This window comes from Cheilinus undulatus, linkage group 3 (genome assembly GCF_018320785.1).
Source record: "Cheilinus undulatus linkage group 3, ASM1832078v1, whole genome shotgun sequence".
NCBI lineage: Eukaryota > Metazoa > Chordata > Actinopteri > Labriformes > Labridae > Cheilinus > Cheilinus undulatus.
The window spans coordinates 51,054,363-51,336,175 of NC_054867.1; the positions used below are offsets into that span (position 1 = coordinate 51,054,363).

A 281,813-nucleotide genomic window follows, 5' to 3' on the forward strand; every position below is an offset into this window, starting at 1 on the left:
TAACTCTTTTTTTTTTTATTTTTGCCCCTTTTTTCCTCTTTTACAATTTTTTTGCCCCATTTTAACCGCTTTTCCTGCACATTTCTGCCCCTTTGTGTCTCTACACAACCCATTTTGCCACTCTCTAACCCCTTTTCTTCACTTACTCTGGCCATTTTTGCAACATTTCTGCCAGTCCTAACCCATTTTTTAAAATATATTTACTAATAATGACTGACGAGTGAACTTCTATTAAAACAGATCAAAATCAGATAATTCTAAAACTATTTCAATAGTAATTGTTCTTGGGATGGATTAAACAGCTCCAGACATTTGAAGCCAAAAGACACTCATAAAACCAGAACATCTTTTCCTCCTTTTCTGAGTTTAATGATCCTCTGGGGGCTGGACAGAAAACTTTGGGGGGCCTGATTTGGCCCTCGGGCTGCCAGTTGATGATCAGTGATTTACACATTCCTCAAGAAGTGGAAGGGACGTGTTTGCAAAATTCAAAAGATAAAGATCCTGAAACACATCGAGCCACGACCCTAATCTGCATCAGGATTCAAGTGTCTTAATTGATCCTTGTGTCAATGGAATATGTTCTCATTTTGGAGTGTGGCTGTAACGGAAGTAGGGATGTGTAGCATCCCTCTCTTCTTTAAACAATCTGTAAACCCTGGGAAGTGAGGAGACCATATACTATATATATTGCTCTAAAACCTCTCTCTACTTTTCAGCATTGATAGTTCCTTTCTAGATCTGCAAGCTGTCCACACCATAGGCACTAATGGAACCCCATACCATCAGAGATGCAGGCTTTAGAACTGAGCCAGGACAATAAGCTGGATGGTCCCTCTCCTCTTTAGTCCACAAGACATGAGGTCTGTGGTTTCCAAAAAAAATATTTCAAAAATTTAATTCATCTGACCACAGAACAGCTTTCCAGTTGGCCTCCGTCCATTTTTAATGAGCTCTGGTCCAGAGAGGACAGCAGCACTTCTGGATCCTGTTTACATGTGTCTTCAACATATCCAGATTCTGGAAGTGTTCTTGAGCCCATGCAGTGATTTCCGGTGCATGATTCCACATTTTTTAGAAGCATTGTTTCATAGATTGTTGAACCTCTGCCCATCTTTACTTCTAAGGGACTCTGCCTCTCTAAAATGCTCCTTTTATACCCATTCATGTTACTGACCTGTGGTAAATTAGCTTTACTAGTTGCAAAATGCTCCTCTAGTTAATTTTCATTCGTATTAATGACTTTTCCAGCCGTTGGTTTCCCCATCCTGACTTTTTTGAGATGTGTTGCGGCCATCAAATACAAGATGAACAAATATTTTTAAAAAGGGAAATGTCTCAGTTTAACATCTGATATGTTGTTTATGGTCTATTGTGAATCAAATGTGGGCATATGAGAATTGCAAATTGATGCATTATGGCAGGGGTCATCAAGTACCTTTGCACAAGGGCCAGATTTAGTCTGGACAGAGACTCTGGGGGCCGGACTTTCAAATACACAAAAATTGAATAAACATTTTGGCCTGATTAATATATTATTATAGTAGTTTTAGTATTTTCTTTCAAAACACAGGACATTTTTAGTCGTTACCAGAGAGATCAATCCATATAATCTATCATGCAGCCGGCCACAAGAGAGAGACAGGCCAGTCCACAGAACTGTCTGGGCCCCAGAAAATCCCAGAGAATGGGCTCTCTCCACATGTGATTTAGCACCAACATTAACCCATTTTTGCCACTTTTAACCCTTTTTTGATGCTTTTTGCCCCTGTTGCATCTTTAACACAATTTTTTTGCAAGATTTGAACCCCTTTAAACCCTTTCCCCTGCATGTTTCGTCCCCTTTGTGCCACTTTTCTTCCATTGTTGCCCATTTTAACCCCATTTCATCACTTTCTTTCAACATTTTTTGCAACTTTAGAAGCAAGTTTTGCCACTTTTAACCCATTTTAACCACTTTTCCTGCATGTTTTATCCCCTTGGTACCGCTTTTATCAATTTTTGCCATTTTTCTTCTATTTTTGCCACTTTTAAACCCGTTTTCATCACTTTTTGCACTATTTCTTATCATTAATAACCAATTTTGATACCTTTTGCCCCTTTTTTCCTCTTTTACCAATTTTTTTTCACATTTTAACCTTTATTCACCACTTAATCTGGTCATTTTTGCAGCACTTCTGCCAACCTAAACCCCCTTTTTAATATCTACTAATTATGACAGTACATTCTTGTAAAACAGATCAAATATTAAATCATTTTCAAACTATTTCAAAACGGATTGTTTGTGGGATGGATTAAACAGCTGCAGACATTTAAAGCCAAAGCATACTCTTAAAAGCACAACAGCTTCTTTTCCTGATATTCTGAATTCAATGATCCTGTGGGCTGGACAGGAAACTTTGGGGGGTCTGATTTGGCCCCCGGGCCGCCAGTTGAAGATCAGTGCATTATGTTTTTATTTACATTTTACACAGCACCCCAACTTTTTTGGAATTGTAAAATGCACTCACTTTAAGGACGTTGTATGTCAGCTTCTGACATTGTATAGGTTATTAAAGTCAGGATCATCTCCACAAAGTTACCGTAGTTTTAGTTTTACAAGAAAACACATGGCTGTTTTTGGTGTAAACCTCTTTTAAACTCTTGTCCAGTTCTGAAATTCAAACAAAACAGCCTCCAGCTTTCTTATCTCAGAACCATAAGTCCACCAATGAAGATAAAACCAAAATAAAAACATCAAGAATGAATTTAATATACTGGATGGGTGAAGGATAAGGCTTTAGAGGTGCTTATTTTCTTAACTAAATCATTCAAAACCCTTATTTTGAAAAACTGGGTTCAGATCATCTCTTTTTAGCTCTTCATACAATCAAAGGACGTGATGTCTTACTCTTACAAATCCTCTTCAAACGCCCCCTGATCCCACTGTTTGCTATTAAAGGCAATAAAACTCTCCAAAGCAAACACATTTATCTCAGTTTGGGACTAAAAATATCCTTTTCTGGATTTTATTCATGGTTCAGGAAGTGCTGTCAGACGATCAGAGCAGTGATGTAACTGCAGAGGAATGCCGGCCTAGAAAACCTCAGGAATACCTCACATTCCTGCTGGGAGTAGGTCAGCGCGCTCTTCAATGAAAGAATGCGCTCACTGTTGTAAAAGCGATTCCTGTAAATCAGAGGATTACAGCTTTTAATCTGTCAAACTTCTTTTAATCCAGCTGGACGGATTCAGTTCTGATCTCAAACTTTAACACCTGATTTTAACTCTAACTCCTGAGGTTTCACAAATCACTATAATTTGTCGGCAGTGCCTTAATCTAAGGGTGGCATCTGGCCATGACTGCAGTGGCACTAGGTGGTGTATATGCCATTACCTCAGGGACTGTGCCATCTTCCACCACTATGATGCATATGTGGGTGGATGCTGCCTTAAACTGCACTTTTGTGATTACAGACTGCTTCTTAACATATTTGTATGCCAACATTTATTATCTTTCATAGTGTTGCTTATTAGTGAGACCCATTATGTGTATGCAGTGCCACTGACAGAAAGAGAGAAGAGGCTTTGGGGATAAGAAATTGTGGCTTTTTCTGCCCTTCTATCAGATGACACAAATAATCAAACATTAAAACCAAAACCCGGGAGAGTGTTTAAAAGCAGAGCTTTATTATGATTTAATAATATATTTTATCAGCAGCAATGATTCATGTACATGAAAGAGATTAAATGCACAAAGTTATCCTGTAGGTTGATTGAGTTAAAACACTGAACAGTTAGAAATTATGATAAGATGAACATAAATAAGACAACTCCATTATCAGAACATTAATCTCATATCGTTAATGGATAGTATGCTCAAAACCTACTGTAAAAAGAACAAAATAAACCCCAGAGAAACACTGCAGTAAATAATTAGTTGTTAGCCTGCTCCAGCCTCTGCCTGTCCAGTTTTATGAAGTTTAAATCAAAAGATTGTCTCAGCACAGTTTTAACCTGACAACTTTATCAGTCTAATTTTTTTCTTTAAAAACTCACTGCATTAAAACATGATTTCACTTATTTTGGGGAGTTACAACTCCACATTTAAACAAAGACCACATTTAAACACATATAGCCTCTAAAATGTAAATGAATGGTGGCTTTAATCACTGAACTCTGTTTTAGCACATTGTAAGGATTAATCTTTTATATTTTTTACTTTAATTGCAGGCTTACTTAGACAAGGCTGTGATTGGCTGATTAGATATTTGCAATAATTAGACATTGAACAGATACAAATAACAAAGTCATCTTTGATTTTAAATCAATTAATAAATCAATGATTAAAAGCTCTGGAGCCTATTGTTAGGCTGTTTTGATTTTAAATGTCATGTTTTTGTCAGTGATTTTATTTATCTATTTTTTCCAGCCATCTTTTTTTGTGTAGTGTTATTTTATTTCTTCTCTGTCAGTCCTCCTCCGTCCTCTTTGTTTGTGTCTGAAACTGTGCAGATTGAAAACAGAGCATCTGGCTCCTCTCACTGTCAGAACTTGAAGTACTAAAAATTCAAAATGTTCATGAGTACTTTAAACACTTTGCATTAGTGAAACATTTCCCAAACACCAGAAGCTAAACTGAAAAATTATTTGAGTGCTTCAGTGTCATTTTAAGTATTCTATACACCAATATAACTAGAGATTGATTCTGAATACTCTCCGTCCACCAAACACTTCAAACTCTACTTACTTGGATTATTTATCTCAAACTTGGTTCATTTGTTTTATATAAAACAATCTTATCAATCACTATTGACACTGGATTTCCCGTGTTAACATTTTTTTGTGTTGTGTCACAGTTTTAGCTGACTGACTGCATCTTTAGCAGCTTTTAATTCTGCTCTTGAGAGGTTCCTAACACTCTTAAACCAACCGTTAACTGATTTAACATTGTGTGTTTGTTTCAGTGCTGACAGGGGGAATCCAGGGTTTGCCCGCACTTCCAGCAGCAGTGATGTTCATGATGCCACGTCTGACCGTCCTGCGACGTATGAAGAGACTGACAGAAGATCAGCTGAGGAAGAAGAAAGGGGTAAATATGTAACAACAGGTACAAAGGTGCATACATAGAGAGCGTACATCCAGCTGAATATGTTAACTCATCTACTAGTCCACCCTTTCTCAACCTTTTTTCTGTCAAGGCACCTTTAATGAATTTTGAAAAATCTTAAGTCACCCCTGTCAAAAAGTAACAAGAAAACACACATTTAACATGACCGCAGAAGGACTAATGCAGTAAAACAATCAAAAGATAAATCTCTAAAGCATTCTCATGTAATAGTTTTTATGCCTTGGATGAAATGGATTGTGGTTGTGTACATTTTAATGCTTTCCCCACTCCATGAACACCTGCCCACATTGGAAAAAAATGGAATAGCTATTGATCTGCATATTTCTGATAATTCTTGGTTACATATAAAGAACTCTGAAGCCCCCTGATAATGCCAGAAAAGCTGCAGTAGCCCACCTTTCACCTGGTGTGTGTTTTAAACAATAACTTCTCTGAGTCAAACTGCAATCTGTTGGTCACACTAAGAAGAAAGTCTTTTAAAGAAGAGGTAAGAGAGCTGAATAAAAATTTGAAGCCTAGTGGTGGTGATGTTGGAGTCAGTTGACTCTTGTGTTGCTCCTTTATAGCCTAACATTAGCTTCGAACCTCTACCGATCCATTTAGGCTTCTAAAATAATGACAGTTTTGTTTGTTTAAAAAGATACGCATCTTGCTGAACTAAATGTGTCAAAGTTGTGTAAAGCTTTGGCTCATCCACAGTGCTCATTTTCTACAGTTATCCAAAAACCCATTAAATACAATCTTATTTTTTTTGCTCATAATATTCATAATGTTTGGCCTTAAAACAAAACTTCTACCAAAGTTATCTAGCTCAAACCTCAAAGGAGCATGAATGCTCGGATAGAATCCATTCGCTGTAAATTAAATCTCAATAACACATCCCTACATGAGTCTGTCTGAAATCTACCATGCCAGTTTAAAATCTACAGAGATTCATCTCACCTCATCACAGCCTGAACATCGTGGCCAGACCGTTTGACAGTAGTGTCTTCCACAGAATAACTTCTGACTGGACCAGAAGTAGACCAAATCAACCAATCCAAGGCCACACTCAGAACATTTGAAGCAGGTGGGATGCCACAGGGCGTTATTGTACCCAGCACGCTCAGCATAAACAGCTGGACTCTCTTTAGAAACCTCTTTAAGGCAACCAGAGCAGCGCTGGAGGAGAGGAAGAACAGAGTATGAGTATTAGAGTAGAGCTGGTTTTTAAATCTGCAATTAAAAAGAATTAGAGACAGAGATGGAGTGAGGAGTGGTAGACAATCTACAAAAACAGCTAGTTGGCAGGGCTTTTCTGTTCTCTTCCCTGCAGCATTTAGATGACAAAAACCTTTAAATGCATCCAGAAAGAGAGCTTGTTTCGATCAGTGCAACTCCAAAATGAGGTGGTGGTATAGCTTTGAAGCAATGACAGTTACTGTGTGAATCTACCCTGCTTTAATGTTTGTTCTAAATCAAGAAAATATTTTTAACGAAAGGGGAACTTTTTGTCATTTCAGCTCTGTTACACACTCAAAATAACAAGTCTACAGGTGTGTTATTTTGAGTTAATTGTCATTTAAGAATATCACCCATTAGGTGGGGCAGTAGGATAATACGACAATACGACATTTAAACTTTAATATTTTAGGGGTCTAGAGTGTATTTTAAGAGTAAGAAGAATATCCATTCTTCTCTGGGTTATAAAGGCATCTCTTAAGAAATTTTTCAACATTAATACAACATAAATGTGCCAAAAGTTGAAGTAATTGCCAAGAATATCATGGGGATACTCTTTTTGGAGTTTGCATAATTTCCCAGCAGCACTAAAGACTTCTGAGGAGTAACATACTAAAAAGCCAGACCAGAAAAACAGGTCTGGACTGGAAATTCATTGAATGATGTAACTAATAACCAAGATTTAAACAACAAGAATGTCTGACGTCTTATTTTCTTACATATTCAGTCTTGGCGCTGCCATCTGTCCCGTTGGTGGGACCAGCAGCAGGTTCATTGCTGTTATTAGTAGAGTCGTGCTGAGCATCCTTCTTGTCACTGTTGCTGCGATCCTTTGCCTCCTTCGCCATCCTCTGAATGACTGCTTCCCTTAAAGCTCCGCCCTCGCCAGGTAAAGCCACTTCCCCGACCCCGAGCACTTCCTGTTTGTACTGCTTCACAAAAAGCAGCATGGAGGTAATCTGCACAGACATAGAGATAAGAGACCAGAGGTAATATTAGTCGTGTGCTCACTGAATTGATCTCAACCACAGACATAGTTTGTTTCAGCACAACTGAAAGTTTAACGTGTTGTCTGAACTGCTGTACCTCTTCTTCACTGTTCATGCTCTGACACTTCATCGGGTCGACGTCGTAGATAGGGAGCTGAGTGAAGAGCTGTCTGCGTCTCTCCAACGCTCCTTCTGTCCCTGAAACTGGACGTTGTTTCTCTGGGATGAGCTCCATGTACTGCATCGCCTGAGGAGGATCAGAGAGTTTTAGAACCATGGACTGGGTATTAAGATAGACAGAGTAACAGTGGCCTGAGAGTGCAGATGACATATTTAGAGCTCCCCCTGTTGACCGGCTCCAGTACAGGTCATAGACCCCCCTTCTTCAGTGATACCAGAGGGGCAAAAAGAAGCTGCTTTATAAAGTGGCCGTCAGTATTCTAAATCTCACTCACAACTCAAAAGCACAATGGCATGTGGCTGCAGGAGCAGGGGATTTAACCCTAGACTCTTTAGTTAGTCAAACTATAAAATTAAACTTCATGTCAAATAAATAGTTGTTAAACACAGAATCAGTCAAGATAGTAAGACATTTTTACACTGACACTTTTAAGAGGAAGTTAAATGACTTGGAGGAAGATACATCTTGCTGCTGATGCTTACTCTGATTATCTTACAAATGTGGTTGATTTTGGTCAATATTTGCTTGAAAAACAGATTTTTCAATAGGACTTTCTTTTTAAATATTCACAGACACATCACTATAGTGACAAGGCTTTTAAAAACCAGCCACCAGATATGTATGAAACCATATTAAAATAATTTGTAGTAGTCTACAAATCAGAGCTAAAAAGGAGGGGGCATATATGAAGGCTTCTATTTAAAAGCCCTTCGGTCTCTCATCCTCAACTTCTTCCTCTAGTATTCAACACCCTGTCTTAAGTCTAAGTGAAATAAGCTCCACATTGCAGTTTCGATAAGCTCTATAAACAAGAATTTTATATGATTCTTCTCACTGAACGAAATATAATAGAGGAAAAGTTCAAATTCATTCTGTCTGTTTCAGATTTAATCATCACTCTGTCCAGGTGTTTCAGTCACAGCTTTTCAGATGTCACCACAGTCACATCCCTGACTAATGCTTCTGTGCTCTACAGTCAGCCTGGACACACCACAAATGTTCATCTCACAGCAGAATAAAAAGGGTTGGACGACACAAACAGCATGAGAGCAGTTCTTGAGTTTGTGTGTCAGCAAGTTCAACCGCAGTAACTTCACCCTCGATCTCCTGCTGTGCTGCAGGGCTCAATAATCACTGTCATCCTCATAATTATAGGTTGTGGAAGCCGAAACATACTCCGGTACGTTTTTAATGAAAACCAGACGGTCTAGACTGTCTGATACAAGGAGAGTGCTGCAGAAACAAAACTAACATGAACCAAGGAGGATAGAAAAGGTGTGGTTCTAGGTTGACTTTTACTATAAACATTTATTTTCTTTCTTTTAGGTAATTTATTTAGCTCTTTTAAGTTGTTTAAGTTTTACCCAAAAACTTGTTTTCTTTATAAGCATGTGCTCATGGTTGAGGAGGTATTAAATAAATATAAAGCACAGTAAGGGTAATGAGGATGCTATGATATTTATATCATATTGGAAATATTATTGAAAAGATACCTATAAAAAGGTGCAGAACCTGTAAGTGATGGACAAGATTTTTATATCTTAATATTTTAGCTTTGAACACTGTTAGCTTGGTTGAGTAAAATCAAGCTCCCATTTTAAAAGGATAAAGTACAGTATTTGTCTATGTGAAACACGAGTTACCACAACATGCATTACTGTTATGTATATTTCTGTTAAAGCTCTATCATTGTAGACTTATCATGACGCTCAATCTCAGTAACATCCTTAACCCTCTGAACCCAGCTGGATTGCTGAAGATGCCAAGCGGTAGCACATGCGTTGTTTACAATATCTCTGGAACCATGAAATTGATCTCTATAGAGTAAATTATGATTGGAAGCTGACTTAGCAGTCAGTTCTCCATTTTAACACTGGAGGTAAAATACAACAACTTCCTGTTAGTCTGTTGGCCAATCACAATGCTCCAAATTCTTCCTCTATTGTTTTCTTGGCAGAAGTGACCAATCAGGGCCAGCCAAAGATCATTGAGAGACAAGTCAGTTATTCTCCTGTTTGGAAAGATAAGAAAAAAAAATGGTCCTTTTGGGCCCAAATAATGAAAAGAGGATGTTTACACTCCTTAATAGAGATTCATGTGCATATCTGTGCACTGGAATATCACATGTGCACAAAACATGAACTGGTTTTATGGAGATAAATGATAGTGATAGTTTCTGTTGTGTGTTAGTTTGCTTGTTGCTGTTTGATTCCTCTGATGGACAAGGCCTGTAGTAGATCCTGCAGATGTGAAAAGGCTTGTTAATTGCTGATCTGGGTGTGATATTTTTTTTTTAACTTAATATCTCTGAAAGTGGTCATATTAAGGTCTAAAAACATCTATTTACACGTTTTGCATTAAAACTTAGAAATAGAATAGCTGAGACTTGGATTTAAGGCTTTTCCCATATTTTTAAAAGCCTTAATCTTGACCATTGATTTTCCAACTTTTAATACTTATAAAGACTCTGCAGACACCCTGAACCAACCTCCTGAACTCCTCACTGATCCTCACCAGTGTCTGGTTGAGACCGGCCGGTGCCCAGTCGTATGTCGTGGTGTTGAAGGTCGGGTCTTTACGTGACACAACAGGATTGGTCACAATCATGCGGTTCCTCTTGTACATGCGAAGGCCACCGCCTCCTTTGATTTTTGCTGTTAGATGAGTGCAGGGTGAGTCTGCGAGCAGGCGCCCCATCCTCTGGTCATCTTCAGCGTCAGTTCCAGGAGCATGGTCGACCGTACTGCAGCCACAGGCGATACAGGCTTTCCTGTCCAGAGGACGGTTCAGAAAAAGTGAGGAGAAAAAGAAAATGTCAAACAAAAGTATGACTAAGGAGAAGCTTTGAGAGAATGTTTAAGGACCAAAGACTTTGGTTGTGACCAAATTCAAGGTGAATGGTACTGTTACCTTGCAACCTTTACACCTGCAACGCCACCAGCTTCCATAACTATCATCACATAACCTATTGCTGTACAAATAATAATAAGTTTCAAACTGATGGCAATGTTTTATCACTCCATGTTTGAATCTGTCCTAACCTTTGGCATCATTTCCTTTCATTAGGGGATAAAAAGGGGTTAGAACAGTTTGTTAAGGTTGCCAGTAAAATTGTCGGTATTAATTTACCTGATCTGTCTCTACCTTTTTTTTTTAGACGAGTGTAACCCCTAAGGCTCAGGACATCATACAGTTTCCTGAGCATCCTCTTCATGCTGGCAGGAGATTCAGATTACCAAAAGCCAAATCCATCTGGATGAAAAATTCTTGTCCTTTCTTGTGGTTTCATATTTATGCATTTCAGTGTTTGTCTGAATTTGGGAGATTGTGTTTCTCGTGTTTTAGGTTTTTTTTTGCCTGGCTGCAAAGCAAATTTGCCTTAGAGGACTATAAAGTAAAACTAAAAAGTGTAAGGGGAGCCACAGAAGCTAAGTGCAGCAGGAACCTCAACAATGACAATTATCAATTAGACAAGAACATTACTAGAACAATAATACTAGTTAGTCTTGTGGATCCTGTGATATAATGTCATTCACTTTTTTGTTGATTGTCAGTGACTTTAAAAATGTTGATGAACTTTAGGGAAAATACAGTGATTTAAAGTTGAGGCCAAGAGTTTAAGATCTCCAGTGTTTTTTATTTGTTATTATTATTATTATTATTATTATTATTATTGAATTGATTGTTTGTAAAGGGAACATGTATAAACATAAATGTTGCCATATGATGCATTGTACCAGAGTTAGCTAAATTACACCAGCAGTCCATTAGCAGGTCACAATTAAAACATCCATTATAAATACATCACAAAGAAATCGATGTAACATGAAACAGTTACTCAAAGCTGCAAAACTGTAGGTCACCCACACACTCACATACACATAGGCACATTCACACAGCCAGATTGAAAACAATAGTATAAAATCAGTGGGTACAGAATTGAGTGTCTTTCAGTAGATTTTTGAGTTTATTTTGAAGCTACCGATAGAATCACAGTTCTCAATGCTGTCAGGGAGAGCGTTTCACTGAGTCGAGGCTTTCACAGAAAAAGCTGACTGGCCAAAAGCAGTTCGACAGAAGGGTACAGAACAATCACTTATTGAAAATACCCTGGTAGATTTTATGGATTGCTTGCAAAAATTAATAAAGTGATGTAGTGGGGGAGGAGCCAAGACACAAAGTGGAGAACAGTTTAAAATTTTCAAAGCAGATGATGCTTTTCTAGAATGCTGCAGTGGTAATATTGCATAGATTTTTTTTTAATCTAGAGTTTTTAAGGTTTGTTTATACAGAGATTCCAGGGGTTTAATGGCTATTCCTCCAGCTTTTCCCCAACATGTGACACAACATGACAAATGAGAAAAGATCAAAGTGTGCATTAAAGTCTTTGCATCATTCATTGAGACAATCTCTAATATGTCTAAAATGTGTCAGATTGTACCTGATGCTTTTGATAATTTATTTCACATGCTACTTAAAATTAAGATTTGAATTGATTATTACACCACGATATTTAAACTCATACATACATTCAATGTAACATACATTCAAACCATGTGCTGTTTTGAGTTTTTGGCTTTGATTTTAGAGGGTGTGTGTTTTTAGCCTTAGATCTAAATGGGTCAATAGGAGCCTTAAAAAATTACAGCCTTTTCACTGTGACATAATCAGGCCCTTAATGCTCCATTTAAAGGTTGCAACCCTTGAATTCCAACACAATTTATGTTGCCTTATTGGGAAAGCATCATTAAACTTGTTGTTCGTGTAGACTTCAATTGGGAGCAGCCCCACTGCTTTCACATGGCAACTCATGATTCTTGAATGTTTTATTTTTATTTCTCCAAACAGACTTCACAAATAAGCAGCAACAGAAATTACCAACAAAATGGCAAAAAAGACAAGAAAACAGAAACAAGCAAGCAAGCAAACAAAAAACACATATCATGTTCAGCCTCTGCATTTGTTATTGCCTTCATTTGAATAAACAGAGAAAAAAGGAGCAGAATAACCAAACACATACATGGTATACCACTCAAATACTGCTGCCATCTAATGGGTGCACCCGACTTTCCTCTTCCAACAGAAAGTTAATTAAAAACATTTTAGGTTGTGCCAATCAGGCAAGAACCTTTTTAACTGCAGAAAAACTACAAATCAAAATCTTTTTTCTCACAACTCTACACCCTTCTCTAAGAGTGGAGACTCAGTAGGAAGAGAGGGGAAATAACTGAGAAACCACAAGGTCCATATCAAATTCCCTATTTTTTCTCCCTTTTCACAAAAAGTAACACAAAAAGTGAAAAGAGCGTACCTCCAAGAGTGTGGCTGGAGTCCAGAACACCTCTGCTTACAAAGAAGACACGCTGCCGAGCCTCCTGCAGTCTGCTTCACTGACATCTGAGAGGAAATACGAAATAAAAACATAGTGATGTTACACATCTAGAGCACGGACAGATAAAGTTATTTATTCCTTAAAAAAGATAAATACAATTGAATTACAAGTTTAACCTGTGAGGTGAAGACTACAGAAATACTTAAAACAGCAAGTCTCTCTTCACTTAAGGATACTGTATGTGGTTACACATTGCGTTATCTCTCTTTTTCCTTTGTATCATAAACAAAAACTGCTTTAAACAAATTTCAAAGCTACACTGTTGTGTTGGCTGACGTGTTTATTCTCTACCAAGAACTCACACATTGTGTAGTTTATGTTAACTTCAGTGAATATACTCCATCTTGCAGCTGGATTCATAAAAGCATCAAAAAGTTGAATAAGTATAAAATCATTTACAAACAGATGCATATTAGTAAACTCATGAGAGTTCTGTAGTAACTGTGAACTCTGCCATATTCAGTAAGCTGAGGAGATGATGAACAGTTTACTGAGTTATCATAGCTTTAACTAAGAATCTGAACTCAAATAAATCAAGCACATGTTTTTCTTCTTATTGTTTATACAACAGGCCGAAGTGATGGTGACTACGCCGACATGTGAAGAAGTGTTAAATGAGAAAGAAAAGATGTTGTTTTAACTTTTCTCAGAGAGTGGGAGGAAGAGAAAGGATCAAACACACTCACATGAACATGCAGCTTCATGATCTCATCGATCCACCCAGTGACTTCATCATCCCTGAACTAACAAACAGTCTCTATCTCTCGCTCCAGCTCTCGCCTTTACAACCTCCTCCTATTCAACTCTATTTTCTTTTTCACTCTTCTGACCTCACTCTGCCTCTTCATTTATCAATTTTCTACTAAGAAAACAAGCATGCCTACATCCTCTCAGCACCATAATGGCAACATACATATAAAACATTCTCTCCAAGCTCGCCCCATTAAACGTATTCATGGGTCCAACACTGATTTAGAGCTGACATTTTTAATAAGTTAGCTTCAGTGATGAAAATTTAAATCTACTATTCTGAGTTGTTTAATGATAGAAATCTCTTCAGATGAGATCCTAATGAATGCCACACAGATGTATGTATTACAGATGAGGCCTTTTTGTGTTTATGATAGTAAGAGTAGTAAGGATGAGAAGATGACGAGCAGACATCACCATACACTGAACAGTGTTTTGGAGATCATCAGTCTGGTATAAAAAAAAAAAAAAAAAAAAAAGCTGCACTCACTTTATTGGTACACTGAGTTGCATTAGAACAGGTGAAACGTTCAAGTTTGTGCTTCTGGTTTCTTCATCACTGCTTCACATGGTGCGCTCCCTCTCCCTCCCATGCAATAATCAGTTTGTGCTTGCAGAGTAGGGCTAGGCAATTAATCGCAAATTAGACTAAATCACAATATGGTTTGCTGCACTTTACAAATCACAGAAGTTGCAATATTTGTCACATCCATGCTGCACATCCATGTGTGTGCATGTGCACAAGCATTGATACAGTGCTGAAGCCCAGAGTTGAAGCTGAAGCACAGTAAAGAGCACTTAACACTTGACAACTTGATTTTGGGGGTCAAAGGTGCTTGAACCATGATACAGATGTGAGTGTGCTTCAAAGAGACAATGGATGGAAGTGAAACAACAAAACTTAGAAGAGGAAGAATAAAAATTAAAGCAAATAGAATAAATATCATCTTATAAATATCAAAAATATCAAAATCCGAAAGGGGCCAAAATCAAAAAGAGGATGTCCCCAAAGGCCAAACAAACATTGACAGTTATACAAACCTATCACCCATATTTTGAGAGGGTTCTCTCCAAAAAATCCTGTCGGATTGCGGCAGACAGAAGCAACAGGAGAAATAAATTAATAACTGTTATCTGATGTTTTCCTGATTTATATCTGTGCAGACGGCTTAACAATGCAAGACCATTTAAAGATCAAAATAGTCTAAAAATGATGTTACATAACAAGCCAAACATCATTCAAGAATAACCTGACAGTTTGTAAAGCCTCTGGCAGGAAACCTGACAACTGTTGTGCTAAAACAACCTGCTGACTGACCGTCCATCTGTTCATCTGTCAGCAGGTATTAACAAAGCTCATCCGTCCTCAGGGAGACACTCATACACAGAGGATATATACAGTAGAGACAAGGCTTTTCAAAAAAGAACTAGCATGGATTTATCTCCCATTCAGCCAGAGGAGTATTTCTGACATTTTAAACTGATGATGGAGGATAAACATGACTTTAGGCTTTATTCTATCCTAGAGTTGTGGGACGCACCTGTTGAGATCAAGGTGAGAAAAATAAACATCTATTTATAGACCATGCTGTGTGCATTGGGACATTTCTATGCCAGGACAGGAAAGGACAAAGTCTGTCGTCACTACGTCAGGATAACATGGTAAAATTATAAAAAGTTTGTAATTGGGTATGCTTATTTATTCATCTCACTTAACTTGCTGAGAAACTGACACACAACCGTAAATTAAAAAGCTAATTGGCTAAACAAGAATCCCTTCCATTAATCGATAAACTTAATCCTTAATATTCCTATTGCACAATATTTGCATGACCCTTGGCGTCTGTAGATGACACTGTGCTGACATCCCACACGTGACTGCTGACATTTGTCATATCAGCGACACAATAATAAACACACACTCTGTCAGTCAATGTATTCCTCAGAGACATAAGGAAGTTATTCTTCAGCTGTTCTTGTTCGGCCATCATCACTGTGACCTTTTCAACACAAGCTGATCGGCGTGCTGTCTCTTAAAAGTCAAACCAACACACTCTGTTTTACACCTCTAAACACACTCATCTGTCAGCTAATGATTGCTTCTCACTCTCTCTGCCTCTAACACCTCAGCTCATTAGCTATAGAAGAAACATGAGCAACAAAAACAGTTACACAAACTAAAGCTGAGTAGATAAAGTAGAGAAGAGTGTGTAGTTAAAACATAAACAATATGTTGCTCGGAGTAGTTTACATTCAGGTTCAATGATGGAAAAACTTGCGACAGCAACATAGACTGTATAAAAAGATGGACCTGAAAGTGAAGCCAAAACACCTGGAGGTGCACTCTCCGGTTGGCTGTAGTATAGGTCATAATATGCACCTTCTCACTGAGATGTAGAGTTTTTAGTGTTACTTTAACACTGCAAACTTAACTGTGTATGGAGGGCTGAAGGGAAAAAAAGCTTGGGACAGAACCAGCTACCAATGACTGCTGTGTAGGGTTATGGCACCAGGCATTTCAGGCTCCATCTCCTCAAAATGACATGTTTACATCACCTGACATCCACAGAAAGCATGAGGTATTTATTCAAACTGTATGTTTACATGCAGCATCCAGGACCTGTTCAAAATGTTTAAATCAGAAAAGTCTGTGCTAACACTGCACTTTGGTAATGTTTTCTGACTTATACAGTTATGTTGCACAAGTTTTAGGCCTTTAGGGCAAGGTCAAGCTCGAAGGAATCTCTTTTGTCTGGGCCTTTTCACACAGGAGACTTCCAGCAGTTTGGCAGCCACTGGGACATCCACAGCATGACCAGGGGCTTATGGCAACCCTACAACCCATCCCGACAGTAACTAGGCCCTGTTCACTTGCCAGATTTATCCCTTAATTTGCCCTAAAGGTGTAGACTTCATTGTTTTATTAACAGATTATTTTCCTATGCCCCTGGTTAAATGCAAGGACATCCAGAGCATGGCCTGAGTTGTGTCAATCCTCTTTCCTTTCAGGGGTGCCCTTAGAGTGTTTACTCGCCACATCTACACCTTATTTAAGCCTTAATTTTTTTTACCAAAACATTGCCTTAAAGTTCTGTTTAACTACAGCGGTTAAAAATCCTTCTTCTTACACCTGAATGAAAGTCTATAATAGTGCTGACAGTTTTATGTATTTATGATATGTCTAGGTAAATGATTTTGCAGTTTAGGAAGAAAAGAGCAAGAAATTCTTCATCATCCAAGTATAGGTGAAGGCTACTTAGCTAACATGAGCTAGTTCATGTTTCTTAACGATTGTATCAGGATCACTGTCAGCTGTCAGTCGGTGTTCTGTTGCTATATTGTTAGTTAAAGACAGTCCTATTCTGCTCAGGTTAACACAATATTTGCTGTCAGGATAAGGATTAGTCTGTTCAGTGCTACTGTACTCTTCCCCACTAGAACACTTAACAGCATTGACACACTTTTTGGTCCTCTGTGTTTTCTTCCAGTGACAGGCCTCTGTAGAGGGCTTGTCTCCATATCGATTAGTGGAGTGAGGACCAAAGTGGGGTCTGTGGTCCCTAGAGGGGCCTCAAGTGAGTGCCCCAGAAAGGCTAAATAAAAACAATGTGTGCTGCTTTGCAATGCTGGCAAAGCTGAGGAAATTTTGTGAGACAGCTTCATGGTAAATTTTGGGGCTACCAATTAATCTACAGAAAACTACCAATGTGTCTCAGACACATTGGCCATCTCAAAAAGCATGTATTTAGAGACATTTGACAGCTCTCATATCTCTCAATCACTGACTCACTGTTGTTTTTGTTCTTCCTGTAGATAAGAAATGCAATAAATACTTGATTAAAAAGTTTATATCTAGAGCTTGTTTAATGGTATTCTTCCAAATTCAGCGATGACTCTCTGAGGAGGAAAAATGTGAGTCACATTAAGAGCAGACATGACTCGAAGGTTTGTCTTATTAAGACACAAACCTATTACTCATCCTTAAACCAGCCATGACAGAGATAATGATAAGTTTAATGTCTTTTTTGGTTGCTTTTGCCTTTTATGGATAAAAGAGTCAAGAGATGACAGGAAACAACTGACAACATGATCACTGACATGCAACAAATAACCAAAACAGATCCATGGAGCTTTGGATTTTAACATCCCCAGTTACTGTTGATTGAAAACCAAAGAATCAAAAAATTTCAATAACTTTAACTGATAAATTTTAGAAATCAGAACCCTATAATAAATATCTGATTAATGATCCTGTGTTCAGAGTTTATTTTGCAGAACTTCTGCTAAGCTGAACACTAGCAGCCTCCAGTAAATCTGATGGATCTATTTTAATCCACTGACATGGAAAAGTATTGTTATTTTTCTAAATAAGAAATAACTGCCAAATGATAAATATGAGCCGAGTGAGAGATGTATTTCCTTAGAAACAGTAAAGCGTGGCAGCTCTATATTTAGGAGTCTGATAAGGCGAGTATGTTGTATTTGGACCACTTGGCTGAGGCTTGCTGAGTAATTCTAAACATGTTGGCTATGTGAAGGGGAAACTGCAGGAAACGCTGTGAGATAAGAAGCTGTAGGTCAAAGAGGCGGAGAGTTGACCTGATGGAGTTAACATCCTAAATGTGAGGAAATTAACTCCATCAGTGTTTCAGATGGCATCCTGGATATTTCCTGTTATTCTCCAGCTACAGTAAAACCAGACAATGTGACACAAATAAGCTGGAATTTACATATTAGAGATGCACTGATCATGAAAATAAGTGTTGATAAAAATGCCAAGGGCAAACTTATTCAACATAAGATACGTAACAGATATTATTACGCTCCTCCAAGATTAAATAATATGGGATTAATGGTTGTGTTGGAAGTGTAAAACTTAAATCCATGCGTTAAGGGATTGTCAAATGGTCTTCACAATATGGAATTGTGTTTTGTATCTTCTGGAGGATTGGCTAAAACTATTATTACATACCTGAAACGCCCCAGTTATGTCTCCTCAGAGATAAAACATTTGTTCCTAATTTAGACAAATACTCATTTAGAGTTTGACAACATGTGCTGGATAATCTTGAAATTATGGAAAAAGACCAAAATTCTGATAATAAAAATGTGGAAAGAAGATGTGATGGTAAAAGTTGCATGTGAAAAAATTCTTGGGGAACTTAAACCAGAAAAATGACATCTCAGAGAAGCAATGGGATAATTTTGGTTGTCATATTTTGGAAGAAAGAGCCTGATATTGTACATTGGTATATTTGTAAAGTTTTGCATTAATGATGCTTCTATATTATTGAATCTGATGTCTGTTGTGTTTTCTGTCTGTTCTATTTGCATTTATAGATCTGTTTTAGTTTGTTTTTATTTTTTTTACTGATAAAAGCAAATAAAATTGGAATACCCAGGATAAAAAATAAAAGGCATCACATCCCTTATAATTACGTATTAAGTCAGCACTCCTTACTTAATTACAGTATCTTAATTTTCTATTTTAGTGAATATGTTTCATGCTATAATGTGCTGTCCTGAACAGATGTTTGAGTCTTTTGCCATTTATGTTTTAAAACTCTCAGTTCAAGGTTATTTCCTGAAGGTTTCATTTATTAATTCATTCATATGAGATACATTAAAATAACATGGTAGAATGGCATGTCAAGAAAAAGAAAGCTGCTGCAATGCTAACATATGCAAAGAAATAAGCACAGAAAAACTAAATCCTGCTAATACAAATGACAACTGAAAAAACTACATAATTTTTGCACATTAAAAAGTCAGCTGAATGCCGTGTTTAACTATTACATGACTGGCTACTTTGCTTTTATAGATCCAGGAGTTTTTTCACCAAACATCAAGAACAGATTTAGGTTTATTTGGCTACATTAAACAAAACGAGTGGACTAGAATTGCACACTGTATTAAATAATTTTGAAGTTAAAAGTCAAACAACTCCAGGGCGCGCTGGTAGTCGAGTGGTTAAGGTGCGCACCATGTACGCAGGGGACCCAGGTTTGAATCCGGCCCGTGGCACTGTTTCCTGCATGTCTTTCCCCACTCTCTTCCCTGTTTCTGACTCTATCCACTGTCCTCTCTCTAATAAAGGCACGAAAAAGCCCAAAAATAAATCTTGTGGACAACAGTAACAGGAGTTAAAAGCTTTCTATGATGATTTATTTTTCCCTGGAAACAGATATCTTCATTCAAGTGCAGCCAACAGTCGATTTTTAATGAAAAATGCAACTTGAGCTACAAATCTATCTGACTCTGTGCTGGTAAAACCAATCTGTGTTTAGATTTCCTATCTACCTGAAACTCTTCTAAAGTGATTGATCAGAAATTGTTTTAAAAAGTCTTGTTTTCTTCTTGTCGTGATGACAGACATGAAAAAGTTTGACTTTCTACTTTTTATAAATTTTCATCATAATATCAATTCCCTTAAACTGCAAGTAAATCACACTGAAACTGGTTCCTTTTTCAGGATCATACTGCTGAAGTGAGTGAAAGTGAAGCTGTAGCATTGATAATTGTCTACTCATGAACTGAGACTCAACAGATATAAGGACCGCTTCCCGGGGTATTATAGACAAAGAGCTGATGCGTCTGCAGAGTAAATGCTACAAGGAAAACTGGTTTGAAAAATGTTTGATGCTAACTTAATGCTTAAATGAAGCTCTAGTGTAAGTTCAGTCAGGAAGACTATGGATTCACATTTTCAGTCTAAGTTCTCTCTAATAATTCCACACTCACATCAATTATTGTCTGCTATTAATTGCTGAATCTGCCTCACAAGGGGACGCCATTGTCTGTGGGCTTTAATTGTCTGTGGGATGTTACCGGGGAATCAGCTGTCTTGTCACACGGCCTTATCTAGCCAATCGCACGACACCTCTCCCTCATTGTTCGACAGTCATTGCTCTGCTCTCCTTTTTAAATATGCCTTTCTCTCTCCCCTAGTTCTCTCATGCTGACGTTTCACGTGTCCCTCCACCACCCCAATCACTGCCAGTCCACAGAACAGAGCCATCAAGTCCTAAACATCTGCAATCCCTCAAGCTCCACCACCAGTATCCGGACTCCATGGGGGATTTATTTCGTTGCTGCTCGGACCAGTCAGTCCTCGATCTCAGAAACTCCCCATAGAGTCTATGTGCCAAAGAAATTCTGTCAAGTTAATTAATTCCATGTCACTCATTATTAAACATTTCCTTTTCTATACAATGTGTCTCTCCTGATTGAAATATAAATACGGAGGGCATACAGTCCATCATCTAACAGACAATGACGGATGATAGCTGTGGGCTTTCAAATTGCTGTGTGTGTAAGAACAATAAACCCAATCAAAAATGTCAATTACAACTGTCCTTAAAAACAGACAAAGCATTTTACAGGACAAGAGTAGATTAGAATTCCTCTGTTTCACTTAAGGTAGCCTCTGCATTCAGTAATAAAAAATCAATTTGAGGCCTTGTTTTTCAAAGGAAAGTTGTTTTAAAATTTGTATTTAATTCTCTCCTTAAACAATGCTACATCTTCACAGAATAAATTATGTCATAATTCAAGCTTCCCATTTGTGACATTGCAGCTTTCTCCAGTCATATTATATCACGAATAAATAATATTTTACTGTTTGGACTTTTGGTGAATGAAATATCCAGGATAATTAGACATTTTGACCTTTCCTATTTTTGTGGTAAATTGATGATAATGGATAAAATGTTTAAATTGCAGCACTTGTCATCTTTATCTAGTCTGACAGTTTTGTTTTGTGCTTACAGAGATACTGTATCACCCCCATATCCCCAAAGCCCATTGTGTATTTGTGTGGGTTATTTCCATCCTGGTGATGGTAGCTTTTCCAGCTCTGGGGTATAAAGGGAGACATGAGGGGATCAAACCCTGGACAGGTGACACTAATCCATCAGGTTATCTGCCTCAGACTGATGTGACACCTGATTGGACAAATTACAGGAGGGGATCTGTAGGAGACAAACTACATGGCTACAGGAACAGATCCAGTGGGGGGTTCATATCCTTGTGGTCCTGGATTACCTTCCCTGACTGAATTAGAAACCTCCAGCTGTTTGATATGAATGGATGTGGGACGCAGAGAGATTCATACACATAATGGCTCAAACCGACAGTAAGAACCCCATTACATCCTTTCCTTCTAGCCCTTCATTCTTCCTGAGCACATTTTTTGGTAATGAAACTTCTACATAGAGTGGAAATTTTATAAATCTGTTGGCAATGTTTCAATACCTGCAATTAAAAAATAAAATAAAACAAGAATTTTCCCAATTGTGGGGGAGTACCTCTATTTTGTTGCAGTGTGATTCAAACAGGTATCAACATCCTTTGGCTTTACTATATTTGAGTCAAAGTTTTAGTATCTTTCATCATGACAAGTGTAGTGTATTCTGACTTAAAGCAACCTGTTACGACCTTCAAACTGATGACCACAACTCTTGTCTGGATGATTTAAACAAGAAAGATTCAGAGTTCTTTGGTGACTTTAATTCAGGTCATCTGAACTACATAAAGACTTTTATTGAAGACCAATTTCTCCAAAACACCATCATCAAACACTAGACTAAATGATCCTTTACTATTCTTAAAGCGCTAGTGATAGGAATTACAGCTGTATAAATGTTTCTGTCTTACCTTCTCCATGGCTGAGCTCACGTCCATGTTGCTCACTGTCTGTCTGTCGGCGTTGTGACTCCTCTATTCGTCAGCTCTCCCTCTCTTCAGCTCTTCCAGAACAATGAGACTTTAAATTCCTCTCCTGTCGACCACACTTCCTCTCTCTCCGCCCACAGTCACTCCTGCCGCCGCTCCGCTCTGCCGGCTCTCCACAGCCCACTGCACTTTCACCGTCTAGACTTTCATCTCATTCCTGCTGAATGAAACATCACCCGATTTCATAACTTTTAACTCTCACTGCCAAAACTTTTTCTCTTTTCTACACTTGAATATAAAACTCAGGTTTCTTTTCCACTTTGCACATATTCAGAGCTCACCTTTTTCCTCTTTAGCTTCCAAATCCCTCCATTCTGTTCATTTTTCTTCCTTCTCCACCCTCTGTAACTTGAACTCTGCAGGTTTCTTGACCTCCTGATTTTGCTTCAACACGCCCCTACAGGGAAACTGACAAATTTCTGCCTCAATAAAACTACAGCTCCCTCATCCACCTACTTCTCTTTCTGAGAATTTACCCTGTGTTGCTAAATATGACAGGTACTTCTTATGTTTCAGCTGCAAAGCTTACAGCAGAATACTTTATAATCGGTGAGATGTGTTGTCCTAAAAAGGCAGCTAAATTGCTGTTAATGAATTGTGCTTGTTGCTGAATTAAGTCCAGTTCCTCTGCAGACTCGGGAGCTACCTGAGGCAGCGGGGCTTGACTGAACTGTTTGTGTTTTTAATCCCAGACAAAGACAGAGAGCCCAGAGGAAATCCCTGCTCACACTCCACCAGCCAATCGGAGTGAGCTTGAAAAATTCCACAGCCAATGGGAACTTCAGAGATTACTCCTCCTCCTCTGAATCTGCAGCTCTTTAAAAAATGTAGACCACAAAACCATGAACAGCCAAACTGGGCCAATCAGAGCAAGACAGGGGCAAACTGTGTTAACCACTGGCATAAGGTGATCCAAGCAGAGCTGACCTGAGCTAGAAAGAGCCAAATGGAATTAGGAGACAAGGCCAAATACATTTAAATGGAGCCAAAATGAGTTAAACAGATCCAGATGGGCCAAATGCTTTTAAGCACTGCCAGACAGAGTGGAGCTAGTTGGACAAACAGAACTAAATAGAGTATTGTAGGTCTAAACAGGGATACAAGAGAAGTCAAACCAAGCTCAACAGATCCAGGGACAAGTCAGATCTAAATAGAGCCAAACACCACTGGACCCTCAGGTTTCAAGGCAAGCCTGGGCAAAAGTGAGTTAAAAAGAGTTAAATGGGTTGGAAAACCAGGCAGAGCACATGGACAAGTCCAGAAACAATCACAACCTTGTTATCAACAGAATGGTCACAACTCTTTTTGATTTGGGGAAGATCATAGTTTGGGTTAAAATGAGTACAGTAGTTTTTTTATAAATTCAGAGCTCTCAAATGGAACAGGACGTTTTTTTAGACAGCAGGAATGTTCCCCAAAAACACCAGGAACCTTTAGAGAAACTGTGCTTTTTGACCAAAGGAGCCAGGGTCTCAATTAGGTAGGGATGCACAATATTGGCATTTTGGTGATATCGGATATTACTTATTTTATCCAATATCAATAAACACAACTTTTTTTTATTACAAGAAACATCAAGTCTTTCCTGTTGTAGAATTCACCTTTTGTTGAAATAATTCCCCTAATGAAATAGCAGGTTTGCACTGTAATTCCCTACAACTATACTTACAAAGAGCTTAAGTAAGATAAAAAAAAAACATTATTCTCAACTGCTACAGATTAAATTAGCTGTAGTTCAGACCTACAACTTCAGCTCTTAGAGCACATTCTGAAGTTTAAGGAATGGGGATGAATACAGAATAACTAAAGTTGAAGTAGAACCATCAGTTTTGCATTAAACTGCTGATATGTACGGCTAAAATATCAGCAGTAAATATCAGCAGAAAAGTTTAACCTGCTGATACCAATAATTGAGTTTCTGAGCTTATACCTGCTGATACTGATATCACGCTGATAATATTGTGCATCAGTAAAATTTAGTTCTGAGGTAGAAAATCTACTAATTGAGGAGGCCCTGTTTAGGGTTAGAACCTTCTTATAGCCCATGAACTGTGAAGTTTGGGGCTTCAGTGCTGAACATTTCCATATGGTAACTAGGTCAGCAGCATTGCCAAAAACTCTTACACCCAGACTATTAGCACTGTTATCACTGACAAACACTCCTCTTTGGCCACAGTCATTTTTAGAGCTAAAGCCTTTTAGAAGAGAGATGAAATTGCCCTGCTAAGATCAAAACTAGGGATGCATGATACTGGATTTTTACAGATATCCGGTATATCTATGTGTTTCCCACAGGTTTTTAGGAGACTACAGTGACAGGGACCCCAAACCTTCCATAATGGTCCAGGGGTATGCTTCCCCAGAGGAAAAAAAAATTAACATTTTGAAGTCAAATGCAACAATTTTGTGTATTTTTAGAGCAAAATAAAGAGGCTTTGTCCACTGACTGAATGGAACTAGACTTTGAGCCAAATTTACTTGGCATAGACATAATATACATAGACGATATTGCCAGAGGCATTCCTGGGCAAGATGCATCACTCCTGTGCTGCATGGGGCTGCACTAATAAATACACAGAAGAGACAAGATCGCGTGGAATAAGATTTCATAGATGAGTTGTATAAACTTAAAACAAAAGGTAAGGAAATTTGTGTTTGGTACATTATTTCTTTGTTGTAGCAATGCTTCATGGCAATAAATCTTATACCGCTGGAAAACCTGTTTATTACCCTTTTAAATGATGCCACATTTGTAAGGATCATGCATTTGTGGGATGAGCAGTAGAGCTGAGTATGTGGGTTGCACCTATGAAAAATGTACCAAATCTTCTCTGCCAATGCCAAACAGCTTATTTTGCTGTTGCTATTGACTCTTGTTTTGCGCTTCTGGTACCCCCAGGTGGTACAACACCCCAAGAATATTGTTTTCTAACCCTGTCAGCAAGAACTCTATCCTCCAAGATGACAACACCCACCCCCACAGAACGGGGTTTATCAGAGACTACTTCCAGAATTTGGGAGTGGAGAGGATGGAATGGCCTGCCAGCAGTCCTTAACCCCATTGAACACTTGTTGGATCAGTTTGGGTGTGCTGTTCATACCAGAGTGACCAACACAACCACGTTGGCTGGCTTGCGACAAATGCTGGTCGAAGAATGGGATGCCAGCCCACAGCAGTGTGTGACCAGGCTGGTGACCAGCATGAGGAGGAAGGGCCAGGCTGTTGTGGCTGTATATGGTTCTTCCACACGCTACTGAGGCTCCTGTTTGTTAAATGAATAAATTGTTAAACTGTCAATATGTCTTGTTTCTTCAAACTTCAATAATCCAATCCACCAAAAAACACCAAACAAGAGTCAATGGCAGAATCAGCTGTTTGGCATCGGCAGAGAAGATATAGCACATTTTCCATGGGCGCAACCCACATACTCAGCTCTGCTGCTCATCCCACAGATGCATGATCCTTACAAATGTGGCACCATTTAAAAGGGTAATGAACAGGCTCTCCAACGGTATAAAATTTATTGCCAAGAAGCATTTTTACAACAAAGAAATAATGTACCAAACACAAATTTCCTTACTTGTTGTTTTAATTTCCTTAACATTGTTGTTAAGTGCATTAATATCCACGGTTATGCTAGCTTTTTAACAACGTTTTGCCTAACGGATATTTTGTTTCCAGGAGAGAAGTCGATCGCCGTCAGTAAAATAAGATGCGATGTCAAACGTAACATAGAGAAAGAAGAAAGTATTCAAATAAAGAATGCAACAGTATAGATACAGATTGTATATACTGTAACTTAACCATGGCCTGTTATTGTGAATATAATAATTTACTAAAATTTTCTATGAGCATATATGTGTCATTTAAGTTCAAAAAAGTAAGAAACACAGACGCACCTCCAGCTGCAGTAACTTAATTCTTGAATTATCTACATTTGTTGGCTCTCCGATAGTCATTTTGAATAATTTAATTAACAAAAAAATATAGCTGTAAACCACTTTATACACAAATGACTCATTATCATCACTTTAATGTAATCACGTGTTTTTTTAAATCAGAAAACCCTTAATCCCTCATATACTTGCATTTGTTTATGGAACATTCTTGCCTCTGGCAATATGGCGGACACACTGACTTATAGCGGCAGCGGACAACCACAGTCAATGAGGCGTCTACTTATATTATGTCTATGGTACTCGGATCCAGGCCTGGCCCCCCACATCAGAGCACCCTAAATGACTTCACCTGACTGCATGTTAAGTTACCAAAAATAGTTATGTTTGAAATCTTTCTCACCAAGTTTTAACCCTCGGGCATCTCTTTAATGTACTACCCTTTAAAGTCATTGAGGACAAAAATGTCCATTTCCAAAAAAACTGCTATAAAAACTTAATAGATTGAGATTTTTTTTCTGCTTTTTTGCATAAATCTCAACTTCAGCTGTGCTCAAAACTACCAAACATTCAATCATTCAGGGAATTTTTAACCCTTTAAATGCTAGTATGATTACTTAAAGTCAATGTTGTTTTTTATGAAAAAAGTGAAAAAATGTGATATCTTCCTTAAACCAAATGTTGGATGGCTTGGGCATTATTTCTAAATCCAACTTGGATGTGTCCATGATCAGCCAAAATACTGACTTTGATGCATTATTACTTTTTGTATAGCATCCCATTTAAAATTTACTACCCTTTATAATCATTAAGGACAACGTCAAGTGACTTGAAAGGGTAGTAAATTTTAAATCGGATGCTACACAAAAACTAAAAATGCATCAGCGTCAATATTTTGGCTAATCATTGACATCCAAGCTGGATTTAGAAATAATGCTTCAGCCATCCAACATCTGGTTCAAGGAAGATACTGCTGGTCAGGGGAATAAGGTACGATGACTGTAACCAGGTTTTCTCTCAACTCAGGTGCTTTTATGAACACACCGTGAGAAACAGAATTCATTTTAACAAGCGGGTACCACCACATTTTTTTAAAACACAAAGTGAAGGTGTGGCACTAGTTGGGTGTGAGTTGTTTGTGTCCCTCATTCCACAGATGTTGGCATCAAACAAAGCATTTCAAGTGACATCGCAGATTTTTCTGTCCAGCGTCTTTGATATTCACCATCAGAATACCTTTCGATTTCTGAAGAGGCAGGCATAGGACAGGTGGAGATACACTGGATACACTGGGATTACTGGAGAACTGATTTCACTTCAACTTGTAGCTGATTCCAAACAAAAACAGAAGCTTTGAGGAGACACAACTTAAAGTGAAAGTAACTTAAAGGAACTCTTTGGATATTCTCTTTTTGTTTTTACACCTGTTTTTTTTTCAGTTTCAGACTAAAATGTTTGCTGAATTAGAGAACAATCTCACCTGTGCCATCTGTCAGGACATTTTCAAAGACCCTGTTGTTCTGCCATGCAGCCACAGCTTCTGCAAAGACTGCCTACAGAGCTGGTGGAGAAAGAAACAAAAACAACAGTGTCCTGTTTGTAAGCAAATTACTATGAGAGACCCGCCATCTAACCTGGCCTTAAAGAACCTGTGTGACGACTACATACTGGAGAGAAATCAGAGAGCAGCAGAGTCCAAGGATCTTTGCAGTCTGCACCCTGAAAGACTCAGACTCTTTTGTCTGGACCATCAGCAGCCAGTGTGTGTTGTCTGTCGAGACTCAGAGATACACAACAACCACAAATTCAGACCAATCAATGAAGCTGCAATGGATTACAGAGAGAAACTAAGAAGATCTCTAGATCCTGTGAGAGAGAAACTTAAAGCTTTTGAAAAAGTTAAAGAAAATTGGGATCAAACAGCCGATCACATTAAGGTCCAGGCACAAAATACAGAGAGCCAGATTAAACAGCAGTTTAAGAAGCTGCACCGGTTTCTACAAGAGGAAGAGGAGGCCAGGGTCTCTGCTCTGAGGGAGGAAGAGGAGCAGAAGAGTCAAAACATAAAGGAAAAGATTGAGGCTTTGAACAGAGAGATAGCAATTCTGACAGAAACAATCAGAGCCACAGAAGAGGAGCTGAGAGCTAATGACGTCTCATTCCTGAAGAATTACAAGGCTGCAGTGGAAAGAGTCCAGCAGCGCCCCCTGCTGGATGATCCAGACCCAATCTCAGGAGCTCTGATCAATGAGGCCAAACACCTGGGCAACCTGGGCTTCAACATCTGGAACAAGATGAAGGAAATGATCTCCTACACTCCAGTGATTCTGGATCCAAACTCTGCTCATCCACTCCTCCTTCTGTCTGAAGATCTGACCAGTGTAAGATGCACAGAGGGACAGAAGCTTCCACAAAATCCAGAAAGGTTTACTTTAGACCCCTGTGTCCTAGGCTCAGAGGGCTTTAACTCTGGCCATCACAGCTGGGAAGTTGAGGTTAAAACTGAACAACTTTGGAGCCTTGGTGTGGTGCAGGAGTCTGTTCAGAAGAATGGAATTATACTTAGTGGATACTATGAAATTTGTTTTCATAATGGAATATACTTCGCATTCTCTCCACCACTCAAAGAAAAAGTTCTGTCAGTAAAAACCAAGCTAGAGAGGATCAGAGTTCATCTGGACTTTGATGGAGGAAAACTGTCATTCTGGGATCCTGATAGTAACGCACTCATACACACCTTCAACGACACTTTCTCTGAGAAACTGTTCCCATATGTTTGCATGCTGGACGATGTCCCCCTGAGAATTTTACCAGAGAAAGTCTCAGTTACAGAAGAGAAGCCCAGGATCCCACATTCAGGCTTCTGGCCACGTCTCTTCAGGTCTTAGCTGGACAGCTCAATAACACAATTTAAGATGGGCTTTCATTGGTATTTCTACAGGATTTGTTCAGCCTAAAAAGGTAAGAGCCCAACATATGCGCATGTAAAATTACAGTGTCAGGGTGCTGGGGTTATAAGTAGGGAAGCACAGATGTATTGATTTTACATTTGTATCAGCTGATATCAGCCTTGCTGACAAACATCATCCCATCAGCAAATTATGTACCAGGAACTGATGTCAGAAGCTTATGTGTATTTTATGTGTTGCATTAATTTAACGCTGGTATCTAGTACACCTAACTAATGACTCAGAGAGGAGATTTTTACAGGGCAGAGGAAGTCTCCTCCTGGACAAACTTTGAACTGTTGTCATTTTCACACGTGAGAGAAATTGTTGGAACTCTACAAGTCTTACACCTATTAGGTGACGAAATAAACATCAGTACCTGTGATTAGATAAAAATTGTTTTCAACATTGGTACTGGCAAACATTTTCACAATCGGTGTATTTTTAGTAATAAGACCTGCACATAGTTTAAGGGGATATATTTACAAAGTTCACTGATTGTGAAACAACTGATTTTTATTAGCTATTTTTCTCTTAAAAGTTTGAATATGATTTTGCACTTTCGGTGACAAACATATTTTTATCACTTCTTTTTAAGAAATAAAGGCTTGATATTTAAGGTTTATGTTCCTTTAAATTGTATGTTGTAAAGCATTGAGAAGTTATTTTATCCCTTTAAAGCCTAAAAAGACAAATTATAGCCAAAAATTCATTTTTTTGGAACTGAAATGTTTATTTCACTTTCTAATGAAATCCAAAAAAAATAAAAAATAAAAAATAAAAAAAATCAAAATTTCCATAAAATTTAACATATTTTTTTCCTCATTTGGTAAATTCAGTGTTTTTGGTAACTGATAATCCACTTGAGGGCATTTTTATCATTTATGAGATTGTATTCAGAAGTTGTTTTTTTTGTCATTTATGATCATTTTGATTAGATACAGGCATCATTAAAGTATGTATTTAATATGATACAACAGGCTTTGAGGGGTTAATCATTAGCTTATAACCCAGTGTGATAATTATGTTAACTTCTGGCCATGTAATTTTCATATTACATATTTTAATGTAATTCACAGATGTGCTGGGTTTTTTAAATTTTCACTGTGGGGTACTTTGGTAAAAATTTGCTAGATTTTAAAATGAGCTCTATAAATGAAATGAATGGGAGTGATTAAGTATCATATTTGATTATGAGCTCTCCAGAAGTAAACTCAACTAATCTAATCCTATTCTTTGTTAATTTAGATTTCTGTTGAATATTTTGGGTCTACTTTGATTGTGAGAACAAATAAAAAAATCTAATAACTGAGAATAAAAATGGAGAGTGTCTGAGTAATTGTGTGTTCAGTCAATCTCTGCTCTTTTCTAGTTAATTCCAGTTTAACTGTTTTTTGTTAATATGCTGCCACAAAAAGCCGCAGGCTATTAAGGGTCGTGGTTTACATACCAACTACATCAACATTCTGCCTTTCCCAGTTTCCAGAGCTTTCCGCATCTACCCTCCATTAATCAACACCCAGCTCTAAAACTCCTACGCAACTCAGCTAGTCTCTGAGGAGATACAGAGACTGCAACTCCTACTCATCCCTCCTGGACCCTGCTATGGACCAACCAGTAACTCACTGCAACAACTGACTGTACAATAAATTCCGCTCCTGCCACATCCAAAGACTGTTAGTGTCTCTATTGTGGGTCCACCTGCATTTGTTATAACAGTAAACATCGGTATTCAGGTTGCAAAAATGCCAATAGCAGTATCAGGTATTGGTGCTGATACAAAGCCTAATAACCTGCATTTATTAAACATTGCTGATACTGTATTTGATATTTTACAGCATGATGTAAGCCTCTGAATATTTGATCAGAAAGGCAAAGTAGGAGCCTCGTCTTTAGTTTTACATTTTAACATTAATGAGAATGACAAAAGTAGAGCAGATTGTACACTATGCACTGCTAAATGATCAAATAGAGGGGTAATAAACATCTGATGAAAATAAAATAAACTTTGGATTATTTAACTGTTATGTATATATATTCATTCTCTGCATTGGTTAGTGCCCTAATGCAAGTACATGTACTTTGTCCTGGATAAAAGGAGTGTCAGTGCATCCTGAGTTAGTGTCGGCTAAAACGACTTTAGAAACATTGATCTTGTGTGTACTACTGGCACCAATCCAATATGCTGCACACTTGGAAAACACTTGTCCTTGACTTCCTGCCTTAACAACTGTAAACATTAAAGCACCTGGGTTGGGAGGATGTGTTTGGTTGGTAGGATAACTGTAGCTGACCTCCTATTCAGGCAAATTTAGGGCATTGCCACACCTAAACATGACTGTCAATGACTTTTGCCAGTGAAATTTTATATTAACTCACTGAATCTGTGGTCATGTGCAAAAAATGAGTGGGAGTTGTGTGTTCCTTGTTCTACAAATCAAATAAAAATGTCATGCAATGACACTGCAGATTTTTGTTTCCTGATCTCCAGTTTTCACCATCAGACCAAACTTAGGAACTCGACAGGCCTCAGAGTGGAGAAATTAAACTGAATACACTGGAAGTGTTCCATAAGAATTCACCACAATCTAATGCTAATTCTAAATAACCACAAGAGATAAGGAGGGCCTATGACTCAAAGTGAATTTAGTAATGTTTAAGAAAATACTGAAAGCTTTCTTGAGACAGTGTGTTCACAAGAACAGCCAAACAAAAGAATGCACGACAAGTTACCAAAAGACATAATGTCTCCAGCCCTTGCTAATGCTGGTGCTGAGGAGTAAGAATGTGGAACATGCAGCTGACATTTTTAATAAATCTAGAAATGTTATTAGTGAAGAACAATTGTTATGAAGAGGATCTTGTTCTGGGTTATAATAAACATAGTAGTTCCAAGTAAATTGTTCCCAAACTTTGTTTGTCCTTGGAGCCCCCCTCGTTGTATCTAAAAAAAGCCAAGCCCCCAAAGACTCACACGTTTATAAAAGTGATTGATTACTGTCAGAAATCCTGTTTTTATAAGCAGAAGCCTGAGAAAATATGACTACACGTTAATTATACCAAAAGACATTTGTACAAAGTTTTTCAGAAATTTCTAGAATCTAAGTAAATGTATGGCAATCTAATTTTGACAACCTCAGAGCAGACAAAGCCTTGCTGAGATCTGTGGCACCCCCCTTAGAGGGTCCCATATCTTAGGTTGGGCACCAATGTTCCAACATTATTCAATTAACCAATCAATCTTTTATTCCCATAGCACCAATTCGAAGTTATTCTAAGACACTCTACAAAGCGGACAGGACCAAACCACACTCTTTGTTGGTTAATAATAAAAAAAGATCCAACTTCAATCCACCATCAATTAGCACTAAGCAACAAAGTTAAAGTAGCAAAGTTACAGTGGCAAAGATAAACTTCCTTTTATTAGGCAGAAACCTCAAGCAGAACCAAACTAATGTTGAAAAGTCATGATTAGATACATTATGTAGATAGTGAAGTGGACAATAATGAATTGTAAATGCAATATAAATTATTTACATTATATAAGAAAACAATACAACTTTATTCTGGGAACTATAAGCAGCTGAGCAGGGCAGATGGGTTTGGACCAGATGGGGCAGAATGACACAGGATAACTAACAGAAGCTGACCTCTTATTCAGGTGACTTTAGGGCTTTATCACACTGAACCAGTTAACTGCCACTTCACTTTTGCCAGTAAAATTTTATATATGACTTATAAAATGTGTGGCTATGGAAATATGGGCGTGAGTTTTATGTTTGTTCCTTCCTAAAGATTATGGCTTCAAATAAAAAAAGTCAGATGACACTACTGATTTGTAATTCCTGATCTTTAGTATTCACCATCAGATCAAACCGAGGGACATTTCAGGCACCAAGGGGAGAAAACACTGGGACTACTATGGCACTGAGTTCAAGTCAACCTGCTGCTGATTCCACTTTACAATCAGTAAATTCGGAGGGCTACTACTCAAAGTGAACATTACCTTACAGGAACTTTCCGGATCTTCTTTTTTAACATCTGTTTTCTGAGCTCCAGTCGAAAAATGTTTTCTCAATCAGAGCAGGATCTCACCTGTGCCGTCTGTCAGGACATCTTTAAAGATCCTGTTGTTCTGTCATGCAGACACAGCTTCTGTAAGGAATGTCTGCAGAACTGGTGGGGACAAAAGCAGAGACACGAGTGTCCTCTTTGTAAGAAAGTAGCATGGACAAGTGATCCACCTCATAACTTGGCTTTAAAGAATCTGTGTGACGCCTTCTTACTGGAGAGAGATCCCCAGGCTTCATCAGGCTTTAAGGATATCTGCAGCCTGCACTTTGAAAGAGTCAAACTCTTCTGTGAAGATGATCAGCAGCCAGTGTGCTTGGTCTGTCGAGATTCAAATATGCACAACAACCACAAATTCAGACCAATTGATGAAGCTGCACAGGATCATAGAGAGGAGCTGCACGGATCTCTGGCACCTTTAACAGAGAAACTGAAGCTCTTTGTCACAGTTAGAGGCCACTATGATCAGACAGCTGATCACATTAAGGTCTGGGCACAAAATACAGAGAGCCAGATTAAACAGCAGTTCAAGAAGCTGCGCCAGTTTCTACAAGAGGAAGAGGAGGCCAGGATCTCAGCTCTGAGGGAGGAAGAGGAACGGAGGAGTCAGAGTATGAATATGAAGATTGAAGTCCTGAACAGAGAGATAGCAGTTCTGACAGACACAGTCAGAGCCACAGAAGAGGAGCTGAGAGCTGATGACGTCTCACTCCTGAGGAACTACAAGGCTGCAGCGAAAAGAGTCCAGCAGCGCCCCCTGCTGGATGATCCAGAGCCAATCTCAGGAGCTCTGATTGATAAAGCCAAACACCTGGGCAACCTGAGCTTCAATATCTGGAATAAGATGAAGGAGATGATCTCCTTCATGCCTTTAATTCTGGATCCAAACTCTGCTCATCCACTCCTCCTCCTGTCCAAGGACCTAACCACTGTGAGTTATGGAACGAGACAGAAGCTTCCAGATAATCCAGAAAGGTTTGACTACTATGACTGTGTCCTGAGCTCAGAGAGCTTTGACTCTGGGACTCACAGCTGGGACGCTGAGGTTATAAATGCTAACCTCTGGGGCATAGGCGTGGTGCAGGAATCTGTTCGAAAAAAGGGAGAAATACTGAGTGGCTGCTGGGCTTTACGTTACTCAGAGGGAATATATTGTAGATGCTCTCCACCACTCAAAGACAAAGTTCTATTAGTAAAAATAAACCCACAGAGGATCAGAGTTTATCTGGACTTTGATGGAGGAAAACTGTCATTCTGGGATGCTGACACTAACTCATTCATACACACCTTCAAAGAAGCTTTCACCGAGAGACTGTTTCCATACTTTGGCACCCTGAACAGCCTTTCACTGAGGATTTTACCAAAGAAAATCTCAGTAACAGTAGAACAGCCAAAGCTGCCTTTATTTTCAGGCTTCCTGCTTAGTTTCTACAGGCCTTAGTTTCACTTTAAAGTAAGGCTGTTGGAACGGATTTCGGGGTTCGAATATAATTCGAATATTAAAAACGTAATGAAATTCGAATGCTTAAATCACTATTCGAATGTCTTTTTTATATATATTTTGACGTTTTTAATCGTTCTCAAGTCTCTTCCCTTTTTCCTTAGCTTGTACTTCACCCATATGTGTATAGAAACCAAATGTTTCGTCATCCTCCTTCCTGCCCGATGACGCCCTCAGGTGGGCGTACTCGCCATTACACACCTTTCTTCAGCCTCAAATTTTAGCCCAAACATGCCTAAAACTTCTGCACAGTACTTTATTAGCTTAAAAATCTAAATACAGGAAAAATTCAATTTACAGATGATATATCGGTCATACATATCTTCAATTCACGTTATATCTTGATTTTGAGTGTTGGAAAAATATATCAGGTACTGGTGGGTGCCTCAGGTGCCACAAATTTAATAAGACCCACCGGGAGCCCTGAACATTTTGAATCAAGCCCCAAATGTAAAACAACAATCTAGTCCAGTCTATCAGTCTAAAACACAAGTCTGACAGCTAAAATGCTGACTACGTAGCTATACTGAATATGGTATAAAAATCTGTTTAGAAATTATTTTATTGCAATGAAAACACAATTAGTCCATTAGAATCAATCTACAGTCAGCCCTGCATCTTTCACTATGGTAAAACCTGTAGCCTTCTTAAAATGACTGGCTGAGCTATTATACTGGCAGCTGTTAAACATGCATGAGACTGATTATTTTGAATTGATGATTTATTTAATAAGCTAACTTGGCTCTGTAACTTACATTGCACTGTAAGTAGCAAAATGTTCTTAAAATAAGCAAGCTTAGCTGTTTAAATGACATTTTAAAAATTCATATTATAAACTGAGCTGGCTAGGCTGTTTTATTTACATCAGTCTTACCCAAACTTCAGTGTGCTGGAACTGAATTTCAGACTTGAACCTCTTCAGGGTTCCACCGAAAAACTTCTACAACCTTAGTATGAGACACCAATATTTATCTTATATTTATTATACTATTGTTTCATTAACAAGGCTCAGCTTTCAGATTCATTAATATTACTCGGAAAGCGTTTGTGGGACCACAAAAGAAAATTAAAGAGCCACTGCCAGTTCTTTTGTTTTAATCAGGAATCGTATAAGTTGCTTACATATTCTTTTTTAATAATCATCTCTGTAAATGTACTTTGAAGCCCAGCAAACTCTAAGTAGCATTAATAAATGTCTCCAAACACACTGGTAAATTCTTAAAATCAGGATAGGCATAGCAGAATTTTTGAATGACCAAAAAGCAACATGAATTAAAAATTCTGTTTTGTTACTTCTCAAAGATAGATAGATAGATAGATAGATAGATAGATAGATAGATTATTAATCCTGAGGGAAATTCAAGGTATCAAAGGTATCTGGGTTTTCTGAGAATTAAATATAAGTGTAACAAGTATTTTATATATACATTCTTTATTTCTGTGATTAATAACTATTGTAAATGACCCCTAAGCATTGACCTGCATTAAACTTGGTATTTCCTCAAGAGCTTAATTTGCTATCATACTTCCTTTTAACTGCAGATTAAAAACGAGCTTACATATAGCTGATTACATTAGTTATTTTAAGTACATGAAATGTTACTAATACAGACATGCTAGATTGTTTACTCACATTTAACTAATTACTTATGAAATTACCTCAGTTAGATGTTGCTTACATTATTCTAAACAGTTCTTATAATGAGGAAAATCAACTAGCTGAGCTGTTATTTTAACACGTTCATTTTCCAAACAATTTTCTCTAAATTTGCTAGCTTAAGTGGTAAACTTGTATTTAACTGACATGAGCTAAATTAGCTGTTATTCTTGAATTAAGCTTCTTTAAAAAGAGCTAGTTGAGCTGTACTTTCACTAAACTGAGCATTTCACAGAATAAGCTTTAAAAGCAGTTTAACTAAGATTAAATGGAAACATATTTTAAAATAAGCCCCGCCCTCATTTAGCAATGAACATTTATTCCCATGAGCTAGCTTAAAAGTTTTACTCACTTTACTGAAAGTCTCCTGAGACCGACTTATTCAACATTGTCACGGTGAAGTTGACTCTTTCGCATTCGTCTTCTTTAGAACCCCTCAGTGTAGTTTTTCCTTCAAGTTCCATCTTCGTTTTTATGTTTTTTTCCCTCATAAAATATAATTTTCGCTTCTCTTGACCTCTGTTCCCCCTCGGCTTCCTGAGTAGCAACCGACCGTTGGTAAATTAACCGGACTTCTTTCCGCGGATTGATATGATTACAGTCGGTCCTCGGTGATGAGGGCGTCTGATGACTGTTCCTCATCCAGCAACGATGATCTTTCGAGGAACAGCAAATCGTTGTTATGCTTAACCCTGGCCAACTACGATTAAGGACTAAACACAGCAATAAAGGCTTGGAAGGTCAGTTTTAAGAATGTTTTGCAACAATAATACATTAATCTATGAAAAAGTATTTTTACAAAATATCAGGAAACAATATAAAAGCCTCTGTCACCATAGGTATGGAGTCTGGTGGTTGGAATAGTGAGGAGGCCAGTGTCTGAGGACCAGAGGCTCCAGGTCAGTATGTATGGGTGTGAAAGGCCAGAAAGGTACGGAGGGGCAAGGGATTTATAAGTATAAAGTGTAGGATTTTGTATTTGATTTGGAACTTAACTGGGAGCCAGTGGATGTGGATGAGGGTGGGAGGGAGTGCTACCAGAGCCTAGTGTGTGTGAAAGCCCTGGCAGCTGAGTCTTAGATGGCTTGGAGCCTGTTTAGGGCTTTTTGGGTACCCCAGACAGGACTCAGTAATACAGTAATCCAGGTGATGAGGTGATAAACGCATGGATGAGGGTTTCCACCAAGAGTCTGTAAGTTATGGTCTGTGTCTGGAGATGTTTTTTTTTTTTGTTTTAGTCAAAGATTTCATGTGGGACTGGATGGAGAGAATGGAGTCCAGGATGACACCCGGGTTTCTGACCTTGGAGGATGGCAGTTGGGACTACAGTCCACATTCAGCACAAGGTCTCCAACCTTCCTGGGCAGTGCTTTGGAGGCGACAACCATGAGCTGTTTTGTTGCTGTTCAGTTTGAGTTTGTTGGTTGACATCCAGGTTTTGATTTATTGCAGACAGTTGACCAGTGAGTGGTAGGGTTGCTGAGTGGATGCTGTGGTGTGTAGATAAAACTGTGTGCCATTGGCGTAGGAATGAAAGCTGAGACTGTGTTTGAGGATGATGTGACCAAGAGGGAGCATGTAAATGATAAAAAGATGTGGACCAAGGAAAGAGTGTTAAGGCACGCTATCATTTACAGGGGTTGAGGGAGATGATCATAAACTGTTCGCTGTCATAAAGCTCAAGTGGTTAGCTAAAATGCTTACAATGTAAAAAAAAAAAAAAAAAAAAAAAAGAAAGAAAGAAAAACAAGACACGAGATGATGTGGTCAGTAGATTATATTATTCTCTTTTAAAAAAGACTTCATTACAAGAATTCACTTCATTCAGATAGCCAGAACATGTTCAGAGTCCTAAATACTGTTCATCACTTACTGCATAACAACATGGAGTCGGTCTATTCAACAGTACAAACAGCGAATTTCATCTGCTGCTTGTATTGTCCTGGTCAGTAACAAGTCAAATGTTGAAGATGCATCCTTGGCTAAACTAAAGAGATGAATAAACAATGGATGGTTATTGTGACAGGCTTCAGAAGCCCTAAACTGCAGAAGTTTTCACATTTTTAATGCATCAGGCAGATATTAATGTACTACTCTGCAGAAGCTTAATACACAACCCTCCCTTCAGTGTTCTTTTAGATGCTCCTTCCTAAATTCATGCATGTAAATTTGGAAGGGAAATGACCTTGTAACAAGAAAAATTATGCATCATTGAGCATATGATGTCTCAGACCAGCAAAAGAAGAGTATGGAACAATTAGGAACCCCTCAGCTGATGTCTGAGAAAGATTTAACCTCTAGGGGCTGAAGCTGTCAAACTTGGCAAAACTTTGATAAATTTCAGTATTTTAAAACAACACAGTCTAAAATGTTTTAGTGATCAGTAGTGTTGAAAAGTGCCAAAGCTTTATGAAAACAACTCCAGTTGTTCAGTCGTTTCAAAGCAAACTGCTGGGAAAATTTGCAAGCAAACTTCCGATCAGAGTCAAATGGCACAAACTTTGATGGACTCATTCCTCTCTTGTGCACACCTTATGAAAAAGATGTAGCCTTTGGAAGCTTTGGATTTTTTCTATATTACTGATCATTAAAAGAACCAAGATTGCATCCTATTAAAACACATGGGATTGAAAAGTATAAAAAATAAATTTAACAGCTTTAGTTAACAGTTTGGCTTACAACGTGAGATGTCAGAGTAGAGTTGAGGTAGAAAGAGATGTCTGTATCCAGATTTTAATTTGCACTGATGTGCAGATTTCTGATTATAGAGTTTCATTCTCGCTAGGTTGTTGATTAATAAATGTTTAGACAATGCATCAACGGGTATTTATATCTGATTCAGGCATCCAGATACCAAGTGGTAATCCCTAATGCTTTGTGTGGACACAGCTCAATGCACACTGAAAGCAGTTAAATGTCCAATAATTCAGACTTCACTGCTTAGTAGACAACACAAATGGGAACCAACTAAAGACCACCTAATCAACTGGCATGATCTGCTGTATTCCTAACCTTGCAAAGGATTGGATTGGCCAGCTTCAATGCCTGTCATCTGGCAAAGATTCAATCTGTAACATTTGCTCCTGGTCAGAGAATGGCTGGACCACTCAGCGTCATTTGAGGAAAAAGAGGCTGTAGCTCGTAAACACTGGCTAATGGTGACACAGATGTAGCTTTAGCTGCAGTTGTATCAGAAGTAAACAATACTGGCCACCAGTTTAGCTCAGTTGGAAGAGACGGTGCCAATTTTCAGAGGCTGTAGTCCTTGTCCACTGGTCATGGGATTGGTCTACCCCTGCTCTCTGCTGATATATCCAGTCTCTCTTTAGCTGTCCTGTTGGATAAAGGCAAAAAGCCCAAAGACGTTTTTGCCCTTCTAACAACCCGCCTTGGCAAGATTTTAATACACCAACTGGCTCCACTGATAGTAAACAATGATAACAGCTTACTGTCCTCTTTATCAAAGATATTTTTTGGGGCTTTATGCTTTTATTTAGAGAGGAGGACAGTGGATAGAGTTGGAAATAGGGATGTTAGAGTGGGGGAGAGACATACGGGAAAGAGGCCATAGGCCAGACTTCAACCCAGGCTGCACACATTCATGGGGCCGACCTAACTGCTAGACCACCTGAGCAACGGTTCTGCTCTTCCTTAACACTGACAATGGGGTGTTGCTCAGATGGATGTGAATTATATCCCATACACTGGATATGTGAAACAGTCAATCCAGCATGTCAGGTCACTGTGTTCCACTAGTAAACAAAAAGAATGGCTCTATTTAGATCTGTTCAGCCTCACTCAGAGTGATGGGAATTGCAGCTCTTTTTAGGGATTGGGATCATTTTGGTAATAGGTCAAATTTTTGGCTCCAAAACGGCTCTTCATTTGTTTCTATTTGGCCTTTTTATCTTTTGAACATCACAAATGGAGCAAAAACTCAGATTGTCACTGAATATAGTATAAATACAGAGTAGTGACCTCCATGCTACAGTGTGGTCACCTGATATCTGAACGCCCAAACCGGATCATTAATGCAAAATGTAAACAAAGACTATCATTTTGGAACCGCAATTCAACTGATGCATTTCTTCAGTCTCTGTGCAGGCTTCTTTTTACTTAAATATATCCAAATCTGTTGAGAGTAACGCTTTGACGGATAAATGTTGTCTCAAAATCTGTATAGACTCTGTTTAAGTATGCAGACATCAGCGTACCATTCATACTTGTTGCAGCTCAAATTAAATCCTGTGTTATGACTCAGGCACTATCAGTCCTTGTGTTGTATGAAACACCAGAAGAAGTGCACACAGAACAAAACAGAGGCAATGAGGTGGTATTCACTAATAACATGATAAAACTCCACTTCCCACCTTTAACTTTGTTCCAGTTAATCATTAAAAATGACAAATTTTTACCACAAGGATGACAGAAGTCAGCAAACTGGGCTAATCTACATCCCTTTCATTTAAGAAATAGGAGACAAATTTCCCTGGTTTCAACAAACTCCGACTCCAGTGTCTGTTGACGGACTTAAAGACTTTGTTATAAAAGGCTCGCTACATTTTGTTCACCTTTTGCAGTGAACCGTTTGGCCTTAAGGTGCACAGTTTTCATGATCAAAACAAAGAAAACCTTTAAGGTCACCAAGGCAAGATGACATACTCAACACATCCTCTGGTTAAAGCCACACTGATTATTACTTCAGACAAAAAAAGGATATTGTACATTCATCAGATCGACACAACCATGACTGAGAATGTTACTCTGATTCTGCAGAAAACACTAACTTGCATTAACATTCAATAAACCAGCTTCATGCATGATGTTTAAAGCTCTTCCTGTAATCCCTGGAGGTCAAAAATACATCTATGAATGCAGCTTTACCTACAACCAACACTGATTCTGTTTAATAAGTCAGTTCAGAGTCTTCACTGAGGTTCCAGTCTCTAAAATATGTTCAATGTGAATTCACTTGACCCTGTGCAACCGTCCATGAGCTGTAAATGCATAGTGACTTTGACACTTTGCTCTTTAATCACACTCCACCATAAATACACCTCACATAAGTCCCTCCACCTTCTGACAGACAACCAGCCCAGGTATATCAGCCCCCTCCCTCTCTGATTTTTTATCAAAGCATTTTTCACACAGGACGTTTACAGTCCGCCACATTCAGGACATTAACGTTTGATGTTTTGCTTATTGATGGAAGATGCAGCCAAGCAGGGCTAAAACGAGTCCAAATTAACATTAAAAAGGAAAATTAACTCTCCTCTTCCTTTTTTCTGCACTTCACCCATCTGTGTGTCCCTCTTTCTCCGCCTGGCACAGTTTGGGTGTTAATTGAGTTTGTATAAAAAGAAGGCGCTGGGTTTTTTTCCTCCTCCACCTCCATCCTACATGATGATTCGTGGCTCTGGGACTGACTCGTTGATGGATTTATGGGGCAGCACGTTGGCACCATTCAGGTAGAGCTCATCGTTTACGATCACATCCTCCCCGAGCACCGTCACGTTCTCCATACGAACCTGAACACAGATTAAGCAGGACACAAGTCATCTTCACACCTGATTTACAGTGGTAATACGTGTCAACAAATCCAATATGTAGAGAGAAAAACAGAGGAATAATAAATATTAAAATCATAATGTTACTTAGACCAAAATATTTACTTTATTTCAGTTTATTTAAAAATCTGGACCCAAAATCATCTGTGAAGAAAAACTGGCCCTTGTATTAACGCAGCTGATGACCTTTGCCATTAGTCATATCTGCTTTAAAGATGAACATTATTTATACGCAGATGCTACATTACTGTTAATGGATTTTTTACACATTTTTGCACAGGGTACCCTCTGTTCTTTACTCACCCACTGGCCGACAGACGAGCTCCATCCCACGATGCAGCTCTCCAGCCAGGAGTGTGATCGAACCCTCGCTCCCTTCAGCACCGTGCAGCGTTTTATCCTCACCCCATCCTCCACCACTACCCCTGCACCGATGGTGACATTCGGACCAATGGTGCAGTTTTCTCCGATCTGTGCTGTCGGGTCCTGCAGAGGAGAGTAAGGAAGCGTGTTAGCAAGGAGTGCATTTTTCTGTTTGTTTGACATGTTATAGCCAGTGATGCTAAACTCACCACAAGAACATTGCCAAGAAAACCAGGTCCTGTGCGTAGCCTCTCAGGAGCATGTTGTCGTACGGACTGGAGGTACATACACATCCCTGTCAGGAAGTCTTTAGGCTGGCCGATGTCCATCCAGAACCCTGCAGACAAACAGCATGAAGAGACGCAGAGTTAGTTGTGGAATCATGGACAAAAAACAGAGCATTCTTATTATCTGCAACAGTTGAGCTGAACAAGGACAAAATTAAAGGATAGTTCTGGATTTTTTTGAACGTATCTGCAAACCTGTATAATCACAGGTCAAATTCATACCTGGGCACTCCTCCTTCTAACTGTGCATGGCTCAAAGATGTTCTGCACTTCATTAAGATGGACAAGATTTAGTTTGTCCACAAATACATTTCATTAAACATGGAGAACTTTCCTTAACTTCTCCCTGTGCATGGATGGGCTTCCTCCCACCACTATGGACATGCTCGTTAGATTAATTAGTGACTCCAATTAGTGATTAGTGACTTCATGAACTTTCGGTCCTCTGCCTTTAAAGATGATGCAGTCCTTTAAAGCAGTGGTTCTCAACTGGTCAGGCACCAGAACCCACCACCAGCACCACTTTAAGAGAGATTGTGACCCAAACTTTTGGAAAATGTTCAACCACTCAGATTTATTTAATAAAAAATGTGGCAGTTTGAGCCCCAAATGAAAAAAAAAAAAAACACTAAGAGAACAAAGAGACAAGACGAAAAAACATTTTAAAAAGTACATCATTAAACAAGGATGTATCCGCCATCATAGGAAAACCTAAAAAATACATGTATGAATTTATCGTATGTCCACTTAGGGCTTCTGTATGTGGAGTTTTGCTGCATTTTTTTGTTGGTACACATTCATAACCCACAGGAAAGAGCCTTGTGATCCACTTTTGGGACCTAACCCACCAGATGAAAACCACTGCTTCAAAGTTTATAAACATTCCATCACTCCCTTTGAGGATATTATTTAAGAATCAATGTCTACTAAGGGTTTCTGTATATCATAGACTTTCTGTCCCTCCTTTTATTCCGTACATATTCATGACGCACAGGAAACAACTCTTTTGGGTCTGGATCCACTAGTTGAGAGCCACTGTTTTAAACCCATGAGGGTTGGGCACACCTTGTATATATGATGCAGAACACTCAACATCATCACTATATTGTTTTGATAAAGTTGTCTTTATCTAAGACTGATGAGATCAGCCTCTTTTCAGCAAACATCAGAGGAGAAGTGAATCAGTTTTTAAGAATCTGTTTACATATCAGATAAAATTATGCTGGTTCAGAATGAATCTGCCCACTGTTTTTGATAAGGATTTGTTGCTCTAACAAATGATTCCTAAAGCTAGTTTAATAAACAGAGACATCATGGCACTACAGTTTTAAATTCAGTCAGATGGATATCACCAATTTCACCACAGACTCATAAAGTTATCTGAGGGTAATAATAAGCCACTATGAGCTCTAACAAAGTCCAACAGTCTGTCTGCCTGGACTATGGGACAGAAGGGAGGTTAAACTGCTCAGCTAGAGGATTTCAGTGCTTCAAACACAGCTGACACTCCCAGAGAGGGATGAGGATGTAGAGTTGCACAAAATTAAAGCACCAACTGAATCATTTAAAGACAGTTTAATTTGTTTTGTTGGCATTAGTGCTTCTTTACAAACGATTCCTCTCCAGGACTACAAGAGTTCAAACACTTACGTCTGGTGGAGCTTTGAGCTGCAAAACCAGAGTGAGCAAACAGGTCAGCTTCTCACAAATATGAAACATAATCCATTGGCATCATTTTAAACAGTCTGCCCCCTCAAAAATGAATGTACTTTTTATGTAAAACAATCAGAATAACACCACTTTACGTCTCCGTGCTTACTGTGGTGTAGATGAGGTAGTAACACTTACCCTGTAGTTCCATGGCGTAGAGATGTCCCTCCTGTGCCATGACTGGAAATATCTCTTTCTCTATGGAGGTCGGTCTCAGCTGTACACATACAGAAAAGTCACAATAATTATATAATAATTATATAACAATTAGGTTTGTGTGTTTAATGTGTGAGGGAGAAAGAGACCCACCTGGATCCTGCTGAGCATGCTGGGATTGAAGATGTACATGCCAGCATTGATCTTGTTAGACACAAACACCTGCGGCTTCTCAACGAAGCGATGTATCCTGCCACTGTCGGTCTCAAACACGACCACGCCGTATTTGGATGGCTCCTCTACCCGAGTGACCTTCAAACACACAAATGGAGAGCAGCTTTGAATGTATGACCAGTTTCTTTGCTGGTCAAGTTTGACCAATGGAGCTCTGACTCAGCTGACTTGCACTCAGATACTACAAACTGAAAATATAGTTATTATTAAAAACTTTGGCAATATGGCGATTTATTTTGGCATATTAGATCCTTAGTGTCTCTTTATTAGCTAATGGTCTGATATCACATAAACATACTGATTTATTTAGTCTTCCTAAAACTTGTCTGTTTCAGGATTTACATGATCTTCCTGGGACTTTAGACCCTGGTGGAAATGAAGAAATCAGAGGGCCACAAGAACCAGTTCCTTTAAAAAAAAAAGGTTCCTGGTCCTTTTGGTTAAAAAAAGCATCCATTTATTGTCTTCCCTTTCTAACTGTCTGACTTAACTGTTTGCTGATATAAGTTCAAGTGTTGGACTGCCATCTAAAGATTTAACTACGTTCTCTTTTACCCCCAAATTCCACATACTCTGGTGCAAGCTGCACTGTGAAACAAGTCACTTCCTCTCTGTCAATCAATCTGAACAATTCCACTTTGCATAAAAATATACCACAATTCCTGGGCTCCTAATAGTAAATAATGACTATATCAACATTACGTCTCATCCTGACACAAGCAGCAGGTCACCAGTCATTCAGTGGGTCACAGAGCTACTAAAGCATCACTGACAAAGAAAAGTTAACTATTGAGGTAGAAAATTACAGAAGTCATCATGAAACCAGACATCCTTTGAGGCGAACATAAACCTTTTAACTTCCTAATGTACTTGCCCATTGTGAAAGCAAAAAAGCCTGGAATAATGTTGAAATGAAGGCTGAATTGACTCCAGAAAGGCAAAATAAACTGTTGTTTACATGAACTCGTACTTCTCCTGTGATTTTGAGTCCCCAAAGCTCAGACTGCACTACATTCAAAGAACACTTCCAGTGGATTGGAGCAGAGCAAAGCACAACGTAGTCGGAACACAAAGCAGACAATGTGGAATTTGGGGCTTTTGTTTTGTCCAGCCCAGCAATTCAAACTGACAAAAAGTAAGTTTTATTTTCATCAAGATGACTAAAACTAGATTAAAATGTAATTTTGTTTTCGTCTGACATTCAAAATCCATGATATTTCTCCCCTGCGGGTAAATCTGTCAAAAAAAAAAAATGCAGCTGTGGCTATTCTGCCTCTCTGCCTAGAAAGCAGAGACCCCAGGTTTAGCAGAGTGCATATAACAGACTACTGTGACTTAGTACCAGATTTAAGCAAGAGAATAAATGCTTGGACTAAAAGTAAAGACTAAAATGTGAGGACTTTTAGGACTAAAACTAGACTAAAATGTTTTTGAGTTTTCGTTGACTAAACTAGACTTAAACTAAGAAGGGTAGAAATGACTAAAATGTGACTAAAACTAAAAGACATTTCATCTAAAGACTAAGACTAAAACTAAAAATAGCTGCCAAAATTAACACTGTTCCCTTTGCACACAAAGACATGCCTCGTGGCACACTGGTGTGCCTTGCCACAGCATTTGAGAACCACTGGTCTAGCCTGCTTCTGCACTGATAAGATAAAGACAAAGTGTGATCCCGCTCTCTTTCTCTCACCACGATGGTTCCCTCCTTGCCGTGGTTGCGGTGATACTGCAGCAGATCTCTGAAGGGAAAATCACAAATGACGTCTGAGTTGAGGACAAAAAATGGCTCACTGTCGACATTCAGCAGCTCTCGTGCCAACGCCAGCGGACCCGCTGCACAAAAAACATTACACATTTATGTAGTTACAGTTTTTACATGCTCTACCTAAATAAATCACTAGATATGTTTATTCTGTACTTTGTTTTTAAAGCAAAAACTTGTAGTATTTGTCTGTAATGCGGAGAAACTAACCAGTCCCCAAAGGCTCCTTCTCATGAGACAGAGAAATACGAATCCCAAGCTGAGGAGGAAACAGAGACTCTCTTAATACTGCAGACTGACAACACAAATAATTTCTATTTTATTCAGATACATCAGAATACATAAAAATATGTATAAAGAATCTACCCAGCCACCTAAATTGGCCAGACTCCAGACCAAAGTTTGTCATACGTACTCTCTCTTCCTGGACTCTCATCTCTCTCTCCAGAAGCTCAGACATATAGCTCACCGCCAGAATTACATGAGTTACTCCAGCCTGTGGACAAAAACACAGAAAATTAAAAACATCACTACTAAAGCTGTAATATATCTGAAAACTTTTGGCTCTGGAGACTCATAAGAATAAAATTGCTCCTCTGTACCTTCACCAGAGCCTCCACTTGGTGCATCAGGATGGGTTTGTTGCAGAACTCCACCAGCGGTTTGGGGACGCTCAGGGTGAGCGGTCTTAGCCGGGTCCCGTACCCTCCTACCAGGATTAAGGCTTTCATGTCTTCTGCTGTTAGAGTCCGTTACAGGGGTGACAACGGATCATCAAAGACAAGACAACAACCAACCTGAGGGGAGAGAGGAGTCACAGTGAGTGAAGAAGGGGGCAGCAACAACAACACATCCAATACGGATGTGACCGGTTCAAAAGCAGCTTGGATTTCACTTTCAATCTCCGGTGCTGGGGCTGATGAAGACACAAATTTCAAATTCTCTTTACAGAAGTCCAACATAATATCTCCAGAGAAGTAAAAGTTCATGATAACCTGCTAGAGTTGTCATGATACCAGATTTATTTAGATTATTTTCTTCTATTTAAGGCTGTATTTGAAAGAATAGCTGAAAAGATAGAGGAAATGCAACCAGTGCATTTAGGGCTGTAGCCTCTAACGTGGGAGCCAGACTGCCAGGTTTTAAACATCAATATCCATTCATCTACTCATTCGTCCATTATCTATACCACTTCAGAGCTTTCCAGGACTGGAGGTGATCCCACTGGTCACTGAGCTAGACATGGGCTGACAATTTTCTTTCTGTGCATCTCAGGCATAAACATGCACACAGCGTTATACATCACTAAACATATTTTTTAGGGACATTCCTCTCAGCAGGAAGAATCTTAAAAGCTTAGCCTAATTTACAGTGTTTTTGTGTAGATGAGGAAAAAGAGTAACAGGCCTGTAATGTCACACTGTGCTCGAGTTAATAACAACAGAAAGGAATTCAGGTCCATCTGGGGTCCCTTGTTCCTCCTCCTCCACTGGTTTGCAACCAGTTTGCAAAGGGCAGACAAAGACAAACTTGTGCTGGTGTCCAATTAGAAAGATCAGCAGAATGAATAAATGCAGCACAGTTCTTCACCCTTCAAGGTGAAGCATTAAGTTTGTAGAGATTTGAGCAGAACAATATCAATGCTGGCAAAAATAAGTCTTGCACAATGTTTCACGATTAACCATTCAAAGCTGGTGGACCGGCCAGATTCCATGTCTGTCTTCATTGTGGATCCATCTTGCAAATCTTCAATCTGATACACCTGTTCCTGTCAGATAATGACCAGATCAGTCTGTGTCATTTGAGGAGAATGAGGCAGTAGCTACGTGTCGTTTGGTTGAAGCAACTGCAAGCCTGTAAACAATAGCGGCCAGTAAAGAGAGACGGACTGTTGCCTGTCAGGCTCACCTTCCACAGCTTTTTCCCAGGATGGCACATGTCTAGTATGTCATATGTTTGTTGCTCTGATTGTCCCGTGATAAAGGTAACAGACAAATGTTTTCAGACCAGCTATTCTCAGAGGGTTTTTGTCTGTCTAAAGATGTGTTCTTGAGTGAAACTGAGTTTTATAACAGGGAGCAGGATTGTTCTGAAGCAATGGAAGTCAAGAGATAAAATCACCTTTGAGGAATGGAGGGATGGGTAAGGGTTGCTTCCTTTGAGCAGCTAATATACAGAGTTAATAACAATAGAAAGGAATTCAGGTCTATCTGGGGTCCTTTATGGAACCACTTTGTAGGGATGGTCGTGAACACATTCGATGCTAGCTACTTTTGTCCACTTCTTCATATGGCTGGGCAATTGATTGAAAATTAGATTAAATCCCAAAATGGCCTGTTGCAATTTTAAAATCACAGACGGTGCAATATTTCTTTCACCTGAAATGTATGTCAAAATACCAGTTTATTAATTAATCTATTTATTTTTTTGCTGCAGAGATTTTATGCATTACATAATTATGTAATCACTCAAGTGCCTTTTTAATAATGGTCTATGAAAACTCCTACTTTCTTAATTTTTTTCCTTCATTTCAGTTTGCATTACAAATCCAAATCATCACAATTGAGTATTTTTTCAAAATTGTTCAGTCCTTGTTTAGTCTAATATTGTGTTGGTTGTAATATAGAATGATTTATTGCTTGTGTTTGGAAAACACATAAGATGGGGAACTTCAGGAATAACCACATTTCAAATCGCAATTGCAATATTGGATTTAAAAAAAATCACAATTAGATTATTTTCCCAAATGGTTCAGCCCTACTTCTACATGCCATGCACTGAAATGTGCTCAGTAGATGATTAAAAGATGGACAAAGGGCTTGAAATTTAACAGTAATGTGCGAAAACCTGCCAAGATGAGCGTTAATACCATGTTTTGTTTGTTTGTTGGTTTTGTGAACAAATGTACACTATCCTATGGGTGTTTTCTTGCCTAGTTAATGGAGAAAATCTATGTATTATGTGAATATGAGGTGTATGACACCTGCTGAAAAACAACAAAAAGCATTGTCACTGAAAAAAGCACTATCTGGTGTATCACATTACCTAATCCCCAAAACTGTGAAACCATCCACACAGGCTAGAACATGTTGGTAAAAATATCAGACATCATCCTGAGGAGCAGATTATCTAACAGACCCATTTCTAAAGTACTCAGTAAGGATGCACTGATGCATCAGTTTGACACTGATATGGGCCCTGTTAGCACACATCAGCCACTGGTTAATAACATGGCAGGGACAGATACTAGTGGCTGATGTTCAACTGCTGACGTGTAGGTCGTCAACTGCTGATTCAAAGGAAGGGATTTGTTACTGCACAGACCAATTCTTCTGTTGGATAAACTGTTGTCACAATGGCAGAATAATTAGAATAAATCTGTTACTGCTAAAAATCTTTGTTTTTGGGGAGCAGGTGGCCTAGTGGTTAAAGGCGCTCCCCATGTACATGGGTGGCTGGGGTTCGAATCCGGCCTGAGGCCCTTTACCCCATGTCTCTCCCCCACTCTTGACCCTGTTTCCGACTCTATCCACTATCCTCCTCTATCTAATAAAGGCACTAAAATGCCCAAAAATAAATCTTAAAAAAAAAAAAAAAAAAAAAAAAAGAAAGAAAAAGAAAAAATCTTTGTTTTTTCCCCTCACTATGGCATTCAGATGTCCTAAACAAAGCCAATGATCAAACACAACTGCTGGTAACTTGCCTGATTACTTTCTTTCTATGGATCAGGAGCCAGACTTACAGGTTGTTAAACTTGTGGAACCTGACCAGTATCTCTAAGGACAGAGAATGGGCTCAGGCTTGAAAGAATTTGGTACATTTTTTCTAAATCCTCCTTAAAATTAGCTAGAGATACCTCAATAGATCGGAAATGGATCATTATGGGTCAACATTAATTAAAAATATACAGTCGTGGATTGGATTTAGAGATTGTAGACACTGATCCGACACTCAGTAGTTAATACTCTGGTGTGTGACTCAAAGAAGAGGTGTGTATGTACTGTAGCATAATTATATGATTTAAATGTCAGCCATTAAGTACACACTGGCACTGTGAATCACCTTACATTTAAATCTGTGATGAAGTTGGTAGGATACAGGCTGGTTGGCTGAACAAACAAGAAACACAACATTACTCTATGTCTTTAAAGCCCATCCATTAATTGACTATAATATTATGGTAAATAAAATCTCATAATGATGAGTGCTAATATAACTTAAAGAAAATTTACTTTATTTGCTCTGTCCAGTCAAAGGAATAGGCTTTAAGCAAGTAAATTTTGTTTGGCTCTGTTGAGCAAAGGAAGTAAAGAATGTTGTTGACTGAATAAGGATGACTTTTATCAAAGATTATTTTTGAGGGCTTTTAGCCTTTATTTAGAAAGGACAGCTGAAGAGAGACAGAAAACACTGGGAGAGAGTGTGGGTGAAGACATGCACTAAACAGCACTGAGACCAAGAATCAATGCAGTGACCAGTGCGTTGAGGACTATAGCTGCTGTCGAAAGGCGTCTCCTCTACCCACCAAGCTAAACCGGCACCCTGAATAAGGATGACTTTTGTGCTTGTTTTATCAGGTTACACTGCCACCTGTAGGAGGTTTCAGTGCACTACAAAGATAAGTGGACTGACGAACCAGTAAACCAAATCAAAACACAAATTATGATCCTATCAGCCAGTCTTGTTCAAAGATAATTGATTAATATTGGAAGCAAAAAAACCTGAACAGGGCATCCCTTAATTTAACTTACAATCACAGGCCAAAACTGTAAAGAATTATTCAAACATACAGTCGCGTGGTGTCTCGTCATCATGTCTTTTTTAGGTTGTTGGTCATTGTGTCACATAGAGATTAGGGATGCCAATTTTATTGGCTTGGTATCAGTATCCAAATATAGGCCTATTACCTCAAAATGTAGCTAAATCATCTGTATGAGCAATTATGAAAATTTCTGCCGATATTTACAGCTGATATGTCAACTGTAAATATCGGCTGTGTCTGCTTTAAATTCTGTCTGTATGAATGAATAAGCCATTCCTTAAAGTTAAGTGTGTTTTAGGGACTGAAAAATGACATATCAGATACATGCAAAAATCCAACAATGTGCAACCCTAGGGAGGTGAAAGATACCTCACAGTACAATTAAACATCAGTAAAATATCGAAGAATCAATTTGACAAAAAAAAAAAAAAAAAAAACCCCGCAAAGTGTGCTATGTTACCTTTTGGATTCTTTGTTTACCACACACATGGAGGATTTAGGATCTGTGCTGCTGATTAACATAGTAGGGCCTGTTATTGATAAACAGGTGCATGAAATGTCATATCAGGTGACATGAAGTTGAGAAAAATCACTGTCTTTTAAAGCTTCTTATGCTTCACTGCCAAAAACACAGCTTATAATTCTTTGCTTATTGACATTTTTTTCCAAAATGTGCTATAAATATAAATATTACATTCAGGAAGGTGATACACAGGTATCAGTGCTGATAAGCATAAATGTACTCATTAAACATTGACAATTGTGTATTTAACATGATGTTACAGCATAATGTCAGGCTCTCATTATTTTAGCAGGTAGGTGAAATTGGAGCCATATCAGCATTTTAGAGATATTTCAACATAAATGAGGATGAGCAGAGCAGAACACACACTACGTACGTTTAAACTGTCAAAAGGAGGGGCAAAGATCAGCTAGTAAACATAAAGCCAACTTGAAAACCAGCTTGGCTCAGTGGGTGGAGCAGGGGCCCATCGACGGAGGCTACAGTCCTCAGTGCAATCAATATCAATGGTCAATATCTGATATGCCGTTATTTGCAAAGACCATAGTAATAACAATAATGATTTAACACTTCAGAAATGAGGGTGGGCAAAGATTAAGAATAAAAAATACTTGAGTCTGTTGGTTCAGCCTAAAGCCTCACAAACATATTTGTACATAATTGTATTTATGTCAGGTGTAAATTTTATTTATACTTGATACTGGCAGATATTGACCACTAGAATATTGGTTGCAAACAGGGGTGTAGCTAGGGATTTAGGGCCCCTAGAAAGAATATTACACAGGGCTCCCCTTGGGCGGCTAGCGAAGCGGCAAATGCTGTATCATTTTTACAACTATATGTGCATTTTGATGTATTTTTTTTTTACTTTAATTTCCTGATTTATGACCAATATCTTTACTGTGGCTAAATTAAATTTACTTGTATTATTTTGTAGTACTGGACCACACTATTTGGACTTTTTTCAAGAGAGGGCCCCCCAGAATTGTATTTTACTCTATTTATTACGAATTTCAGCCTGTTGACTGATTCATTTAGTCACTTTTGATACAATAATGACACTAATTATTAAGAAAAATTGAATAAAACACACTTTTCATTGTAAGCATATGGAAGCCCAATTCTGCCACTTTAAAAAGAAAAATGTAAAAGTAAGGAAATAAAAAAAATAGGCTAAATCCAAAGTCATAATTATAAGATTAAAATGTAAAATTGTGAAATCATAACTAAAAGATACAAAGTCAAAATTAGAAGATAAAAAGTAATTTACTCAATAATAACTTTTTATGTCATAATACTGACTTTTTAATTCATAATCTTGACTTTGTGTCTCTTTATTATTACCTTTTTCCTCTAATTCTGACTTTTTATATCATTATTCTGACTCTTTAATCTCATAATCATGACCTTTTTATCTTATCATTATGACCTTTTATTTCATAATTATGACTTAGAATTTTTTTTTCAAGAATTGCTTTACTTTCAATTTTTTTCTTTTTATTTGACCCTAATGGGCTTCCATACAGGCTTCTATGGGGGGCCCGGGGAATCAGTACCCCCCCCCCCGCGCTCAACGTTGCAAATATTGTCATAAATGTTCATATCTGTCTATGCTGATAGCTAAGTGTTTATGCAAACATCTGCCAATATCAATACCATGCCGATAATATCGTACAATCCCTTTAAAAAATGTTATTTTGTTGGTAATTTAACCAAACATTTTAAAAAGGTTGACTTATATTTGTTTAAAACACAAGTTACGATCATATAATGCGTTTTATTGTCAGAAAACTAATAAAAAATCGTCACATGTATTAATGAATTTACTTTAAACTTGTGTGTTTAAAAATTAAAGTTAAAAATCGTAAAATAAGGCTCATAATTCGGGTACACAATACAATTAATTGTATATTGAGTTGAGTGTATTATTGAAACTCTAGTTTTATATCAGATCCTAACAGTGAATTTCTTTTTTAAAGACCTAGCCTGCTTATATACCTACATAAATACGAATGATGTGTAGTTCCAGGTAAACATTAGTACAGACAGGTGTGAGCAGAGAGAAGGATGAACGCAGGTGAGAGCAGGTACATCAACAGAAGCTAACGTAGCCTTTTAAGCAGCACATCACTACTCTGCTTACTCTACCGTAAAATGTAGAAAATTTATGAATGAATGCCGACATGTTTGAGGCTAAATTTGTCTCCTATGACCCTGTGGTTAAATAAGGAACAAGCTGTGCTTATGTTTTGAACTCTAGCACAATGAACTAACAGTGATTGAAGCTAACTCATTTTAGCCAAGCTAGCTAATATTAACGCCTGTGTTTATTTACAGCACCAAGCCGCCGTCAAATACCCGGCATAATGTACCTATTTTAAGGCTGTGTCAGTGAATAAAATTAAAAAAAAACTTACAGAAATGTATGCCAGGAAAAGCTCCAGGGGATTTCTGAATCAGTGAAACTCTGGGAATGACACGTAAGATCGTTCAAATCGTAATTCCTTGTTTGGCTTCCTGTCCGGCCGGTCAGCGTCAAGTCAGACAAGGTGAGATAAGGAACATCCTGTCTGGGCTTTCACAATAAAAGCAATTAAGCTTTATTTGGCGCTATTTTGACCAGAGTTTCATAAGAAAACCATGGAAGTTTTCTGTTTGATTTATGGAAATGAATCCTCTTCAATAAAATTTAATTTTCCTTGACTGTGGTGGATATAATTATGAGAGAGTGGGGGTGAGATATACGGGAATGAGGCCGCAGGCTACACTTGGAACCAGCAGCCTGTGTACATGGAGCACAACGTAATCCTTATGCCATCTGCGCCCCTCTGTGTATAGATATTATAAGATTGGATAATTTTCATAGCACCTTTGATGGCAGCCACAACCACATCACAAAATTATTTAAAATAAGGCTCTAGTTCCCTGTTAGGGTTCATGCCAAAAATTTCAGCAGGGCACAACATGCTGTCTGCTCTGGGATTGAGAAAATAAAATTATTGCATATAAATTAAAGTCATGATAGCATGCTTAGAGGAAAGTCATTCAAAACTTGGTTTGAAAAAGTGTAAAAGTACATGTCTCCCGATTCAAAAAATCAGGCTAATTAAGGTCTCATGAAAATCAACAATGTTTTGTCCAGTCTGGATGAGGCTCAGTTTTTCTTTCTTTCTTTTTTGGTCTTTTTTCAAATAAATGTGAGCAGTGAGCGTAAGCAGATTTTTATGTCATTGTTGCTTTTTTTCTCTCTCTGCTCTGTTATAATCTGCAATATTTTCATTTTCTGTTCTTACATAGTAGCTTGTTTAACTGTGGCGTTTTCGCTTTTACTTTGAAGGCCAAAACGCCGAGTTTCCGGTCTAACATGCTGACACTGACGAGCTTAATGGTATGCGCCTCACGCTGTTTAAGCCTCAGGGGTGTGAAATTCCTTACGGTATATCACAGAACAAACAAACCGATCTAAAAAAAAATCTAGCGAGATATTCAGTTACTATTTATTATATTTTTTATTGATTAGAAAGGCCAATCTTCACGATGAGGGATGCTTCTCCTAAAATTTATTTAAAATGTTTTTTGACGCCCCTATCCTGTCACACAGTGGTTTGTCCCAAACTCTATAGTTCCTCCTCCTCACCACTTTTGACCAATCAAAGAAAAACAGCGTGGCGACGGAAGGTGGATGCTGCTGAATTCATTCACTGACCCCTGAAGAGGATGGAAAGAACGTGTCACTGTCATTTTTACGTTTTTCCTCGGAACAAGCCCGTCATCATGGTTTATAGATGAGATTAAATTATTTCATGAAACCTTGTTTATTAAACTGCTATACTCAGCGATTTTTATCATTGTTAATTTTATTCTGTAAGCTCACACCTTAGTATCACTATTGTCATTATAGTCTGAAATACATCATACTGGTAAAACGGTAGCAAAATAGGATAAGAAAATAACTTTAAACCCATGAATCACAGAAATGAGAAAAGCTCAGTCCAACCACCGAGAAGTCTGAGTTTGTACCTTTTATTTAAAAACCACACGTTTTATTTGATTATATTTGCGACATTGACTGAATATCAGTGACTGAAATTCATTACCTGTTATTCTGTAAAAATGTAGTGTGAACATATTTACAGCATTTAATCATAATTTAACATAAGCCAGTTCAGTTTTGTGATATGACGATTCTCACTACTACATTCCTCCAGTAAACCTGCAGAAACACGTTTCCACACTCAGACTTGGATCAAACAGAAAGAAATCTAAAGGCAGGCTGTGTTTGTAGTAGCAACTCAACGTCAATGCCTCCTGCGTCAATGTCCAGATGGTCAGAGGTCAGGGGTCAGGGGTTCCAGCGAAGGTCGCAGATCAGGGCGATGTGGTCGGAGGGATGAGCTACGCTGGGAAGAGCTTCGTAGGTGGTGACCTCCTGATGGGTGGGCAGAGGAATCACCTGCTCCACCTGCACACACACCGAGAAATACATTGTGAAAATATTCACTCTGCTCAGACAGTTAAAGAGTTTAAGACAGAGTTATTTCCAGGGTGCAATATGTGGCTACTGCACTCAAGTCAGAAGACTGGACACTCAACTGGTGTTAAATGTCCATGAGACTGGTAATAACTCTGGGGTTGGTGTCTTCACCTGCATGCTGTCCGGTTGGATGAAGATGTAGTCAAGGCAGCCGTGAAATCCCCCGACGTAGTTTGTGTAGGCGGGCTGACCGCAGGCGCTCAGCAACGAGGGGAAGTCAGACAGCAGCTCCATCCTGCAGAGCTCTTCTGGCCCTGAGCTGCTCCAGTCTGCATGCTGCTGAGGAACTACAGTCTCAGTGAGCAGCTGGAACACACCTGGACACAGGTAGGGATACACAGTGACAACACAAGGCTAGAATCACAAGAAGAGATTTTTTTAAATGAAAAAGGACATTTATTTGTGTAAATTTCTGGAAAAGATTGATGCTTCTGTTGCTCTAGGGTAAGATATAAAGTTACCTGAGTTAGGGACAGAGTTAAAGTCACCACAAAAGATGAGAGCAGCTCCAGGTGAGACCTCATTGATCACATGACTAAGGTGTTTTAAAGTCACGCCCATCTGGACTAAACGGACGTTACCTCCTATTAAAAGAAAAGAAACCAGATTTCGGTTTTAAAATATATTTGTATGCAAATTAAGGGTGTGAACAAATCTGAGCAAGTCCATTTGTTTAATTTCTGGTCAAAAATATCACATCATACCAATTCTAAGCTCCATTCACAAGAAAAGTCTTCATACGCATCGTATGACAACATATTAAACACAAAAAATAAGGTCTGAACTGCTTGAAATAAGTAAAAAATGTGTAAAACACTGTATAATAACACCACACTTACAAGCATTAGTAAATACTAAACATGCCAGCTATTAAGTGTTAGGATACTAATGCTTTATTAATTATCAATGAAGCATTCATAGCTACATTAGATCCAATAGAAACTAATTTCTAAAGCTTTGTAGATGAGGACTAAAGCTTAACTAAATGCTTAAGTAATGCATCAAGAAAGCATGGCTCCAAAGGATTTTCTAATGCAGTAAGAAAAGTTTACGCATAAGCATCTTGAAATGCAATTTACTGACTTAATTTGATATGAATATTTCATATGAAGATACTAATGAAAACTATGCTTGCTGCATCCAAATTTCATCATTTCAAGCTCTTATATGAGGTCTTATATTTTAAGTTTAATATATTGGAAATAAATGTTTTTCAGACTCTTTAGGTCAGTGGTTCTCAACCTTTTCAGCCCCAAAATAAAGGTGCCAGAGATCAGGGACCCCTACTGTACCTCAAGATGCTTCAATACAGCCATGCACATTCAACAACAGTCATGTGCAGACAAGGTCACCCATAAGGGGGGTAAATGGGCGAACTTTCTGGGGCCCAGCCAAACTGGGGGCTCATGGAGGTCAGCAAAATCATGGCCCACTGTAGTGTTAAGCTGTGATAACTATACTTTTTGTTCAACCTGAAAAATAACCACTTTTATCTAAGAAATAAACATCTTTTTCAATCATTGTGTAGTAAATAGCCTTCTTAAAAATGGAAATCCCTTTTGTTAAAAAAAAGAATTAAGATGGGTAACAAATTGCAAAAACAGGTTAATAATGGCAAAAAAAATGGTGGAAAAGGAGGTGAAATAAAAGTAGAAGAAATGGGTTAGGAGTGGCAAAAATGAGATTACAACTGCAAAAACAAAAAACTAAAAAAAGGCAAAAATGGGAATAAATAGCAGTAAAAGGGAGTTAAAAAGTGGCTGAAAAGGCTTCAAATGGGCAAAAATGGTTGGAAATTGAAAAATTGATATAAACTGGCAAAAAAGTGTTTTAACTGAGAAAGAAAAAAGGCAGATATTGGCATGTTGGTTTAACTGGCAAAAATGGGCATATTAGATCATGAAATGTGGTTAAAATGGGAAAAATTGGGAGTAAAAAGTGGTAAAATGGGGTTAAAAGTGGCAATAATGAGTCAACAGAGGCAACATTAGGCTTAAGTGGCAAGAACTGGTTTAGTAGGAAGAAAACAGTGGTGGAAAGAGTACAAAATGGGCAAAAATAGGTTTTTAACTGGCAAAAATTTGTTAAAATTAGTGGGAAAAAATGAAAATGGGTTAAAATTTGGATAAATTTGTAAAGTGGCAACAGTGAAATTTAAAAAATATTCTTAGTTTTTTTTTTTTTTTTTTTTAAGATTTATTTTTGGGCCTTTTCGTGCCTTTATGAGAGAGAGGAAGGACAGTGGATAGACTCAGAAACAGGGAAGAGAGTGGGGAGAGACATGCGGTAAAGGGCCACAGGCCAGATTCGGACCTGGGCTGCCCGCGTACATGGGTGGTGCCTTAAACCACCTGACCATCTGCGCACCCATTCTTAGTTTTTTTTTTAAGGAAATCTGGGGACCCCCTCTTGGTGTCTTGCAACCCCAAAGGGGGGTCCCGACCCCCAGGTTGGGAACTACTGCTTTAGGTGACTGTGGTGTATAAATAGTGCTATCAGACATTTGTGAATAGGATAAGACAAATACACTTGCTAAGATTGTACTTATTCCAGTGTTAGCTGACCTTTTGGGTGGAAGTACAGGTGTGTGTTTGCCACACAAACCCTCCTGCCTGGTTTATTCAAATCCTCCAGGAAACTGACCTGCAGAAAAATAATGGTCAAAACTCAGAGTAACAAAACAGATCAATAATGATTATTCACAAAGACAGGCTGAAAATAATAATTATTACATATAATTATTGTGTAAGCAGGTTTTTTTAAATGCCAATATTTCAATGGCAGTAGTGAAGAGAAGACTGTCTTTATATGATAGCCCTCTGGCTCTAGAAAACCAACACGGTATTAGCCAGATGTTGAACTCAAGTTTTCATTCATACAACCAGTGGGTGACATCATAGTGGCTACTTCCTTTACAGTCTATGTGTATATCAGACAGAATTAAAAACCTTGACGCAGATCTCAAGAGCACAAAAAAAATCCATTAAGTCTTTAAACTCTGTCTAGTGATTAAGTTTTGACAGCAGGTGAACACTCGTACCTGCAGGCTTGTGGATCTCTGCAGTATCTTCTCCTTCAGAGCGCTGTTGGCTGAAACTCTCTCCAGCAGCTCATAGTGGACAGGGTCAGAGGCCAACGCTTCACCCAGTACGATGTCATGACAGCTCAGCAGCTTAAATTTTGACCTGAGAAGACAACGTGATGTAATCTTTAATGTCCTAGACTTAATCCTGGATTTTACAAACTTCACAATCATATCAAGTGAATGCTGCTGTTACAAAAGAGAGGATCTGAAAGAAGCAATGGAGGATGTTTATGAGTGACAGTTTACCACATGAGGGCTGTGTTTGACCATTTCTGTAACCTTAGGAAAGAACAAAAATCTAACACTCAGCCTCACTCTATATTAAGTTTGGAAGCCGTGTGAGTGACTGAAGGAGTATGGGGGATGAGGCTCTCTGAGGCTTTACTGGTGCATCAAAAAAAAGAACATGGTTGGACATTTCTTTATTTTCTTTTGGGGCTTTTTTATGCCTTTATTTGTAGAAGAGGACTGTATAGAGTTGGGATAAGAGTGGGGAATGACATGCAGGAAAGGAGCCACAGTCTAGACCTGTGCCTAGGCCGCCCACATACATAGGGTGCAACCAAACCATTAGGCTATCTGCAAGCCCCCCCAAAAGTTCATTTTTTGAGTAGTTTAACTAAAAAAACATATTTCTAGATTGACTACATATACAGTGATGTATATCCAGCCCTTTTTGTTTTATCTGGATGATTTCTGCTTTCAGCTCAATGAAATAAAACATCCAGTATCTCAAAATGTCAAATTTTATATAAGGCCAATGAAAATGAGGATTTCTAAATCAGTAATGCCAGCCTCCTCACAGGTTAATCATTTATGCACTCAGTTCTCAGTCTGGGTTCATTTTGCATGATTTAATGCATCAATGCAGCCTGACCTGAAGGCGATCAGCCTATGGCACTGCTGAGGTGTTATGAAGCCTAAAAAGATTGTGGCTGCTGGCAGACCTGCGATAGAAAGTGGCCAGTCCTTCATGCTGCTTCTCTTTAACCTTGAACACGCCATCCAGGCCAAAGGCATCAAGAGTCGGAGTCAGACTGTCCGTGAACACACCTGAAGAATCCAGAGAACAGAAGAAATGTTAGAGAACAGCTCGCATATCTACCAATTTAAGATATTCAACATAAGTGCCCTTTCATCAGAGATTCTCATCAGGGTATGATTTTTTGCATGAAAAGAAATTTAAGGTATTGATGCAAGATGCTGGATTTTTGCTGATATCTGATCTGCTGGTATTTCCAAAGTCATTTTAGCCAATATCAATTCTGACACTGATATATGCATACCCTTTTTTAGGGTGAAATAGAACTGAGTCAAATGTAGCTGAGAGAGGAGAGGGGAAGTAGAGAGTCTGGTAGTTGTTTTATGTTTGGGCTTCAATCAAAATGTTAAAGGCTCACTGTGGGCCACCTTGCCAATCACCTACAACCAACGGTCGTCAACATTTTGCAGATACTTGCAGATATATGACTGCCTATACATAGAATCAATATATTGGCTGTAAATATATCAACATTATTTTCTATATCTGCCAAGCTGATAATACTGCACATCCCTAATTAAAGGCCGTGGTATGAAATATAAAGAAACTAGGAACTTGGATATTATCAAAAAGAAAAACCAGCAAACAAAACGGCCAATTTCCTACAATCTCTTTCGCCAAATACAGAAGCCCTAGGAGGACATGCATCCAAACATGTTATTTTACTGTTTTTTTTTTCCATAATAACATATACATTTTGGTTGTTTGTGGAATTTTGACTTACTATGTTGCTATTTAAGGATAGCGACCCTCTTTTTTCGACAAAAATGAGCCAATTCACCAGTTTTCTAGAGATTTCCAGAAATGAAATTGTTATCATGGGAAAACCAGTGTTGATTTCTTAATATAAGGGCATATGTAAGTTAAGATCTTGAGGAAAAAAGGACATTAGTCCCTATCATGAAGATTTATTAAGTGCATGGAAGAGGAATATGTGGAGAAATTATCTTGTCCATTTTTGTTTAAAGATAAAGTTTAAACTAATCTATGTAATTTAAACTTTTTTTTAACTGTACTACTATTAGGGAGATTAGACTTGCTGTACTTACTTAGAGTGCTGTGAAAAAGTATTCGCCCCATTTCTGCTTCCTGACTTTTCTGTATATTTAATACACTTAAATGTTTCGGATCATCAAACCAATTTTTATATTTCATAAAGACAACCCAAGTAAATAGAAAATGCAGTGTTTGAATAATTACTCAATTTTTTAAGAGGGGAAAATAATCCAAACCGATCTGGCCCTCTGTAAAAAAGTAATTGCCCCCTGAACCTAATAACTGGTTGTGCCCCCCTTGGCAGCAATAACTGAATTCAAGCGTTTGTGGTAACTGGTGATGAGTCTTTCACAGTTTGTCCCACTCTTCTTCACAGAATTGTTTTAACTCAGCCATATTGGAGGGTTTTCCAGCATGAGCTGCCCGTTTAAGGTCACACCACAGCATCTCAATTTGGCCATTCCAAAACCTTCATTTTGTTTTTCTTTAGCCATTCAGAGGTGGACTTGCTGGTGGGTTTTAAGATCATTTTCTTGCTGCATAACCCAAGAGCGCTTGAGCTTGAGGTCACAGACTGGGCAATTACTCTTCACATAGGGCCAGATAGGTTATGGAGAAATATATAAGAGATTACCTTGGTCAACCTCCTGCAGACAGATAATGTCAGCGTTGTACCCTGCCAGCTCCTTCTTGATCAGATTCAACCTGTAGTCCAGCTGCAAGGCGTAGGGAGCACAGTACGGGTAGAGCACAGTCTTGGAAAACTCAGTTTGTGCGTAGACATCAGCGAGGATGTTGTAAGTCATCACTCTCACAGACGGCCATTCCGCCTCTCTGACTGTGTACGCATGTCTGTTGTCAAACGTGCAGACACCTGGCCCAGCCTCTACAGCTCCTACTGAGATCAGCTCCTTCACCACGCCGCTACGTTCTCCATCTTTGGGCGTGCAGCACAGTTTGAGTCTGTAGCCGATGTCCTGATTGGACGGGACGTGGACCCTCCCACATCCGACCTTTGTCCAACTGCTGTCGTCAGATGGAGCTTCTGCAGCAGCTTCAGAGCTAGGATAAGAAAAATAAGTTAGAACATGTGAGATGCCTCATTAAATCTGCACCTAAATAAGTGAGGTTGTTACATTTTGCATAATTAATCTATTGGTCTGATTTACATCAGCTTTGCTGGCAGATAAGAAAATTTCGGCCGATCATTAAAGGTGATAAATCAGCTATCCATATTGGGAGTATAAATCATACATCCACCTTAAATCCTGGCACAATGTACCATAAGGTGTAAGTGGATGCATAGGAAACCACATCCCCCTGTGAGCCCTAAATTTTTTGAATGAAGTTCCAAATGTAAAACAACCACCAGGCGGCCTTCATCCTCGCTCCTCTGGACTCTCTGCACAGCAGACACTTGTTTATTTATTTATATAATTTTAAAAAAAGGTATTTAAATATCGGTTCATCAGTAAAATGAGTTGGGTAATACTGGCACATTGAATGTCTGCAAAAATGTAGTATTGTGCATTAAGATAATTACAAGTTCTTGGTAGTCTCTGTTATTTCAATGATCACTGGCACTGAAACATAGCAACACCATAACGAAAGCATATCTACTCACAAGACAGGAGTGTTGTAAAGCAAGGGCTATATTGAAAAACACCAGAAAGTTTGCTTACATTTTTGTTGACTGAAAACAAGAAATATGCCGTGTATTAGTACTGTGCTGTATTGGAACTGGCATGGATATCTTTTGATAATCACTAGTATTAAAGTTAAATGCATATCTAAACAGAAAAAAAACTTCCTTTAAGTAGTAATTACCTTGTGTTTGGAGTATTTTCTTTATACCAGGTGAACTCGCAGTCTCCCAGGTTTCCAAACTCCACCTCCAGGTTTGGACAGACAGGGAAACCAGCCAGCAGAGACACCGGGAGCTCCGCGTTGGTGAAAGTGGGGGCGTTTCTCTGCACCGAGTACCTCAAGTCCCCCACCTGCAGCACGGCGCCATCCTGCCACGCCTCCGAGTTCAGCACCGTATCCGCCACCTCTGCCCCTTCATAGAACAGCTTCACCACAGCGGGCTCCGGGGCTTCACACGGCTGCTGGTCCTTTTTCTTCTTCGACTTCTTCGCCTTTCCCTGACCCTTAGCGATGTTGTTAGAGATTCTGGAGAGGACTTTACCCAGGGCTTCATCCTGGTCTCTCAGCAAGTGTTTGTGGCTGCCGTCCAGGCAGAAAGAGATGGTGAGTTTGGGCTCCCCGGGGACACACCTCACCACGGCGGACTCCATCCTCCTGACCTGAAGGAGGAGGCTGGAGGCTCGGGTTAAAGTCCGCGGGGAGGTGGAAAGAAGACTGCGGGGGAAAAGTTTGAGAGCAGCGGAGACGTGTTTCAACATAAAGCTCCTACCCCCTTGGGTAAAAGACAAAACTATGAAACTACAGACAGGTGGTCAACAGCAGGTAACGCGCTCTCCTCTATGACGTCACCTTGTTGCGGAAATGTCAACGGCTACACTGGTTAGCCTGGATGCTAACCGGCAAAGCTAACCCTGGGAAAACACCGGAGAATGAAGAGTTAAATTTACACTCTAGCTGTCTAATTTAATAAGCGACAACAAACAAGTGTAATAAAACACTACGGGTGGTTTAAATAACGTATCATTTAGTATTTTTGGTAAATAAAAGTCTATGCAATAGCTGTTAGCACTTTCCTTTCAGTCAGCATGAGAAGGAGTCATTTCTTCTTCGGCTACAAAATCAGTGATTCAGCGCTTCTATCTGCACTACTGCCACCCAGCGGGTGACACAATTATAGAAATGATAAATTACTATCTATCATTTATATTTATAAATGTTATTATTATTATTATTATTATTATTATTATTGTTATTATTATATAATATCACAGTGTAATATAACACGAAAGTCGTGTACATTTTTAACCCGGTGCATTGTTTTTAGGGCCCCAATGACGGAAAGGTCCTTTTAGAAAATATTTTACTACTACTTTCTTCTCTTTCTTTTCTTAGCCATAAATGTCTGAGTAAAATTTGCAGGATTTATTATGAGGGAATATATACAGTTCTGTGGAAAAGTATTCACCCCTTCTTGATTTCTTACTGTTTTGCATATTTGTCTCACTTAAATGCTTCAGAGATCATCGAACTAATTTTGATATTAGACAAAGATAACCCGAGTTAATGAAATTTCAGTTTTAAATGATCATTTCATGTCTTAAAGGAAAAAAATCCATCCAAACTTACCTGGCCTTTGTGAAAAAAACAATTGCCCTATTAACCTGATAACTTTTATGTCAACCTTAATTGCAACAACTGCAAGCATTGGTGATGTTTGACTGTTATGATGAAGTATGATGTTCTTTGATGAAACGCTGTTTATTTTACTCCAGATGTAACAGGACGCTGACCCTCTAAAACCTTTGTCTAGTCAGTCCACAGAATATTTTCCCAAAGTCTTGGGGATCATCAGGATGTTGTTAGTCATATGTGAGACGAGCCTTTGTTTCTTTTTTGGTCAGCAGTGGTTTTGGCCTTGAAACTCTCCCATGATGCCATTTTTGCCCAGTGTCTATCTTATGGTTGAGTCATGAACTCTGACTTTAACTGAAGCCAGTGAGGCCTGCAACCTATAGATGTTGTTCTGGGGTTTTTTTTTTACCTCCTGGATGAGTCATCCATGCACTCTTGAAGTCATTTTGGTAGGCCAACCACTCCTGGGAAGTTCCAAATTTTCTCCTTTGTGGATAATGGCTCTCAAAAGGGGTAAATTGTGGTTGGCTGGAGTCGTAAAGCCTTGAAAATGGCTTTGTAACTCTTTCCATACTTTTAGATGCCAATACTTTGTTTCTCATCTGTTTTTGAATTTCTTTAGATGTGATGATATGTCAGAGATCTTTTAGCCTACTTCACTTTGTCAGACAGCTTCTATTTAAGGGATTTCTGGATTCAACAGGTCTGGGTGTGGGTAGTTAAATCAAACTTAGCTTTCCAAACATGTGGTTAATCAGAAACAAAAAAAAGGGAAGTATAAATTGAGATACAAATTAAAACAAAAAAGAAAATACTTTATTTATTGATATTTTATTAAATTTTCTGTAAAGATAAATACAGAAACTCACCATAGGAAAATAAAAAACATATGCATATATACAGTATTTATGATATTAAGTCTACTCCTGAGCTGAGTGTTTACTATCACACCAGAGTGTCATCGTCACAATAGTCCTGCCTCTTTCTTTCTCTTCTCGGCTCTGTTACAGAATATTTTTCTCTGGGATGTTTTCCACACAGCAGTGTTCGGACTGTTCACAGTTTGGGGGGAAGTAGACGTGTGCTTTATGCTCATCTTCATTCTCGATGTGTTTCAGGTGGATGACCATGTGCAGGGCGTAGGCGAGGACCAGCAGCAGGATGAGGGAGGTGATGAGACCCATCAGGATGGCTGGGGTGAGGAAGGTGGCGCAGTCACTCGCAGGAGAAAATTTACCAGAGGTGACGTTGAATGCCTGAATCTGAGGAGAGACGTTGTGAGAGTACCAGAGGAATAGTAATAGTCACAAATGTCCTTATTGTGTTTAAAAAATGACGAGGAGTTATGTTACAAGCAACCCTCTAATTTTACTAAGTACTTTGCCAGGACATCTGATGAATATCGTCAAACATTCGCTCATCTTTAAGCTCTGTTTTTGGTCTCCTCCAACTCCTAAGAATCACATTCTATCAAAAACATCTTAAATGAAAACTTTTTAAAAATAAAATTGCATATATGCATTCTTCTACAGCCAAGACATTAAATGGATCAACAATCCAGTACCTGGAAGTTGGTGAAGGTGATGGCCCAGCGGCGGGCATAGTCGTTGCCGGGCAGCAGGAGGGCGCTGTGGCGCTGCAGGCTGCTCACATGGAGGCAGTGATAGGAGGAGGAGGCTGGAGCGTACACCTCTGTGGCGTTGAACACAGCTTCTTCAGATTTATTGTAGAGTAAAGTCACACTCTCCACCGAGAACCACCACTGACCCGACGACTCGTAGAAAGTGTTGGAGAGCTGCACTCTGATAGGGACAAGAAGAAATCGTCAGGAAAAAGTTAGCTTTTTATTTATATGGGTGCATGGTGAAAAAGCAGTTCACCAATAAAACAGAATAAGAAGACTGACAGCAAAGAAACAGATAAGTTTTGTTTAGTAAAACAATACATCATTTTGCTTTAATTCTGACAGAAGCCAAATATGAACGTACACCCATACAGTTTTCACTCCATTTTCCTTGACAAAAAAATAATTTCTTTGTTTTAAATTGGGATTTCAACTTGTTTTCTTGTTATTTTGAAATATTAAAGCTTGTTTTCTCTCAATAACAGGATATTTTCTGGCAGACTAGAAAGCCAAACAACAAGCCAGTCACTGACAGGCCAGACTACATCATCTTATGGAGCCATTGACCGCTATAGTGACCGCTGAAGTGAGTTCAGATGTTTAAGCTTGTTTTGTGCTTTGGAGAGTCTACGGATTCTCAGATAAAAAAGTTAAGAATTTTAGAATACAACTCTTCATCATAGGATAAAAAGTAGCCTATAAAATGTTAGGATGTATGTCCTCTAAGGCAGTGATTTTCAAATGTTTTTTGCTCAAGGCACACCTAAGATTAAGCAGGCACACCATATTTATATGCATGCAAAATCTATTGTAACAAATCCAAACCTTTCTGCGCCTGTCAATAGTCATTTTTAAGCCAAATTATCCAAAAACATACATGTGAAATAAAAGTGAAGAAATACACAAAATACCAACGAAAACATTCAGGGTTTGGATAATTTGATACCCAGTGATATTGCGAGTTTTAAAATATCTTCTCAGTGGTTATCATAAAACACATGTAAGAGTATCTTTGCTTGCTGTACATTTATAGCAGTCATGTTTAGTTGTATAAACTCCCAAGATACACCAGTGTGCCTTACCACACCACTGGAGAACCACTTCTCCAAGGCTTCCTTTAAGCTTCCAGAAAGTTTTATTTTACATTTTCTCTCATTTGAATTCTGTGTTTTAGTTTCAGTTCAAGTTCAAAATGATTTATTGGCAGATTTCTACCAAGGAAACCTGTTAGATCAGACATCTTAAATCTGAGTCAGCCAAGAGAAGGAAACATTGCTCTTTTTTAGATTATTTTGTTGTATAATTGATGTTCAATCAAGTATCTAGTCATTAAAAATGGTTTAACCTGAGGCGAATATTTCCTCCCAGTTTGGAGAACAAAAACATAAAAACCCAAACTCTGGATTCAGGAGTCTGGTTGATCTTGTTGAGATTTTTGTTAAAAATTCAGGAGTTTGAGTTCATGGCTCAACCTAGCTCAGCAGCACTTTTACAGAACATTTGGTCATGAAATTCCCATGAATTGAGCACATAAGTGGAAGAAAGATTTCATCACTAACCTGATGGACAAATCTCTCAAATCCTCCACATCTCCAAACCACATGAACAGCCTGAGAGAAGAGAGACAGTTGTTTACATGCTCAGGTTACTTGTCAATAATAACTTTTGCATTTAAAATGCTATAAGGAGGCAAAATCATTCCACTTCAATATAAAATTCACTGGTCTTACCTTCTTAAAATCATTATATAAAACTGAATGAATCAAAAACTCTGCTGTTGGACTCTTCCTTTCAGAAAGTGGAATTTTATCTTATTTAAAATTCTGTAACAACCTTACTGCACCATCAACATTTTTCTAACATTAACATAAAAGATGGCAGAAGAAAAAATAAAACAGGGATTTTTAAACATTTATGCGTCAGTCTGACAGGTGAGCAGGTGGGTCATTTAGGCAGACAGGTGCACATACGTGGCTTTATCCTGGCTGCAGAAAGATTTGCTGGTGTCGACCGGTTTCATGGGAGAAAAGGTCCTCTCTGTCAGGTCCAGCTGCTTCTGCTTCTCAAAGCGCAGGGAAAGTTTCCTCGCCTGGAAGAGGAGACACGGTTCCCCGTTGGACAACACCTGTGGGCAGAAATCACAGTATTGGGGGACAAAAAGATACTGCATCTCTCCAACGCATTTTCATCCAACCCCAGCTGCCATTGGGTGAGAGAAGGGCACACCCTGGACTGGCTGCAAGTCAGTTACAGAGCTGAAGTATAGAGACAAGCAAGGCATACACCTACGGGCAATTTAGAGTCAGCAGGTAACTTAACAATGATGTTTTTAGTACCAAGACAGAACTCACACATGCACAGAGAGAACATGCAAACTCCACACAGGTGGTGGACAGCACTAACCACTGCACCACCATGCAGCGTCTTTGTTGTTAAAGTTGACAGTTACCTTGAGGGGAGGGAAGGGAAGAGCAGCTCCTGGTGCTTGAAGTAACTTCCTTCTTGAAGCGTCCTGTATCTGGAGAAGACCACAGACACAGAGATGACAGAAAAATCATTCCACTATATTTTTGTGCATTTGTCTCATTCCAGTTTAATCAGCTTTTATATTATACAAGAATAGTGGGAAACGCCATGGCTTACTAATAGAAAACTATCTACTGTGTACCCGCACCTATACCTGCATTCTAAACTTTGAAATCTGTAAATGTTTTCTGATTTTAACTGATTAAAAAAGCAAAAAACAGACTCTTTCCCTGAGCCAACACTATCACTGATGTAAAACTATGAATTGAGAGCTTGCTGTATTTTATCCCTGCTGTCCTTGTCTCAGCTAAACATTAACAAATTTACCTGCAGACTTCTGAGCGGTTCATCTTCAGATAAAACATCCTCCTCTGTCCACATCCTGCCTTCACTCTCTGCAGCCACGTCATCTACAGAGAAAGGAGAAAGAAAATATATAAGTTAGACATATACAGATTTTAAATTCTACTCCAAAGTCCCTAAAGGTGTTTAATAATGTTTTCCGATTTCTTAAAGTATGCAACATTATTTTAAGGAAAAGGGAAGCATAAACTATTAGTATTTAATACATTTCTCCTTCAGCAGCTCGTTCATACACTAAACCTGGTCAGCCACTAGCTGCCTGATCTCACAAAAGTAAACACTAGTGTTTGTGTGTGTGTGTGTGTGTGTGTGTGTAATAATTCTGTGATTGACCACAGCACTGAACCCTCAGATGGTGTTAAAGAAAGTGCTACACTCGCTGTTCATGTCCAAAAAGGGCAGTATACAGAAATAACAGTAGAAAAATATACATTCATATTTTTTCTTTTTTTTTTTAGATTTTTATTTAGTGATACAAGACAGTACAAAACATTTGATGTGAGGTGTGCGATCAAAATAAATCAATAAATACAAAAGAAAAAAAATTAAACAAGAATAATGAGAATTACAACAATATAAATTACATTAATATTTTTTTTCAAACTACTTTTGCATTATTCCTAAAAATCATGATTAGATGATTTGATAACTACCAAATAGGAATATTTTTTGGCCGGAAATAAAACCTTATAACGCCAGTTTAAGTGCAAAACCTTGATGTGTAATAGAAGAAAAATAAATATTTTCTCATATACTATCATGCAAATTTAATTTCCTTGAATATGATTTGATTTATTTATTTAAGAATAGAATAAATAGTTAGACTCAGGGCGTTCATGGCCACAAATGGACACCATACATAAATGGAAATAAAAATATAATGTATTCATGTTTTTATGTACTTTTTTTGGTATAAATTTTAGATTCAAGATCAGACCTGATCATCAAGTATTGATTTATTTGTGGGAATTAAATCCTTTCATTGCAAGTTTAAATGTAAAAAAAAAAAATTTGTGATGCAAAATAAAAAAATAGAAAAAAGGAAACAACTTTGATGTAATGCATTACATGTTTTTTTTATTTCAACTTTTTAATAAATTGTTGTAATAGTAATACTGTATGGGGAAACAGGAAAAAACACGATATTCCCCTCATGCCAAATATTGGAAAACGGCTGACATCTTCTGATGAACAGGAAAAATGGCAAATGTGAAGCACTGACTACAGATTAAAAGCCTATTATTATTAAATGTGTGTTTTTACTGTGATGGCTGGAGGATAAAAATCATCTTTTTATTGAGTTTCAGAGCGACATTTTTGGTCACCAACAGCCAAAAGTGTGAGGTTCTCATGATTGACCTGGTACGGGTTCTAATATTAAAATTTCTCAGTTCTATTGAAAACAACATACCCTCTCAAATTTGTGCTGTTAGCTTTAACAAAGTCAACATAACAATAAAAATAAAGAAAATAAAGAATGACTCTGTTACTGCAGACAGACAGATGGATGTTACTTACCATTAAAAGAAGCTACAGCAGCGCTGTGAAGAGAAATGACAGATTATTATTTAATCAGATAAAAGCCAATTATTAGTTATTATTTCAAATTTAGAACAGACTGTTTAAATCATTTAGATGACTGAACTCTTTTAATCCAAATATTTAATTTTTTAAAATTATTTCAATGACTTAAAACATTTTCTGTTACACTGTTCATGTTTATTGGTAGGCTGTGTGTAAATTGTACATTAATGTCTAGGCCTCTAGCTAGAATATCCACAGGAGTCCCATTTCACAAACAACAATCTTATGGATAATCATAACTTATTTTATTTGCATTTTTATTGATTTTGCAAATGAAATTTGTGAACAGTTCAAAGGTCCAGCCAGGCAGGTGGTGAGCTCTAACCTGATCTCATTGTGTCTTTGCCTCTCTCTCCTTTCTCTCACATCTTAGACTGACTCTTCTCTGTGTTTGTTTTGCATTGTTTATAAGAATGCAAAGATGTTGGTGTCTGGGAGGGTGGAGAGCTAGCATGGAAAGAACTGAAAACACCAGAGCTAACTGAACCCTCCTGAGGTGCTGACTTGACAAATCACCGGTAAAAGGGCTCTTATGTACAAAGCCTGGGTGTGCTGACATTTTGAAGGCCTCTGAGGGCCACGTGTCTTTGGCCCACCAAAATATGGTGTCTTCTCTAACTGTTGTAAACTAGAAGGAAAGCAACAGCATGCCACACGACTCCTAACAGCAGTGATGGTGAGAAATAGAGGATAATGACCAGACTGACAGCCTGTTTGTTTGGCCTAAAATCAACATTATGTAAGTTAGAAAAAACTAAAGAGAGCAAAGATGACCAGATGACAGACCAGTGATGTTCCTACTACACACAATGCATTTGTGTAGTCCAGTGACCAGGCCGACCCCATGGATTAGAGTTTAAGGTAACAGAGTGATCAATCTGGAGCAGAGATATTCTGCTGATGTGATGACCCACTCCGACCCAGATTACAGAAAGAAAGGCCAAGATTCAGGAGGATCAGCTTAACACAATACAGCGGATTTGATTGTTTTTATGAAACATACAGAGGGTTTAAGGATCATCGAGTCATCAGGCTGTTACACAATTTCACAAGTGTTTTGCTCTTTTATGCCTCCATTGAAAAAGCCTCATACTGGACATGGAGGGTTTTATTTAAAAGTTCTGGGTCTGTGTAGGTCAAAAACTCATTTTAAGTATTTGGAGGTGGCCAACTGGGGGTCTAGGGGCCACAAGCGGCCCCCTTGGTCACTCAGTATCGCCCATGAGTTTCAAATTATAAATATGAAGATTACAAACAGACACAAAATTCCTCCTGAGATTTGAACTTGTGTTGTCTACACTAAAACATAAAACACATGAACAGCAGAACATTTTCTCCTCTAATCTTTGATTACTGATCATACATTATTGGATTTTATTAAATCATGTAGAGCAGTATCGTGTCGACTCAAAATGTCCCATAAATAGTGAGTGTCGAGGCTGTATTGTCTGATTCCCGTCATGTTCAGTCTCACCAAACTGTTCAGTGACCTCTGGTGCTCTCTGGGCGAGAGCGTTATCATCCTGAGGAGATGGCTCCCATCAGGATGGAAATATTACATCACAGGATAAAGGTGATCACATTTAATACAGATTTACAGTCACTCTGAGGTCCACTGAAGCTCTCTGCTCTCTCGTAAAAAAAATATTTATCTTTGGGGCTTATTATGCCTGTGTTTCTAGAGCGGGACAGTGGATAGGAGCAGGAACAGGAGAGAGAAACTGGGGAAGGACGTCCAAGAAACAGGCTGGACTTCAACCCAAGGCTGCCATGTACAGTAAGTATAACCCAGGGGTGTAAAACCTCAATCACAGCTGGGGCCAGATTCTGAATTTGGGTCTAACCTGAGGGCCTAACAGGATCAATAATTAACCATTGACTGTCAACCAAAATGATTTTGAGATAAAAAGGTAAACATGATAAGTTGAAAACTCAAAATCTGAGATAAAAAGTCAAAGTTACAGGTTTTAAAGGTAAAACCATGACATTGAAATAATGTTTTTAAAAGGCAAAGCATGAGACAGAATTCTGAAACCACGATTTTAAAGTCAAAATATGAGATATAAGTCAAAAATCGTGAGTTTTAAAGGTAAGAAAATAAACTAAAAGTCAAAGTTAGGAGTTGAAATGGTCAGCAAAACTGAAATAAAATTCGAAAATCATATTTATCAATAAAAATGTGAGATTAATATCAAAATCTTGAGTTTAAAATGTCAAAAATATGAGATTAGATTTCAAATTCATGAGTTTTAAAAGTCAAAATATGAAATAAAATTAAAGGTCATGAGTTTCAAAGGTAAAAAATAAGATAAAAGTCAAAATTGGGAGTTGAAAATGGTCAAAACATGATATAAAAGTCAAAATCATGATTTTAAAAGGTCAAACTAGGATTTAATGTAAAATTATGAATATAAAAGGCAAAAATCTGAGATTAAAAGTAATAGTTATGAGATGTAAGGGTTAAAATATGAAATAAAAAGTCAGAAACATAACTTTTAGTCACAACTGTGAGATGCAAAATTGAAAATATAGAGAAAACACAAATTTCTCCTGCATTTCTGACTTTTTATCTGACCATTTTTACTGTTTACTTTTTCTAATTTTTATGACTCAGCAAGGATGTTATAAATCATCAAGGTTAAGTTTACATTTTTATATTGGAGGAAATCTGCAGACCTCATACTGGCAGGCCAGTTCTAATAAAAATATCACATGATTTGATGGGCCGGGTAAAACTGCACCACGGGCTGGATTTGGCCCCCGGACCTTGAGTTTGACACCCCTGATATAACCTAACCATGATTGCCCAAGATCTCTGCTGTTTTAAACAAACATAACAAAAACTCGATACCAGGGCTGTCAAGATTAATCAAGTTAATCATGATTAATCAAGGCTCACTAATTCTTTTAATTGTGATTAAACACATGCTTTAATGTCCCTTTCAGTACACTTTGGTTAAGGCATGTTAGCGTCTCCCTGCAGCCACAGTGATGTAAAATAAGTCCTCCACTGCTTCTTAATATCTCATTTAAAAATTGACAGACAGCTCAGTGGACCAGTCAGGGTCATCTAAACCCTTTTCATGTTCTCTTATTTTATTTTCAGTCTTTAAAAAATTCCTTTTTCCATGGTTAAGTTCGTGTTAAAATCGTTCATCTAACAATAAAAGTAGGTCTATGTCTAAAAAGGAAGTCAATTTGACAGCCCTTCTATAATCAAAGGGTCGCCGGTGAGGGTTCATTCTGTGTTCAGTAGCCGCTGTACCGTCCACATGTTCAAACACAGTTGGCCCAAAGTCACCACGGTCACAAATCAGACCATTACTATGGTTGATATAAATTCAGTTCTGATCTCAGAATTAACATTATAGTAACCTCCACATGTGTACATGATTGTAGTTTACATCCCACACATCAGGTAGTTTCCTCCAATAACCAACTTCATGTATAGGTGAGAAATATTTACAACTCAAATGCTTAAGTGTAAAGTGCGAGAGCAATCCTTGTGCCTCCACGCTGCTGATAGCTGAGGCCAGAGGCAGCATGTTTTCAGGTTGTCCATCCATTCATGGGATCTATTCTACTAATGAACGTGTTATCTTAAGAAAATTTTGAAGGATTTTCTTCAAACTTTGCAAAAATGTTTGCTCTAAATCAAGGAAGATCTGTATAAATTTTGGAGGTCAAAGGTCAAGGTCATTGAGTTACGTTGTCATATACTGCTTCTGAATGTGTCCTCGAAAACACTGATGGAATTTCTTCAGACTTTGAACAAATGTGCACTCTGACTTCTGTTTGAACTGATAAGATTTTGGAGGTCAAAAGTCCACTGACAAGGTCACTGGATCTCATGTTTACCCTTGATCATAAGATTTCTGACAATCACATGACCACAGAAATGCCTGACCTGACATGCCAGTAAACCTCCCATAGACAGCGTCTGGGAACAGGCAGAGGCTTTGAAAAAGAACTTTGAGAGTGGTTGGATGAACACTCTGTCTGTCACATCTTTAAGGGCCAATCAGCAACACAACACGTAAAGTAGCCGCTACCGAGGTGAAAACTCCATAGAGAACTGCATAACGCAAACCATGGCAACTGTAGACATGTCAGTACATGACTTTTGTCATTTTTGAAAAGAAAACAACTCACTGCTGTTCATTGTTCTTCTTTTAACGAAGAAATGTCCTCAAGTTCTGATAAAACTGGCACTTTAGCAGCATCCATGCTAATGTCTTCTTCCATAATTTCTCTGGCCTATTCATGGTCCTGTCACTTTCTAACAGGGCCCTCGGTAGCTGCACACATGCACCTCGGTCGATATCTACACCTGAATTTGCACAGGCTTCTACATTAGACTGTTAAATGAGGGTTGTTGTGTTGCCCTGTGTAAAAAATGTGCTGAGCAAATAGTTTGACTTGACTTGTCGTGACCATAGCAGACATAGGGTGATCTAAAATAGAGAGAGATGTGAGGTTTTTATGACGCCCTGACCAAATAAGAACAATAAACATGCCATCTACGGTCAGTTAGAGAGGAGCATGCAGCCTGATACAGAATAATCTGCAGGCCTATATAATCTAAGTGAGCCCAGGGCTGCTCCGCCCCTCCTCACATACTGTCTGTCTGGGTGTAAATCCTCTCAGTAGATGTAGATTAAAATGTGTTGCGCATATTTCACTGCACACAATGTTTTTAAATCTACTCTGTTCAGAACAAGAGGCGTGTAGCCGTCAAATCCCTAGGCTCCCTCTGACTCCCTGGAGCCAAAAAGCTTTAGCGTCTTGTGTATTGGGTCAGAGGGATTGCATTGATTACATAATCGTGCAATCACACGCACACACAGTTAGGTCATGAAGGATGGGCCGGCTCCCAGCCAAAAGAAGATTTTGTGGCTTCTCCCTCTTTAACAATCAGCGGCTGAACGTTGCAAAAAAGTGGCACACCGCAGAGAACACTTGTCCTTTTTAGATCCAGAACTGAAAAATAAATGCCAGATAATCTCTTGAGTTTTGTTTGTTTGACCTGAACTGAAAAGTCAGCATTAAATTATTCTGCAGAGGAACCTTAATAATGTTAAAGGATTTACTTAATGCTTTTATTTACGTCAAAGATTAGATCACTTCATCCTTCTCTTTTAAATCCCAGGTTAAAACAAACTCTCTTAAGGCACTTTTAAACAGTAAAATATTCTTAATTTTGGTCCAATGCAATCGATTTGGGGGCTGCATGGTGGCGCAAGGGTTAGCGCTGTTGCCTCACAGCAAGAAGGTCCCTGGTTTGCTTCCCAGTCAGGGCCTTTCTGTGCAAAGTTTGCATGTTCTCCCCGTGCATGCATGTGTGGGTTCTCTCCAGGTATTCTACTTCCTCCCACCACTAAGAACATGCTCGACAGGTTAAATGGTGACTCTAAATTGTCCGTGAGCATGCCTGGTTGTTTGTCTCCATATGTCAGCGCTGTGATTGACTGGCGACCAGTCCAGTCCAGTCCAGGGTGTACCCCGCCTCTCGCCCAATGCCTGCTGAGATAGGCTCCAGCCCGCCCCTGCAACCCCCAGCAGCATAGGCGGTATAGAAAATGGATAGAAGGATGGATAAATAAGAGCAAGATCAGCTGTTATGACTGAAGTGAGCCCAACATCCAGTTCTTCAAGGAGCCACAACTCCCATCACTCTGAGCGAGGCTGGAAGGACATAAATAAAGGCACACTTTTGTTTAGTTGTGGGTAGGTCATGTCAGTAGAAAGAGGGGTCTTATGCATCAGTTTGCATTTGTTACTAATCAAACCTAGACGAGGAGGCATCTAGGACGGCCTCAGTGTGCATACCGAACTATCAGATATCAGACAGTTATCAGTACGCCTAGAGGTGTGTCCACACAATGCATTAAGGATTATCTCTTGGTATCTGATACCCAAAGTAGATTTAAATCCCAGTTAGTGCATTGCATAAATGGGATTATTGTATAATTGGTATATATATATATTCTTCTATTTATAAAAGAGAACTGGATATTAATGAGATGCTGGCACAGGCATAGGTATGTAACTAGGATAAAGTCTGAATTCAGGACTTTTACTTACTGTATATTGGAGTAGTTTCATGTTACGGTGAAGGGATTTAACCATCTCTGTTGTATTTATCTTTCGATTGACGGTCTGATTATGTTTATTAGCCTATATTTTGATTGGCAAATAAACAGGGCTCAGCAACACTCTGCTTCGCTCTCCTTATGCTCCTGATGTACCTGTCACACACCTGCCCCTCCTCCTCCTCCACATGTAGCTCCATGCAGCATCAGACTGTCTACTGCATGGACTGCAGTCTTTTCAACTTTTGCACCATGATTAACGGTTTTATTTATGATTTTACATTTATTTATGTATCCAATCAATCATTTTGATGCCTCAGATTCTCCAGACACTTAAGTACCAGTCCGCCCCTGAATGGTCTTCAGGTTTGGAGTCATGTGAGTGTTGATCCACCAGTGTTAGTTCAACTAAGACTCAGCTGATCTACACTACCATTTTTATTACTGCCATTTCAAATCTGGGGGAATGTGTGAGTTGAGTTTCGATCATGCCCTCAGGCAGATTTTTGTTTATGTGTTTTGGATTTATTTAGTTGTTTTTGGGTGTTGTCTGCTGCAAAATGATCCTTAGTGGGGTTCTTTCCTACATGGTCCTGGTTAGAGATCATGCCTGTGACTTTAGGTGCGCCTAAAGGTTGCATAGTGCATATTTTTCATCAGCTTGCATTGCCTTACTTTGAGGTTGAATTTCTGCTTTATTCTTGTCAAGATGACGAAAACTAGACTAAAATGGTATGTAGTTTTTGCCAGACATTCAAAATCTGTGATATTTCTCCACTGTTGGTAAATCCGCCAAAAAACAATGCGGCTGCAGCTATTCTGTCTCTCAGCTGTAGAAAGCAGGGACCCCAGGTTTAGCAACATGCATAGAACACACTAACATGATTTGGTACCAGATTTAGGCAAGAAAATAAATGTTTGGACTGAAAGTAAAGGCTAAAATGTGAAGACTTTTTATGGACTAAAACTAGACTAAAATGTTTTTGAGTTTTCGTCGACTAAAACTAGACTGAAACAAAAAATGGTAGAAATGACTAAAATGTGACTAAAACTAAAATGCATTTTATTTAAAGACTAAAACTAAGAGTAAAATTATAAATAGCTGCCAGAATTAACATTACATTGCAGGCTCCCCAAGGGCCCTTCCCTACTGTGGGCCCAGGTAACCAGTCCCCTTTTTCCCCCTTGTATTACGGCCATGAACCTTGCAATGTTTACTCCTCTGGTTTGTGCTTTCCAAAGTAAAAGTCCATTTTAACATTTCTGTGGAGAAACTCAAACCTTGTTTGAACAGGATGCTTGCATTCTAAATGTTCCTGGCTCAGTTAAACAATGATTAGTCATTTTTCATATTAGTTGAGGTTAGACTTATGAAGAAAGGCAATGCTGTGGCAGCAGGGAGATGCAGCACAGGTGTGAGTGAACTTTGGCCCGCTGCCAGAGTTACTTAGTGCTGAAAGCAGGTGACTGGGGCACTCTGTGGATATGGGGTAGGTGGCAGTCTTCCAGCTGGAAGTGATTTTACAGATAGATCGTGTTTGGAACTACTATTTTAGGGTGTAGAAACCACATATTACTGCAGAATGCACATAGCACACTAATTATCAAACAGCTTTCCTTAAGTCAATTACTTTAAGAATATCATCTCTTATTTTTATTGTTGCTCTGATGGGCATATTCTAATCTAGTTTTGTTCTGGTTTTAAATGTGTTTAATGGTTTACATGTGCCACCTTGTTAGAATGTTTTCAAATGTTTTATTTTATATATATTTGCACATGCAAGTCAAAGACAAATTTCTGCCATTGCATGTAGATTAAGTAAGCAATGATGCATTTCCCTTTCTGAGTATGCTACTGTAGTCTTTAAAATTTTCAGATTAATGGAAAACTTCAGCCTCTCTCAGCTGTAATGTCTTTGTGCTCTTACTCTCTGTGTTTCCAGCTTCAAACAGGCTCTGGTAAATCCACCTGCAAACCTATTCAGCTCAAAGCCAAATGCAGAAATGTAGATGGAAAAATTTCTGTGTAAACTGAAGCATCTAAAATAAAATGCCGTATTTTTCAGAGGATTTGGTGGAGACTAAAGCAGTGCTTTAAAACAGCACACTGACAATGCTGCTCTGACTGTTGACACGTTTGTTCTAACTTCTTATCAAGGTTATGAACAGTATGTCTCTGTTTGTGGTTTGCAGCTTGTTCTTTTGCCCTGAATTAAGTAAGGAAGAATCAATTAAGGCAGCTTAAAAGAATCAAACATAATCATGGGATGTTCCCACAGGTCTGAGTGGTCAGCACAGCAGAAACACATCACTAATCTTAAAGCTGAACGTGTCAAGAGTCAAAGATTAGAGAGTCACGACAGGTCAAAGGGAACAACAACAACCAATCAAGATAGAAAAACACCATCACTGCCTCTATTTCTCTGTCTTTTCACCCACCTGAGAGCGGGCTGTTGATTGTCGCAGCTGGAGGACTGCAGCTGGAGGAGAAGGAGGGACAGAAGGAGGAGGATGCAGCGCTGTTTCCATGGTGAAGCCATCGCTGTGGTGACCAGAGTGAGATGCCAGCACACCGACTCCCTGGCTCCCCTAGTAATCTACTTTAATCAGCCCACTGCTTTTAAGCCCCCAGGACTGACAGAGGGATCAGCCATTCAGGAAGCAGCTGAGACAAACAGGCTGGAATGGACCCGCCCCCTTTCCACATAGACGTTTGTTGTTATTTTCTAATTCAAGATCAGCTTAAATGAGTAATGATGTAGTATAGAAACTGTCTTTAAAACAATTCTTAGCATTATATATCAAGAATGTCAAGAAACTAAGAAATAGATTTAAAAATATGGACAAGTAAAGTCAACCTGAGTGCAATATATGAAGCAAAAGTATCTTTTAACCAGCAGAGGACACATCTGCTTTTAGATGTGTTACCTTCTTTTTGGTTTTTCTTTAGCCATTCAGCAGTGGACTTGCTGGTGTATTTTGGGACGTTGTCAGGCTGCATAACCCAAGAGCACTTGAGCTTGAGGGCAGGAACTGATGGCTGGGCGTTGGCCTTCAGGATTTTCTGGTAGACAGCAGAGTTCATTGTTCCACCAGTCACAGCAAGTGGTCCAGGTCCTGAAAGCAGCCCCAGACCATCACACTGTCACCACCATGTTTGACTGCTGGCATGATGTTCTTTTTATCAAATACTCCAGATGTAACGGGCCACACGCCTTCTAAAAAGTTCAACTTTTGTCTCGTCAGTCCACAGAATATTTCTCTAAAAGTCTTGGGGATCATCAAGATGTTTCCTGGCAAATGTGAGACGAGCCTTTGTGGGGTTTTTTTTGTCAGCCGTGGTTTTGGCCTTGGAACTCTCCCATAGATGCCCAGTGTCTTTCTTATGTTTGAGTCATGAACTCTGACCTTAACTGAGGCCAGTGAGGCCTGCAGGTCTTTGGATGTGGTTCTGGGTTCTTTTGTGACCTCCTGAATGAGCCGTCGTTGCTCTCTCAGAGTAATTTTGGTTGGCCAACCACTCCTGGGAAGGTTCACCACTGTTCCCAGTTTTTTCCATTTGTGGATAATGGCTCTGACCGTGGAGTCCCAAAGCCTTGGAAATGGCTTTGTAGCCTTTTCCAACTTATAGATTTCAGTCACTTTGTTTCTCATTTGTTCTTGAATTTCGTTGGATCGTGGCATGGTGTGTTTCTTTTTTTCTTCACTTTGTCTGACAGCTTCTAATTAAGTGATTTCTTGGAAATCAGATGGTAATGTGCCCTCCAGGATGCCGCTCAAGTGGACATAATATGATAAAGTGTCCCCTAAGATGTCGTTTCAGTGGAAAAGGCACAGCAAAATGTCCTTTCAGTGGGCAAATATGAAGTTGAGGTTTAAAATGCATTGCGTTTTTTTCGACATAACTATAAAAAACACTGTTGACAAAAACACGACCACGGATGTGGTTTTGAAATTTTGTATCACAGAGAATTGTAATAATTTCAATCAGGCATTTTCTTCAGCCACGCGCGGCCGGGGTCCTCAAACTACACATTGCCGCGGTGCACGCTGGGTCCTTCCTTTCCATCCCAGGCTCGCTTCAGCAATCATGGGTACGGTCTGAATTTTATCTGAAATACCGTTATTCTCAGTATTCTGCTGCGATTTTTTGTATCGATGTAATGTATGAATATCCTATAAACACGTTCGATGTGTTTGTGATGGGAAAACTACATGTTTTATAAAATTACAGACATTTTTATGGCTGTCATTCTCCGCAACGTGGAGCGGCCATAACATACCAGCGGAACGTTAGCGGCGTGTTAGCATTTTAGCTTAGCATTAGCTATGGTCATTTTACATTTTAAAGTTGTTGGTGAAGTGACAGGTTAGAATAAATCAGCTCAAAGCAGAATTAACTAAGGTTTCGATGTAATTATTGTCGGTAAACGAACAAAATTGATGTGTTAAATGCTTGGTAGGAATGTCAGCCGTGTTAGCAGCTAATACTGTTGGGTTTGACGTGGAAAAGTCAGTAAAATGATTAGATTGTTTCTGTTTTTCATCAATACAGATAATTTTCGAATTTGTATAAGTTATTTTTATAAGTTGCTCATGGCCAGGTCATCTTTGGAGAATTGTAGGGGTTTTGTTATGGTGGAGTAGATGAGAGGTGTATTGTTAACCTGATTTGTTATATATGAAGATATTTTAAAGCTGTAAAGCTAAAGATCAATGTTTTTCCCAATTAAAATTATCTATCTATATTTTGCCCGTTTGTAGTTAGGTTAGACTTAGCCTCGTTGAGAATAATACTGGTTTTAGCAAAGGAGCAGACTTTTTTTTTGCAGGTCTTCAAATTGAACAGTAAATTTTGGTATTATGGATTATGTGTCATTGAAGGGGTCATCATATTCTGTTTTCTCAGTAAATTGTTTGCGAGTTATCTGTCGACAAAGATAATTGAACTACTTTTGCATATATGTCTAGAATTGTACATTTTGCAGTCTTTGAACTCGCTGTCTGAATACGGTGTAAGCCTGGAGAATGCCAGTTTGTTGGTGTTGTTGCTTGTTGAGCCATTGGTGAATTAAATGTCCTGCCAAGATTTTTGTATCTCAAATTGTTTAACAATACTAGGCTATTACCTGCACTTTAATGCATAAATCTATCTAGAGACAAATAGTCAGGAACCTGCCAGAGGCACTGATGTTCCACCTACTTAACTTTTCTATTGGAATTTCCTGCTTCAGTTTAAATGTCGTGTAATTGGTAAGTTAAGCTCAGACCCTAAATATGTAGTCAACAAAACTAGATCGCCTCCAATGCTGAAGATCCAGACCCTTGAGTGCAGATTAAATTTTTAGATTCTGTAAATGGCGATTTAGGATTTTGTGGAGCTAGAAGGAGATACTTTAGTTAACCTTCTTCTTACTGGCCTGTGTCTTCTAGGAAAGTGTCGTGGTCTGCGCACAGCCAGGAAGCTCCGTAACCACCGCCGTGAGCAGAAATGGCACGATAAACAGTACAAGAAGGCCCATTTGGGCACTGCCCTGAAGGCTAACCCTTTCGGAGGAGCTTCCCACGCCAAGGGAATCGTTCTTGAGAAAGTGTAAGTACAACTAGATCTGCACCAGGAGGAAGCGTTTTTCATTTATAAAAGAGGAGAGCCTCTTTTTCTACACAACCACTCCCTTGTAAGCCACTGATAGCAAAGTTACTGGAGCGCCTGATTTGAAGCCCTTAAATGAGCTCCCCGAAATCCATTTAAGCAAGGTTTGAAGGCAAATTTTCTTTGACTTATTGGGAAGAAATTTCCTCCCTTCTCTGCTTAACTACCAAAATGAAAATTCTGATGTTACTCTTGGTCATCTCTCTGAAGAATCACCCCATCTTTTTTTCTTCTTTACTGTGTCTAAAATCTCCTCTGTATTAATTTTCAAACTTTATAGCATTTTAATCTTTTACTAAAATGAAGCCTGGGTGTGCCACCGAACTTGGTTTATGGATTTACTGCTGATAGAAGGCCCTGGATAAAATCACAGCAATGAAGATGAAGTAGATGAAAAGCAGATTGCTCACGGTGCTTTGTGTTAAACTTTTTTTTTTTTCCTATTTGCAGTGGTGTTGAGGCTAAGCAGCCCAACTCTGCCATCAGGAAGTGCGTGAGAGTTCAGCTCATCAAAAACGGCAAGAAGATCACTGCCTTCGTCCCCAACGATGGTTGCCTTAACTTCATCGAGGTAAGCGCTCTCCATGTTTATTTGCCAAAACCACCAGAGGGGCTTGTGCAGTGAAGAATTTGACACAAAAGTTGCTTTCCCTGCAAATATACGTAGCTTAACATGTAATGCTAAACTTGTTTTTGTTGTAATTGTGAAAGTTGATATTTTGTATGTTCTAACAGAACTTGCAGCTAAATTGATCTGAGTTTTTCTTCAATTTATATAATGGTAATTTTTTAAGGCTGCAGCCAACCTAAAATCATATCTGCATTTATATAGCTCAGGGTGTAGACCTCTTATCAAACCCCCTGTGTGGTGACATCAGTAGTTGTTAACTTCCTCTGACTTTTCCTTCTGACATCATCCCTCTCCTCTCTGTCCCGCAGGAGAACGATGAGGTTCTGGTGGCAGGATTTGGACGTAAAGGTCACGCCGTCGGTGATATTCCTGGAGTTCGTTTCAAGGTGGTCAAAGTGGCCAACGTCTCCCTGCTGGCACTCTACAAAGGCAAGAAGGAGAGACCCAGATCATAAACAGTTGATGCAGAGAATAAAATAAACGTGTTTTCAATTACAGTTTGATTGGTTTGTGTTCTCATTTAAATGCCAGTCACAGTTCACACTTTTAAATAGAATCTAACAGCAGGAAGCTTTGACAACTGCTTGTGATTGTTTCTGCAAGACTGCAAAGACACTTGTTTCACCCTGTGAAGAACAAGAAGCGGTAAACAGCATGTTAGCAGTAGGTATCACTGTTCATTTCTGGCAAAGACTGGACATGTTGCCAAATGATTGATGCACATTTGGGTTTCATGGCCTGCTCTGTGACTGTTATTTGGGTAATAGTTGAGGATTTAACTACTTTGAATAAGAAAGGCGTGATATTGGAATTTTGCCCATCAGCACCTTTACAAGACTATTGTGCAGACCTACAACTTCAGTGTTTAAAACACACTTAAAGTTGAGGGAATGAAGAGGACCAGAGACTTCAGCTGACAGGTCTGTTGGTCTTGCCAAAAGCACCACAAATTTATTTGCATTTAGCTGATAAATCACTATCTACCGATACGCTAATATTCTTGTGCATCCCTGCTATGAATCAGCGCCATGACTGCCTCTCCTGTCCCTAGTTTTTGTTCTTGTCAAGGAGGACTCTGTTTAAACGTTTTGGTTTCAATACTTTTATTCTGCTTTAATTTGTGAAAACATTTTGATGCAAAAATAGTCCAAAATAACCCAATTGATCCTCATCATTACTAGTTTGCAATTGTGACTGGACACTTACTTTGTGTCCCTTATTTTGTAAATTATTTGTACAACACCTTTTAAAATGGAGTTTATGAAATATTTTAGATAAAAACAAGTGTGATAAAAGACAAAGTACAAAGAATACTGAGGGTGCACTCTGAAACTAGTATAAATAAAATATCTTTGAGAGGCCTGACTTAAATTTGAAGCTGAATTTATCACTGTTCTCTGACAAAACCTTTATTATGAGGTGTACATGTTTTCCTGTGATTTATACTTGTATAAATTGAAATTTAGAATATAATGTTCTTTATTCTACATATGTAAAAAACACGTATATTACTCCTACAAGGTCTTCACAGTTTCCTCTCCAAATCCTCCTTAATGCCAATATCTAATCAGCCAATCACAGAGCAGTAAACAATGTATGATGTAGACATGACCAAACCAGTGTGCTGAAGTTTGTAACGTTTGAAACGGATCCAGGTGACTTTGACCGCGGTGGTCCTGCAGTGTCACAGTCACTGGCTTCAGTTCAGTTTAGTCCATAAACTAAGCAGGACGGGGTAAATATAGAAACATGAACCAGATCCTCTACCCTCCACCCCCAACAAGCCAGAGGGGCTGAACACAGCAGCACAAACTCAGAGGTCTGGGACGTATTATTACAAAAACTAGAGGATTTAAGGTCAGTGTGTTTGCAGACAGGAAGCCTCTGCTGCTGTTTCACTGAGGATCATGGGAGCTCTGATGGAGATCATGTAGACTGTTTCAGATACAAGTCAGACTTTTGCTCCTCAAATCTTCTACAACAACAACAAGAGAGGAGAGATTAACCTGCTGGGACGAGTCCAAGAGAGCCAACACTTAATCACAAGGTAAGAAACACAAACAGAAGTATTAAAATGCCAATTGAATCTGTCATTATTTTTACTTTTAATACTCTCTGATTTCCTGGATAGTCTTAATTAAATCACTAGTGTGAAAGGTGGTAAAGGCCTTACATTCGCATTAATGATGAAAATCAAGGCTTTATAAAGAGCCTGATAAATATATCTGTCATTTTTTGAGAGCTGGCTTGTCATCAAAGGGAACTTGACCTCATTTTAGCTCACAAAGCTTAAATTTTCATGACTTAGAGGCTCTTTAAGACCTGAAACTTTTCCTTGTTTTATCAGGGCCTGCTCTCTTCATGGAGTTTGATCGATTTGGAGCGGAGGATAATGACGATGAAGACGCTGCTACACAGCTCATGATTGAACAGAGTCTGTTGGAGAGCAACAAGCAGAGAGAAACCCACAGAGACAATGCAGCACGAGACAGCAAGAGGTCAGAGAATAAGATTACAGATATTTCCTTAAGATCAGAATTCAGATTCAATATTTGCAATATTGCCTTAAAATTGAGACAGGAAAATGTGCCATGGACACTGCTCTGTAAAATAAGATTCCTGTAACCTGCATCATTATGTAAGATTATTGCAAATATTTATGTGCATTTCAACACCCATATGCCCCTATGTTGAACTGCAGTGACATGGTTTCCCTGTATTCAGAGTAGGGCTTAGGGCCACTGTAAAAAATAAAAAGAAGAGGATATGTCAATTTTGTGGAGAAAAAACTTAAAAATTTCAAGTCAGAAAGTCATAAATTTACAAGAACCAGAACTTTTTGTGGTTAAGAAGTTGAAAATTGTCCATAACACAGGAGAAAATGAGAACAGATGAATCTGTTTGCTTTGCACAAGTCCTGCGGTAGAGAGCTTTTAAAATTATAAAGTAAATTATACTTTTACTGGGACTGAGCAGAAAGGTAGCACTTGTGATTTTATCCCAGAATAATCACATAACATTATTATCTGGGCTTTGAAGAGACATTTCATGTAGACTGGGGTTATCCAACCACTGTCTTCAGTTTATTTCTTTGTAAATTTATGACTTTATCATGTCATGAATGTATGATTTTATAAACTTGATTTATTTTAGTTTATAAAGTCGTAATGGACAACTTCCATCCATCCATTTTCTATACCGCTTATCCTGTTGGGGGTCGCGGGGGGAACTGGAGCCTATCCCAGCAGGTATTGAGCAACAGGCGGGGTACTGGACTGGTCACCAGTCAATCACAGGGCTGACATACAGAGACAACCAGGCACGTTCACATTCACATCTACAGCCAATTTAGCATCACCACTTAACCTAATGAGCATGTTTTTGGTGGTGGGAGGAAGCCGGAGAGAACCCACGCATGCACAGACTCAGGGAGAACGTGCAAACTCCGCACAGAGGGATGTGAACCAGCGACCTTGCTATGAGGCAACAGCGCTAACCCCTGCGCCACCGTGCAGCCCGTGTACAACTTTTAATCTAAAAAGATTTAAGAGCTTCTTTGCAAATTTGAAGCTTTTTGAAGCAGGGTTTGGGTTCAAGTAAGTGAAACTTTATAAAATCACTTTTTTCATGCAAAAAATAATCTTAAAAATGAATAGACTTCTTTTTGGAGTGGCTCTAATGCTGTCACAACTATTGGACCCTTGTGTTTATGCTTTTAGTGCACAATGTCATGTTGAAGCTCCTTTTTCCTCAACTTCCCTAACATTTATTCAAGTCATTGTCAGCATACACGTGACTGTGATTATATTATATGTAGTTTGTGTGTTCTGTGTGACGTATCTCTTCATTCCAGTCAGTCTGTAAGGTTTTAGCTCAAGCTTTTTATTCCAGAGGTTGGATTGGAGTTTAGAAAAACAGAGTTCTGAAAATGCCTGGGTGTTTTAAGCTTCCAGCCTGTTAATGCTTCATACTGAATCATGACTTGCCATCGTTACACATAGGTTTTTTTTTATAACTTTTTTTTTTTTCAGTTTTTTCAGCATCATACAGCGACATGATGTTTCACTTCTACATTTTCAGTAGTACATCAACAGAAACACAAACACTTTCAGGGACATTACAGGCATTCTTCTCAGTCTTACATAGTCCTGTTATTCATTGGTATCACTTTCAATGTACACTATATTGCCAAAAGTATTCACTTAGCTACCTTGACTCGCATATGGACTTTTTTTTTTTAATATATGTATTTTATTTTAACTTTTCAGGTTAAAGAGTACAGAACACACAACAACACATTAGAAAACAACAACAATAACCAAAACCAACAAGGCAATTGGAAAAAAAAAAAAAAGGCTGGCCAGTATACAATCACATAAAACACCCTACAACCTGTGTCACAATAATGAAGCCTGACATTTGAGGTGAAACGACCCAAGTGCATGATGCTAAGCAGAAAAGGTCTCTATGGATTAGGAGTGATATGGTACAGTGCCAAGAAAGGACCCCAAATTCTCTCAAATCTGTCTTTTGTATTTGATTTGTTTAAGCGTAGTCTTTCCAGTTGAATGACATACAGTAAGTCCTTAATCCAGTGTGAGAAGCTTGGTGGTGAGGTAGATTTCCAGGAGAGGAGAATAAGTTTTTTAGCAATCACCATTCCCAGGTGAAGAGCCTTCTGTATGTCGTGTGCCAGTCCCAGAGTCTCTGTAGAACGTCCCAAGATAGCCAAGCACGGATTGGGGTGAATGTCTTTGGAATAGGCCTTTGAGTAACACTTAAAAATTGACATCCAAAAATTACACAAAACAGGGCAAAACCAAAAAAGATGTGCTAGTGAGCCTTCAGCAGACTGACACCTATCGCATATAGAAGACACTGATGGAAAGATACGGTTAAGTTTTGTCTTGGAGTAATGCAGTCTATGCATCACTTTGAAGTGGATTAGCCTGTGACGTGAGTTGACAGAAAAATGGTGAACCTGAGACAGTGCTTCTATCCAAAGCTCTCTGGGTATTTCTATATTCAAATCTGTGGCCCGGGCTTCTCTGATATAATCAGAGGGGACCTGAACAGTAAAACACTCGCATATGAACTTAAGTGACATCCCATTCTTAATCCATAGGGTTTAATATGATGTCAGTCCACCCTTTGCAGCTATAACAGCTTCAACTCTTCTGGGAAGGCTTTCCACAAGGTTTAGGAGTGTGTTTATGGGATTTTTTTTTTTTTTAAGATTTATTTTTGGGCATTTATTAGATAGAGGAGGATAGTGGATAGAGTCGGAAACAGGGTCAAGAGTGGGGGAGAGACATGCGGTAAAGGGCCTCAGGCCGGATTTGAACCTGGGCCGCCTGCGTACATGGGGAGCGCCTCTAACCACTAGGCCACCTGCTCCCCATTTATGGGAATTTTTGACCATTCTTCCAGAAGCACATTTGTGAGGTCACACACTGATGTTGGACAAGAAGGTCTGGCTCTCAGTGTCCACTCTAATTCATCCCAAAGGTGTTCTTTGGGGTTGAGGTCAGGACTCTGTGCAGGCCAGTCAAGTTCATCCACACCAAACTCTCTCATCCATGTCTTTATGGACCTTGCTTTGTGCACTGGTGCACAGTCATGTTGGAACAGGAAGGGGCCATCCCCAAACTGTTCCCACAAAGTTGGGAGCATGGAATTGTCCAAAATCTCTTGGTATGCTAACCCTAACCCTTCGAAGTGATTGGACCACCTGATTTCAATTATTTGGATGGGTGAGTGAATACTTTTGGCAATATAGTGTATGTAGTCCATTGCCTCCAGATCTTTTCATGCTTTTTTAGTTGGTGTGTCAACTTTTCCATTACAGAGATATCCTGTATGATCTCCAACCAGTGTTCTTTCTTTGGAGAGTCAACTTTGTACCAGTTTGTAGTTATGACTTTTTTTTTTTTTTACAAGCCATAGTTTCTTTGGTGTTTCTTAGATACATGACAACACCACTGTCAGGAACATCATAGCCCATTGTATTGTTCATAGTGTTATTTACATCATTCTAGAAAGGTTTTAAAACAGAACAGCTCCAGAAAATGTGTATGGTTGCTCTCTCTTGGTCTCCACAAAGGCTTACCCTTAGTTTTTTTTTTTTAACTAACAGTTAACCCATTAAAGCCTGAAAACACAAATTATAGCCAGAAAATTCAAATTTTTTGGAACTGAAATGTTTATTTCACTTTATACTGAAATCCAAAAAATCCAAATTTCCATAAATTTGAACATATATATTTTTTGTAACTCATTGATTCATTAGGTGTATTTGGTAACTGATAATCCAGGGCATTTTTATCAGATTGTATTCATAATTTTCTTTTAGTGATTTGTGATCATATTGATTAGATAGAGGTATCATAAAAGTATGTATCAAATATGATAAAACAGGCTTTAAGGGGTTAATAGCTGTCAGTTCATTCCTCATTCACTTCCTAGTTTATTAGCAGTTTCTTGTGTATTAGTTATGTAGTGGCTGTGCCACTTCTGTTGTTAAGTGTTAGCCTGGTCTTGTTCAGCTTCACAGTATTTAGTTTATTTGTGTTTCATCTGTTAAAGACAACATGTGATGTTCTTCTCTTGCAGCTGTGGTCCAGCATCTGCAGACAGCAGCATCGTCGTCACAGCAATCCGACAAGGTAAGACGGCCGTACAAAGGTAAATTTATTGTCGTGATTTTTACACCAAAATAATTCAAAAATTTCTTTATATCTTTAATCTTTTTTAGCTTTTGTTGCCTTTTTGTGTTTTAAAATTGGGCTTTTTATATTTCCTTCTTTTCAGCTTGTTTTGCATTTCTCTTTCTTGTCTGACAGTCTTTAATATCTTGGTTAACTCTCATACATTCAGAACTGATCTACTAGTATTTATGAACAGTGGTTGTAAATAAACATGCCTTTGTGTGCCTAGAGACATCAAATAAACTCAAGATTGGCTTTTCAGTTGGTTATAGACACATTCAGTATTTCCACATCCTCATGCTACAGGGCTACCTAACATTTTCCTCAACATATACCCATGTTTCCCCCCCCCCAAACACTAAGTAATGGATGGATTTAGAATCCCATTTATGATGGTCAAATGTCCGTGCAGGTAATGAGAAGCTGTTGAAGAACTTCTGCGTCCGACAGAGAGAGAAGTTTTCTCAGACAGACAGCCGAGGATGGACTCCTCTCCATGAAGCTGCAGCTCAGAGCAACCAAACCGTCCTGGAGCTCACATTTAAAGGTTTTTACTGCTTCTTTATTGACTCTGTTCAGCTTTATCCTCACATATTAAACAGAAAACAACCTCTCTCTCCTGCAGCCTCAGGCCCAGACTCAGTGAAAGCTCATTCTCTGTGCGGTCAGACTCCTCTCTTTGTGGCTGTAGAGAGAGGTCTGATAGAAAACGCCTCCTTCCTCCTCCAGCATGGAGCTGAACCAGACTGTCAGGACCAAGAAGAGGACTCTCCGCTGTTTGTAGGTACATGAACAACTTTTTACCACCTTAAAGTCAAACAAAAGAGCTCAGTTTTGTTCTGTCTGAATTTGATTCACAACAAAGTCTCTCTTTTATTAAGATGGACAGCCAAGAGGCAGTCTTTTTACAGTTATTTGAATGGTTGTTACCATCTCTCTGATTGTTTTTAGTTGTTTATTATTAATATTTGTCTTTTTTTATCTTTTAATTTTTCTCTTTTTTCTATACTTTGAGCCACTATAACACCTAATTTGTGGTCAGTAAAGTCTCTTGTCTTTCCTTAGGTTTGTGAATGTGTTCCTTTTAAATACCCTCTTCATCCATCATTGTAAACCGTTGTGGGTTTCTCCTCCTGCAGCCGTCCGCTCAGAGCGCTCTGATCTGGTGAAGCTGCTGCTCCAGCGGGGCTCCAGGGTGAACCAGGAGGGCCTCCACGGCCGTCGTCCGCTCCACGAGGCCTCTCGTTTGGGGAAACCAGCTCTGGTGAAGCAGCTCCTGGATGCCGGAGCAGCAGTGGACCCTCGCAGCCACTACGGGCTCACACCGCTGGCTCTGGCTGCTCAGGGAGGACACCTGGAGGTGGTGGAGACTCTGCTAAAGAAAGGCGAGAAAACTGGGATTTCTCCACTGTTCAGACAGGATATCATGTCACTGTTTTTGTTTTCATTATAGATGAATGAATACTGGAGATGGTAAAGGGACATGGGTCGAAAAAAGAAATATGTTTCTGGTGCACATCAGGAGCTAGATGAACTTAAAAAGAAAATTTCTTGTGCCCACAAGAAAGTTTTTGTAAACATAAATGCATTGCCTATATTAGATATCGCCAGATTGTAGCGGTGTCCAAAGACCACAAAGGTTATCCTAAGAGAGGAGATGGCAAAACCTTTTTCAGAAGCATGCAACACTTTCTAGTGATTGCAAGAAACATTGTTAGGAACGACTCCTCTACACATATACCCAGCAAGAAAACACTTCCACAGAACTTTCTTTCGTGCACGCAGTACGCTCCGGTGAGCATGGGAAATATTCTGATGTACACAAATAACTCCTTCACAAACACATAAAACTGTCTTATAAGCACAGGAACATTCTTGTGCACACAAATAACTGCCTTACATGCAATAAGAATTTGCTGGGAAGCACTTCAAACAGTTTCCTGATATTATAGGATAGTTCATGGTGGGTATGTGAAAGTTGTCTTTATACACCTGAAATTTCCCATTCATTTCCCTCTTTAGGACTGTGTATTCTTTGAGAACTACTCAATGTAGGTGAAATGCATTTTCCACTAGCAGCAAAAAGCACACAGGTTTATCACTATAAATGTCATGATCACAGTGTCCCTAGGTCAGCATTTCAAACCACACATGACAAAATGAAATGTAAAGATTCCTGGCCAGATGTGTAAATATAAAAAACTAAGCAGCAGCTACATTACAAATTCAGCTTTTAGAGTTGAGAATTACAATTACAGTACTCATATACAGAGCTACTGTATGTTATCTTCTGCAGATATGTGACTTTAACTCTTTGAAACACAATGTAGGTATTATTCTATTTTTCATTCTATTTTGTGAAACTGAAATCTCAGTCTCTGTGTCCCTCAGGAGCAGACGTCCTGTCTCAGGCCCAGGATGAGGCGACCATCCTATACGAGGCATCTGCGTCTGGAGATCCTTCAGTCATCAGCCTGCTGCTGGAGTACGGAGCCGACGCCAACGTGGCTAAACTCACAGGACACATGCCGATCCACCGAGTGGCTCACAGAGGACACCTGGAGTAAATTTGCCTCATTATTTCACTTTATCCTGCAAAGTTGAACATGGATTAAGCGGAGCATTGGCCGACTCCGGATGGCTGAGGGCCAGTGGCAACAATTATAAAAGGGCACCTGTTGTTTGTGGTGGGGCACCAGAGCACAAGGAGCTGTCATAAATTTATAATGCAATGCAACAAAGATTAGTATGTGATGCCTACTAGATCTCTGTATTGGAAAAGATTAGGAATTATTAACCATTTATTATACAAAGATGCACATATTGGGCTGCTGGAGCTAAGGAGCTAATGGCATGCTTGATTATCACTACTGGACACATTCCCTTCAGGGCATGGGTTCTCAACGTTGGGAGGACCCCATTGGGAGTCGCGAGACACTGAGGGGGGGTTTCCAGATGCCTTAAAAAAACTAAGAACATTTTTGAATTACAGTGTTGCCAATTTACACCAATTTTGCCTAGTTTTAACCAATTTTTAACACTTTTTCCCACCAATTTTGCCAAATTGAACACATTTTTGTCACTTGAAACCCATTTTTTGTCAATTTTAAACCATTTTAAACCTTTTTTTTCTGCCTGTTTTTGCCACTTCTAAACCAAATCTTGACAGTCTCTGCCTATTTTAACCTCTGTTGTCCTATTATTGCCACCATTAACCCCTTTTACCGCTTTCTAAGCCACATTTCACAATTTAATATGCCCATTTTTGCCAGTTTCTGATTGTTTCTGCCTCCGCTAACCCTTTTTTGCCAGTTTATATCAATTTTCATCCCATTTCACCAAATTTCCACCTATTTTAACACCATGTCAGCCACTTTTGAATCCCCTTTTACCACTTAATAGGCACATTTTTGCCGTTTTAACCCATTTTTGCCATCTTTTGTTATTTTTTGCCATATTAATTTAATTTTTGGCATTTCTATTCCATTTCTGCTACTTTTAAAATCTAATTTCACCACCTTTCCCACCATTTTTTTTTACATTATTAACCCATTTCAGCTATTTTTAACATATTTGGATTCTGTTTTTAACAAAAGGATTTACATTTTTAAGAGGGCTACTTACTACACGAATGAATTAAAATTTGTTTCTTTGAATAGAGTGGTTATCATGCACATGACTATTCTTGAATGTGCATGGCTGTGTTCAGCCACCTTCAGGTACAGTGGGGATCCCCGGTCACTGGCACCTTTATTTTGGGGGTCACGGGCTGAAAAGGTTGAGAGCCACTGCTCTAGGAGCACTTTATCAGGTTTCATCTACAGAGAGAGTACCATACAGGGCACTTTATCATTGAAATCAATGAAATGGAACCTTGGGGGACAATTTATCATGTTTTGTCCATTGAGAGGGCATCGTAGAGGGAACTATATCTTGTATTGTCTGCTGGAAGAGTAGCCTTCAGCGAACTCTCATGTTTTATCCACTGAGAGGACATCCTATGGCCCACCAGTGCAGCAGGTTAATGTTTGTATGTGTTCCAGGGCTCTGAAGCTGCTGATTCCTGTCACTTCAATGTCAGAGGTGATCGACAGCGGAATGAGTCCTCTACACTCTGCTGCTGCAGGAGGGAACACAGACTGTCTCAAGGTGTGTTTTATTTTTTTGCCTTTATTGGATAGGACGGCTGAAGAGAGAAAGAGGAAATATGGGGACAGAGAACGGGGGGCAAACCAGGACTAAGATCAGGATTCAACCTTGCAATAATACAGTACTAAAATTCTTCCAAAACATGAGATTTTTCCAGGTATTATTTGAGGAATCAAGCTTTACAGGGTTAATGCATTAATGCTGACACTCCCTATTGTGAACGCTGTTAGGTCCGAGACAAAACCACACATCACACAGATGTGCCTTCCTTTTTCCCATCAGACCTTGCTGGATGCTCATTATGACCCAAACTACATGCTCCACCCTTGGGTTCGCCGTAGCTATGATGATGAGAGGAAGTCAGCGCTCTTCTTTGCCGTCTCCAACAATGACGTACAATCAGCCAAACTGCTGCTAGAGGGCGGAGCCATGGCCAACCAGGACCCAATCAAATGTCTGCAGGTAGATGTCACCTCTACAGAGGCTTCAATTGGATTTCAACCCACACCTTTTTCTATTATCACCACACTTTTCCACACTTGCTCTTTTATTTTTTGCAGTTTTTTCATTTCAATATTGCAATTAGAAATAATGTAAATGCTTAAGAGTTAAGAGCATCCTGGAACCAGGATGGGGTTAATGCAGCTCAGCATAAAGACAGAAAACAGAGGTCTTCTACTAGCCTGACCCTCTCTACTGTAAACATTTAATCTGTTACATTTTTCAAGCTTAATGGTGTCTGTTTATGTTGTTTTAGATGTTTATTTCCTTTCTACCTAACATTGTTTCTGTACATTGCAACTTGCTTGTTTATGATGCATTTTTTAAAATGTATTTATTAAAGGGACAGTGCACATTAATGAACATGGACATGTACAGTGCTTAACAAATTTATTAGACCACCACCCAAAGTACGGTTTATGCCACAGCTGCTCTAAATTTACAGAATTGGTAATTACCAAAATCATTTTTTATGTTTCTGCGATGGTTAATACACCAATATGTCGAAACTCTTTAACCCAAATGATATTTTTAATGCTAAAATAGAATTATTATTGTTATCCATGAATTTTCAAATTATTCATTTATTATTAATATTCAAATTATTATTTCTTGATTAATATGTCAAATGATAGTTATTTACTTGCATTCCTGAACAGAAAAATGAGTTTTAGTGGTTGAATGTTATACTTGATTCATTTCTGACTTCTCAGAGAAGCCCAGTGAGCCAGTTCAAATTTGGGTGAATTCATTTTGAAATCCAGTTCCTCCAGTCCCTCATTCCTGTTCAAAATGGTAAAACGTGGAGAGCTCACTGAAAATGAAAGAGTCCGCATTAAAGCACTTCATGATGCTGGATGGTCTTTGAGACAAATATGACAGGTGGTCTAATACATTTGTTAAGCACTGTTTCTCTGAACTGCATAGTGGCATTGGCTTGATGGATTAATTTGGAGGAAGTAACATAGACTTTGTTTTTTTTTGGTGTGTCTGTTCACCGCTAAAGTCCTGCAGCTAAACCAGTGATTTTCTTTTAGATTGCTCTGCGTTTGGGCAACTACGAGTTGATCAACCTGCTGCTGAGGTTTGGAGCCAACGTCAACTATTACTGCAGAGTGAACACCACACATTTCCCCTCCGCCCTGCAATATGCTCTCAAAGACGAGGTTTCTCTATTCCTGAAACACATCTAATCAAATCCACAGATTTTTTGTGAATATTTCAGCTTTAGTAACCCAACAGATGATCTAGTTTATAATTTTGCAACAACAGCTGTTTAAGTGCAATCTGATTGGTTGTTTTTGTATCAGGTGGTGCTCAGGATGCTGTGTAACTTTGGTTATGATGTCAAACGCTGCTTCGACTGTCCCTATGGCAACAACTCTCACATCCCCGATGACTACGAGGGCTGGAGCAACACCGTCATTAAAGACACTCTGGTAATCAACATGACACAAACACATACATGTTAAATTTCCAGATTTTAAAGGGAAATGTAGGGTCACCAGCCATTTAGCCACAACCAATGACAAAACCCATATGAAACCTCTAAGTTATCCACTGTTCAAAATTCATGGCAATTTCAATTGAGCTCCTGAAATAACTGCATCCTGTTTCATTGTGAAAAATGCTCTGCTACAACAACAGCTTTGATCCTGTTAGTTTTACTTACTGGCATGGGGTGTGATTTAACAAAACCCATTTTAAGAGGGAGCTGTACAGCCTACAAAGAATTGTCTCTGTCTTTTGAGTATAAACCACTTTATGTGCCCTGGCGAGACATCAAACACCACAGTCACATCCTTTGAGTTTTAAACACAAGCTGAATAACTTTTTCTTGCAAAAGGTTTCATCAAAAAGCAGAACAAATTTTGGGTTGGTGTCATGAACGCCCTTGGTGGAGTTAATCAGAAGGACCCCTTGAAATGGCTTCTTTGTCTCATTTTTAACCAAAAATTAAATATGGTGGACTTCCTGTCTATTTGGCGATGATTAAAATTTTGCCATCCTTTTTAGGAAACGTAATCTCACAAATCATTGATGATGTTAGATGGTATTGCTCTTCTGCTCATCATTGTGCATCTATGTGTTTGTGTCAGTACAGTTCTGTGAGGTGATCACTGTCTCGTGGCTAAAACACCTCTCTGGTCACATCGTCCTCATCCTATTGGACTATGTGGATCATGTGTTTCTCTGCTCCAAGCTGAAGGCAGCAATAATGGAGCAGAAGCAATGGCCTGACATCTGCAGACTACAGGGTACATAAAAAAGATTTGTTACCTTCAGTAACATCTGCTGTGACAAACAGACACCTAAAGCCTCCTCCCTCCTCTTCCTCAGAGAGCGCTCGCTGTCTGCAGCATCTCTGTCGTCTCAGGATCCGTCAGTGCCTGGGCCGTCTTCGTCTTCGGTCTCCTGTCTTCATGAGCTTCCTGCCGTTACCGGGGCGACTGAAAGAATACATCCAGTACAGAGAGTACGACCTGTATGCTCAGCAGAGCAGCACCCCGGGGTGACAACAACACAGAAAGGACTTGTAAAACACCCACAGAGCTTCTTCATCATGCTTTATGGTCACCTTTTTGTGTTTAACTCATCATTTGCTTATTTAAATGGAGCCATGAGGGGAAAAAATTCTTTATTTTGTTGCATTTTTCTATTAAAATGTTTTCTTATACCTTGAAGGGATGTGTTCCTAATGTTTCTATTCAAGCACAGACATGTACAGCATTTAAAAATAAAATATTGGAGAAACACTTCACTAAAAATCTGACCATGCCGGCCTAGTGGTTCATGTAAAAAAACATGTATTTTGTCTTTGTGCTGCATTCAGTTGAATACGGTTGAAAAGGATTTAAATCACTGAAATCTGTTTTTTATTTACGTTTTGAACAATGCCCAAACTTTTTTGATATCGTTGTTTGTATAATTGCTAAAGTTGTTAAAGTGAGTCTAAGGACTACTCAGCTAGTTAAAACTGCTAAGACTTCACATGCTTTAATCACCATACAAAAGTTTATGATGGATTAATATGAATATTGTTGTGATTCTGCTAGTTTTCTATTTTACAGCTTCAGCAGACGGCTGTTTGACCCAAGTCTGGTTCTGCTCAAGATTTCTACATGTAAACACCACTGCAAATTTTGTTATATGTTGTGTAGAGCGGAGCTCATGGTAGATTAATGTTGGGTGTTAAAATAAGTAAAATAACACAGAGTATGGTCTAAAGCACTGATCATTAACTGGAGGCCTGGGGGCCACATGAGGCCCCCATCCTCACATGTTTATTTGTCCAATTTCAGTTTAGTTTTGATTAGTTTTAGTGTTAGTTTTTTGGATACATAGCAGGGCTGAGTGAACATCATACTTTCTTAAAAACAAATGCAAACAGGATACTCCTCACCTACATTTTATTTATTCAAAGATGATGTTTGAATACAACTCCAGACATAAAACTACCACTGTGTCAGTATTTCGTTGACTAAAGGTATTTTTCGAAAAGCCTTTTTCCCATGACAAAAACTAGACTAAAACTAACAAAAATAGACCTGTGATGACTAAAACTGTCAAAAAGTCAGTTTAGTTTTCATCAAGATGACTATTTTGCCTCTCAGCTGTAGAAAGCAGGGACCCAAAATTTGACAGTGTGCATAAGAACACACTACCATGACTTAGTACCAGATTTAGGCATGAAAATAAATGCTTGGACTAAAATGTTAGGACTTTTTATGGACTAAAACTAGGCTAAAATGTTTTCGGTTTTCGTCAACTAAAACTAGACTAAAACTAAAAAGGACAGAAATGACTAAAATGTGACTAAGACTAAAATACATTTCATTTAAAGACTAAAATTAAAAATAGCTGCCAAAATTAACACTGCACTGTGTGAAGTCTTAACCAGTCAATTCAGGCAATTTTACATTCCCTAAGCTTGAGTGTAGGTGCCAGTTAATATGGTTGTGTTGAAGACTAAAACGAAGGATATTTTGCCTCTATTTTATTCTTTTTTATTTAGTTTTGTAAGCGTACTTTTTGTTTCAGTAAGTTCGTTTTTTGGTAAAGCTTAGTTTTTATTTAGTTTCAGGTCACTAGAACGGCTTTCATATTTTAGTTTTATCTAGTTAGTTTTAGTTAACTATAATAACCTTGCTCATAAGTCCATTCTTGATTAAAGCAGCAGATTTCTACGTAAATTAAACAGTTCAGGGGTTGAGAGTTTATTTTTCACTGCCTGAGAATTAAAACAAAATCTTTTTCCTTGATGTGTTTTCACCAGTGTTTTCAACTGACCAAAGGACACGCTTCTAGTATTCATAATCCACCTCCAGGTTGTCCTTAGCAGACTTCAGTACTGGCTTGAAGGTGTTCTACAGAAGTGAGACTTTTTCTTGGTCCATTCCTGTGCAGGGCTCTAGTGATGGTCTTTGAGACTACAGTTTCTAACTTGGCTAATAGCCTCTGTGCGCAAGCCTCGTGACGCACTTCCGTTTTCGCCAGCGATCGGCAAAGGAGTTTCCTGTTTACTTCCCACTTCAATCACTTCGCAGTATTATGGATCAACATCAACACAGGAGCGATTTTATTGTACGAAAAAAGGCGAAATATAATGTCAGGGATGCTATTAAGTTTCAGAAAACGGTAAGTGGTTCTAATGACCACTGTTGTGTGCCACTCTGTACCGGTTCAAGTCGCTATAACAGCGGACTCAGCTTCCACTGCTTCCCGAAAGACACCGGACTTCGTGCGCAGTGGCTGCACAAGATACGAAGGACCGGATTTTCAGTAACTAAACATACGAAGGTATGCAGCCGACATTTCGAAAATGTCCAAATTCGTTTGACTGCTAAGGGTAGACGGGTTTTAGCTGAAAGCGCCGTGCCGTCATTGTTCGAGTGGAACAACTATGCTAACAGCAAGACGTGGCCCGGTGTTTGGGAGCGCCGGACTCGACCGACATCAAGTCCACCGGAACCAGGCCCGGTGGAGACTGAAGAGGAGTTTGAATCTATGGTCCCAATGCTCGTGGAACACGACTACGGAGCTAGCCGCACGGTGTGTGTCGACCGGAAGCAGTATGAAAAAATGCACGAGGAAATCGAGGCGCGAAGACAGCAGCTCCAAACACTCCATCTGCAGAGCTCATTTGGACTCCAGCGGTTTTCTTCTTCACCAGACGACATCAGATTTTACACCAGGTAAGATATTAACAACACATCTATCAAGCTAACTTAATAGTTGTAAGATCAACAGTTTATGTTACTGTAAGTGATTGCATCTATTGTCTGATTTAATGTATTATTTTCTCTTTGTCTTCTTAATTCTAATGTTGAACTTGTATGATAACTAATTCCAACTACAATACTGTATTTTAGATTCTCCTCATATAAGCATCTGATGGCGTTTTGGAACCTGATCAGTACAGCTACAGACGAAATGATCAGGGTCACCACAGCAAGGAAAACCTATGCCACCAGCACGATAACTGAAAGCCCTTTAACCAGACCGACTGTAAGTACCCTCCATCCCCCCAACCACACACACAAGGTCCCACACACCCCGACACACACAAAGACTCAGAGACACAGAGACATGCACACATTCATAAACATACAAAGACTCAGAGACACAGAGACATGCACACACTCACACACAAAGACTCAGAGACACAGAGACATGCACACACTCATAAACATACAGAGACTCGGAGACATAAAGACTCAGAGACACAGAGACATGCACACACTCACACACAAAGACTCAGAGACATGCACATACTCATAAACATACAAAAAGACTCAGAGACACAAAGACACCCACATACACAAAGACACGCACGCACTCACACACACAAGCATTTCATGATTTTGAACCAACACTAATGAAACATTTTTCACCCAGAAACTGCTGCTGATTGATGAACTCTTCCTCTTCCTGACATACCTGTCCACTGGCTGTACCCAAAAGGAGCTGGGCCATAGGTTTAACATCCACAGAGCAACAGTCAGCCAAATCATCGTGACCTGGGCCAACTTCCTCTACGTCCTACTGGGCTCGGTCTGTACATGGATGTCTCCTGCAGTTGTGAAGGCCAGTCTTCCACCAGCCTTTCATGGCATCTACAGCGACACGCAAGTAGTCCTTGACTGCACAGAGCTACGGTGTCAAACTCCTTCATCCCTGCTCCTTCAGAGTGAAGTCTTCTCCAACTACAAGTCCCACTGCACCTTCAAGGCGATGGTGGGAATGTCCCCTAATGGAGCCCTGACTTTTGTGTCGACACTCTTTGAGGGTTCCATGAGCAACAAGGAGGTGTTCCGTCAGTCAGGGATTACATCACTCTTAACACCTGACATGGCCATCATGGTTGATAAGGACTTCTTGGTGGATGATCTTGTACCTGGGACTGTTCATCGTCCTGCCTTCCTCTTCAAGAGGACACAAATGCTGGAGGTGGATATTCTGAGGACGCAGTCCATTGCTCATTTGAGAGTGCACATCGAGAGGATGTTTCAAAGAGTTAAAGAAAATAAACTCTTTGATACCACTATCCCTCTCTCCATTTCAGGGAGCATAAACCAGCTCTTCACAGTCGCATGTCTCCTCTCAAATTACCAAAATGGACCTCTTGCCAAGAAATGGAGATATGAAGTTTGAAATTGTAGCCATATCACCATATCCTCCTCCTGATGAATTTGACATGAACATGTTTATTTCTAAGCTGTTGTAAATTAAGTTTTTCTTAGAGAGTTGTATTTATGTACCAGTAATTGATTCTGTCACATCTTTTATGTGCTTAACACTTCTCAGAACTACATTTTCTGTTTTGAAATTGTGTAATTTTGTACAATGTACTTGACATACTATATATTTCTATAAAAAAAATGTGAACAAACTAGTGCACGTTTTTCTGTAGTTAATCACTCATGTGTAACATTTTAGTCTTAAGGCTCTACAGGTGCAGCTCAGTAAATTATATCAAGGAAAACGTTTATTTCAGACATTCAATTCAGAAAGTGAAACTCTAGACTCATTACACACAAAGCGAAATACGTAACAATTATGGCTGCTGTAAGCCATAATTATTTAAATAACAAATAAATGCTTGAAATATTTCACTTTGTGTGTAAGTAATCTATTGGTTTCACTTTCTGAATAGAATTATTGAAATAAATGAACTTTTCCATGATATTATATTTTAATGAGGTGCACCTGCAGTGTTAAAAGCATAATCAGATGACATTTAAAGTGATGGGGCATTGCTCTGTATAGATACAATTTTCACCTATTCATCTATTAACCACAGAAGTGTGACACATGACAGTTAATTTTCTTTTGCCTGATAAGATTTTAATAAAGCAGTCTTCGATGTTTTATACATTAAATACGCTGTAATGTAAACACACTGTTACACATTCAGCATTACATCATAAATTCAAACAAGTTCAAAACATACATTTACATTACACACAGTGACTGGATTTGAACACATTACATGCATTTCTGCATGTAGACATGGAAATAAAACCTGTCCACTTTGTCTTTGATGACCTCAAACATGTCACTGTTCTTGTAAATTCTTTGAATTAGTATGTCTTCCTCAGCTGAGACAACAAAATCACACCAATTCATTCCTGTTATTAGCATCTGCCCTTGTGAGTAATAAGCATGCGTTTGTTTGAGCTCCAATTTGCCTTAACTTATTTTGAGATACGGGCAGTCAATGTAGCTTTTAACATTTGGACACTTAATTTCAATCAAACCAAACTGACATGGCTCTGAAGGGTTGAAAATTAACCCATATGGAGATGCCCCCGACCAAGGGGCATCAGGATGGATTACAAATCCACAGGGGTAGTGGTTGCCCCTCTTCATCTGGCAATACTCCCAGATGGCACCTGCCTCCATTTCAAGCCCCCTCTTCATAGCGTCAGTCTGACGGGTCCCCTGCAGTATCCGCTGACCTGACAGATCTCCCTGAACTGTGAGGCAGTCAGTCTGGGCCTCCTTAACTGATGCCATTCACCACATGAACTTTGTGGTCTGGTAGCACACTCAAATTTGTGCGTCACGTCCCAAGTGACCTCAAGACTTTTAAGGTGTAGCTGTTGTGGTTCACTACAGACAAACATGCAACTGGATGGCTGCAGGCGGTAATTCTGAAGAGGCAGAGAAGGTGGTGGGGCAACATGGAAGAGCAGGTCTCTCTTCGCTGTTGCTGGTTGCTGGTATGACAATGGACTTCCAGCTTGAACCAGGCCAAGGGCAGAGTCAACCAGAGGAACTTCACAGTTGATACCCATGCTGCAGATCATTGGCACCTCAGCTGCAGAGAAGTCCTTACACATCTCTGTGACCTAGGGAAGTAACAAATCATTATTATCATACCATAAACTGTCCCCATACTCTCAATGAGCAACATGTGAGCATGTTACTCATGCACAGGGCCGCACCCCACTACAATTGATTTCATAACGGAGGACCCTTGTGTAGACATTTTCATATTGCTTTTAGTTCAAAAAATATTTCCCCCGCTCCAAAGCAGAATACTTGTTTAAATATGTTTTATGAAAATGGGGGAAATAATAAAATTGTGAAACATCAGTGTAGGTATACCAATTTTGGTTGATATCGATCGTACTGTCCTGTGAAATTTGATATTGTTAATCCCTACTCACCTGAAGGACAGAGAGACCAGGTAAATCCCCACTGAGGCCTTTGTACAGTGTGCTCCTGTGTGAAGCATAAAACTTACGTAAGTATCGTACACATATTTTCATTCAAACATTCATGCAGACTATTTTAAAGGAGTCATCACTAGGAAGTCGCATTTTTCATTGTTCTTACACGTATATTGTAGTCGGACTTTAGTTTAAACTTAATGATATCAGCTCAGGAGGCTCTTTGTAAAAACCCTGCCTGTCTACCACCACCATCCCACCATTTCCTTCTCAGCATATGAGCGCTGACACTGCAAAAATTTGCAATATTCTCATGTGAGACACAGTATGGCAGAGAGCCGCCACAAGCTCAGTGTTGTTATTTTTGCAAATTCAATTTAAAAACTGATTTTATGACAGTTTAAGAGAGACATGATATGTAGAAATATCAGGTGATGACTCCTTTAATAAATCTACAATATTCAGCTTTTACCTTACACCCTCCGTTGTCGCTCCACACTTTGGTTTAGCAGACAGCAACAGCCATCTTATGCACAGGGCCTGGCTTCACACCCTATCAAGTTATGCAGGATATAGTTTACAAAATATCACCAACACATGTATAATGACTGTGTAACAGGTAAATATGCCTTTTTTTCTTGACTTACCAAAGTTCTGGGCTTGTGCCATTGTTGTTCTCCCTCAGTACAGCATAGCACAGGGGGGGCCACTGGCACCTTCAGTTGAGAATAATGTGCTGACTGGAATAACAAAGCCACACAGTGGTTATGTAAAGCTGCTCCAGCCACACAAGTGCAGCTGTGATGCATCAGCTCCACGGGAGTGGAATCTCTCAGTACCACCTGGAAAGGTTAAAACTTACAGTTAATACTTATCCCGCGTTTCACATTATTATGCAAACAACGTTCTTCTCTGATTTTCTAAATATCAATGCAAATGACATCATTATATTTTTCAAGTCATCGACAGTTAGAGTATAATTCAAATGTTTTTGAACAAACTTCCTAATGATAAATATTATTTTTTTTAAATAAAAACCTCAAAATGCACTTTTCCACATGTTCCACATTATTAATTAGGCCACAGGTTTCAGCAATATGGGAAAGAAAAAGGATCTCTCTGCTGCTGAAAAGTGTCAAATAGTGTAATGCCTTGGACAAGGAATGAAAACATGAGATATTTCAGGAAAAATTAAGCATGATCATCGTACTGTGAAGAAATCTGTGGCTGATTCAGAGCACAGACGGGTTTGTGCAGACAAAGGCATAATGAGGAAGGTTTCTGATGGAGAAATATATCAGATTAAGAGAGCAGATGCTAAAATGCCATTACAAAGCAGCAAACAAGTATTGAAGCTGCTGGTGCCTCTGGAGTCCCACCAACCTCAAGGTGTAGGATCCTCTAGAGGCTTGCAGTCGTGTAGAAACCTACTATTCAGCCACCCCTAACCAATGCTCACAAGCAGAAATGGTTGCAGTGGGCCCAGAAATACATGAAGACTCATTTTCAAACAGTCTTGTTGACTGATGAGTGCCATGCAACCCTGGATGGTCCAGATGGAGGAGTAGTGGATGGTTGGTGGATGGCCACCATGTCCCAATGAGGTGGGGACGTCAACAAGGAGGGGGCAGAAACATGTTTGGGCCGGAATCATGAGGAGAGAGCTGATAGGGTCCCTGAAGGTGTGAAAATGACCTCGGCAAAGTATATAGAGTTTCTGACTGACCACTTTCTTCCATGGTACAAAAAGAGAATCGGGCCTTCTGTAGCAAAATTTTCTTCAAGCATGACAGTGCTCCATCTCATGCTGCAAAGAATAGCTCTGTGTCATTGGCTGCTATGGGCATAAAAGGAGAGAAATTCATGGTGTGGCCCCCATCCTCCCCTGACCTCAACCCTATTGAGAACCTTTGGAGCATCCTCAAGCTAAAGATCTATGAGGGTGGGAGGCAGTTCACATCAAAACAGCAGCTCTGGGAGGATATTCTGACATCCTGCAAAGAAAAAAATTCTAGCAGAAACTCTCCAAAAACTCGCAAGTTCAATGGATGCAAGAATAGTGAAGGTGATATCAAAGAAGGGCTCCTATGTTAACATGGAACTTGGCCTGTTAAGATGTTTTTGATTGAAATAGCTTTGAATTCAGTAAATATGACCCCCTGATGCTGCAATTTCATTTGCATAATAATGTGGAACGCTGTGTTTTCGTCTTGGCTTGTTTCATTGTTTAATCATTCGTTTAGGACACAACCTGGGTTTTAAAAAAAACATTTCTATATCTATAGCTACTGAGCAAATGTCGTGTGTTAGATTATTTTGTATAACATTCCAACTGCACTAGATCAATATCCCTAATCGATTTCAATGATTCATGATATGAATCATGAATACCTACAACACCAGCTTGCACCTTAAATAAATGACGAAGTTTAGGTAAAACATAGCTAATAACAACAGTGAGAAGCACAAAAAGATGCAAAAAGAACTGATGAACAAAATATTAATCAGAACGTATTAACCCAGTGGGGACCAGCAAGATAAACTTACCTGTTATTTTAACCACTATTTTTCATTATGTGCAGATTTAAGTGTTACATTAAACATGTATAACCTTCGCTTAGTCCCCAGGAACATCGGGAACACTGGGTTATTACAGCAACAGGTTTATAACTGTTGTCTTATCGACCCTAGCTTCACCATACACTCAAACTATGAAGCTTCTCAGCTTTCTTCATGCATCTGTAACGAAATGCCCTGACAACCACTTCACCTGTGCCCGTAACTTTGTCTGACACGGCGAGGGACATAAATAATACAGTTAGCACAACAACTAACGTTTACAATTAAGAAAGTACAAAACAAAAACAAAGCTGAAAAATTAGCACGTCGCTAACATTAGCTGGCCGGCTAATGTCAACACATAATCTACCTACCCTCGTACTGGTGCAAGTAACTGGATATGTACAGACGAAACCCCTTTTCCCGTTTAATCTTGGGGGCAGGGGAGTGGGCATCCACAATACGATGAACATCATTAATTGAAATTTTTGGCAAGTTTTGCAGACATCTTGAAAAATCCATGGCGATGCAGATGAAGCCGGAAGACAACCGGAAACTGATCTGCCGATCTCTGGCGAAAATCGGAAATACGTCACGAAGCTTGCGCACAGAGTCTATTCCTTCACTAGTCTTGGCAGTTGTTGTGAGGTTTTAAACACATCTCTCACTAATTTTCTTTCCAGTCTTTGAAATCTTACTCTTCCTACCTCTGCCAGGCTTGTTCTGGACTGTGTGGCTGTCTTTGAATTTCTTTATTATCCTTCTCACTCCAGTTCTTGACTCTTGGAAAGTCTGTGATAACTTTGTAGATCCTTTTCCTGCTTTGTGGGCATCAACAATTATTTTTCTCCAGTCTAAACTGTTTTTGTTTTTGGCATGGCGCCTTCTCAAGTGGCAGCCTAAACACTTTCTGTGTCTTTAATGTTGTGTGTAAACTGGGAAATAACCCTCAGTTTTAACTCGATTTTACAAGCTTTGAGCATTATAAAGTGAAGCCACATCATTGACCAACAGTAGTTTTTGCTATGGCTCCACTAAAAGGTCACTTCTAAAGGGGGCTAATAATTTTGATCCCGGTAGTTTGTGGTTTTAGTGAAATAACTTTTTTTTTCTCTGTGCAAAGTAAAATAATGTAAGCATTCAAAATAAAACTAGGATGTTTGGAAAAGCTGTATTAAAAAACTCTCCACCTCTGTTTAACAGCACTTGGGAAATACTTGAGAAAAACTGACTTGCTGCAGTGTAGAGATTTAACTGTGTGAATATAGACTGAGTCCGCTAAAAGTAAGGTACATTTCACAGAAAATAGAAAAAAATTTTTCTTTTTATTTATTTCATTTAACACTCTGGACTCACAATGTCTGCATAGACCACGGGTGTCAAACTCAAGGCCCGGGGGCCAAATGTGCCCCACGGTGCAGTTTTATCCAGCCTGCAAGATCATTTCATATCTTAATAAGAACCTGGCTCTCCAGGATGAGGTCTGCAGATTTCCTCCAGTATAGAAATCTAAATTTACCCTTGAAGATTTAAAAGAAATCATTAGGTTATAAAAAATCTGAAAAAAGGAGGAAATAGTTAGATAAATAGTCAATGAGAGAAAAAAATTATTTGTTTTAATTTTATATTTTCATTTTGCATCCCAAGATTATGAGTGAGACTTAGGATTTTGACTTATTTCATATTTTGACCTTTTAAATTCAAAGTTTTGACCTTTTCTCTCATATTGCGACCTTTTAGATTCACAATTTTTCAATTTAAATCATACCTTGACCTTTTAAACTCCTAACTTTGACTTTTAATCCCATATTTTAACTTTTTAAACTCCTGATTGAGAATTATATCTCATCTTTTGATCTTTTGCAGTCACAATTTTGAATTTTATCTTCTATTTTGACTTTATAAACTCTTGATTTTGTATTTTATCTCAGATCCCGACCTTTAAACTCATGATTTCAACTCTCTCATATATTTGCCTTTTAAAATGTTTATTTTGACTTTTCATTTTATAATTTGACCTTAAGGACTTAAAAAGTTGACTTTTTTATCTCAGATTTTGAGCCTTTAAACTCATTTATTTAGCATTATTTGACATGGACACACAGTAACATTGATGCTGTGATATTTAATCATTTTGATAGAAATCTTAAAATCATTTATCATCACTGTTAAATTTCCCCTATAATTCATTACCTGTGAAATCATGGTCGACAGTTTTGGTTAAATCTTGACCCGGTTAGGCCCTCAGGTTAAACCTAAATTCAGATTTCGGCCCCTGCTGTGATTGAGTTTGACACCCCTGGCATAGACATTAGCTGGCCCTTGTACAAATGTAGTGATGACCCCTAGTCTAGACCTACCCTGTTGGTTAACTATCTTGAGGTAACACTGGGTATGAATTAGGGCTGTACAAAAAGTGGCCTTATATTTAATTCAATCATTAAAAGACCTTATAAAAATGGGATAGGATGGCCATATAGCTACAACATATGTTTGATCTTTTTTGTACATTTAACAAATGAATGTAAACTCCCCTGTCTTATTTGCCATTTAACTTTCAAAACTTGCCCTAAAATCTCATCTTACTGGAACATATCTGTGATGGATATTGTTGCATATTCTGTCAAAAAAAGCTGGTTATTTGGCTTTTTTTGCAGCTCTCCTTAAGATGCAGATTTATTTTAATTTAACTGGTACTTGAGCACATTTATGCAGCAGAATGCATTTTAAATCAGCCTTTTTATGGTAATTTATGCCCCTTCAGAAATCCATTAAAGTGTAAACTCCTTTATGTGATCCTGCTGCGTGTGGAGGGATGGATGAATCTGTTGGATCAGTAACAACACGAGCCCAAAAGCTTCTGGAAAGATTTAATCTCACATACTTTCACTGTTCTAACAAACAGTCATGATGATGTCAATGCAGAAAATGCAGCTAAATAACTGATCGATCATTGAGGCTAACACTCATGATGAAGAGTGGTGATGTGAGAGGACACGTGGACGTGGCTGTGAGGAGGAGGACGACTGTAACAGGAAGGTTTGTGAAGGAGACTGACCCCGACAGGAGGACGTTAATGTGCATGCACGTCTTCACCGACTCTATAAAAGTGAAGTGAAACAAAGAAAAGACTAAAGATGATGACTAACACACACTCACACAGTCACACAGAGGAGCTTCCCACCTGAGCAACATCTCCACAGCAGGCACAAGTGTCGGGCTCAGCGAGCCACTCAGGTCGGAGTTTTCTGTCAAACATGAGCTGATTTTGTTTGGACAGAGAAAACAGACTGGAGTTAGCTCTGATAATACTGCGTTCTCTCACACACTGCGTCGTAATTTCTTTACATTTTATACATTTTGGGGCAGACATGTAAAAGACAAACATTCACCCACACACATGGGCAAAGGTACAATAAAAAAATAAATTATCACCTCCATAAACCAAAAATAATATATTCATATTTGCTCTCTTTTATTCCAACCTCTAATGAATGTGTTTCTGATGTAGTCCAGCAGGTGGCAGTGCTGCGTCACAGCCAGCCTCTGGATCTCAGTGACGGAAGCATAAATGGTTGAATATGATTGGCTAAAAGCATCTCATCAGGACCAATCAGATGAGAAAGGTGATGACGTCTTTGGATGTGGATAATTGGGTGACAGTTTCAGGATGATGAGGGGATTTTAGAGTGTCAGGACACACTGGAGGCAGGACTGGGTGCAAATTCAACATTATTACTTCAGAAATGATCATCAGAGTTTGTCACTCCAAATGTAAAACTCTGAGACTAAACGATGAGATTTGTTTCTGATTTACAGACAAACAGGGAGATGTTCATCTTTGTTTCGGGCATGAAAATGATGATTTAGTGTGGGTTTGCACATAATTAAATAATGTGATTTTATCACATATATATATATATATGAATATAATATATGTAAGAAAAATATTCTTCTTATTAAATATTCTCACCATTCAACCATATCAGCCAGCCCAAACTAGAAGAATAAGGCTGGTTTATTCGATAGATTCTGTTGTCAACAAATCCCAAGAAAAAAGAGCAAAACCAACAAATCAGGTCCTTTTTTCTCAACTCCTTAGTTGCACTGTTCTTTCTTCTGAGGTGCAAGTCTCTTTAAAAGGGCTTAAAAAATAAATATATGGCTTTGAAAACAAGCAAACCAAGAGGTCCCTTTATCAGCTGTCCACAGAGGAGTGGTGTAATGCCAATGGATTTTTAACTAGAAATTAAAACTCAAAAATCAAGAAACAAGATTTCCCACAAATAAGGGAAACTTTTAGGCACAAAACCCCCCCAAACCAAATCAAAACAAACAAAAAAGATTGTATATTTTTTAGTTTCTTGTTTTTCATTCTCCAAGAAGAAATTAATGAATTAAAACGTTTGTTTTCTTTTCTTCCACTGTTGTTGTGTTCTGATCTAAAATGAATCCCGGAGAAAGTAATGCTTTTTTTTCGTAACACCTGCAACGGGTCAAAATATAGGAAAAAAGGAATGTTACATCACTAATGTTCTGTTCTTTGAACTTCCTTTTTTCTAAACACACAAAACAATATAAAAAACACCAAAACAAAACAAAACAACAACAAAAAAAACAAAACAAAAAAAAAACCAAAAACATTTCATTTGTTCATTTATTGTACAGAAAACGTATAACTGTTTTTTTTTGTTTGTTTTTTTTTGTTGTTTGTTTTTTTTTTGGGTCATTCCCCAAAAAAGGGAAAATAAAACATGGACAACCAGGCCCTTAGTCCTGCCAAACAATTCCTATTAAACTGGGAATCAAAAATGGAAAAAACAAACAAAAAAACAAAACAAACCAAAAAACAAACCAAACCAAAACAAAACAAAAACGGTTATGCGTTTTCCAATGAATAAGTGAAAGGTTTTTTTTGTGTTGTTTTTCTTGTGCTCAAATAAAAAAGAAAAAACTGTCAAAGAACATAACACTGGTGGCATAACACATGTTTTTGAACTGTTACAGCTGTTGCGAAGAAAAGAATGTTACATCCCAGTGTTACAATCTCTGATCTTTTTTGATCCTTTCTGGATTTTGGATTTCTCTTGACAATAGAAATCCATTGACAGTAAACACACTGACCCTAGAGCTTTGTCTTTAACCACTCTTTAATCTGATCTGTATATCTTAGTAATCTTGATTAGAATAGCCCAATTTTGTTGCAAGCAGTTGTGCAATGAACGTGAAGACACTGAGATTCAAGACTTTTCATCTACTCTATCTTCTTCGCCCCATCAGTCAGCTGATAGCTGTTAGAAACTGTGAGCCTGTCAAACTGGCATGTGTGGGGAATTTCAAAATAAAAGCCTATTTTAAAGATGATGGTGAAAATTGACATTCCGACATTCTGATCCACATTGATGGATCGTTAAACCCTTAAGACCCACTAATAATCAGTATCTATACTGGCCAAGAAAAGGCAGCCTGGCCAACTCCTACTACCCTAGACATCACACAAAAACGGCAGCCTACTCGTGAATCAATTTTCAAGTCTTCTGAAAATGTAGAAATTTTGTTTTTTTGTAATATGTAAAATATATTAATAAAAATGTAATAAACATATCTTAATATGCAGGGCTCCTTTAAAGGAGAGTTTCAAAGTCAATTCTTGAAACACGCACAGGAAACATACGTGTGGACAGTTGTGATCTTTTGTATCTCAAATATAGAAATAATATGAAAGGAGAGTCTTTAAAGCTTTTAAAAAGTGCAACTTGGAGCATGAATTAACAAATAACAACTGAACACATTAATCTCTAAAGGAGGATCTTGAGCTTAAGAGGAGCTACTGATGTATGGATGTTGTATGACACTAACATCTGCTTCAGGCTCAGAACTGTCAGGGATGCAGCCAGTGCATTTAGACTGAGCATCAGAACGGGGGGGGTGATTTAAGTGTTTAAGTGACTTTGAGCATGCCCAGATAATTGGTGCCAGAGAGGCTGCTCTGAGTATTTCACAAACTGCTGATCTACTGGGATTTTACGCCATCAAAACTATATCTAGGGTTAACAGAGAATGGAGAGAAAAAGAGAAAACATCCAGAGAGCAGAAGATCTCTGAGCCAAAGTGCTTCATTAATAGCAGAGATCAGAGCTGATAGCAGGGATTCTGCAGATCCTTGAGACATCATGAAAAGCTTTACATTGGATTTCAATCATTTAAGGCCTCAAAATATCAGAAAAAGTCATATTTTTTAGGCGTTAGTTTAGCTCATTTGGCAGTGCAGGCACCGATAAACAGAAGCCACAGTCATTAATGCACTGGTTGCAGAAATAAATTCTGATCCTGGTTTTATGTTTGCCTTTCCCTGCTTTCTCTCTTCAGCTGCCCTTCCAAAAATAGAGTCAAAAAGCAAAAATATACAAAAACGTTAAAAAAACCCCTCTTATTTTCTAGTGCATCCCGCAATAAGTCAAAGTTTTGGATTATTACTCTTAGGCTGACCTTCATTCTGCCCGCTGAGCCTCTAAAGTTAAACTTCCATGTTATTTTAGTTGCATCATTGTAAACAGAGAAATAAACAAACAGCATCATGAAGACCATAGACCCAGAGTCCTCCTTCTCTCCAAAATAAACAAACTCTTTGATTAAAGCCTGAAAAATCCCTCATTAAAGCTGCTCCATACTCAGTTTCTGTTTCTCTGATTCTTTTTCTTGGTAGTAAAATTACCCAAAGCTGTTAGTTTTACTCTTCCTTTTCGCTCCACTCTTAATCACTGCTACATTGCCTACTTGTGTTTGTATGTCTGTACATTTTGACCTGTGCAAACAAGAGGCAAACAGCTTGTAAAGCTGATACAGTAGATTTGGATTTATTTGCACAGGTCAGCTCCTTTATTAAACATGTAGACCTGGATATACAAACTGGTAAAAGCACTTAGTAAAGCTGTTTCACATCAAAATATGAGTTTTTTCTACTTTTCTTTGACTGCAGTTAATAAATTAAGGTTGCTTTCATCCTGTAGCCGTTTGGTTCTGTTAAAAAAATCAGTCTGTTCACTGAGTTGGTTCAGTTTGTTTGTGCTGGTGTGAAGGTGTCAAACTGGTGTGGACAAAGCTGCTTTAAAAGCTCTTGCTGTCACAGAGTGATCACTGTGTAAAATTATTACTGACACAACACCAGCTGTTACACCTGCAAACGTAATAACTGCCCATCAACATAATAAACCACCAATAAATATCCGGCTTTTATAAATTGTAATACGAAAACAAAAACTAAATATCTGTGGTCTTTGTTTGTTTATTACAGTCACATCAAAAATGTAGTCAGTTAGTTTGCCATGAAACGGGAAGTTTTTTTTCAGACTCTGAAAACAGTTTACAGTTTTACTGTTTCACAAGAACTTAAAATCCCTGTCCACTTAAAAAAAAAAACATTATTCGTCTCAGGAAGTTTGTACCCTGTATTATGAAGACTAAGACAATTGATTTAATAAAGGCAGCCAGCACAGCCTTAGCCTGTGAGTTAATAAAAAAAAAAAAAAAAAAAAACACTTAGATAACATAACGTTTAGATAACATAAACCCTTCTGAGGGTTTAATTCAAGAAGAACCCTTTGGATTTTGCAGAATTCTCAAAATGGATAACAATCCTATCCTTTACGCATTCAAAGATTTTGTGCTAATTATACAAATTTTGAAAAAACTTCATGTTTTATGGTAAACAATGAAAACCACCTCAACTACATTTTTTGTTAAAAAATTTTGTGCTAAGATTCATAAGCTCTATGATTGCTTTAAAGGTCACATATTTTATCCTATAAGACAAGTTCATATTAGTCTCAGAGGTCCCCAAAACATGCCCATGAAGTTTGTTGCTGAAAAAAACACAAACCCCCCCCCCACTCCAGTATTGGATTTTCTGCATATCTAAAAACCCCCTCTGTTTCATCCCTGCTCAGAATGTTTCTGTGCCTTTAAATATTAACGAGCTGCCTGACTCCGCCCCTCTCAGGAAATAGATGTGGCTTAATGGATGTGGCTCTGACTCCTCTCAGCTAGCAGCTGAAAGGAGGATTCAGAGGGCTGAACTTTCTCCAAGCGGGAAAAGCCAACCAAACCTGGGGGTGGTGCCAACTCCCCACATGACATCATGAGGAGAAAATCTAAGAATGGCTTGTTTCAGCACACGGAAAGGTGGAGAAAATGGGGGCTGAAAAAGTGTATTTTGCATAATATGTGACCTTTAAGGCACTGGAAAAGCTACTTTTTGTTTTATGGCGAACAAAAAATGACCACAAATATGTTTTTTGATGTGACTTGACAACAATGAGCAGAACGTTCATTTTTCATGTTCACATCGCACTTGTGGGAATTTAATAAAAGGTCTAAGACAGTGATGTTTATCTTTCCATACAAAAGTAATAGTTATTACAAATGTAGTCATTATTACATTTGCAGGAGGCAACTGCTATTAAGTTTGTGGGATTATTACATTAAAAGCTGCAGATTTTTATCACATATGTTGTTTATAACATTTATGGGCAGTTATTAAGTTTGTGGGTGTTACACCAACCCAAAAAGAGGAGGAGGTGTCAGCACTCAAAAATGTCCTTTTAGGTAGTTTTTATTTAGGCAAGGCACAACGGACGCGTTGAACGCTGAAGAATACCACGAGTCGAAATGAGTCCATTGTGCTTTGCCTAAATAAAAGACATTTTTGAGTGCTGACACCTCCTTTTCTAGTAAGTCTTTTTGTCGTGCACCTTGAGGAGTTTATTGTTTGGAGGGTGCTCCTTGTTTCACTTCCTCTGTTACACCAACCCACCAACTTTAGAGAGTAAAGTCATTAAATGTGATTTAATGACTTTACTCCCTGAAGTTCGAGCCCAAAGCCGCAGAGTTCAGAGGTCAGAACTGAAAACACATGGTAGTTTTTGTTTTTTAAAATAGTTTGAAGCAAAAAACAAAATCATGTTTGAAAGCGCTGCTCTCAGTGTTTTCTACTCTACTGCTAATACTTCAGGTCTTGTTTTCACCTAAACTGACTGCTTTCAACAATAATGGAAAAATAAACAGTTAAATCTCTGTTTTAAAGAGCTTAATCAAATTCATCTGAAATAGCTCTGTTTGGGTACAGCCACTAAAAATGTCCTTTTCTCCGCCATTTCTTAAAATAAAAGCATAAAAAAAGACAAGTGGCAACCTTCGGTCCTGAAAAATGAAGCCAATGCGGAAGTGCAAAAAATTGCAATACAGCAACACCGAAGTCCCGTCTAAACACCTGTTAAACAGCCAGTTTTTACACTAGAAATAAACCGATTTACAGCCTGGTTCAAATAACCAAACGCGTCTCATTAGCTAGTGTCTTCATGTGCTTTCACTGTACGGGGGGTGAATTTTTTTTGTACCACAATCGTTTCAATTATATTGAGGAAAAACCTCACTGCACACCGATTGGTGCGCCTCATCTGATTGACAGATAGCTTGACAGGCAGAGGCTCTGTTTCTGTCAACCAGAATGTTAGCTAGCTAGCTGACAGGAAGTTGAGGTTAGGCCGCTAGGTTGTGCCCCTGTGTTCTTGTTTCTGGTTTCCTTATCTTTCTATCTTTCTATCATCTTATCCTCTGTATAAAGGCATTAAAAAGCCCCCACATAAATGTAAAAAAAAAAAAAATTCATACAAACATCATTACTGCTCTTAAACAGCTGAATAATGCTGACATAAAGCTGGTAAGGAGGCTTTATTTGGGACTATTTTCTGCAGTGGATAAATCTATGTTTTCTGGGAGTGTTTCCCGTGCCAGGATGGTTTGATTGAGTCAAAATAAACTGTGTAATCATGGTGATGAAGGAAAATATCTTCCGGTGCAGCAGAGTGACTCACAGATGTGTTTTAAATCGTGTTTAGACCACAGCAGACGAGTTTAATCTGACTTTGGATACACAAAGTGCTTGTTAAAGGATCATTTGTTGTTGGTTTGGGTCTTTTTTGGGGATTTGTTGACAATAATAAAAATACCACCAGACCAGGTTTGGGAAAGTGACACTTATGCTCTCGATATTACACAATAACCCAGAGGATGATTTTACAGGACACTGACCACGAACGTTTTTGAATAAAGCCCAAAAAATGGACAAACAGCATTATAGAAATGATCTCTATTCTCTCCTTAAAGCCTACGTCTACCATTCAAATTTCTGTTTGCACTTCTTCTCCCTGCGAGCGATGCTGCCCTCTGCACTGCTGAAAAAAACCCCCCAAAAGAACAACTTGCTGTCTATCATCGCCGTCTATTGCTTTAACAGATGGTTGTATGTGTTTCTGAGTATGTTGTTAAGGTAACCCTAGAAAGAGTCAGTTCACCTGTCCTGGTTTGGTTTCTGTAGAGAGAGGGGTGGCGATATAAGGGGAGGGGGAGGAGGGGAGTCAGAGGGTGAAGTGGAGGTAAAGTGAGAGTTGGCCGGTTTAAGCGGGCGGCCCCTGGGAGTCAGCTGATTGGGCGTTCAGAGAGAAGATGCTCTTTGCGGCTGTGCAGCTCCACAGACAGCTGATCCCAGGATAAACGAGTGTTTGGAGGTGTGAGTCTGTTGTCTGTCCTGGTGAGGAACGCCTCAGCGTCTGGACTCTAAAGTTTGGAGTAGTTAGGCTAAAATGTTCATTCTTTAAAGGTAAAATTGATATTTGATGTTTAATGATGCAGAGTTTTTTGCTTTGTTTTTCTCTATGCTCACAGTAAATCTGAGCTTTAAGATTCTCATGTTAAATTCTCTGCTTTGAATAATTATTTAAATCTAGCTTCATTTTTCGAATTAAAATACACCAAATTAACATTTTTATGGATTACACCTACTCCTTTATCCCTGTGCTGTTTCCTTTCAATTGGATTTCCTTCCGAAATATCTGCTTAACAGTTTGTTTGGGGGGCTGGGAAATAAATATCAATTTAACAGATTAACAACTTTTTTCAAGTGAGATTTAAGGTAGAACAACATCATTCATGTAAATGTAGTTTATTTTGACACTGATTTAAGGGAAAAAAACAAAATACAAAAAATGAAATAGATGAGAACGGTTTAAACCTCTTTCCCTTTCGCAGATTTTAAAAACAGACTGCAGCTTAAATTTATAGAGGAGTCTTAGATTCTGGATTTTACATCAATTTATTTTAAAGTGAGATAAAGGGTAAACAAAATTGTAAATAATGTTTATGTTGATTTGAATAGATTTCCCACCTTATGCTGAAAAAAAATATTGTTTCCAGTAAGAACCACCAGGAGAAATATGCCTGGTAACCACGAGATAATCAATTCAATGTTAAGTCTAAATAGTTTTATTTTATTAAAGAAGTATTTTTCTAATATTAGTTTTTACAGCAAACTAGTACTGTAAAATCTGGTGTGTGGGATGCACTTTCAAATAGGGGCTGACCTTTTATCAGCCTGGCTGACTATCTCTGTTTGTATCTTATTATAAAGATAATAAATCAGTCAAAAGTGTGCCACTTCGTCTCCTTAGGTGTGTCTTCCCCTTGGCGGATTTAAAAACACAGACTACATCTTTTGGGTAATTTTGTTGGTACATATTCTGCTGGAGTACAGGAGTGCCTGTGTGACATTTGACTCACGTCAATTTGACTTAGAATTTATTTTGTTTGTGCAAGAAAATAACATCTAGATATTTTAGTGTAATACAATTAAACTGACAATATGGTTCTTGGTCTGTGGATGTTATACCAACAATTTTCTCAAACAATGCTTATGCAATGTCAAAACAAAGCCAAAAAAGACTTTGAAGCCCATCATTATCAAAACTTTTCCTATTTTGAAGTCCACCTTTCTTCGCATTTAAGATGATAGGAGTGGAGTCAAATGCTTGTTAACTCTCTGGATTTGTGGCCTAAGTTAAGGCCTGTGTTACAGTCAGATTAAAGGTGAGCTCAGAGAAACTTCTTTCCCCTTGTGTCAAACTCTGCAGCTGCATCACTCTGGGATTTAAGCTCAAAACTGAGTGTTTGGAGAAGAAAAACAGGAAGAGGAGCAAATTCTGGAGTGCATGTTTGAAGGTTGTTATGGTGTTTAGGTTGGATGACTGCTGGCTAAAGGCTCAGGAAACATTTAGTCGATGAAGATCCTCACCAGGACAGATGTACAGCTGTGTTTGTGTCTTTTTTGTTTGTAAGGGTTCTCTGTATCACCTGGGGAACATGTCTCAGACTTAGAAACTGACCTGGTTCTCCAGGACTCTACAGAATGATCTGTGCTCAAGGACTCTGCAGAGTGACCCATTCTCCAGGACTCTGCAGAACGACCCGCTCCCCAGGACTCTGAAGAACAACCCACTCTCCAGGACTCTACAGAACAACCCTGCTCTCCAGGACTATGCAGAACGACCTGCTCTCAAGGACTCTGCTGAGCGACCTGTTCTCCAGGACTCTGCAGAGCGACCCATTCTCCAGAGTCCACAGAGCAATTGTTCTTCAGGACTCTGCAGAACAACTTGCTCTCGAGGACTGCAGAACGACCTGTTCTCCAGGATTCTGAAGACCGAAATGTTCTCCAGGACTCTGCAGAAGGACCTGGTCTCCAGGACTCTACAGAACGACTCACCACCAGCTGTGTGTTTGTGTGACTGTGAGTGTGGGTTTTATTCTGTGTGTGTTGGAGCTACTGCAGGTTGTCATCCCGCAGGCTCTCCAGGATCTGGACCAGGCTCTCCAGTCCAAACACATAGCCTCGGTCCGGACCATCGTGCACCGCCGTGTCTCCACGGAAACCTTTGAAGGTGGAGTGAGCGAAGTCGATCATACGAACGTCCACCAGGGGGGGTTGCTTGGGCTGAGGGGGAGGGGCAGGGGGAAAGGAGTCTGGATGGGGGTGAGGTGAGGAGAGAGGGGGAAGGAAGGAGTGGCAGTCTGATTTGGTGGGCGGGGTCTGTGGGGGAGGATGAGGGGAGGGAGGGGGCGGAGCCATAAGTCCGGGTCCCTGAGAGGACAGAGGTCCTGGCTCTGGGTTCTGGCTCATGTCCGTGTCACAGGGAGCTCCTGTGGGTGGGGGTGGGTGGGCCCCGGGGCCACGGTGAGGCTCTGTAGGAGCTGCAGGAGTCTTCTGTGTGAGGGCCACGTGCTGCCCTGAGCTGAGGACTGAAGGGACCTCAGGTTCCTAAAGAGTCAAACAACGGAGGTCAGTGAGATCCACACAAAACTACAGATGCATCTCTCTTTCATCCAGTTTTTAATCAATTTTGATTAATTCTGCCACTAGCTTAGCATTAGCCACCATACTGTTTTCCCACAATGCACTGCAACAGGCTGACATCAAATGGCAGGCTGGTTCATTGTCACGTCATGTTTTTGCCAAACTGTGAATGTCATCAGACTTAAATACTGAAGGAAATGGCCTGAATAGCTTATAATGGCGAGAAAGAGAGACAGAGAGCCTGTGATGTGGCCCTCTGTTCATTCATGCACACAGCAGTAAATCGAAGCTTCTTTAGCAGGAATTATTGCAACAATGCAACATAGCATGAAGGCGGTCAGTCTCTGGTACTGCTGGAGTGTTATGATGCCCAGGTTGCTTGGACAAAGTCTGGTATCTCACTTTTTGAATTAAATCCCAGCAAAAAAATGAACTTTTTCATGATATTCAGATTTTCTAGGATGTACCTGACTGTGCCTTTTTTATGCTTACACAAAAACTCCTGCTGATTTCCCAACATTAAAGAGGTGAGCTATAGGAGGAACAGCTGAATTTTTATCCCATCTTCACCCCGTTTTTTTCCCGTTAAACTTGCAGAAATATCATTACTGTAAAATTTGCTAAAAAAACACAAGAGTTGTAAGAGTTATGCGTAATCTGTGTTCACAACAACTCTCACATCAAACAGAGAGGAGTAAACATGAAGTCATCCAGACTGAGAGGTAATTAGTTGATTGGACAGATTTTAATGAGTCATCGGTGCTTCATCAGGACCCATGGGGGGAAATCTATCTCCTGTGGCGGAAAGAAGATTATGCAGAATTTTAATGTCTCAGTCTTGTTTATAGTAAGTTTTTGAGTCCTAAAAATAATGCTCATGAAAAGAAAAACCGATCATAAAAATCAACAGTATTAATGAAAATAAGCAGCACGTCATGAAACGTGACAAACAGGTCATTAGAGAATGACAAGAGGGGTTGTAGACAGAAAATATTGATAGCATACTGTGAAACTACTCTGATTATTTTACACTTCATATAATGATGAAAATGGTTCACAGTCAGATACAAACAGCTGTGGGTAGGAGTTAATTAACATGCATATGATTTACTTTCATTACACCATCTTTTGGATTAATCAGTTATAAGAAATGCCTTGTACAGATGTGTCTAAACAGATTAAAGGATTAGAAAATTATTATTATGTTTTTTAAGTTTGGCTCATGCAAATGTCTGTTGATATTGTTCCAACGAAGTAGAAAAAATTGAAATATTGTATTGATCTGACTAAAACTGGACTTTTAAAATACACAAACATATTCGTCTGACTAAAGTCATATTAAACTGAGTTTCTGGAAGTCAGGCAGTCTGCACAGAGCAAAATTCAGGAGTATCCACTAAAGTTTTTTGTCATAGTCTGCGTTTCATCCACACAGAAATGCTACTTTTGAAAATGGGTCCCAGAGTGAACAAATCTAGAAACGCTTACCGTTTCGTCTCCATGTGGACAGCCAACCGCATCAAACAACAACGTCATACATACAGTAGCATGGTCCACTTAAGTCGCATGCATGGGGCAAGCCAAAACAACAATGGCAGATAACAGAGTTGTGTTTGAGCTGCAGAAGCTATTGAGCTTATTATGGCTTTTATGGCTTTTGGTAGATCAACTGCATAACTGAGTTATAACCATAGACGTACTAACTTCGTCCAAACCATGATTTGATTCACAGTTTTAAAACCAGCAGTAATGACTGGCACTAACTGGACAAACATAACTGCATGTGTTTAAACTAACCACATGGGTCAGGTGTTAAAGCACCATGTAGATCAGAGGGTACTGACATCCAGAGTCCTGACTCACCTGTCCCTCATAGATGATGAGCAGTGAAGACGAGTAGAAGCGGTAGGATGCCTGCCTCTCCAGCACCGCCTTCAGGCTGCGTAGCTTATTCAGGATTGGCTCAAAGAGGTCCTGCCTCAGACCCTTCCCGTTGTGCATGTACTGATAGAGCGCCTGGCGGAAACCCTCGATCGACAGACCGCGGCCGTAGTACTTGTTCCTGCAGAGGTAGTGACCCGTGTTCGGCTGGTACACCTGTAGAGAGAGACAAGACACTTCAGTAAGACATCATAGCATTAACTCTTGTTTGGAGAGAATTCGGCTGTCCCTTTTAGCAACAGTCAACCCTTTGTTTGCTTTTTACCTGCATGCCACACACTCTGACTCCCAGCGTCGCTGAAGTGCTCTGTTCACATTTCTTCATTTGTCTGGCTGCCTTCTCCTCAGAGGCGTCATCTCCGTGCTGCCTGGTGCCCATCTTCAGGTCCAGGATACAGGGGTACGAGAAGTGATGGACCACGTTCTCCAACAGCAGGAACTCTGGTTAACACGGTGCAGTCAGGGAAAAATATCTCTAAATCTGTACATACTGTGGACAGCCCAGATTTGTCTTACCATGAAAATGTACATTATGAAGGGCAAAAATAAAACCACCAAAATCTTGCACTGTTGAGCAACTTAAGACGTACATCAGTTAAGAATGAGAAAGACACTTCCATAAAAACTGACGAAGGCGTTGAGTTGGAGGGGGTGTGCGTGTTATATGTGTCTTGTGTGTGCGTATGTGTGAGCCTGTGTACTTCATCTCCACTCAGTCCCACCCACTGTCTCTGCCGTCTGATAACAGGTGACGAAGACACGGCCGTTGCCATGGAGACGACCTCGGAGAGTTCTGATCCAGAATTAAGTAATTAGTAATTAGTGTCATTATTGAATCAAAAGCAACTAAATGAGTTGGTCAGCAGACTGGAATTTGTATCAAATAGAGTGGAATAAATTAAGGGGGGGGGGCTCTTCCCTTAAAAATGTCTAAATGGTATAGCCCTGTGCTGCAAAATGATGCAAGTAAATTTAATTTAACCTTAGTAAAAATATGGCTCATACATTGGGAAATTATGGTTCAGAAATACATTTAATTGAATAGATATTTGTAAAAAAATTATGCAACATTTGCTGCTTGGCCAGCCGGTTAAGGGGGCCCTGTGTAATATTCTTTCTGGGGGCCCAAAATCCCTAGCTACGCCCCTGGCTGTGCTATTAGTAAAGAATACTGCAAATGATCTGATGGAACCATCTTCTTTCCAGAAAGCTCGAAGCAGGAATATCCTCTCCACCTCAGCCCTGATCAGTGCACACACTGGATCATTTCAATGATAATTTTAATAATAATCAGAGTGAAGCATGTTTCTGCAAAGACAACCTTCTCTGACAGCAGCACGGCTCCATGTGACAGCAGACAGACAGAACAGACAGACCTCATGGAGGACAGAGTTAGTGTTTTGTTTTCCAGACAGCTGCAGTCTGCTCGCTTTGAAGCAGAAGATCAAAACATGACATCTGACCTGATAACCTCAGACATCTCCCGCCCTCCCCCCTCCAACTTTGGTTTCTCCCCCTTAGTATTACTCACACCCAGAGCCTCAGATTTTACTGCCACACTACAACACTGACCATATACTAAAATACTAGTGTCTGCTTTTTGCACCTTGTGACAAACAATAAATAACTTTGACGAATAGTTCATGTTTTTATTTCCTTCTGTCAATAAAAGTATCCTCCCTTTATTTTGGACAGGCTTTCATGTGAAATGGACCTTTGATTACTTAAAATGAAAACTCATGCACAGCAAAGATGGAAGGACCATAAAGCAACACAAGAAAGCATATCTAATGGCTCTCAAAATTAGGATGCTGCAACATATTAAATTACAACTTACTACTTTGGAGAGATGTAATGGTATTTGAGTTCATCCCAAACTGTCACAGTTTAGTGCATGCAGCCAAAAGAGGGCAAGAACAAACTGCCTCCCCACGGGATTCACACCCCAATCCAGATGGCTGTAATGTTCCTTATTTTTGTAATGCTAGTAAGTGAAAAATAAAGAAGTAGACACAACAAAACACACTACTAAGAAAAGTTACATACAATAGCAACTAGCAACGACACTCCTCTAAATTCTCGTCCCTTTCTTTAACTTCTCTGCTCTGTTTTAATAAAGGCTCTAGATGTAAAGCAGAGAGGATCACAGACATCACTGATGCCAACACATTTTAAAGGCTATCTGTGGATAAACAGAAGGAGGAACTCGGCTTCATCTGTGCATTAAAAGTTTTTAAGCATTGTCACAATGTCCCTTTACATAACCCCGTCCTTGAATTGGTACTGGCTCACACCAGTGGTGATTAAACATGAATAATGCCTACACCTGCTGTTGTCTGACAACCATGTGATCACAAACGTTAAAAATCATAAATACAATACACTGATCCTGGATGCACATATTTTTTCTGTTAAATTTATTTCATAATGTCAAACCAGGTTATGCTATTAGTTTCCTTGCTGCTTTTTTCTTTGCATCATTTGTTTTTCCCAATTTTGTTAAATGTTCAACTGTACCAACTATCACTAATAGTTTTAAATGGGACATTGGAACAAACTGGACCTGTCACTACTGCCAGCTCAAAAATAATCAATAAGAGAAACCCAGAAATATGCATCTTGTTGTTTTTTTCCCTGTAGAACCAAACCGGACTGAACCATGACCCCAAAACTGGGGTACAAACTAAACCATGACCTCTGTGAACTGTTGCACCCAAACTAATCTGACGCTGTGTTTTGAGACGGTATGCCAACCTGCTGCATGGCTGGTATGCATCCTAACATTATTTTGTCTGTCTGAGACAGATGATTAAGTTTTCTAGTACCTTGCTGCCTTACTATTCACAGACTATTCCAACACTCAAAGGGCTTCTAATGATGACCTGCTTTTATTTTTCAGAACACACAGGCTAGTAAAAGGAACTGGGCTTTAAGTAGGGATGGACTATTATGTTCACTTTTAAAGTATTTCGGCCAATATCCATTTCGATAGCTAATTATCATGGCTTTTACCAATGCACAACATCGCAGAGACAATTCCTGACCGGGGAAATGTATTTTTTTTATATAAAAACCTTACCTGAAGGATCTTAGGTCACATGTATTTTTCAACCAAAGTTACACTGAGTAGCAGTGTTTGTGATTGGCTGAAGAAGGATACTGAAGAGTTTGCGGTCCTTGGATTCAGACCTCATGCGGCTCAGCTGCTGTTTGTGGCAGCGAAGGCTCCATGGGTTGTGGCTGATCTTCTCTGAACTCAAACCGCTGTTCCAGTCCAGCATCTGGAAGGGAACGTCTGAGTGGATCTTTGGGTCAAGCCGCGGACTCTTCAGCTCTGCAAGACTGCAAGTGAAAGAGAAAGATAGATAGATAGATAGAGAGAGAGAGAGAGAGAATTGTATAAATTTTAACATTTTAATTATCAAAATGTTACAAAGATATTGGTGCAATTTAGATAGTGTGCTAGAAATTTATATATATTGGGCATCTAGAAATTCTATTTTTGTTGATGTTCTGTTGTTTGGAAAAAGATTTGACTTCTAGTAATACTGTACTGAAATTTGACATACTTGTACTTTGACATATTTGAACAATTTTGTGCTACACCCTTAAAGCTACATTGTAGTTACAGTCCAATCATAATACCAAACAACACTAAACACTACAAATGAGGGCGTCTTATAGGGATTTCATTGGTTTTGACCACCTATAAAATATATAATTTTTGTGAGGAATCATGTACATATACAGCCCACTTAACCTCTACTATGACAGTTGAGACAAAAAGAGACAAACATCTCCACAGACTACATTTCGGGGTCTTCTCTTCCACTGGGGCTCTAGATAGACAGTCACATTTTTTCCTCACCATCACAACGCCCATGCAGACTGATCTTAGAAATGAGAGCTTCTATCATGCTATCTGACTGATGATATCTGCAAATTAGCTCCGAATGCAAAGTGTAGGTTGAAGGAATGTTGTTCAAGGTTTTCTGGTCAAAAAATAAACTGTTGATTATGGTGCTAGAATTTAAGTCAGAGGATTATGAGGATCAAATCATTAAAGTTAATCCGGAGAAGGTTTAAATTTGTGTTGAGAATATCCTTGTAATCCATCCTTATTTGAGGCACTTTTAATTGAAGCATTGAGCAGATCTACATTCACTGATATGACATACAAATGCACTGCTAGGGAGGCAAATATGCTATGAAAGGTGCATACAAATATGAAATAATGCCTGTCAGTATATGCTCTTGTGATAACAATAATGATGCGTTTTATTTATAGTTGCCTTTCAAAGTGCTCATGGTCACCTTACAAGTCAAAGTTAAAAACAGGACGAATAAGTAAACAACAACAACAACAAAAAAAAAAACAATTAGGAATGAGTTAAAACACTGAATAAAACAGTGTGTTTGAAAAGATGGGTTTTGAGATGGGATTTGAAAATGGAGAAAGAGTTACAGTTACAGTGGGAGGGAGTTACAGAGGCTGGGAGAAGAGCGGCGTAAGGCTCTGGATCCCATGATGGTCGAACAAACAGGTGAGACTGTAAAGTGATCAGAGGAAGAGGACCTGAGAGTGTGGGAGGGGGTGCTGGTGTGCAAGAGGTCAGAAATGTATGGAGGGGTGAGGTTAGGGATGGCCTTGAAGGTGTGGAGCAGAATCTTAAAGTCAATGCGGTAGTTGACTGGGAGCCAGTGTGATGCGATTACTGGATGGGGTTGTAGATTTGATCGAGCGGCAGAATTTTGGACTCATTACAGTGTGTGAAAGGATTTTTGAGGGAGACCAAAGAGAGGGGAGTAACAGTAATCAACCTGGGAAGTGACAAGGGTATGAACTAAAATAGCAACAGAGGTGGGAGTGAGGGATGGACGGAGGCGAATGATGTTGCGTAGATGGAAGTAAGCAGACCTGGTAACATTAGTGATGTGCTATTGGAATGATAACACGACAGTGTGCTGTCGAAGATGACACCCAAACTCTTGACCTGAGGGGAAGGAGAAACTTAGGAATGATGAATTGTAAGGATAAAAATGTCAGATTTTTAAAGTGGATTTAGTGCCAATATGAAGAAATCCAGCTTCATCACTGTTGAGTTTGAGGAAGTTGTGTGACAATCAGGACTTATTTCCTCTAGATATTCACAGAAGGAAGGTGGGAGGGTGGAGTTAGGTTTGGTGGACAGACAGAGCTGGGTGTCATCTGTGTAGCAGTGGAAGTTCAATTTACGGAAGATAAGACCAAGAGGAAGCAAACAGATGAGGACAGAACCCTGGGGAACACCATAAGAGACTGGAAAAGGTTGGGATTTGAATGAAAATCCCATAAAAAAAATCTGTTTTATGGATTTAGCATAAGTTTTTGGAGGTACTCTGGTAAAGACTGACACTCTGGATGAAAACTGAAAGGTACTACATATCCCATAATGCCTTTAAGTAATATATCCAATCTGATCTTTTCATCCTTATCATGTTTCAGTTGCTCCTTTTGTGGGTGAACAAGTTAGAGCCTAATGCGCAATCATGTAAACAGCTCAAGAAGTTTATTAATAAATGGCCGTCAGTTTTAAAAAACTGCCTCCTCATTAAATCTTATCTTACCTATCAGAAGCATCGTTGTCGTGCGCCTCCCTCTTGTCGCTCCGATCGTCTTTGTGTTCAGAGGAGGATGAGGAGCGATGGAGGCTTCGTCTGGAGTGTTTTCTTCTCGGCTGCTCTCTCTCTGGGGGGTCCCGCTCCTCATGCTCTGTGGGGCCCCCCTCCATGTTGCTCTCCACGTAGGGGTAAGCCACCAGGTTGATGTAGCCATCTGAGTCGCCCTCAAAACACACCAGCACCACACCTGAAATAATAAAACAATAATCAGCGGTCGGCATTAGTGCTCTACAAACAAAGATGAACAGATGCAAACACCAGATCTTGTTCTCCTTTTAGGGTCTCTTAACTCTGAACAGATACAAACAAATACATTTCAGCGCTAAGCAGTTGTCAGCATTGTGACAAATGCTAAGAGCTACTACAAGGACATTCTTTTGTGCTGACTGTTCAGTTTTCACCCCCACCTTCATCCAAACACTGGACCAGGGATTACTTTCAGGTGTCTCGAAGCACAGAAACTTTTCAAGGGTCAAGGCGAAATACTCACCTCACAAACACACTTACAGTGAGGATTTACTTTGATTTGTCTTCTGTCTGTATATAAGAATATAATAAATGTTTTGTTAATTCAACTGTAAAAGTGTTTATGGATTAAATGCCCGGACAGGAATGCCTGGTAGTATTCTATTTAAACATTAAGCTGTTATTTTTAGAGCATTTCTTTCCTGCTATAAGTGAGATGCTGGACATCCTTCCTCTGTTGGTCCAAATTGAATTTAACCGTCAGCTCACTTACTGGTGGGAAATCTACTCCAAACATCGAGTCCGAACATGACAAGTCAGGTCTTGGACTTCCTCACAACTTAAGGAGAAATTTGATCTGCTGATGTCCAACCATTTCTGGATTAAACAACCTTGACAGAATCAGAAAGTCGTTGCCAGGCAGCTGTCTGTACATACGTACGCCTGTCTGCTGTTATTTAATCAGCAGAACAATGGTAGTGGGCAGACATCCAGGGCTAAATATAGACTCCTTATAGACGTGTGTTGTCAAAGCACTGGGAACCACAACAGCAGGGGGTTGGACTGAGATACAGAGAAACTCAGCCTGCAGGTCAGAGTGTTGGGAGAATCTCCACCAGATGATCTCAGGTAGAGGAGCTCAGAGTACAGTCAGGTGATCATGGTGAGTAGGTAAAATATTTATTTAGTCATAATAAATGGATGTTTTTAGATGCCTGTAACAAATTGAATTTCTTCATTAGCATGTTGAAAATTTCTAGAGAACTGATTTCATTATCTGGCATTTTTCCTCAAACAATTCCTTTACATCAGCCTTTTACAAACTTCTGTCTGCTACAGCCCACTATCAGACCTGAAAATCTTCTGAGGCCCACCAAAAAAACATGAAACTTAAATATTTCAAGTTTTATTTATAATATTTTCGTATTGTAATCAGGGAATTTCAGTGCAAATGCTTTGCTTCCAGAGACATTAATGTTACTCAGAAAGTGTTTGTGGCTCACAAAGTACAATCAATAAGCCACTGCCATTACTTTTTTTTTCCATCAGGCATCTGCAAAGACACTTACATTTTCTTTTCTAATATTTCTCTCTGTAAACGCTCTTTGTTGACCAGCAAACTCTTTCCAAGTAGCATTAATGTCTTTGAAGACACTAATTGATTCTTAAAATTGGGAAGCGAATGATACTGTGGAATCTTAAACAAATTGTCACCAGTTAATCTAACACCATTTAAACCATGACACCGACAAAATAAATGATAAAAATTGACACAAGTTAAAACTTCTGGCAGTGAATGATATGTGATACAGTATTTTATTTTAATCTAAAATGTGTTTTTTTTTGTTAATTTCTTTGATTTGTAGTTTTAGTAAATTATCTCTTGCGGCCCACCTACAATCCCTTTGGGGCCCCCCAGTGGGCCCTGGCCCACAGTTTGGGAAGTAATGCTTTAAATTAAAATTATGTTATTTACAGGGAACATTTACCTGAAACCTTATTTCAGTCCCAGACTCTTTGATTCATTCACAATCTCTGTTTTTAAATTAAGCAATTATCTCCTGTCCACACCGGAGGGGAAACCATTTACAGGTGCTACTCAGAAAATCCGACTATCATAAAAAATTTTTTAAAAAAGATATTTAAGGCATATCTTTAACTGTTTCAAAGCACATAGATTAAACTTCACATTCCCAGATCCTGTTGGTTTTAGTTATGATTTATTGTTTCTCATCTGGGAGGAAGTGAGGGAAGAGAGAGGAAAAGAGAGGAAGAATGTGCCATAAAGGGTGAGGAAAAAGAGAGAGGAACTTCATCTGATCTCCTGTCATGATGTAACTCTAGATTACACACATTTATAAGGAATGGATGTTTTGATAGGCGCCTGTAAAAATACATTCACCGGTGATGCAGCTTTACAAAATAAAAGCACAAGAAGTCATCTCATCCTTTGAACACCAGACCATAGATACAGCTGAATACAGTTCGCCAGTGAAATAACACTTGCTGGGTCAAATTTGAACAAAATTCAGTATTTCTCTACCTTGTCAATCTATGCGGTTCTCTGGCTCCTTTGTCAACAAATAAGAGCAAAAATCACTTTGTGAATCTTATGATTGTGCAGTTGCATTTAGATACCCTCAGTGGGCACCAAAGTGCACCAAATATTTCCATCCATCCATTCTTTATTAAGTCATCCCAGACATCCCTTTTCCCAAAAAACATTTTCTGGCTCCTTCAGAGGCATTCCCAGGCAAGGTAGGATATATAATCCCTCCAACACGTTCTGGGTGTGTCCAAAGGTCTCCTCCCAGTGTGCCTGGAAAACCTCCATAGGGAGGCAACTTGGAGGCTTCTTGATGAGATTCTCTTCACCTGCTTGTATTCAAGATCTTGTTCTTCTAGTCAATAACCAAAGGTTATGACCATCAGAGAGAGCTGAAACAAAAACTGACCGCTAAATTAAAAGCTTTGCCTTTGACTCAGCTCCCTCTTTACCACAATGGTCCAGAACTTCATAGAAAGAACTGTGAGATTGACAGGCAGATTGGTGCAGCATCAGCAGTCTTCCTATGCACTGTAGCTTTAAATAGCTAAACGTGCAATGACGTTTTTGTGACCATCACAGACTTTCGTGGCATTAGTTTGATCCCAGGCCTCCTTTAGGGGAGCTAAGCCCCTGCCTGTTCTCCCCCTGTGGCGCTCTAAACAGTTTAACCTCCGGATGGAGAAGCAGAGGGACGGATGTACGGATGTTTACTGACACTGCTTTAGCTGCTCTGCTCTCCATCAGCAGATACATGCTGTAGCTGCTTCCACTGGCTCTTTGCTGTAGTAACAGACCCAAACACACTCTGACAGCTAACATCCAAACACACGCACACTCCTCTCCTGCATGTGTGTGACCTATTTATCATCTTAGGAAATTATATAAGTGAGGTGGGAATGACGAAAGTCGTCAGAGGGGCAGAAAGGAATTTGATTTACAGATAAAGAGGTATTTTTAAGGTAGAAATCAGGTGTATGATGATGGCTCTGCTCCAGTAAAGATGACTTTTTAGTCTCAACAGTGAGCCAAGGAAGAGAACAGCAGGCTCTTAACTCTGAAACTTTATTATGATACATTAGTTTAATCTCTCATCAGGTTATAAATGCCTCCAAAAAAGAAACTCGTTGTTTCTGGCTGTGAGCTGTGTCCCAGTTTAACACCTCACCCTGACTTTGAAATGGTTCAGAGCAAGGAGTCAAGCAATATGACAAACTGCACTGTGCAGACATGAAATATTAAGATGTTTAAAGTGTGCCGTTGATGGTACTGATGTCCCACAATGCACTGTGCAGTTGAAATGAAGAGAAGCTACTCATAATTATATTTTTACTTTTCCTTTTTTAGGTTTTAGGCTTTTATGAGGGATGCACAATACTAAGTTTTTAATCTTGAGGATTACGGCTTAAAGCTCGGAAAAGATAAAAAATCCACTATCTCAGAGTATTAAAATATTATTGAAAAGACCAGATTCTTGTCAGTTATTTCTCTCACTCTGGTTCAGTACAAACAACCACAAGCATGAGAAGGACTGCTGACATGACATTTGTCCAAGAAGACAATCACTGACACCTTCCACAGCCTGCCTCTATCACATAACACTGCTGTGATTGAGGAAAAGAGACCAAACTAGACATCCAAAAAACAAAAAGCTGCATCAGACAGTTTAATGTAACACAGATGATCTCTGGTTCAGTGTGTTGTGTGGAGCCACATGTGCAGCTGAAGGTTTAACTAATTCACACTTCCTGTGCATTGAAACTCTGAAACATTTCAATGAAAGCACAGTTTCATGGCTGCACTCATACCAAACCTCAAACATACCTTTATACTCTGGAGTAAACTCTTTCATTTCTGGAGGCAAAGACTCGTAGAACCGCTGCTCTCTGCTGATCAGAGGCTTACACACTGTGTGGTCATCGTAACGCATCATACTGGTGTGACCCCCCACCTACAAATCACAAAGACACATATCAGTTGATTCAAAAATATTCCCAAAGAAAACAGACTTTGTGAGATATGTGATTTTGCAGAAATGGAAAGTGAGTCCAGTTTTCTTTTGCACTGTACTTGCAAGAACAATTGCTTCATGAAATGCCTTGTCAAATTCCTGAAATTCTGCAGTTGCCTGATGAGCAAAAACTGGAATGGCTGTTTAAATTTGATGTGTTTTGCTAATTTTGTCTAAAAGCCTGGAAAAGATGACAAAATAGTTTATTTAATCAATTAATGAATCTTTAGCTTGTCTCCATCTTCCCTTTCTGTTCTATGATGATGAAAGAACTACTATGCACTCTGCTCCTGGTTTGTTTAAATCCTTGATGTCATGTAAGCCCAGGTGGGCTGGGCATATGATTGGCTGTATTTCATAATCATAAAAATAAAATCTTCAACTCCAACATATATGTGAAAATAGGAAAGAAGAGGCACTACCAAGATACATGTGGGATATCTGTGTTCACTCAGAGTTCTATAACATCAGCCTGTTCAAAACACTCCATCATATCTACCTGATGAATGAAGGGCTCCAGAGGAACGCCTCCAGCTCGTGATCGAAGTGAAGCCCCTCCCCCCGGCCCCGTCCCATGTAGCTTGCTGTCCATGTTGTTGGTGTGAGGGAGGCACATGGCTCCTGGCGGACGCACCGCGCCTCCTCCTGCAGAGGGGAGAAGGATTTATTCATAACTCAATTTCTTGGTCAAACATGTGACTTCTTCTGCTCAACAAGAATGAGGAGACCGAGAACGAAACCCCTACTGATACATTTCTATTGCTTTTTGGAAGCAATAGAAAGGTATTAGACAGACAAAATGCTGTCAGATAACTAAAAAAATAGTGGTATAAGCTAAGTTGTGCTTCAGTTATAAGTGTTGCAGCCAGAGACTTTTTTCCTTCAAACTGACAGTTGAGGGTACTACATTTTTTCATAATCATTTTCAAAAAAAAAAGAGAACTGTGAAACTGAGAATATTTAACAGATAAGATCATGCCATCAAAATTTCTAATTGATTAATTAATACATTAATTGATTCAAGTTAAAAGACCTCAGTGACATGGATTAATTTCAGTTGTTATTAAGAAATGTTGAGGTAAAGACAGTAAAGTTTGGGCAAAGATGAAACCTTACACCCTTAAAATCACAGGAAAGAAAAACTTAAGTCTTGAATCTAAACATTCTTGTTTGTTGATACTTGATCTATGTCCACAAACCTTTACAGACTGAAGAAACAGCCAAGGACCAGTAACAGATAGAGATTCATTTTCAGTCCATGCTTGAATATTAGCAGCAGGATGGAACAGCCAGTAACACGCAGCATGCTGCTGCTATCAAAAAAGTGCAGTGTCATCACAAAGTAAGCTTATTCATCGACATATCTGTGGTTTAAATATAAAGGATTTCTTTTAAAACAGCTATATTCACACAGAAGTTTAAGCGTGTTAAAATCTGAGGGAGACAACTTTTGAAAAACTGAAACAAGTCAGCTTGATTTTGCTGAATGTTCTCCTTTGTTTGGGTTTTGTGGTTGCCATGGTGAGCCTAAACCACCATCACATGTTTACAAACAACTCTTAGTTAAAATGAGAAAGAGGAAGTCACTGTGATTTATTCTTCTCGTTTTGGTTCTAACGAAGGAAACCACTAGATAAATTGACTGATGTCCCACGGAGTAAGTGGGAAGCTCTGTCTTACCTTGGGCATGGGCTCTGTTGTGCAGTGACGGGGAGGGGGGGGCACAGGGCACCACGGGCTGCTGGGAGCGCACGCCGGCCCCGGGGGGAGGCGGCGCCAGACCGAAAAACCACCTCGCAAATCCTCCAATCAGAGTGCTCCAATCCACCGCCGGCAGCACGGAGACTCTGTCAGGACAGGGGGAGGGGGGGCTGAGGTAGGCGGGGGGCAGGAGAAGCAGGGCGTCACTTTGCCAGGGTCACCGCCTTCCTATAGAGGAAGAGAACACCAGGATGTTAGTTTGAGAGATTTATTTGTTTAGGACATAATTTACATAAAAATTTAAAAGTTGAACCGAATAACTGACACACCACAGAGCTTCAAAGATGAGGAACCTCTTTATACTCTACATTTGTGTATATTAGGCTTGTGCCTAAAACAAGAAATCAATATGGTAATATATCATCACTGCTCCTTGCAGATATGTGCATTGCTACAGATTTTACAGAATGGTATTGCTGTAAAAGCTGTGATGGCAGTTTTAAAAAACAAACTTCCTTTGTTAGCTGTGCGAAAACAAGGTAAAACACTACAGCAACACCACCAACCTTCATGATAAGACACCATCCCAATGAGGATTCAGAAACGATAACTAGCCTCGCTACATAGGGCTGGTTTGTGCTGTCCAAACTAACACTGAATCAACCGGACATGCCAGATGAACTGTTTCATAGATCCATTACATGGATATATCTCAAATCATCTGGGAAACCTCCCATACAAAGCATTTGGGAAGGACAGGACTTTCAAAAATACTTGGAAGGTGATTGGTTGGAAGTTTTGTCTGTCACATGCATGACAGACCAATCAGAGCAACAGACAAGATGAGGTAATAGGTATGTCCAACTCCAGCACTGATCTGAGCCGTACAAGCTAGCGCTGCTGTAATTTATGAAAAGTAACGCTTGTTGGTTACTAAAATTTATGCTGAAACTTTCCAGAAGATGTGCAAAAATGTCTTTTAGTTTTCGGTGTGGCTCTTTGCTCTTGTTATAATAAAGACATGTGGTTGAGGCCCAATTTAACTGCCGCCTTTTGACAGCTACATGAGCTAATAGCTACAGCAGTAGCAGCCATTGTATAAACCGGCTTACAACTAAATACCTGTAATGCTTGCAACCTCATGCCAAAGCAGGTCAGGAGAAAAGTGGAAACACCTTTTCTGTTATGAAAAGTTTTCACTTATTTTAATACAGAAATGTGGCCCAGTTCTCAGAAAAGTTGCCGCTGTGGCTACATCTGAGCTAATCATTCCACCAGCAGCCATTGTCAACACCAGCTCACATTACAACAGCTTTGACACAAAGTGTTAAAAGTTTCTTAGTTTTATAAATCTTCTAATGGCCAATTCTATCTGAGAATGGCTGAAGAGATGCTGTACTCCTCCAAATTATAAATAATGCCCATCAATAAAACATATTAATCACCCCTCATTTTAAACCCTACATGTCTTTGTTCATCCTCATTCTTCTAATTTTTATTGTGTTTTAAGGACTGAAGTTGAAGGTGTGGACTACATTTAAAAAGTACTGTAAACAGTACTGATATTGACATAAATATGTAAAAATTGTAAAATCAAATTTTGGCAAAAATCAAATACAATGCATTCTTATCAGTAATATACATAACTGAAAGTTATATATTATGCTCTCTGTTCTCTTTCATAAGTTTTGTGTTAAATGACTTAAATCTGCTCAATTTTTCTTTGGCTCACACAGAGAAACACACAAACTTAAATAACATAAAGTGATAAATGTGATCTCAATATTGATCAAAGTAATCATGATTACCATTTTAACCAAAATGGGACATCCCTACTTACACTTGCATATCTATTTAGTGAATGCTTATCATGCAATAACAACGCCATTAAGATAAATTGAGTGGCCCTTGTATGAAGTAACTCAGCCTCTTTGTCCTGAAAGCCCAGATTTAATCCTGATTATAACTCAACAGCCAAAAATCCTGCATTTTCGAAAAGACCCTTGATTGAAACTTCCATAGGGAATGACATAAAGCTGAGATTTAGCAGATCATTAGTTTGGAGAAGCAGGTCTAAACTCATGAAGTAGTTACACGATGTTGCCTCCAACAGTAAAGAACACTCTCGTTAACAACAGTTGTGATCGAACAGAGACTGAAGCAGGCAGCGTGTAAAAATAACAGTTTTCTGGGCATGTCGCCACAAACTGTTGACATCAAATGTTTCAGCACGTTCGCTGTGACAGCACATACACAAATTAAAATACACACATATTTTGATGCTCTACATATCTCAGCGAGTGCAGCAATGCAGAGTCACCAACAGGGTCAGAAAACACGTCCATCTGTATGGGTTCGAGAGGATTCAGAGACACCCGGAAAGATCTGTAGTCTATTAAAAAGACTTCCTGGAGTGTCTCTGAAAACTGCTGTATCAATCACAAATGTCCTCCCGGATCTCTGCTGATTATCCAAAACTCAGCTATTATGATTTTTAACACATCCTTACTAGGATGTTTTGTGATTCAGGATTTATTCTCTGACAACAAACATGAAGCACAAATCAAAGCCCAGCTGATAATGAGCAGCACTGCAATAAAACATGATCATGAATATTTAGCACTTGAAACAATGACAGATGAGACAATAACAGTGAAGGCCAACAACAGATTTTTTTTTCTCAAATTTCCACATCAAACCACTGATTAGGACGCCACATTAATTTAATAGAGCTACATGACGTTTATCTCTCACTGTAAGCTAGATATGATGGGCTCCTCTTTAAAAATATCCACATAAGGAGACTAAAAGTTCCTGAAAATCAGACGGAGAATAGATGACATCAGTGTCTTTTTATGTGCTGTGTTTGAAGACATCATCTGCTTAGTGTCAAGACTGTAGCGAGGCATGACGCCCCGATGATATCACAATGTGGGCCCAAAATAATGGACTAGCTGCAAACACAGCCTCCATACGCAACAGCTCAGACATGCAGAGATGTTTTTTCAAACACGTGAGATTTTCTCCTTTCACACTAGACTCCAACTCTGCTGAACTTTCAGATCTGCTCAGTGCAACATTTTTAGCCACAGGCAGACAGTTTCCTGTTAAAATACATATTCTTTAAATCCTGTGCTTATGAAATCTGCTGTGATCCTAAAAATAACAGCCCCTAAATTTCACTTCCTGTTAGGATTGCCTTGCTGTTCTCAATTGTAATAAAACTAGAGCCGTTTTAATAATACAGTTCAGAGTTCAGCTGTTAAAATCAACTTTAACTTTAAACCAAAGCAGACTTTACTAGCCTGGGCATTTTTTTCCTCTCCACTTTAATCTCTGTTATAAGAACTAAAATGCAAGTTTTTTACATAATGCTTTAAGCAACGTCATGCGCTTTATCCCCCTCAAGGGAAGGTGGGGGTCCCTGATCTCTGATGTCATTATTTTGGGGGTCACCGGCTGAAAAGTTTGGAAACCCTGCTTTACAAGAAGGTGTAAAAACATTTATCTGCTGAGTTAATGCACTGGTTCCCAACGTTTTTTCTTAAAGCACCCCCTACTTGTATCATAAAAAATGGTGAGCCGCCCAGGAGCAACACATAAAAAGAAATGATGCATTGTTGTCAAAGATTAGCATCTACTTTAATTGTTTTCAATGATTAAATCCCAATAAAATAGGACCACACACCTTTTAATGAACAATCCAGTACATTGATGAAAGCAACAGAGCAGACCAAGCCTCACATCCCCTGAAATTTTTCAACAGTTTTAAAAATGATGAGTTTCACTGCAGACACTAGGGCCGAATGATTTGCAAAAATAATCTAAATACAATTTTTTTCCCAAATATTGTGATTTAATATGTGATTATTCTTGGGTTAATCTTGTGTATTTTTGTACAAATTCAAGCAATAAATAATTCCATAAATAAGACAGCGTGCATTGAAAACAATGAAATTATTTTCAAAGCAATTAATCCATATTAGCATGAATCTGAATATGGGGGTGCAACAAGCTTTAAGCTACAAAGGAGGCGGCTGGGGTGGAGGAGGTGAGGCTGGCTACCAGCTGAAGTATGACTTTTGTGAAGTAACGCTAGGGTTCATCAGTTTTAGATAGAATGAGCTAACTATTTTTGCTCATATTGCAAATGTGATGTCATTTGCTTTGTTTAAGGGCTTTATCATTTTGGTTAAGAAAAACATATATTAAACACAAAAAGGAAGATTTTTGTAAACCATTATAAAAAAAATTGACACTTGAGTGTTTGCATAATGTGCATAAAACCTCTGCCACTGCAAAAAAAAAAAAAAAAAAGATTTATTAAACTGGTATTTTGACACATTTCAAGTTAAAGAAATATTGCAACTTCTGCGATTTGAAAACTGCAGCAGGCCATATTGCGATTTAATCTAATTTGCGATGAATTGCCCAGCCCTAGCAGACACCTGGAGCTGTGATGTTATTGCCGTGCCACTGGCTAAAAACTTCACAAACCACACATAAGTGACTTGATTTTAAAAACCATCAAGGAAACAGATTGTCATTTCATTAAAGTGCTTGCATGCTTTCATGGTTCCTGGAGATGTCAGAGAGGGTGTCGTTTAATACATTATACCTTAATACTGTCATGACTTTGTTCTCTGTCATCCATGTGTTGTGTTTCATGTTATACTGTGTATTTTGACTTAATATTCCGGTCTAAAATAAAGAGTAAAGTAAAGGCAGCACTTAAGCTTCACTGTATGGTTTCACATTTTTCCTCATACACCTCCCACCAGTTGGAGCTCATTAAAATCTTTCTCTTGTGACTTAATAAAATCTAAAAAAAAAAGATTTTTATCACCTGGACGATTTTATCACCTGTTCTGCTTAATTATCCAGAGGCAAACATACAAGACCATTTATCAATCAACGATCTGCTGAGCTGAATCATATGATGCATCTCATCTGATCATCCAATTACTACACGACCTTTAAACACTCTGCTCATTCATAAAATATTCAGCCCATGCATTTTGCTTATGTGCTTCTGCTTGTTTCCCTAAAGGTTAATAAGGCTGACATTATAATTTCTCAAGGAGCAGAAGACTTCAGTAAACATGAGACGATGCTACAATAAAGCAAACCGCCTCTCTAAGACTTGAAATCTTTCCAACTCAGAGCCTGTCATCAAGGTAAGAAAAGCCTTTAATTCCTGTATGTTACGCCTTTATTCTCAGGCTCTGATCACGACTCTCTTGTAGCACACTGCACGGATTTAGCCTCCATGGAAACTCAACTGTCTTATCTTAAGTCACGATCCAAGCTTGACCAAGCATGAGCCCCAGATGCAGGCTGGAGCATGCACACACAGAACCACACACACACACACACTAAAATGCACGCTAACAAAAAGCTAACAGTCTGTTCCTTTTTCCCATGAGCAATGATTTCTAAAGTTAGCAGCAAACGGTAAACATGCTGTCACATCTGCTCTGTTTTGGGATCAGTGAAATCATCCTGATCATCTACGACTCCAAACATTTCACTGAACTCAACAATGCCATTAAACCACTCAATTATGAACACATACACATAAACTCAACTGTCTGTAGTCCCGCTGAACAGTCATAAAGTAAGGATGACTCCTAACACCAAATTTTATTTTTAGATGAGTTACATCGCTCAAATGCTCTTAATGTCACCAACATTAAAATGAATTTAAAGGAAGTTGAATCTATGATAATTTGCTGTACCAAATGAAAGAGGTTTGTCTACGAATTTAACAAAGCTATCATATTCTAGCATCAATTAACTTAACATTAGAGAGTCATCATTGTTGATCAATCAAGATCACAAAAAACCTCCTAGTCACCAATCAGTAAAACCAATCCACGGTGGTTATATTTTGGTATTTGCAGCTGAGAGAAACACAGTGCACTACTGAGTTAGTAGGTGGTACAAGGGTAACTTAATTGCGAGTAGTGAAGCATTAAGCTAACCTGACACTTTCACATATTCATCTGGGAAAGCTCACACAGAAAGTGTTTGAGAAGGGGAGGACTTTTCATAAAATTCTAAATAGGTGATTGGACAGACATTCTGTCACCTAATTACGGACCAATCACAACAGCAAGACAAAATGAGGTTGTACACACGTACAACTCCAATACAAACCGTATTGTATTTGAACAGTGGAACATGATAAAACTAAATGCTGTGTTATGGGAGGGAATATGTTCCAGGGATCACTAAGCGTGGCACAATTTGTGCCTCACTTCACAAACACTCACCCCGCCCGCTCCTAAACAATACAAAGCATGTCAAAGCAGCTACACGAAACACTGGTAAACATCAGTTCACTCAACATGGGGCAGTACAGCACGACATAATGTTACACCTTCAAGAAAACTCATCCGTGCTTACAATTATTTTACTTCACCACATCAGAGAGTCACGGAGAGAGAGAGGTGTGTCTGTGCAGGAGACATACAGCCAAAGTCACAGCTTGAAGACCTACTTACCCCTCGAAGGGTTCAAACTGGGACAGACTCAAGATTTTACGAAGTCCTGTAGTCTAAATGATGTTACGTTTGAGTATTAATTAGCTTAATAATTCCTCCCATAGTTCCCTGTGGTTGCTTAAAGAGCCAACAGACGTGTGTGCATTAATGAAGCGGTCTGATATGAGGCAGACGGACAGACAGCGAGGATGGATGGAGATGAGGAGAACCGTTATAGTCAGGAGTAGAACAAAATACAGAATCAAACTGCGTGGACTGTTACAGACTGTGAGAGGAAAGAAAATTTGGTAACAGGTTTGCTTTTAACCATTTAACTTTAATGTTACTTTGTTATTAAGTTACTATCACTCTGAGAGAACAGAAGGATTTTTTCATTTACATTACAAATATCAGTTAGGATGTGATTATACAATTGGATTAGAGCCCAACCGATATGGGACTTGTGGGGCCGATGCCGATGCCAATATTGCGGGCTAAAAAAAAAGTCGATATCCGATATATCCACCGATATCTGATATATTGGCCGATAACCGATATTTTGGCCGATATATGAAATAAGAACATTGATATCAACAGGATATATACTGTACATGAACCACAGATGTGGACATGTGAATAACTAATTGCATTTATCTTTGTTTATTTCACAAAGATGCAACTTATATGACATTAAAACGCTGTATAATAGTCTTATACTGTGGCCGTGGACCATATTAGACAGGAAAATGATAAATAGAGAGCCATATTTACATCGTTGTGGCAAATATGCACATATAATATGTTTACAGTGTGTTTCTTGATGACCCTGAGGAAGGCCACAAGCTTAAACACAAGCCACCCCTACCATCCCTTGAATCACTCCAGAGAGCTTGCAAGATCCCCTAGGATCCCACTCACCCTGCACACTATGCCTTCCAGTTACTGCCCTCTGGGAGGCGCTACAGGTCAACTGCCTCCAAAACAACCCGCTTCAAAAACAGTTTCATCCCAATTGCTATTCATATTCTGAACTCTGAACACTGAGGAGGGTTAAGCATGGCCTTTGTGTTTGTCTGAATGTGTTTGTCTGGATGTATATCTATGTTTGTGTTTAAATGTTGGAACCTGTACCAGCTGTACTGACAACAATTCCACCAGCTTGGCTGTGTGGTCATTAAAGAATCAATCAATCAATCAATCAATCGTGCCTGTTTTATAAAGTTGTTCTCTAAAGATCTACTATAAGTGAAACTTTCTGTCTCCACACTGGTAGATTATGTCACAAGAAAGAGTAACACTGTATGAATGCTTTTCTGGTTGGTGCTTTTCAAAGTAAAAGCCCAGGTTAGCACTTCTATAGAGAAACTCCATTCACTTGTACAGAATGCTCTTATTTTGAATAGTTCCTGACACACTTCCTCTCTACGCTGAATCAAGTAGCTTTGGTAGCAGGGCTTTGAGCGCAGGGAGATGTGGCTGACATGCAGAAAACTCGCCCCTGTGTGAAAGCCACACCGGCAGGAACCGGAGCTGACATGCGCAGCACACGCATGCAGCAAAACACAATCCCATTCTGAAACGAGCATTAGTCCTCTACCCTACTGCAGTCGAACTGCGCGAGGATGAGGCTGTCTGTGAGTGCTTAGGGGCGGAGAGAGGCCCACGGCTGCACCCGCTGCTCAGTGAGAAGAGCAACAACGATACTTGCTTTCACATCAGAGTCTCCAAAACTCTCCAGTGACACCAGAAAAAGTTGCTAGATTTGTCGCTAGTCGCTTTTTTGAAAAAGAGTTGCTAGAGGGGTTCGAAAACTTGCTAAATATAGCGACAAAGTTCCTAAGTTGACAACACTGAGTGGGGGAGAGCTGCTGCTGCACTCTGAGGGGGAGGGGCCAGGCTCTCGGGCTGAGTTCAACATGGAGACACACAGAGCGACAGGAGCAGAGACAATCCCCGCGCAGCAAAAACAGTTAATATTTTGGCTACATATTGGCCAATGTTGCTGTGAAACACTATAATTGGTCCGCCAATAAATCGGTCGGGCTCTAACGTGGATGTGTCTTAAAATGTTGGAAACATCTGACTGTTACACTGGTTATAATTATTTTATATAAGGGTTATCAAAACAACGGCTCCTGGGCCAACTGTGGCCCTTTTTCAATAAATTTAAGGTTATTTCTATTTAATTAGTGAACATTTTATTCATTTACATAAACAAGACAATTTTTTTATGGTAAAATTAGTGGGATGGTTAAAAAAACAGAATTCCAAGAAATTAAAACAGAAAAAATGGATTTGGAAAAAAATGAAACGGACGGGCCCCATAAAACTAACGCTGAGGCCAGTCGGGAACATCATCTCTGCCGAGAGGAGCTGACAGGTTGGCTCTTTGCGCTTGTTTTGATAAAGAAATGTGGTTGAGGTCTGACTAATCGCTTCAGCAGTAGCAGCTACTAAGACATCCTGTACAATTTCAAAAACAGAACTTCTCTGACTTAAAAAATACTGTTAGAAATATTTCAGATAATGTAAGACATTATCCAAAAAAACATACAACAAAGACAAAGACTTTTTTTATTACTCCTTGGGAGTTTTTTTTGTTTTGCTCTGTTAAAGTCAGAAAAAGCATGTTGTTGACTGAACAGGGATGACTTTTGAGCTTCTTTAATGAGGTTACACTATCACCTGTTAAAGGTGCCTGTGCATAACAAAGCTAAGTAGCCTGACTGACCACTTAACCAGCCTTATCAGATCACAAAAATTGATGATTTCACTCCTAGATTATTGTAAAGGCAGTAAAAAACATGACTGCTGTAAAAAAAAACATGAATACAGTAATAACTAGGTAAATCTTTTGCTGAGTTTGTTTTCTATTCCAACAGAAGATAAGATATTCAGTGAACATTCCCTGCAGATGGTGTACCATTAGTCCTTTTACAAAACAGACAACCTTTTAGGGTTTCTGGTCCGGGAGTCAGTGATTAAGGACTTCCTGCAGAGACTTCTTTTTCTGTGCTATGATCATTGCACCAGTCCTACTTACAACTTAAGAAGAATTAAGAGTCTGAGTCTGACAATGTCTAAGAAGGTGTTCCTTATATGCAGACGTGTTTTTAAGAAGCCTGATTGTCTTTGGAAGGTAGGTGACAGGTTACGGTACAACCATATGGTTTCTACATTCTCCTTCATTCCCTCTCCACATGGACTGTTTTTCTGCATACAGCCAGTGGTCACCGAATCACTGGTGCTCTAGTTAGAATACATGATGAACCATATGCTTCACATTACAAATCTAACAGATTATACTCTTATCAAACTTGTCGTTCTTATTAAACAGGAATGAAAAAACAATACTAGAGTCTTATCCCTGGGTTACATGTGTGTTCACACAGCAGTATCAGGGTATTCAGTAAGCAGCTGTTATTTGATAACCTCTCTGTTTGGTGGTCCTGTCTCAGTCAGAGGGTCTATATGTGTCTGCAGTGCATGCCTGGCACACAGACAACAGGTGTGTGTGTGTCCAGCAGGCAGCGTCCTGTGTGATGCAGAGAATAGGCTGGTGGAGGTCAAAGTCAAGGACAACTCGCCTCCCCCTGGTCTCTGCAGACACAATCACAGACTCTCTCTTCCTCCTCCTGTTTATTTCATCCCTCCCAAATCCCCTCACCTCCCATTCCCTCTCTTTATCTCCTCTCTTCAATCCCTCTATCTTCAAGATGCAGACAATACTCTGACCAAAGCTGACATACAGTTCGTCCTTACACCTTCATGGAGGGCTGGGCAATATCAATAAATATATATACAAGAACAGAATACTGCTTGTTCAACTTGATCTACATGGATTTTTATCAGATCCAGGCCTACACAATATGAGAAAAATATGTGATATGAGATGCTGTTATTCAATATTGATATGAGCTCTATGAATAAACAAACATCAGGCATTCCCAGCTGTCATTGGTGAGAGGTGGGAATGGCCCTAGTGTGTCTACCAGTCTACCACAGGGCTGACATATACAAACAAACATTCACACTCACACCAGTGGGCAATTTAGAGCCTCCAATGAACCCTAATGAGCATGTTTCTAGTCTGTTAGAAGAAGCATTAACGTTAGCCAAGCTAACACTAGCACACAGCTCAACCATCAGAAGGCAGACCTGATGAGCAATAATGTGTGGAAAACAAAGTATTGATGTTTTGCCAATCATATGTGATATCGGCTTGTCTTAAAAATTAAGATGGTGTAGAAACAGTATCAAAGTGGTCAGAAACATCTGTAATGCCTCATGACCTATAGATTAGTGGCTTATAATGTCAGCCAATATACAGTGCTTAACAAATGTATTAGACCAACACCCAAAGTAAGGTTTATGCCACAGCTGACCTAAATTAACAGCATTGGTAATTACCAAAATCATTTATTATGTTTCTGCAATGGTTAATACACCAATATGTAGAAGCTCTTTAACCGAAATGATATTGTTAATGCGAAAATATAATTATTATTGTTATCCATGAATTTTCAAATTGACTGATTTACAAAAAAACTGAAAAAATAGTAAAGCACACTATTATTTTTTGATTAATATGTCTAATTAGTTATTTACTTGCATCTCTGAAGAGAAAAATTAGTTTCAGTGGTCAAACGTTATGCTTGATTAATTTCTGACTTCTCAGAGAAGCCCAGTGAGCCGGCTCAAATTTGGGCGAATTCAGTTTGAAATTCCTCATTCCTGTTCAAAATGGTAAAATGGGAGAGCTCACTGAAAATGAAGAGTTCGCATTAAAGCACTTCATGATGCTGGATGGTCTCTGAGACAAATATGACAGGTGGTCTAATAAATTTGTTAACAGTGTACATTTTATCCTTAAGATGTTTATATACAGTACTGTGCAGAAATTTTAGGCATGCCAATTTTGGACTGGGTTACAATAGCTTATACATTTTAAAAAATGGGTCTGCACTACAAAAGTTGAGGAAACACTGCTGATATTTGAATATGTATTCCAGACCTAAAACTACCGTCCTTCAAACACACTTGACAGCTTAAGGATGAACAATGAAAAAAAAAATTCAGTCCTTCAATCCTCAGACTGTGCTCTGGATGTCCTCGCATATGTAACAAAGGTCAGACCATTAGGGTGGAATAAGGGGTGGATGAGGTGAGAAAGTATGGCCCAAATATTTCAGAGATTTCAGATTTCAAAGATCTCAGAGAAATCAATGTAAAAAAAAAAAAGATCAAGTCTAGAAACATAATGTAAAAAGATGTATTAGGGCCACCTTGAAAGATAGGAAAATTAAGAGGATCTGTTGGAGAAAATCTGGGGGGAGAATAGAACTTTTTTGAGATTATAAAGTTGTATATTAGAAATTCCCATTTGTATAAAATCTTGCTGAAACTCAAAAACTTCATTTTTTTAAAATCATAAATGTACAATGTTGTAAAGGGCAAAAACTGTCAACAAACCAAACTGAAAGCAGTGGTTGGAATTTCAACTTTTACAAATTTATAATCTCAAAAATTCAAAGTTTTTGCTGATTCAAATTTAAGATTTTTAAAGTAAAACGCCATTGCAATAGTGGATAGTGTAGACATAGATCGTTTTAAGGACGAAGTGTTTAGTTCTATAATGTCGGAATTTTGTTATATGAGTGGGGTGTTAAGAAAAAAAGGTTAGGAACCATTGGCCTAGGGTACTGTCCAGGCAAGCAGTGTTGCCACAGGCCCCTGCTCATGCTGTGGATGTCTCATGGGCATATTACCAGGGGTGTAAAGGCACGGAAAAAAAAGAGATGCCATTGATCTTGACCTTGGTTGCCGCTCGACATGCGTGTTGACACGTGTTGAGAATGAATCCTTAGCACTCTACAGGCCTAAAACTTATGCAAATAACTGCGGCAGAAACGTTCATTTCTGTATGAACATTTTAGACTAGTATCTGCTGATGTGGATGTAATGCTGATACTATCCTACATCGCTAACTCTTTGTATGTATTCTTGCTGTGTGATATGGTAAAAAGTGAAGTCCGAGTGAGTGAGCAAAGTTTATCACTATAAAATCAAATCTTGTCACTATCCCAATTTAATTGTTTAACCAGCCTTCTGCTATGGTAATTCATAATTAGCTGCAGTTTGTAAGACAAAGGTTTAAACTGGAGCAGAACAGTTTTGAAAAAATATTTAAGTGCAATTTTTTGAGTTATACTGTGATTCTGTCTAAACATGACTGATTTTTTTTTTCATTTTTTTCAATTTTTGCACAAAGATAATTTATTCTTACATTTGATAAAACTACTTGAAATGGCTCTGACACATTTTCCCTTAAAGAAACATTTGCACCTTTTGTCGTTAGAAAACTGCATTAAGCCATATTGTGATTCCAATAATATTTGATGAGTTGTTTAGCCCTGTTATAAACACATATAAAAACACACCTCCATGATTTGGATCAGGGATGTGCTAACCATATTTTCAGCAATGAATACAAAAGAAAAGGAATCAAAGTGAAATCATTGCAATATCACAGTTTGCAAGGATGCAAACTTTCCCTTTCCTTCACTTTCTACCGGTGGTTGCTCTTAATTTTAAAGATGTGCCTCCTCTGCCACTGAATGAACATGACTTAAGGAGTAGCTCAAGTACTGAGCATTACTCCTGCATTAGCTGCCAACGTGTTTGTCGGATGTGACGTCAGTCTGATCTGACGTACAGGAACTCATCGTACAAACAACCAGATCTCTAATGAGCACAATGTCCTGCCAGGTGTGGTGAATGACCTGAGTAACCAGCCAATCAGCTAAGAGGATCTGAGTGGGCATAGCTTACATCATCAGCCATCAGTGGGACAAAGCTGCAGGATCACAACAGCTCTACAACATCTTCAGACTGATTAAGCTGCTATTTCTGACTGAAGGACTGAGAGTGAGAGGGAATCCTTCTGTCCTTCAGTAAGTCAGAGATAGAGCCAATTAAGTATGCCAGGAATATCTGGGAGTACAAGTGTGATCTGTTGTTTAGTAGTGAGAGGAATCTGTGAGAGTGACATTGATCATTTCAGCCAAGTAGAGCTGTTCAGAGTTCAGCTAGGGTGGAGCCACTGCTCATTTGCATATCACTTTCTTATTGATCACAAAACAGTCTGCAGTAACCCAAAACAAACCCCCTGAATACTGTTGTTTAAATACTCTGTTACTTCCTGGTGAAAATTTTCAGACTTTTCTGCAGATTTTTATATTTGAAGTCACAGCACACATAGCCTAATGTTAATTACTTAGGTAGACTGTTTTAAATCTACTCAATTCTTACTATGTAAGCTCTCATTTTGAAAAGCTTCAGGTTTTGGTGACAATAGGCTGATCCATGGGGCCTATTTTTAACCCTCTACAGTGTGTTAACAAAAACCACCTCCATGTACTACTTCACTGTCCTCAGTGTTCACTGTTCTCTGTTTGTAGCATGGAGGAAGCCAACAGCAAAGGCTAAGCAGTTTAGAGGTTTTTCATGCTTGTTACAAGAACAACTTCCACAATCACAAGCAGTTTCTGCACAGTTCAGGTTTTGAGAGGAGGTGGTTTAATAACAAGATTAATAAAACAAAGAGGCTGGATGAAACAAAACAAATGAAGCAGTTAACTCAGTCAGCTCCATTAAAACATACTAGAAACTTTCCAGGGATGCCTCAAAAGTGAAAAAACACCTGGACCCATGTTAGTTTATCAGCGCATAAATACTTCCTAACAGTGCTCTGACTTCGCAACAATGGTGTGAAAACTTTTATATGCTACGGAGTTAATAGATTTGAATAAAAAAATGTGACTGTGGATCTCTAACGTTGTGATGTTAGAGCAGCATCACACACTAGGGCTTCAATGGATCACACACCAGCTACTTGATTCCAAGTGCAATCAAGAAATGTCTGACCACTTAACTTAAGTGTGCGGCATTTTGAGAGGCGATACTCAGCATGAAAAAAGCCACAGAAAACAAAGGAGTCACAGGTTTGGACTGCTTTCTGCAGTACAGCTAAATGAGGGTTCACTGTGACAGCAGCAGGTAAGTGATGCCATTGTATTTCGCACACTGACTGTGTGCCAAGTGTTTAAGCACTGGTATGAATTGATTAGGTTTCTTTGTCCAATTGTTTTTAAGCCCACTGATAAAGCAGGTATTTAGATCAAAATGGCTGTAATTCCAATATGATAAATGGAATACTTTTGTGAAAGCCCTAGAGCTAAAAATGTACACTTTACTCACATCTTGGTTGTTTTATTACAAATCCACTATGATGTTTTATAGAGGCTAAATAATACATTTTATCAGATGTATGAACAATTCCATTTTTGGAGTTTTAAGCTGGATCAATAGACCTACGTCAACTAAGTTTTTATCTTTGCTCATCTTAATTTCTTAAACTGTAAAGAGTATTCTAAGGAATGAAATTTTTCCATTTGTTTGTCCTTACACTTAATTGTGTGTTTTAAGGACTGAAGCTTTAGATGAGAACTAAGGCCAAGCAATTAATCAACATTTAGATTACACTGCAGTATGACCTACTGCAATTTTTCATCGGGGGGGGTGCAAAATAACAGTTTAATATATATATATTTGCGGCAGAGATGTTATGTTCTTCTTACGCAAATGTTTTTAAAGATGTTTACAAAACTCCTACTTACTTATTTTCATAGAATTTTATTCTTAATCAAAATGACAGTGACATAAAATGAAATGATCATTTCCTTAAATACAGCAATTCATATCAAATTTGCAATGTGAGTAAAACAAATCACAATTAGATGTTTTTCAAAATTATTCAGTTTAATCTGTCTTATACTAAGTTGGTTAAAATATAAAGTAATTTATTGCCTGCATTGTTGAAAAATACATCAAATGGGGAACTTACACAAATCAAATAAAATCTTAATTGCAATGGGTGGGGTGGGGGGATCAGATTATTTCCCCAAATCATTCACCTTAGTCTGTTTTATATTTAAGTATCAGTATTGGTGTCAGCTACAATGAATATGCACATGTTGACATCTGAGCCAAAGAGATAAACATCTTCACCGTGTGCTTAAACAATAAGAATAATATATAACACAAACTTTTTCTAGATCTCATATCACAATATTACTTATTTTTCCCTTCTCATAAATTTCCTTATGAGAAAAAAAGAGAGGACAACAAGTGCCTTATCTGTTTGTTAAATCTTTTCATTTCTCCAAACCAACAGGCAGAGACACTTAAACACATGTGCACGTCTTTAACTTGCACTGCCTCACCTTTATCGTCTACTTTGACTTGGTTAACACTATGAAAGGTTCAAAAGATGTGACCCTGGCTCAAATAGAGAAGCTTCTTCCTGCATGTTTTGTCCACTACTGCTAAAGACAATAAGAGTCGTAGCTTAGTGAATCTGACTGCTGAGCCAACCTCAGTGTCTGAGCTCAGAATCACTCAGACTTACTGCTACACACATAATTAGCTTTTCATTCACCCACACTCTGAGGAAAGTCTGTTTACAGTGGGAGGAGAGAAGACGATAAACACTGGACCTGATTTACTCTTAAACCTATCCTTGAAAGTGCCTCTACTTCTGTTTTAATTCAAGCTTTGGTTTAAGTTCGTTTCTAGTTGTTTTGTTTCTTGGGATCAGACTTCTCACTTACACTTTCTTAAATCATTGTCATTTAACTTCGAGTTTTACTATAACAACCAAACAATCTAGATCAGTGGTTTTCAATCTTTTTTTGCCTAAGGCACACCTAAGATCATGCCAAAATTTCAAGGCACACCACAACCATATGTTTACAAAATAGCCTCTTACATATTACAGTATATCGAGCATATAGTGTTAGTTCAGTCAGGCCATGGAGTCAAGCGCTAGCATATAACTGAGATCCTCTGATACCCTCTAGGCATGCCATTGGCAAATCATAATTATGATGCCATATCCAAAGTCTTTCTACACTTTGCTGCTCCCTCTGCAAGCTGCTTTTTACAACCCTCCTCCACCCCAGCTCCTCCTTTATTCTGTCTCTGACTTCATCAGTGTCATTCTGTTGTCATTTATGCCTGTGCTTTTTGCAACTGCTCTCCCTGCCCCAGGCTTTCCTTGTAGGCACAGGAAATGCAGGAATGTATGGTGTTCCTGTTTGATGCTATGTAGACTCGTGGAAGAGCAGGGGGATCCTAGAACAGTCATATGAATGATAGCAAATGTATAACTACTAATAAAGAAAAAAATATTTATAACCACACATCATTTATGTTTCTTGACAAAGGGGTCCTGACTAAACTTAAGTTACTATATAGTTGTAATAATCACATATGATTGCACAAATTCCCTAACCTGACACGCCAGATAGATTTGTTTCACACTTCCATCTGGGAAAGCTTTCAATAGGAAATGTTTGGGAAAGGCAGAGGCTTTGAAAAAAACTCGAAGTGTGACTGGGTGAATGTTCCATCTGTCACATCTCTACAGGCCAATCAGAGCAACAAAACATGTGATGTAGCCGCTATTGAGTCCGCTATTGTGCAGCTTCTGAGGAATAATGCGAAACATGGCCACTATAGACATGTAAGTACTCGACTTTTGTCGTTTTTGAAAAGAAAACAACTCACTGCTGTATTTTGTTCTTCTTTTAACAAAGACATGTTGTCAAGTTCTGATAAAACTGGCACTTAAAAAGCATCCACGCTAATCTCTTCCTCCATAACTGCACCAGCTCTTGCTGCTGCTTGTTTACGCCATGACTCTGCTGTGCTTGAAAGTACTTCCCCTCATTGCTGATTGGTCCTGTCACGTTCTAACCGGGCCCAAACGGTTCAGATCGGAGCTTTGCAAAATGGATCTGCCAGTGAAAAACAAGGAAACGGCGTATCCATCTGCTTTGCAAGGTCACAAATTCCCACGGCACACCAAGACGTGGCTCAGAGCATACCAGTGTGCCTTACCACACTTCTTGAGAACCCATGATCTAGACCTAGACAGTAAATAAAAGTATTACTACTGTTATCCTACATTTGGATTGTTTCCTATTTTATGCTCATTTGAGTCAGCGGAGTGGATGCATGGAGATTTGCTGCTGTTTTCTGTCGTTTGCATTGAAAATTAAAATTTGAGATTCAGTCCACCTAGAGAAATTTCTGGACAACAACTGGACTCAACAAACCAAATTAAACTGATTTCACATTGAAATGTCTAGAGAATTTCAGGAGGTATTCTCCTGATCTGGCTGTTCACACCAACTGGTTTCATCTGAAGTGAGTCTTAATGTAAAAAGAAGGACGTGGAAGTAGCTGACAAAGCGACATAGTCAGCTGTATGATACTCTGATGACAATATCTGCCATTACATCAATGCTATGTGTGGTTTGACAGAGTCACACTATCAACAAAACTGCAGACAATGTATACTGGCGAACAGAAAACATGATGCAGCAGTTTCATTACATGCATAGAAATCACACCAGAGGTGTTTAGAAGGTCTATGAGTGTGTCTGAAAGCATGGAATTAAAATCATTATCCTTCCCACTCCTTTGCAGTGAATTTTTCTGAACATTTCCTGCCACATTCTCACATCAGCTCACTCAGACATTTTACCAGGGGGCTGGAAGCAGTGTTAATTTCCTCAACTAAAACTATGACTAAAACTATTCGTTGACAGCCTTCATTTCCATGACAAAAACTAGACTTAGACTAACAAAACAGATCTGCAATGACTAAAACTGACAACAACGAAATTTAGTTTTCCTAAGATGGCTAAAAGTAGACTAAAATGTAATGTAGTTTTCATCAGACATTCAAAATCTGTGATATATCTCCACTGTGGGTAATTCTGTCAAAAAAACCAATGTATCTGTAGCTATTCTGCCTCTCAGCTGTAGAAAGCAGGGACCCCAGGGTTAGCAGCCTGCACAGAACACTCTACCATGACTTGGTACCAGATTTAGGCAAGAAAATAAATGCTTGGACTGTAAGTAAAGACTAAAATGGGAGGACTTTTTATGGACTAAAAATAGACTAAACTGTTTCTGAGTTTTTGTTGACTGAAACCAGACTAAAACTAAAAAGGACAGAAATGACTAAAAATGTTACTGAAACTGAAATGCATTTAATTTTAAGACTAAAACTAAGAATAGCTGCCAAAATTAACACTGGACGGAAGACAGAATTCTGAATAACATCAGAGCAAAAAACATGTAGCTAACCTTCAAGAATTTATCAGGAGTCTTGTGCTAGTGTGAAAGCAGCTTAAGACAACTCTTTGTCAAGCATTACAAAAATTCAATACAACCAAAATTTGATACTTTCAATTCAACATACAGTATTTTCAATATAGAAAGAAAACACTGTACAACTACTGCATAATATAGGTGCTTCAGAGTGTAATGTTTCCATCAAAAAATGCCAAGAAAACACCTGCATATTTTATAACGAGCAGAAAAATCATTTAATTGCAGTGTTTCCATCTTTGACCTTCATTAGGCAGATGCTACAATGACAATGCTAATGTTAATTGTTTAACTTAGATGTTTCAATCAGAACCGTTGCCACAGTGTATAAAAGCATCACCCAGCCAAGCAGTCTCCATTTGTAAACATTTGTGATTCTAAATGGGTCGTTCTGAGGAGCTCAGTGGCTTCAAGTGTGGTGCTGTGATGGCTGCAACCTTTGCAATAAGACTGTTCATAACATTTCATCCCTACTGGATTTACACAGTCAACTGTAAGTGATATTATTAGAAAGTGGAAGTGTTTAGGAACAACAGCGCTGCTGACTACTAAGATGCATGGAGTGTAAAAATCACCAACGCTCTGCTGATTCCATAGACTATGGCTTCAGAACTTCCACTGGCATTAAGGTAAGTACAAAAACTGTGCGGCAGAAGAGGAGCCACTACATACAAGCCACATATCAGTGTCCAAAGCCAAGCGTTGGATGGAGTGGTGTAAAGGACACTGGCACTGGAGTGTGGAGCAGAAGAAATGTGTTCTGTGGAGTGACAAATCATGCTTCTATGTTTGGCTGTCAGATGAGTGAGTCTGGGTTCGATAAATGCCAGGAGACTGACTGACCACATTGTGCCAACTGTGAAGTTTGGTGGAGGAGGGATAATGGTATGAGGCTGTTTCTCAGGGTTTGGTTTAGGCCCCTTTTCTCCACTGAAGGCCAATCTTCATGCTTCAGCATACCAAACCATCCTGGACAATGCTATGCTTCCAACTGTGTATCACCAATATCACCAATATCATCAATATAATCATCATATTGAAGTTCAATAATTGTTATTGGGACATCTGTAGTTACAAGACATCCACTATTAAAGTCTTGGACTCCCAAAAACGTTCATGCTGAACTTGGCAATGTTTGATTTTTGGTCCACTTGTGTCTGAGATTTTCTTGGTTTCTATGAACACATAAGAGGTGTGGCCCAGGCAAAAGTTAATATAAGCCAAGGAGGGTTAGTCAGAGTAAATCAGTGTGGGAACAATTAATATCTTAATTGCGTACTAATTGGAGGTAGGATCCATTCATGAATCTTTTTCTTCCAGTCTTGGCAGTCCTCTGCTACTCTGAATGGAACACAGTTGGCTTATTGCAAGGTTTATGAAATGGGCTTACAGTCAATCAAGAGAGCAACTCAGTCTGCTTTTTAATTCAGTAAATTAATCTGGTACATTGTGTCAGTTAATCTACAGAGGTATAGAAGGATACGTAGTAATGACACTGATGATTCCACTTGGGAAATAAGAAAAGTTATTAACAGCTACAAAGTGCAGAGTATTGATATCTCAGTGTTTGTTTCCTTGGTAAAAATGGTCATGTACACATTTCATAGTTTGGATGTAAGAATATAACTCAACCTTAAGACCAGATCACCGTAACTTTCCTTTCACAACAGAATCAAAATTAACGTCATCACATCAGAGGCGTCAGTGTTTCATCATTGAAGTTGACTCTTAGCTGCAGTGCGTACCTGCAGGCGCTGTGCAGACTTAAACAGTTTACCTATCCTGGCCTGAGAACACCTTGAGATTGTCTAGAAGGACCAGGAAGACGACACCCAGGAAGAATGAAGTGTCTGGCCTATGTGCTTAAGCCTCTTGAGTATTTGAGCCGGACTATGATAAGACACAGGAAATGGACGGATTGATGTAACCGGGACACTGGGCAGAAGATTTAGAGCTGTTATGGCACTGAAACCAGCTTGTTAGATTGTTTCTCATAATGCTTAAACTGTTCTAGCAGGTACTGGAGTGTATGAAAATCAACACACCGGTATGTACTATGACGACTTAGTCCCCAAAAAACAACTGGTTTCCAACGAATTATATGTGAAGGTAGAGAACAGTGACTTTTTTTTTAAATTTATTCTTGGGGTTTTTTATGTCTTTACTGACAGCAGAGGACAGTGGACAGAGTCGGAAACAGGGATGAGAGAGGTGGAGAGAGATATGCGGGAAAGCTCAACAGGCTGGATTCAACCATGTACATGGGGCACGCCTTAAACCCAAGACCACCTGTGCCCCAAAACAATGACTTTTGTGTGCTAGATTAGAGTACAGCAGGACAACAAACCAAAATTTGATAGATATCACAACATGAGCACTGCAATAAATGCTTCAAAATTAAGTTAAAAGTCTGAATTGATTAATATTGCAAACACTGGTATGCATACAACTTCAAGAAAAAAGCACATCGAAATAGAAATGTGCCTTTGTTAACTTTTATTTAATTATTTCCACTTTATATCATTACACATTGGAAAACTGCAAACCTTAATGTTTTGTCATTATTTATGTTATGATTTCATAGGGGGACTGTGCAGTACTTGAGTCTTTGTTTCGGTCTTGTAAAATGGTTACTTTGATATAAAAACAGTTGGAGTGTCTCCTAAAAATTGAATAAATACGGATATGGCAGGATCTAATATGAACTTTATTCTCCTTTTATTTTTGATCTGTAAATACCTAGTCTTTGTACCTACAGTCGTAACTAAGTAGCAGGTGGTCTGACCATTTTACCTTCTACACCACAGCCAACATGTCCCCTTATTTTTGGCTGTTGGCAGGTGCTCCTTTTACCCCATGCTGAGAGGATACTGACAGACAAGGAGAAAGCAAAGTTGTTTATTTCCTTCTAAAATGGGCCATTTAAGTATGTCAGTTGAAGACGTGGCTTTGCTTATGGCATAGAAACATAACTTTAGCAAATCAGTGGATGTGCTTCTCAGTGCTGGATGTGAAATAAAGAGGGGTATACAGTAAAGCTGCACGGTGGCACAGGGGTTAGCGCTGTTGCCTCACAGCAAGAAGGTCCCTGGCACACTTGGGCTGCCCTGTGCATGCACGGGTTCTCTCCGGGTACTCCAGCTTTCTCCCACCACCAAAAACATGCTCATTAGGTTGAATGGTGGCTCTAAATTGGCCGTAGGTGTGAATGTGAGTGTGCCTGGTTGTCTGTCTCTATATGTCAGCCCTGCGATTGACTGGCAACTAGTCCAGAGTGTAACTCTGCCTCTCGCCCAATGACAGCTGGGATAGGCTCCAGCCCCCCACACGACCCCCATCGGGATAAGCGGTGTAAAAAATGGATGGATGGATACAGTATTACCTGCTTAAACTCTACTTATTAAAAACAAGGTTGCAATACATAAAAATTATCATTTTTATAAAATCATATGCCACATATTTAACCTCATTTAAATCTCAATGTAAAAATAAACTACAAATTAACTATCTGCCACATTCAAAGGCCCCAGTGTAAAGTATGAAGGGCTGATATATCTAATATCTGTTGAAGGCCACAAGTCGACAATATTGTGCATCTCTATATTACAGCACACTAAATTGCAGTACAGAGCACTGAACTACTGAAGGTTAATATCATCTGAAATAGTGCGCTGACATTGCACTAACAGGAAGAGACTGAAGCAGATTAAAGATTATGACAGGAACTGAACCATAGTAAAAGGAACCTGTTATGGATTAGAATTGAAACAAGTGAAGAATAAAAGGTAAATGTTTGAAGATGACTCTTGACCAGTCCACTGAGCTGTCTGTGAGGTTTGAAGAGTGAAATGAGACACAAAGGAACATCAGTCTCCTTACTTTCAATTTCTGACTGCAGGGAGATGCTGTAGTGGCTTTACTAAAGTTGCTTAAAGGGACAATAAAGCATTAGATTAACAAAATGAATGCACTAATATGGACCTGAATTGAGTCATGATTAATGGGTTAATGCTGCCAGTCAGAATTTGAATGTTTTTGAATGTTTCGGACTTTCAACACATCCTAATGTAATGTTATGTTGTCTAGTTACCGCCGCCAAGGAGGTTATGTGATCGGGTGGGTTTGTTAGTTTGTCAGCAACATAACTCAAAAAGTTGTGGACAGATTTTGATGAAATTTTCAGGAAATGTCAGAAATGGCATAAGGAAGAACTGATTAGATTTTGGGAGTGATCCGGATTACCATCTGGATCCTAGGGCTGGACTCATGATCATAAAAACATTATAATTGATGAAAAACGATTAATGTGTGCTTCAAAGAATATTTCTGGGTTGTGTTTTTGGCTGTGTTATTAGTGTTTTTTACATGTTGCAAATTTTGTAAGTTTTACAGGAGTGCATGTAGATTGGATATTTATTTTTATCTATTGATTTTATTGCTATTATTTAATATATTGTTGTTATTTTACTTGTTACTAATTTATTTTTGATTGTTCTTTTAAGTTGTGGTTCAATAAAAACTCAAATTTTGAAATCAGTGAATAATGGTGTTTATTAATTGTGATTTCAATATCATTCAAAATAATCGTGATTATTGTTTTTGCCATAATCGTCCAGCCCTACTGGATCCAGGAATTTTTTAAAGGATTCTGTACTATTGGGAGATAGGGCTAATGACAGAGGTCTGTGCTGTTACCACTTTACACCAGGAGATGGCGGACATGAGTAACTTCAATCCCAGCAGTAGTTTTTGGGTGCGTTTCTATTCAAAGTTTTGGAGTTTACAGAGTTTGAAAGACGCGCGCCTGATTGAGGAGATGAGTTGGAGCGTAACTCAGAGAAAGACAGTGAACTGTAGCGAGAATACTCACAATGCTGGGAGGAATTGAGGAATACTCACCCTCTGCCATGACTTTCAGTCGTCCAGGGAGACCATTGGGTGAGACTGTCAGTGCAACTGTTGGCACCGGCAGGCAATGCTTCCACCATGACAGTCCACCCATAGTGAAGCCAATGCTTTGCCTCACTGTGTTTCTACCCCACCGGGGAGGGAGTAATCAGCGAATGCTGTGTTGGGGGGCACATGGGAATGGATCAAGGATTCTTCACTATTGGGAGATAGGGTTAATGGCGGAGGTCTGCACTCTCTGAGTGCTTTTCTAATTATATTAGCTAACTGGCTATTTGGCTGGTTTCAACACAAATTTTAACTCTGTATTTTTAATTTTAGCTAACAGGACTCACAACAAAGTTTGGGGGATTTGACCACAGCTGATCTGAGTGGAGGAGGATGACCAACCCGCAGTGGCAGCAGCTGCAGTGGTCAGTTTTTTCTCAAGCTGAAAATTTAAGGAGCTTAATTTCAGTTTAAATTTGAGCCACGCTGCTGATGTGTTTAATACTTACTGGCTGGAAATTCAATTGGCTCATATAAATAGACCACATTGCACACACTGTGATTCTCTCAGCTGCAGTCAGTAGAGTATTCATCACAGGTGATTTGACCTACAAGCATTAACACAGATCTAAACATCAAGTATAGGCTTAATGAAAATCAGCCAATAATGATTAGCTCCAGATCAATCAAGGCATCTCTCCCTTTTTGATGTTTTTCTATAAAATTTTAATGATTTATAATTTTATACAGTCTAACTTGAATATAGTTGTGATCTAATGCTTTGGTGGTTAATATGTTTCAATACAGCTTCTTCGGTCCCAGCATGTCAGATTTACTGATAAATCCCAGACTTCAATAAGCAGGAGGAGCCAAGACATCAACATCTCCATCGTCATAATCTCCATGATCATCTTTATTAGGTCTTCAGTCAGCATGTTGTGTGTATTGCTGCTGAGTGGTTGCATTAGTGAAGTGTAACATTACCGTGCTAAATGATAATAAAGGATGGAGGTAGCTACTGCTGACACCCAAAGACACATACTCCACTTATCCTGGGATAATCACAAACTCACAACTCTCAAGAAGAGAAGACATTACAGGCCTGACATCAGGAGTAATAATAGAAAATCAATCCGCTATAAAAATGTGGTGTGACCATTACCACTGCTGGTTATATTTTTTTCTGGACATATAAAAGGCGGTGAAAGAAATGAGAAGAAGGTTGAAGGAGAGAGCAGGAGGTAGTGAAAGAAAGTGTTGAGAAGAAATTAAAGAAGGAAAGGAAGTAATAAAGTAGAACAGATGGAGAAGATGGAAGAAGAAAATAAAAGAAAGTTAGAGTAAAGAGAAAGAAGGACATATGAAAGGAAAATAGACACTACTTAAATGAGAGGGCTGCAACTATCACTGATTTTCATTATAGATTGATCTAATCCCTGTCTCAGTGAATGGAGTTGATGTCTGGTCCCTGACAGGACTGGGCAATGTGGATCAAAAATCATGTCTCAAACTTTTTTTTTTAAATATCTCAATGGCAATATTTGATAAATATTTTGATATACAGCTATTCTGTAAGAAAATAACAAAGAGAGTCAGCTACCAGTTAAATCCACATAAATCAGGTGCAGGTATGTAAGCTGATACAGAAAAAAATATAGAGGGAATGGAGAAAGTGTTGCCCTTGCCATAACCATTTTGTCTCTCCTGGACATTTTCTCTTAAAAAGCTTTTAAAACCTCAACCCTGTGGTGCACAGTCAAGCTCTAAACATCCTTTTTATCAGGACACCCCGGGCTTTGAGAATATGTGTGCTGCAGCAATGTCATTGGAATTCTAAAAAACGTATTCAACTGTAAAGACAAAGCAAAAAAAAACAAATGGAAAATAAAACTAAAGTCTTATTATGTGTTACATACAGTAAACCAGAATGACTTAGTTCTCCTTGTGCAAATTAGTTCTCCATCTCTTGAGGACCAAAATATGATAAAATATTATTTCTGTAAAAAAGTCTTGAAAATATTCACATAGAAAAAGTCTTTGCGCTTTTAGGAATTGGCTTCTTTTGAGTCATTATTCAAAGCAGTTCCTGTCTGCAGAGACAAAGTGGGACACATCACAGCCTCTCTGTGTCTCGTTCTCTCCATTATGAGCCACTCAAGCTCTCTCTGTTAAGGATGGGGATTGTAAATTTGTATTGACATTGATACCCTTAAAGATACTCCATATTGATCCGAGTTCTTCTCGATACCACTATTGATACTTTTCTACAGTTTGGTGGAAAACAAAACACTCAAATGGTCTTAGCTGAGTAGTGCTTAAGCTAAAAAGCTATAACTCAGTCTGTAACATCTATCTTATATCCCTCAAATATAAACACATTCTTCATATTTAAAACTGTGTTTATAGGTTTCGCATCCAAAACTAAAGTCTCCCATTTTTATGTGACAATTGAACATATCATAACATATAGAATACAGTTGTCTAATTTACTGAGATTACCTGAACTCATCATATTTTCCGTTTGCAAATTAGCTTCAATTCTGCCTATTCTACCGCAGATTTCTACACTGGATTAATACTTTTGAAAAACAGGACTTGCTCAAAGTTTTGGAGCACTTTTCAGCATTTACCTGAGCAGCTGAAGAAGAAAAGTGTCCTGGAGAAGCTTAAGTAAGGGACATGAAAGCCTGTTACTCCGAGTGCAGGCGGATATGTTTGCATACGACTTGCAGGCAAGGTTGTTTTTCCTCAAGCCGACAGCTGAAGGTACCACACTCTGGTCTAATGTGATGCAAAATATTGATGCTTTTAGTTGATGTTCTCCTTTCTAAGAACTGATGTATTTTTTACACCAGTTGTATCTTAAAATATCTTTACGTCACCGAGCCTATAAGATTCGACAGCAGTATCAATAAGCCAAAATGTTGTTGATTTTTGGGTATTTCAAAAACACAGAACCGGGTCCTTATGGACCCAGGTTTCGATCCCCATCCATACTCTCTGTCAGTTTCTAAGTGCTTACTCAGGTGCTGTCTGGCAAAGCATGACATGACAACACAACAGCCTGCCATTTCTTGTCACAATCTGTCACAGTGCATGGTGGGAAAGCGATATGGTGGCTAAAGCTAAGGCTAGCGGCAGAAACGATTAAAAAATGGATTTTAAAATGAATAAAAAGACATTCAATTTCAGATTTACTGGTGTCAATTTAATCTTTAAAGACCCCAGAAAGTCACCCAAGTTCCAGGTTCACTAGAAAATGCTCTATAAAAGCTAGGAGGCATGGGTATTGTCATTAGAACAGCAAAGCAGAGGGCTTCCAGAGGTAAAAGTGGCTATAATTTCTGGTCCAAAAATTATTCAACTTTAAATAACCTTTGCTATTCTTCTGCGTTGCTCTCATCTTTCTCTGCATAATTGGTGTCTCACTCACTGCAAACTGGTATTACTGTTGTGAATGACCAGGGAGAGAGGTGTGTCTTTAAGTTTTGACTTTGTTCAGAGGGAGAGAGGAGTGGCAGGGTGAGAAAGGACAGGCAGTGACAAGACAAGACGATGAGCCAGCGGCTGCACAGTAGAAACAAATTATTTTAACTATATGGATGTAACAGATAATGTCTTATACTATACCATGTTAGAAAAAAATATCAATACAACTCAATAGACTATATATCGCCCAGCTCTAGTACATGACATGTTAAATGTACTTTAAAAATGAGTTACATCACAGACTTGACATGAAGCAAAAGCTTAAAGACCCCTACTATGATTAAGATCTCCTGTTTGGGAAGACTTTGGTATTCCAATGAAGTAAAACAATGGACAAATGGACAAAAAACAGACCCTCTTGAAACGAGATGATTCATCTCAAGGGGGTATCCCTCCAATAAATAAATTTGTGATTTGTATTCAACAGAGGCTATGTATGTTCCTACAACATGACCAACACTAGAAAAGCCCTCAGAGAGCACAGACCTCCACCATCAGCCCTATCTCCCAATAATGAAGAATCCTTTGAAAGCATTCCTGGATTCAGCAATGATCCAGATGACTCCCAAAATCTAATTTGCTGATTACTGCCTCCCCGGTGGGGTGGAGACAAAAGCATTGGCTTCGCTACGTGCGGACTTTCATGGCGGAAGCACCCGTCTCACCGGACGACTGAAAGTCATGGTAGATGGTGAATATTCCTCTATTCCTCCCAGCATTGTGAGTATTGTCGCTACAATTCGCTGTCTCTGAGTTACACGCTGACATGTCTCCTTGACCGGGCGTGTGTCTTACAAAGTCTATACACTCTAAAACTTTGAATAAGTTACTCATGTCCGCCATTTCCTGATGTAAAGTGGTAACAGCACTGACCTATCTCCCAATAGTACAGAATATTTTAAAAAAAAAAATCCTGGATCCAGATGGTGATCCAGATCGCTCCCAAAATCTAATCAGTTCTTCCTTATGCCATTTCTGACATTTCCTGAAAATTTCATGAAAATCCATCCATGAGTTTTTGAGTTATCTTGCTAACAAACTAACTAACAAATGAACAAATGAACAAACCCACCCGATCACATAACCTCCTTGGCGGAGGTAATAATACACAGGGTTTTTCCTGGCTCATATTGAGGCAGTGGTGGTACTGTTCTGATCATGCGTACCCTGAACTTTTTATGGGGTTCTGAAGGCATGCTCCCCTGAGAGAAAATTTTGTACATTTTAAAAGGTAACTACATTAATTTAGTAAACTTTGAGAGAGGAATTAAGAGGCTAAATCTACTGAAAATGTTTTTCTTTTCATAAGTTTGTGCTTTAATTTTGAACGGTTTCCTGGTCTGACCTGATAAAGGTTTTCATGATACAAGTGTTGTGCCTAAAAGCTGTTATTAACATCAAAAAGCTTTTTTAGTCTTTCTTCAATGAAAGTTTAATTTTAAGTCCATAATAGATGACTCAATGTCCACTTAAAGAGGTCATGTGACCTGCATAATCATCTCTGATTTTAACTGAAACTAATTTCCACCAGAAAGTTGTCTGTCACACCCTTCATTTCATTTTACCCTTATTCCCTTAATAATGCAGGTATTGTGTATTAGTTTGTTATTATATTTTTTATTAACCATCTTTTATAACAAATTATCTATAATAATATGTGAATAATATAAGTAATATGTAAAGTGATTTCTGGGTTAAGTTCAGAAAGATCATCACTTTGTTTATTTCTCTCTGCTTATATTTTTGATAAATAAAATCAGTGGAACTGAGAAGTTTACTGCAGCTTCTGCCTGGAGGAAATATAAAATATCTAACAAAAACATACAATCAGTGACTGGTCAATTCAGCTGTTGCTTCACATCGTTTACCTGACCTCCTCTCTCCTTCTCTCTGCCTTATTAGACGGGTTCGTGCGCGCAACGAGTTTTGATCATGTTTTAAATCTGCAAATTGTCAATACTGATCCATATTTCCTGTTCAGTGATACGTCTGATTGATGCTCAGTCTTAGTAATGACAGACTGTGGCTTAATCATTTAAATTAAAGGACCGATGTATGAACGCATGCTAACCACCCCGCGCACACGTGACGGACAGAAACAGTGGAAGTGCATGCATATAAGGACAGTGCGCTGTCATACGCCTATTCTACGGCATTAAGTGGAGGGAGAGATGCAGTGATGAAGCCCTGTGTTTATCCTTAAAGCTAAAAGTCTCCTCTACTTTGTGTGTCTTTAGCTGACACACACCGAGCGCATCGTTCCTCTGCGCTCTCCTCAGTGTGTCTGGCGCAGGGTTCAACCATGTTGATCCAAAGACAAACTAGGAAGTTTAGGAAACTAGCGGTTCTTTTTTTTCGTCTTTGGCAGTTTTGGCACCAACTCCTGGGCCCAGTGCCGCCCAGTTGGCGTAATACCATAATTTAAGTTAAAAAAATACCATCCACCTGCTGTAATGCTTGTCAGAAAATACAGTTTTTCATGATGTCAGAGCTTTGAGAGCTGGTGAAGGCCTGAAATTTGCTGGTGGCGGCCGCCATTTAATTTAATATGCAGGAAAAACCCTGAATACACGTGAAATGGTGCCACAGGTACGTGAATATCACTAAAAAAAAATACACCACAGAGCAAACACAGCTCCCTTTGGCATTTTAAAAGCCTTTTGCTGGTAATTCTGAGCAGGTCAAAGCAAAAGAAAAAAATGTCAATGGTGCTTTAATAGCAGAGGGTCAGTGACCATATCAGTAGTTGAAAACACTGGATTTAAACACATGTTAAAGATGACTGAGCAGAAATAGAAAATCCTACTTGTCCTCATTACAGTGATAAAGTCATACCTCCCTTCAGGAAAAAAACAAAAGCTTCTGATGGGCACAAATGTCCATGACATCGGGTGTGGCACTCATAACTGATAGATAAACATCCATTACACTTTCTACAGAGTAAATCACATCACATCACTGATTCTGAGACTAATTCCTACGTCACTGATCAGAAATGTGGTTCTCTGCATTCTGATGTGTTTTATGGAACCAATGATTGCATTTTCTGCACCACTTTAAAATAATAATAACTTTTATTTCCTTGTTTATGTTTTTAAATCGAAGTTAGTGTTTACCTGGCACAGTGCACATTTATCTAAAATCATATGGATTACAAACAGAACACCTGCAGCTGCAGCTTTGTAGCAGAGCCCTCTGTTCATATGCAATACTCTATGACAGAGAACCATTAGATTAATTCATGGACCGCTAACGATGATTAAACTGGAATCTAATCTGGATTTTTTTCATCAAGCAGTCAGGAAGATGTTTATTAACTGACACTGAGCGGAGACATCAGTATCAAACTCACACCTGCCCCCCACGAGATCCACTTGATGAGCATGCATGCAGATAAACACATGGAAATTAATGATTACAGGCCTACTGGCTGAAACAAGTTTTAATGACAATCGCCAACTCACCAGCCATTTTATAAGGTACACCTGTTCAATTGCTTGTTAACACAAACAGCTTATCAGCCAATCACATTGCAGCAACTTTATGCATTTAGTAGGGGTGTAACGGTATTTGTATTCGTCCTGTACCATCATTGTACGGCTGTCACGGTTCAGTGCACGCAGTAATACGACGAATACGTCTCAGTGAGTTAAAAAAAAAAGTTGAGTTCTCACTTCAATCCAGGGGGCAGCAATGAGCCTAAAAGCTGCCAGCAACTGTCATTACAGAAGAAGGAGCAGTTACAAAAACAAACGAAGAAGAGTGATGGCCCGTGTGGAGTTAGAAGAGCCGCTGCTTCATTTAAAGCAATGGTGCTCTGACTCTGTGAATCATATTAACTTTACCTTCAACTATCAGCCTCGGAGGAGGGAGAGAGGGACTCTGCGGCTGTGTCATAGGTAAAGTTATCCTCAGATTTTACACGGCTTTAACCTCTTTATCCTCCAAGATAGGCTGTGAAAAGTTCTTCCAAACTTTGTAGTAGGTCCCATTGGTTAAAAAAGCAGTCCAATGCTGAAGTCTGTGTTGAACTCAGCAAAAATTACGCTAATTTGCATACTTAACAAGCTAACTTGCGGTTGTGTGATGATGCGTTCAAGTTGGCTGGGAAATTTTAATGTTTAAAAAAATGGGTAGAAATATGTCAATATATCAATGAAAATAAACTAGTTATTCAAAAATGTATTTATTTATTAATATTTTTAATCACTGAAGAACTTTTGGAGGGAGGTTGCAGCATTATTTAATTTAAATGTAATTTATCCAGCCTATTTATTTTAATACAATTCAATTAAAAAGTTAAAATTAAATTTTATTTATCCGCTTCAATCACCATACCGAAAACGTACCAAACCATGACTTCAAAACTGAGGTACGTGCCGAACCGAAATTTTTCTGTACCGTTACACTCCTAGCATTTAGGTATGTAGATGTGCTCAAGACGACTAGCTGAAGTTCAAACCAAGCATCAGAAAGGATAAGAAAGGGGATTTAAGTGACTCCGAGCATGGCATAGTTACTGGCGCCAGACAGGGTGGCCTGAGTATTTCTAAGAATGTTGATCTACTGGAATTTTCACACACAACCATCTCTATGGTTTATAGACAATGGTCTAAAAAAGGGAAAATATCCAGTGAGAAGCAGTTGTGTGAATGAAAATGCCTTGCTGGTGTCAGAGGAGAATGGGCAGACTGGTTTCAGATGATTGAAAGGCAAAAAAACCCCCAACAACAACAAAACCCCCCCCTGAAATAACCACTCGTTACAACCAATGTATGCAGAATACCATCTCTAAATGCACAGCACGTGGAACCTTGAAGCAGAAGACCACACCGGGTGTCAATCGTGTGTGTACCCATCTTCTGTTGGATATTTCCAGCAGGATAATGCACCATGTCACAAAGGTTTAATCATCTCAAACTGGTTCCATGAACATGACAATGAGTTCAATGTGCTCTAATAGCCTACACAGTCACCAGATCTCAAATCAATACAGCACCTTTGAGATGTGGTGGAACAGGAGATTCTCATCATTAATGTGCAGCAGACAAATCTGAAGCTACTGTGTGATGCTATCGTGCCACTATGGACCAAAATCTCTGAGGAATGTTTCCAACTCTGTGTTGAAACTGCCACAAAGAATTAAGGCAGTTCTGAAGGCAAAAGGGGGGTCCAACACTGTACTAGCAAGGTGTACCTAATAAAGTGGCCTTTTCCTGTCTCAGCCAATTGAAACAAAAGTTGAGGTCTTTGCAAACACTCATTCTTTGTAATTTTTTGGTAGCAAGTCACAGCACTTGTCTATTTTTCTTCTTTATTTATTGATTATTTACTGTTTTTTTCATAATTGTAAAAAGAAACCTAAGTACTCTGAGAGCCTGCTGATGCTACACTGTAGACAATCTATAAAGAGGAAGTTTTCAAGTTCCCAATGAGAAAAAAAATTGGTTTTGGAGCTGCTGTTTATTTCCCTTACTGTACCAAAAATATACCAAAAAAAAAAAATACGATATCAATGATTTTAAAACTGAAAACCAAACCAAAAGAAGTGAACTGAAATGCTTGTGTAAACCCCTAACTGATATTTAAAACAGAAGAAAATATTCACATCTGAGGAGCATACAAGAGAATCCAAACATAAAAAAAATAACTGAACTTAGTTAATTCATAATCAAAACAGGGGGAGGTAAAGGACAATTAAATTAATAGACTAGCTCCTGCAGCTCTAATGACAGACGAGACAGAGGGAGGAGAAGAAGAGATCTTTTTCTGTATCATGCAGCGCTACAGGACACAAACGCCAAACACATCTGTCGCTCCAAAAATTCACTAAACTACGAGGGGGGAAAACACAAAAACACATTCACAGCTGCTGCCCGAGTCTCCTGACACAACTCAACAGCTGCTGAGACACACAGAGAACGAACTGTCCTATCAACAATCGTCTGAGCGAGACGACGACGCTGATCAAAACAACCACCACCACCACCACCACACATGTCAAGCATCTGGGGCCCTTTCTCACCACAAACCCAAGATTGGGCCGTTCCCATGGAAACAAAAACTCACGACATGCCAGTCAGCTCACAAACACAAATCAAGTCTGAAGCACATAGCTGCAACAATATATTCAAATAACTTAATGCAGTAACTTGAATTCACTGACTGAAGAATAACTGTCCTCAATGTTTCAGGGGCTGTGAGCCAAGCTGCCACCAACATCAGATTTACGAGGTTAATTTCAAGTTTAAAACTACCAAAATCTCTTAAGTGATGCAGACATTATCCTGATCATGTATAAAGACTGTTTCATAACAATAACGGAAAACAGAATGTAACAGTTATTAGGTGCCCGGGTAGGCCGATCTAAACTTAGCACAAAAAGTAAGGACATTTGTGTTTGGTAGGTTATTTCTTTGTTGTAACAATGCTTTTTAACATAAATACTATACCACTGGAAAGCCTGTTTATTTTCCTTTTAAAAGGTGCCACATTTGTAAGGAACATGCATTTGTGGGATGAGCAGCAGAGCTGAGTGTATCCGTTGCGCCCCCTGAAAAATTTGCCAAATGATCTCTGCTAATGCCAAATGGCTCATTTTTCTGTTGCTATTGACTCTTGTTTTGACACCCTAAGAAGACCGTTTTTACAGCCTGTCAGGCTGTCTCCTATAGATATGAAGTCAAGGTTTGCAGGACAATATGGCTGATGGTTCTCTGCTCAGACAATCCAGAACAAACTGCACGCAGCAAATCTCTGGTCTCAGAGGGGTGCCAGAAGGTCAGCCATGACTGCCCTTCACCTTGTTGTGATGTCCTATGTTTTGCTGATTGTCCTGACTTGAAAGTTTTATAAAGTTTAAGAAAACAAAATGCCCTTCACTTTCAGACCTGTTTGTACTTGTGTTGAAAACACAAGCACTGGACCCTTAACATGTTAGAGACTGTTATGTTCAACTCAACTTTATTTATAATGCACTTTAAAACAACCATGGCCGAAACAAAGTGCTGTACATAAATAGAAAAAACAATGCAGGGATAAAACAATTAAAACAATGAAACAATGAATAGGTATAAACACTAAAATGATTGTTTCATTGTTTAAAAAAACAATTTAACAACAATAAAACTAACCATTAACACTAAAAACAGGAGCAGAGTCTCATGTGGGGTTGAAAGTCAAGGAATTAAAATGGGTTTTAAGACAAGCTTTAAAGGTGGAGAGTGATGCATGGCTCAGCAATGAGTGAGTCCATATTCTGCCTACAGCAGTTAGATCACAGGGTCAAACTGTGGAGAAGACACAGAGAATGCTATGCTGATTGCTGCACTGATGGAGTAACATCTTTTTTCGGAGGCAGTGTGATGTTGTGGGGAGGCATCTCCCTAACTGAAAGAACGAGGCTTTTCATCATTGGAATAATCTCAATGCAGAGAGATATGAAGATTAGATTCTAAAACCAGTTGCAATCAGATATCTCTGCAGTCTGAGACCGAATTCTATCCCCTACAGAGCTGGGTTTATCAGAGACCACCTCCAGAATTTGGGAGTGGAGAGGATGGAATTTTGTTAGCAGTCCTGACCTTAACCCCATTGAACACTTGTGGGATCAGCTTGGGCGTGCTGTTCCTGCCAGAGTGACCAACACAACCACACTGGCTGACTTGCGACAAATGCTGGTTGAAGAATGGGATGCCATTCCACAGCAGTGTGTGACCAGGCTTGTGACCAGGATGAGGACCAGGTGCCATGGCGCTGTGGCAGTGTATGGTTCTTTCACACGCTACTGAGGCTCCTGATTGTTGAATAAATAAATTGTTAAATTGCCAATATGCAATGTTTGTTTGTTTCTTCAGACTTTGATCATCCAATCCACCATATAACACAAAACAAGAGTCAAAGGCAGAATAAGCTATTTGGCACTGGTAGAGAAAATTTGGCAAATTTTTCATGGGCCCAACCCACAGACCCAGCTCTGCTGCTCATCCCACAAAAGCATGTTCCTCACCACTAATTGAGAGCATTTTTTTTCCTTACAAAAAAAATAGTGTATTTGCAGTAATTTTTCGCTTGCTTGCTGTGCATCTGGTCTTGAATAAAAATGCCGATTTGACCTAGGTGGATTTGACTTAGAATTTACTTTGTTTTTGTTATTTCTAGGGATGCACGATAATTATCGGCACCGATAAATTATCGGCCAATAATGCATATATTTTACATATTTTAATTTTGCCGATAATAAAATATGAACCGATAAAATCCACCGATAACAAATGCGTTTGTTTTCTTTCTCATGAGACTACACATTCTGAAACAGTAGGTGGCGCCGCAGTACACGACCCACTGTTAACCACCAGAGAAGAAAAAGCAGCCTCTATGCTAAGAGCTAACAATACGGCAAAGTTATTCAGTGTTTACTGGGAGGATAACATGACAGTGTGTGTAGAATTTGTCTTGCAAAAGTCCTTCAGAGTGGAAAGAAGTCTTTGACTGGTCTTTAAAGTCACTTAAAGTCATCATCCTAATGACGTTGAAACGAAGCAGCCACTAGCCGCTAGCGTTGGCCACAGGCATTAGGACCTAGACAAAGGTTAAGACGAGGCAGAGTGCTAATTGAAACTGGAAACTGCAGAAAGTTTATCAGAGCCAAAAGGCAATGCTAATAATGACAAAATCAGTCTGACAGTCTCCTGATCCACCGCTGCTTTCATAGAGGTATACCTGCCTGCTCTATTTGATGTGCTTTCATTCAGTCTGATCAACGTTAGGAACAGAAGTTACAGACCACGGTGGACTTTACATTCTTAACCTATCTCTGATATGTAGGGATGCACGATAACTATTGGGCCGATAACAGGAAATTATTACGTCATACTTATCAGTCCGATATCATGACGATGAGTCCCAATAACATATATATTTTTGTCAGCATGGCAGTCCTGGCGTTTGTTTTCTTTCTCAGGAGACTACACATTCGAAAACAGCAGATGGTGCCGCAGTACACGACCCGCTGTTAAAGCACCAGAGAAGAAGAGGAAGTAGCAGCCCCTGTGCTAAAATGCTAACAACATGGTGGCGTTATTCAGTATTTACGGGGAGTATAACACGACCGTGTGTGTAGAGTTTGCCTTGTAAAGGTCGCAAAGAGTAGAAAGAAGTCCTCGACGGATCTTATAAGTCACTTATAGTCATCATCCTGACGACGTTAAAATGAAGCGGCAGCAGCCACTAGCCTCAGCCATCGGGACTGAGTCAGCAGAGCTCTGATCCTAAGCAGGCATTGAAAACTGCAGAAAACTTGCCAGAGCCAAAAGGCACAATGTTATAATAACAAAATCAGTCTGACAGTCTCCTGATCCATCGCTACTTTCATAGACGTGTACCCGCCTGCTGTGTTTGACATGGTTTCATTCAGTTACACCACAGTGGACCTACATTCTTAACCATCTCTGATATGACTTGTGTCAGTGCATATTTTTAATCTTTATGTAAAACATCAGCTCGCTTTAATTCTGGCTTAAGCAAAAAAAAAACAAAAAAAACAAAACAAAAACAAAACAAAAAAACAGACCCCCAAATATCTCCATCTGTTAAGCATAACAGCCTGTTATCATTGGGTTTTATAGGGGAAAACCTATGCCAGTTGTTTGTGTACGTTGTGCTTGGTACACAAATGTTTAACTAAAAAAAAAGTTAACTATAATAACATCTACAAAGTCAGAATAGTTCTTTGTTTTTTGAAAAACACCAGTGATATTAGTAAAAATTAGTTATAAATATCTTTGCTCACTAAATAGTAACCCCTTCTTACCCCCAGATGTGCATAAACACATCAAATAAACTTATTTTGTTAAATCAACAATTGAAAAAAAAAAGATCGGTTATTATCGGTTATCGGCCATCAGGAGTAGGAAATTATCAGTTATCGGTATCAGTTCAAAAAAATACTTATTGTGCATCACTAGTTATTTCTTTACAGAAAAGCTCGTCAAGATAGGCATTACCTTTTAGCTAAAATTAGCCGAGAAGACATCATTTTCAGTCCTTATCACACAGCTCTACTGCTCCCCATCACAGAATTGTGAGCTTGGAAATTTGGACACAAGCCCCTCACTTCCACCAATGGTGAGAGAAACCAGGCAGGCAGAGAGGAAGTAACCTTTCCGTCCATTCTAATGTTGATAATACAGTTAAAGACATTATCAATCACAAGTGAACAAAGATGACTTTCATAAGAGACGGATGATAAATTTTGTGTGTTGGGCAGGAAACTTAAAACTGCAAAGAGGCCAAACAACATCACACCCTCTTAAATGGCAACAGTTTTTCCTGCTGTGACAGTAGTAAATCTGCAAAACCAGAGATGCATGGAGCTGATCGATGTCAGCCTTTTTATTTCCTGATGTAAGGGTAGTCTATGAGGCACAACAGTAGAGTAGTCCTGCAGCAGTTCTGTGACAACAAATAAACATGCAGCATGTTTATCTTCACATTCAGTGTTGTGACAGCTCCTTGAAACACTGCAGATGGGAATAAGCAACTTGCTAAATCTGGTGTGATCATTTCTTCATTTCCCATGTATGAATGAGCAATGTTATGGCACACTGCCCTTTGTTAAATGAATTAAAATACACTAAACTCTATTATCATTCCAGGATTTTAAACTTTGATATGGTATTAGCAAAATACAACAATATTCATAACTGTTTTAATACCACAGAAACAAAAACAAAAATCCTTGCCACCAAACATTGGGTTGTTTAATGATTTTAATTATCAACAACTGTGCTGGTACTGTTAACTTGCCAGTGTTTTGTGGGGTTTAGACAGTCTGTGGAAGTTTGCCATTTATTTCTAATATGTTAACACAGGGGTGTCAAACTCAAGGCCCGGGGGCCAAATCAGGCCCGTGGTACAGTTACACCCAGCCCACAAGATCATATCGTATTCTTATTATTACTGGCCCTAAAATATGAGGTCTGGAGATTTCCTCCAGTATAAAAATGTTAAATTAACCTTAATGATATGAAAAATCCTTAGTTTGTAAAAATTTCCAATTAAAAAAAAAAAAAAAAAGTAGAAATAACTTAAAATAAAAAAAAACCTCAATTTTGCATTACCAAATTATGACTTCAGTCTGTTATTTGGACTTTTATCTCAAATACTGACCATTTTGAATTGATTTTTTTGACTTCATCTAATATTATGGCTTTTCAATTTATAATTTTGACTTTATCTCTCCTATTTTCACTTTGTCAATTTATTATTTTCACTTTTTATCTCAAATATTGACCTTTTTAATTGATTATATGACTTTTTATCTAACATTTTGAACTTTTCAATTTATTATTTCAACCTTTATATCATATTTTGACCTTTCAGGTGCACCATTTCTTTACTTTACTTTATACTTTATTCCAGACCCATAGGTCCATATCATTTCCATTTTAAAGGCATATCTTTGCCTTAAAAACATGATTGTGACTTGCTTTTTTTATATTCGCCTTTTAAAAGAATTATTTTACATCTTATTTCATGTTTTGACCTTTTGTACAAATAAGTCTGATTTTTTATCTCAGATTTTGAGCCTTAACTTATCATTTTGACTTTTTAAATCTCAAAATCATTGATCAAAATTGCTCATTTTTTCCCCCAGAATTTATTATTGGCGAAAAATTAGGCTGACAGTTTGGTTAAATGTGGACCCTGTTAGGCCCTCAGGTTAGACCTTAATTCAGAATCCGGACCGTTCTGTGGTTGAGTTTGACACCCCTGTGTTAACACAACATATCACCCAAACTGGGTGATAGGACTTCTATCTTTTTTTGTTGCCATGGTGTTAAAACTGGTATCAACATCACTGGATTTTTAACAGTGATATGCAAGAATTTTCAATTCTGGTATTGTGCGACAGAACAAGAGCATTGCAAAGAGGCCAGAAACATCATCTGTACAGCACTAGAGATGCATGGGGGCTAAAGGATAGCACCTTGTTTAACTAATGCATTAAAGTTACTCTATGAAGCAATGCGATAAAAAAAACTCCTGCAGCAGTTGTGACAAGTAGGAATGCACAGATGCATCACTTTAACATTAGTATCCGCCAATATCCCCTTTTGACAAACGTTGGTCATGGTTAAACAAAAGAAAAATGATTGCATTGTGGGAGCATTACACCAAAAGAAGTGATGAGAATAGCATACATGTCAGTATCTGCAATGGGTTCAGTTGTAAGTTTAGGACAGCATAACCCCTGATTTGTACAATCAGTGAATCTGTAATGACAAATAAGCACACGGCATGGCCATTATCACACCTAGTGTTGTTATAACTGCCTGAAATTAGAGCTTTAACTCAGTCTTTCCTATACATTACTATATTTCATTTTTATTGCAACAAAAATAAAAAAGAGCATAAAAAATAGGGGGTGTGATGAGATCTTGTGCCATGAGATCATAACGTCATGAGATGTCTCGTTGAGGTGAAAATCATCTCATGAGATCAACATTGCCCAGACATCAGGAGCAGCAGCTTTCCTGACAGAAAACAATACCTAACTGGAAATTATAAAAGATCACAAAGACGCCCTGAACACTTTAAAATTGTTGGTTTGACAGCTAATGAAGAAACAGAGCTGATCCATGACTCATTCAGATCACGCCCCCTCCTCTGCATGCACTACTTGGGGCTGTACATGATCCGCAAATGCATACTAAGTTCATCATAACCGTTAGAAATGATTAAATGCTGCTGCTGGAAAGCTGTGCAGTCTCCGCGAGTTTGTGTAAGCGTGCAGACTCGCTCATAGTGCCACTATTTGTGACTTTGTAACTTTGACTTAGTCGCTGCCGCGTCATGTCTCCTCTTCTCACAGTCTGACAGTCACACATCCATCAGCTGTTGGCTGTGTGTGTCATCAATCAGAAGCTTAACATGAGTAGCACAACAGGCCGTTGTATACTGCAGGAGTAAACCTAGCAAAACAAACTCTGTCTGAACACCATAGAGTCCACTGTTAGCTCCAAAAAGCGAAGTTCTAGCTCCAGTTAAACGATCCCTGTTTTTAAAAAAATGAAAAACAGAGTGACTGTTTCAAAATGGCACCATGTCAGACTATGTAACCAAAATCTTGTCCTGTCTTGGCTGACAGCCTGGCCACACTACAAGAGTGAAGTGGACTGCTCACTGTATGCTGACGTCATCCCCGTCTCCGCAACTGAATGTGAGCTCACAGGTCGTCGGGGGGCGGGTCAAAGAGTGTCAGTCACTCTGCAAGAGAAGCGCTCTGTGTGATTGTAGCGGCCTTCTGCTCATCATAAGAAACAACTGTGGATTAGATTATGGATAGTAAGTACGGATGTATCAAGAGGAGGAAAATATGAACTGGGTCTCCTTCAGATAGAACTTAAGTTATGCATGTGATAACGTAAATAAAATAAAATAAAAAAGTGGTAAATCTTTTAAATGATGATGCAAAGATTAAGAGCAAATATTCTCCTATTGTTAGACGTCAGGATTTACGTCGTTAACGTCAGGTCAGGGTGTCAAACTAGACGACGATATACGAAAAATTCTGACATGCTAGTCTTGTTAAATCGTGGTCGTGGGGTGTCTTGGACGTGTCATTAATGATGTCACACTACAAGACCATTTGTCTTTCCTGACTCTCAAAATCGTGCCCGAGTTTTGACGACTGCAACGTCGCAGTCGGGCTTAAATCTGGCTGAATTCTTGTAGTCTGGGCCGGCCTTTAGATAAACTGGTGCTGACCAAGTGATGAAGAAGCAACACTTGCTTTATGGATTCATTTTGGATTTAAGTGAAATAGGAAGCAAACAGCTACAGCTAATATAGATTCTTAATTGAGAAGTTATCTATTGCACTTTATATTCTTATCTCAACTCACCTATATTATCACTTATTTATTTCCTTATACTGAAGTCATTAAAATATAAAAATACAAAGGTATAAAAACATTAAATTATTGTGGCATGATTCAATCAATGACAGTGGACTCTCAATCAAAACAATACCACGGCAATAACATTGGCCTTAAATCAGAATGTTTACAAAAATTCCAGTGGTGTTAGAAAGCTGAGAATTGTGGGCATATGCACATATATGGTTCATTACGGTACTTGCAACCATATGATGTGGGCATTCATAGCGAAGCACCAGAAGTATTGCGAGACTGCTGCATGGATTCTCAACACTGTAACTCCTCGAAAGTTTGCTCAAACTAAAAAAAATCTTTAAAAATTTCTTCTCATAAATGCCATTAAAAACAAATCCATTTTTGTGTTTTTCTTCTTTTAAACTGCTGACAACTCCATATAATGTGCAATAACCATTAAACAGATGTTGAAAAGTCAAGTTTAAGTACTCCTGGGAAAAGGGACCAAAGCTCTCAGACTTAGGGCATTTCCTCACTATTTTACAGCCATAATAACAAAATATCTCCAAATCGCCATTTTTAGACTCAGTAGGCAAAGGGTTAAACTTACATTGTTTAAATGCATTTTCACAATATTTGTATAATACATTTCATAATCTGGGATCTCAATCCCAAAAAAGGTCAGGTGGCATACCTTCCAAGTAAATGAACAGATTGTTAACACTGTTAAATGGCATTTTAATTGTGAGAAATTCGAATTAAAGCACTTTGGCATTATTTTATAGGTGAAATTTTCAAATAAATAAATAATATTAAAATGGATCATTTAAAAGCTAGTAAGAGCATCAAAAAACTATTGTCCCTGAATTTGCAAGTTTTAAATGTCAGGGTGGTGCATGGTAATCAGTGGACTTTTATTTTAAAATGAAGTGATAAAGAAAGACTGAGGCATAATTTATCATCTGTTTTTACACCAGCTGACACTCATAGCAGAGTGAAGTGGTTTGTAAACCCTTTTCAAGCTTTTCAGTCACAGGTGAGCAGGTACACTTTCACTGTTAGGCGGTACAACCAATGTAAAACTGCTAAAATGCATTGTACCATATAACTTGAGTTTATTTTGAAAATATATATGTTCATTTTTTAACAAGAGCAAAAGTAATGACATGCGTCAAAGTTTGTGCCTGTTTATTTGAAATTAGATGCAACTGCAGGAGGTGCAACCACAATTACTGAAGTTTATAAGTCATTGACAGTTTGATATTGATATCGGCTAAAACTGATTTGGAAATATTGACATATCAGCTATCGCCATAAAACAATATCGTGCAGCCTTGGAGTTTTTTCCAATATTGTTTAACCAGAATCTTAAAAAACCCGCAATTATAACCTAAATATAAACATGTTAGAAATCTAACATAAAACCATGACATCAAACGCTGAAATACTACCCCTAGATTTGGTAAATTCTAGTTTGCAATCATCATGCTCAAAACATTGGCAATACTTGTGCAATTTAGCTGGTGTGCACGAGTTTCCCCATAGTGTTTGGAGGATTCATTAATTTTGTACACCACGTTTCCAAGACAGAAAGATCTTAAAATTTCAGCACTTGTCTATACAATCAACCATTCAAATATTGATTAAAAAACATCTAAGTATAAAAATGCTGGCAACCTTACCCGAAACAAATCAATCTAATTCCAAGCCATCAGAGTCGCAGTATTATCATATCGTGCAGTTATAACCTTGCTATTGCTGATAATCTTTCACATAACCCTGCTGTAACCTATCTATGAATCCAAAGTATCACAGCCTCAATAATCCAGTATTATATTTCCACCGAGCTAGCCTAATGGCTAATGAAACTTTTAGACACCCACCTCTAAAGGCTCCAAACAAAACCAGCTCATCTTTCAGTACCAGCCTGATAATAACGTTAGGCTGTGGTCTTGTTGTTGACTGGTAGCTCCGTGGCAGGCTGCCATACAACACGTTTATAGACTCCTGGGTACCATATTAGTTAGCGTTAGCTGTCAGACTGGCCAGCTTCTTGACCTTAGCCTGACAACACGCTAGCAAGCTAAGTCCGCAACATTCATCTCAAATTCGTTGGAAATAAAAGTAAAACTCACGCTGTGTAATGAAATGAAGGTTAAAAGCCCAATTTTACTGCTGCTCCATATCCAGGACACTGATGGAAAACACAGACGTTAGTTCGACGCTAACTACCGTTTGAGTAGCCTGGCATGCTAACGCTAGCTAAACAGCTAACATCACGGTTTGACGTTACGCAGTCTCCCCGGTTAGAGGCACCGAGCTGTCACAATAACAACATACCGTCAGAATTGCCGGGATGACACTGAGATGACTGTGTGGAGGTCACAGTGGCTTTGCTTCAGAGACCGGAGAGGTTCATGGATGTCGGTCCCTGGTATCCAAACTCGTTAACGGTGGAAAAAACATCCAGGCTAACGTCATTACAGTGAAGCTAACGCAGCCTGTTTGGCTTTTACACTTCATTTGTATGACTGTGATTACATGGCGCCACCTACAGCATAATTCAGGGATTACCGTCCTAATTTACCTCCTCATCCTTCGAGGCTTCGTGAGCTGAAAGAATTTGTCATCAAAATTTCAAACTTCGACGGAAATGTCATCGACAGCTTAAAGAAATAACGGTTTATATTCTTGGTTATTGTTAATGAAAGAGACGTTTTTGGAGGTCGGAAATATGACTGTATTCATTTGGAACAGTGATTATACAGTATGTTGAACGGATTTAAATTCATATCCGTTCAAAACCGTGTGAGGACTATTAAGGTGAGCATTCACGTTTGATTTAACAAAAAGTCATGAAAAAGAGGCATTGTTTTGGAGTTTTGAACAGATAAGCAGTCCAATAGTTATGATGTGGCCAATTGATCTCACCTTTAGCAATAAGGTCAGTGTACTTTCTGCCAGAAAGTACACTGACCCAATAAAACCCCAGTCTCCCTGAATGCATCACAGTCGAACGCAACCGTCAAGGGGAGTCAAAAGAAGAGTTTTGATTGGCTGCTGTTCTCACATTGAAATGGAAAGAACCAATTAGTGAAGTCGTTCTTGGTCGTTGTCAGCAACCAACGTACACAATTTAACGAGCAGGAACTGCAGTGTGACTGACAGTGCGGTCAGTCCAGAGGTTGATATAGGCACCTTTGTACAATAATGAATTATTTATCAACGGTCTGTTTAAAGTTTTAAACGGCTTTTGGCGAAGGTATCCATCTTCTGGTAAATATTCCCTGTCGTTATGAATCTCGGGTGAGTCTGTTTGTGTTTGTCTCAGATTATCAGTTGCTAAGCTAGGCTAACAGTTGTCCAGTTGTGTCGTAATGAAATATGATTGATTTTTATATCGCTACCGAATCAGAGCACACAGAGGCTATTCGTCTGATTTGATTTTCTGTACAGGAGATCATCTCAAAACCTGTTACGTATTAGCAGTTTAAAGCAACATTTCCAGAGTGTCTTAGAAATGCTCAATAAAAACTCAAAATATCTAATGGGCTGTCGTTTTGTCAATGTGGCGGAGCAAAAACAAATTCAAACACAAAAAACTGAGTAAAGGTTCTAATAACATCATAATTATAAGCGGGCATAGGCTATTAGTAAAAAATAAAGCAATTACGATGGCACAACAACATGAATACATGTCCCAGGCACCTAATATCCTATAAGTCATTCATTCAAGCTTTATTCAAATACAACCTTTCAAATAAATCCAAATGCAGTTCAGAGTGCTCTGCAAGAGAGCAGACACGTTCCTGACAGAATGGTAAAAGTATTTAGAGACTGATGCAAACCAAAATGAATCTAATAAAATAGCTATAAAAAGATGGGTGATTAAAAGAAGATGCAATTCAAATGATAGTACAAAATAAGAGAATTTTATAAAAGGTAAAGCCACAATAAAACAAGAAACATTCAAACTGATAACATAAAAACAATAATTAAAGTATTAAATAAAAATCTTAAATAACTAAAAGCTTTTAAATTGGACATAAAATTTAAGATGGTTATAACTAGAGATAAATAAAACTCTGAAAACCCAAAGTTGAAATTTAAAATGTGAATCGAAAATAAAAATGAAATAGATTCAATTATTTTTATAATACAAATTAGTATGAAATAATAAAGTACTACATAAAAGCCAGACTGAAAAACGCACCCAGACACGGTACTGATTGCTTAGTGTGAGTGCGCTCTAAGTGAGTTTTCAACTTGTGTTTTAAAGTCTCAGTATTCTCAGATCTTCTGGAGCGCTGTTCCCCTGTCTCTGAGTGTAATACCTTTACGCAGCATCGTCAACCTTTTCAGTAAGAAGAAACAGAGGATCTGAGGAGTCATCCTAGTTCATAAATTGGGACCATCTCTGAAACTAACTAGCAAACTAATTTCATAAAAGAATCTTAAAACCACCACATAAACTAACAGTAAGCCAGTGTAGGGACTTTAAAATTGCTGAAATGAGTGCTCCCCTTTTGATCTTTGTCAGTTCTCATGCAGCAGATTTTGAATTAACTGAAGCTGAATTATTGTACTCTTTGGGAGACCAGAAAGGAGATTTTTATAGTAGTCTAGCCTGCTTGTAATAAAACTGTGCATTAGTCTCTCTGTTTGGCTTAGAGAGAGAGATATGGTCTTACTTAGGCATTTGTTTAAGTGATATAACACCTGTACGTGAGCCTTACAATCAAAATCACAGTCAAAGATTACCACAAAATTTCAAGCTTCTTGGGTTAGGTTTATATCCCCATATATATATATATATATATATATATGTATATATATATATATATTTTTTTTTTTTTACTTTTTATTTTTTGCAGAAGTACACTACATGATAAAATAAGGAGAAAGTGAAAATAATTAAAGAGATTTTTCTTATGTGTCAAATAATATATGACTGATATTTTCCCCCTTTTCCATGAATAGAGATGGTCTGCTGTTTGAACTGGAAAATGGAAAGCCCAAGTTGATTCTGCTCAGTCATGGTGAGACCTTCAAGCACATCTAATTCTTCTCATTTCAGTTTTACAGGAAAGATACAGTCTTCATTTTCTTTTCTTCATAGGTTAGTATGATTGGTTTGAAGAATGAAGCATCAATCATTGTAACTGAAGTTTGAGTAGAGATGCAGAAATTGTGAAAAATAGGCTGAATACCAATGTTTAAAGTAGCAATTTTATAAATGTCGATATTAATGTAACAAAGCTATGTAGGTTCCCCGCCAGTTATGGACACAAGTAGCACGAACTCAAGATCGGATTATCTTTACATAGTTTTATTAGCCGTTTGTCAAGTAATTAGTGCCGTCTTTAGTGGCGAGTCAGTTCATAGAAGCCCTGACACACAAACAGTAAAACAGTGGCATAAGTTTTCTCTTTACTTCATCATGCCCGACTGTCCTTTAAAACCATGACACAGAAAAAGCAATAATCAATAACCACAGTAGCCACCATATCCAAAACCAATATTCCAATTTCACACACACATTAATAAAATCACATACCGATTCAGCTATGACAAAGACAAGTCCATTCCAGCTTCTCCCGAGTTGCCCTGCACCCGCACAGCCTAAATATGAATAACACATGATCAACCTACACTACTCTCATCCCTTAATACATATAAAATATAATATAAAATATAATATAAAAAATATAAAATTGGAAATTCATTCAAACCTCGTCATCCAGCCATTTATTAGTGAAACATCCGGCACACAATGCCCAGCAGCCAGTAGTCACCACATGGATCCTCACTCTGGATCCTCAAGACTCAGTGCTTCTGAGTCTTCAGACACACTGCCACCTGAGCCCTGCCCCCCTATGGCAGTCCTATAGCTGCCCTGCCTTACATTACTATCAATGTTTTTTTTCATTACCTCTTTTGATATAGTGCACCCACTGTGCCAGCATTTTCTCTCACATTTGATCATGATTTTAGATCAACTTTTACCTATAGGTGACTTATTCTGGCTAATAAAAAACACCTCTCTGGGTATGTGTTGTTAGGTATACTAGATGACAATATAAAATTGACTGGACACAGCAGATAAACACTGGCTACTAGTATCTGTTCATGCCACAATATTTGGCTGATGTCTGTCAACAGGGCCGGTATCGGCAGGTATGGATGTTAAACCAAAGTGTCTGTGCATCCCTCACATCTGTGAATAAAGATTTTTTGGAGCCCAACTAGGTGTTGAGCTCCCTCTGGAAGAAATGTGTGGTCCAGAAAGCCAGATGAATAACAGATCAGCCTGGCCACATCCTCTCCTCTGACATTTCCCTAATGCCCTGTGGGTGGCGTTATCATGCACCCCCAGGGAAAACCAACAGATACTCAAACTCATTTATCCCTTTAGATATCAGGCTGCTAAATGCTGGAAGCTAAACTGACTTGTGGTCCATGCTAACTTTAAGTCTCATGTGTGTCTTACTTTTAATGGTTTTTTGACATTGTATTTATTGTGTTAATTGCACTACCATGTTTTTCCTGCTGATCTGTTGGCACTGTGAATTAGGGCTGAACCATTTGGGAAAATAATCTAATTGCAATTTTTTTACCCAATATTGCAATCGCGATTTGAAATTAGATTATTCTTTAAGTTCTTCGTCTTCTGTATTTTCCGACAAACTCAAGCAATAAAGCATTCTATATTACAACCAACACAATATTAGACTAAACAAGGGCTGAACAATAAAAAAAACCCTAATTGTGATGATTTTGACTCATATTGCTAACTGTATTTTTTTATTGAAGCGAGTGCTCATTTTTATGTCATTCTCATATTAAATAAGATAAAAGTACAAAAAGAAAGACAGTAGGATTTTTTGTAGACTATTCTAAAACATGCCACTTGCATAATTATGTAATGCATTACATCTCTGCTGCAAAAAAAGTTTTAAACTGGTATTTTGACACAAATTTTAGGTATTGCACCTTCTGCAATTTAAAAATTGCAGCAGGCCATATTGCCATTTTATCTAATTTCGATTAATTGCCAGGCCCTACTGTAAATGTGGTTTTCTGTATGCTGCTGTGACTGTTTGACTTTTTTGTTTCTGAAATTGTTAAATTGCTTTAATAAGGTGTGGTAGACTGTAAAACCAAATTGCCTTTCAATGATGAATTAAGTTGTCTGAATTACTTAATATTTTTTATTTTGAATTTCAATATTAAGCACAAATATATTTTTGTATTGTTAGTTTAGCCGCGGATAAGTTTATTTTGATTTAAGTCAACTTAAAATTCAAGCATATCATCTTAGAAAAATAATTGTTGAACAGGTTCACCTGGAAAAATCTTATCATGTCTACAAACTAGCTGATGTGGATGCTGATGCCTAGTTTATCGTGCAGTGACTTATTTTAGACCTCTTATGTTTTAGTGAAAATGAACCTGGGTGAGTGGTGAAAATTCAATTCTGTTCAATGTCATGTCTTTCTACTTTTGCAGGTATTGAGAAGAATCCAGCAAAGGTAGGAATGATGCTTTTGGACATTGATTTTAGACGTTACTTGTAAGATTATCAACATTTTTGATACATTTTAATGTCACATGTTTAAATGGGGTATAATTTATGTTATTTTAATGATGGATAGTAATCAAAAGTAATGAAGCTTTGAAATAATGACAGCTCTATAGTGACATGTTCACCTAAAGCTGCTGAAACAGAGAAAACACTGTCACACAATTTAGTTGGTACTAAGATGTTGCCAACATAAAGTGCATTCAGTCTTGTTATGTTGCAGCCTGATACATTTGTTTGAATTCATTTTTTTCTCATTAATCTACACTCACTACCCCACAATGACAAAGTGAAAAGAAATTCAGAATTTTGCAAATATGAAGACAAAAGAGAAATATCACAGTGACACAAGTATTCAGACCCTTTACTCAGAACTTATTTGAAGCCCCTCTACAGAGATGTTTGATAGGGTTCATGTCATGGCTCTAGCTGGACCACTCCAGGACATTCACAGAGTTTTTCCCTAGGCCACCCCTGTGTTATCTTGGCTATGTGCTTAGGGTCGTTGTCATGTGGACGGTGAACCTTTGGCCCAGTCTGAGATCCTGAGCACTGTGGAACAGGTTTTCTTTGAGGACATCTGTCCTTTGCTCTGTCCAGCTTTCTCTCAACCCCAACCTGTCTCCCAGTCCCTGCTGCTGAGAAACACCCCCACAGCATGATGCTGCCACCACCATGCTTCACTGTTGGGATGGAGTTAGGCAGGTGATGAGAGATGCCTGATTTCCTCCAGAGATAATGTTTAGAACTGAGGCCAAACAGTTCAATCTTGGTTTCATCAGACCAGAGAATCTCACGGTCTGAGAGTCTTTCAGGTGTTTTTTGCAAACTCCAAGTGGGTTTTTATGTGTTTTCCACTGAGGAGAGGCTTGCGTCTCAATCATAAGCCCACATCTGTGCAGGACTGCACTGATGTTTTGTCCTCCTGGAACTTTGTCCCATCTCCACACAGCTCATTCAGAGTGACCATCAGGTTCTTGGTCACCTCTCCTACTAGGGCCCCTCTCCCTCCATTTCTCAGTTTAGCCAGGCAACCAGGTCTTAGAAGAGCCCTGGTTGGGCCAAACTTCTTCCATGTGAGAATTCTGGAGGCCGCTGTGCTTTTGGGAGCAGAAATTTTTGGAGCCTTCCCCAGATCATACCCTGCAACAATCCTGTCTCTGAGCTCTGCAGGCACATCCTTTGACCTCATGGCTTGGTTTTTGCTCTGATATGCATTGTCAGCTGTGAGGCCTTTTATGCCTTTGCAAATTATGTCTAATCAATTTAATTTATCACAGGTGGACTCCAGTCAAGGTGCAGAAATATCTCTGCAAAGATCCAGGGAAATGGGTGAAACCTAAACTAAATTTGTAGTGTTGTTGCAAAGGGTCTGAATACTGTATTTTTTCCTTTTTCTTATTTTCATTCAAAAATTCAAAAATTATTTTTCACTTCATCATTATGGGGTACTGGGTGTAGATTACTGAGATTAACAGTGAATTTAAACACTGTGGCATCAGGCTGAAACATAACAAAATTAAAAAATTGAAGGAGGTCTGAATACTTTCTGAAAGCTCTGCAGACCTGTTTGTATTATTGAGACAGTGTGCACAAGTTTTCCTTCAATTATTGGTGATTAAAAGAAGGCATGACTACATATTATTGCACTTATCACAGGTCTATGTTATAAAAGATTGGGAGGAGAGAATACACGTATGGTGATTTTGTCTTTTTAGATTTTTTTCTGATCTGATTTTTTTAAATTCCGAGCAGCCATCCTGCAGGTCCAGAGCGGGTAACATCCTGAGCTCCAGGCAGCCGTCATGTGTGGACGAGGTGCAGAAAGAGGAGAATCCGACTGCTCGACAGCAGGCAGGGAGGCACAAAGAAAGCAGGAGCAAGATTGGAGGAGCAGCTGCCCCCATCACTTCCAACACAGGGAAGAGCACCACAGGGAGCAATAGTAGAGTTTTACCCAAGGTAAGAAGAACAGGTTTATTAGCATGGATATTTGTTTTAGTTTTCCATCTCTGACGGCTCATGTTTCTGCGCAACCTCTGAAGCTGAAGTCAGACAGACACAAAAACAGCACCACTACTGTCGCTCTGAGAGCCAATGGGAAACCAGGACGTCCTCAGAGCAGTGGGACACAAGCCAGGGGTAAGAAGGGACAGAAGGACACACCAGATACAGGACTGAAGGAAGGCCTGGTGTGTCTGACCAGTGAGCAGCTTCAGAAGATCCTCAGCACGGTCCAGAATGCCAGCATTGGTCAACTCCAACCAGAGAAGAGCAAGATCCAGGGTAAGTTTAAGTGATGAGATGATGATATTAATCACCAGACCTTCATTCCTCGTTAATGTGGTGTTATGTTTTTATGATAGAAAATCAGACAGGCTCTAAATCTGGCTCCTCATCCAATGAAGGGGGAGAAGGAGAGATGAAGGAGGAGGACAGAGGTGGAGAAAAGGCCAAAGAAGATGTAATAGGACTTACTGATATACCTGGAAGCTCACAGGACAAAAACAACAGGTGAGGAAATGTACAATTCTAGGAGACAAAAAGGTTATGTTTAGCAGACAACCATGAATGAGCAGGATTCTGTGTTTATACTGAGCCAGTGGTTCATGTTTTTATACTTGGATCAGAAAAGGTAGACCTCCAGAGGTCACAGGCTGTGTTTCACATTTCTTAGAGCCATACAACCCATGTATATTACCATTCTTTGAGCCAAAACAACAAAAAGTGGATTGCACCTGTTAATAGCACCATGATTTATGTGCAGGTTGCCTGGATGTCTGTTCAGCTGGATGGATGAGCGAGTGTCAGAGAGCAGAGCGGCCGCCATTGATGCCAAGAAGGCTCAGTGGAGGAGAGAACTAGGTATACACAAACAAACACATGTATAAGGAAACTAAACTTTAGTACTGACTCAAGGTCCTGATAAAAGATAACACTATTCAGAGAAAAGCACTATTGATATTACCCACACTAAGGTGGCCGTTAAAGGTGAACTACTGACCACAGTGTGACCCAGTGAATTCACAGGAACACCTTCAAAGTAACACCAAGTAAGAAAGAGAAGGGCTTTATTATTGATAGACAAAGAACTAAATCAGTGGTGTCAAACTCAAGGCCCAGGGGCCAAATCCGGCTCATAGTACATTTATACCTGGCCTGAAAGATCATATCATACTTCTATTACAACGGGCCCACCTGTATGAGGTCTGCAGATTTCCTTCAGTTTAACAATGTAAACTTTACCATGGTGTTTTAAAATATCCTTGTTAAGTCATAAAAATGGGAAAAAGTAAAGAGCAGAAAAATAGATAAAAAGTAAGGAATGTGAAAAAAAAGATTTGTGTTTTTATTTCATATTTTTCAATTTTACATCTCATAATTATGACTTAAACTTATGGTTTTAAATTTTTATTTTATATTTTAGCCTTTTGAACTCATGACTTAAATTTTATCTCATATTTTATTTTTTCAACTCCTAATTTTGACTTTTAATCCCATATTTTGACCTTTTTGGCTCACAATTTAAAATTCAATCTTCCTTTTATCTCATGATTTTGAATTGTATCTTTTAAAGTTTTTTTCCTTTAATTTATTACTGGTGAAAAGGAGGTTGACAGTTTATGGTTAAATGTTGCTTCTTTTAGGCTCTCAGGTTGGACCTACATTCAGTATCTAGATCCTACTGTGACTGAGTTTGAAACCCGGAACTGGATTATAACAACGATGAAAGAAGGACTTAAAGGAGAAAACACACTGAGACATTCTGCTAAGTAAACTTTTCTGTATGTGTTCTTTGTGTTTGTACATCAGCTGAACAGATGGCTCTGAAGCAGCAGAAGCAGCAGCGTTCAGCTTCCAGCAGACTCCAGGTACAGCTCATACTGATCCTTTATGTCATCTCTATAGTTATTGTCACTATTTTTTGATGACTGTGGCTTTCTTGACTGCAAATAACAGCAGATAATCCTCAAGAAACATTTTGTAACCATATTTCATATATTACCCTTAATTTGCTCGAAATGTTCCCACCCTTTTAACCCATTGAGGTATATATCTAATAATTTATGTCAAGTTTTTTTTTTTGAATATAATTATGATGCACAGTGTTTTGGAAATCCTGTTTCCAAGAGCAGCAGGTGGAGTCAGGATCTCATCGTGTTAATTTAGTCAACTAAAAATGTTAATCGACTATGTTCAACAAGGATGACAAGACTAGGACTAACTAAACATAAATAATTTATGATAATTAATTTATAATAAAATGTTTGACAGAGTTCAGGTTAATTTTCATTGAGGAGAGTAAAATGAGACTAAAATGTTGGTACTGATCTGATGGACATTCAAAAGCCATGATGTTTTAAGATCGGGATTTAGACGTGTCAAACTTTTAAGTAGCATTCTCTTAACAACCCAGATGCAGAGATTTTAATATTTATTTGTTCCCTGTAAACATTTAGTTTTAAGAGAAAATTAACCAAATATTTTTTTAACAAAGCTCACGCAGTGACACAGAGACACACAAACAGCGCTGACACTGATCCTCCATGCTCAGAGAGGAGCTTTAAGAGGAGAAAGTTCTAGTGTTCATGCTCCAGTATTCTGAAACTTTTGCCCTCAACAGACTGAAGCTTGAAGTCTACACTACCGACATGTTTCAGTGCATTTCAGTGTAGGTGTGTATGTGATCATTAGGGGTGGGAGAAAAAAAAAAAACTCGATACAACATAGTATCATGATATTTTGTCTGGTGATATATTGTATTGTAATTTCTAATATGAACTTAAGTCTGTGATAATGGAAAAATAAAATCAACTGTTTGTCTAAAGAGGTTGGCAGAGGTGACAGTCATAGAGCAGGAGAAAGTAAAACAAACATGGCAGCATGAGGGGAAGGACACTAGGAATGCAAGCAGGGCAGAAATGAGATGGACATGAATAAGGTTTGCAAGAAGTGCTACATGAAAATAAAATACTGCAGAAATGCGAAAATCATGAGGACAAGACTAATGCTAAACCAGCTAAACAGTTGGAAAAATGGTATTGATCGCAGTATATCGCAATATATAGTATCGCAATACTCAATGTATTGCAAAATGTTTGAAATCACAACATCGTATTGTGACCCAAGTATCGTGATAATATTGTATTGTGGGGCCACTAGTGAGTCCCACCCCTAGTGAGCGTGGTGTTTGTATGTGTCATTGTTATGCAGCATGAAAGCAGATGAGGATGACAGGAGGGCAGCTGTTGCTGCTGCGTAAAAGACACACGAAAGGTTAAAGGGAAAGGAATGCTAGGGTAAAGAGTTACAGGGGAATTGGAGATGATGTTGGAAACATTAAAAAACAAAAGATTGTGCACAACTCTCAAATCACGTCTCCGAGTTGAGTCTTGAGTCACTGTTGTGTGCGACTCGAGTCCAAGTTGCGGACTTGAGTCCCCATCTCTGAAAAAAACTGCCAGAACTAACACCAGATCTAACCTGACTTAAATATCTATCGTTACACTGAACCAGATATTTTCTCTCTGTCTATTCCAGGTGGAGGAGGATACAGAGAGTCTGTTATCTGTTCAAACCTCCATCAGCTACAGAGACCAGCCAGCAGCCATCAGATCCAGCCTCAGAGTCGGGGTAAATCTCACCTGCAAAGTCTTTATTTACAATCAGAATCAAATCAGTGCTTTAATGAGCTAACAACACCACAAACCCATATGTTGGTGAAATATTTATGAATACAAGAGAGGAAATCAATGCCACTGTGTGTTTTTCCTTAGGGAAAAGGATCTTTAATATAAAGATCATAAACAGGCCTTACACAGCTGAAGTTTTACCCTTCTTAGTTATTGCAGACAATAAAAAAGTTTTAGACTTCCTTATACTTCCCAACCTGTCGCCTTTATTGATGCTTTTTCTCTCAAAGGCTCAGATCTGCTCATGTATTCTTTTAAGACTTTTTTCTGTAGTTTGTTAGAAAATCAAACTGATGACGACAGTGTTAAATCAGAGATTTTTTTATTTGTTTCCCTGGATCCTGAAATATGTCCTCTCTCCAGGAAGTGACTCCAATGGAGGAGGTGCTGAGTGCTGAGAGGAAAGAGGAGCAGAGGAGACGCTGGCTGGAGGAGCTGGACCAACAGAGAGAACAGATGAACGAGCGCAGGAGACGGGAGAAACTCCTGCAGAGCCAGGTAAAGTAGAGATGGTGATTTAGGACCGTGATGGTCCGCTCTGTTTCCATCTCTTCATTCTGTATTTTATGTTCATCCCGTCAGACGGAGGATCACGAGCTCTGGGCCACACACTTTGACTCTCTGCAGAGGAAACCTCCTCTCCTCCACACAGCAGCTCCCTCAGCTCCACCTCCAGCCCCGTCTAACAGCTCAGATCGAGGAGAGTGGGAGCCCTCGTCCAGTCTTTCTCTGGTGTGGGAGGCCATGAGCAGCTGTGGAGCAGAGAGTGTGGGAGGAGCCAGCATGGATATAACCAGTGGATACCAAATCAGAACCAGGTAGGAGAGAAAAGAGAGATCTGAAAAGGTCTGTAAATTTTGGTTTATTCACCAATTTGACTGTTAAAGTTTATATTTTCAGCATACACTGCCTCAGTTCTGGGTTGTAGATCAGCTCTGTATGTAACCAAAATAAAACAACCAATCAACAGCATGCAATGCATTCAGAAAGTATTCAGACCCCCTGTAATTTTTTCACCTTTTTTATGTTGCACAGTTGTTTAAATTGATTTTTTCTCTTATTAATCTACACTCAGTACCCCATAATGACAAAGTGAAAACAGAATTTTAGACATTTTTGCAGAAATACTAAAAATAAAAACACAGAAATATCACAGACCCTTTGCTCACTACTGAGTTGAAGCACCTGTGGCAGCAGTTACAGCCTTGAGTGTTTCTGAATATGACCCAGAAAGCTTTACACACCAGGACTGGGGGATTTTCTGCCACTCTTCTTTGAAGATCCTCTCAAGCGCAGTTGGGTTGGATGGGAACTGTCAATGGACAGTCATTTTCAGGTCTCTCCAGAGATGTTCGCTAGGGTTCCAGTGAGGGCTCTGGCTGGGCCGCTCTGGGTGATTCACAGTCACACCAGTGGTCTTAAGGTCATTGTCATGTTTCAAAGTGAACCTTCGGCCCAGTCTGAGATCCTGAGTGCTGCAGGACAGGCTTTCATTGAGGATATCTGTCCTTTGCTCCATTCAGCTTTCCCTCAAATCTGAGCAGTCTTCCAGTCCCTGCTGCTGAGATACACCCCCACGGCATGATGCTGCCACCACCATGCTTCACTGTTGGGATGGTATTGGGCAGGTAATGAGTGGTGCCTGGTTTACTCCTGACATAACGTTTAGAATTGAGGGCTGCAGTCATGGTTGTCCTTGTACAAATTTTTCCCATCTCCACACAGGATCTCTGGAGCTCAATCAGAGCAACCATCAGGTTCTTGGTCTCCTCTCTTATTAAGGCCCTTCTCCCCCGATTGTTCAGTTTGGCTGGGTGACCAGCTCTTGGAAGAGCCCTGTTGTGCAAAACTTTTTCCATTTGAGAATTCTGGAAGCCACTGTGCCTGAGCTATTTTAACAGTGTTGTTGTCAGTGTGACTGTCTTTGAGTCCAAAATTTAATTTAAGATGATTTGGACTATTTTCAAAGATAAATGAGGGTTGTTTTGAGTGTTTCATGTCTTTTGTATTCTTGTATTTTGTTCAGCCATCTGAGGACAATGACCGCTCTGCTGGACCCGGCACAGATAGAAGAGAGAGAGAGGAGGAGGCTCAAACAGCTGGAGCAGCAGGTAGGAGAAGAGAGAGGGGGTAACACTGCTCAACACAGGAGGAAACAAAGGATTTATCTCACACGTTTACATTCCCTCCTTCAGCGAGACATCGAGGCTCAGATGGAGGAGCGACGGCTGCAGAGGGAGCAGGAGGAGGCAAGGAGGAGAGAGGAGGAGGAAGCCGAGGAGAAGAGGCTGGCACAGGATAGAGAGAGGATGGAGAGACAGTATGAGCTGGATACACAGAGGGAGAAGCAGAAGGTCAGGGCAAGCACAATACTTCTGTTATCAATTTTACATGTTTATTTGTTCTTTTAGTCACCTTTTTTTTTAGTTGTATCATCAGTGATTTGTTTTTTAGTCAAACCATCAGACAAAAGAACCCCAAAGGAAACCAGAGGAGCAAAAACAGCAGACGCAGGAGACCAGTGGTGAGTGGAGCCTCTGCACAGAACAGCTATTTGCAAACAAACTAGAGCCAGGCAATTAATCCCATATTAGATCAAATCGCACTATGGCTTGCTGCAATTTTCAAATTGCACAGGATGCAATATTTCTTTGACTTTTTTTGCAGAAGGGATGTCATGCATTAACTTTAAAAAGTAGATGGATATGCCCGTTTCCGTGTTTCTCACTGGCGAATCCATCTTGCAAAGCTCCCATCTGAACCATTTGGGCCCGTTTAGAAAGTGATAGGACCAATCAGCGATGAGGGGCCGTACTTTCTGGCACGGCGGAGATGTGATGTAAGCAAGCAGCAACAAAAGGCCGGTGTCGTTATGGCAGAAGACATAGGCGTGGATGCTGCTAAAGTGTCAGTTTTATCAGAACTTGATGACATTTCTTTGTTAAAAGAAGAGCAAAGAACAGCATTGAGTTATTTTCAAAAATGACAAAAATTTTGTACTGACATGTCTATAGTCGCCATGGTTCGCGTTATGCAGTTCTTTATGGAGTTTATTCCTCGGTAGCTGCGCACGCACACTTTGGTAGCGGCGATGATGTCACATGTTTTACTGCTCTGATTGGCCTGTAAAGATGTGACAGACAGAACAATCATCCAGTCACCCTCCGAGTTTTTTTCAAAGCCTCAGCCCTTATCCAAACGCTGTGTATCGAAGATTTTCCAGATGGATGTGCGGAACAAATCCATCTGGCGTGTCAGGTTAGTTATGCATTACATATGCAATGATTCAAGTGCCATATTTTTGGAATAATCTACAAAAAACCTACTTTCTTCATTTTTGTATGTTTTTCTTATTAAATTTGTGAATGACATAAAATGATCATTCCCTTTAATGCAACAGTTAATATCCAGTTTGCAGTATAAGTCAAATTCATCCCAATTCGATCATTTTCAAAGTTGTTCAGCCCTGGTTCAATCTGCTATTGTGTTGGTAATAGTATAGAATGATTTATTGCTTGTGTTTGCTGGAAAATACATAAGATGAAGAGTTTAAGAAATAATAGCATATTAAATCGCAATTGCAATATTGCGGGAAAAAAAATCGCATTTAGATTATTTTCCCAAATTGTTCAGCCCTAAAGCAAATTTGATAGTTTACTATTTCAGTACTTGTCCAAGTAAAACTTGAAAATTTTGCTCTCCCAGCCTCTTTAATGTAAGCCACTACGGGCTTTTGTGCATTTATGAGAGTAAACGAAAAGGTCTGATATTTTGGAGTGTTGGTTTAAGAAGAAAGAGCTTTGTAGACATCTCTTTTAATTTTGTGAATTTGTAATGGGCATTTTTCAAATCATGTTGATGTTTAATTGACTGAATAGTTAATGGATTACTCTTTAAAGTCTTTAACACACAGCTAATTTAACTTGTAAATTTTACACTCAAACAATTAAATCTTAAATTTCTGATCCCAAAACATGCTCAGATTAAAGGGACTGACATGAGTTCAGGTCTTTTCCAATGAGCTGTCTGGTTCAGTATGGTATGGCTGGTACATGTTTATTTGCATTTCCATCATCAAAAGTTGGAAAGGGTCCTAAAGACCTGTACTGTACTACTTTTTTGGCACACTTCCATAGCAATGCAAAGCTTACATTAACCATACCAAACCATACTCATCAAATTGGACCACCTGATGGAAACCTAGCTTAAGTTTCCTGTTATCTTGAAGCTGGCTCTCTTTTAACTTGCCTACATCACCTACTGCATATGGGTTTAAACTCCTAACCAGGTTGGTACTAGTTTATGTTCAGAGTTACAGCTTAATATCAGCTTAGAGTGTCATTAATTGCTGTGAATGCTGAAGGCATTCACAGATATTGTTATTTTATTGATTATGCTCTGGGAATCTTCTCAACAGGAATCAATCGGATATTCACATAAAGTAATTGGAGTTCTGGAGTCAAAAATTACAAAGCTGGGACTTGATCACCCCTGCTGGGTCACCTGGGCGAGGGTATATGATGTCGAAAGACCAGAAACACCTGAGGACCCCAGGAACATCATTGAGGATGTGTCTGAGTTGCACCAAAAGGTGTTTGCCAAAACAAATAATTCCAAAGATCTAATCAGTACAGTTACAGTAACACCAAGACCTGCTGTTTGCATCACATCATGGAGCCCCTTTCATTTTGATTACTTGTTTGTAATCACTAGGGATGTTCCTAGGAAACAATTTTCCCATTTGGTTAATCGCCAGGTAAATTGTTTTTAACTGACTAGTTTTCAATCCAAGATCGTTGTGATTCACTCCTCATGTCTCATGTAAACTCTGTCATGTAGTTGAAGAGCTAAGATGTTAATTTAAATGTTTTTAACCTGTGCAATAACAATACAATGTTGTGATGATTGAAGTTGTGACTTTTGGAAAATACTCTTATAAAGAGGTGCAAATTCTAACTTTATTCTTCTCCTATTATGAACAAACAAAAGGCATTAAAATATTAATAAAATAATAATAAAATATTGAAGGATGAACAACAAAACAGAGAAGTCAGGTTTTTACCTGTCCTGTTGTTTTTTGTGTTCAGCTGTTAGCAGACATGCTGCGGTTTCTGAGAAGGAGATCCACAGTTCAGTCTCTCTGCACAAAGACACGGCTGTACAGACAGGTAACTTATTTTATACTACTGCTACTAAAACTAAGATGCAGAATAATTCCACTTCTTTATTTTTTCACTCATTCTGTCAGAAAACCTTAAACAGTGGTTCTATCACATCTTCTAAAGTCTGGGCTGTAGCTTGGATGAACCCATGGTTTTATGTCAGACTTCTTTATTAAGTGGCTTTATTTAGACATTTTTTAATCCTAATATGGGACTGAGGGGGGAAAGGTAAAGGCCTAATGTGGATGCATTCTTCAGTAATTTAGAAATCCTCACTCAGCCTTCCTTCTCTGTCTTCCTGTAGAAGAAGCTCCCCCCCTCTCTGACCCAGCTGCCACACTCCAGACTCCTGACGCCTCCTCTCATCACCAGCAACCTCCTTCCCTGTCTGCTGCTCCTCCAAACAACAGGAGCCGTGCAGGGAAAGCAGGCAAGGAGAACATCTGTGTGCAAGCAGAAAAAAGAGGAGGAGGAGATCTGTATCAGGCATTTGCTCGGACAGATAGGAGCAGGAGAGACAGGAGGAGGCCAGAGTGGAACACACAGAGGTAAAAACACAAATAAACCACATTATATATGAGCACTGGGTTTGTTTGTTTCACTGACACACTGTAATAATGTCCTCATATTTATGTCCATGTAAGCTTAAAGTAAAAAAATAAAAGGAAGTACTGGTAAGGGCAAAAAATAATACAGACAGCCCCACTTCAATGCAGGCCAAGTCGACGGTTTGTCCCGGCATCGGAGCGTTACCCGGCCTCTCTGCAGAAACACAGACAGGAGAGTCGACTGAAGAGGCAGGCTGAGCTCCTGGCTCTGCAGGAGAGGACCTGTTTGTCCAGAACCGACCCTCCTCCTCCTCCTCCTCCTCCTCCTCCTCCTCAGGACCCCCATCTGCTCCCTAACCCCACACAGAGCAGAACAAGTCCTAACAGGAAGGTAGGAGGCTCCATGACCTTCATACTGAGTTCAGATTGAGATTTGATTTATTTACATTGTCCATTTCCTATCATCAAGCTGACCTATAGAAATGTTTCTCTGCTGTCTACTGATCATCTCTTTGTTTGCAAGTGTGATAATGTTTGTAACTGTTGCAGGTGGAGAGTTTATCTCACAGCCTCTCTGCAGTTGTCACTGATAGGTGAGCAGCTCAAACTATGGCCAGTGGTCCATTTTTATTCATCTGCTATTGATTAATTAATTAATTAACTCTTTGATATTGCCATTGCCACATACACCAAGAAGAGACTTGTGTTATTCAAAGTTAAATAACTTTTAAACCATTAATCATAATCACTCCACTGTCCTGATGTCTCCTGTTATGTCCACCAGGGGGCGCTCTCCTCCTGTTCCTGCTCTTAGAAACAGAATTCAGAGTCAGCAGGCTTCCCCCTCTTCCTCCTCCTCTCCTCCTCCTCATCCCCCTGTCCTGGAGTTTGTTCCTTATGTCCGGACTGATGAAGTCTTTAATCTAGATCCTCTGGAGCCCGCAGACACTCCACCACCTCACTCAAACACAGGTAGGACAAACTCACCTGTCACCTCTGCTGGTTACTTCTTAAACACTTTTAAGGCTGGCTCAGACTACACAAATTTAGCCCGATTTAGAGCGTCGGGAACGATGAACGGTCTTGTAGTGTGACATAATTAACGACGCGTCCAAGAACGCCCCACAACCACAATTCAACAAGACTAGCATGTCAGAGTTTTTCTTACATCGTCGTCTAGTTTGACACCCTGACCTGACATCAACGACGTGAATCCTAACGTCTAATAACAGAAGAACATTTGCTCCTTATCTTTGCATCATTATTTACAAGATTAACTACTTTTTATCCCCTTTTATTCCCTAAGACTAATGTGTAAATTTTACTTTATTTTATTTATGTTATCACATGCATACCTTAAGTCCTATCTGAAAGAGAGCCAGTCCATATTATCCTTCTCTTGATACATCCATGCTTATTATTCATAATCCAGTCCATAATTGTTTATTTCCCTTTTTTATGAGCAAAACACTGCTACAATCACATAGAGCACTCCTGTTGTAGAGTGAAAGACACTCTTTGACCCGCCCCCCTGTCAACCTGTGAACTCGCACTTAGGGGAGACAGTGTTAACGTCAGCATACGGCGAGAGGTCAGGGTCACTCTTGTAGTGTGGCCACGTTGTCAGCCAAGACGGAGCAACATTTTTGTGGTATAGTCTAATATGGTTCTGTTGTGAATGACCAAAAAAATAGTGTAGTCTGAGCCGGCCTTAAGTGTGAACTCTGTTAGACTTTGATTCAGATAAAGAAACAACTGTTGTGCTTCAGTATAGAGGGAGTAAATTAGAAGTATTTGTCTGCAGAAGCTCCTCCTCAGAGCTCAGCGTCTCATTCTGCTCCTCCTCATCGAGATCCTCTCCTCCACCCCGAACTACGACGTACGCACACTCACCGACAGCAGGAGATTCTCGAAGGCCTGGCTAAGCTACGGCAGGTGAAAAAAAACAGTAAACACACAAACATTTTAAAGCATGAGTATGATCCTACACAGACTGTTAATGCACTGAAATCACCTCTGTAGAGAAAAACAGCTGATAAAAGCCATATGAATACTGGATCATATGAACAGAGGAAGAAATAAAAAATGGCATCAAAGCATCAATATCATAACAGTTGTGTATGAAACCATGGGAAAGGTCACAGAGTTAATGCATTTCTTATACGCACTGTATTTTAACAGGCTAAAGTGAACACTGATGTTCATCCTGTGGACAGACTTACAGTCAAGTTTTTGTGTTTTCAGGGTTTGTTACAGAAGCAGAGGGAGCTGGAGACAGACTTTAATCCGTTACTGAAACGCCATGACAGCGAACTACGGACATCATCAGCAACGCACCGCATGTGACCTCTCACTTTAGAGAGGCTTCTCCACAGTGTTCAAAGCAGCGATCAGGGAGAACACCGAGAGTCGAACACCTTTAAACAGAAGTTTGATGGGCCACTATGAGGATTTTACATCAAAGTTCACAGGCATGTTCTGGGGACCTCTGAGACTGATATAAACTTGTCTTAAAGGGATGAATTATTTGACCTTTAATATACAAAATGTTGGTTTAAATCTGCTCCATCAGGTTTACACAGAACACACATCATATTACCCTCTTAAACTTAAACACAACTCATCATTTCAGTTTTTCCCCACATTTTGCTCCAGTTGTTGTCTAAAAAGACAAAAATGCTCCCTCCTGCTCATTTATTGAGTTTGTTATGCTGATATTAAATGTAGAAAGAATGTATTTTATATTTGTGTTTGATGCACTTTTTGAATGACACTGTACCAAACAGGTATTCCGTTTGTTACCTTTATCTGGTTTGGAGTTACTGTGCTGTTTTCTATCTTGGATGAAAAATGTGTTTTTGACTGTTTCTTCAGCTTCCTGCTGGTCGAGGAGCTCTACCTGCTTCAATGTAATGTGTTATCTTTGGTTTGACTGCATTAGTTTATTTTTTATTTATTTAAGGTTTAATAAATCATGTGATAACTGAACTGAGGTATCCTTTAGAGCAGTGATCATCAACTGGTGGCCCGGGGGCTACATCAGGCCCGCCACAGCTTCCCATCCTGCCTACAGAAGATTTTTACAAACAGTAAATGTGCAGAAGAAAAATATGTTGTGGTATTTAGGATATGGTATTTCAAAAAAAAAAATCCCAATAGGCTTTAAATGTTGGCTTAATGATCGATCCATTTTACAGAAATCCACCCGTCAGTCATTATTAACGAATACAAGTGGGCGTGGCTTCAGCTCATTCAACAGACACGCCCACACCATCCCATAGCAGATTTTACTGCCTCATTTTCATGATTTTGAAGCTTACTTTTATAAACTTACAGATATTTTACTTGACTGAAATTTGACCTGGGGGTTCATAACACAGTGATCTATCATACAACAAACCTAAATACAGTTTTATTTTCACTTTACTGAGGTTGTGACATTGATAAATTCCACTGGCCAAAGTGGCTAGTTGAAGTCAATCCGGTACCTGCCACAGCTAAAATCCACCCGCATTTGGCTAGTTGGCCAGCGTAAATGTCAAGCCCTGGCTGTTAGAGTAATAAGCTTTCCCTTTATTCTCAACATTTCAGTTTTTGTCTTGTCATTTCAGCTTTAATTTTAAAGTGCACTGCATTATTCTTCCCTTCACCTCTGACCCTGGTCGTCTTCCATAGACACCTGAGGAGCTGCAGTTTCTTTTTATCGCACTTTCATACTGGCTTTATTTTTCAACAGTAAATCTATGTTGTTGTTGTTTTTTTTAAATAGTTCCTCAGAATTTAGCGTCATTCTGAGGATGGTTGCCTCAAGGTTTGGTGTAACAACGAGTAGAACATTTTTCTTTTCATCCCTCTGATCCAGCAGCGATTAAGAGGGCCAGATTCTTACCATGAAATACAGTGGAAGAGCAGCTGGCGAGGACTCAAATTACCTGGAATCAGTGGTGTGGGTGGAATCCAGTGGGTGTCTTCATGAATGGGTGTGTTTGAGGTTTGAGAAATGTGTGGGTGGTGTTTGTTAGTCTTATAGGTCAACCTATCAGTTAATCAGATCAGATGAGAAACAAGCTCAGACAACACAGAGGCACCTACCAATAAAGCTACCACCTGTGCTGCTCATGCTTTAAAGAGATCATCCAGAATTTAGTCAAAATTTGATGGATCTATTGTTGATTTATCGAGCATGTCTGGTTATGTTTTGCAACATTTACTAAAGTGTATAATTGTGTCAAAAAGCCGCTCATAAAACAGCATGTAAGGGCGGAAAGGTGGGGCTCATGTCCTGACATGAACTCCTCTAATTATTTAACTCTGTTTATTTTGGCATGTTTACTTCACACACGCCACAGGGATACTTCTGGCAGAATAAACCTGCTGAACTGCTTCAATGAATAAGAAAAAAATTAGGTAACTGACATTAATCCTCCAGAGTTTTGAGGCTTGAAAAAATAAAGAATCTGAAAACAGGGCAGGAAATCCAGATCAAAATAAATTCTAATGTTTAAGGCAAAATCAGTCTTTACTGCCAAGTACAATCAAAACGGAATTAGAATAAAGATGCAAACGCACACAAAACAGCAGAACTCCTCCTATCGAGGAGCTGAAATAAGGTAAATCCCTAAAAACAGGCACAGGAGGTTTAAGGCGCGCCTGCAAAAAAAAAAAAGATGAGTTTTCTGAACCAAAATGAACCAAGTCCACAATTAAAAATTGGCCTTCATATTTGCACATTATTGCATGCATTTGCAGATTCTTACATGCGTTTGTGAATTTGTGCACGGATTTTCAAATCTATCCATGCATTTGCAGACTTGTGCACAGATCTTTGTACACATTTACTAATACTTTTGCAACAATAATAACTCCATATCAGAGGAATGGCAAGAGAATTTTCTCATCAAGGACATCATAGCGGTCTCTGAGCGAGCTGCTACGTTGAAGAACAGTCTACTGATGACTCTGCATGCTCTTTGCAGCACACAGCAGTGTTCTTTTATGTTTTGATGTGGATGAAGATGTGGGCTAGTCCTGTGTTTGTGGGCAAAATAATAGTGTGTTTATAGATGAGGGTAGTGACACAGACTTGGACATAATGAACAGAAGTGCAGAGTCTTGTAGGAGTGTGCAAAAAAGGCAGTGCTTTAATCAGTGGGCAAACAAGGCAAGCTCCACCATTAAAACCAGAGGATAAGGCAAAAGGCTGGGTCAAAGAGGCAGACACAGGGGGGCTAAACACATGATGATGGGAGAACAAGGAACACTAGAAAGTGGTGACATAAGGGAGCACGCACTCATGTTTTATTCTAAAGTTTTACCATCAGACGATGGGGAGAGTAGTTAGTAGGGGTGGGAATCACTAGTGGCCCCACGATATGGTATTATCACGATACTTAGGTCAAAATTCGATATTGTGATTTTAGACATTTTGCAGTACAGTGAGTATTGTGATACCATATATTGGGATATATTGTGATCTATACCATTTTTCAACTGTTAAGCTCATTTAGCATTAGTCTTGTCCTCATGTTTGTCATATTTAGGCAGTATTTTATTTTCATGTAGCACTTCTTGCAGACCTTATAAGTCATGTCCATCTTATTTGTGCCCTGCTTGCACTCCTAATGTCCTTCCCCTGGTGCTGCCATGTTTGTTGTACTAACTTTCTCCTGCTCTTTGACTGTCACCTCTGCCCAACTCATTGGACAAACAGTTTTCCAAACAATTGATTTCATTGATCCATCATCATAGGCTTCAGTTCATATTAGCCATTAATTTGAAAAAATTGATTCTTGGTGGACAATACGATATGATACAGTGCATCCAGAAAGTATTCACAGCACTTCACTTTTTCCACATTTTGTTATCTCACAGCCTCATACCAAAATGGAATAAATTCATTTTTTTCCTCAAAATTCTACTCAAAACACCCCATAATGACAACGTGAAAAAAAAAACATGAAATTTATCAAGACCCCCCCCCCCCGAGACAGGCAGCAGCAGACCCCAACCCTCAGCACAGTTTTGCTTTTGTTTCTGGTGTTTCTACTCTTGGAGGCGAGTGGTGATTAAGGAAAGTCTCAAGTTCACAAATGAGAAGACCAAACATAGTTAACGTATGTTGCTAATGTGCACATATGAACCCCTAGCTGATGTAATAAGTTTAGCTAAGGCTCTTCATCATGGTCATACAGGCTAACATACTGTACTAAAGGGCAGAGACTACAGGTGACTGCGTCTATCTAAAAATCCATCGTTAAAATCGCCGCCTTGATATGCTAATAATGCGCTTTTTAATTAAAATGCCCTCCTTTGCAGACATTTACCATGACATTTGAGGTGAATAGGATAAAAGAATAAACTAAAACAGATCACCATCAAACTTCCCCAGTAAATTACAGACAGTTTTTTCCCTGAAATGTTTAAATATGTAGAGGAGCGTGTATGGAGAATTCAGTGGAAATCTACAGATGCAAACAGACAGAAGAAAGTCAAAATAAACACCATTTATGTGCATTTTTTGGAAGTTTTCTTTCTTTAAGAGTGAAAGAAGACATGGATGCAAAATAGACCAAAATCTCTAAACTGACCAGAACATGGAAACACAATGTTTTAACCTGTAGAGTCCTGTCTGAAACAGCTGCTGCATCATTCTGACTGTAGGCTCCTCATCTAAAAACTATTCATTCTACTAGATATTTAAGATTAAATACCTGACAGATAGACAGCCCTCCTTCAAATGTAAAAGATTCACTGAATCTAAGATCATGACTCCATCAGTTAGTATGTGCTTGTTTGGGGAGATAATAAAAATAATAATGATAGAAATAATAATAATAATGATAGTGATAAAAATAATAATAATAATAATAATCATGATCGAAATAACAACAACAACAATAATATAATAATAATAGAGCATTAATAGAAGGGTATTCTGTATTCTGTTGCTTGGCTATAGAAGCTCAAATCATTTACATTTTATCCATGTCTCATGATGCAATTTCCATTTTGTCAATATTTCTTTTTTGCAGTGATTTTCAGTATTTCTGCTGTTTTCTCCAGTAAAATTTACAAAGTCAGCAGTAGAGGAGTGCAGATGCTCTAAGCCTTATTGTTGCAGCTAATCATTGGCCTAATGCAGTTTTGAGGGTATGTTGACTTGCTTATTTATGTAGAGAATTTTTTCAGTTCATTTTGAAGTTTATGTTTATTTTGAAGTACTTTTTATTTCAGTTACACCAAAAGAATTCCAAGAATTTATTGTCTTGTGCAAAAATAAACAAATTAGTTGTGCATTTTTTCTTTTCTTGAAATCTCTTACTTCACCATGCCCCTCTCCCTGGTAGCTACAGTCAGTTATTCTAAATGTTTACTAGAGACTAGCAGCATAGAAAACATGACCATGGTGTCATAGCTTATTTTGTTCTTGTTTGCTCTTGGGATAAACCCAGTGAAAACTAAAGAAGGCGTTGTTTTTGTGTGATTGATTTATTTTGTTGAAATGAGTTGAGTATTCAACGACTATGTGAATGTGAGGGTATTAAAATAAATCGATTATTAAGTCAGAGGTGGAGAGTTCAAAGCATTTTTATGAACAGATCAAGAGAAGTGCCCTTTTTCTCACTTGAGCCCCTGCCCCCCAAAATGTCTGTGCACGTCCCTGGGGAGGGGGTCCTGTTACTGTATCAGTTTCACTTCTTGGTCATGCTTCATTCAAGACACTGTGGGACTTGTGACACGCATAGTGGATGGGCTACTAAGCACTGAAAAACTCACCTGGTTGATTACCTCTGTTTAAGGCCAGATTAATACAGTTGTTTTTTTGTTCAATGTCCACATTAACACACCAATTTCTGAATCACACTGAGAATATGGTATACAGTTGGTTGATAAGTTAATTCCCATACTCTTGAATGCATCATTCGACAGAGAGCAGCAGTTGTTCAGTTTTTATTTCAGAGATAGGAAATTGACAAATCTTTACTCAAATCGAAAGCAAAAGATGGGTTTTCCATTAAAATGTATTGATTTAGATGGTATTATACAAATCAGGGCCTCTTATAATACAATTACAGTTGGACGTAAAATTAACCAAAGATTAAAATTCAAAGATTCAAAGTTGGAAAGGTGACATTTCCTTGTTTATCTTTTATCAGACCACCCTTTTAGTATGACTAAGAGAAGTTAACTTTTTTGCAGTTTTATTTTTCTATTTTTGTTTTTATTTATTTATTCTTAGGAAATTACATGAGTTAGTAATTAAAAAATAATAACAATCAGAGCAAGAAAAGGCACATAGAGAGCATATTTATATTTATTTAATATAATAATAATAAAGTAAGAAAACTCATAATTAATAACTGGTACCTGTTAGGAACTCAAATATATTCAAAACAGCAATTAAAACAATTCATAGATTAATTATGACAAACCAAAATATTGGTCCTTCATTGTCTGTTGTTATTTGTTGGATTACACCTATTTTTAGCCCAGGCTTATCTATAATTTTATCCAAATATTTATATTTTTAGTCTGTATCACTTTTTGGTAATTTCTACAGGTCTATATCTATTTAGAATTTTGTTTTCTTACTCTTAAGTTTACCTAAGGTAATTATAAGGAAACATAGGGATGCATTATATTACTGGCATGATATCATTATGAGCAGATAGAGGCTTAAAATTTCTGCTATCATATGCTGGAATATCAGTCTACATCAGCTGTAAATATCAGTCTATATATGCTGTAAATATCGGCCGTTACTAACTGCAAATATTAGCCTATATATTTAGTAGATATTGGCTTATATTAGCTGTAAATATTGGCCCATATCAGTGATAAATACTGGGCCTTTATTGGTTATATCTATCAGCCTATATCAGCTCAATTATTGGCCTATATTGGTCGGATGTCTGAATAAGTTTGTGGAGTTTTAGGCTGAACCAACAGAGGTAAGTCAGCTGAAGTTATTTTATTTGTACATCACCGTTCCTTAAATTTTAAAGTGGGTTTTAAGGGCTGAAGTTTAAGTTAGATGCATTTATAAATCAGCAACAATAATGGTTTTGGCTAAAATAAATTTGTAAATATCAGCATATTAGACATCAGCAGAAGGCAAGTTTATTTATATCCATACCCAGAGCAATTCAAAGTTCTTCACAGAGAGAAAAGAACATTTATAGGATTAAAAGCATTAAAAGACTAACATCCAATATGGAGCATCTCAGTCTATTCACTTTGGATTACTGACATACATGGCAACATTTCATTTCAGTAAGTTTTCCTGTGATAATAAGTACATTTTGGTTATTTTCTAGAGATATGGACAAAAGGTGTTATTTTGCATTTAGCGTCTCCCCTGCTGGTCTGCTATCAGAATAGTAACATCACTTCCAGCCTGCCTTCCAAATGTGATCACAGTCTGATGCAGTGGGTGGCAGTATGCATGCAGACAGTTTGCAAATCCACTATAAAGAGGAATGAAGAAGAGACAACTATGGCAAAAACTCACAATGACATTTGTTTATGCTCTGTGCAAACAATAGTCAATACTGCTTCTATGGATAGACTCTAATGTTTGCACATTATTTCTGAAACACCCTAAATGACTCTTTTCCTTCTTCCACATCTGCTGTGCAGCTATGAGGATGAAACGGGCCTGTGCTGCAAAGATATAAAGGTTTTTGAAGCAACAACAGACGTTTAGAAATACCTTGGCTTGACTCACTGATGAGTACCCCATACTTGGGCACAGTTGCATTCACATCTCATGCCTGAGTCCACCTCTGCAAGCTGGCTCAGGCCACTGGTCAGATGAACCAGAGTTGTGGGTCGTGTACTCGGATCTGGGCCCAAATCCCCAAATGTGAAAGCACCCTTATGTATCTTTATACCTCAGGATAACCACAGTGGTCTTCCTCACATAATCTAATTTCACAATCTCAAGAAATCTTGTGATAGTAACTATTTTTTTTACATCAAAAACAAATGAGAAAAAGACAATGTCCTCTCAAGATTTCGCTAAGTAGAAATTGTGTTTCCTCAGCTCCATTTCTAGGTATTTTTCTCTCTTTATATTGAGTGACTGATGAAAGATCTGTGTAAGTTTTTGGAACTGTGAGAAAACGTACAATCCTTCTAACCAAAGACAGACTTTCCCTCCTGGAATGTTTAATGTAAAAGCCTCTGAATGTAAAAGCATACACTATTTTGAAGCAGACAAAGCCAAATGTAGGATAAAGTCCATCAAAACAGATTAAATGTGGTGTGTAATGTCTCTTTGATGTTTTATACCATCCAACAACACCTCAGGTTTACATTAGTTTAAGCATTTTCATTTGGTAAAGAATTGGAGATATACAGCAACACATTTCATCATGAGGCTTCTAAAGTTTGATTATAGAGATATAGAACAGACATAATAATGAAACACAGGGAACATGGTGTTTACTAAACACTTTATTTTTGCACACCTTCAACAAGTCCAACAAAAAATGCAAACAGAGAAAAATCAAGCTCATTCAGGATTTTGGTCTCTTATATTTTTAGCCACAAGGAGTCGCTCTAACACCAGCTCATCAGGCCTGAAGGCTGAAGTTATGCAGAGGAGGAGAAGGAGGTCTCCGTTTTTATAGGAGTTCAGACTTGTAGATACTTTATGAATGAGACTGTAAATCTCTGAGATACTGTTTGAGAGTTGCATGTTTTTATTGGAGCAAAATGTGAGAGGGTGGAGACCTGAGAGCAAAAACATATTTGTGTATAGTTGTGGTGATTGTTGTTGGCTGAACTGCATTTGAAACATCACTCACTGCAGAGAAAAGTGTCGAGAAGCCTCTGCTGTCTCTATAAATCAGGCTAATCTGCATTCCTGTTACATTAACCTTTGACTGGATGTGATTTGCATATTGGAGCTGGAACATGAAGAGTCATGCATAACGATGTCCTACAAACTGTAATGCGTGCTAATGCTTGTTTGTTACACAATATCAGTAATGACTTGACAGTACTCATTGTTGTTTTATTTCCTGTTTTCAGAAAATAACGGCAAACTCCATGTCTAAATTGCACAGATATATTGGTTGCAATACAGTAACAGTTCAGTTAACCTGACATGGCAGACTTCACATTACATGGCATATATTTCACATCCATCAGGGTAACAACCTATAGACCATGTTTGGGACGAGCAGAGCCTTTCAAAATAAAACTTGTGAAGTAACTGGATGAATGTTCCATCTGTCACATTCATCACTGACCAATCAGAGCAATGATGTAGTCGCCGTGCATAACCACAACTTTAAATCTTTGTTTGCTTCTTTGGTCTTTCTTTAGAAAATTCCTGAGATAATGAAGTAAGTGGAGTAAACAGTGTTTTACTTGCATGCTTTAGCACTCCCAAGACATATAGATAGCTCAAATATTAAAAGTAAATTACCAACAATTTCCACAGGGTCTGTGTCTGCAGCATTCCATTTGTACTGGTTTTGGCACCCTTTCCCACTGGGTCCATTTTTAGAGCACAGTGCAGCCAGGTCCCAAGTTTATGCAGGAATTAAGACTGCAGCATACAAACAGCATGCATCTTTCCTTTTCCAAGGTTGATTTGCTCTTTATTTGCTTCCTGCTTAGAAGTAATGTTGATGTAGTGATGACATACAGGACCAGCAGTTTTATTTTGTGCTTTTCTGTGCCGTACTTCCTGTTTGGGATGATCTGCTCTTTGCAAATGAACACGCTGGCACTGAAAATAGACTTAGCATCAATCTCCAGCAGGGCGGTACTTCTGGCACGCTCTGCAGATGAATCCTAGCACACGCCGTGGAAACCACAACACTAACTAGAAAGGTGCGGCACAGATGGAACACTGCCCAGCAGGGGTGTAGCTAGGGATTTTGGCCCCCCAGAAAGAATATTACAAAACCCCTTAACTGGCTAGCCAAGCAACAAATGTTGAATATTTTTTTGCAAATACATATCCATTTTAATATATTTTTGAAGCATAACTTCCCCATTTGTGAGCAATATTTTTACTGTGGTTAAACTGAATTAACTTGCATTATTTCACAGCACTGGACTATACCATTTGGACATTATTAACCCTTTAACTACTGAGTCTAAAAATGGTGGTTTGGACATATTTTGTTATTATGGCTGTAAAATAGTCAGGAAATGCCCTAAGTCTGAGAGCTTTGGTCCCTTTTCCCAGGAGTACTTGAACTTGACTTTTCAACATCTGGTTAATGATTATTGCACATTATGGAATTGTCAGCAGTTCATAAGGGGAAAAACAAAAAAACAGATTTGTTTTTCATGGCTTTTATGAGAAGAAATGTTGTTATTGCTCATAAAGTTTTGATTTGACATTTGAAATGTGAACCTATACATGTTTGGAACAGTCACCAGTCATTTTTTGAGTCTAGGACTCTGGGTGTGCAAAACACAGTTCAAAAGATAACTATATACATGGTGACAATTAGCGCAAATAAAGGTGGAAAAATGCATTCTCAACATTCTCAAGATTGTTATTGCACATGACAGACATGCACAAATGGCACTATCTAACGCTATTTTTTGAAAACAAAACACCACACTCGCTTGCTCTCCTTGTACTCTCTTCCTTCACTCTCCTTTTCTCACTCGTCTTCCGCCAAAGCTGCCGTTTTAGCGGTGCTGTTCGACATTACTGTAACATACACTGCCTGGCCAAAAAAAAAGTCACCACCTGAATTTAACTAAGAAAATAGGTACGAGCCTCCTATTGGATAATTACTGCATGGGCGATTATCTTTCAGCTGGCAACAAATTATTTAACCCCATCTGATGCAATGAGTAACTTCTCATTTCTTAAACAATGGATTTTTTTTTTTTTCCTGATGGCACGGGCATATTCCAAGATGACAATGCCAGGATTCATCGGGCTCAAATTGTGAAAGAGTGGTTCAGGGAGAATGAGACATCATTTTCACACATGAATTGGCCACCACAGAGTCCAGACCTTAACCCCATTGAGAATCTTTGGGATGTGCTGGAGAAGGCTTTGCGCAGTGGTCAGACTCTCCCATCAACAATATTAAAATTAATACAACACTGGATGGAAATAAGTCTTGTGACACTGCAGAAGCTTATCGAAACAATGCCACAGCGAATGCGTGCTGTAATCAAAGCTAAAGGCGGTCCAACGAAATATTAGAGTGTGTGACTTTTTTTTGGTGGTGACTTTTATTTTGGCCAGGCAGTGTATATATCACACATCATATATTGCCGGAAAGCACAGATTCTCAGCTCTCTGTCAGTGTTGGAATTTTTTAGATTGAGCAAAATTTTGAGGAGTTACAGTGTTGAGAATCCGTGTAGCGGTCTCGCAATACTTCTGGTGTTTTGCTATGAATGCCCACGTCATATGGTTACGAGTACTGTAATGAACCATATATGTGCACATGCCCACAATTCTCAGCTTTCCAACACCGTTGGAATTTTTCTGATCAGACAAACTTTGACAGAGTTATGGTAATAATACTCCGGACATATAAAACACTGTGCCGGTGCTGGGTCAGTAGGTAAAGGGTTAAAGGAAGAGCAGAGCAGAGTATTTATTTTACTCCATTTAACACAAATTTCAGTCTGTTGCCTGATTCATTTTGTCATGTTTGATTCAATAACTACTAAAAAAAAAAAAGAAGGCTCCTCAAAGGCCCCTCCCTACTGTTGGCCCGGGTCATCAGTACCCTTTTTCCCCCGTGTGCTACGCCCCTGCTGCACAGACAGAATAAGTGGAAATTGCAGGTAATGCAGAGGAGGATGAGTTGCTCAGTGGCATAAACTACTGTCCAAAAAAAATTAGAACTTAAAATATACTGAACACCAAAAAAGATCCAGAGAAGGATCAGAGCCAAAGCCAGCAGGTAATTTTTTTATCATGAAAAGCTGAAAAGCAATTGTGAAAACTGTGCGTCTGAAAGAGTCAAAGCCTGTGTCCACAGCTGCCATCTTTGTGTAAAAAGGACCCATTTTTGATTTAACCCTCAGGCTACGGTCATTAGCTGTCGGTTGTGACTGAAAAAATTAGATCTCAGAAACAGGAGGCTGAGATGAGTTTCTCCTTAAAGGGATACTTCAACTTTTGGCAAATTCGCCCATTGCTGTAATTCCTACAGTCTTAGCAATAGGTTTGTTTCCTTTTGTTGTTGGTGCAAGCTGTTTCTAGATCTGGGGGGACTGATAAATCAGCTGCGCAGCTAACGCTATGGAGACAGATGGTATTTTTGGCTTTCCCACATCAAACTCATCAAATACACAATCCAACAACTCCAAAACGCTTTCATGGACAAGTTGTGACCTGCACATTCACCACACTATGAAATAATCATGTAACGTTACGAGACGGAGATGTTTTAAAGCTAAATGCAAAGCCAGAACTACCAAGTAACTACGGCACTGCCACAGGCGCACTGTGTCACTCCGCCCAGTGGTTTACTCTGAAAGTAGTTGCGAGTATTTGCTTCATGTGTCGTAATGTTCCATAATTATACGTTATTATTTCATAGCGTCGTGAATGTGCAGTTCACACCTTGTCCACGAGAGCGTTTTGGAGCTGTTGGATTGTGTATTTGATGAGTTTGATGAGGGAGAGCCAAAAATACCGTCTGTCTCCATTGAGTTGGCACAGCAGCTCCGAACTCGGCAGCGCCGATCTAAAAATAGCTTGCACAGACAACTAAAGGTAACAAACCTATTACTAAGACTATAGGAATTATGGCAATGGGCAAATTTGCCAAAATGTTAAAGTATCCCTTTAAGGTGGCCGGGCTCAGCCTTAAGAATCAGATATGCTTCATGTTTGAAATGCATACAGATACGGCCGAAGCTTTGCATCTATACTTGCTGTTCATTTCCTTTCTATTACTTTTTATGCACTTTTTTTTAACACTGCAGAAGCGCTCAACAGTGCCCGTCCACTTTTTCAACAGTAAAATCACCATTCAAAACCCCCATAGACATTTTCTAAAATCCTCATTACAAAACTTTTAATGCATGGTCCAAGTTATCTAGCTGCCTGAGTCCTCATGACTGTAAAACTTTTGATCTTGCACAAAAACTACCTTTGAAAACAGAGAAAAAGCATCTTCCTTTACAAGGAGGAAAAGAACTACGTATCCCACAACCCCTTGTAGTTCATTTTAGTCCTTGTTAATTATATCTTTTCAAGTTTCCAACCATGTAAGTACCCTTTTTTTCTACATTTATCTCTATTGTAGTCATATTAAAAAGGGTAATGTCATACTTTGCGTATTTATTGCTTCATACTGCAGCGGCATGTATTGTCGCCTCACAATCTCCAGGAAGAGCTGGAAAACGGCACTAGAGACAGGGATATCTGGTTGACTCGGGTCCTCAGATGATTGGAAGAAAATGGATGGATGGATCCGCTTTTAGCACTCAAAAACTGAAATACTTCTCTTGCATACTCGTCAATGCACCTCACCACCAGTCAGTTAAAATCAAGAAGGAGCGGGACCTATGCTACCAGCTTTGTCAACAGCAATGGCAGAAGTGAAACTGATCCGACTCAGAGAAAGTTTTAAAGTCTACAGCTGGCAAGACAGAATTCCTTTACATTGTTTTCAAAGTTTTTTTTTTTTTATATTCCCTTGAATAAGGAAAAAACAAAAACAACATTTGAAATAGACCTTACCCGTAATATGTAGGAAAGCAGAAGTCAGCGAACATAGCAATGCAAAAGAAACTGCTGTGACAGAGGTTGTGAAAGCTGCCAGCACAAAACAGCTATGGACACAGGCTCTGATGAATCTAACTCATAGAGTAATTCCTGAGTCAACCTGAGAGTTTACTCCATAACCTTGACGGTGCAGCTGCCTTTGATGTCTCTGAAGACGGAGCAGTCAAAGTCAGCCACCACTTTCCTTTCTCCGGTCTTGTAGGGGGTGAAAGGGATCTTGACACTTATCCGTGAGCCTGGGTTCAAGTCGTCAAGTCTGAGGGTAGAAATGCAGAGTTAAGTGATGTCTCTCTAATGCTGTCATGTGCTGGTAATTACCAGATATTTCAAGAATAAGTCGTACTTTTCACTGTCAGCCATGTGACTGTGCGGAAGCTTGGAGGTCAAGAAAGCCCAGGACATAAGCAGCTACCACTGACCACTATGTTGAGCTGCAGCACAGGGCATTTTATTGTTCAGGTGATTAAAAATAAAGTGTGTTTACATAATCTGATAACTGCAGGAAACTCAGATATGAATTTAAACTAAACTTTTGTCCCTCTGGACTCTTCTACAGCACAGGGACACTATTTAAAATCACTGCAATCAGGAAAGTCCCAGCCAGAATTCAGCTTATCATTCTAGCTGCTAATGCTAATACTGCGTTGCAATACACACTGCCTGGCCAAAAAAAAAGTCGCCACCAAAAAAAGGTCACACACTCCAATATTTCGTTGGACCACCTTTAGCTTTGATTACAGCACGCATTTGCTGTGGCATTCTTTTGATAAGCTTCTGCAATGTCACAAGATTTATTTCCATCCTGTGTTGCATTAATTTTTATATTGATGATGGGAGAATCTGACCACTGCGCAAAGCCTTCTCCAGCACATCCCAAAGGTTCTCAATGGGGTTAAGGTCTGGACTCTGTGGTGGCCAATCCATGCATGAAAATGATGTCTCATGCTCCCTGAACCACTCTTTCACAATTTGAGCCCAATGAATCCTGGCATTGTCATCTTGGAATATGCCCGTGCCATTAGGAAAGAAAAAAATCCATTTTTTAAGAAATGAGAAGTTACTCATTGCATCAGATGGGGTTAAATAACTTGTTGCCAGCTGAAAGATAATCGCCCATGCAATAATTATCCAATAGGAGGCTCGTACGTATTTGCTTAGTTAAATCCAGGTGGCAACTTTTTTTTTGGCCAGGCGGTGTATAACTGGCCCTAAAATATGAGGTCTGTGGATTTCCTCCAGTATAAAAATGTTAACTTAACCTTGATGATATGAAATATCCTTAAGTCATAAAAATATAAAAAATAAATAAATAAATAAATAAAGAGTAAAAATAACTAGATGAAAAAATGTGGGGGAAGAAATCATTTGTGCTTTCATTTCATGTTTTCAATTTCACAATAATGACTTTATTTTTTATTCATGAATTTATTATTTGGAGTCTTATTTCATATTTAAACCATTTTGAATTGTGTATTTTGAATTTTTCTAATATTCTGGCTTTTTCAATTAAAAAAAAAAGGCTTTTAGTCTCATATTTTGACTTTTCAATTTATTATTTTTACTTTTATCACAAATTTTGACCTTTTCAATTTATTATTTTGATTTTTTTCTAATATTTTGACCTTTTCAATTGAGTATTTTCACTTTTTATCTAATATTTTGACCTTTTCAATTTATTATTTCAACCTTTATATCATATTTTGACCTTTCAGGTGCACCATTTTCAATTTAAAGCCATATTTTTGCCTTAAAGACATGATCGGACTCTTTTTTATATATTTGCCTTTTAAAAGCATTATTTTAACATCTAATTTCATGTTTTGACCTTTTGAACAAATAAGTTTGATTTTTATCTTAGATTTTGAGCCTTAACTGATTATTTTGACTTTTTAAATCTCAAAATTGTTTGTCATAATTACTCATTTTTTTCCCCATAATTTATTACTGGTGAAAAATGAGTTTGACAGTCTGGCTATCCACTTGAGGGCATTTTTATGATTTATCAGATTGTATTCAGAATTTTTTGTAGTAATTTATTGATCATATTGATTAGAGAGAGGTATCATAAAAGTATGTATCAAATATGATACAACAGGGTTAATTCAGAATCCGGACTCCTCTGTGATTGAGTTTGACACTCCTGCACTATTGGAAGGTTTTTCTCAGCTCTGTGACAGAGTCAAATACAGCTAATGCTGAGCTCATGGTGATTGATGCAGGTCTTTATAATAATAGGCGACATCAGAGAGTCAGTCTAGACCTGCCCTTTCTGTAAAGTGTCACGAGATAACTTTGGTTATGAATTGGCACCATACAAAGACTGATCGATTGATTTGCATGCTGGTATATCTACTGGTATCTATATATAACAGTAGAGGATTATCCTTCTCCTTCCACTGCCTTTTCAATGAAAGTCTACAAAGTACGGATATTGATGAATTTAGGATGTGTTTGGGTCAATAATGCTGCTGTTCGGGAAACGAAGTGCGAGAAATTCCTCATCAAAGCTTAGATGAATGCTAAATAGTTAACATTAACGATCTGAGGATCCCTGTCAGCTGTCTGTCAGTATTCTGGTGCTGTAATGTTTGCTCAAAACAGTCATATTTTGATCAAATTAACACAGTCTTTGACGTCAGGACTGGGAGCTGCAGACCTTGAATTCATTGTTTTTGTAACATTATCTTTTATAATAAAGTGTGCTTACTGGACTTTGTACTCTCCCTTCCAGAGACCGGTTCCAAAGATGGTAAGTGTGCAGTCCTTCAGTGTCTCATTCACAGGGTTCATGAAACTGACCTCTGCCGCTGAACATTTTCCCACTTTGGTTTTACCAGGAATCTGAAAACAAAACAATTAGAAGATCATTGAAACACTCAGTAAAGCTGTTTACAACTCTAAAGATATCCTGCCTAAGGTTACCGTATTTTCAACTCTCTTACAGAAACTTTAATTTTCCCCAAAACACAAAACATAAGGATTGCATTGGTGTAGAACATTCAATATCGTTGATTATCTGCACTGTGACTGTGACATTCTTTGTCATCTCATGGTTAGCAAAGCCAGCCTCCTTAGCAGCCTGTTTAAGGTGGTTGTCACCAGTTTTTGCCTCTCTAGCATGGGTCACAGAAGGACCACATTCAGCCACTTCCAACTCATTATGGCTTTAGATCCCACTGTGAATGTCTGAGTTACAGTCATCATCTAGAAATCCCTCTAAAAACACAGACAGCTCTCTTTCTGCATTTCTTTCTCTTTTTCTGCCCCTCCTTCAGAATCCCCCTTGTATTTCCTTCTTCATCTCCTCTTTCTCACTTCATGCATCCCTCTCTGCTCTTGTTGCATTTCTCTTTATCTTCCTGCACTATCCTAACCTTGCAAAGCAGATGAGCACACCCGCTTCCGTGTTTCTCACTGGCGAAATTCCATCTTGCAAAGCTCCTGTCTGAACCGATTGGGCCTGGTTAGAAAGTGACAGGACCAGTCAGTGACAAGGAGCAGTGCTTTCAGGCGCAGCAGAGTCGTGACGAATGCAGCAAGAAGAGGCTGGTGTGGATATGGTGGAAGACATTCGTGTGGATGCTGCTAAAGCGCCACTTTGATCAGAACTTGATGACATTTCTTCGTTTAAAGAAGAACAAAGAACAGCAGTGAGTTGTTTTCTTTTCAAAACCACAAAAGTCGTGACATGTTTACAGGTTCGCGAAATGCAGTTCTTGCATCTCCGTATAGCTACGTCACGTCAACGTGTTGCTCTAATTGGCCCATAAAGATGTGACGGACATAATGTTCATCCAATCACCCTCCAAGTTTTTTTTTTTTCAAAGCCTCTGCCCTTTCCCAAACGCTGTGTATGAGAGGTTTTCCATGGATGGATGTGTGAAACGAATCTATCTGGCGTGTCAGGTTAGTACTATCCCCTCCTCTTCTATCGCCTCCTATTTCTCTGTCTGCATCTCCCTCTTCCCTATTTCTATGTTTCCCTTTTCTCTATTCATGCATCACACTTTTTTTCTGCATCTCTCTCATCTTTTCTTCACCTCCCCTTCCTCTTCTACATCTCCTTTTCCTCTCTTCATACATCTCGCTCTTCTCCTTCTGCTTTTCTATCTTTTCTCTTCATCTCCATCTATTCATTTTCTGCATGCTCTTTTTCTTTCTGCACAATCTCTTCTGTCACCCTGTTTTTCTCTGTCTACATCTTCTTTTCACCATTTATGCACCTCTCTTTTCTCTCTGTCTGCATTGCTTTTCTTTTTCTGTATCACCTTCTTCTCTTTCTGCATCTCCTTTGACTCTTTTCATCCATCTCTCTTCTTTTTTGTGCAACCCTTTATTCTCTCTGCATCTCAATCTTTTCTCTTTCTGCATGTCTTTTTCTTCCTACACCCTCCTCTCTTATTTCATCTTACATTTTTCTCTGTTTGCACCTCCCTCTTCTCCTTTTCCCATTCCCCTTTTTCTCTCTTTCTGCATCTCCCTTTTCTTTTTTCATGCATCTCCTTTTCCATTATTCATACAGTGCTTTTCTTCTCTATTAATGCAGCATACTCATCTTTTTTTCAGCATCTCTTATCTTTCTGCACCTCCCTCTTTTCTTTCTGCATCTCCAAATTCTCTCTTCACTCGTCTCTTTTACTTTATTTCCTTTCCCTCTGTCTGCATCTCCCTTCCTGCATCTCTCTCTTTACCCCTTTACCTTATCTCCTTTTTCTCTCTGTAAGCATCTTCCTCTTCTCTCTTCATGCATCTCCCTCTTCCCTCTTTTCCTCCTTTTTCTTTATTTGCATTTTTCAACTTTGTGTACTATATAATATGCAGCCTCATAATTTTGCCCCTATATTTGGTGTGTTTTTCCGTGAAATATCTTCTTTTAATCTCTCAAAATCTAAGCTGATAATACCTAATCATATCCTACAAACTGGAGACACATTGCACACACCTATAATCTGACTGCCTTTAAAGCATCAGATGAATCACTCAGCATGAATCTTTGCAATGGAAAATACAATCACTGGTAGTTGTGATTCGTGTATCTTAAAACTGTATGACATACACTAACCACCTGGTTTGCTTTTGTAGGTCGTTCTATAAAAGACTTCTTTGATTCATAACCAGCAGCATTTAAACCTAGACTTTAAGCTGAAGCATAAGGGCGGGAATTTCTGGCAGCTGAATGCTTTTTAATTGAGGCGTACTAGAGCGAGTGAAGCCTACTGCAGCTCAAGCAGGACTAAACATATTTCTCTTACACAACAACCCACAGTGGACACAAAAGTCACTGATGATGACAGTCCCTAGCCTGCAGGCTAAACTGATACCGATACTAGAGAAGAAAAAATGAGCATATACAATAGTTTTTATGTGCTTTTGTTGCACACTGCATCAGAAACAGCAGATATAATGTCAACTATGAATGCATGAGGCAAATATGATGCCTCAAACTATGCATGTGACTATTGGTTTTCTATAAACGTTTCTGTATTTTTATGCAGTTATTAGACGCAGGTATTGGAGGTCTGCCATGCTGTTTCAAAACACTCCGTTAACCGTCTTTTTAAACAAATGTCCCATTCTGCCTGAAGTCCTCTACAATCATCCCAGTCCCAAAGGAGAACGCCATCAGGGGACACGTCCAGAAAGAAAGAAAGAAAAGATGGAAGAAAGAAAGGAAGGAAAGAAGAAAAAAAGAAAGAAAAGACAAAAGGATGAAGGAAGGAAGGAAGGAAAAAAAGAAAGAAAGAAAAGACTAAAGAAAGAAAGAAAGACTTTGTCTATATACCATGACAGAGATTGGAGGGTCCTCCAGGACCACGTCATCGTCAGCGTGGTAGGGGTGATCTGGGTTCTTTTGGTCCTTGACGATGACAGAAACCTTCATGCCGTCACTCTCCAACATGGGTTTACAGTAGTCTGAGAACTTGACCACGATTGGGATGGTCAGATCTTCAAGAAAAGGAGAGATTTAGTCAGTTTATCTCAATTCTAACCAGTCAGTAGAGTTTTTCTCCAATCCTTTGAGATAAATCTGTCACCTTTCCCAGGCAGCAGTGTCTCCTCCTTCTTGTCTTTGAGCATGCTCTTGTTTGGATGTCCGTTGTGATTCATGGCTTGAACGTTGTATTTGATGATCAGTGGTCTTTCTTTGGTACTTTCACTGTTAAGCTTCAGATTCAGGCAGACATCCTTACCGTTTATTGGCTTTGACACCTAAGAAAAAGGAAAGAATTGGGACAAAGGAGGATTTTATATACAGTGCATTCATGAAGTATTCAGACCCTTTACATTAACTCTGTAAATGTAGCTTAGGCTCCTCCCATTTCTCTGATCTTTGCTGAGATGTTTCTACACCGTGATTGGAGTCCACCTGTGCTAAATTAAATTGACTGGACATGATTTGGAAAGCTCTCAATAAAAGGCCTCACAGCTGTCAAAGATATCAGAGTAAACCAAACCATAAGGTCAAAGGAGCTGCGCACGCGCACCTCGGTCCTGGCTACATCACATGTTATATTGCTCTGATTGGCCCGTAAAGATGTGACAGACAGAACGTTCATCCAATCACACTCTGAGTTTTTTTCAAATCCTCTGCCCTTTCCCAAATGCTTAGTATTGAAGGTTTTCCAGATGGATGCGTAACCTTGAACTCCTTCACTTGGGGCAGGGACTCTTGACTGACCCTGACTGATGTAATGATGAAACAAATTTTGATTCTAAAAAGAATGTTAGCACTTTAACATCCCCTGCTAAGGAGTAGGAGATAATCCTGCAGACTTTATCTCCAGCTATATAATTTCTGTAGCTGAATGGCAGGTATGGATTTGTGCAAACAAGAATAAAATCACAAAATATATTTAATACTTTTTTTTTTTTTCGAAGATCGAGATCTTGTGATTTCCTGGAGCTCTTGACTAGTTTAAAAAGCACCTGCTCATTTGCAATCCTTTTTTATCCCATATGCTTTATGTGTTCATACCATTAAATGATTGAGAAGGTGCACCTCATAATAATTGGATTTAATAATTGGATTATATATGTTTTTGTCCTGTTATAGATGAAGCAGACTGGGAGACAGCGACTGTTAATGCCTTCGGCTGCAAAGCCTCACTGCCAATATCCTGTTACAACACCCAGAAAAGCATTCCATGTTTGGGTGTGAATGACATGCACGATCACAACACCGCATTCAGAGTTAATATGCAAATTAGATGGTAGTGTCATAAACATTTAGTTTTTTGTTTTTCAGTGAAACTCATGGATGGTGTTGTGTCTCAGGGCTCTCTGGAACAGTGAAATCAATCTCAGACACCTGTGACCATTAGTTTGCCAGGTGAGCCCAATGAAAAGAAAACTACTTAAGGAGGACATTCCGCATTATTAAGCAGGCCACAGGTTTCAGCAATGTGGGAAAGAGAAAGGACCTCTGCTGCTGAAAAGCCTCAAATAGTGCTATGTCTTGTACAAGGAATGAAAACATGAGATATTTCAGGAAAACTTAAGTGTGATCATCGTACTGTGAAGAAATTTGTGGCTGAGCACAGACGGGTTCGTGCAGATAAAGGCATAATGAGGAAGGTTTGCCAGACAATTCATTGAATTAAAAGAGCAGCTGCTAAAATGTCATTACAAAGCAGCAAACAGGTATTTAAAGCTGCTGGTGCCTCTGGATTCCCACCAACCTCAAGGTGTAGGATCCTCCAGAGGCTTGCAGTCATGCATAAACCTACTATTCAGCCCCCCCTAACCAGTGCTCACAAGCAGAAACGGTTGCAGTGGGCCCAGAAATACATGAAGACTCACTTTCAAACAGTCTTGTTTACTGATGAGTGCCGTGCAACCCTGGATGGTCCAGATGGATGTGTGAGATATTACAAGATAACACATTGTATTTTCCATATACAGTTAACATTTTTGTCTGCTAAGGTTAGAGTTTCAAGTGAGTGGCTCTTTTGTATACAGTGATGATGACAGCTAAGGTTAACATAGTGAGACCACTCTTTGTTACACACTGAGAAGGCCACACTGGACTCGGAAGTGACGTGATTCACAGGACTCCTCCTTGTCAGGAGGTAGAGGAGGATCCTCCCCTGAAGATAAAGGACACACTTATCGAGGGTCAGGAGCTCTCTGCTCTGGGAGCTCACTGGGACACACAGATGGGTGATCTTTGTGACATTTTGTAAACTTTATATGTAATCCTTAATAAACTTTGGGTCAATGACCATTTAAGCCGAACTAATGCTCTCTTTGTCCTTCTGCCAATAAGAGAACAGCGCAAAATTCTAACAGATGGATTAGAGGATGGTTGGTGGATGGCCACCAGGAGGCGGAGTCAAGTTTTGGGCTGGAATCCTGGGGAGAGTGCTGAAGGTGTGAAAATGACCTCAGCAAAGTATATAGAGTTTCTGACTGACCATGGTCTTCCATGGTACAAGAAGAAGAACAGTGCCTTCCATGGCAAAATTACCTTCATGCATGACAATGCACCATCTCATGCTGCAGAATACCTCTGTTTCATTGGCTGCTATAGGCATAAAAGGAGAGAAACTCATGGTGTGGCCCCCATCCTCCCCTGACCTCAACCCTACTGAGAACCTTTGGAGCATCCTCAAGCTAAAGATCTATGAGGGTGGGAGGCAGTTCACATCAAAACAGCAGCTCATTCTCGCATCTGGCAAAGAAATTTAAGAAGAAACTCTCCAAAAACTCACAGGTTCAATGGATGCAAGAATTGTGAAGGTGATGGCAAAGAAGGGCTCCTATGTTAACATGCAACTTGGCCTGTAAAATGTTATTGATTGAAATAGCTTTGAGTTCAGTAAATATGACCTCCTAATGCTGCAAATTTAACAAATGACCATTTTCAGTTCTTTACAACCTATAAAATGTTTTGATACTCTGTTGTGCGTTATAATTTGGAACAATGCAGGGTTTTTTTATGTTTGTTGAAATCTAGTAATATTATCATCTCTAGTTACCTCTTCAAATGAGATGTTCACTTTGGGTGGTGGTGGTGATGGTGGTGGTGTGGGGGCGACTTCAGCTGATCCTCCTACGTCAGGTGGGGTGTTTGCTGATGGTCTCGTTGGTTCCCCCGCCCCTGCCACAGAGTCTGTTGTCCCCCTCTCCGCCTCTTCAGTCCTCCTTTCCTCCTCTCTGATCTTTTTAAGGATTTTGTAGTTTCTGATGAGGGCTCTTACAAAGCTTATTCTCTCTTTATATGTTCCTGTAAGAGAAATGATTGAGCCATTGTTTCAGGTCAGATCATCCACCTCTTGTGTGTTTTATATGCTTTATTTTGGCTGACTCACCTTCTTGGGGTTTGTAGGTGAGGGTGAGGTCCTCTCTTTCATCACTGCCCACAGCTTTTGTGGAGATACGCTGACCAACTCTGTCGGTGTCAGTCTCCATCTTCTCGCATGTACCATCGTCTTTGACCTGAAAGGACAAACGTTTGAAACCAGAAGAAAATATTCAGCTAAAGTCTACTCATTTATCAGAACTGCCTGCGGCTTTCTGGGCTTATAATTTCCTTCTCTCTCATGCTGTTGTCTTTTTCACTAAATGCCGTGGTATTTGCTCTGTTATTTTCATGATGATGGATTCAAGCTGTGTTTACTGACCAGCCAGTCGTTGCAGTCAGCGTTGACTTCAGCATAGACAAACGAGGTGTCGTAGTCTACATCTGTGTGTCCCTTCAGGATGGCCAGCTTTGGGGATGGACCGCAGCAGTAAACACCTACAGGAGAGAGAGACACAGAAATTAGAATTTGGACAGACATCTGAAATGAAATGAAATTATGGGACGTTTTGTGTCCAAGAGCTTCAAAGGGGAGATATACTGTATCTCACACCAGAACCTTGGCAATGACTATGTTTATATGAACTTGAGCATCTCAGTTTCCTCAGCAACGAGTTAAAGTGTCAGGAGCATCTTTGTGATCTTTTGAAAATAAACTGTTTTTTCTCGTTATGTGCAATATGCTTCCATATCATAATATTTGCCAAGTATAATGGTCATTATAATATAAAAGTTGCTGTTTGTGGTATACAGCAATGGTTCTCAACCTTTTCAGCCCCCAACCCCCAAAATAAAGGTGCCAGAGACCCGGGACCCCCACTGTACCTGAAGGTGGTTGAACACAGCCATGAACATTCAAGACAGGTCATTTGCAGACCAAGCTGCCCAAAAATGGGGGATTAAATGGAGAACTTTTTGTGATGGTCAGCAAAATCATGGTCCATCGTGAAGTTAAGTTGTGATATCCATATTTTACATTTAAACTGAAAAATAACCACTCTTATCGAAGCAACAAATATATATCTTCTTTTCTGTCATTTGTGCCGTGTTGGAAAAGGTGGTGAACTGGGATGTTTACAGTAAATAGAAAGTAGAAGATTAAAGTGGCAAAAAATAAGCACAAAATGGCAAAAACAGACACAAAAAGTGGTAAGAGGGGATTAAAAGTGGCAGAAATGGGTTTAAAGTGGCAAAAATTGGTGGAAAATATGGTGAAATGGGATTAGAAGTTGGAAAAAGTGAGTCAAACTGGCAAAAATTGGTAAACTGAGGCAGAAAAATAGGCAGAAATTGGCAGAAATTAGTTATACTGGCAAAAAAGGGACAGGATAAATAGTGATATGTGGTTAAAATTGAAAAACTGGGTAAACAATTAGCGCAAAGGGGTTAATAGTGGTATTAAGGGGTCTACAGTGGCAACAATAAGTGGAAAGTGGCAAAAATTAGTTTAAAAGTGCCAAAACAGGCAGGATAAAGTGTTAAAATGGACAAAAGTTGGTTTAAAATTGGCAAAAATTAGTAGAAAACATAGTGAAATGGGATTAAGAATGGGGAAAAAGTGGTTCAAACTGGCAAAAATGGGTAAACTGAGGAAGAAAATAGGCAGAAATTGACAGAAATTAGCTAAACTGGCAAAAAAATGGGCATAACAAATAGTGAAATGTGGTTCAAATGGGTAAAAAATGGTATAACAAGGTTTATAGTGTCAATCATGGGTCTACAGGGGCAACAGTGGGTGAAAAGTTGAAAAAAATTGGTCTACAAGTGGCAAAAACAGGCAGAAAAAAGCATTGGAAAAGGTTTAAATTGACAAAAATATATTAAGAGTGACAAAAAAGTTGTTTAAAATGGCAAAACTTGGTGGGAAAAAGTGATGAAAATCGGTCAAAATTTGTGTTAAGTGGCAAAAGTGGGAAAAAGATGCAAAAAAGGGTGCAAATTGTGCAAAATTGGTGAAAAGCGGAAAACAACAGTAACTAAATCTAGTGGGAAAACATCATTTAAAAAATATCATTCATCTTTTAAAGCATCTGGTGACCTCCTTCTCAGTGCGACCCCCCCCCCCCATGTTGAGGACCAATGTTATACAGAAGCACTTGAACCTTATATTAGGTTAAGGATTTCAGAATGCAATCCTGTGTTTTTCATTGGATCAAGTGTCCAACGGCTTGGAGATTAGTGAATTTTTCAGTGAGTTAGGACCTTTTTAACCGTGGACATACCTCTCGCTGTCATTGACTTACATTCATCTTCAGTCACGACTGCACCTCTTGTCTACGGCGCCTGCATGATGCAATCACATATCTACGTTATCTACGTAGCTAAGTTAGCTTTTGCTACATCTGCTAAAGCTCCAACGCTAAAGCTAACTTAGCTACACTAGCTTATGTAGTAACATTCATTATGAAGCCAGCATAGCAAAGTTAGCTTTAGCTAAAGTTAATGACTTTTAGGAGGTCTGAAGGTCATTTAGAAGATGAAATACTAGTTTTATTATTGTAAAGACACTTTCTTATGTCTTTATTTCTTCACTGTGCCTTTAAAGCATTTATGTAAAAGAAATGTCAACACATGAAACATGGAAACGAAATCAGGCCATAAGCGCAGGGAGGGAAATGCATCCCAGTTAAAGTTTATCAGGATGAATAACAGAATCCATACCATCACTCAGCTCCTGAGGTGTTGGATCCAAAACCTGCCAGCCGCCGTACTCTTCCTTGTCATGCCGCTTCATCCACCCTTCTGTCCACACGTGGAAGTTCCTGAAACAACACTGCATTTAGTCCATGTAAGATCATCCATACCACTGAGGAATCTCTCTGACGGCAGTTTGATCTGGTCTTTGTTGAACATCCCTATTTTGGAAACGAGGTTAACACTATCAAAAGAGTTCATCATTAGAGTGGCTTCAGCTCTTGGTTTGTTCTAACACACTGATATTCTTCATTTGGAACAAAAATAAGTTTCTTTGTCACAACACTAGTATGATTACAGCGATGTACGATGGTTGTGAAGCAGCATGGCATCACAGTAAGGTCAGAAATATTTAGTCTGGTTTTATGCAAATTGTGTTTTCAGTGATGAGACCATCATCCACAACCAATGGGTGTCAGTGTTTTATGTAAGCAGGTTAAAACAGTGAACCTTTCAAAAAATGAACATGAGCATAGAACAGTCTGAAGTTGCTGAGTGTCCACTCAGAACTCAAAAGATGGGAAAACTTTTCTGTTCAGAGCTGCAGTCAGATCTCTGCACCGTCGTCTGTTGTTTCAGGCTGACATGAGGTATGGTAAACCTTCACTGAGTTTTTCAAAGTAAAAACCCCAACAGTGTTTTTCTGGGATTGTTCTTTGGTTGTTGCAGTATGTTGTACAAGCTTCAGTTTTTAACTTTCCCTTCATTTTTACTATGTAAATGATTGAAAAACATCAGATTATAAGAGATAATAACTTATATGCAATCTCTATCTCCTAACCTTGCAAAGCAGATTGATACGCCCGCTTGCTGCAATTTTCAAATTGAAGAAGGTGCAATATTTCTTTAACATGAAATTTGTGCCCAAATACAAGTTTAAAACTTTTTTTGCAGCAGAGATGTTATGCATTAACCTTGCAAAGCAGATGGATACACCTGTTTCCTTGTTTCTCACTGGCGAATCCATCTTGCAAAGCTCCCATCTAAACCGTTTGGGTCCAGTTAGAAACTGACAGGACCAATCAGCGTCGATAGGCAGTACTTTCAGGCGCAGCACCAGAGTCGTGAAATAAAGAAGCAGCAGCAAGAGCTGGTGCAGTTATGGAGGAAAAGATTAGCGTGGATGCTGCTAAAGCGCCAGTTTTATCAGAACTTGACGACATTTCTTTGTCAAAAGAAGAACAAAGAACAGCAGTGAGTTGTTTTCTTTTCAAAAATGACAAAAGTCGAGTACTTACATGTCTATAGTCGCCATGTTTCGCGTTATTCCTAAGTAGCTGCGCACGCGCACCTCGATAGCAGCTACGTCACGTGTTTTGTTGCTCTGATTGGCCCGTGGAGATGTGATAGCCAGAATGTTCATCCAATCACACTCTTAGTTTTTTTCAAAGCCTCTGCCTTTTCTTAAACGTTTCCTGTTGAAGCTTTCTGGCGTGTCAGGTTAATTTCCTTCTACATCTTGCTCTCTACCCAAAAGTTGATGCAACCAGATGCATGATGGGAAATAATCTCAAAAGGAATCGTACACTAGTCTTGTGATCCCCAATCTTCACAAAATCCTAGTCTGTGACTACAAACTCAGTGACTTGCTGGTAAAAAGTCTTTAGATGAGAGAGGACCTCAGATGTCAGTCTTTTGAAATTATTTTAAAAGTTTTTTTGAGCAAACTACTCTAGTGTAAGGCCAGCATTGCTGCTGTGCTCTTGCAGTGGCATATCTTTGCTGAGTGTTTCTTTTCCGTGGCTTTGCATCATGTTAAATCTAGCCTATTTCTACCAGCATGAGACATCCTGTTGCAATCTTCATCTTCACCTGGAGAGTCAGCTGGAGGGTGTGGACCTTGCAGCAAAAGCCTGTCTTGTGACCGCTGTCTGACAGTGGTTACATTTTAGCACTGACTCTCACAACAGCATGCACTTCACATTTGTCTGTTTTCCATATTTGACATGCATTGGCATCCGTCATCGGCACATGTTGCATATTTTGCCAACAGGCCAAAGAGCATTCACAATGCCGATGTTCCACCGATGCATCAGTGCATCACTAACTCAGTTCTATAATTTTTAGCAGATGCACAGACCTTAGATGACCCTCACAAAGAGCTGTCAACGTATCATTAAATCACTACACCACAACAGACAACACTGACATCTTTATAGGTAGATAAAAGACTGGGGGTGATGGCCACTACCAAACACTAGATTTAGCTCATAACTCAGCAAGAAACAACAGACAGACAGACCAGTGTGACCTATAAAACTGGAACCATTAAACCCCTGGGGATTTTGGCAGAGTTTATTTGGTTTATTTCATAATGCCAGTGAGGTTGGTGTCTTGTTGGTTCTTGACACTCCCATTGGATTCTGAGGCAACGCTTCAGGCTTACAGAAGACTTCAACACTGACCTTATCATGTGATAGAGATGAAAAGTCAATTTTTTAAATTCTTTGCCTGACTTTAAGGTCTGTGTTTCTTTACATTTCAAGAAAAAAAAAACAAAATAAAATAACTATATAAGCTGTTTCTGCACTCACAATGCCTTTTTTGGTGCTTTTTAAAGGTAGAATACTCGACATTTTACACTTAAATGTAATAAAAATCAATATATGCTATGCAAATGTTTTTCTGAGTACAGTATCAGCACACTGAATTAAAACTTCGGTACCCTGTAGTTTTGTTTATATGGGATGTTTAAAACTCTGTCCGGACCGGATTGGGGCGGTAACCTTCTCCTCTGGCACACGCCCCTCTCCTCCTAGATGCGCCTCCAGGGGCAGCAGTGCTGCTGCAGATAAATGTTTCTCCCAAAGAGCTGACCCCGAATTTCCATATACAGCGTGCGCGCCGCGCACCGAAGCGTCGCGGGGTTGCTCCGACCGAAAGGGAGCGACCTCGCCCACTGGAAGCGAGTCTAGAGCGCTGCGCCGCGACGCGCAGCCCTGATCATCAGGAAGAGATCACGGGAGAACTGCACCTTCACGCAGGAATAGCATGTCAACAGCGGACTATTTTACCTTTTGGGGTTAATTTATCATCCTTTCCGGTATAAGTCCATGATATTATTGCTTCCTTCATTGAGTGAGTACATTAGGAAGTCAAAAGGCTCATGTTTGCTTAAAGGATCTATGGTTTTATGCAAAATTCTTTGGCTAAATATTCCCAAAACTTAACTTTTCCTCGTCAAACGTGCCACTGTAGCTCGGTGACCCACTGACCTCTCGGTGACCCTTTGCTCTCGTTGCAGGATGAGAGGTAATGTTGATAAAGTGATGATTTGCGGTCGGGAGTTCGTGCATTGTGTTTTATTTTGAAAGAACCGGATGTTCTACTCTTGTGACTTCCGTGGTTGGTGCTTTCTGAACGACGGTGAATTTAAGAGGTTTGGCAGCGGCCGGCGCCGAAATAGACCTGCAGCGTATTTGAAACGGAGCGGAGCGGAGTGGCGCTCCAGGCACGCGGCGCTGCCGGTCGAGAGCGCCGGCTATGGAAATGCTCTGGTAGACTAGAGAGGGAGCGAAGTGCTCCGCAGTTCGATTCGCCGGCGTTCCGCGGCGCGCACGCTGTATATGGAAATTCGGGGTGAGAGGAGGGTAAATGGCGGAACCCAGTCTGAAGCGGTCGACCGAAGGCCTGCCACCGGCTTCCCCTCCACCTAAAAAAGCCTCGACATTTGTCTAGGAAACCCTCTGACAAAGCGAAAGGAAAAACTAGAGTTAATATCGGACTTGCGTTTCCTCGGTGGCGAGCCCTACGCGACGCTAAAAAGCTCTCGCATGACTCAGAACTGGCTTTGCTCCTCGTGGATGCATAAGTAGGCCACATCCTTTCATTCATTGTGCGCATTGTCTCAATGTTTGTCCAGTGCTGATTTATTGACACAGCACTATTCTTATGGTTGGACATTTAAGCTGAGTGTGATAGCGCGGCTGAAATAAATGTGGGGTAAAAATGAATGGAAGCCAGGCGTGCTAATGTTAGCCTGGTGCTAATAAATGGAGGCTGCAGACAGAGGTAGCTCTACTCAATATCAGGTAGTGTCTCAAATTTCGTTTATCTCAAATCACCCAAGTCTTGTTTGAAGCTGATGTTTTCATGTTTAATTGATGCTATAACATAACCGGCCAGGATAAGAAGAGCTCGTGAAATGGTTTACTGCAGCTGAAAAAAGATACTAGCAGTAAAGGTTGCCTTGAACGTTACATATAAACTTGTATATGATCGGTGTTTAGGATCAACAGAAACTAAAGTGGCTAAAGGGGGAGGCTTCAAAGTGGCGGAGGTGTGTCAAAAACTCCTCTTTGTTTACATTTTCAAAGCTTTACTCTCCTACGACACCTAGTGTCGCGTAGTCTACCTTTAAGCTTTTATTGAAGGAGGAGGTTAGTGGATACAATTGGAAATAGGGATGAGAGAGTAGGGAAAGAACATGGTGCCTCAACCTTGACTTGAAAAGGTTTTGACCTTCCATACACACGTCAACAGTGTTTTAAGTCATTTAAAACCTTTTTGAAAACTCCTTCCAGGGTGAAGATTTTAAGAAATTAATCTCTTGGTTAGTTCATGTAGGACATGGTAGTCATACGCCCAGCGGTGAGCAGCTGACGGCCACTGATCCCAGTTATCGCCTCCTAGCTTCCACGGCCAATCGCAGCCCTTTCTCTCACACAGTGATATATTTAGATATGACGTATTTCTTAATCCCTAGCATTAACGCTGAAGCACCATGCTGCTGCACCTGAAAAAGCTTAACCACCTCCACCCCAGCCTCCTGCTTTATAGCATAAAGCTTGTTGCACCATCATATTCAGATTCATGCTATATGGATTAATTGCTTTTGAACTAATTTTATTGTATTCAGTATGCATTGTCATTAATGTATCCATCCATGTGGGGGTTTCTAGCCATGCGCTCCCTAGAAAGTGGCTAACCCAGAGAGCATCTTTAGAGCAGAGCTTTCTCCACCAAGTAAAACTGTGTAAACATTTTGCAAAATGTATGACAAGAGTGTTCCTGACTGAAACTGAGTGAGCTGCTTCACCAACACAGTTTCAAAAATACCTGCCTACATTGAACTGGGCCTGAGTTCACAGTACAACCTCTGTAACAGCACCACACTCATCATTATCTGAGTGTTAAAGGTTACTGGGCGCATCACTGGCTTGTGATCTTGATATTTCTAGAATGCTTTGAGGAATTTTCTTCAAACTTTGCACAAATATCCACTCTGACTGAATTTGCTTTAATAATGTCTTTTTCCCAGGCAACTATTGGCAAAGCTACACTATATTGCCAAAAGTATTCACTCACCCATCCAAATAATTGAAATCAGGTGTTCCAATCACTTCCATGACCACAGGTGTATAAAATCAAGCACCTAGGCAGCAGACTGTTTCTACAAACATTTATGAAAGAATGGCTCGCTCTCAGGAGCTCAGTGAATTCCAGCGTGGTACTGTGATAGGATGTCACATGTGCAACAAGTCCAGTTGTGAAATTTCCTCACTCCTGAATATTCCACAGTCAACTGTCAGTGACTGAAGTGGTAAGTCAGTGGATGCTGAGGCGAACAGTGAGCAGAGGTCACCAACTTTCTGCAGAGTCAATCACCACAGACCTCCAAATTTCATGTGGCCTTCAGATTAGCTCAAGAACAGTGCATAGAGAGCTTCATGGAATGGGTTTCCATGGACGAGCAGCTGCATCCAAGCCATACATCACCAAGTGCAATGCAAAGGGTAAGGGTAAGTGCAGTGGTGTAAAGCACGCCGCCACTGGACTCTAGAGCAGTGCAGACGCGTTCTCTGGAGTGACGAATCGTGCTTTTCCGTCTGGCAATCTGATGGACGAGTCTGGGTTTGGCGGTTGCCAGGAGAACGGTACTTGTCTGACTGCATTGTGCCAGGTGTAAAGTTTGGTGGAGGGGGGATTATGGTGTGGGCTTGTTTTTCAGGAGCTGGGCTTGGCCCCTTAGTTCCAGTGAAAGGAACTCTGAATGCTTCAGCATACCAAGAGATTTTGGACAATTCCATGCTCCCAACTTTGTAGGAACAGTTTGGGGATGGCCCCTTCCTGTTCCAACATGACTGTGCACCAGTGCACAAAGCAAGGTCCGTAAAGACATGGATGAGAGAGTTTGGTGTGGATGAACTTTACTGGCCTGCACAGAGTCCTGACCTCGACCCAACAGAACACCTTTGGGATGAATTAGAGCAGAGACTGAGAGCCAGGCCTTCTTGTCCAACATCAGTGTGTGACCTCACAAATGCACTTCTGGAAGAATGGTCAAAAATTTCCATAAACACACTCCTAAACCTTGTGGAGAGCCTTCCCAGAAGAGCTGAAGCTATTAAAGCTGCAAAGGGTGGACTGACGTCATATTAAACCCTATGGATTAAGAATGGGATGTCACTTAATTTCATATGCGAGTCAAGACAGGTGAGTGAATACTTTTGGCAATATAGTGTATATAGAAAAATGTCAGCCAACCTGAATCCTTTTTGGAGTCTCCAGTTTGAATCTCCTGGACTTTTCCTCATAAAAATAGAGATAAAATCCTCATTTTCTGCTCTATTGTTATCAGTTTTGAACCTGAACTAGCTAAGGCTTCATGCTTTGGTCCAGGTGAGTTTTCCAGCAAACACCTCCCAGCTACAGTCATCTACAGGCCTCTGTTTACAATACAAACTCAGACAGGGAGAAATGTTCTGTTTTTTGTTATAGTACTTAATATCTCAGTGGATTATTCAGGCTCTAAACTTGAATTTGTGTGTGCCCTCACCAAACACTGTCAGATTGTAACAGCAGGTTTCCTTCCTCATCGTAGAACTTGTCGATGGTCAGATTGGCATTGTTGTCGTGAGCTGAGGAAAAGTTGGTGACCACACGGCAGGGGATTCCAAAGAACCGCATCACTGGGAACCAAAAAAAATACAAAATACTTGAGTATTTTCTCCTCTCATGTTCTCAGATATAGACCAGTTAAAGGGGATCCTGCTACCAAACTTCAAAAAAGTTGGGGCGCTGTGTAAAATATAAATTAAAACAGAAGTCAATGATTGCCAAATCTCATAAACCCATATTCTATTCACAATAGGACAGAGAAAACATATCAGATGTTGAAACTGAGACATTTTACCATTTCATGAAAATATTAACTCATTCTGAATTTGATTTAAACTGCCAGAAATTTGAAGAGAATATGGTGAAATGGGATTAAGAAGTGGGAAAAAGTGGTTCAAACTGGCAAAAATGGGTAAACTGAGGCAGAAAATAGGCAGAAATTGACAGAAATGAGCTAAAATGGCAAAAAATGGGCATAACAAATAGTGAAATATGGTTCAAATGGGTAAAAAAAAAAGTTGAACAAGGTTAACAGTGTCATTAATGGGTCTACAGAGGCAACAGTAGGTGAAAAGTGGCAAAAATTGGTTTAGAAGTGGCAAAAACAGGCCGAAAAAAGCATTGGAAAAGGTTTCAAATTGACAAAAATGTATCAAGAGTGGCAAAAATTTGTTTAAATTGGCAAAACTTGATGGAAAAAAAATGATGAAAATGGGTCAAAATTTGTCAAAATTTGTGTTACGTGGCAAAAGTGGAACAAAGATACAAAATTGGTAAAATGTGGAAAACAATTGTAAAAAAAAAAAAAAAAAAAAAAAGGGTGGGATACCAGCAACACATCCCAAACTAGAAAAGCAATAGGAGAATGCAGACCTCCGCCATTAGCCCTATCTCCCAATAGTACAGAATCCTTTAAAAAAATCCTGGATCCAGACGGTGATCCGGATCACTCCCAAAATCTAATCAGTTCTTCCTTATGCCATTTCTGACATTTCCTGAAAATTTCATCAAAATCCATCCTTAACTTCTTGAATTATGTTGCTAACAAACAAACCTTGCCGATCACATAACCTCCTTGGCAGAGGTAAAAAGTAGGGGACAGAGCCATGTCCACCATTGTGAGTACCCTCCTCTTTCAACATCAGTCTTTAAAGATGTGAGAAGACCAGCTGCTGGAGTGAAGGTGAAGGTCCAACTAATGCAAAGATTTTAGAATTGTTCAGTAGAAATGGGCTGCAGTGTTTTGTGTTTTGATTGCTGACTTCTCTTGCACCTCTTCAGGTGTGCAAAATGTTTTATTCTTTAAAAATCTATTTTGGAAAATTGAACAGTGTGTTTATTTCCAAAGTATCACTGACTTAAATAAATGTAACTTATTTGCTGTCTCACTACCGTCTCAAAAAGTTACCTTTTCCTTGAGTGATCATTACATTCTGCTCTGAAGAATTATAATGTCACGTATTGAGAAAAAAATACCTTGTGCCCCTGGCCTGTCTACAATCCCCCCAAGAATAAGAAAAATCCATTCCCTTCCACCCTCTCTTTAAGAAAATATGTGCTGAAACAAGCCGTTCTCAGATGTTCCCCTCGTGACGTCATGTGGGGAGTTAGCCCCGCCCTCAGGTTTAGTTGGCCCTGCCCACTTGGAAGAAAGTTCCACCCTCCTGCCCTGATACTGGAGGAGGATCAGGAGAGCCACATCCATTTCCAGAGAGGGGCGGAGTCAGACAGCTCAGTAACATTTAAAGCCACAGACACAGAAAAAGCTCGTTCTGAGCAGGGCTGAAACAGAGGGGTTGTTAGACATTCAAAAATCCAATACTAGAGTGTTTTCTCAGCAACAAACTTCACAGGCATGTTTTGGTGACCTCTGAGACTGATATAAACCTGTCTTAAAGAAGTAAAATATGTGACCTTTAATATCTGAGGTTGGATTTTTATGACAATAGACTGGAATTTGTATTCAGTAGTTCAAGAAAAGAAAAGGGAGGACAAATTTGACAAATGTGTCTTTGCAGTTGTGAAAAAGTGTAATGCTTTTCAGCTGCAGAAAAGCTTGAGATGTCAGACATTACCTGAACACATCACTCCAGCAAACACCCAGCACTGCCCGTATTTGACGGGACGGTTGTTGGTTTCAAGCCACTGGCTAAGGATGTCATGACTGCGGGACCAGCGACTGGGCTTGACTCCACCTGAAAAATCACCTGACCAATTTCCCTCCAGCACACCTTTGTCATCCTCGCTGTTGATCTGCATGAAAACACACAGAGAAGGATGTCAGAATCTGAATCATCAGTAACACATAGTATGATTAAAAAGACGAGATTTCTTGTGTGTTTTTTGTGTATAATGATAATAATGCTGTTAAAAAAAAACACAACACATAAAGCCAGTAAAGTGCAGTACTCCTGAGTAAAAGAAAATTCATTTTGCATAAAAATCTGTGTATAATTATAAGAAAAAGTTGTTCAACATAGGTTATCCATTCCTGTAAATCTAAATCTATATTTCTTCAACTTCCCTCGCTAAGGCTGTGTCCAAAACCCACTTTGATTGTCAGAAAGTCTGAATTTACTAAAATAATCCCAGGTATGGTTTAACTCTGCTGTAATAATCTTTCTGGTGTATAAAACACAGAGGATTTACCATGGCACTGATCACACGGCCGACATAGGCTGGATCCCACCGAAGAGAAACATCCAGAGCAGGATCTTCCTTGTGCTTGTGGTTGAGGTCCAGCAGTTGCTGACCAATGGTCACCATGTTGTCTTCAAACTGGACATAAAGAGACAGAATTTCATGTAAACACAGCAGGGGGAGTAAACTTTATTATGGGGAAACAAAAGAATAAAATGGGGACATTCATGCTCATAACTCCATGTCCCTGAGTTAATGGATTAATCTCTCTAAAGCTTCTAAATGTTTTGGTTGGTGTCCATGTTGGCACCCCTATGGAGAACATTTTGGCTCATCTTTGCACTTTTTTCCACTATACGTGTCTGGTTAAAAACTTAGCTGTCTTTTTACAGGAATACCACTCACTGTGAATCTATGGAATCAACATAGTTTCCCAAAAAAGGTCCATTATTTCTATTCATATGAAGATCTTTCCTCATGTTTACTTTCATAAAATCACACACAGTTATAAAAGGTTTAACATGATTAATTGATTGAACATAATTATTATGCCAAGCCCACAAAGTACCAAACACTCAAAAGTTTAAACCAGTGGTTTGTAACTGGTCTAGTATCAGGACCCACCCCACATCGTTGATAACAATCACAACACAAATTTATGTTGTCATTACCTCCGCCAAGGAGGTTATGTGATCGGTTGGGTTTCTTTGTTATTTTGTTTGTTCGTTTATTAGCAACATAACTCAAAGTTGTGGACGGATTTTCAGGAAATTTTCAGGAAATGTCAGAAATGGCACAAGGAAGAACTAATTAGATTTTGGGACTGATCCGGATCACCATCTGTATCCAGGAAGTTTTTTTAAGGATTCTGCACTATTGGGAGATAGGGCTAATGGTGGAGGTCTGCGCTTTTACCACTTTACACCAGGAGATGGCGGACATGAGTAACTTCAATCCCAGCAGCAGCTTTTGGTGCAGTAGTTTTTGGGCATGTTTCTATTCTAAGTTTTGGAGTTTATAGAGTTTGAAAGATGCACACCCGGTCGAGGAGATGAGTTGGAGCGTAACAGAGAGAAAGACAGTGAACTGTAGCGAGAATGCTCACAATGCTGGGAGGAATAGAGGAATATACACCCTCTGCCATGACTTCCGGTCGTCCAGTGAGACCATGGGTGAAGCTGTTGGCACTCGTAGTGAAGCCAATGCTTTGCCTCACCGTGTTTCCATCCCACAAGGGAGGGAGTAATCAGCGAATGCCGTGGTGGGGGGCACATGGGGACGGATCCAGGAATTTTTGAAGGGTTCTTCACTATATGGAGATAGGGCTAATGGTGGAGGTCTGCACTCTCTGAGTGCTTTTCTAGTTATTGTTGTAAAAATTGCATTTAAGAACTTGCCAGTGCTCTTTTAAGGTTGTGAGCGAAGGCTCCATTCATTCTCCTCTCATTCAGGCTGCTTCTGCTTGCTTGTGAAACTTCCACTCTGATTTTTCTCAGTATTTATGAAACTTTCTCTGCCTGTGTACAAGACTTTCTCTGTCAACGTAAAAGAATGTCTCTGCACATGCTCAAAACATTCTCTGCACATGCTCAAAACATTTTCTGCCCACAGGTTATTTCATTGCACGCTTTCCCACTTTCTTTGCCTGCATACAAAGCTTTCTTTGTCAATCTAAAAAACCTTCTCTGCATATGCTCAAATACGCGTGCCAACATAGGAAACTTTTCCTGCCAAGGTACAAAACTTCCTCTGCCCATACTCACATCTTTTTTTTCCCCACATGAAACTTGCACATGCTCAAAACTTTCTCTGCATGAGCCCAAGACAATCTCTGCCCACATACAAAACTTCCTCTGCATATGCTCAAAACTTTCTCTGCTTGGTCTTGTTACCACTTAAATGAGTTTATAAGGATCAGATATCTGCACAAATATAGAATGTTGAGAAAGACAGTATTTACTGGAGACTTTGGCGGCTTTTCTGCCTGAAAAAAATTCCTTTCTCGTCCAACCAGAAAAAATAAACATAAGGACATTTTCCTAAAAGGTGCATCTCTGGATGTCATCATTCATTAGAATAGAAAATGAATCTCATTCTCTAAGAAACTGTCAACCATTATTCATGAATTGCGTTTTGAGTTCAAAGACACAAAGGACGCAGTTTGATTGGCTGTGACTGCTATTACCTAAAGCACCAAAATCTCTAACATTAGGGTAAGTGTGTTTGTATGAGCAAAAGAGAGAGAGAGTACCTGTCCAAAGTCCCAGTCCATAGGCCTGTTGTAGAGAGCGCTTCCTCTCCATATTCTTCCACTTTCATTCATCACATATTCCTGTCTGAGCTTCTCATCTTCCATGTACACAGCGTCCTCTGTGGAGAACGAAGAGATTCATCAAAAGAGAGACAGAGAGAGAGAGACACAGACGCACAGTTTGGTTATTCTTACAACAGGCAGATATTTCAAGGTCTAATTCCTCAATAGGAGGAACAGTTCAGGGAAAAATTCTGCAAAGCAATTTTAATTTTCTTTCCGCCTTTAGAAACTTAAACGAAACTAGGGCTGCAAGAAGCAATGAGGGGACCTGGCACCCTCCTGCAACCTTCCACATGACACTGTTGTCTTGCCAGAGAATGTTGAAGAACATAAGATCAAGTTTTGAAAAAGTTAAAAGAGGTTTAAGTCATTTAGCACCATAAAAAGGCCTTATTGTGAAATTGTGATGAAGCTGGTGGACTTCCTGTAGGATTTTGGCATGGGTCCAAGAGGCTTTTTTATAGGTCTGATTGTGACCTTTATGCACACTGAAATTCTTAAACCCAGGTTGAACAGTGTGCAGAGGATCTTTTTTTTCAACACATAAAAAACACATGAAAAATCAGAAGAGGAATATTCGACTGACAGAAGCTGGCGCTGTGACAAAAGTAATGACATTGCTGTGTGCATGTATTCAGGACCAATGTGTGATTGTCCTTTGGAGATTTGGTTATGTTGACATAAACACTAAAAAGGTAAAAGGCAAAATAGGTGTAATTTCACGGCGAAAAATAGACAAAAACAAAGTTTAAGTTCAGGCTCCTGTCGACCCTGCCCTGTGGTGAAAACTCAATGTTCGCACATGTTTGGGTCTCAAGGTTGTCTAGTTTGAGTAAGAGAAGTTCTGGAGTCAATCAGATGAAATCCCCCCTCGGACAAGTTTGTTAAAATGTGCAAAGTGTCCATCAGTGGAAAAGGTGAAAAACCGCCAAATTTGGACCTTTTGCCATTTGTAGTTCGGTTCCTGTGCGTTATTTTTTTATTTTTCGTGTAATCGTGCTACATATGTTGTTCTTATGCGTGTAGGTGTTACCCAGGGCCCTATCTCATTTTTGGCACCCCCCCCAGAGGCACCTATGTGATGGACATGTACCGTTCCACCACCAAATGGCTATTTCTCGAGGGGGACAACTTTTGAGAAAAAAAATTGATTTTTCAGATATATTAAAGCCCCCAAAACAGGCCTCTAATTGACGGGAACTCAGAAACAATAGGGTCCTCACCTAATAACATAAGCACTTAAAAGACTCTTAGACAAATTTGCAACCCACTGAGAACGGAGTCACAGCCCACTCTGAGTCCTGACCACTAGTTGAGACAGAGGGACAAAAAAGAGAAAGAGATGCAGATAAACAGATGAATGATATTCATCATCCAGCTCACACAGATTGTTCAGACGGACATACCGGGGCACCAGGGGTTGAAGAGCACCATCGGCATTGCCAGCAACTTCTCCTCCTTTTTATATTCCCCCATGATGGTGTACTCTCCTACAGGGGCGTTAGCCGGGGGGGTGAAGCTCAAGATCAGCTCGCCCTTCATAAGGGACGATGTTGGGTAGACCTCTACCGACCAAACTGCCTTTGCCTCTGGTGAACGCTCCACGCCGTCTGGGACAGAGAGGTAGCACATCGTCCCCATCTCCTGACTGGCATACATCCCTGTGGATGGAGTCAGACATCCATCAACAGCTCGCATAACTCTCACTTCATAGACTGGTAAAAATGATTGTAAGAGGTTGTGAAAGGTTTTTCACTGAAGCTCTGTGTGATTGCATAAATAGAAATACTGATGATGGACATACCTGTGATTGCCTTGATGAAGAGCGGGTTCTCCGAACTGTTCAGGAAAGGCTCCGTCAGTGTGAGGGTGATCTTAAAAGCCTGACCTCGCCTCACGATCAGCTGGTCCTTGGAGATCTCTTTTGTGCGGTGGTCAAAATTGTTGGAGGGACAGTGGAGGTCGATGTCCTTAAAAACTGTATTCAAAGACACAGAAGAAATGTAAAAATATGCACCAGAGAATGGGATTTCCTGTTAGAGTATTAACCAACAAAGCTGAATGAAATTACTTCTTAAGACCTCTGCATCATCAATGAGACAGTTTCCTTTAAGAAAGACCAAAGGCAGTCATTTCGCACTGATTTTGCTGCACTTAAACTGATATATTCATTTGGAAAGGCAGCTGCATAGTAGTTACCTGGCTGTGCTGATGTTTCTCACAGCATTAGCTCTCTATGTGACCAAACTGAGATGTTTAGTAGGCTGAGGAGGTCTGAGGATGTTATTAGTCAGGATTAATGTGCTGCTCTGTGGTGCTGATCAAAGGCTGGTTTCAGTTATAATTACAAGGGTGGTCAGACTTTGACATCACCTCTATTATCGTATCATAAAAACTAGATCAGATGTAGAAACAACAAAATCCTGATTTGATATGTTATGTATGTAAGGCAGAGGTCATCAAGAACATTTGCACAAGGGCCAGATTTAGTCCTCAACAGAAACTCTGGGGGCCGGACTTTCAAATACACAAAAATTACATGAACATTTTGGTCTGACTGAAATATTATTGCAGTAGTATTTGTATTTTCCTTTAAACTACAGGACATTTTTAGTCATTACCAGTGAGATCTATCCCTATTATCTATAATGCAGCAGGACACAATGAGACAGGCCTGACAACAGGATTGGCCAGACCCCTGAAAATCCCAGAGAGTGGGCCCTCCCTTATTGTCATTTAGCACCAATATTAACCCATTTTGACACTTTTAACCCATTTTTAAAAACTTTTTGCCTCTTTAACCCAAGTTTTGCATGATTTTAACCCCTTTCAAACCACGTTTCCTGTTTTATCCCCTTTGCGCCTCTTTTATCAATTTCTGCCACTTTTCTTCTATTTTTTGCTACTTTACAACCCTTTCATTACATTTTTTCAACAATTTTTGCAACTCTAAAACCATTTTTTCCCACTTTCAACCCATTGTTGATCCTTTTTGCCTCTTTTTGCCTCATTAACCCAATTTTTGCATGATTTTAACCCCTTTTACACCACTTTTCCTGCATGTTTTATCCCCTTTGTGCCACTCTTTTATCAATTTTGCCACTTTTCTTCTATTTTTTGCCACTTTTTAACCCCTTTAATTACATTTTTTCAACAATTTTTGCAACTTTGAAACCCTTTTTTCTCACTTTTAACCCATTGCTGATCCTTTTTGCCCTTTTTTGCATCATTAACCCAATTTTCACATGATTTTAACCCCTTTTAAACCACTTTTCCTTATGTTTTATCCCCTTTGTGCCACTCTTTTATCAATATTTGGCCACTTTTTAACCCCTTCTATCACATTTTTTTCAACAATTTTTGTAACTTTAAAAGCATTTTTCCCACCTTCAACCCATTGTTGATACTTTTTGCCCCTTGTTGCCTCTTTAACCCAATTATTCAAAGATTTGAACCGCCTTTAAACCACTTTTTCTGCATGCTTTATCCCCTTCATGCCACTCTATTATCAATTTTTGCCACTTTTCTTCTATTTTTGCCAGTTTTAAACCCCTTTTCTTTACTTTCTTTCACTATTTTTTGTCATATGTAACCAATTTTTGATACCTTTGCCTCTTTTTTCCTCCTATACCATTTCTGACACATTTTAACCTCTTTTCACAACTTTTTTCTGCCAATTTTTCCAACACTTCTGCCAACCTTAAGCATTTTTTAAATATTGACTAATTTTGACCGTAAATTTCTGTAAAAACAGATCAAATGGTTAGTAATGTTAATTGTTTGTGGGATGGATTTAACAGCTGCAGACATTTAAAGCATTAGCATATTCTTAAAATCTAAAAGATGTTACTGCACTGTGAGTTAAGTTATATTAATATGCCTTTTTTACATCTGCATTTGTTCGGTTGGTGAACAAATAGTATATATAATGTTTTATATAGGGCTGTCAATAGATTAAAACTTTTAATTGCAAATAATCACACAAATTTCATAGTTAACTCGAGATTAATCGCAAATAAATCACACTTTTTTATCTGTTGAAAATGTATCTGACAGGACTATTTCTCACAATTTAAATACCCTTATCTAGACAAATGGACAAAAATGCTTTCTTTATGCAAATGTTTGTTCATGTCAACAACCCAAAACAACAATATAATGTCCAGAAAATTCTCTAAACTAAGATGAAAGATACTGAATGCTCCAAAAATCTGCTGAGAGCATAACATGGTAAACTCTCATCTAACAAGGACAACAGATGGAGAAACTGACCTTAATGTAACATTACTGAATAATACCTCAATGTAGAGTCTAACTTCAGACTTCTAAAAGTTAACTTCTCTGTTGTTCTCAGCAGCTTAACCCATAACAACAGATCTAATCATCAAACATGGACATAAAGAACATGGTCAGTGAAGTTTAATCACTCAAAGATCATCCCTGATCCTTCACACTTAAGCAGAGAATTTCAGCCTCACATGAGGGAAATAAAGGCTCACAATCATCCCTTTACACCAAGAGATCCCACAATAGGATGATGCAGAAAGACAGACTAAATAGAGTTAGAGAATTAGACTACAGATTACTGGGAGAAGTCAAGTCTCTGCTGAGAGCTCAGCAGTAAGGCACAAACACATCTACTGGTGTTTCACTGTTCTGATGTGATAAGGTAGACACATCTGCCCTGCTCAAGAGAAAAAGCAAGTTTTTACTTTAAAATGTCTGTTATTGGCGCGCCGATGGTCGGGTGGTTGGGGCGCGTGCCATGTGCGCAGGCGACCCGGATTCGAAACCGGCCTGTGGCACTACTTCCTGCATGTCTCTTCCCGCTCTCTCTCTCCTTTCCGACTCTATCCACTGTCCTATCAAATAAAGGCCAAAAAATAAAAATAAAAAAAAAAGGTCTGCTATTATTTATCATCTTTTTATTTTCAAACTAAAAAATGCCCAAACGTAAAATAAATGCTGACAGTTAAAAATTACTGTCACCAGTCAAGTATGTGGCCGGATAGAGTTACACTCCCTCCGCAAGGGACAGTGTGGCTGCTTATTAGGGGTGGATGCCTATAGATACACCTAGTTGGCCCTTCCCTCTTTCTTTTTGCTTCCTCTTCCTCCCTCACTGAGCGGCATAGATATATATAGAAGAGTAGATACGACACGCCCCTTTGAGCTGCGTGCCTACGGCGAGGCTAAGCTAGTGGGGGCAAAAGTGTCGGGGCATTCCATGGTTGTAGATGGGACGAACACTAAAATAACAATGATGCCTGCACACTGTGCTGCATACAGTTGCACACTACACCGTACGGTTGAAACAAGGAAACTGGAAATAACCTTTCATAGGTAAAAATAGTTTTTGGCTCTTTTTTCATTATTAAATCTTGTTGAGAGCTTCAGTAAATACCTGGCTACTGGCAAAACACTAACGCGAGCTAGCAGCTTGACAGCCAAATACCAGACGATTAATAGTAGCTGTAGTATAGTTGTACAAGCAGCAGTAGTAGTATAAATAGCTTTTAGAGTCCTAGCAGTAGTATCAGCATTTGTAATAGTATTACCAGTTGTAGTAGCAGTGCCAGTATCAGCAGTAGTAGTTGGTGTACTGCCACTACTAGTACTATAAGTAGTTATATACGTTATAGTTATATGTATAGTTATATACGTTATTTAAGTCCAAGGTGAAGTGTTACTATTTATTCAGTGACACGCACAACAATTTCAATGAACCAGTTTCTAACATGTACAAATGGCAATAAACTATTCTTTTCTATCTCCACAGAGTGTGTTTGTTTCTATATATATATAGAGAGAGAGAGTGAGAGAGAGATAAGGAGGGAGAAAGAGACAAATAAATTAATATTGATGATTATTTGATTACCTCTACAATTAAATCTTTCGATCTAAAAACATATTTTCTATATATGTATATCTTTATCTTTCTATTTTTATACATACGACTTTATGTCTATGTATATACATTTATAAATATTTAATGGCTGAACATAAACGATTCCCAGACCTCTGGACTTAAAGAGTAAAATAACTAAAATTGTAGGCTACATTAGTAGAAAAACCTTTTCCGTTTTTTTCTTTTAAAATCAAGTGTTCTGCATTAACAGCACATGTTTTGACGTTGACAATAAAGCAAACCAGATGAAAATCGGTTGAGAAATGAGCAAGTTATGATTTATTTTCAATGTAAATGCATTGCCTTTAATCAGAACGTCGCCCCCACCAAGATGGCCGCCACGCAGACACGTCGCTTAGCGGGCGGCTACAGCGCGCTGGCGTATCTAGTGTTCAATAGATATCTATGGATAGCGGTGTGTGTTGGCGTCTGCAAGCACAGGTCGGGTTTCACATTTAGGTATGCATGCTCTGTTATCCGGCTCGATTCATTCAGTTACCCGTGCGTGGTGTTTACTCCGGTTTCGCTCCGTTGCAGCAGTGTGGTGTGACTGGGAGCTGGGCCGGGTGCGCTTCCTACGGGTAAGACGCTAAGTTGTCTGTTTTGTTAGCTGTAGCTGTAGCTGGTCTGGTGAGGGAATTAACAATCATTCTCTCCCAGCCCTCGCTAGTGGAGTCACTGGGCTGCGGGCTTTACTCCTGCTGCCGCCGGACGCGTTTAACCTGCTGTCCGGTAGGAAATGTTTAATTTGCAGCCTTGGCTAATTTGTTTATTTTTCAGACTTAGCTTCTGATTGGTTTATTTATTTATTTTACAGTGCGCGGCCGTCATCTGCCGCTGCTTCTGAGCTGCTGTCTTGGCTCTTTAAAGGACCTCTTTTGGACTCTTTAAGGACTATTTTGGCTCTTTAAGGACTATTTGTGGACTCTTTTCATTTGTAATACCTAAAGACCATTTCACTAGTGGACTGCCGGGCTGTCGTGTCCTGTTATTAACTGTAAGCTCAGCTGACCTACCCTCACTGCTTTGACGAACTTTGCCCTGACACTATGTCCCCCCCCCCCCCGGACACTGGGCCGACTGTTTATTGGTTCTGGTAATAATATAGTGCAGACACATAATCAATTAATTTGCTGAGCTTATTTGTTTTGTTAGTTATTCCTCCTTTGAATTATTATTGAGTTTGCTTTTGGATTATATTTGGTTTATTGTTTATAAATTGTTTTTGGTTTGTCATTTTGATAATTTGCTGTTTAGTGACAGTTTCTTTTGGTTTGGGGTGAGGGTGTTTTATATTCTGTTTATAGTGGTGTGAGGTCTGCCATTATTGCATGTTTTTAATAGTGTTTTCTCTTTTTGTTTGACAGATGCTGAGGGCCCTGGAACAGCAGCGGTCCCATGGTGGTGGTTCCTTTTCCACTTTTGATTTGCTGTTTCACGGGTGCTGTGTAGTTTTGGATCCTTCCCCTTTTTGTTACCGCTGTCGTGGTAAACCCCAGCCCTGTCCTTATTTTCCTTTCTGCTAGGCCCCATACCACTGTTTGTTCTTCATTTAGTCTGCAACTATTCTTAACTATGTTTGTTAATAAAGCATTTTAACCTTTTGGAAATCACGTTCTCTGGCCCTGTGGAATCATTCAAACTGTGTGCCTGTGTTATTGTGGGGTTGTAAATTTAGTATATCCTGGGGTGCAAGCCCCCAGGTGGCGTTGTCTGGTACTGTACATTGCTCACTTTGCCACAAGTAGATTTACTGGAATGATGTCAATAAACGCACATTTGAAGCTGCTTTTCAAAACTCATGAACGCAAAATAAAAGAAGTGTCAGTGGAGAACTTTTAAGGTGTGGTAAGAGGACTTAACCATCTTTTCATTCTTCAGATCATAGAAGAGCTACAGATTTAATCTCAAACATTTTTTCTTCATAAATAAAGGGGACCCCGAGTCTAATAATGCTATTTAGCATATATTGTGATACTCTACAGAGCTTCTTCACTCTCAGGCTCACCTGTAACACCTCTGCTCCTGTTACACACCAGCCTGCGCTGCTGTCTCCTCCTCCTCATGATAGCTGTATATTCACCAGGGTCAGACAGTCTTCTATAGGGTCTACAGTCTTTAAAACTTTTGCTGCATCTTGATTGACTGCTTTTTTTTTTTTTTTTTAAATTTGGCATTTATTTACAGTTCCAGTCGATCGTTTCAGCGCATAAGTTTAGTTTTCTCCAAATACTTTCACTTTCAAGCAGGACCGGAGTGGGGATAGGAGAGGGGTAAACGGGCCTTTAGGAGACGTGATCGGACCCATCAACAGTCAGCGCAGCTGTAGTGCCGGTTCATTGCAGATATAAATAAATGAATAAATCATGCAGGCCCAAAAGTGCGTCCACCCACCAGGAAATGCCCGGTATGCTAGATAGCGAGTCCATCCCTGCTTGCAGTGTTGTCTGAGCATCTCCGTTGTAAACAAATCCAGCATGGAGGGGGTGGCTCTCTGCATTGGCGGTGTGCTTGGCCAGCGAGTGGTACGGGCTATTTAAGATTCTACGAACTCCTGGTAACTCAGTTCATGTCGACAGTAGGAGAAAATAACTTCAGTTTTATCTGGCATGATCTGAAAGCTGAACCTGCTATTCAAAAGCCTCTGTCATTTATCCATTTCTGCTCGCTTGCACTGCATCGGCGCCGCTTCCTGATCTGGAAAACTACGGGATGGGTCGAGGGTCACACAGGACGCGCATGCGTTAATCGTGCGACAAAAAAAATAGTGGCTTTAAAAGTAATTTGAGTAAACGCGATATTAACGCGTTAACTTTGACAGCCCTAGTTTTATATAATATATAGTAGATGTCTATAATAAGGGTCATCAGCAGCCACACGTAACTACCTTTTATCACAATCAAGTTAAATTTTAAACTTATCACACATTTTTACAAATCAACTCAATACATGACAATATCATGTTAAAGTGCTAATTAACCATTTATTCTAAATTTGGGCATTTACAAAAGACATAAGGTGCAAGTAGGCACTGCTTCAATAGTGACTGGTTGAGTAAAAAAAAAAAAAAATGCCAGACCTGAATGCAGCAACAATGTTTAAACACACAAAACTATTATTTATTGATTTACTTACTTATTATTATTAGCCTAATATGCCATCAGTGGACTTTCTCTCTCTGTCACAGCTTTGTTGCTTCATCCTGATATCTGGCTGGTCAGGTCCAAGCTCTTAACGAAGTTTCTCCTTCAGTGGCCTCCTCTCAAAAGACCTTATTCTTTAACAGTCAACTGAGTTTTCTTATTGTATTTTGCTGTCTTCCGAGCATCTCTCCATGCGCTAAACAACGAATGCGGGTAAAGTTTCTGGCAGAAAGCCAGAGATGTACCGCCATGGCACAGGACTTCCTCTGTGTGTCTTAAATAACAGAGCGTATCTCTTTGCTGCCACCTATTGACCTCTGACGAGTGGTTAGTGGTCATCGTCATGTTTCGCCCAGACAGAGCTCCTATCGCTTGTACTAAAAAGGAGCGAATGCGCACGCGCAGCTTTTAACGCAAGGCAGTGGTTCTCAACGTTGGGGTCGGGAACCCATTGGGGGTCGCAAGACACTGAGAGGGGGTCTCTAGATGCCTTAAAAAAGACTAGGAATATTTTTAATTTTCACTGTTGCCACGTTACACCAATTTAGCCAGATTTAAACCCGTTTTATCACATTTTCCCACCAATTTTGCCAACTTTTACACATTTTTGCCACTTAACACCCATTTTTTGTCAGTTTTAAACCCTTTCCACCAATTTTTTCCTGCCACTTCTATACTTAATCTTGCAACTCTGCCTATTGTTGGCTCTGTTGACCCTTTATTTCCACTATTAACCCCTCTTTACCATTTTTTACACCACATTTCACAATGTAATATGCCAATTTTAGGACTTCTAACCCATTTCGGCTACTTTTAAACTCCAATTTCACCACCTTTCCCAGCTTTTTTTGTGCCATTTTAAACCCATTTTAGTTATTTTTAAAGTATTTTATTTCTGCTTTAAACAAAAGGATTTACATTTTTAAGAGGGCTACTTACTGCACAAATGAATTAAAAAGATAATTGTTTCTTTGATGGTTATGATTCAGGTTAAACATAATATACCACAGCTTAACTTTACAATGGACCCTGATTTTGCTGGCCTCCAGTTTGGCTGGGCTATTTTTCCCTTTTAATGGGCGATCTTGTCTCCACATGACTATTCTTTAATGTGCATGACTGTGTTGTGCCACCCTCAGGTACCCCTCTCACGGGGTCCCCGGTGTCTGACACCTTTATTATGGAGGTCCCGGGATGAAAAGTTTGAGAACCCCTGGTCTATGGAAGGCTGTGGGCGCAGGAACCCAGCACCCCAGGGGGGAAATGAGTGAACAGGAAGTAAAGCAAACTCCTAGAACGTTTGTGATCTCCTGATTTATTGCAAATTAAACATTTGAATCAGGGCGTGCCAGTAGTAGAGTGGTTAAGGTGCATGCCATATACGCAGGTGACCCGGGTTCGAAATCCGGCCTGTAGCACTAATTCCTGCATGTCTCTTCCCTGTTTCCGATTCTATCCACTGTCCTATCCAATAAAGGCCAAAAATAAATCTTAAAAAAAAAAAAAAAACATTAGAATCAATAAATAAATCATATTAATACAGTGCATGATAGAGTTTATCTATATTCATATAACTATTGATATTTAAATCAAATGTTTAAAAAATCTATTCAATGATCTTAAAATCTAAAAATCTCTCTTTGTGGGCGCCCTAGTGCCCCCTATTGACAGACCGCCACTGAATGCAACCCCATACCATCAGAGATGCAGGCTTTAGAGCTGTGGCAGAATAACAAGCTGGGTGGCCCTTCTCCTCTTCAGCATCAGGACACAGCAGCTGTGGTTTCCAAAAAGAATTTCTTGTTCGGATTCATTTTTACGCAGAACAGTTTTCCATTTTGCCTCTGTCCATCTTAAATGAGCTTTGGCCCAGAGGTGACAGCTGCAGTGTTTGTGTTCATTTTCACATTGTGCATTATGTTTCATGCTTGCTTAGATATTTTGTCTTCAGCCACCCTAGTCTTGGTGCAGTTATCGTTGATCTCAGGGGTCTTTCACTGCAGCTTTTGCTTCTCTAAGGGTGTGGACAGATCTAGTATGATATGCAAAAACTGGCTTGGCATGCTAAAAGTCACCGCGCTGTTTGGTTTCCAGGTGAATCTAGGTCAGGATGTGGTAAGAGAGGTTTAAATATAAACACCCTCAGGGATGTGTGAAATGTAAGCCAAGAGTTACAGTATGAGAGGTTAGGTAATGTTCGAGTCAGATCAGGACAAGACATGACAGGACGGGATTAAAACAGACCAAACATGACTAAACACTTATTTAGAAAGACCGTCTCAGAAATGTTTTGCTTTATTTTACCAAGTTTGTTCAGCTAAATGCTACTAGGCTAAATATTACACACTGCAACTTTAATTGTGCATGTCTGCTCTTTGGCTCATCTTCTTCAGCAGTAGTTTGAATAAAGATGCTTATTTATCATCACGCGTCTTTTCTAAATGTTGCACTTGATATTCCATAACCTTTGCATGTGTGTTTGCTCATTATTGCTGAGGTTGCACATTGGAATCATCATCCTGGAGTGCAAGAATATATCTGCAGCAAGAAACTGCAAAAAAAAATTGATCACCAGCGTTGGAAGCTTAACAGGCAACGTGAGGTTGCTTCTTAAATGGTGCATTTACTGGGTGGACGCTCCGGTGTAGGCCTCTCTCTTTAGCATGGATTTTTTTTTTTTTAAAGAAGTAGAAAAAATGTCTGGTAAATAGGCTTTGAAACCTACCATGTGGCCTGCCAGAGTATGTTTAAGAAACATTGCTTCTTAACATAGGTGACACAACGTAGGTGAGTGATCTCATATTTTGTGACATTATGAAACTTTTAACTTTCCCTGAGCATGAAAATAAATATTTGGAACCACTGCATTATTGCACTTCTTCATGTTTCTGTCTCTCTGTCCTCTCTATAAATAACTTGCACTGATGTTTGAGTATTTTTTTTTTTTTAACTTTTAATTTACAAGAACAAAGAACATTAGTTCATCATGGGTGATACAGTTAAAATCAAAATGTTCTGTTACACATACATACATACGTACACATACATCTTAACATAAAGTCTCACTATACAATGTGCATATACATGATCCATTTTTCCCAGCGTTCCACACACTTTTCCAACTGAAGTCTTAAAACAAAAGTAAGTCTCTCCATACTGTAAATTTCTTTAATGAGCCCGTACCACTGGACCAATGTTGGGAGGTCTGGTTGCAACCACCTTCTGGTTATAGCTTTCCTGGCACTTGCCAAAAGGATCTTCAATAGGTACCTGTCCTTATGAAGGACTGTTTCCGGAATTTTACCAAGATATAAAATAACAAAAGAAAAATCTAAATCCACCCCAATTATTTTATTTATCTCGGTTGACACCTCCCTCCAAAATAATTGGATTTTGGGGCAGGCCCAAAAAACATGAAAGTGGTTAGCCATAGGGGTTCCACACTGCCTCCAGCAGAGGCCTCGGCTCTGTGTGCCTGTTTGCAGTGCTGTTAATTTAGGGGTTATTAAAAATCTCACTACATTCTTCCAGCCAAACTCTCTTAAAGATCTTGAATTTGCGGTGGTCGCTTGTGTCTCACATATTTCTGTCCAGGTCTCTTCTGAAATTTTTATCCCTGATTCCTTCTCCCATTTTTGTTTAATGGATAAAGTAGAGTGATTTTTAGAGGCTTGCATACTTCCACATATTCTAGAGACCAACTTTTTATTATCTTTCTTTTTATATGCCTCATGAAATATAGAAATCAAATTGTATTCCTTCTCCTCCGTGATTTGTAATTTTTTATTATAATAATCTCTGACTTGTAGGTATCTATGGAAGTCCTGCTTCCCCAGTCCAAATGTGTCTGAAATGAACTCATAACTCTGAAATTTATTGTTTGAGATGAGGGAACAAAAGGATGTGATACCTCTCCTGACCCACTGTTTAAAGCCCCCGTCCAATCTAGCAGGTTCAAATTCAGGATCATATGCTATCCAATTCAAAACTCTGACCTGTTTCTCTATTTGTAACTTCCTCAAAACTTTAAACCATAGTTTAAGAGTGAATACAGTCCATTGATTCAAGCTGTTATAATATCTTTCAGCTTGTTTTTTATTTCCTATTATAGATTGTATTGGAATTTTTAACTGTGTAGTTTCCAAGCATTTCCATTTAGATTCATAATTTGGAGAGCAACAGTATACTAAAGGTTTCAATTGTGCAGCATAATAGTAATCCTCTAAACATGGTAAAGCTCCTCCTCCCTTCTCTTTTTTCAGCTGTAGAGTCTTGAACTGAACCCTAGGTCTTCTACTGTTTCAAATGAACCTTGAGATCCAGGCATTCCACTCATCAAATTGTTCTTTGGGTACCTCTAGGGGCAGAGACTGGAAGAGATAAAGAAGCCGTGGCAACACATTCATTTTAATGATTTCTATTCTATTACTCATATCCAGTGGGAGGAGGGTCCATCTAGAAATATCAGATTTGATCTCTTTATTAATGGGGCCGCAGTTGTTTTCAAAAAGTTTTAACATATCTTTAGTAAGGTTTATTCCTAAATATTTTATTTTAGGCGAGTCCCATTTAAAATTATATTACCTTTAATATCTGGGTGGGGAATATAGTTAAATGTAAGGGTTTGGGTTTTTTGAATATTAAGCTTATATCCAGAGAATAGATTATAGTTTTTTAGCAGGGACATCAATTTAGGGATGCTTGAATCTGGGCTTGTAATAAAAAGCAAAACATCATCCGCAAACATACAAATCTTATGTTCTTCTCCTCTAATCATAGTCCCCTTTATCTCAGAGTCCTCTCTAATTGCTTGAGCTAGGGGTTCAATAAATAATGCGAATAGGGTCAGACTCAGGGGACAGCCTTGGCGTGTCCCTCTTTCCAAATGAATAGTTTGCGACAGGTGTCCATTAACCCTAATCCTAGCTGTTGGAGAAAAGTATATCGCTCTAATACAATTGATAAAACCTTCTTTGAAGCCGAATCTTGCAAGTACCCTGTATAAATATTCCCAACCCACCGAGTCAAATGCCTTTTCGGCATCTAGGCTGACTAACATTGCCCTGATGTTTTCTGATGTAATATGACTCACCACCTGTAGTGTTCTCCTTAAATTATCCTGTGTCTGTCTGTTTAATACAAAGCCTGTTTGGTCTAAATCTACCAGCTGCGGAACAATAGATTCAAGCCTCTTAGATAGGATTGAAGCAAATAATTTATAATCTACATTCAAGACGGATATTGGTCCGTATGAGCTGCATTCCTTTTTATCTTTTCCTTCGTTCAGGATGATAGAGAGAACTGCTTCCTTCCATGATTGGGGGGCTTCCCCTGTTCTCAGTGTATGGTTGAAACAGTTTAGCAGGACAGGTGTTATCTGTGGTTTAAATGTTTTATACCACTCGGACGGATAACCGTATGAACCTGGAGCCTTATTAGCTTTCAATCTTGAAATGGCTTTATTCAGTTCTTCTGCTGTTATCTCAGTCATAATTTCTCGATGTTTGAGTATTTTTGAATGTTCAGTATGTTGACTCACCTGGAATGTAAAAACCTTTGCCAGTGTTTGACCTGCTGCAAGGTACGGTATTTAATTCAGTTGTTTATACATGTATTTCTTGATAAAAAAAAAAAAAAATCAATTTAATATTTCTTTTTGCAAAATTAAATTCTAATCGTGTTTAAATCAGGTTACTGATTACAAGAGCTGGAGGGTTTCTACATTAAGTCTTCTATGAAATGCACCAACAGTCATTTCATCACTCAGCGTCAGAAATGTTTGTGTGGTCGGTGAATTCTCTGTAAATGACTTTTATCCGGTTTAAAAGCTGTGTTTTTGTTGTTCTTGTTGTTGTTTGATTGACAGAATGGGTCTGATGTGTTCTCTACTTGACCACAGACACACCTTAGACTAAGAACAGGTGTGTGTTTGAAGGTGTAACATTAAACTTTTATAACAAGGGCGTTGTTTGGACCAAACGGTGAGCAGTGTTCATTAGTTGGAGATAATTCTGAAACTTGGAGTGTTTTCTTGGCGATATTCAAAACAACATTTTGGATATCATATGCTTGATCATGTCTGAATGATTATTAAACACAATCCCTGATTTTGCATCTGTGACATACGTGAATTTCAGATGATTAGGCCTTGGCATAGCAACATCCGGCCCAACAGCTCGTATCATATTTTTATTATAACTGGCCCACCAGTATGACGTCTGCCGATTTGTGTTTCCATTTTGCTTTTTCTAATTTGCATCTCACAATTATGACCTAAAGTTATGGTTTTGACTTTTTACATCATATTTCAACCTTTTCAAATCATGATTTTGACTTTTGTCTCATATTTTGACCATTAAATTCATGCTTTTAATTTTCAAGTCATATGACGTTTTAAAATCATGAATTTGAGTTTAATCTCATCTTCTGACATTTTCAACTCCTAAATTTGAATTTTATTTTTCCCAAATATTTACCTTTTTCAATTTAAAATTTTAAATTTTGATCTCATCTTTGGACATTTATAATTCAGTGTTCTTAATTTTGTCTCATATTTTGACATTAAAAACTCATAATTTAATATTTTATCTTATTTTTTGACCTTTAAAAGTCTTGATATTTGAATTTTATCTCATATTTTCACCTTTCTAATGTCTTGATTTAGATTTTTTTTTTCCAAAATCTTGACATTTTCAACTCAATATCACTTTTAATACCAAATTTTGACCTTTTTGTTTCAAAATTTTAAATTTTATTATCTCATCTTTTTACATTTAAAACTCAAAATTTAGAATTTTATCTCATGTTTTGGCCTTTGAAATTCATGATTTTTAATTTTATTTGGTAACTGTTAAAAATCATGATTTTAACTTTTGACTTTTTTTTAAGTCAGTCATTTATCATCAATGTGACGTTTTTTTCCCTATAATTTGTTACCAATGAAGATGAGGTTGACAGTCTATGGGAAATTTTTACCCAGTTAGGCCAGTTAGTAAGTTCATCAGGACTGATTCTTGACAGCAAAGGCTGCTCAACTAAATTAGATTTAATGCACACCAATAAAACATGAATCTTCTTCCTTTTTCTGGCTAGTTGTCATAACTTACAGCGATGGTTCAAGTTATTTTTCAGATTTTGATCTTTCATACATTCAAATGAGCTTAGGAAACATAGATGTGCAAAAAAACTGCATGCGCTGCCGGAGTCGGAGAGGGAGGTAGAGAGTGAGATCGCCCATATCCTGATATCCTGATTATCTAAACCAGCAGCTCTCAACTGGCGGGTCAGCAGGGCTGGACTGGCTATCTGGCATACAGGGCACTTTAAGGCCAGTATGATTTGATCTCACTTTCTTTTTATTCTTTTTATTCCACTATGTTCACCTTTGACAACAAGAGAATTTGTGAAAGAGACAATATGCGTCATTTCATTTGTCCATGTCAGCATTTTAGATTGGCGTATTGATCTGCAAAACCTCTTGAAGGGCATGAAGAAACCGTGTAGTTAAATCATGTCCCACCAGGGTAAAGGGCCGGTTCGCACCGACAAATTCCAGGGCCAAATTTTCTTCCCAGTCCAGCACTGTGAGTCAGCACCAGGTCTGGAAGGTAGCACCTTGAACCAGCCAAATGCAGGTACTTTTGAGCAGTGAATTTGCCAGCTTACCACCCACTGGGGCAGGTAAATAACCTTTTGGTGATTTTGCAAGTGTAAATGGCATAAACTTTTTTTTCACTGCAAACAGCGTAGTTTGCCGGTATATTATGTGGATATTAACCATGGAAATATGACTGATGAAGGCAGAAGTTTGTAGTCTACTCACAGGTCATAACAGAGACTGAATTATAACGTTGCTCCCTCTATTTGTCCAACGTAGATCAGTATTATGACACATGAGAAGATGCTGTATGAAACTCTCTGTCAGGATGGATGCAGCGGGATTTTAAAGGAGTGACAGAGACACAGGCTCGCAGTACCAAACAATTCCCACATTCTACTAATTCTCGCAGTAAAGGCAAATGAAAACGTATCAGACCCAGTGTGCAAGGTCTGAGTGTGTTATGTTTTTTCGGATTACGGATCCGAAAAATACGCATCCAAAAATAACGGACCCAGTGTGTAAAGACCTTAGAGCACAACAGCAGCTATGGACACACACACCCTTATGAAATAAACCCAATGAGGCAATGTACTTTTACAGGACTGACTTTTTGGAATAAATTCTGTGTTGACATTTTGCAAATGTGTTCCTCTTCAAAATCATTTTAACTGCTTTCTTTTTTTCTTCTTAGCTTGACTTAACAAAACCACATTTCTCTGATGCAAAGCTGATTTCAGTTCAGCTTCTTCTGGTGTTATATGACTGTTGTCTGCTGCCACAGAAACTTCCTCATCACTCCTCATAAATCAAACATGCAGAAGCAGCAGAGAAGATGTGGCGCCAGTCACCTCGAACAATGAAAGACTGTTTTGTACTTACACGACTTTGTAATCTTCTGCATCTTTGCAGAGCGTTTCTGTCCGTCCTGGGGTCAGCGGAGGTAAAAACAGACCAATGCACACTGTCAGGGAGTCAGCAGCACTGTGACGAGTCAACGCAGCAAGGCTTTAAAACAACTGCCCACAGGAGGCCCAACCCTACATTTACATCAAACAGGTCCTTCAAAATGCTCTGTTAACTGTTTCAGTGCAGCTTTGTCATCTTCAGACTTTCAAGAACAAAGACAAACTTTCTATAAAACTTTAACTCATGTTAATGACATGAACCTCCCCAAGCATTTCATGTTGTTAAAAGTTTTTTTTTCCACTTGGCATGCTGATTTTTCTGGCATGTAAATGATACAGGTGTGGCATGCTTAGGTACTTCCGAAACATAAATATGTCAGCGGTAAAGTGGATCACCGCTTATGTAACTCCAAAGAACAAGGCTTTGACTGCACGTGCATGTGAAAGTGAAACTAAAGCTTAAAGATCCGTAGGATGGCATGTATGGCTGCCTCCATTTTTCATCGTAAAAGTAAGATGATCCAATATTTGTCGTGTCTTGTGCAGATAAGTAAGTAAGTAAGTTTGCACAACAGGATGAACGAGATCTGCTGCAAAATTTAAAGAGATAGTAAACACTTTAACATCTTTTTTTCAACTGTACACTGAGGTATCTGACTGAACTATAATAAAACACATAAGTGTTGGTTTTATAGCTAAAATTTGCACCAAACTGATAAAAATCTGGATTTTATGGCTTTTAATTAGCTCAAACGGACATCTGCCTTGATAAATCTTTTCTGTAAAGGTGGGGCTTATGTGACATAGAAACCTACTGATGGTCGGTTTCTACGTCACAAACTCTATATAAAAGGTAGAGCGTTACCGCCTCTAACTGACTTTACCATTCAGAGACCATTCCCATCCTCTCCTGCCTGCACCTGCACTGTCTCGGCTCTGAGAGCTCCGGCTATTGTAATGCCGCTGCTGGAGCCAATGGACCGAACAGGTCGTGCAGAACCACCACAGTCCACCACGACAATAGCCTGTGTCAGGGGGACTCTAGAAGGGAAAACTCCTCCACTTTAAAAGATCGCTATGGTTGTGACACTTTTCCAAAAAAAAACAAAGAAAGGAAATCTCCTGGGCCTGACAGCATCGGAGGCTGTATTCTTAAAAATTGTGCAAATGAGCTGGCAGGTATCTTTTGTTTCATTTTTGAAATGTCGCTTCACATCCACAAGGTCCCTGGTATCTGGAAGGACTCAATAATTGTTCAAGTGCCCAAAAATAATGCACCAAAGTCACCTAGCGACTTCAGACCAGTAGCCCTCACTTCTTTTGTCATGAAGTCTTTTGAAAAAATTGTGAAAGACAAAATTCTTAGAACAGTGGAGGCTAATCTGGACCCCCTACAATTTGCATATAGGTCAGGTAGGGGTGTCGAAGATGCCACTGGGACCTTGTTAAACCTGGTCTTGACACACCTTGAGGGTGTGAAAACATTTGCTCAACTGGTTTTTATTGACTTTTCCTCAGGTTTTAATTGTATACAGCCTCACATTTTAGCAGCCAGATTGAAGAGCATTCACCTTTAAACTCAGGTCTGAATTGTTGGCTGACTGATTTTCTAACTTGTAGATCTCAGCGCGTGAGGGTGAATGGCATCTTGTCAGATTCCCTTTTGTCCTCCACTGGATCACCCCAAGGGTGCGTTCTCTCACCTCTCCTATTTGTTTTGTACACAAATGAGTGTCAGAGCCACTGTAATAACCGTCAGATCATTAAGTTTGCTGACGATTCTGTTATTGTGTTCCTTCTCAACACTGATGATCCTGACCCCGGTCCTGTTGTGTCTGAATTTGTTGAGTGGTGTAAGTCCTCCTCCCTTCAAATCAGTGTGTCTAAAACAAAGGAAATGACTATTGATTTTAGGAAAAATTCAAATGTTATCTCTCCTATTTTTATCAACAACCAGGCTGTTGAGGAGGTAAAGAACTATAAATATCTTGGCACAGTCATTGATAACAAACTGACTTTTGAATCCCAGGTGGATGCTGTCTGTAAAAAGGCACATCAATGGTTGTACTTCTTGAGGAAGCTGAGGAACTTTAATGTTGATTGCACTTTTATGAAAATGTTTTACTCTTGCTTTATTGAATCTGTTTTGACTTTCTCTTTTATCATTTGGTACGGGTCCCTCAGTATCAGAAATCGTAACAGATTGCAGGGCATTTCAAAAATCTGCTGTCGAATTACAGGTTCGACCCTTACTGACCTAACTCAAGTGTTCAGACTTAGGACTCTAAAAAAGGCCCAGTCTATCCTGGCTGATCACAGCCACCCTTTATTTTCAGAGTTTAAGCTGCTACCATCCGGTTGCAGATTCAGCCTGCCAGCATGCAGGACAAAAAGGCTAAAAAGCGCTTTTGTCCCTGCTGCCATCGGCTTTCTAAATAGTTAGCCAAGCCTGTGTTATTTCTTGGTTTTTATTGTGTTTTATCATGGTATTGCACACAGTCTCTTGTGCTTCTATTTATTGTGTCAATGCTGCTTTTTATGATTGATCTGAATGTATGTCTTGACTGCTGGCTGTGAAACAAATTGCCCTTCCCAGGGATAATAAAGTGAACCTTGAACCTTGAGCACACTGTGTACCCAGGACCTGTGGGCTGGCCCTGAAGCTGGGGGCGACCATGTGCACTGTGGAGGAGGCAGCTGGTAGGATACCTGGGGAGATGAGGCATGGGCCTGGCGCAGGCCTGGAGGATGGAGGCTGAAGCAGTACAGGACCAAGGTTGATGCGGTGAAGTGCAGAACCAACATATGCTCCCACACCTGACCTATATCAAAGTTTAAACTACAGTTCTGAGTTGTGTTAATGTTAGAGATCTCATCTGATTCAGATGAGATTTTAACGAAGCATGTATTATATGACCTGACACGCCAGATGGACTCATTTCACACATCCATCTGGAAAACCTTCAATACTAAGCATTTGGGAAAGGGCAGGGGCTTTGAATGAAACTTGGGGTGTGATTGGATGAATGTTCTGTTCGTCACATCTTTACTGGTCAATCAGAGCAACAAAACACATGATGTAGCCGCGACCAAGGTGCGCATACGCAGCTACCAAGTAATAACGCGAACCATGGCAACTGCAGACATGTCAGCATTGTTGTGCCTGAACGAGTTCAGTAAACGATCGTTCTTGAACTCGTTCATTTTTTGGGTGAACGTGAACTGAACGTACTGTATTTCTGCCTGATGAACGTTATCGTGAGCACGCTCATTCTGGCATTTGTGAACAGCGCTCTCTTACATTTTAACTTTGTTCAAGAGAGCGCCAGATTTCAATAGAGCCTTCCAGGCAAAAACCCGTCTAAAACACACTGTAAACGGACATTAATATGTAGGGGGAAAACACCCAATCTGGCAACACCAGCCACCACAGAGTCACACCGCCACTTGTGTCATCAAAATGCTAAGCATGGAAAAACATTTGCACCTTAAGGACTGCTGTCCTGTTTTTGTTTTAATGATTCCTCATTAAAAAAAAGACCAAGCAGCAAGTTTTTCCTCATGTTTTTGAGAATATACTGTAGGGGTGAAAGCCGCAGCTGGCTACTAATGTGGACTGAATGGGTGGCAACAATGGGGAAATGCCTGTATTCTAAGGGTAATAGCTCACAGCAACATATTGAAAAAAAGAACTATGAACTACTTCATTTTTGGAACTACGAACTTAGTCCAAAATATTGAATAATGAACTATGAACTGAACTAGCTCATTTTAAAATTTGTGAAATGGACTTTTGAAGTAGTTCATTTAGAAATTGAACTTTCCCAACACTGCATGTCAGTACGTGTTTTTTTTTGTTTGTTTGTTTTTTGACATTTTTGAAAAAGAAAACAACTCACTGCTGTTTTTTGTTCTTCTTTCAATGAAGAAATGTCATCAAGTTCTGATAAAACTGGCGCTTTAGCAGCATACGGGCTAATGTCTTCTGCCATACTTGCACCGGCCTCTTGTTGCTGCTTGCTTACGTCATGACCCTGCCACGCCTGAAAGTACTGCCCCTCGTCGCTGATTGGTCCTGTCACTTTCTAACCGGGCCCGAACGGTTAAGACAGGAGCTTTGCAAGATGGATTTGCCAGTGAAAAACAAGGAAACAGGCATATCCATCTGCTTTGCGAGGTAAGTCCTGGTTTAAACCAACTAAAATATTAAAACAACACCTTGCTTGTACAAGGGCTGAAGCCTAAGGCAGGCTCAAGTACAGATTCCTCCCTTTGTGAGGACAGGTGGTGCTCTGTTTGTCTGAATCCTGATAGCTCTGTGGTAGGACTGCAGGTGTAGTGAAGTTGTTTCCTGATTGATCCCAGCTGAGATGCGGTTTATAGCCTTATAATGAAATAACAATTATGCCCTTGCTCAAATGCATGTCTCCTGCTTTACTTGAAACTCTAAATTTGTTTTGTGGGAGCACATTTGAGGTCCAGGTCTTTGCTGACCCAGTTATTTATGTAGACCTCATATTTGTACCTGACGCTTTACTTGCAACACTGGTTTGTCTGTAGGCCTATGTATGTAAATACAGTAAGTGTCACTGCCAAGACTGTGGTTTCAGCCGATTAAAGACATCGCTAATGCGTCGAGTCAGCACTATTTAGTCTGCCATTCTCAAGGTGTCGCTGATTTAATCCAGATCATCATACTGAACAGACCTGTTGCATATGGTATTAAAATACTATCTTTGTTCGAGAGCATCCTCCAATGTTTGAGAGCAACGTTTCAAGTTTTGAGAGCAAAGCCTTTTCATTTGGAGAAGTTTCATGTTTTGAGAGCAAAGCCTTTTCGTTTTTGAGAGCATTTTTTTCATATTTGAGAGCAGATTTACATGTTTTGAGGGCAAACCTTTGTCATTTTGTGCTCAGATTTTTCCTTCAAAACCTTGTTTGTGTGCTCGCTTCTCTTTTCTCCTCTCGGATTTCTTCTGCTCGCACACGAAACAAAACTGCTCTCAGCCAATGGGAAGTGAGTATCGGTTCAACCAATCATGGTGATGCTGCATAGTTGCTGGGGGTTCGCTAGATTGCGTCAGCAGAAGACGCGAGGAATACGGCAGTATCTCACTCTAAGGTAAGAGAGCTTGTGATGTCTGAAAATAATTCAAATGTAAGCTCAAGGATTTACATCCTGCTAGTTCACATTTGAATATTTGTCAGAAACGAAGCTCAGATAGCTTATACCAGCCAAACAAGGATGATGCTAATAGCTAGCTAGCTAGTTAGCATTAAACTAACACAGTAAAGGTTTACAAACGCTAGCGAGCACAGAATAAAGAAACACACTTTTAATATCAGTAGGAAAAAGAAGAAAGCCTCGACTCCAGCGGTGGCTAAAAGTCAGGACCGTCTGTGAAAAGCGAGGTGTAGAGGGAGCCGGGCCGGCGCGACCGAAGCTGCGGAGCCGAGGGAGAAGCGGCCGTGACCGGCCATGGACATGGAGGAGCAACAGCCTACGGTCCGATAAACAGAGATCTCGTAGAGGGGAAGCCTTTACGAGCTCAAAAAATGGCAGAAGAGTGGGTTTATCTTTTGAATGCATATTTTCCACATTGTCAAACTGTTGTAGTTGACCCCTCTTGTATAAATTTGTAATGAGGCTGTTTATTTTACTTTACCAGGTTAGAATTAGACTCCTCACCCTGGAGCAGCTGCAGAGATGACTGAAAGATCTTCATCACCATCTAGGGGTTCACAGCCATCATCATACATGTTTGTTTTTAAAATGCTTATTACTCTGTGGACATTTACATATGCTTCGCTCTTTCAGGTTCCAGGTGATAATGTTTAATTCCCCCTTTTTTTTTTTACCGTATGAATTTATTTTTTCACTTTAAAATTTGATCTTGCCTTTTACCTTAGTTTTACCTTGAGTGATTTCAACACTTGCTATACTTTTACTTTGTTCTCTTAGCATTTTCAGGTACTTGTAGATGTACAGTTGAAATGTTTTTACTTTAGAGTAAAATTAAATCATAAATGTGCAATGTGTATGTTTCAAGCCACTCTTCAAATAAATCAGTAAAACATACTCGTCATCCTTTCTTATGTAAGAACTCACTGTCACTTTGTTTAATATATCACCAAGTACAATGCTGCGTATAAGATTTGAAAATATGGTCCAAAAGTATTGTATTAGATAAATTAAACAGCATTTTATGCATAAGATCTGGAACTCGGCTAGTAATGAATGCTTGTCCTACGAGATCTTCAGTGCAGCAGACCGGGACATGGTCTGGAGGTAGGAGTACATCTTCAGGAGTTTAATCTTCATCCATGGTTGAATACAGTTTCACAGCTGGAAGTGCATCCCACCATTGCTCCTTCTGAAGATCACCACCTGTCCTGTTTAAACAAAAATGAAAGGCACAAAAGAAATCAGAATACACTGATCCACAGTCCAATGCCTGTAAATTCAACAGTGTGGCTGTATATTATCTGTGCTGTGTTTCAATGGCCTTGCTGTTGTATTGAGCACTCTGACATAAATATAACATAGATGAAGCTGCCCTCTTTATTATCTATTGAGGGTCACGGGTGTTTTCTGATCACTACCTGGGAGTAATTATGTTGGAATGAACTTAATGGATCTGTAAATAGAACAAATGGGCTAAAACATCCAGTGAATGCATGCTATGAATACAATTTAATTGTTTATGCAAATTAAAATCTATTGCATCTCTAAACCAGTATCTAACACAATGCCATACATTCACTGTCATTTGTTCTATAGCACAAAATAATGATACTTAAAACTGAATGAACCAGTTACGAACCAGAGCAGCCCGGTGGAAACTTACGTTGTCCCAAATGACAACCGTCATCTGTCTGATCTGGTGGAATAAGTGTGTTGTGTAGGGTGTCCAGGAATGTGATCAGATGGGCAGTGTTGTAGGGGCCAAGGGTAGCTTGGTGATGGATGATGCCGTGGTGGGTAATCGCTGCACACATTGTGATGTTTCCTCCGCGCTGGCCAGGGACTTCAACAATGGCACGCTGGCCGATGATATTCCTTCCCCTCCTTCGTCTTTTTGTGAGGTTGAATCCACCCTCATCAATGAAGATAAAGTGGTGCTCCACTGCAGCCACCTCTAGCTCAAGGACTCTCTGAAACACATGACAATATCAGAAATAGACATGGAGCGGTCACTATTGTGAAGCACAATCATTATAACTACAATACTGAAATATGTAAACAGTAATTTATACAGTGTTGAGAATATGTATCAATTGTGGTATGGTGTAGGACTTACTTGCACATAGTTATATCTCAATTCTTTGACTCTCTGAATTGCATTCAAATGGCACCCTGTGGACCTGCTTCATCCTCAGATTATTTCTGCGCAAGACAGGGTCCAGTGTAGATAAGCTTACCCTATCAATGTTTTGAAATATGTCATTGTTTTCTATTATTTTGCTTTGTATTTGCCACAATGTTATGGCGTTATTTTCTAGGACCATGTTCATAATTTCTGTTTCCTGTTCAGCAGACAGAAGATGTTCCCGACCACCTTGTGTTGGTAATCTTTCTGTTCTGCAATACAAATAGTAAAATATTGTAAATACTATGTAGGAGTACAAAGTAGAAATACATTTCCCAAATACTTGAAACATACTTTATTTTTACAGTCCTACAGAACAGTCCACAGGCAATACTGTACTACTGTACTCATTGAGTACTGTATTGATATGCAGTACTGAAATTTTCTAGTGAGAGTAGATTTCTTACCTATTCTCATTTCAGAAAGTCTGGATGATGGATGCTACCGTGTACCTGCTCAAATTTGGCTGGACTCTTTGCCCAGCCTCCCTCATTGTTAGACCATGGTCAACCAAAGTGGCTCTGATCTCATCAGAAATTACAGTCCTTGGCCTTCCTTGTCCTCGTCCTCCTCCTCTTACTCTAACTCCTCTTGCTCTGGCTCTGCCTCTGTCTCCAATGTTGGCATCCATTGCTCCAAAACAGAAGAGCTCACCTGTTGCCCTTTTATGCTAAAGCTCTGATTGCTAATTGTAAACCTGTGTGACAGGTGTTTACCCATGTGATGAGTTAGTGTGCATAGTAGGGCAACTGACTTTAGAATTTTGAATGACAGTGTGTTCCTTGTGAAAACAAGAGATGAAAATTGTGCCTAATGCAGAGAATTGTGTGTAGTGTTTTGAAAAAAGTGTGTTTAAGAACTGAAATTTGAGTGTAAAGCAGGAATTGTGCTTGTAGTTTAGCAGAATTGGTTCAGGGGGTTGGTGCATGAGTTACATGTTGTGGTCATTGTGTCTCAAGTACCAGTGTTTGTGTGTAAACAATTGAGAAAAACTGTAATACAGAACATTTGATTTAAAAAAAAAAGAAAGAAAAAGAAAAAGGGCTTTCAACCAATGTAGCCTACAATTTTAGTTATTTTACTCGTTAAGTCCAGAGGTCTGGGAATCTTTTATGTTCAGCCATTATACACTGCCTGGCCAAAATAAAAGTCGCCACCAAAAAAAGGTCACACACTCTAATATTTCGTTGGACTGCCTTTAGCTTTGATTACAGCACGCATTAGCTGTGGCATTGTTTTGATAAACTTCTGCAATGTCACAAGACTTATTTCCATCCAGTGTTGTATTAATTTTAATATTGTTGATGGGAGAGTCTGACCACTGCGCAAAGCCTTCTCCAGCACATCCCAAAGATTCTCAATGGGGTTAAGGTCTGGACTCTTCGTGGCCAATCCATGTGTGAAGATGATGTCTCATGCTCCCTGAACCACTCTTTCACAGTTTGAATCCGATGAATCCTGGCATTGTCATCTTGGAATATGCCCGTGCCTTTAGGGAAGAAAAAATCCATTGTTTAAGAAATGAGAAGTTACTCATTGCATCAGCTGGGGTTAGATAACTTGTTGCCAGCTGAAAGATAATCGCCCATGCAGTAATTATCCAATAGGAGGCTCGTACCTATTTTCTTAGTTAAATCCAGGTGGCGACTTTTTTTTTGGCCAGGCAGCGGATTTATAAATGTATATACATAGACATATAGTTGTATGTATAAAAATAGAAAGATAAAGATATACATATATAGAAAATATGTTTTTAGATCGAAAGATTTAATTGTAGAGGTAATCAAGTAATCATTTATATTAATTTATTTGTCTCTCTCCCTCCTTATCTCTCTCTCTCTCTCTCTCTCTATATATATATATGTTTATAGAAGCAAATACACTCTGGAGATAGAATAAAATAGAGTTTATTGCCATTTGTACAAGTTAGAAACAGGTACATTGAAATTGTTGTGCATGACACTGAGTAAATAGTAACACTTCACTTCACCTTGGACTTAAATAACGTATATAACTATACATAGAACTATGACGTGTAAAACTTCAATAACTACTACTAGTAGTAGTGGTAGTACCAACTACCGCTGCTGATACTGGCACTGCTACTACAACTGGTAATACTATTTCAAATGCTGATACTACTTCTACGACTCTAAAGGCTATTTATACTACTACTGCTGCTTGTACAACTATACTACAGCTACTATTAATCGTCTGGTATTTGGCTGTCAAGCTGCTAGCTCGCGTTAGTGTTTTGCTAGTAGCCAGGTAGTTATCGAAGCTCTCAACAAGATTTAATAATGAAAAAAGAGCCAAAAACTTATTTTTACCTATGAAAGGTTATTTCCAGTTTCCTTGTTTCAACTGTACGGCGTAATGTGCAACCGTATGCAGCACAGTGTGCAGGCATCCTTGTTGTTTTAGTTTTTGTGCCATCTACAACCATGGAATGCCCTGACACTTTGCCCCCTCTAGCTTAGCCTCGCTGTAGGCACGCAGCTCAAAGGGGCATGTTGTATCTACTCTTCTATATATATCTATGCTAGTGAACCCCCCAGCAACTATGCAGCATTACTGTGATTGGTCAAACCGACACTCACTTCCCATTGGCTGAGAGCAGTTTTGTTTTGTGTGCGAGCAGAAGAAATCCGAGAGGAGAAAAGAGACGCGAGCACACAAACAAGGTTTTGAAGGAAAAAATCTGAGCACAAAATGAGAATGGTTTGCCCTCAAAACATGTAAATCTGCTCTCAAACATGAAAAATGCTCTCAAAACGAAAAGGCTTTGCCCTCAAAACTTGAAACTTTGCTCTCGAAAAATTATAGCATGCTCTTGAATAAAGATAGGATTTTAATTCCGTTTTTTTGCATTTAGCTTCTCCCCTGCTGGTCTGCTATCATATCAGTAACATCACTTTCAGCCTGAGCACAATTCCAGATGTGATCACAGTCTGATGCAGTGGGTGGCAGTATGCAAGCAGTCAGTTAGCAAATCCACTATATAGAGGAATTAAGAAGAGACAACCATGGCAAACACTCAGGTTGACTTTTGTTTATGCTCTGTACAAACAATAGTCAATACTGCTTCTATGGATAGACTCTAATGTTTGCACATTATTTCTGAAACGCCCTAAATGACTCTTTTCCTTCTTCCACATCTGCTGTGCAGCTATGAGGATGAAACGGGCCTGTGCTGCAAAGATATAAAGGTTTTTGAAGCAACGAGAGACGTTTAGAAATACCTTGGCTTGACTCACTGATGAGTACCCCATACTTGGGCACGATTGCATTCACATCTCCTGCATATCATGCCTGAGTCCACCTCTGCAAGCGGGCTCAGGCCACTGGTCAGATGAACCAGAGTTTTGGGTCAAGTGTACTTGGATCTGGGCCCAAATCCCCAATGTGAAAGCACCCTTATGTATCTTTATCTCTCAGGATAACCATACTGGTCTTCCTCACATAAGTTAATTTCACAATCTCAAGAAATCTTGTGATAGTAACTATTTTTTTTACATCAAAAACAAATGAGAAAAAGACAATGTCCTCTCAAGATTTCGCTAAGTAGAAATTGTGTTTCCTCAGCTCCATTTCTAGGTATTTTTCTCTCTTTATATTGAGTGACTGATGAAAGATCTGTGTAAGTTTTTGGAACTGTGAGAAAACGTACAATCCTTCTAACCAAAGACAGACTTTCCCTCCTGGAATGTTTAATGTAAAAGCCTCTGAATGTAAAAGCATACACTATTTTGAAGCAGACAAAGCCAAATGTAGGATAAAGTCCATCAAAACAGATTAAATGTGGTGTGTAATGTCTCTTTGATGTTTTATACCATCCAACAACACCTCAGGTTTACATTAGTTTAAGCATTTTCATTTGGTAAAGAATTGGAGATATACAGCAACACATTTCATCATGAGGCTTCTAAAGTTTGATTATAGAGATATAGAACAGACATAATAATGAAACACAGGGAACATGGTGTTTACTAAACACTTTATTTTTGCACACCTTCAACAAGTCCAACAAAAAATGCAAACAGAGAAAAATCAAGCTCATTCAGGATTTTGGTCTCTTATATTTTTAGCCACAAGGAGTCGCTCTAACACCAGCTCATCAGGCCTGAAGGCTGAAGTTATGCAGAGGCGGAGGTTTCACCGGTGTCTCCATTTTTATAGGAGTTCAGACTTGTAGATACTTTATGAATGAGACTGTAAATCTCTGAGATACTGTCTGAGAGTTGCATGTTTTTATTGGAGCAAAATGTGAGAGGGTGGAGACCTGAGAGCAAAAACATATTTGTGTATAGTTGTGGTGATTGTTGTTGGCTGAACTGCATTTGAAACATCACTCACTGCAGAGAAAAGTGTCCAGAAGTCTCTGCTGTCTCTATAAATCAGGCTAATCTGCATTTCTGTTACATTAACCTTTGACTGGATGTGATTTGCATATTGGAGCTGGAACATGAAGAGTCATGCATAACAATACCCTACAAACTGTAATGCGTGCTAATGCTTGTTTGTTACATAATATCAGTAATGACTTGACAGTACCCATTGTTGTTTTATTTCCTGTTTTCAGAAAATAACGGCAAACTCCATGTCTAAATTGCACAGATATATTGGTTGCAATACAGTAACAGTTCAGTTAACCTGACATGGCAGACTTCACATTACATGGCATATATTTCACATCCATCAGAGTAACAACCTATAGACCATGTTTGGGACGAGCAGAGCCTTTCAAAATAAAACTTGTGAAGTAACTGGATGAATGTTCCATCTGTCACATTCATCACTGACCAATCAGAGCAATGATGTAGTCGCCGTGCATAACCACAACTTTAAATCTTTGTTTGCTTCTTTGGTCTTTCTTTAGAAAATTCCTGAGATAATGAAGTAAGTGGAGTAAACAGTGTTTTACTTGCATGCTTTAGCACTCCCAAGACATATAGATAGCTCAAATATTAAAAGTAAATTACCAACAATTTCCACAGGGTCTGTGTCTGCAGCATTCCATTTGTACTGGTTTTGGCACCCTTTCCCACTGGGTCCATTTTTAGAGCACAGTGCAGCCAGGTCCCAAGTTTATGCAGGAATTAAGACTGCAGCATACAAACAGCATGCATCTTTCCTTTTCCAAGGTTGATTTGCTCTTTATTTGCTTCCTGCTTAGAAGTAATGTTGATGTAGTGATGACATACAGGACCAGCAGTTTTATTTTGTGCTTTTCTGTGCCGTACTTCCTGTTTGGGATGATCTGCTCTTTGCAAATGAACACGCGCTGGCACTGAAAATAGACTTAGCATCAATCTCCAGCAGGGCGGTACTTCTGGCACGCTCTGCAGATGAATCCTAGCACACGCCGTGGAAACCACAACACTAACTAGAAAGGTGCGGCACAGATGGAACACTGCCCAGCAGGGGTGTAGCTAGGGATTTTGGCCCCCCAGAAAGAATATTACAAAACCCCTTAACTGGCTAGCCAAGCAACAAATGTTGAATATTTTTTTGCAAATACATATCCATTTTAATATATTTTTGAAGCATAATTTCCCCATTTGTGAGCAATATTTTTACTGTGGTTAAACTGAATTAACTTGCATTATTTCACAGCACTGGACTATACCATTTGGACATTATTAACCCTTTAACTACTGAGTCTAAAAATGGTGGTTTGGACATATTTTGTTATTATGGCTGTAAAATAGTCAGGAAATGCCCTAAGTCTGAGAGCTTTGGTCCCTTTTCCCAGGAGTACTTGAACTTGACTTTTCAACATCTGGTTAATGATTATTGCACATTATGGAATTGTCAGCAGTTCAAAAGGGGAAAAACACAAAAACAGATTTGTTTTTCATGGCTTTTATGAGAAGAAATGTTGTTATTGCTCATAAAGTTTTGATTTGACATTTGAAATGTGAACCTATACATGTTTGGAACAGTCACCAGTCATTTTTTGAGTCTAGGAATCTGGGTGTGCAAAACACAGTTCAAAAGATAACTATATACATGGCGACAATTAGTGCAAATAAAGGTGGAAAAATGCATTCTCAACATTCTCAAGATTGTTATTGCACATGACAGACATGCACAAATGGCACTATCTAACGCTATTTTTTGAAAACAAAACACCACACTCGCTTGCTCTCCTTTTACTGTCTTCCTTCACTCTCCTTTTCTCACTCGTCTTCCTCCAAAGCGGCCGTTTTAGCGGTGCTGTTCGACATTACTGTAATATACACTGCCTGGCCAAAAAAAAAGTCACCACCTGGATTTAACTAAGAAAATAGGTACGAGCCTCCTATTGGATAATTACTGCATGGGCGATTATCTTTCAGCTGGCAACAAGTTATTTAACCCCATCTGATGCAATGAGTAACTTCTCATTTCTTAAACAATGGATTTTTTTCTTTCCTAATGGCACGGGCATATTCCAAGATGACAATGCCAGGATTCATCGGGCTCAAATTGTGAAAGAGTGGTTCAGGGAGCATGAGACATCATTTTCATGCATGGATTGGCCACCACAGAGTCCAGACCTTAACCCCATTGAGAATCTTTGGGATGTGCTGGAGAAGGCTTTGTGCAGTGGTCAGACTCTCCCATCAACAACATTAAAATTAATACAACACTGGATGGAAATAAGTCTTGTGACATTGCAGAAGCTTATCGAAACGATGCCACAGTGAATGCGTGCTGTAATCAAAGCTAAAGGCGGTCCAACGAAATATTAGAGTGTGTGACTTTTTTTTGGTGGCGACTTTTATTTTGGCCAGGCAGTGTATATATCACACATCATATATTGCTGGAAAGCACAGATTCTCAGCTCTCTGTCAGTGTTGGAATTTTTTAGATTGAGCAAACTTCGAGGAGTTACAGTGTTGAGAATCCGTGTAGCGGTCTCGCAATACTTCTGGTGTTTTGCTATGAATGCCCACGTCATATGGTTATGAGTACTGTAAAGAACCATATATGTGCACATGCCCACAATTCTCAACTTTCCAACACCGTTGGAATTTTTCTGATCGGACAAACTTTGACAGAGTTATGGTAATAATACTCCGGACAAATAAAACACTGTGCCGGTGCTGGGTCAGTAGGTAAAGGGTTAAAGGAAGAGCAGAGCAGAGTATTTATTTTACTCCATTTAACACAAATTTCAGTCTGTTGCCTGATTCATTTTGTCATGTTTGATTCAATAACTACTAAAAAAAAAAAGAAGGCTCCTCAAAGGCCCCTCCCTACTGTTGGCCCGGGTCATCAGTACCCTTTTCCCCCCCTGTGCTACGCCCCTGCTGCACAGACAGAATAAGTGGAAATTGCAGGTAATGCAGAGGAGGATGAGTTGCTCAGTGGCATAAACTACTGTCCAAAAAAAATTAGAACTTAAAATATACTGAACACCAAAAAAGATCCAGAGAAGGATCAGAGCCAAAGCCAGCAGATAATTTTGATCATGAAAAGCTGAAAAGCAGTTGTGAAAACTGTGCGTCTGAAAGAGTCAAAGCCTGTGTCCACAGCTGCCATCTTTGTGTAAAAAGGACCCATTTTTGATTTAACCCTCAGGCTGCGGTCATTAGCTTTGGGTAGTGACTGAAAAACACAGGGGACAGGGATATCTGGGTTGACTCGGGTCCTCAGATGATTGGAAGAAAATGGATGGATGGATCCGCTTTTAGCACTCAACAACTGAAATCCTTCTCTAGCATACTCGTAAATGCACCTCACCACCAGTCAGTTAAAATCAAGAAGGAGCGGGACCTATGCTACCAGCTTTGTCAACAGCAATGGCAGAAGTGAAACTGATCCGACTCGGGGAAAGTTTGGAAGTCTACAGTTGGCAAGACAGAATTCCTTTACATTGTTTTCAAGTCATTTTTTTTTATATTTCCTTGAATAAGGAAAAAAATAAGCACCATTTGAAATAGACCTTACCCGTAATATGTAGGAAAGCAGAAGTCAGCGAATATAGCAATGGAAAAGAAACTGCTATGACAGAGGTTGTGAAAGCTGCCAGCACAAAACAGCTATAGACACAGGCTCTGATGAATCTAACTCATAGCGTAATTCCTGAGTCAACCTGAGAGTTTACTCCATAACCTTGACGGTGCAGCTGCCTTTGATGTCTCTGAAGACGGAGCAGTCAAAGTCGACCGCCAGTTTCCTTTCTCCGGCCTTGTAGGGAGTGATAGGGATCTTGATACGCATCCGTGAGCTTGGTTTCAAGTCACAAAGTCTGAGGGTAGAAATGCAGAGTTAAGTGATGTCTCTCTAATGCTGTCATGTGTTGGTAATTGCCAGATATTTCAAGAATAAGTCGTACTTTTCACTGTCAGCCATGTGACTGTGCGGAAGCTTGGAGGTCAAGAAAGCCCAGGACATAAGCAGCTACCACTGACCACTATGTTGAGCTGCAGCACTGGGCATTTTATTGTCAAGGTGATCAAAAACAAAGCGTGTTTACATAATCTGATAACTGCAGAAAACTGAGATATGAATTTAAACTAAAATTTGTCCCTTTGGAACTTTCTACAGCACAGGGACACTATTTAAAATCACTGCAATCAGGAAAGTCCCAGCCAGAATTTAGCTTATCATTCTAGCTGCTAATGCTAATATTGCATTGTTATTTCTATCATTGATGGTTATTATTGCACATACTGCTACCATTCTACCAGCTTTATTAATGTTAGAGCTTTATCTGCAAAATAGGAGATAAGTTGAGGCTCATGACAGTTATAAATTTGTCTTCCATTTGTTTATTTGTTGGTTCTCTTGTCCATCTCTTCCTGCTGTACTGCCACCCCCAGCCGAGCTTAGGCAGATGGCTGTCAACATGGATCCACATGTCTTCCTGCTAAAGCAGGGGTGTCAAACTCGAGTCCCAGGGGCCAAATCCGACCCGTGGTACAGTTACACCCGGCCGGCAAGATCATATCGCATTCTTATTAAAATAATGTATATAATATATAACTGGCCCTAAAATATAGGTCTGTGGATTTCCTCCAGTATAAAAATGTTAACTTGACCTTGATGATATGAAATATCCTTAAGTCATAAAAATAAAGAGTAAAAATACCTACATAAAAAGAAATGTGGGGGAAAAAATTCATTTGTGTTTTCATTTCATATTTTCAATTTCACAATTATCACTTCAATCTATAATTTGGAGTTTTATTTCATACTTTAACCATTTTGAATTGTGTATTTTGACTTTTTCTAATATTTTGTTTTTTTCAATTTATAATTTTCACTTTTATCTCAAATTTTTACCTTTTCAATTTATATTTAGATTTTATATCTTTTATATCTTATATTTTGACCTTTTTTAATTGATTATTTTACTTTTTATCAAACATTTTAACCTTTTCGATTGATTATTTTCTCTTTTTATCTAATATGTTTACCTTTTTAATTGATTATTTTCACTTTTTATCAAATATTTTGACGTTTTCAATTGATTATTTTGACCTTTATATTATATTTTGACCTTTCAGGTGCACCATTTTCAATTTAAAGCCATATTTTTTAGCCTTAAAAACATGATCGGAACGTTCTTTTTTATATATTTGCCTTTTAAAGCATTATTTCAACACTAATTTCATGTTTTGACCTTTTGAACAAATAAGTTTGACTTTTTATCTCAGATTTTGAGCCTTAACTGATTATATTGACATTTAAATCTCAAAATTATTTATCATAATTACTCATTTTTTTCCCCACAATTTATTACTGGTGAAAAATGAGTTTGACAGTCTGGCTATCCACTTGAAGGCATTTTTATCATTTATCAGATTGTAAGTCAGATTTTTATTTAGTAATTTATTGATCATATTGATTAGAGAGAGGTATCATTAAATTATGGATCAAATATGATACAACAGGGTTAATTCAGAATCCGGACCCTTCTGTGATTGAGTTTGACACTCCTGCACTATTGGAAGGTTTTTCTCAGCACTGTGACAGAGTCAAATACAGCTAATGCTGAACTCATGGTGATTGATGCAGGTCTTTATAATAATAGGTGACATCAGAGAGTCAGTCTAGACCTGCCCTTTCTGTAAAGTGTCAGGAGATAACTTTGGTTATGAACTGGCACCATACAAACAAAGACTGATCGATTGATTTGCATACTGGTATATCTATTGGTATCAATATATAAGATACCGATAGGGTAATTGGGAAGCGAAGTGCGAGAAATTCCTCATCAAAGCTTAGATGAATGCTACATAGCAACATTAACGATCTGAGGATCCCTGTCAGCTGTCTGTCAGGATTCTGGTTCTGTAATGTTTGCTCAAAACAGTCGTATTTTGATCAAATTAACACAGTCTTTGACATCAGGACTGGGAGCTGCAGACCTTGAATTAATTGTTTTTGTAACATTATCTTTTATAATGATGTGTGCTGATAGACTTACTTGAATTCCTCCTCCTTCTTCCAGAGACCGGTTCCACAGATGGTAAGTGTGCAGTTCTTCAGAGTCTCATTCACAGGGTTCATGAAAACCACCTCTGCCGCTGAACATTTTCCCACTTTGAGTTCACCAGGAATCTGAAAACAAAGCAATTAGAAGATTGTTGAAACACTCAGTAGAGCTGTTTACAACTCTAAAGATATCCTGCATAAGGTTACCATATTTTCAACTCTCTTATAGAAACTTTAATTTTCCCCAAAACACAAAACATAAGGATGGGTCAAAGAAGGACCACATTCAGCCACTTCCCACTCATTATGGCTTTAGATCCCACCTTGGATGTCTGAGTTACAGTCATCATCTAGTAATCCCTCTAAAAACACAGACAGCCTTTTGGAAAGACAGCTAGCCTAGCTGATGTTACTCAGCAGGTCCTGTCTGCTTGTTTTCTCACTTCATGCATCTCCGTCTTCTTTCTTTCTCCATCTCCCTAACATTTTTTGCATCTCCCTCCTTTTGCTTTCTTTATCAACCTCTCTCTTTCTGCATCTATTTCTCTTTTTCTGCACCTCCCTCCTTTAAAATGAGAAACCCCCTTTTCTTTCTTCCTTCATCTCCTTTTTCTCACTTCACGCATGGCTCTCTGCTCTTTCTTCATTTCTCTTTATCTTCCTGCACTATCCTAACCTTGCATAGCAGATGGACACGCCTGTTTCCGTGATTCTCACTGGCAAATCCATCTTGCAAAGCTCCCGTCTTAACCGATAGGGCCCGGTTAGAAAGTGAAGGACCAATCAGTGACAAGGAGCAGTGCTTTCAGGAGCGGCAGAGTCGTGACGTATGCAGCGAAAAGAGGCCGGTGTAGACATGGTGGAAGACATAAGCGTGGATGCTGCTAAAGCGTAGGTTTTATGTGAACTTGATGACATTTCTTCGCTAAAAGAAGAACAAGAACAGCATTGAGTTGTTTTCTTTTCATAAACGACAAAAGTCGTGTGACATGTCTACAGGGTCGCGTTATTCAGTTCTCTATGGCTTTGGATCTTGGTATAGCTACATCATGTATTTTGTTGTTACTCCGATTGGGCCGTAAAGATGTGACAGACAGAACCTTTTGAGTTTTTTCCAAGCTTCCGCCCTTTCCTAAACGCTGTGTATGAGAGGTTTTCTTGCTGGATGTGTGAAACAAATCCATCTGGCATGTCAGGTTAGTACTATCCCCTCCTCTTCTATCAACTCCTATTTCTCTGTCTGCATCTCCCTCTTCCCTCTTTTGATGTCTCCCTTTTCTCTGTTCATGCAGCACACTTCTTTTCTGCAACTCTCTCATCTTTTTCTTCACCTCACCCTTCTCTTCTACATCTCCTTTTCCTATCTTCGTGCATCTTTCTCTTCTCTTTTTCTACATCTTCTTTTCTCTCTTCATGCATCTCGCTCTTCTCCTTCTGCTATTCTATCTTTTCTCTTTATCTCCATCTATTCTTTTTCTGCATGCTCTTTTTCTTCCAGCACAATCCTCTTCTCTTCTGTCTCTGTCTGCACCTCCTTTTCACTATTTATGCACCTCTCTTTTCTCTCTGTCTGCATTGCTTTTCTTTTCTGTATCATCTTCTTCTCTTCATGCATCTCTTTTCTTTTTGTGCAACCCTTTATTCTCTCTGCATCTCAATCTTTTCTCTTTCTGCATGCCTCTTTTTCTTCCTACACCCTCCTCTCTTATTTCATCTTACATTTTTCTCTGTCTGCACCTCCCTCTTCCCTCTTTTCCTCCTTTGTCTTTATTTGCATTTTTTGCCTTTGTGTACTATATAATATGCAGCCTCATAATTTTGCCCCTATATTTGGTGTCTTTTTGCGTGAAATATCTTCTTTTAATCTCTCAAAATCTAAGCTGATAATACCTAATCATATCCTACAAACTGGAGACACATTGCACGCACCTATAATCTGACTGCCTTTAAAGCATCAGATGAATCACTCAGCATGAATCTTTATTATGGAAAATATAATCACTGGTAGTTGTGATTTGTGTATCTTAAATCTGTATGACATACACAAACTGCCTGGTTTGCTTTTGTAGGTCGTTCTATAAAAGACTTCTTCGTTTCATAACTAGCAGCATTTAAACCTAGACTTTAAGCTGAAGCATAAGGGTGGGAATTTCTGGCAGCTGAATGCTTTTTAATTGAGGTGTACTAGAGCGAGTGAAGCCTACTGCAGCTCAAGCAGGACTGAACACATTTCTCTTACACAACAACCCACAGTGGACACAAAAGTCACTGATGATGACAGTCCCTAGCCTGCAGGCTAAACTGATACCAATACTAGAGAAGAAAAAATGAGCATATACAATAGTTTTTATGTGCTTTTGTTGCACACTGCATCAGAAACAGCAGATATAAAGTCAACTATGAATGCATGAGGCAACTATGATGCCTCAAACTATGCATGTGACTATTGGTTTTCTATAAACGTTTCTGTATTTTTATGCAGTTATTAAACGCGGGTATTGGAGGTCTGCCATGCTGTTTCAAAACACTCTGATGGCGTGCATGATTACAGTCTGCCTTTTGAAACAGACACCTGAAAGTACAGCTAAGTATGCAATTTTCAATTTAGTTTCTATACAAAAACTCTGTTGTCACTTCTCCAAGTCCAACACAAGTGCCAATATCCTGCTAAAACATGCAGGATGTTGAAGCAATAAGCGTTTCACATTTGGGTGTGCTTGTGCCCACAAAAAGCAACTCCATCAAAAAATACTTTGAAGGCGCGAGACCTTGTTAACCGTCTTTTTAAACAAATGTCCCATTCTGCCTGAAGACCTCTACAATCATCTCAGTCCCAAAGAAGAAAGAAAGAAAAGACAGAAGGAAGGATGGAAAAAAGAAAAAAAAGACAAAAGGAAGGAAGGAAAAAAGAAAGAAAGACTTTGTCTATATACCGTGACAGAGATTGGAGGGTCCTCCAGGACCACGTCATCGTCAGCGTGGTAGGGGTGATCTGGGTTCTTTTGGTCCTTGACGATGACAGAAACCTTCATGCCATCACTCTCCAACATGGGTTTACAATAGTCTGAGAACTTGACCACGATTGGGATGGTCAGATCTTCAAGAAAAGGAGAGATTTAGTCAGTTTATCTCAATTCTAACCAGTCAGTAGAGTTTTTCTCCAATCCTTTGAGATAAATCTGTCACCTTTCCCAGGCAGCAGTGTCTCCTCCTTCTTGTCTTTGAGGATGATCTTGGTTGGACATCCATTGTAATTCATGGCTTGAACGTTGTATTTGATGATCAGCGGTCTTTCCTTGGTACTTTTACTGTTAAGCTTCAGATTCAGGCAGACATCCTTACCATTTATTGGCTTTGACACCTAAGAAAAAGGAAAACATTTGGACAAAGGAGGATTTTATATACAGTGCATTCAGTAAGTATTCAGACCTTTTACATTAACTCTGTAAATGTAGCTCAGGCTTCTTGCATTTTTTGGATCTTTTCTGAGATGTTTCTACACCTTGATTGGAGTCCACCTGTGCTAAATTAAGTTGACTGGACATGATTTGGAAAGGTACACACCTCTCTATAGAAGGCGTTACAACTGTCAAAGATATCAGAGTAAACCAAGCCATGAGGTCAAAGGAGCTGCAGAGCTCAGTGACAGGGTTGGCACAGATCTGGGGAAGAATACAAAAACACTTCTCACTGAAGATTCACGAGAGTGAAGTGGCCTCCAGGATTCTCAAATGTAAGATGTTTGGCACAACCAGGACTCTTCCATGAGCTGGGTGCCCGGCCAAACTGAGCAAAAGGGAGAGAAGGGCCTTAGTTAGAAGGCTGATAGGACAAAGTTCCAGAAGGACAACCATCACTGCAGCCCTCCATTGATCCTGGCTTCATGGCAGGGTGGCTTGACAGAAAACTCTCCTTGATGCATAATTCATAAAAGCTCACTTGGAGTTTACAAAAAGCTCCAGGTTTAAAACCAAGCAGGCTCACACCAGCTCTCAGGTCTCTCAGGGGAAATCCTTGCAACTCCTACACTTGGGGCAGAGACTCTTGACTGAGCCTGACTGATGTAATGACAAAACAAATTTTGATTTTAAAAAGAATGTTAGCACTTTAACATCCCCTGCTAAGGAGTAGGAGATAATCCTGCAGACTTTATCTTCAGCTATATAATTTCTGTAGCTGAATGGCAGGTATGGATTTGTGCAAACAAAAATAAAATCACAAAATACATTTAATACGTTTTTTTTTTAAGTTTGAAATCTTGTGATTTCCTGGAGCTCTTGACTAGTTTAAAAAGCACCTGCTCATTTGTAATCCTTTTTAATCCTGAAGTATGATTTATGTGTTCACATCATTCAAGGATTTAAAAGGTGCACCTCATAATAATTGGATTGTAAAACCACACTTCTTGAAACAAATCCATGTTTTTGTCCTGTTATAAATAAAGCGTGTGCAGACTGGGAGACAGCGACTGTTAATGCCTTCGGCTGCAAAGCCTCACTGCCAATAGCCTGTTATAACACCAAGAAAAGCATTCCAAGTTTGGGTGTGAATGACATGCACGATCACAACACCGCATTCAGAGTTAATATGCAAATTAGATGGTAGTCTCATAAACATTTAGTTTTTTGTTTTTCAGTTAAACTTATGGATGGTGTTGTGTCTCAGGGCTCTCTGGATCACTGAAATCAATCTCAGACACCTGTGATCATTAGTTTGCCAGGTGAGCCCAATGAAAGGAAAACTACTTAAGGGGGACGTTCCACATTATTAAACAGGCCACAGGTTTCAGCAATATGGGAGAGAAAAAGGATCTCTGCTGCTGAAAAGCCTCAAACAGTGCAATGCCTCGGACAAGGTATAAAAACATGAGATATTTCAGGAAGACTTAAGCATGATCATCGTAGTGTGAAGAAATGCTGCTAAAATGTCATTACAAAACAGCAAACGGGTATTTGAAGCTGCTGGTGCCTCTGCAGTCCCACACCCGAAAGGTGAGCTGGTAGGCCCCTTTAGGGTCCCTGAAGGTGTGAAAATGACCTCAGCAAAGTATATAGAGTTCCTGACTGACCACGGTCTTCCATGGTACAAAAAGAAGAACAGTGCCATTCGTGGCAAAATGATCTTCATGCATGACAATGCACCATCTCATGCTGCAAAGAATACCTCTGTTTCATTGGCTGCTATGGGCATAAAAAGGGAGAAACTCATGGTGTGGCCCCCATCCTCCCCTGACCTTAACCCTACTGAGAACTTTTGGAAGGTGAAATCAAAGAAGGGCTCCTATGTTAACATGGAACTTGGCCTGTAAGATGGTTTTGATTGAAATAGCTTTGATTTCAGTAAATATGACCTCCTAATGCTGCAAATTCAACAAATGACCATTTTCAGTTCTTTACAACCTATAAAATGTTTTGAAACTCTGTTGTGCATAAGAATTTGGAACAATGCATTTTACATTTTTTTTTATGTTTGTTGAAATCTAGTAATATTGTCATCTGTAGTTACCTCTTCAAATGTGATGTTCACTTTGGGTGGTGGTGGTTTGGGGGCGACTTCAGGAGTTCCCCCAGCTGATGCTCCTGCATCTACTTCAGGTGGGATGTTTGCTGATGGTCTCGTTGGTTCCCCTGCCCCCCCTTCCACTGCCCCAGTGTCTGTCGTCCCCCTCTCCTCCTCCTCCTCCTCCTCCCTCCTCCTCCTCTCCTCCTCCTCCCTCCTCCTCCTCCTCTCCTCCTCCTCCTCCTTTCTGATCTTTTTAAGGTTTTCATGGTGTCTGAGGCAGGCTCTTATAAAGGTGAATCGCTCTCTAAATGTTCCTGTCAGAGAAGTGATTCAGCCATTGTTTCAGGTCAGATCATCCACCTCTTGTGTGTTTTATATGCTTTATTTTGACTGACTCACCTTCTTGGGGTTTGTAGGTGAGGGTCAGGTCCTCTCTTTCATCACTGCCCACAGCTTTTGTGGAGATAAACTGCCCAACTTTCTTGGTGTCAGTCTCCATCTTCTCGAGTGTACCATCCTCTTTGACCTGAAAGGACAAACATTTGAAACCAGAAGAAACTATTCAGCTAAAGTCTACTCATTGATCAGAACTGCCTGCGGCTTTCTGGGCTTACACCGCGTTCCACATTATTATGCAAACAACGTTTTTCTCTGATTTTCTAAATATCAATGCAAATGACAGAATATTTTTCAAGTCATCAGCAGTTAGAGTATAATTCAAATGTTTTTGAACAAACTTCATAATGATAACTATTATTTTTAAAAAAATAAAAACCTCAAAATGCACTTTTCCACATGTTCCACATTATTAAGCAGACCACAGGTTTCAGCAATATGGGAAAGAAAAAGGATCTCTGCTGCCGAAAAGTGTCAAATAGTGTAATGCCTTAGACAAGAAATGAAAACATTCGATATTTCAGGAAAAATTAAGCATGATCATTGTACTGTGAAGAAATTTGTGGCTGATTCAGAGCACAGACAGGTTTGTGCAGATAAAGACATAATGAGGAAGGTTTCTGATGGACAAATACATCAGATTAAGAGAGCAGATGCTAAAATACCATTACAAAGCAGCAAACAGGTATTTGAAGCTGCTGGTGCCTCTGGAGTCCCACCAACCTCAAGGTGTAGGATCCTCCAGAGGCTTGCATTCGTGCATAAACCTACTATTCAGCCACCCCTAACCAATGCTCACAAGCAGAAATGGTTGCAGTGGGCTCAGAAATACATGAAGACTCATTTTCAAACAGTCTTATTGACTGATGAGTGCTGTGCAACCCTGGATGGTCCAGATGGAGGAGTAGTGGATGGTTGGTGGATGGCCACCATGTCCCAATGAGGCCGGGACGTCAACAAGGAGGGGGCGGAGTCATGTTTGGGCCAGAATCATGAGGAGAGAGCTGATAGGCCCCTTTAGGGTCCCTGAAGGTGTGAAAATGACCTCGACAAAGTATATAGAGTTTCTGACTGACCACTTTCTTCCATGGTACAAAAAGAGAGCCTTCTGTAGCAAAATTTTCTTCATGCATGACAATGCACCATCTCATGCTGCAAAGAATCCTTCTGTGTCATTGGCTGCATAAAAGGAGAGAAACTCATGGTGTGACCCCCATCCTCCCATGACCTCAACCCTATTGAGAACCTTTGGAGCATCCTCAAGCTAAAGATCTATGAGGGTGGGAGGCAGTTCAGATCAAAACAGCAGCTCTGGGAGGATATTCTGACATCCTGCAAAGAAATTCTAGCAGAAACTCTCCAAAAACTCACAAGTTCAATGGATGCAAGAATAGTGAAGGTGATATCAAAGAAGGGCTCCTATGTTAACATGGAACTTGGCCTGTTAAGATGTTTTTGATTGAAATAGCTTTGATTTCAGTAAATATGACCCCCTGATGCTGCAGTTTCGACAAATGACCATTTTCAGTTCTTTACAACCTATAAAATGTTTTGAAAAGCTGTTGTGCTTAATAATGTGGAACAGTGCATTTTGAGGTTTTTATTTTTTAAAAAATAATTTTTGTCATTATGAAGTTTGTTCGAAAACATTTGAATTATGCTCTAACGGCAGATGACTTGAAAAATATTCTGACTGTCATTTGCATTAATATTTAGGAAAATCAGAGAAAAATATCATTTGCATAATAATGTGGAACGCGGTGTATAATTTCCTTTTCTTTCAAGCTGTTGTCTTTTTCATTGATTGACTTGTTCACTAAAGGCTGTGGGATTTGCGCCATTATTTTCATGATGATGGATGCAAGCTGTGTTTACTGACCACCCAGTTTACGCAGTCAGAGTTGACTTCAGCATAGACGAACGGGGTGTCGAATTCTACCTCTGTGTGTCCACTCAGGATGGCCAACTTTGGGGATGGACCGCAGCAGTAAACACCTACACAAAGCAAATTCAGGTCACTGGAATAAACTCTGTGTGAGTTAAAATCAACTCAATCTGAGTGTACATGTGAGACCATCGAATAAACTCTAGAGCCGAGTTAAAGTAACTCTTTTCTTGGAGTTGATTTTTAACACTTATCAGGAGTTAAAATACTACTCTCACTAAGAGGAAAATTAACTCTTATCTTTAGTTACGTGAACTCTTTCTCAGTGTTTGTAGTTATTACGTCACAGTGTTATGTATTTTCTTGCACAGAAGCTCATCTCCAGATGAGGCACTATCATGCCACTAAAACTTGACAACTGTCATTGCTCATTGTGGCTAAACTGCTGAGTTCCTATCAGGATGGAGCAAAATGACTAACAGCTTATTGACCTTCTTAATAGACCAGTACTTGCCACGTGTGGCAAGTATATAACTCAGTGGACAGTGTCACTCATGGTGCAGATGTGTCTTACATCAAAATCAACAATAATCCACAAGAACCTTGAACAAATGAAACACAGCAGTGATAACTGTACAACATGCAACATCTAAACAAATCTAGACACATATAAATACATCTAAAACCATCTAAAATATATATAAACACGCAATGCATGATGGGAAAACTCTGCTCCCAAGATTTGAAGTGGCAGTAGAGGCGTGGCAACAAAGCTGTTGGGAATGAACTCGGGAACAGTGTTGATTCACTGCTCTCAACACTGTGTGAATGAACTACTTTTTTTTAACACTGCACAGGAGCATCACTGAACACTAGCTGGAGTCTAAGTGAGTGAATGTACTCTGAAAATCTAACTCTTTCACTCATTTTGATTTAACTCCCATTTTTTCCAATCTGGGAATTTGCTGTGCAGGACAGAGAGACACAGAAATTAGAATTTGGATAGAAATCTTCTGAAATGGCATAAAATTTTGGGATGTTTTGTGTCCAAGAGCTTCAAAGGGGAGATATACTGTATCTCACACCAGAACCTTGGCAATGACTATGTTTATATGAACTTGAGCATCCCGGTGTCCTCAGCAACAACCTAAAGTGTCAGGAGCATCTTTGTGATCTTTTGAAAATAGACTGTATTTTCTCGTTATGCGCAATATGCTTCCATATCATAATATCTGCCAAGTATAATGGTCATTATAATACAAAAGTTGCTGTTTGTGGTATAAAGCAGTGGTTCAACCTTTTCAGCCCCCAACCCCCAAAATAAAGGTGCCAGAGACCCGGGACCCCCACTGTACTTGAAGATGGTTGAACACAGCCATGAACATTTAAGACAAGTCATTTGCAGGTGAAGTGGGATTTTAAAGTAGATAGAACGTAGAAGATAAAAAAATAAGCACAAAATGGCATAAACAGAAACAAAAAGTGGTAAGAGGGGATTAAAAGTGGCAGAAATGGGTTTGAATAGGCAAAAAATGGTCATCTGAGGCAGAAAAATAGGCAGAAATTAGCAGGAATCAGTTAAACTGGCAAAAAAGGGGCAGGATAAATAGTGATATGTGGTTAAAATGGAAAAAATGGGTAAAAAATGGCAATAAAGGGGTTAATAGTGATAATAACAGGTCTACATGGGCAACGATAGGTGGAAAGTGGCAAAAATTGGTTTAAAAGTGCCAAAACCGGCAGAAAAAAATGGTGAAAAGTGTTAAAAATGGTCAAAAATTGGTTTAAATTCGCAAAAAATTAGTAGAAAATATGGTGAAGTTTGGTGATTAAGAAGTGGGGAAAAGTTGTTCAAACTGGCAAAAATGGGTAAACTGAGGCAGAAAAATAGGCAAAAATTGACAGAAATTAGCTAAAGTGGCAAAAAATGGGCGTAACAAGTAATGAAATGTGGTTCAAATGGATAAAAAAATGTTATAACAAGGTTCATAGTGTCAATAATGGGTCTACAGGGGCAACAGTAGGTGAAAAGGGGCAAAAATTGGTTTGTAAGTGGCAAAAACAGGCAGAAAAAAGCATTGGAAAACTCAACATTTGACAAAAATGTATTAAGAGTGGCAAAATATTGTTTAAATTGGCAAAAGTGAGGAAAATTCATGAGAATTGGTCCAAATTTGTGTTGTCAAAAGTGGGAAAAAGATGCAAAAAAAGGTGCAAATTGTGCAAAATTGGTGAAAAGTGGAATATAATAGAAACAAATTGAGCGGGAAAACATCATTTAAAAAATATTATTTATCTTTTAAAGCAGCCAAGCACCAATGGAATAAAGAAGCACTGAAGCACTTGAACCTTACATCAGGTTTAGGATTTCAGAATTACATCCTGTGTTTTTCATTGGATCAAGTGTCCAGCGGCTTGGAAATCGGTTATTTTTCGGTGAGTTAGGACCTTTTTAACTGTGGACATACAGTATCTCCTGTTGTCATTGACTTACATTCATCTTCAGTCACCACTGCACCTCTTGTCTATGGCGCCTGCATGATGCAATCACATATCTATGTTATCTATGTAGTTAAGTTAGCTTAAGCTACATCTGCTAAAGCTCCAATGCTAAAGCTAACTTAGCTACACTAGCTTACTTAGTAACATTCATTATGAAGCCAGCATAGCAAAGTTAGCTTTAGCTAAAGCTAATGAATTTCAGGAGGTCTGAAGGTCATTTAGAAGATGAAATGCTAGTTTTATTATTGTGAAGACACTTTCTTATGTCTTTATATCTTCACTGTGCCTTTAAAGCATTGATATATAAGAAATATCAGCACATGAAACATGGAAATGAAATCAGGCCATAAGAGCAGGGAGGGAAATGCATCCCAGTGAAAGTTTATGAGGATGAATAACAGACTTCATACCATCACTCATCTCCTGAGGTGTTGGATCCAAAACCTGCCAGCCGCTGTACCGATCATCGTCATGCCGCTTCATCCACCCTTCTACCCACACGTGGAAGTTCCTGAAACAACACTGTGTTTAGACTCTGCAAGATCATCCATACCACTGTGGAATCTCTCTGTCGGCAGTTTGATCTGGTCTTTGTACAGCACTTGTTACTAGAGTTGTAGTACTAGAGAATGGTCTTGGTCTTGAGACTGGTCTCAAAACCAAATTTTGAATGTCTTGGTCCTGTCTCAGACTCAAGAGGACTCAGGATTTTCAACCAAGACCAGTCGAGACCAGCACTGATCTGCTATTCTTCAACTTCATTAATGTGATAATAAGGAGAAGCACTCGCTAAAACAACAAATAGCAACACCTGCAAAAACTCAGTCATCAGTCCATCTTATTTCTAGTCAGAAATACCTCTGAACACTTACTTTAGGCTTCATTCACCTGACAAATCTAGATAAACATCTCATTTTCAGATATTTGAAATAATCCAGACTTGTCCGTTGTTTTTTAAATACATACACAGATTTAGTTTTTACAAGAAGTGAGTTCTTGTTTCAACTCAACTCAACTTTATTTGTAAAGCACTTTAAAACAACCACAGCCGAAACAAAGTGCTGTACATAAATAGACTAAACAATGCAGGGATAAAACAATTAAAACAATGAATATAAACTAGAGAAACTTTTCTTCTCAGAGCTGCAGTCAGATCTCTGCACCGCTGTCAGTTTGTTCCAGGCTGACATGAGGTATGGTAAACCTTTACTGGGTTTTTCAAAGTAAAAGCCCGACAGTGTGTGGGATTGTTCACTTTTTAACTTTCCTTTCATTTTAACTCTGTAAATGATTTTAAAACATCATATAAGAGATCAATTTATATGCGATCTCCATCTCCTTCTACATCTTGTTCTATGTCCAAAAGTTGTTGCTGTGAATTTCCACCTGATGCATGATGGGAAATAATCTCAAAAGGAATCACACTCTAGTCTTATGACCCCCAATCTTTGCAAAATCCTAGTCTGTGACTACAAACTCAGTGACTTGCTGGAATTAGTCTTTGGATGAGAGAGGATCTCAGATGTCAGTCTTTTAAAAGTATTTTAGGATTTTTTTTTTTTTTTTTTTTTTTTGTAGCAAACTGCTCTAGGTTAAGGCCAGCATTGCTGCTGTGCTCTTAAAGTTGTAGTCTGTGGCATATCTTTGCTGAGTGTTTCTGTTCCGTGGCTTTGCATCATGTTAAACCTAGCCTATTTCCACTGGTTTGAGAAGTCCTGATGCAGTCTTTTTAGCATCATTCCTGACTGAACCTGCACAGCCTGCTGGTGTGAGTAGGCACGGGGAGAATGACTCAAGTGTCCCACTAGTTTTTGGCTAATTTCAACCATATCCAAGCATGCAGAGCGCAGCAAACTCGGCTGATCTGGAGAGACAGCTGGAGGGTGTGCACCTTGCAGCAAAAGCTCATCTTGTGACTGCTGTCTGTCAGCGGTTATATTTTAGCACTGACTCTCACAACAGCATGCACTTCACATTTGTCTGTTTTCCATATTTGACATGCATTGGCATCTGTCATCGGCACATGTTGCATATTTTGCCAACAGGCCAAAGAGCATTCACAATGTTCCACCAATGCATCGGTGCATCACTAACTCAGTTATATAATTTTTACCAGTTGAACAGACCTTAGCTAACCCTCTCAAAGAGCTGTCAATGTATCATTAAATCACTCCACCACAACAGACAACATCAACACATAAAAGGCTAGAGGTGATGCTCGCAACCAAACACTTGACTTAGTTCATAACTCAGCAAGAAACAACAGGCAGACACACCCATGTGACCTATAAAACTGGAAGCATTAAACCTCCTGGGGATTTGGCATTGTTTATTTGGTTTATTTCATAATGCCAGTGGGGTTTTTGAAAACTCCTTCCAGGGTGAACATTTTAAGGAATGAATCTCTTGGTTAGTTCATGCGGGACATGGTAGTCATATGCCCCGCGGTGAGCAGCTGATGGCCAGCTGATCCCAATTATCGCTCCCACAGCCAATCGCAGCACTTTCTCTCAACACAGCGATGTATTTAGATATGACGTACTTCCTAATCCCCGCTTGTGTTAATGCTGAAGCACCATGCTGCTGCAGCTGAAAAAGCTTAACCTCCTCCACCCCAGGCTCCTGCTTTATAGCATAAAGCTTGTTGCACCATCATATTCAGATTCACGCTACTATGGATTAATTACTTTTGAACTAATTTTATTGTATTCAGTATACATTGTCATTAATTTATCCATCCATATGGGGGTTTCTAGCCATGCACTCCCTGGAAAGTGGCTAACCCGGAGAGCATCTTTAGAGCAGAGCCTTCTCCACCAAGTAAAACTGTGTAAACATTTTGCAAAATGTATGACAAGAGTGTTCCTGACTGAAACTGAGTGAGCTGCTTGAAACACAGTTTCAAAAATACCTGCCTACATGTGAACTGGGCTTGACTTCACAGTAGAACCTCTGTAACAGCACCACACTCATCAGTATCTGAGTGTTAAAGGTTACTGGGCTCGTCACTGGCTTGTGACCGTGATATTTCTAGAATGTTTTGAGGAATTTTCTTCAACCTTTGCACGAGTATCCACTCTGACTGAATTTGCTGTAATAATGTCTTTTTTCCAGGCAACTAGCTACACTATATTGCCAAAAGTACTCACTCACCCATCCAAATAATTGAAATCAGGTGTTCCAATCACATGGCCATAGGTGTATTAAATCAAGGACCTAGGCATGCAGACTGTTTCTACAAACATTTATGAAAGAATGGCTCGCTCTCAGGAGCTCAGTGAATTCCAGTGTGGTACTGTGATAGGATGCCACCTTCGCAACAAGTCCAGTACTGAAATTTCCTCACTCCTAAATATTACACAATCAGCTGTCAGTGGTATTATAACAAAGTGGAAGCAATTGGGAATGACAGCAACTCAGCCACCAAGTGGTAGGCCACGTAAAATGACAGAGCGGGGTCAGCGGATGCTGAGGCAGATAGTAAGCAGAGGTCACCAACTTTCTGCAGAGTTGATCGCTACAGACCTCCAAACTTCATGTGGCCTTCAGATTAGCTCAAGAACAGTGCATAGAGAGCTGGAATGGGTTTCCATGGCTGAGCAGTTGCATCCAAGCCATACATCACCAAGTGCAATGCAAAGTGATGGATACAGAGGTGTAAAGCACGCCATCACTGGACTCTAGAGCAGTGGAGACGCGTTCTCTGGAGTGATGAATTGCGCTTCTCCATCTGGCAATCTGATGGACGAGTCTGGGTTTGGCAGTTTCCAGGAGAATGGTACTTGTCTGACTGCATTTTGCCAAGTGTAAAGTTTAATGGAG

At 39.1% G+C, this 281,813-nt stretch overlaps 10 protein-coding genes and 1 long non-coding RNA gene across 21 annotated transcripts in view; 6 read left to right on the forward strand and 5 right to left on the reverse strand.

Annotated features, from left to right (window-relative positions):
* Positions 1–3,647: 3,647 nt before the first annotated feature.
* Positions 3,648–28,050, reverse strand: lmcd1 (LIM and cysteine-rich domains 1). Of its 3 annotated transcripts, none has more exons than XM_041817091.1 (10): positions 27,942–28,050; positions 27,754–27,834; positions 22,658–22,784; positions 22,299–22,533; positions 12,813–12,898; positions 10,016–10,271; positions 7,418–7,567; positions 7,051–7,290; positions 6,053–6,271; positions 3,648–5,053 (listed from the first exon to the last, which is right to left on the reverse strand). In XM_041817091.1, exons 4-10 carry the CDS (start codon positions 22,323–22,325, stop codon positions 4,943–4,945), a joined length of 1,089 nt encoding a protein of 362 aa, XP_041673025.1. In that variant the 5' UTR covers positions 22,326–22,533; positions 22,658–22,784; positions 27,754–27,834; positions 27,942–28,050; the 3' UTR covers positions 3,648–4,942. The 3 variants fall into 3 exon arrangements, with proteins under 3 accessions (XP_041673025.1, XP_041673016.1, XP_041673031.1); XM_041817082.1 differs by having other exon boundaries at positions 22,299–22,536; XM_041817097.1 differs by lacking the exons at positions 27,754–27,834; positions 27,942–28,050 and having other exon boundaries at positions 22,299–22,536; positions 22,658–23,013.
* LOC121507333 (zinc-binding protein A33-like) lies at positions 27,725–29,161 on the forward strand. Its single transcript, XM_041783615.1, has one exon. The coding sequence runs from the start codon at positions 27,725–27,727 to the stop codon at positions 29,159–29,161; it is 1,437 nt and encodes a 478-aa protein (XP_041639549.1).
* A 4,126-nt stretch (positions 29,162–33,287) lies between these two features.
* Positions 33,288–34,733, forward strand: LOC121507334 (zinc-binding protein A33-like). Its single transcript, XM_041783617.1, has one exon. It carries the CDS (start codon positions 33,288–33,290, stop codon positions 34,731–34,733), a length of 1,446 nt encoding a protein of 481 aa, XP_041639551.1.
* Positions 34,734–38,219: 3,486 nt separating this feature from the next.
* Positions 38,220–54,319, reverse strand: gmppb (GDP-mannose pyrophosphorylase B). The gene is made up of 10 exons (XM_041783518.1): positions 54,235–54,319; positions 47,135–47,329; positions 46,948–47,028; positions 46,743–46,791; positions 46,461–46,603; positions 44,687–44,845; positions 44,516–44,594; positions 42,590–42,717; positions 42,321–42,503; positions 38,220–41,978 (listed from the first exon to the last, which is right to left on the reverse strand). Exons 2-10 carry the CDS (start codon positions 47,261–47,263, stop codon positions 41,847–41,849), a joined length of 1,083 nt encoding a protein of 360 aa, XP_041639452.1. The 5' UTR covers positions 47,264–47,329; positions 54,235–54,319; the 3' UTR covers positions 38,220–41,846.
* A 1,490-nt stretch (positions 54,320–55,809) lies between these two features.
* On the reverse strand, positions 55,810–64,217 carry pde12 (phosphodiesterase 12). 3 transcript variants are annotated; one of them, XM_041815538.1, is made up of 9 exons: positions 63,971–64,217; positions 63,302–63,835; positions 62,109–62,536; positions 60,384–60,489; positions 59,392–59,536; positions 58,916–58,994; positions 56,813–56,935; positions 56,411–56,668; positions 55,810–56,279 (listed from the first exon to the last, which is right to left on the reverse strand). In XM_041815538.1, the coding sequence occupies exons 2-9, from the start codon at positions 63,769–63,771 to the stop codon at positions 56,146–56,148; spliced, it is 1,743 nt and encodes a 580-aa protein (XP_041671472.1). In that variant the 5' UTR covers positions 63,772–63,835; positions 63,971–64,217; the 3' UTR covers positions 55,810–56,145. The 3 variants fall into 3 exon arrangements, with proteins under 3 accessions (XP_041671472.1, XP_041671463.1, XP_041671454.1); XM_041815529.1 differs by having other exon boundaries at positions 56,463–56,668; positions 63,302–64,217; XM_041815520.1 differs by having other exon boundaries at positions 63,302–64,217.
* A 16,722-nt stretch (positions 64,218–80,939) lies between these two features.
* On the forward strand, positions 80,940–83,723 carry rps23 (ribosomal protein S23). Its single transcript, XM_041778774.1, has 4 exons — positions 80,940–81,036; positions 82,376–82,535; positions 83,046–83,166; positions 83,535–83,723. The coding sequence occupies exons 1-4, from the start codon at positions 81,033–81,035 to the stop codon at positions 83,679–83,681; spliced, it is 432 nt and encodes a 143-aa protein (XP_041634708.1). The 5' UTR covers positions 80,940–81,032; the 3' UTR covers positions 83,682–83,723.
* Positions 83,724–85,009: 1,286 nt separating this feature from the next.
* LOC121507143 (dynein heavy chain 12, axonemal-like) lies at positions 85,010–97,267 on the forward strand. The gene is made up of 13 exons (XM_041783326.1): positions 85,010–85,273; positions 85,574–85,724; positions 89,839–89,891; positions 90,346–90,480; positions 90,559–90,717; positions 91,073–91,318; positions 92,325–92,496; positions 93,977–94,082; positions 94,365–94,544; positions 95,621–95,749; positions 95,894–96,022; positions 96,688–96,841; positions 96,924–97,267. Exons 2-13 carry the CDS (start codon positions 85,588–85,590, stop codon positions 97,097–97,099), a joined length of 1,776 nt encoding a protein of 591 aa, XP_041639260.1. The 5' UTR covers positions 85,010–85,273; positions 85,574–85,587; the 3' UTR covers positions 97,100–97,267.
* Positions 97,268–101,929: 4,662 nt separating this feature from the next.
* Positions 101,930–176,346, reverse strand: ip6k1 (inositol hexakisphosphate kinase 1). 7 transcript variants are annotated; one of them, XR_005991727.1, is made up of 14 exons: positions 176,177–176,346; positions 132,809–133,057; positions 131,628–131,773; positions 130,942–131,068; positions 126,552–126,792; positions 124,105–124,286; positions 121,210–121,385; positions 120,867–121,100; positions 118,036–118,967; positions 109,005–109,082; positions 103,909–104,103; positions 103,734–103,814; positions 103,259–103,313; positions 101,930–102,937 (listed from the first exon to the last, which is right to left on the reverse strand). XR_005991727.1 is itself a non-coding variant. In XM_041783953.1 (9 exons), the coding sequence occupies exons 3-9, from the start codon at positions 131,742–131,744 to the stop codon at positions 118,473–118,475; spliced, it is 1,572 nt and encodes a 523-aa protein (XP_041639887.1). In that variant the 5' UTR covers positions 131,745–131,773; positions 132,809–133,057; positions 176,177–176,346; the 3' UTR covers positions 115,854–118,472. The 7 variants fall into 7 exon arrangements, 1 of the variants encoding a protein (XP_041639887.1); XR_005991728.1 differs by lacking the exons at positions 101,930–102,937; positions 103,259–103,313; positions 103,734–103,814; positions 103,909–104,103 and adding an exon at positions 108,544–108,921; XR_005991725.1 differs by lacking the exons at positions 101,930–102,937; positions 103,259–103,313; positions 103,734–103,814; positions 103,909–104,103 and adding an exon at positions 132,328–132,438 and having other exon boundaries at positions 108,545–109,082.
* On the forward strand, positions 114,019–115,714 carry LOC121507539. Its single transcript, XR_005991730.1, has 2 exons — positions 114,019–114,396; positions 114,580–115,714. It is a non-coding gene; the product is annotated as an uncharacterized LOC121507539 (long non-coding RNA).
* A 648-nt stretch (positions 176,347–176,994) lies between the features above and the next one.
* Positions 176,995–195,748, forward strand: ccdc66 (coiled-coil domain containing 66). Its single transcript, XM_041783951.1, has 21 exons — positions 176,995–177,142; positions 178,817–178,875; positions 181,346–181,368; positions 183,174–183,380; positions 183,464–183,704; positions 183,785–183,932; positions 184,186–184,283; positions 185,232–185,290; positions 186,960–187,052; positions 187,475–187,609; positions 187,694–187,929; positions 189,138–189,222; positions 189,307–189,465; positions 189,566–189,635; positions 192,199–192,279; positions 192,578–192,821; positions 192,990–193,212; positions 193,371–193,414; positions 193,606–193,793; positions 194,626–194,756; positions 195,066–195,748. Exons 1-21 carry the CDS (start codon positions 177,132–177,134, stop codon positions 195,165–195,167), a joined length of 2,637 nt encoding a protein of 878 aa, XP_041639885.1. The 5' UTR covers positions 176,995–177,131; the 3' UTR covers positions 195,168–195,748.
* Positions 195,749–208,668: 12,920 nt separating this feature from the next.
* Positions 208,669–281,813, reverse strand: part of LOC121507335 (protein-glutamine gamma-glutamyltransferase 5-like) — an 80,233-nt gene continuing 7,088 nt past the window's right edge. The window contains exons 2-15 of the mRNA XM_041783618.1: positions 234,154–234,327; positions 233,756–234,010; positions 232,287–232,405; positions 230,045–230,173; positions 229,471–229,648; positions 227,334–227,466; positions 220,523–220,623; positions 218,184–218,299; positions 217,872–217,998; positions 217,539–217,786; positions 214,596–214,770; positions 214,343–214,506; positions 211,268–211,401; positions 208,669–208,816 (exon numbers count right to left, since the gene is read on the reverse strand). Coding sequence (XP_041639552.1) covers positions 208,669–208,816; positions 211,268–211,401; positions 214,343–214,506; positions 214,596–214,770; positions 217,539–217,786; positions 217,872–217,998; positions 218,184–218,299; positions 220,523–220,623; positions 227,334–227,466; positions 229,471–229,648; positions 230,045–230,173; positions 232,287–232,405; positions 233,756–234,010; positions 234,154–234,327 — 2,201 coding nt within the window. The remainder of the gene's footprint in view (positions 208,817–211,267; positions 211,402–214,342; positions 214,507–214,595; positions 214,771–217,538; positions 217,787–217,871; positions 217,999–218,183; positions 218,300–220,522; positions 220,624–227,333; positions 227,467–229,470; positions 229,649–230,044; positions 230,174–232,286; positions 232,406–233,755; positions 234,011–234,153; positions 234,328–281,813) is intronic.

Excerpts from the sequence above, each read along its gene's own strand:
- lmcd1 (XM_041817091.1), bottom strand. The coding sequence starts at position 22,325 with ATGGACGTGAGCTCAGCCATGGAGAAG. Across the intron at positions 7,291-7,417 it reads GCATGAACAGTGAAGAAGAG|ATTACCTCCATGCTGCTTTT; the intron begins GTACAGCAGTTC and ends ATGTCTGTGCAG. Across the intron at positions 6,272-7,050 it reads GCAGCGCCAAGACTGAATAT|CGCTGCTCTGGTTGCCTTAA; the intron begins GTAAGAAAATAA and ends CCTCTCCTCCAG.
- LOC121507333 (XM_041783615.1), top strand. The coding sequence starts at position 27,725 with ATGTTTGCTGAATTAGAGAACAATCTCACCTGTGCCATCTGTCAGGAC.
- LOC121507334 (XM_041783617.1), top strand. The coding sequence starts at position 33,288 with ATGTTTTCTCAATCAGAGCAGGATCTCACCTGTGCCGTCTGTCAGGAC.
- gmppb (XM_041783518.1), bottom strand. The coding sequence starts at position 47,263 with ATGAAAGCCTTAATCCTGGTAGGAGGGTACGGGACCCGGCTAAGACCG. Across the intron at positions 46,792-46,947 it reads TGAGAGTCCAGGAAGAGAGA|CTTGGGATTCGTATTTCTCT; the intron begins GTACGTATGACA and ends TTTCCTCCTCAG. Across the intron at positions 44,595-44,686 it reads GCATGCTCAGCAGGATCCAG|CTGAGACCGACCTCCATAGA; the intron begins GTGGGTCTCTTT and ends GTATGTGTACAG.
- pde12 (XM_041815520.1), bottom strand. The coding sequence starts at position 63,879 with ATGTTGAAACACGTCTCCGCTGCTCTCAAACTTTTCCCCCGCAGTCTT. Across the intron at positions 60,490-62,108 it reads TCTGCAGGAGGTTGACCAAG|GTGTGTTCACGGACAGTCTG; the intron begins GTAATCTCTTAT and ends TGGATTCTTCAG. Across the intron at positions 59,537-60,383 it reads CTGGCCACTTTCTATCGCAG|GTCAAAATTTAAGCTGCTGA; the intron begins GTCTGCCAGCAG and ends TTGTCTTCTCAG.
- rps23 (XM_041778774.1), top strand. Across the intron at positions 82,536-83,045 it reads GGAATCGTTCTTGAGAAAGT|TGGTGTTGAGGCTAAGCAGC; the intron begins GTAAGTACAACT and ends TCCTATTTGCAG. Across the intron at positions 83,167-83,534 it reads GTTGCCTTAACTTCATCGAG|GAGAACGATGAGGTTCTGGT; the intron begins GTAAGCGCTCTC and ends TCTGTCCCGCAG.
- LOC121507143 (XM_041783326.1), top strand. The coding sequence starts at position 85,588 with ATGGAGTTTGATCGATTTGGAGCGGAGGATAATGACGATGAAGACGCT. Across the intron at positions 90,718-91,072 it reads GGACTCTCCGCTGTTTGTAG|CCGTCCGCTCAGAGCGCTCT; the intron begins GTACATGAACAA and ends CTCCTCCTGCAG. Across the intron at positions 94,545-95,620 it reads ACCCAATCAAATGTCTGCAG|ATTGCTCTGCGTTTGGGCAA; the intron begins GTAGATGTCACC and ends ATTTTCTTTTAG.
- ip6k1 (XM_041783953.1), bottom strand. The coding sequence starts at position 131,744 with ATGTGCCTCCCTCACACCAACAACATGGACAGCAAGCTACATGGGACG. Across the intron at positions 126,793-130,941 it reads GTTTACTCCAGAGTATAAAG|GTGTGGTGCTGGTGTGTTTT; the intron begins GTATGTTTGAGG and ends TTATTATTTCAG. Across the intron at positions 124,287-126,551 it reads GACAACGATGCTTCTGATAG|TCTTGCAGAGCTGAAGAGTC; the intron begins GTAAGATAAGAT and ends TTTCACTTGCAG.
- ccdc66 (XM_041783951.1), top strand. Across the intron at positions 189,636-192,198 it reads GCAGACGCAGGAGACCAGTG|CTGTTAGCAGACATGCTGCG; the intron begins GTGAGTGGAGCC and ends TTTTGTGTTCAG. Across the intron at positions 194,757-195,065 it reads GCCTGGCTAAGCTACGGCAG|GGTTTGTTACAGAAGCAGAG; the intron begins GTGAAAAAAAAC and ends TTGTGTTTTCAG.